We start from the raw sequence: 288,358 nt of genomic DNA, 5'->3' as shown, positions 1-288,358 counted from the left end.
GAAAGATGATATAACAATTGAAGAGGAAAATTTCAATAATGATATTCTACGTCAATATGAAGAAAGATATTTCACTTTTAATTGTGTAGAAGATTCATCTGTTCAAGGAGACTATTTTGAAAATCATCATTGTCATCTACATTGTGACTATTGTAAATCATTATCTGATAAGGCAGACTATTTTGCCAGAAATGGTTATTTCTTACATAAAAATCACTATCTGCAATGTATCTATTGCAAATACAGGGTGTTTCAGAAGTAGTGTCGAGAATTTTAGGGTATTGTACCTGGATGCTAGGAGACTACAAATGTCATATTTGAAGTGTCCAAAACTCAGCGGTTATCCTTATAGCTGCCATTTTGTTTTTTTCACTTAAAAATTTTTATCTCAAGAACGAAATGTTGTATTGATCTGAAATTTGGCATGAATATTTATGCTATAAAGACTCAACTATAAAAAATAAAAAAAAAATTTTTTCGTTGAAATTTTCCAAAATGGCGGCCATTTTAAATTTTTGATGGCGAATATCTCGAAAACCGTCCATTTTACAGAAAATTTACAAGAGACAAAAAAGTTAGCATATTTTTTTTACAATTCCAATGATACCTAATTTATTAAGATTGGTCGAAGAATAACAGAGAAATTAATTTTTTTCGTACTGCATGCATGACCACTTTTCACCATTTAAAGATCAATATTAATTTTTTTATAATTTCATGAAAACCGTTCTTATTACAGAAATATACAAGAATAACTTTCCTCCAAATTTTATTTTACATTGAAAAATATTAATTTCACTCAAATCGGTTCACTGATACTAATGCAGCAATTGCTCAAAATGCCGTCCTTCAACTTGATTACACAGTCTGCACCTTTCAATCATGGACCGTCGAACTGCTATAAAAGCATTTTCATCATCTTGAATGGCACCTGCTGCAGCAACCACTCTTGCCACAAGGTCTTCTTCGTTTTCTACTGGCGTGCTGTAAACAAGGTCTTTCATATGGCCCCAGAAAAAAAAATCTAAAGGGTTGAGGTCAGGTGAACGTGCGGGCCACGGTACTGGTCCACCCCGCCCAATCCACCGCTGACGATAGGTCATGTTCAGAAAGTCCGTAACAACATTTCCGAAATGAGCAGGGGCACCATCATGTTGAAACCAAATATTATATCTGTTTGCAAGAGGCACATCTTCCAAAAGTTCTGGTAGTATGTCTCTTAAAAAAGTAATGTACATGGGAGAATTCAGACGATTAGGAAGAATGTATGGTCCAATCACGCGATTACCTAAGATACCCGTCCAAACATTCAGCGAAAATCTATGCTGATAACCACGCACTTTGACCTCATGAGGATTGTCTAAGGCCCAGACGTGACTGTTGCGAGAGTTGAAGATTCCTTCTCTTGTAAAGCTGGACTCATCGGTAAATAACACATTTTCTAGAAAATTTGGTTGGATAATGTCTTGCTGAAGAAACCAACGGGCACAGTTTACTCTTGGCTCATAGTCGCGTTCAACCAATGAGTGAACTTTTTGAAAGCAGAAGGGGTGAAGTCTTTCCTTGTTTAGTACACGCCACACAGAAGAAGCACTTGAATTGATTTGCTTTGCAACTGCTCTCATACTCGTTCTAGGATTGAAATCGAATTTCTGCAATACTTCCTCTTCAAAAGCAACATTTCGAACTGCTCGAGGCCTACCAGCAATTACCCTGTTCTGTTCAAATGAACCAACTTCTCTCAGCCGATTGTGAGTTCTTGTGAACACCTTGTCGGAAGGGAGACGGCGGTTTGGAAATGCAGCTGCATACATTCTTCTTGCTTCGGTCGCATTGCCAAGAGCTGCTCCATACATGAAGTGAATATCGGTGTACTCCAGCGAACTAAATTCCATTAAAATAATTAAATATTTGTGTAGAAGCAACGTAAGAAAATATTGAAACTGGAAATTTAAGATAGAAATAAGACCTAGGAAACGTGAGACTAAGAAATAGGAAGCACTACATCTGGTTCTTTACTTTTAATGAAACAACAATACTTTTACAAGACAAACATTATCATCTGAAAACCATTGTAAAATCATCTGTTTGCCCATATGGAGCCATACCGAGTTTCAAAGCTTCATCTTAAATACATCTGGAATTAAAAAATTAATATTGATCTTTAAATGGTGAAAAGTGGTCATGCATGCAGTACGAAAAAAATTAATTTCTCTGTTATTCTTCGACCAATCTTAATAAATTAGGTATCATTGGAATCGTGAAAAAATTTGCTAACTTTTTTGTCTCTTGTAAATTTTCTGTAAAATGGACGGTTTTCGAGATATTCGCCACAAAAATTTAAAATGGCCGCCATTTTGAAAAATTTCAACGAAAAATTTTTTTTTTTATTTTTTATAGTTGAGTCTTTATAGCATAAATATTCATGCCAAATTTCAGATCAATACAACATTTCGTTCTTGAGATAAAAATTTTTAAGTGAAAAAAACAAAATGGCAGCTATAAGGATAACCGCTGAGTTTTGGACACTTCAAATATGACATTTGTAGTCTCCTAGCATCCAGGTACAATACCCTAAAATTCTCGACACTACTTCTGAAACACCCTGTATATTATCGAAAATCCATTTGAAAAAGTAATACATTTACCGTTTTGCAGTGTTATGGTTTTTCAAAATTCAAAAAATTAACTTGTCTCTTGATGGCAATTTCATTTAACGAATTTGATTCAATTGCGAAGAATATTAAATTTTCAACAGGATGTCAAGATGCTGTTAACAAAAACAGAAAATGTCCACTTTCCAATTTTATCTGAGATATTTGAATTACTCGATATACTAAACACAGGTCATCTACATTATGATTGTACAAATGATTCACCATTATCTGTTGTTACAAATTCCAATAAACTTTGGAAATGCTTGTACAATATTGCAGATAAAAAATGTAAAAGAACTTAGATTATTGACCTCTCTGTAGAGATATGGATTCACTTAAATCTGACAGTATAGCATTAGATGTAGAGAGAGAGAGAGAGAGAGAGAGAGAGAGAGAGAGAGAGAGAGAGAGAGAGAGAGAGAGAGAGAGAGAGAGAGAGAGAGAGAGTGAGAGATTGATTGATTGATTGATTGATTGATTGATTGATTGATTGAGTACTTTATTTATGTAGATTACAATATATACTGTCTTATACACTTATATACAATAGCTTACAATACAGCAAAATTATAGATGAATTTACATAATATAGACTAAGAAAATAATTATAGAACTGTATATGATATGAAAAAGCAGTTTGTAATATAATAACCATAGATAATAATCATATTGTTATGCATCTACATAAATTGGCAGAGCTTTGGACATATCAATGTCCATTCTTCGGAAAGAATATTAAAAATATCCTCCCCACTAACTCTCTACCAAAACGTTAATTTCGTTATTTAAACTGAGGATTTATTTATTAATGGAAATATTGTAAAAGTTTTAATCAATATGATTATTAAAGAGAAAAAAAAACAAAAATTGATAGAGTAAAATAATTATATAGGTAGATAAGATCAAATAATTGATTAATAAAATGAAGTAGGCTGAAAGTAGATCAGGGTTATCTACTTTCAGTAATATACAGCAGTATGCAGTGGATAATTGATATAACATGAGTTTATATAATATATATATATATATATATATATATATATATATATATATATATACAATTCGTTCTATAACATGGTTTAAAGGTTTGTATTTGTGGGATGGGTGGGGTATGGATGTCATGTGATCGTTCTAGGGCCAGACAGTTTCAGTCATTTGTTCGAAAAGATGTTTTTTTTAAAGTTAGGATGAAGCTCGCTCGGCTCTCAATGGACCTGATAGAAACAGGAAGTGCATTCCATGCACAACAGGCACTGACTAAGAAGGATTTTGTGAAAATAGTAGTTCGATGATTGGGTATCCTTAAAGTACTTTCTCCGGTTCTAGTATGTGAAGCATCTATCCTCCTACCTTCAGAGACAAATTTGAAATCATCTTTAAAATAGTTCGGATTACCATATTTCAAGATATCTCTAACAAGCTTGACTATTCGAAAAAACTTCTGATCGGGAAGCTTTAATGTTGAACTAGCAATGTGGGCTGGGGTGATATGATCATGGCATTGGAGAGAGTAGACGAAACGTAAACAATAATTTTGGCAACGCTGTAGTTTATCATTCAGAGTGACTTGCATATCGTTAAGAACAGAATTACAATACATTAAATGTGGGAAGATGAGAGATTGAACCAATAATAATTTAATGTTTCTAGGGAGGATATCGTGCATTTTCTTCAATGCATGCATGGCTGAGAATACCTTTTTACAAGTTTTGTTCACTTGTTCTGACCAGTCAAGAGTATTATTCATAATAATGCCTGAATTTTTAACTGAGCTACAGTAAGGAATGTCATTACCATCTACACTCATTTTGTGAATCGACTCAAGGTCAATATTGTTTATAAGATGAGAATATCCAATTATAATGGGTTGTGTTTTGATGGGATTAAGCTTAAGGCCATTTTTCTTTGTCCATTCCACTATCGAATTGATATCCTGATTCATTATTCCAACTGTTTCATTAATTTTTGTTATGGGACAGCTTAAATAGATTTGAAGGTTGTCTGCATAAGTATGGAAACTGGAGAATTTGATAATGGAAGAAAGGTCATTAGCATACAAAGTGAAGAGGAGAGGGCCTAAAATTGAACCTTGTGGTACTCCATGCATAACGTTTTTCCAAGTTGACTTTTTGTCACCGACAGATACACATTGTTTCCTACCTAATAGATAGGATTTAAACCAAACTAACGAGTTGTGACTGAAACCAAGAATAGCCAACTTATTCAGAAGGACTGTATGATCAACAGTATCGAATGCTTTAGAAAAATCAAATACCTTATATCATCAGTGAAATGAAGCAGAGCTGTCTCAGTTGAATGGAATTTTCTGAAGCCTGATCGAAAGTTATGAATCTTACTATTGTTGTCTAGAAATTTTACAACTTGAGCATGAATGAGTCTTTCTAGCACTTTGGACAATGCAGGTAAATACTGATTGGTTTAAAATCCTCAACTTTATTGGGTGATGGAACTTTATTTAGAGGGCGAACCAGAGCAAACTTCCAGTTTTCAGGGAAAATGCCTTCTTCAAGTGACTTGTTGAAAATGTATGTAATGGTTGGAAACAGCGAATAACATCTTCTTGATAAATTTAATAGGAATTTTGTCTACACCCGTAGCATTACTATGAATACATTGAATTGCTCTGAAAGTGTCTTCTTCTGAGATTGGATGGAAATGAAATTGATCAGTGATTGGTAAATCTAAGTTTGTAACCTGCTCTTCAAGATCATCGATATGATTAGCAATGACAACTTTGTCGCGTTGGTTAGAGTGTGAAACGAAATTGTCATTTATATTATTCAATGGTAAGTCAATTTGTGGATTCGATTTCTGTTCGCCAAGCCCGAATTCTTTTATTCCCTGCCAAAGTGATTTAGAGTCTTGTCTATTGTTTGTCATAAACGAATTCAAGTACCTAATCTTTGAGTTCTGTAATTCCTGTTTAACCCTATTTCTAAGGCTCCTATACTCTATCAAACTGTCCAAGTCAAATGTCTTTTTAAATTTTCTATGTGCTTTGTCTCTACGTCCCATCATCTTAAGTATGTCTTCAGTCATCCACGGTACTCGTCGTTTTCTATTAATCCTCCTTGTCACATAAGGTGCATGTTTGTCATACAAAGTCGAAGTCCAATTCTCGAAAGTCTTGACCATGTCATCAACTGAGGGTAATGCTTCAATTTGATGCCATGGAGTCTGAGCCACATCAGTCAGGAAGGCAGCTTCATCAAAGTTTTTGAAGTCTCTGTAAGTGATAATTTCCTGTTCTGGCTTGGGTATCTTATGGGAAAGTACACAGTAGATCAAATCATGTCTAGAAATAGCTGGAACTGAGATTTGGCCTGCTTGAACAACCTCATTGGGATCACTAACAATGAGAAGTTCAATGAGTGTGTCTGATTCGTTAGTATGATGAGTTGGATCGAGAGGTAAAATAGTCATGTTTAGGCATTGGAAAATTGTAGTCAGTTGAGAGAAGTCAAAGTTACGATTTGTCATGTTCAAGTTGGTGTTCATATCCCCCATAACTAGTATACGGTTATAACAAGGCATAAGAGAAAGCAAGGCATTTTCGAAATCTGTGAAATGACCTATTTTTGGTGGGTGATAACAGATACCAACGAGTTATTTATCAGAACTAGATAAGGATAATTCAAGTAGCATAAACTCTGGTCTGGAACAATACTCTTGTTTAGATGTGATTAAAACTTTTGTTTTGATACCATCTTTCACATAAATTGCTACACCCCCACAAGCTTTATTTAATCTATCATTCCGGAAAACATTATATCCAGGCAATGCAAGAAAATTTGATGAAATACTAGGCTTCAAAAATGATTCGGAAATTCCGATTATATTGAAGTCCTGAAAACGGAAGATTGCTCTGAGTTCATCAATGTGGCAACTGAGGGATTGTACGTTAAGGTGAGCAGCCTTGAAAAGTTTTTTGAAAGAGTGGAGCTTATTTGCTAGGAACATACCTGCGTCATTATTACTATTATTGAAATAATCATACCTACTTGAGGGCAAGCGAGCTGACGTGTCAGTGAGAGGCATCATGGAAGCAGCAGACCAATCGTGAACCGACCTCAGAATGACACATGACGGGGAAAATGGGGATGTAACTGATAAAACTTAACCTAAATGAAAAAGTCTCTTGATTCGAGTGCATTCAGCATGCCTTGACAGTTCGGCTCCCTTCACTATTTAAAGCACTAGTTCAAAAAAAAAAAAATAAAAAATCACTGAACACAATAAGATGTAGATGTCTGGAGTTCCGGTGATGAATAATCCTAATGGTGAATAAGATGAAGATTGAGGAAGAACTGGTAGTGGGAGATCTGGTCCAAGTGGAGATAGAGCGAGTAGGTATCCAGTAGTGGAAGAATCAGGTCCAAGTGGAGGTAAGCGAGAAGGAATCCAGTAGTGGAAGATCGAGTCCAAGTGGAGACAGAGAGAGATGGAATCCAGTGGTGGAAAATCGAGTCCAAGTGGAGATAGAGAGAGATGGAATCCAGTAGTGGAAGATCGTGTTCATGGTGGAGATAGAGCGAAATGGGATCCAGTAAAAACTGAAAAAGAGAAGAAAAAGCCAGCAGAAAAACGAAAAATCTTTGAAGAAAGTTATCAATAGAGAAAAGATACATAATACAACTGATAATGAATAATATTCACATGAAATTGAAGAGGAATAGTATGATTTAATGTGGGAAAGAATTGAATATTATATGGATAAATATATGGATATTATAATATAATAAATGGATATTAGTAGAAGGTAATGAGATAGAAAGAGAAAAGGTAGAAAGATAAATAGAAATAGAAAGAGAAATAAACATTTGAACATGCTGGATAGCTAGTGAAAAAATCACAGGGAAAATAATGATAATAATAGGGAAGAAAAGAAGAGAAAGAAGGAATGTGCACAAATTGAGAAGAACTTATGAAACTGAACTATAGAATAAGAAATAGAACATCGTATTGTGATCTTGAATTAATCAAGGAGAGAAGAAGAAGAAGAAAAGAAAAAGAAAGAGAAGAAGAAGAAGAAGAAGAAGAAGAAGAAGAAGAAGAAGAAGAAGAAGAGAAGAAGAAGAAGAAGAAGAAGAAGAAGAAGAAGAAGAAGAAGAAGAAGAAGAGAAGAAGAGAAGAAGAAGAAGAAGAAGAAGAGAAGAAGAAGAAGAAGAAGAAGAAGAAGAAGAAGAAGAAGAAGAAGAAGAAGAAGAAGAAGAAGAAGAAGAAGAAGAAGAAGAAGAAGAAGAAGAAGAAGAATAGAAAAGAATAATAATCATCATCACAAACAACAATATTCAAGTAATCATTATAAATATAAGATCAAGAAGAGAAATTAGAAAGAAAAATAGAAGTAGAGGAGATGATGGAGAAAGTGCTAGATTATTTTAGATGAGTTTTAAATAGGATTGAACGGTGGAGTGTGAAAAATATTATATAGTATTAGAAGTATAATTAACTATTGGGAGTTGCAATAACGATAAAAGTAGTGAATTGAGAACTGTAATATTTTAGTGATGAATGTCTAAGATAACGTTGAATGAAACACAGCCCCTATATAAGCATATGAACAGACTACCCACCCCTCCGTTCTATCAATAATTCTTCACACATTAGCTTCTATTGTTCGAGCTGTGGCAACACTAGGAGATATTATTATGTACACCTAATAATTATAGAAGAGATTACTATCTTTACCTATAGATTACATCCATATCTATAATGTATGTTAATCAGAGAGTATGTTAGAGAGAGAGAGAGAGAGAGAGAGAGAGAGAGAGAGAGAGAGAGAGAGAGAGAGAGAGAGAGAGAGAGAGAGAGAGAGAGAGAGAGAGAGAGAGAGAGAGAGAGAGAGAGAGAGAGATAGGGAATTTCTCAATTCACTTTAATCTGTCAGTATAGCATTAGATGTAGAGAGAGAGAGAAACTGGTTGATCTTGGGTCGGAGAAATGTCTCTATCATGTGATAATAGCGATTGGCATTGACCATTACTGTTTGTCCTTCTTCTTCAAAAAAGTACGGTCCCCACACACCAAATTCCGCAATGGCGCACCAAACTGTGACTTTTGGACTGAGTAGTGGTTGTTGGTGGAGTTCCATAGAATTTTCTGCAGCCCAGTAGCAGAAATTCTGTTTGTTAACAGTTCCACACAAGTGGAAGTGGGCTTCATCAGAAGAAATGAAGACAGCATCTGGGGGAATGTTCTGCAAAATGTCATCACATGAAGCCCTGCGAGTTTCATAATCTTCTTCAAAAAACTTTTGCACAACCATTATTTTTTAGGGATGCAGATGAAGTTCTTTATTCAGAATTCTCCTTATACTCCTTTCTGACAATCCCAGGGCAGCTGCATGTTTAACCGCTGAACACTTTGGAGACTGTTGGATGGATGTTCTCACTCACGCTACATTCTCTTGTGTTATTGCAGTACGAGGTCGGCCAGTTGGTTTTCTTTTTAGTGCTGACCCTGTTTGTCTAAAGTTTGACACCCACAGTCTAATTGTTTTCGCGTCAGGAACACTATCACGTCGGCCAAGTTCAAATCAAATCTGAAACGTTCGTTGAGTAGGAATCACAGAACTGCCATTTTTAATAAATTCCTCCACAACAAACGCCCGATGCTCACCAAACCAAGCCATGGCAAACACTGAAAATGGCACGTGCGCCACTACAGAACAATACCCCCTCCACATCTCTATCCCCACTACAACTCACGCGGTGGCTTGCTCAAACCGGGGAGGTTTTTTGTTGGACCTGGTATTTCATGAGTTTCTGTTTCAAATAGTTTAGATGCTTTTTCCATGTGACTTTATTATCTAGTACTAGCCCCAAGTATTTGATTTCATCGACTTGTTCAAGTTGGGGGCAATCACAGATAGTGGTTTCGGTACAAGATAGGCTATGATACCTCAATGGCGTTGGAAAACAGATATATCTTGAAATACTAAAGATCATGAATTTTGTTTTGGCACTCATTATCATAAAATTGCTTGTAAACCACCATCTCAGCCCTATTAAATTATGCTGCATGTCAATGTGTAATTTTTCTAATGTTTTGGTCCAATAGAAAAGAGTGGTGTCATCTGCAAAGGCAGTAAGTTCCCCCTTGAATGACCCATTGCATAGTTAATTTACATAGATGAGAAACAATGGCCCCAATAAGACGGATCCCTGAGGAATACCGAATTCGACTGTTCCTACATTACTGAGACTTTGATTGACTTTAGTCTGTTGTGTTCTTCCGGACAAGTATGAACGGAACCAGCTGAGTGCAACTCCCGCTTCCTCCATTCTTGATAAAAGAAGAGAATGATCGACAGTATCATACTCTTTCATAATGTCCATGAATATTCCAGCACACATGTCTTTATCATTGAGTGTCCCATATACTTTAGTCATGAAATCGAGCAAAGCTTTTTCAGTATTTAATCCCTCTCTGAACCATACTGGTCATTACTAAAAAAAATGTGTTTTGACAAAAAGTGAACCAAGCGGGCCTTAACAACCTTTTCTAGGATTTTTGAAAACAGAGACAAAAGGGCGATTGGGCGATAATTTTTGGGGTCATTCTTGTGAGACTTCTTGTACAAAGGTTTTATTATAGTTTTTTTTTCAATATCTCGGGAAACAAACCAGAACTGAGACTCAGGTTAAATAGGTATACTAAAATATCTTCAATATCAGGTAAAATATGTTTTAAAATAACAGGGGTACAATGGTTGAATCCAGGAGCTTTTCAATTGCTGAGTGAATTTACTATATTTCTAATCTCTTGGACTGATGTTGGGTGGAAAATTGTGTTATTATTTTGAGGTTGAGAAGGAATATCTAACATTAACTCATCTCTAAGACCTCCAGCTATTGTACAAAAAAAATTATTAAATATGTTAGAGGTTAATTGTGGATCGTCAACAATTGTTCCATTGTTGCCTTTCAATGAAATATTATTCTGGTTGTGATTTTTCTCATTTCCAATTGATTTATTGTCTGCCAATGTTTTTTTGCATTCATTTTATTGCTCTCAAACAATCTTCTGTAGTACAAGTTTCTTGTTTGTTCAATCTGAGATCATAAAACATTTTCAAAAACATTATATTCTAATTTAATCTCTAGATTTTCAGGATGCCTCAAAATTTTTTTATAAAGAGAGTTCTTTCTTTCGATTTGGTTTAAGAGAATGTCGTTCATCCAAGGCTTCAATTTCGTTTTGAATTTTGTTTTTGAAATAAACTGAGCTGATTCCATACATGAGAAAAGTATATTTAAGAAAATTTCAAACCCCATAGAAACGTCACCCCCAAAAACGTCATTCCAATTGGTGGTTTCTCGGAGTAGACGTGGAAGAAGAGTAAAGTTATATGATAGGTTTTCAGTTTTGTTTGTTTTCGGTTTCCCCAATTTGTAATCAAAACATGCAGAAATCATTCTATGATAGGTAATATTACTATCAATTATAAAGCAGTTTATTCCATAGGTGGAGCCTATTTTCTGTCTTGAGAAAATGTGATCAATACATGTATTGGAGTTGTTCAATGATCGAGTGGGAAAATTTATGTGTGATAAGAGCCCATGACTTGGCATAATAATTTTATAATCGTCTGAGATTGGCTTTAACAAATCTATATTAAGGTCGCCGGCTACGATAAGGTTTGCACTTTTAATCGTTTCAAGGAAAGGATTTAATTCTTCGTTGAACGAATTTATCGTGAACTCTTGCAGTCTATAGATAGCAACAATTTCTAGAGATACATTTTTTTCTATTCTGATTTGAACCCTAACAATATCGGCAGAAAGGAAGTTATCAACAGATATACTATCATTAGACAAAGATTCGGAACAGGGCTGCCCCGAGGTTAATAGGCGAGATTTTGATATGCGCCCCCACCCCCACAATATAACACGGTAAGGTACGGTAGTATAAGTAAAGCCACATTGCTCTTCCAGCAGGAAAACTTCCATTATGGGCTGTATCGTTTCCTTGATAATAATGCTATACAGTAGATTTTGTAAGCTGTGTTTAGCAAGCTGATTCCTCAATAGTTGTCACAGGAACTTCTTCCATTCAAAATAGACATAAAAAAGGGAATGTGCTTGCAATTTATATTGTAGTTCTGAATTTTTAATATGTTATTTGGATACATTAGAGAAGTCAAGAGCAAATTTCTTCATGAAAAATTTCCTTGTGCTAGGGCCCAATTTCCCTGGGCCCAAAAACCTCATATTTTCAGTTCATTTTCCAGTTTTCAGCTATTTCTACTAAATCCAGTATCCGGACAGAAAAATTTGCTCTCGCCTTTGTTCAAGATTATAAAATGAGATCATTCGGTACTCTCTATCTCCAATAATTACTGAGTTATAATTTTCCAAAAATGAGTAAAATTGAAAACAAAAATCAATTCTAATGGATTTTGGTTTTTGATCAACCAAATCTTTCGATTGTTACCATTCAGATGTATAATTCAGAGTCCTTCTGGGCGTATTTTTGTGCTCTACAATCTATAAGATCAGGTAGAACGCTTTATCTCGTAGATTTCCAGGTACACCTGACAACAATGCTACAATTGTGAACAACACCTAATTTTCAGCTTCAAAAATCATCACCAACTACATTGTCCTTACATTGATATTTCGCACAATGACATAAGTTCATGAGATTATGTTCTATGAGAATCACCCGTTAGTTGCATTTCATTTCAGTATTTCCTATAGTGAAGAGGCACGCATAAGGAAACCTCAAGGATCAAAATTTCAAAGACTTATCTCATCGTACTACACTTCTTTCTTCTCGGTTCGTCAAGGCGATCCAAAATCATGCATCATAAGTCAAATTCGGTCGAAAAGTGGAAAATTTACTTTTGAGTGTACTTGAGCCCATATTCCAAAACACAAAAATGGCCAATTTCTGGTAGTTGGTGATGAATGAAGCTGAAAATGAGGTGTTTTTCACAATACAAGGAGCATTGTTGTCAGGTGTACCTGAAAATCTATATGAGATCTCTTTACATGATCTTAGAAAGAAAAGCACAAAAATAAGCCTAGAGGGACTTTGAATTACCTATACATCTAACTAAATGGTAACTATCGGAAGATATTGTTGATCAAAGACTAAAACTCATCAGAATTGATTTATTTCTTTAAATTTTACTCATTTTTAAAAAAAATTATAACTCAGTACTTATTAAAGATAGAAGTTCCGAATGATCTCATTTTATTCAGAATTTTGTAATCTAAATCTAAAACAAAGGCGAGAGAAAATTTTACCATCCGATTACTGCTTTTGGCAGAAATAGCTGAAAACTGGAAAATGAACTGAAAATAATTAATTGAAACGAAGAAGATTTGGTTGCACAAAGATAAAAATCGAAAAATAACACCGGTTAAACTAATTGACGTAAAAGATTATTTAACAGGCCATTCACGGAGAATTAAAATCGCTAATTCTGGTTAGTTTTCAGTTTGTTTTCATTTCAATTTATAGATTATAGGAAATTACGAATAATTGAGCTGTGTTCTAACTAGTTTTCTATTACCTTTGAACGAAATAGATGATTTAAGCTGATAATATTAATAAAAAATAATGGTCAGTATTTAGAAAATATGAATCAAATGTTTATTTTATTTTTCAAAATATTGTAGGCGTTGAGTTACGGTACTATTATGTCATATTATCATAATAGATGGAAGGTTTTAGCCTAAGTAAATTGCTCTAGTTTTCACATTTTTATAAAAGTTATCTTAATTATTAGAACAGAGCAACATTTAAATTGTATTTTTGTTGAGGTTTTACTCAATTATAATTATTGGTGAAAATATTCCAATCAATTTCAGCTTATTATTATAACCTGAAATCTAACCAATCTCAGCAAATAATATACCGTAGCCTATATTGGTTGATTACAGCTTTACTATAACTACATTATTTATAGAACCAATTTATTTAAGTAAAATCTATCTTTTATACGTACAATGCGCACAATAATAGCCTACAATAGACTATACAATTTTCTTTATTGATATTTGACATCTTTGCTTCTTTGACCGAGCAGAGCTGGATTGATTGAATCACAGGTGGGTCTTGACGATGTCGCCCAAATTGTTTTTAAAATACTATAGCCATTATTAACCATTATTTAATACCAGACAATTTTAAAGTCTTTAGACTAATAAAGTAATAAGGTTTTTAGTACACATTACAAATTTCTTCGTCTTAAAAGTAGTAGTAGGCTACCGTACTGTAGGGTAAGCCTATACCCAAGTTTAGAAGCCTACACAAATTTTCATTTTATGTATGGGCTGTAATATTTAGGACACCGTAACGGTGTAAATGTAGGTCCAGTGCCGATATAGCTGTTATCAAATTTTTGGTTGAGATCGATTAAGTATGTTATTTGGATCACAGAAATTAAACGGTGGTCACTATTGTTTATTGTTTTTATGAACTAAACTAAGTTCAAAGTAGCACAATTTTGCATGCATTTAACCTATACCATGTCATCCATGTAGTTTTTAAAACTATTAAAATAATATTCTTATGGTTTTTATTGGTGGAGAGTCCCTGACGGACTTACGTCAGTCATACTTCAGCCGGGACCGACAATTTAACGTGTCCATCTATACGGACTATTGATAGGTCGGTACAGTACTTATAGATGTATTGATCTGATCCCTAATCCATTCCAGCATGTTATTGCCATTTGAAATCAAAAACCTAACCTACCCTTTACCTTTGAAACATTAATAAACATACCGTAACTCAACCTGATCCCTAACCGGCGTAATTCTAGGTCCAGAGGTGTGTGTGTGAAAATAGTCTTGAACAAAGTAAAGTTAGCAAAAAAAAATTTCTAATGTATGATGAGTGGCTGCCGTTTAATTTTTGTGACCAAATAACATACGGTACTTAATTGATTCCAATCACAACTTTCATGACAGATATAATGGCATTAAACATGGACTTTAGCCGAGCTTCTGTACCAAGTTTGAAAATTTTTTCTCGATTTATTCTTGAAAAATATGAGAAAACGCTAAGGAACGCAAGGTAAACGCAGTAAAAGTGCCCATCTTGGGCGTATCTTTGGCGAAATTCTGAAGTCTTCTCAAGAAGAAATTTCTAGACCCTTGTGCTGAATTTCTGTACCAAATCTGGACATGATCTGTCAAATAGTTCTTGATAAGAAATAGAAAACGCTCCAAAACCGCATAACTTAAGCAATATACAAACTCTAATATTTGAAATTATTAGAAATTAAAAAACAATATTGTATTTGCTTTTTGGGATGTATTTCATTGTATATTTATTTATTTTTTGAATAAAGAATTATATATATATATATATATATATATATATATATATATATATATATATATATATATATATGAGATAGTTATTCCAAGATCCTCCTCCCTGTGCAACATTTTTATACCTCAGCTGAGCCTGTGTACCAAATTTAAACATTTTCTCTCAATTTCTTGCAAAATATGAGAAAACGCAGATTTTGGACATATCTTTGTATTTTGTTTAAAATCTGTTCTTAGTGCTCCTATAGATGGCCAACTGAGCAAACCTACCAAATTTGAACGTATTTGGTCCAATAGATTTTTAGTTCTGTTGATTATGAGTGAGTGAATGATTGAATCAGTGTCATTTTGCTTTTATATAGGCTATAGATATATTTATAATAATACCATAGAATATGTAAAAAAAAATTTTGAAAATTTGAATACCCAAATTATTATCTACTTACTGCTCATTAGTGACGACCGTTCAGTTGTATTATGTGTCGTGTTGGCATTACACCATCATTCAATGGATGACACAACTAAACAGTGAGTTAACTATAATTTATTTATATTTTCAAGTTTTCAAGAATAGTTTTGTGTAATATGAAGTCTCATTTGTTTTGCTAGCAGGAAATGGATTCATCAGATGAAGAGATATTTGAAAATTATGAAGAGGGAGCATTGTTGAGTACAAGAATATTGAGAGAAAGGATTGAAATGCTATACTTCTATGATGATGAAGAATTTGTTAAGAGATTTCGACTTTCAAAAATGACATGTCTATTTTTAAGTAGTAAAATTGAAAAAGAAGTCAAATACAAATAGAAACCTCCCATTATCCCCAATAAATAAACTGTTAGTGACTGAGATTTTTTGCTACAGGTACGTTTCAAATGGTATCTGGAGACCTTGTGGGAGTCAACAAATCTACTATACATAGAATTGTGGCTCTAGTGACCGAAGTTCTTATCCCTCATTTAAAGGACCTCATCAAATTCCCCACTGACGATAATGAACTATTAAAAATAAAAAGTGAATTTGCAAAAATTAGGGGGTTTACTGGGGTGTTGGGGGCGATAGACTGCACCCACATCCCTATAAAATCACCAGGTTGGCCAAATGCTGAACTTTTCAGAAATAGGAAAGGATGGTTTTCCATCAATGTGCAGGCTGTATGTACTGCATCATTAAAATTTACAAATGTGGTGGCATGCTGGCATGGCTCCTACCATGATAGCACAATATTAACAAATAGTCGATTATGGGCTCAACTTCAAACTGGGGAGATCAAGGGAGGCTATTTGTTGGGAGAAGGAGGATATGCTTGCAGTCAACATCTCCTAACACCAGTGATTAACCCTAAAGACCCGGCAGAAGCCCTGCCGGGCTAATAATATGTGATAACAAATCACATATTCAAACAAGAAATTGTATCGAAAGAGCATTTGGCGTGGTGAAAAGAAAATTCCCATACCTATCGAGTGGGTTAAGGGTGAAATTGCCCACTGCATTGAGGTGCATAGTCATTTGCTTCTGCCTCCATAACCTTATTTTGGAAAGAAGAGAGGTTGATGCTCCAGATGATGCAGCTGTCATCCAATATCTAAGACATTTTCCGGAGGTCGATGCTGCACTCAATCAACAGGAAAATTCTGCACTGGTCACAAGAACCAGTATCATAGACACAGTTTTCTAGATTAACTTTCTCACCGCACACTAAGAAAGTTCACTTGTATAATTTTTTTCGTATTTTTTGGCAACATTTTACTACTTGAGTCAATTAACTGAAATCCTCGCCTTGGTTCTGAAGCTGTCTGGTTTTTCGATCAGCCCATTATTTACTTTCACTTCATTCTCTCGGATCGTTGTCGTCTTTCTGCATCAGTAATTACAGTCTCCCTGTGCATTTTTGGCAAATTGCGTTTTAAGTGAATGGTTTATTTCCCCTATATCAATGGCATCCTCAACTTCTAAGCCCATTTCTTGAAGATCCTATTATAGTTCATCAACATACTTGCCACATTTTCTCTTTTTCAAATTAAGCATTACAAGCTGATTCAGAACTCGATTCTCATACATTCCAAGAACATGGAAAAAATGAGAAATTCTTTGTTTTTTCATTATACTAAAGATGGGCTCTACTTTCTTATAGATTGTCTCAATGGTTGCAATTTGAGAATGAGTTTGGTGTCATGACAAACTTTTTTGTTCAGCTACGAAAAAAATTAGATCTATGCAGAAAAATTCCTATCTGGAGCACAGGGGGGTTAAGGAGAGGGCATTTTTGAAAATGCTGTTGTAAAATCACACTACAGCTCAAACTAATTGGCCTACAGACTTGATACTTTGCACAAATATTCTTCAAACATGCTAGACGCGCACTAAGAAGTGCAAGTATTTCTGCAAGTATTTGTATTATTGTATCAGCCCTTTTTTACATCTCCATCATCAGTAAAACTTTGTTCGTTTGTGAACTTTTCCAGCCTATGACAAAAAGGCAAAATAAAATCAGTCATTGTTTTTGTACAACTTTGTCTTTATTTAGAAAAATCATTACCACATGTTTCAATTTAGAATTATTACATTTTTTAGGTTTACAATTACAATTCTTTTCAAACATTCTAGCTTCCAGGATCAATTACGATTTGTATAACAGTCGTAATTTCAATTTGGCACTTTGTTGGGTCTGTGGTGCAAGAACTAGTCAAGTGTTAGTTCTTTTATCAAATTCTGTTTCTCACAACATACAGTCCACTCAAATTAAGTTGGATTTACAACCCAAACTGCCACGAGACTAATCAATGACAATTCATTCAACTAATTCTGTACTGTTGAAATTATAATAATTTTTTTATTGTTAATCAATTCCATGAACTAACCATGAATAGACTGAAATAAATACTTTAATTCTCATGTATTTAATTGATAGAATAGTATAAAAAATCTACAGTGTAGGTCATATCTAAATTCACAAAGAGTTCAATTGTTGTTGGCAAGAAACATGTTATTAACTCAAAAATCATTGTTATTTTACTAAATGATAGGATAAGTTGAATAGTTTTCCTTTTAGGGGGAGTTTTGACAACCCACAAAACTAATTTCCAATTTGAAGAAATATCGAAAAGGTGCATAGGACCTTATTTTTTTGTTTAGCTTGCCAAAATACTTATATTAAATTTTCGACTGACTGTACACTGAGTCAATCATTCTATCAGGGCTCGAATAATTTTGGAATTGTAATTAAATAAGAATGGAAGAGAATAATTTATTTTTATAGGTAAAAATATCAACACCATTATTCAAAGACATATCAACTGCATGCGTATCCATATTTCCGATACAGCATTGATAAAACTGTAGACGTTTATTTAGCAGTTTGTCTCAAAAAACTGTTCTAGCTGAAAAATTAATAATCCATGCCAAGTGTATGCCTATACATGTATGCCTATATATGCCATCAGAAAAACAAAGTTTCAAAACTATGTTTTTTCTAAAGGTGCATTTCCGCAGTCGTTGACATTGCAAGCATTGTTGACATTCATATTGTCCAAATTTCAAGTTTGCTAAAACAGCTGATCAAATAACTTTTCATTTTTTGTCTTTATTGTTGAAGAATCAAAATTTTCTAATAATATCAACATATTGTCATTTGAAAGTTTAAGCTCAACCTGCCCCATTAAAACATTGGCTAATTGAACATAATCTTTTAGGTTATGTAGACAAATTGAAATCTACCCAATCTGAGATTCTCTCCCTGTTGTGGTCTAGGACGGCATTTATGCACAAAGGAATACCCAGCTTAAACAGATGTTTTTGAGATAATTTCTTTGATGCAGCTCTTTCACATTCACCATATTATTATACAGAGTTTGTAAAATCAAAAATATTTATTAATTATCAAAACAATACAATTATTATGTCAATAATAATAATAATAATTATAATAATAATATTATTATTAAAAATATTTATCAATAGGTATTATCAAAACAATATTATTGAGGTTAAGTGGAATCAGGTAGAAAGCAATAATAGAACAGTTTCTTTTTTAATTGCTATCATATGATATGGTGAATTTGCTGTATGAAATTGTATGTCCCATAAATGAAATTTGAACATTAATTATGAAAAATCTAGAAGGAAATAATTATTTATTAATCCATTTTACAGACCTATGTTCTTGAAATTGTCGGCCGAGCGGCTTCAGAAGAACAGAAAGATGATCATGATTCAAGATCATATTTTGATAATATGATTTAACATCTAAAGATACCAGCTGTAATAAACACGTGACCCTGTGATAAATTGTGTACCGGTATAAAAACGGTAGTTTGGAGTTGAAGTGTAGTTGATTGGTACCAGCTGTAGATAATGGTTCCTTAGAAGACCTATACAAGTAATTATCACTCCCCTATCATTGAGAAACTGGAAAATGTTGAGAAAAAAATTATTCACCTGCAAAAGAGAGTAGTTCATAATCCACCTCATGAAAGAGAGTTGTTCATATTGCATTTATTAATTACTGAAGAATGACAGAATAATTTACATTTTCTTTAATTTAGCTTAGCTTATATTCATCCTAAAATGGAAGATGGAAAGAATATGGAATTCTGTGTGATTCATTGTACATTGCATGTTTCGTGGACCAATCAACAACTATGAAAACATTGAATTAATCATTGAAACACTGATTTAACCTATCTATTTTTTCAATTCAACACTTTACTAATAGATAGTATTACCAATTGATTGAGAAGAATATGTTTTTGGAATAATGAATGCTGCATGCCCCAACTACTACAATATGAATAACCATTTAGATCAAATATAAGAAATTACTCACATCTCTCATCAACTCGTACTTTTCATTCACAAAATATTAACAAAATATAAGTTATATTAAATGAATGAACTCACGGTTAGTAGACTACTCAAGTTTGTATTTTTCTGGTCGTGCTACAGATAAAGGTATATGTTTGGCATTTTGTTTTTGTAATTTTGTTAACTATTAATTAAGAAAGTTTCCAATGTGATTTTTTAAGGCAATAAAATTTAAATTGAAAAAAGAATTATCAACAAACTCCTAACCAAAGAAAATATCTGTGCTCTGTTCTAATTGGAATGTATGAGACTCCATAGTGACTCCATATACAGCTGATAGAAGGCACAAACATACAACAATGGAACAAACACATGGCAAGTTCGCGCTATCGATAAACACAAAATTAATTCGATCAGCTGATTGATAAGATTATTTTGAGCTTTCCAATGATTACAACATATGTTAGAATATCATGATTGTGTCAATTATTTCAGTTCCATATGGCGTTCACCTTACCATGTTCATAACCTTACTTAATAGGATCCTTTTTCATCCTTGAAACCCTTAGAGGCAAAATATCTCAAAATCCATTCTTAGTGCGCGTCTAGCATGTTTGAAGAATATTTGTGCAAAGTATCAAGTCTGTAGGCCAATTAGTTTGAGCTGTAGTGTGATTTTACAACAGCATTTTCAAAAATGCCCTCTCCTTAACCCCCCTGTGCTCCAGATAGGAATTTTTCTGCATAGATCTTTTTTTTTCGTATCTGAACAAAAAAGTTTGTCATGACTTTGCTGTGCAATGAGCGGTTGAAAAGTACAACTTTTTTGGGGGGCTCCAGCTCCCTCAGGGGGGCAAAATGCTGAAAATCCTTTCTTAGAGGATATTTTGAGGCTATCATGAACAATTGTGCATAATTTCAAGTTTTTAGGCTCAGTAGTTTGGGCTGTGGTGTGATTTCAGTCTGTCGGGGCTTAGCCTTTTATAGATATAGATTCATCATAAATCAGCTGACAAGTGATTACACAGATGTGTGGAGAAGCCAGTCTATTACCGTATTTGTATAAGGTCTATAGTTTCAATCAAATACATTGAAGAGGTATGCAATTATACCAGTTATTAACAAGATGGTTTTAACTTAATCCTTATAGATTCTATTAGATTGAACGGAAGTTGACAAACACATATGTTCATCATGTGTATGATAAGTTATGTTCAATCTAATATAATCTAGAAGGATTGAGTTATTAACATTTTTCTAAAATAAATTTGGTCTAATTGCAGCTTCAAGGTCTTTGCTTTCAATATTTTGTTTTGCAATCATATGGTATTATTATGCATGCCCATCAGTATGAATAATCAGTAGCAGCATAGAGATCCCAGTTTCAAACCCTCTCAATACCAAAAGTTTTTTAACCAGATCACTCCCGTGTTATCGGATGGGCACGTTAATTGTCGGTCCCGGCTGAAGTATGACAGTCGTAAGGCCCATTGACGGCTTAAATTATATATTCAGGTGGTGGGACCTTTCAGCAAGGGACTCCCCACCAACAAAAGCCATACGAATTTACTTTTTAGTATCAATAGTCTCACATTCGAAAAAACTAATTAAATAGGTGAATAAAAATAAACAAATGAACTAAATAGTGCTGGAGAAATTATAACATTTTTGATTGTAAAAAATAAATTTTCATCAGATAGAGTGATTATCACAGAACTGGATAAATTATTGACCAAACGAAGTGAGGTCTAAGATTCAAGTCGCCGATTTGGCATTTCTCTTAATGTTTAAATGTTTATATATTTATATGTTGTGCATTTACGGCGAAACGCGGTAATAGATTCTCATGAAATTTGACAGGTATGTTCCTTTTTAAATTGCGCGTCGACGTTTTTGGAGATTTTGCATTTCAAGGATAATATAAAAGGAAAAAGGAGCCTCCTTCATACGCCAATATTACAGTAAAAATCAGACTATAGAATAATTCATCATAAATCAGCTGACAAGTGATTACACAGATGTGGTGAGAAGCCAGTCTATTACTGTATTTGTATAAGGTCTATAGTTCAATCAAAGACATTAAAGAGGTATGCATATTTAAGCTGGGTTTACACCAAAGTTATTAACAAAATGGTTATAACTTAATCCTTATAGATTCTATTAGATTGAACAGAAGTTGACAAACACATATGTTCATCATGTGTATGATAAGTTATGTTCAATCTTATATAATCTAAAAGGATTGAGCTATTAACATTTTTTAAATAAATTTGGTCCAATCGCCGCTTTAAGGTCTTTGGTTTCAATATTTTGTTTTGCAGTCATGGTATTATTATGCGTGCCCATCAGTATCAATATTCTCACATCCGACAAAACTAATTTAATAGGTGAATAAAAATAAACAAATGAACTAAATAATTCTGGAGAAATTATAATATTTTTGATTCTAAAAAATTAATTTTAATCAGATAGAAAAATCATCACGGAACTGGATGAATTATATCATATTATGTAATACAAATTCAAACGTGAACTGAGTTTGTTAACATTTAAATCAGTTGGTTGATATCTGGTACTTGTGGATGAGAATACTGCGTGAGGTCTACTGTTCACAGAACTACTAGTATCATATGGAATACAAATTCAAACATGAACTGAGTTATTTAAAACAAATTACATCAGGTACTTGTGGATGAGAGTACTGCGTGAGGTCTACTTTTCGCAGAACTACTAGTTAGGAATAGATCAAAGTTTTTCCTTAAACTAAATATACATTTAATAAGAGTCTTGTTCATTTCGATCGTGAATTTGTTATCTGTATCAGCTGTTTCTGCTTGGAGGGCGATAACTGTTTACCTGTATTCTTTAGTTTTAGGGCGCTCACCTGATCGAGTGTTGTAACAGCGACAACTTTGGCTCCATCATGCGCTCGCATCAGCACCTTTCCGTTTCGCACCCACACGTATATAATATTATTTTATCAAGAAAATTGCAAGTTTTATTGAAAAAATGAATGGAACTAATATTCTAGTCCATAATGTGATGAATCGAATGACATATTATAATAGAACTTCCCCCGATCAATGGTTATTGAGATAATTGATTTCCCGTGATTACCTGCATTTTTCATGTTTTAGGGGGCTGGGGCGGAAAGCTCCAAGGGGATTTCTTGGGACTTTTGGGAGAATTACTCTCTAGGAGGGTTCTATCGATGGTGGGAAATTCAGCTTTTATTAAATTTTCGGATCGAAACTGCTTTTTTGGACCTTCATTGACTGGGCTGAATCATGTGTAACAACTAGATAAAGTTACAAAAAATTATGATTTCAAATTCATAAAACAAAATTTACTAAAATCCCTACTCTTGTAAAGTTTTTGTAAAAACAACGGTTTCTGAGTTATTAAAGAAACAACATTTTGAGTGGCCGCCATTTTGTTTTATGAACTTGAAAAATTATCATAATTTTTTTGAAGCTTTGTCTAGTTGTTACAAATGATTGTGCAAAGTTTTAATTTCGGGCTAACGTTACTAATTACGGCACATTTGTATCTTAGCTATTTTTGAAGATATCGACTCAATTTTTTTTAATGAAAGAGAAAGAAAAAAGGGGTCGCCAGCCTAAATTTCAACTCAAAAAAATTATTCTAAATAATATTAAAGGCATTTCGAAAATATCACATGAACTAACCTTATTATCAGTACTTAGTCAGTATTTTTACTCTTTATTTACTGTTGAAATACTTGTATTTTGTATTTTTTGCTCATTAAGCGATAGCATGTAGCCTAGTTCATTGGTGCAGGATGAATCGATGTTTTTCGATGGTGCATGGGATTATCGATTTATTGATATCGATAATTTTCCCTATGAAACGAAACTCCTGCATCAATTTCAGCTTTTGATATAAGTTTCCTATTGCTTTACAATTTTTTTTTTATAAAAACAATTTAAAATATGGAAAATTATTCTGAAACTTTTATTTGTAATTTTTATCTTTATTTATTCTATGAAAACAAATCAGTAATATACTTTTTTATTATTGAACATGATATTTTTTTGAAGATTTCATTTTTCTTTAATGAAAGAGGAAAAAAATAGGTGTCGGCGGCAGAATAACGATTATAATCAATGAAATTTAATATTGCTTTCCAAAAAAATTAAGGTACCCAAATTTCTATACATTTCAAGATCCCCTGAGTCCAAAAAAGTGGTTTTTTGGTATTGGCAGAGAAAACTTCTATAATGAGAATAACAACGTAGTGCATTTATAATATCATGCATAAGTTTAGTTCTGCATAGTCCCACCAGATCGCATAAGCATGTCAACAGTTGCTTGTAATGGCTTGTACGGTAATGAGTGGAAGGAGAAAAGTGGGCTGGCATGGGAGTATGGAAGGAGAGTGTCAGTCTTTAGAACCATTTTTTTATAGCTGCAACTGGCAGCCTGCCAGGCTTTCAACTCATTTCTGAGAAAGCCTCAACAATAATATTGCAAGCTCAATGGAAGGCCAATTAGTGGCAATTATTATAAAAGACAAACAATTTCATTCCTTTGTGACATGTAACCTTTCTGCTCTGACAACTCTAGAGCTGAATTATGAATAGATGTCATTTCTATTTTTCTATAATCTGTTGATATGAGAAGTTCTTTAATATGATAAGGAGAAGAAAAGGAGGATGATAAGAATAATGAGAAAAATAAGAAAAAAATACTATTTGATGATCATGAGTAGAAAAGAGTAGGAAGAGATGATGATAATAATTATAAGAGAAGGAGAAGTGATAATGGGATATGACAGATAAGGAGAAGAAAGAGAAGAAAAAGAAGAACTTCTGATCATTTTCTTTCCCTCTCATACTTATTTTCCTTCTTCTCACTTCTTCTTCCACTAGACCTATTATTCTTAGCTCTTCACCTTCTTCTCGTTCTCTTACTCTTCCTCCTCCATTCTCATCTTCATTTTCTTCTACTCCTTATTCTTCTTCTGCTATTTCTTTGTTTCTTCTTTTTCTCCTCCTCTTCTCCCTCCTCCTAGAAGAAAAAGAAAAATAAGAAGACACAAAGAAATAGCAAAAGAAGAATAAGATGGAGATGAGTAAAATGAAGATAAAAATGGAGGAGCAAGATCTGAAGGAAGAGGAGGAGAAGGAGCTGAAGGAAGAGGATGAGAAGGAGAAGAATAAGTAGTAGAAGAAGAAGAAAAGGAAGATGAAGAAGGGGAAGAAGAAGAATATATACTATACAATAGTGATAAAAAATAATAAATATTTAGAAGATGATGAAATGAAAACTTTATATTTTTTCTTCTTCTTCTTCTTTGTCTTCTTCTTCTTCTTCTTTTTTCTCTTCTAGGTTGAGGAAGAGAAAAAGAAGAAGAAGGAGTAGCATATGAGAGAAATAAGAATTAGTGTATCATGAAGGAGGAGAAGAGGATAAGAAAGATGAAGATATACTATACAATAGTGATAAAAAATAATAAATATTTAGAAAATGATGAACTGAAAACTTCATATTTTTTCTTCTTCTTCTAGGAGCAGGAAGAGAAAAGAAGAAGGATGAGTAGCATATGAGGGAAATAAGAATTAGTGGATCATGACGGAGGAGAAGAGGATAAGAAAGATGAAGATATACTATACAATAGTGCTAAAAAAAAAATATTTAGAAGATGATGAACTGAAAACTTTTATATTTTTTCTTCTTCTTTTTCTTCTTCTTTTTCTTCTTCTTCTTTTTCTTCTTCTTCTTCTTTGCCTCCTTCTTCTTCTTCTTCTAGGAGGAGGAAGAGAAAAAGAAGAAGAAGGAGTAGCATATGAGAGAAATAAGAATTAGTTGATCATGAAGGAGGAGGAGTGGGTAAGAAAGATGAAGATATACTATACAATAGTGATAAAAAATATTAAATATTTAGAAGATGATGAACTGAAAACTTTATATTTTTTCTTCTTCTTTGTCTCCTTCTTCTTTTTCTTCTTCTTTTTCTTTTTTTTCTTCTTCTTCTCCTTCTTTCTCTAGGACGAGGAAGAGAAAAAGAAGAAGAAGGAGTAGCATATGAGAGAAATAAGAATAATTAGTGGATCATGAAGGAGGAGAAGAGGATAAGAAAGATGAAGATATACTATACAATAGTGATGAAAAATAATAAATATTCAGAAGATGATGAACTGAAAACTTCATTTTTTCTTCTTCTTCTTCTTCTTCTTCTCTTTTTCTTATTCCTTTACTTCTTCTTTACATAGCACTCTCATTCTAACAGAACACAGAGTAATATAAATGATACAGTCATGATTCAGCAGTGAGTTTCCCAATCATCAGGAGAATGTTGGGATGAAATGCAAAGAAAACAGAAGGCGGTTGAATAATATTATTATCACAATAGTCCCATAATTGCATAAAAAAAGTTTAAATGTTCATTTCAATGAGAGGAGTGGAACTCTTTTTGGCCATCAAGTATTTTCTTAAAGTTTGGAGAGTATGTTGTAGCCGCCATTCTGATGCAGTTGTCCAAATGTTCATCAGTCAGTCTGTTCCTGTATTTGTTTTTAAGAAATTTCATACCTGAAAAAGTCGCTTCACACAAGTATGTAGAGCCGAACCTCAATGCAACTTGAATCACAATAGGATACTTTTCTTTGGGCACTATTGGCCAGATATTTTCGGTTGTAGAGAGGGATCTTAGAGACAGGTCATTTTGAAAATCAACAACTTCCATTTCAACTGCTGCCTGATCTCCACTAAAATGTTTTACAACACAAACTGCGAAATCTTCTGTTTCGATCTCTACAAAGGGAGCATTGATGAACTGTGCCACAATCTTTATGTTTTTGAAATCATGGAATCGTTCATCAAATTGTTTTCTCAAGTCTGAGAGAATTTCTACGTTGTTGTGGTTATTTCTGGGGTGTTGCAGAGGATTTTGTTCTTCAAAGGTCTGCTTCAGACTAGGAAAGTGCTTATATTCAAACTGGGTTAAATTATTTTCCCACAGCTCGAGCTTTTTTGAAAATGATGTTACATCTGAAATCATGCCACTGATGTTCTTATCTTTGCCTTAAAGCTGCAAGTTTTAACCATTCAACTTTCCAGTTAAATTGGTAAGAAAGGAAAAATCTTGTAGCCATGTGGGATCTTCCAGTTCAGTGAGATGCTCACCCCTTCCTTTGAAGAATTTCACCAGTGCAGGTAGCAACTCTTTGAAACGTTGCAAAACTCTGCCTTTACTAAGCCAACGAACCTCTGTATGAAGCAACAGATCACCATACTGGTATTCTAATTCTTCAGTTAGCTCTCTGAATAGATGTCTTTGAAGTGAATGTGCTCTTATTTTATTCACTATTTTGATGACTGTTTTCATGACATTGTTCATACTTAAGAACTTTCCACACAGTGACTGTTGGTGTATAATGCAATGATACAACAAAAATGTTGGTAAGTCTCTGTCCTTATGACACAAGGCGATAAATCCTTTCTCCATGCCTACCATTGCAGGAGCTCCATCCGTAGCTGAGGCCTCCAACTTATTTACAGGAATATTTTCAGATTCAATAAGCTTCTTAAATGCTAGAAATATATAATTTCCAGTAGTATGCCCAGTAAGCGGCACAACCTTTACCAATTCTTCTTTTGTTCCAAAATCTTCAAATACCATTCTTACAAAAATGGCCAACTGAGCTGTATCAACTATATCAGTTGATTCGTCAAGTTGTGAGGAAAAAAAACTACAACAATCAAAGTCAGTTTTAAGCTGTGAAATTACATCAGAGCTCATAGCTTCAACCCTTCACATCACTGTATTAGAAGAAAGCTGAACAGATTTAATAGCAGACATGATCTCAGCTTTGTTTTTGAAGTTATCAAATAATGTATCTGCAGCTTCTAAAAATGCAGTTTTAATAAACTCACCATCTTTGTAAGGTTTCCTATTTTGAGCGATGACCTTGGAAACCCGGAATGACGCCTCAGTAGCAGCCTTGTTTTTGTCCAGTATATTAAAAAATGTTGATAGTTGCGCATTTAGCTGAGATTTCAACTGCATCACCTTCTTTCTTCTCAGAGCTGAATTCAGTGGATATTCTTTTTCAATTCCACTGTGAACTGTCTTGAAATGACGCTCAACATTTCCTTTCTTACCGACTGAGACACTCACGTTACAAAGTAGACACACACATTTATCTTTCACTTGTGTAAAAAACAGCAACAACAGTCTGCATCGCGAAGCAAATCACAGTCTAGAAAACACTCAGTCATGACATAAGGATAGGACAGTGATATTCTGATAAGATCGGCAGTTTGGCGACCGCTGGTGTACACAATATCACATCTCCCAATTAACAGAATGACTTGAAATTCGGAACTTAAGGTCATTCCACTATAAGGATCCGACACAAACAATTTCGATCAAATGCAATTCAAGATGGCAGCTAAAATGGCGAAAATGTTGTTAAAAACAGGGTTTTTCGCGATTTTCTCGAGAACGGCTCCAACGATTTTGATCAAATTTATAACTAAAAAAGTCATTGATAAGCTCTATCAACTGTCACAAGTCTCATATCTGTAAAAATTCCAGGAGCTCCGCTCCACCTATGCAAAGTTTGATTATAGATTCCCAATTATCAGGCTTCAGATCCAATTTAAACAAAAAATTTCAAGTGGAAAAGATTGAGCATAAAAATCTCTACAATTAATGTTCAGTTACATTTTCACCTAAAATTGAAAATAAGCTTGAAGTTCGAGAAAATAAGATTATTAAATTTCAAACTGTTAGCAACTGATGATTCTATCAAATCATTCACTATGAAGAGATAGCAGACTTCGTATGTCTGCAGCGTTATTGTCCTGTCACCAGCTGGCTCAAGCTGCTGGTACACATATACGTGCTTCCAACCTGCACCAAGAATGCTCCGCCCTCATACCGCCCTCGTTCCTCCATCGTACTGCAGTAGCCCCGCCTCCACTCAGCAGTCGCACCCATCATGAACATTATGGAAGATGTTAGATCTTCTCGCGTTCCCTGGTCGAACCACTGTTGCTCCCCGGTCGATCATCAAACACTCTGCTGGAGTGACATTCAGTTGCGGAGCAGAGCAAAAGTCTGTATGCACCTTCAGATCTTTGAATAGTAGACTCGAGATGCGCGGGAACACTAGCATCAGGTGATCAATTCTCAAAACGGCAAGGAAAGTTGTGTGAGTGCACCACACCAGATTTTTCATATTGAATTTTGATTTAACCAATATTGAATTTCGCCTAACCTATAATGTTTTTACAGAGAACCAAAGAGTTGTAGAGTTATAGAGTTGTTGCTCTATCCAAATGATCACAAGTTTGAAGCATGCTTAACAGTGTCATCAGTTTTTGTAATTGCTTGATAAGAGAGATTTCGGTTATCACTTGTTCGATTACTGATTCAATAGTTCAATATTCATTTTAATGTTTTTTTATTATTTTTTCACAAACTTAAATTTGATATATTTGAATTCTGATTCAATCTACATTTTTTCCATAATTGGAAGTATTATTCTGAAAAGATTGGTAACTCCAGTGGATACTATAATTTTGAAGTCCATTTAGGTATTGATGATTGAAGTTGAAAAGAAATCTGAATAATACGAAAAAGTGCCAATTTTTGCTTGAAAAATGCTCAGAATATTTTTATATGGAGATAACCATTACTGCTGACCCCATTTCCTCCTGTATCTAATGCTATTGATGAAACCTTACTTACCAAAGTTCGATGTGACTACCAAACCTTACCTGATGAAGGAAGACTGAGCAAGCCTGAGGCTTGCTCAGTCTTTATCTGGTTAGGCTTTGTTAGATTAGGTTGGGCTATGCTAGCTTTGGGAAAAGTTAGGTTGGATTTCATTGGGTTGGACCACTACCTCCATAAACGAAGCTGTAGTGCATATGTGTGACATCAGCACAGGTAGGGCTCCTACACCAATAGAAACACTAGCTGATATAGATCAGCTGAGATCAACAAATTTTTGTTGCACTACAGCTTTGTTTATGGATGTAGTGGTTGGACTGGGCTGAATTTGTTAGTTTGAATTGGGCTTTGTTAGATTGGGGATAATAAAACTTAGGTTAGGAAATTGAGGGTAGGAAAGGTTCGATTGAAAAAAAAAGATACATTGGGAGAACTATAGTTAGATGAGATTAGGTTGGGAACTTTGAATTAGAAGAAGTATTGATTGGAAAAGTTCAGGTCAGGAAAGTTTATATAAGGAAAAACTAAGGTTAGGAGGAGCTTAGGTTAGAAAAAGCTTGGGTGAGGAGATGCTTAGGTTAGGAAAAGCTTAGATTGGGAAAAGTTCAGGTTTGGAGGAGGTAAGGTTGGGAAAAGCTTAGGTGAGGAAAAGTTTTGGTTGGGAGAGGCTTAGGTTGGGAGAAGCTAAGATAAGAAATAACTCAGGTTAGGAGAAGCTCTGGCTAGGAAGAGCTTAGGTTGGGAGAAGCTAAGGTTGGGAAAAGCTTGGGTGAAAAGAAGCTTAGGTTAGGAAAAAAGCTTAGGTTGAGAGAAGCTGAGGCTAGGGGAAGCTATAGTTGGGGAAAGCTTGGGTTGGGAAAAGCTTGGGTTGAGAATAGCTCAGGTTGGGAGAAGCTCAGGTTAGGATAAGGTTAGGAGAGGTTTAGGTTTAGAAAAGCTAAGATTAGGGAAAGCTTAGGTTAGGAGAAACTAAGGTTAGGAAAAAGCTCAGGTTAGGGAAAGCTTAGTTAAGGGACAGCTTAGGATGGGAAAATCTTAGGTTAGGAGAAGCTTAGGCTAGGAGAAGCTTAGGTTGGGAGAAGCTAAGATTAGAGAAAACTTAGGTTAGGAAAAGCTTAGGTTAGGGACAGCTTAGGATGGGAAAAGCTTAGGTTAGGAGATGTTTAGGTTAGGAGAAGCTAAGGTTAGGAGAAGCTAAGATTAGGAAAAACTTAGGTTAGGAGAAGCTTTGGTTAGGAAAAGTCAAGGTTAGGAAAAGCTTAGGTTAGGAAAGCTCAGGTTAGGAGAAGCTAAGGTGAGAAAGAGCTTGGGTTAGGGGAAGCTAAGATTGAGAAAAGCTCAGGTTAGGAAAATCTCAGATTAGAAAAAGCTTAGGTTAGAAAAAGCTCAGGTTAGGGAAGGCTTAGGTTAGGGAAAGCTTAGGTTAGAAGAGATTTGGTCTTGGCTCAGGCTCAGTAAACTTTGGTCAGACTTGGTAAGGTTAGCAATTATTTGACTTATTTCAAGAGTTCATTCAATTAAAATTTATTGCTGTTATAAGAAAATGTGCTCAAAAGTAAAGGTTTGTACCTTGTTCAACTCTTTCCAACTCCTAGTTCTGAACTTCAAAGTTCATTCTATTCTCCAAGACTTCTTACCTCTACCTTTTGAAAAATCTCTTTAATCTTTAACTCTACCTTTTGAAAAACCTCTTCAATCTTAACTCTTGAATCCTATCTGAATGTTCAATTGAATTTTCAATCACCTTCATTACTATAAATGTAAATGACTTGAGACTAGAATAATATCGACTTTACCTTATCATAGAGAAAAATCAAATAGACCATTGACTACCTCCAGTTTGACCAACCCAACGGCTTGAAAATAAATAAAATAGAATGAAAATAAATTAAATGAAGTGATGAAAATGAATTATTCGATTTCAATTCTATTATTCTTGATAGAATCTATTTAATAATATTTCTATAATATCTACAGTTGGAATGTCTAACTTTTACGAATTTTTATTGCAAACACATATCCTACACAATATCAAGTAAATGCAACGATGCTATCGTTTCATACTAAAACTAATAACAATAAAGCAATGATTTACTCACTTAAATAAATTAATTAACTCTTATTTCGTTATGATTTTTAAGAATTAACTCCAGACCTGGTGTTAAATACCTTAGCTATTTAGAAGGTTTCCAACCATGAAATGCACACGCTAACCGCCAATTATGAACTTTACTTTGGATAAGATTGTTTTAGTATTTTACATTAAAAATTATTTATGTATTTCACATGAAAATAATTCTTGAGTTTTGATTGTTGAGTACGCTCTATTCTTGTCTTATAGCAAATTTTTGATCAATCCTTAGTGAGGTGGGTACCTTAATATTCAAATAAAATACCATATCTATACTGTGTTGACATTTCTAAAAATATCTTTGAAAGCAAGAAAATGTAAGAACAATGACTTATTCTTTTCAATTTCTATGATAATTAACGTTCTTGAGGATATAGCTATCAGAATCATGTTTCTATATACAAAGCATCAGCATAATATTATAAATCCTACCTGAAGTGAACCAAACTAACATAACATGGATTTGGTGTTATTATACCTAGGCATACAGTATATAATATTATTGGCAATAATGGTCATTCACACGCCTTTTTTCAACACCATCAGAGATTTTTATAAAAATGTCTATCAAACTGCCTACTAGGTTCACAACGAAGTTTAAAACATTTTTCAAATAAAAGTTTAAAAGAAACAAAAATGCTTTAAATAGTGTTAGGTTTGCCGCATATTTTGTTACAGCTCGCAATAATATTATCTGTGTTTTTTTTGAAACACTTGATTAAATGGTTTGAAGAAAAAAATTAAACTTTTCTTTGAACGCGGCTTTTGATGGGATTGTTGAAATAGGTACCAATAATTTCATCAGATTTTCATTTGAATCCTTGTATGATTCAAATAATTCTTGATTACTGTATGTTTCATACAGTTTAAAATTTTATGCTTATTCATTTGTTTCTATTTCAATAAATTATTTTTGGTTTCCTTTATTGAATATCCATTATTTTTTTACTTGTTGAATATATCACAAATGTGAACTTTAAAGTATAAACAGGTACCGTATTTTTAAAACTCATTTATATGGCTGAGTTCAATTCCCCCACCACAATCCTCAAATTTTGAGAGTCTACTCTTTGAACAAAATTTAGTTTGATGATGCAGCACACAACGAAACGGTCGTCACTAACATGAGTTTTAAAAATATTTCTACGTTAAAGTTTAAATGTGTGATATATAATAATAAAATGTATTTAAATTGAAATGTTGATATATTATTGGATGAGGTTGCCCTTTGTATCTACTGTACATGGTAAGCCTTATCTACACCAAGTGCGCAATGCAAAATGTTACTGTGAAAACAACATTATAAACAATCAAGTACAGCAATAGGCTACCTACGAGGGCTACTGTAGTCAATATGCAAGGTTTATTGCGATAGACTCTTCATACCTTGGTCGATAAGAGTAATAGGATTTTTGAAACTCAATATTTATTCTGAGTTTCTATTGAAATCCTCAGTATGTAAGGCGGAGTGAGTGAGACAGGCATACCGTGTGGGATTCCCTTCTCTCTCGTACTCATACATTCAAGCAGGCTGTTGCAGCTCTTGAGTACGATTTTTCATTTTTAAAGTTTAAAAACGGATTTGAATGAGTATTAGGGCTATTAGTATTGGATCACAACCTTTTCTCTTAAATATTGTGATGTATTTGTCGTGAAATGCGTAGAATTGAATAAAAATACGACCGAAAAATGGTGATGTATTGTGTTGCATTGGGATGCAAGAATGAGCATGTTAAAGGAAATGAAATACCATTTCACAGGTAAGTCAAACATTTTTATTCTGTTAATTAATTTGAAGAAATCTTTTTGTTTTATATACATTTCCAATACTTCTTTCTATATTGATCAGTTTATTTGATCAAAAATAAAACAACAAATTTGGTTATATTCCTAGTAAGTTATACCGTACTGTGATAGTTTCTATGTTTATTGAAAATTTCGGCCTACTTTATAACATCTAAAATAAAAAACATAGTTGAAGAACAAATTAATCCTTATTCAAAAAAGAATAAATAATATCTGATGCAGAAATTGTGAATGTTTCCCTACAAAGACTATCATTCATTCTATCACACATTCTATGTATGATGTAACTTATGGATATAAATTTGGTGTTAAGCATCAGCATATAATAAATATAGTATATTTATCATAATTTGTATACAGTATATTATGTAGGTAGGCGTATCATACATTTTATGTATAATGTATAATATAAATTTTATGTAAGTAGCAGCATATAATACTAATAGAATCTATAAGTACGAAAAAATAAACATTTAATGAATTTTGTGTAAACACAGCTTTACAATAATGATTAATAATTCTGTGTTATCATCATGAGATGACATAATTTATTTTAGGTACCTACTTTTATTTTGAAAAATATGATATTGCTATCAGCTGAATTGTAATTAATTTTTGAAATCTTCCCATTTCAAATAAATTTAATAATCGTTCAATTTACAATTATAAAATAATTTTATGTGTATAATTATATGTGTATTATTGTTTATATAATTTATAATTATAAAATAATTATTATTTAGCATGTTTTACTGTTTGCTTATCATATGGTCATAATTATAATACAATAATTGATATAATGTTTCTTCAAAGATTTCTTTGCATCATTTCTGAAACTCCCACACTGATTTGAAATGTTATCAGAATACCTAGTATATTGCTATCATTACATAATTCAATAATCCTGTGTTATTGAATCATCATAATTTATTTTATTTACCTATTTTTATTGTGAAAAATATGAGATTGGACTATGAGCCTGTTTTTTCATTCCCAATCATTTCATGACAGTTTATATTTGTCCTTGTTAAATAAATAAATAGTACGCTTCTCTTGAATCTGGCCCAAAGTTATTCCCATGCTTGTGAAAAGTTGACAATACTAAAACTACTGCAGTCACAAATAAAAAAATTCTTTTCTTTATTAATATTCAACCTATTTCATTATTTTTGCTCTCAAAAAGTTAACAATGAACTGCTTAATAAAGGAAAAATAACGCTTCCGTGGAATAAGACATACAATATAGAAATAAAATAGAAATTGAAACTGTGCAATGCATTCTCCCATAAGAGCCAATGCGTAACAAAATGAACGAATCCCACAGCAATGCGGGTTGCCTATCTTTACCAGCTGCCTCACTTTTTTTGTGTTGCTAGTCCATTCCAGTTAGTTTAGAGTTCACTGGTATTATATCTATATATATTTGTAATACAATAGATCACAAAGGCATTGGTGGCATTGGCATGTAATAATCTTATGGGTTGCCCCCTCAATGGCGGATTTCAATTTCAAGTACGACACTAGCGCTGTATGTGAGTCTATGCATCTTTAAGGTCTTTGGTACAGCCCGTCAGGAATAGCATGAGCTCTAAGTTCAAGATGTGCCGTAGCCCGAGAGAGAATTTTAGTGGTGGGGGAAGCATTTGACTCAGTCTCAACTTGACCTCCGTACGGTGCACATCGCTCCGGTTTGCATAGGCCTAATAGCATATTAAGCAGTAGGAAAGGCGACAGTGAGCCTTTCCGTCTCAACAAGCTCCAGCCACCTCCCCTCTCTTAGTTTCGAGAGGCCTCCCCACTCTCACTCCATTATCTCTCCTCTCGCGCATCTCACAGCTCATGCTATTCCTGCCTACTAGTAGCTTAGCATTGGACAGCCCGTTCCAGTTAGTATAGAGTTCACTGCCACTGAACTACTCTATACTTAGTATAGAGTTCACTGACTGGAGCTACGGTTACCGTAGCTGTACCCACTAACTAGCTGTAGCTGTAGCTGTAGGTAACTGTAGCCACTGCGTTAATAATATTATTGACGATTGACTAAAAATATCGATACTTGATTGAAGTATTGAAACATGATAGTCGGCTGTCGTCATCAACGAGCTAAAAAAATATAGTAAACCATAGAGCGGTTGTTGGTGTGCTTTCAGCGCTCTCAATGTGTTACACGGCCAACTAAGGGCAGCCATGACAGAGAGAGGCAACAAGAGCCTCTATTCCTTTATTGCCAGTCTGCCACTGCAGGAATAGGTGTGTTTTTATGAGTTAAATTGATTTCTATGACTAAATATTATCATTATGATATTTATGATGATGATGGTATTGCAAACCTGACTGGAATGAACTATAGACATTAGCTTATATTATATGATCATGTTAGGCCGGTGTCGTATGCGGAGATCGCCCACTATGTACAGAACGCCCATGAATGACGTCACGCGTAAATGACGTCACACCTATCCTATCGAAACTATGACGTCATTGAGGGGTATTTCTCTCCCCACAACTCCGCTCCCCCCGCTTGCTCAATACCATTTTTCTCTCTCGACACCATGCTCAAACCTCACTCTCACTCATTCTCTCTCATAGAAGACTCTGCTCTGTCAAAGTTTCTTCCTCTCAATCATATACATTCCCTCTTTCTCACACACGTGCTCCCCTCCCACCGATCACTCAGTACAATCATTCTCTCTCGACATTCACTCTCACTCGCTCTCTCTCATAGCACACCATACACAATAGTAATATTATAAGGAAAAAATAATAATTCCGCGCGCGCGCGCGCGTGCGTACCTGATGCTCTGTCAATGTATCTTTCAATCAATCCTATAGCCTACATTCCTTCTTTCTCACACAAGCACACACGTCTATACAGTACTTCTCTCTCTCACTCTTGTTCACCTACTCTCCCTTACTATTCACTTGACATAAATAAATATTTTTTTTTATAGAACAACTTTCATTATAGAACAAGAGCTTATATTTATTATGTATTCCAACACTGGTGAACAGTGAGTAAATACCGATTATATAGATATAATCGATTATATCTGGCTAATTAGGAATGTTATTGAATAATGACTATCATGTCGTTATTACATCTATATTGATAAACTGTATTGGAAATTGGAATTTCAGTACCTACATAAATCAAATTCTTTTTATTCTTCTCTCTACAAATCTACGCTTTGCGATTCTTCTAGAATAATAATTAAACAATATTATTTTTTTATATTATTATACTATTTAATAATAATTAAACAATATTATAAGCTACAACATTTATTTTATTTACTCACTGTTCACCAGCGTTGGTATACATAATAAATATAATCCAAAATAATCTAAAATGATAGAATCTAAATTTTTGTCTTCGAATGGATTTCAGTTTTTTTGTGCCATATACAGAAGCCCAGTTTATTATCATCAATAAACCTTGAATAATTATGCTGCTTGAACTAGACTCATAGAATAATTATAATCATAAATATAAATAATACCAGCAGTTAAACCATACTCCGCAAGGGTATTTTTAAAGCACTGAATAGTGGTTTAGATTGAATTTAGGTTTTGATATTGAACATATTCAATTGTAAATATTGACAATCAATAATAAAACGATTCGATTGGCTCTTTCATCCCACATATACTTTGTATCACAGAATAAATAAATTTGTTTTTATTACTCATTAATTAACAAACATGATGTAGGTAGGCATAAAATATAATCTTCCTCAGTAAATCAAGAATCATCGTACAAAATTTCAAGTGAATCAGTTGAGTAGTTCTCACACGAATGCCTCATTCGCGAATTTCCCATCCCATATGTGTGTAAGCCAATTCTATACTTTATAATAGTATAGAATTACTATTACTATATCTTTCTTAATGAATTAATTTCTACTGGATGTTATGATATTTTTTAACTAGAAATAAATTTATTCATTTATTTATCGTCTATTTTCTGTTTATCATTGTTCTATATGCATTTTTAAACATCATTCTAGAATCATATTATCATGCTTTATATTGAATATATTGATGCTACAAAATAACACCAAAGGTACAGGCTTCCTAACGCTCTGTGAACTTTGCCGTGCTACCAATTTTTCCTTAAATCGGTTGGAATAGCATTTAACACCTATTAACCTAAGGATAGTTGTCGGCTCCAATGAAATAGATTCTTGATAAATTGTGAATGGATTTATCGCCTATGAATGAGAAATCCAGTTTTCAGAGCAAATGAACTTATAATCTTCAGATGAATTTATACAAATACACAAAGAACTATATCTTAAGCCTAATTATTTAGAGTTACTACAAACTAAAATACTTATCTAGTTTACAGTTGAAAAACAGTGGCTATTGGCTTGAAGACACAAATAGCTATATGTTAACAAAATAGAACACAATAAACTGTTTAAAACGCAATTTAAAACATTAATAAACGAAAATGATTCAGAGCAAAATTTTACAACAACACAAAGCCAGCCATTTTTCTAGAGAGGAAAGGAACAGGAAAAACCTAAGTTACAAATCACAGAGCCAACGCCTCCAACATTACAGACACGTCACCAAAAAATTATAACTTACAAGTTTAGAATTCACATTCTACATCTGTTCTCAATAAAACTTTATTTTGAAACTATTATTTTAAATTTTTATATATATCTCGATTTAAATAAACCATTTATCTAGTAATTTTGTTAACCCTGCCTCGGTGACACCATGGAACAATGCAACAAACATTTACGATAATAAATTCTCCGTCAAAAAGTTTGTCCGTCTATAGATAACTCTGATATTTACTATAAAGTTTCATAGATCTCAAATTGAAGATTCGATTCAAATGTGAGAAAAAATGTAATATTACAAATACCCCCCTCTTGACATAAAAAATTTTACTGTTTGAAAATTAAAAAAAAAAATTACATTGACCCTAATGAGAATTGTTGAAATTTAAATTTGAGAACAGTAACAATTTTTTCTAGAAAAACAATACATGTCATCCAATAATATTGAAAATTATTATAAAAATTCATCAATAGCGTTTGTTATATGTTTCCAAACAATATTTCAAAATATAGAATATCAATATTACTTTTGATTTAGTTTTATAATTTAAAGGAAAATATCTCAACAGAAAGTTTAATATGTAAAGAATAGTTTTTTTGAAATTGCACATAAATTTAATAGATAGAAAAATTTAATTTTTATTGCATAAAAAAAAATTTAGTATGTTGAATGAAAAATTTATTATTTTTATTATTATTTTTTTTTTTAAATGAATTGATGAATTGTTACATTTAATTTTCACATAAAATTTCAATAAATCAAAAAATGTTCATTTCTTTCACTATTGACGCGGTTGATTTTATTGATGCACATTTTGGAAAACAGTCCGTTAAGGCACTCAGTATGATTTTCAGTTAAGTGTGACTCCAATGTGATGACGTTAGTGTTGGGCTGATCTGGATGCACGTAGTGTTGGGCTGATACTTGTAGTCAACTGATGCATATCAAACTCGATACAGGTGACATCTCAGTTAGCATTGCCTCATGCTTGTAGTAGACGGCTGCATACCAAACTCGATACAGGTGACATCTCAGTTAGCATTGCTTCATGCTTGTAGTGGACGGCTGCATTCCAAATTCAATACAGAGTCACATAAATTTTGTATCATATAATTATACAATGTACATTTCAGGCTTGAAATGACAATGTAATTCGTTTTTTTTTTGGAAAATAGATAGACGCTGCATACAGGATTAATTTAGGTGAGGATTAATTTAGGTAAGGTTTGATTTTTTTGATATTTTCAGCTTTCAAGGTTTAGAGTTCTGCATACAGGAATAATTTAGGAGAGGATTTTTTGAATCAATTCTTTCATGATACTGTGACTGTTATTCTGAATTCAAAGTTGCGAATGTGAACATGGATGGCAATTACCTCCAGGTAATGTAGTAATGTTGAAGTTTGAGATACAAAGTCAGCAATAAGCGTTGGCATTGCTATTGGCGTATGCTTTGGTGTCGGCATTGGCATCAGCGTTGATATTGGCATTGGCATTGGCGCAGGCATCGGCGTAGATATTGGCGGTGGCATCAGCATTGGCGCAGGCATTGGCGTAGCTATTGGCATTGGCGCAGTCATCGGCGTTGACATTGGCATTGGCGCAGGCATTGGCGTAGCTATTGGCATTGGCGCAGGCATCGGCGTTGATTTTGGTGTTGGCATCAGCATTGGCGCAGGCATTGGCATAGCTATTGGCATTGGCATCAGCATTGGCACAGATTTTGGCATTGGCGCAGGCATTGGCGTAGCTATTGGCATTGGCGCAGGCATCGACGTTGATTTTGGTGTTGGCATCAGCATTGGTGCAGGCATTGGCGTAGCTATTGGCATTGGCGCAGGCATTGACATCAGCACAGGCATCGGCGTAGATTTTGGCATTTTGGCGTAGTTATTAGTGTTGATATTGGCGTAGTTATTAGTGTAGGCATCAGCATTGATTTTGGCGTAGTTATTGGTGTTGATATTGGTGTTGACATTGGCATAGTTCTTGGCATAGGCATCAGCATAGATTTTGGCGTAGTTATTGGTGTAGATATTGGCGTAGATATTGGTGTAGGCCGCAGCGTTGACATTGGCGTAGTTATTGGTGTAGGCCGCAGCGTAGATGAGTCACACTAGTTCGAAAATCACCCAAATGTTCTTAACACTCTTCATGGCGTTCACTTGTTGCTGATTTCGAGATTCACATGATAACTATTTCAATGTTAATGTCTGTGCTGTACCTGTTATCTTAAAATGCTTATAAACTAAAAAGAAAAACTTGATTAGGCTATCAATACAATCTAATACACATGAAAATTATTTTTAAATATATATGAAATTGAAATTTGTTAACATCCTATTATACAGTCAGCAATACATAAATTGTGAAATATGGACATATCAATGATAAATTTAAAAAAAAAATCATTTTCATCTATTCACTGTTCAAATATCAAAATTTAATCCATTCTTCAAAATAGAAATAGAATTTCATAACATCCTGTATCATTATCAAAATTGTAAAAAACATCAGATCATCACAACAAAAATTAATTTCAATATATATTTCAATAATTTCAGACAATTGATCTTCTATTCACAATCATTTCATAATATATCTGCATTTCATTATCATTTAGTATAACATTTCATTTATAGCATTTATAGCAAGTTCATTTCACATTTATGATTTATCATTCAGGGTTTCAAAATTATTTAGTTTTAATTTTGTTCAAAAATTGTATAAAAAGCAAATTATTTAATATTATTAATCATCGTTTGTCGGATACTATAGTTTATTTCGACTTTTCAATGTTCTGAACACAAGCTACATTTCATGACAAAACTTTACTATCAAACATTAAACAAGAAACCATTCAAAACATCAATAATATTTTGCTTCAAAGGCAAACAATATTCATAAGTAATCTGCATCTATGGCAATCAACATTATTAATCATTATTTTGCATCTATGGCAATCAACATAAGTAATCAACACAAAAAATATTATCTCATTACTGCCTCTCTAAGTCATAACCTCTGTTATTCCTTCTTTAGGCAATAATGGGTTTCCATCTCAAAAAACAATCACATACCAGCAAAATTCTAATCAACAAACCCCACTAAAAATTCTACATACACTCCAGCATCCATTTCAAACGATAATCAATCATATCAAAATTTATAGAACAAACAGTTTTAAAATTTGAAAAAAAATATCAATCACAAAAAACTTATTTCAATTAATAATATAACAAAACGTTTTAAATTGAACCATTTATTTTTTAAAATAATTTAAAATTTAAAGACTGTATAATAAGTACAAACATTTCAAGATTATAATACAAAGATGATCAAGATGAATAATGGGTAAATAAGTTCCCTAAAAAATACAAAAAAAGAGAAAAAGAAAACTGGGTAAATAAATTCCCTAAAACAATACAAAGAAGAGAAAGATTAATTAGAGCCTATCCTACATGTCAGTACTGAACTTTCATGAGGAAGTATATTTAATAAAATATACTACTATGGAATTTTGTAAATTCCAAGTATGACTTTAATTTGTTATAATTGTGAGCTATCACTCCCACAAAAACAACTGGTGAAGGAAAAAATATGTTGACTATTGTGACTGGGTGGAGAGTTCCTAGATGTCTGTAAGGCAATGTGATAGCAGACTCTAGTATCGGACCACAAAAACAAAAGTATGCAAAAGGTTTTACAAACATTTGATGTTGCAGTCTTAAGGTTTTTATATCGCAAACAGTCTCATACAGGAACCAGTATGAAGATACATTGAGTGGAAAAATTGAGGAAATAGAAGGATCTGGAGGTGACATGACAATAGAGGAACAATTGCGGAACGTGACAGAAGTTTTAACTGCATCAGCAGAAACAGTACTTGGACGGGTCAGGAGAGGAAGAAGAGAAGAATGGTTTGATGAAGGCTGTAGAAAAGCAATTGAAGTGAAAAATGAAAACAGGAGAAATTATATCCAAAGACCCACTAGAGCAAAGAAAGAATTGTATGAAATATCCAGAAAGGCATCGAATAAAATAATCAGAACAAAAAAGAGAGCGTATCATAATAGAATGGTGGAGAGAATTGAGAAGAACTTCCTGGAGAATGAGACACACCAAGTATACAAAGAGATCAACGTTTTTAAGAAGGGATATAAACCTCATACAGTGTTATGCAAAAACAAGGATGGAGAGGTGATTGATTGATTGATTGATTGATTGATTGATTGAGTACTTTATTTATGTAGATTACAATATATACTGGCTTATACACTTATATACAATAGCTTACAATACAGCAAAATTATAGATGAATTTACATAATATAGACTAGGAAAATAACTATAGAACTGTATATGATATGAAAAAGCAATTTGTAATATAATAACTATAGATAATAATCATATTGTTATGCATCTACATAAATTGGCGGAGCTTTGGACATATCAATGTCCATTCTTTGGGAAGAATAATAAAAATATCCTCCCCACTAACTCTCTACCAAAACGTTAATTTCGTTATTTAAACTAAGGATTATTTATTAATGGAAATATTGTAAAAGTTTTAATCAATATGAATATTGAAGAGAAAAAAAAACAGAAAATTGATAAAGTAAAATAATTATATAGGTAGATAAGATCAAATAATTGATTAATAAAATGAAGTAGGCTGAAAGTAGATCAGGGTTATCAAATTTCAGTAATATACAGCAGTATGCAGTGGATAATTGAAATAACATGAGTTTATATTATATATATATATATATATATATATATATATATATATATAATATATATATATATACAATTCGTTCTATAACATGGTTTAAAGGTTATATTGGTGGAATGGGTGAGGGATGGTTGTCATGTGATCGTTCTAGGGCCGGACAGTTTCAGTCATTTGCTCCAAAATATGTTTTTTTAAAGTCAGGTTGAAGCTCGCTCGGCTCTCGATAGACCTGATAGAAACAGGAAGTGTATTCCATGCACGACAGGCACTGACTAAGAAGGATTTTGTGAAAATAGTAGTTCGATGATTGGGTATCCTTAAAGTACTTTCTCCGGTTCTAGTATGTGAAGCATCTATCCTCCTACCTTCAGAGACAAATTTGAAATCATCTTTAAAATAGTTCGGATTACCGTATATCAAGATGTCTTTAACAAGCTTGACTATTCGAAAAAGCCTCTGATCGGGAAGCTTCAATGTTGAACTAGCAATGTGGGCTGGGGTGATATGATCATGGCGTTGGAGAGAGTAGACGAAACGTAGACAATAATTTTGGCAACGCTGTAGTTTATCATTCAGAGTGACTTGCATATCGTTAAGAACAGAATTACAATACATTAAATGTGGGAAGATGAGAGATTGAACCAATAATAATTTAATGTTTCTAGGGAGGATATCGTGCATTTTCTTCAATGCATGCATGGCTGAGAATACCTTTTTACAAGTTTTGTTCACTTGTTCTGACCAGTCAAGAGTATTATTCATAATAATGCCTAAATTTTTAACTGAGCTACAGTAAGGAATGTCATTACCGTCTACACTAATTTTGTGAATCGATTCAAGGTCAATATTGTTTATAAGACGAGAATATCCAATTATAATGGGTTGTGTTTTGATGGGATTAAGCTTAAGGCCATTTTTCTTTGTCCATTCCACTATCGAATTGATATCCTGATTCATTATTCCAACTGTTTCATTAATTTTTGTTATGGGACAGCTTAAATAGATTTGAAGGTCGTCTGCATAAGTATGGAAACTGGAGAATTTGATAATGGAAGAAAGGTCATTAGCATACAAAGTGAAGAGGAGAGGGCCTAAAATTGAACCTTGTGGTACTCCATGCATAACGTTTTTCCAAGTTGACTTTTTGTCACCGACAGATACACATTGTTTCCTACCTAATAGATAGGATTTAAACCAAACTAACAAGTTGCGACTGAAACCAAGAATAGCCAACTTATTCAGAAGGACTGTATGATCAACAGTATCGAATGCTTTAGAAAAATCAAATAGGGTGAGGATGGTGCATTTTCTTTGGTCCATAGCTAACCTTATATCATCAGTGACACGAAGCAGAGCTGTCTCAGTTGAATGGAATTTTCTAAAGCCTGATTGAAAGTTATGAAGCTTACTATTGTTGTCTAGAAATTTTACAACTTGAGCATGAATGAGTCTTTCTAGCACTTTGGACAATGCAGGTAAAATACTGATTGGTCTAAAATCCTCAACTTTATTGGGTGATGGAACTTTATTTAGAGGGCAAACCAGAGCAAACTTCCAGTTTTCAGGGAAAATGCCTTCTTCAAGTGACTTGTTGAAAATGTATGTAATGGTTGGTAAAACAGCAAATAACATATTCTTGATAAATTTAATAGGAATTTTGTCTACACCCGTAGCATTACTATGAATACGTTGAATTGCTCTGAAAGTGTCTTCTTCTGAGATTGGATGGAAATGAAATTGATCAGTGATTGGTAAATCTAAGTTTGTAACCTGCTCTTCAAGATCATCTATATGATTAGCAATGACAACTTCGTCGCGATGGTTAGAGTGTGAAACGAAATGGTCATTTATATTATTCAATAGTAAGTCAATTTGTGGATTCGATTTCTGTTTGCCAAGCCCGAATTCTTTTATTCCCTGCCAAAGTGATTTAGAGTCTTGTCTATTATCACGTACACCCTGAGTACCTTCAGAGGTAGGTGATTGATACCCAGGTGTTGCTCCTGGATGACTTCGCTCAGTCGTAATGTGGGCGGGGAAAGGAGGCAAGTCGAAGTTTCTCTTCCTTCTTCTTTGTTCCTCAGCTGGCGTGAACAGCACCTCCTGGTGCTTCTGACGGCGTGAAGGTCGCTCTCTTCTCTGATGACACCACTTTGATGTAATTTTGTATCGGCCTTACGGCCTCGGTTCCGCTCCAGTGGAGTAGGAAAAGGAAGGACAGAAAGGATAGGGACGGCAGACAACGGTCCGCTGTGCCCTGGGGAGAAGGAAGAATAGGACGGCAGACAACGGTCCGCTGTGCCTGGGGAGAAGGAAGAATAGGGACGGCAGACAACGGTCTGCTGTGCCCTGGGGAGAAGGAAGAATAGGGACGGCAGACAACGGTCCGCTGTGCCCTGGGGAGAAGGAAGAATAGAAACGGCAGACAACGGTCCGCTGTGCCCTGGGGAAATGGGAGGACAGGGACGGCAGACAACGGTCCGCTGTGCCCTAGGGAGATGGGAGGACAGGGACGGCAGACAACGGTCCGCTGTGCCCTGGGGGAATGGAAGGACAGAGACGGCAGACAACGGTCCGCTGTGCCCTGGGGGAATGGAAGGTCAGGGACGGCAGACAACGGTCCGCTGTGCCCTGGGGAAATGGGAGGACAGGGACGGCAGACAACGGTCCGCTGTGCCCTAAGGAGATGGGAGGACAGGGACGGCAGACAACGGTCCGCTGTGCCCTAAGGAGATGGGAGGACAGGGACGGCAGACAACGGTCCGCTGTGCCCTAGGGAGATGGGAGGTCAGGGACGGCAGACAACGGTCCGCTGTGCCCTGGGGAAATGGGAGGACAGGGACGGCAGACAACGGTCCGCTGTGCCCTAAGGAGATGGGAGGTCAGGACGGCAGACAACGGTCCGCTGTGCCCTGAAGAAATGGGAGGACAGGGACGGCAGACAACGTCCGCTGTGCCCTAGGGTGATGGGAGGTCAGGGACGGCAGACAACGGTCCGCTGTGCCCTGGGGAAATGGGAGGACAGGGACGGCAGACAACGGTCCGCTGTGCCCTAGGGTGATGGGAGGTCAGGGACGGCAGACAACGGTCCGCTGTGCCCTAGGGAGATGGAAGGTTAGGGACGTACGGCAGCCAACGGGCCGCTGTACCAGGGCAGGAGGTCGGGGACGTACGGCAGCCAACGGCCGCTGTACCAGGGCAGGAGGTCGGGGACGTACGGCAGCCAACGGGCCGCTGTACCAGGAGCAGGAAGGTTGTGAGCGGAATGCTGTGGACTGGGGCTCGTCCGGCGTTTAAATACTCCCCCAAAGTGGAGGGGATGGAGTTGAGCCGCCGCCAGAGGCGGTGGAAAACGTCTCGATGCGCGGAAGATGGTGCGCCATCGGTACCTTCCTTATCTCCGCGGTCGGCTAGCTTTGCTGATAGCCGAGCGTCTTCCAATAATATTATTAACTATTTACTCGTCACAATTTTACTTTGTGACACCCCACTCCTACTTGGGGGGGGGGGGGGGTGTTCGGAGCCCTCTATGGCACCACCTTAAAAGGTGTGAGCCATCTAGGCATCACCTTAAGAGGTGTATACCTCCCAGGCATCACCTTCAGAGGTGTATGCCACTCACTATGATCATCATCTACACCCGGTCCACCAGGTACATATTTACATCGTCCATTTGATAATCGGACTTTTATGCGTGGCTTGCCGGCCCGTTTGCGCTTGCCTGATGTTGTGTTGCGGTGGCACAGCACTGGATCCATGATTCGAGAGGGGCCTGGTCTGGGTTCCTGGGACGGTGGGACTACTTCATTGGTAGTTGAAGACTGCGTTTGCTCTTCCACATCCATTTCAGTTGAGGAGGGTATTGACTCTTCCACATCCATGACAGTAGGGGGTGGTATTGACTCTTCCACATCCCTCTCGGATTCACCACTTGTGTTGGTGGCTGGGGCATGAATCGTGGCCTGGCGTTCAGAGTCAGTCATCTCATTCCTGTGATCCATCACTATGTTGCCCCAGGATGCTTGCCTTGGAACATATGACAACTCCGCCCTGGCATCAATCAAAGCATTGAGTTCAACTCCATTCGAACCAACCTGCATGAATATCCTTTTGTCGCGATCCTTGTTGTCCTGAGATTCGGATTGTACAGCTGATATTGTTGGGACTGCTGTTGTCTTAGTCCCCAATAAGAGAGATTGCGACATTATTAGCGGACTTGTAGGATTCAGTTGGGGAGGATCCCACTCTACCTCTCTCGTGAATGTGTGAATATTCACCCTGTTTTCACGCATAAATTCCATGCCTAATAGCAACTCTTGTCCAAGTCCTTCCATTATAGACGCCACTAGTGGAACTGTGATTTGTCCTATAGTTACATTAGTTGTCAGCTTCCCATTTAATGGGGTAGATCGTCCATCAGCTAATATTGCGTGGTGATGAGTTGGTACCTTCCTTATCATCCCTATTTTTTGGAGAACTTCATAAACCTCATTACTCATATAATTAGCTTCAGCGCCACTATCTAGCAATGCCCGACACTTTTTACCACCGATTGTCACAGTAATGAATAGTCTGTTGTCCCTTGATGACTCTCCAATCACAGGAATCCTGTGTGCCGTTCGCATCACTGCTGTCTTGTTCGGAGTTTCATTCTCCTTCTGCACATCACAGACAAATTTCAGTGCTCTCTTTCCGCTCCTTTTACATGGTGGAATATCGGGACAGTGTGGTCTCCAGTGCCCCGGTCTCTTGTATTGCCCACACATGGGTTCAGACTCACTAAGAGATGGTCTGTTACTAGTAGGGGTTATAACTGTCTCAACCTTGAGCCTTGTAATCTTTTGTGTGTCCTCAATCATGTGAACTCTCGAATTCTGTCTATTCTGTTTCTCCTCTGCTTTTATTTGTTCATACTCCCTCGCGAATTTTTCCAATTCGTTGATACTATGAACATCTGATTGCCGAATATACAATTTGTATCGTGGGAGGAGATTCTTATACACTCTCTGTAATTTATTCTCGTCTGTAAAACCTCCTCGACGCCTCATGAGTGTCAGTACATCTTCGAGAAATTCGTCAAACGATTCACCTTCTTTTTGCTTCCTTGCCTGAATTAGATTCTCGAGGTCCTCCTCATAGGTAAGTGGGTAGTAGCGTGATCTGAAATCTGTCACGAAATTGTCCCATGATCTCCATTGGTCACGACGATTACGCATCCATAGGGTAGCTTTACCAACTAGTAATTCAGGAAGGGCAACTAGTAGTTGGTTGCCAGTGAGCCCATAGGCTTGTTGTAGCTCGTCTAGCCTTTCTAAGAAGCTGGGAGCATCTGATTGGCCGTCGAATGACAGTCTCCAGCTTCTTACTTTGTCACATACCGCCCCTGGGTCCATGAGGGGGTTTGTGTGAATGTTGGTTCCAACTTCAGCATGAGTACCTGTTGCTGAGTGTCCAGATTCCCCACTGCTTCTGCTCACTATTCCGGTCTTAGGCTGGGATAACGTACAGCCATCTTCTTATGTTGTTCTACTAACAACCTTCTCAACTCAGCAAGTGTTCCAGATGACACTATGCCCCAATCTTGTAGAAGATTGAACGCTTCTTCCTTTTTCAATTTATAGATCCAGGAAACTCTGGGGTCGGCTATCACCTCGGGGTTTACGTCCTCAACTGACTGATCCTCTGTCAGCTCCTGATGTCGAGCATCTGAATCAGACTCGCCCTGTTCACTCATGATGATTCTTACTTCGTTGCCTCGTGCCCCACGTTGGGCGCCAATCTATCACGTACACCCTGAGTACCTTCAGAGGTAGGTGATTGATACCCAGGTGTTGCTCCTGGATGACTTCGCTCAGTCGTAATGTGGGCGGGGAAAGGAGGCAAGTCGAAGTTTCTCTTCCTTCTTCTTTGTTCCTCAGCTGGCGTGAACAGCACCTCCTGGTGCTTCTGACGGCGTGAAGGTCGCTCTCTTCTCTGATGACACCACTTAGATGTAATTTTGTATCGGCCTTACGGCCTCGGTTCCGCTCCAGTGGAGTAGGAAAAGGAAGGACAGAAAGGATAGGGACGGCAGACAACGGTCCGCTGTGCCCTGGGGAGAAGGAAGAATAGGGACGGCAGACAACGGTCCGCTGTGCCCTGGGGAGAAGGAAGAATAGGGACGGCAGACAACGGTCCGCTGTGCCCTGGGGAGAAGGAAGAATAGGGACGGCAGACAACGGTCCGCTGTGCCCTGGGGAGAAGGAAGAATAGGGACGGCAGACAACGGTCCGCTGTGCCCTGGGGAAATGGGAGGACAGGGACGGCAGACAACGGTCCGCTGTGCCCTAGGGAGATGGAGGACAGGGACGGCAGACAACGGTCCGCTGTGCCCTGGGGGAATGGAAGGACAGAGACGGCAGACAACGGTCCGCTGTGCCCTGGGGGAATGGAAGGTCAGGGACGGCAGACAACGGTCCGCTGTGCCCTGGGGGAATGGGAGGACAGGGACGGCAGACAACGGTCCGCTGTGCCCTAAGGAGATGGGAGGACAGGGACGGCAGACAACGGTCCGCTGTGCCCTAAGGAGATGGGAGGACAGGGACGGCAGACAACGGTCCGCTGTGCCCTAGGGAGATGGGAGGTCAGGGACGGCAGACAACGGTCCGCTGTGCCCTGGGGAAATGGGAGGACAGGGACGGCAGACAACGGTCCGCTGTGCCCTAAGGAGATGGGAGGTCAGGGACGGCAGACAACGGTCCGCTGTGCCCTGGGGAAATGGGAGGACAGGGACGGCAGACAACGGTCCGCTGTGCCCTAGGGTGATGGGAGGTCAGGGACGGCAGACAACGGTCCGCTGTGCCCTGGGGAAATGGGAGGACAGGGACGGCAGACAACGGTCCGCTGTGCCCTAGGGTGATGGGAGGTCAGGGACGGCAGACAACGGTCCGCTGTGCCCTAGGGAGATGGAAGGTTAGGGACGTACGGCAGCCAACGGGCCGCTGTACCAGGGCAGGAGGTCGGGGACGTACGGCAGCCAACGGGCCGCTGTACCAGGAGCAGGAAGGTTGTGAGCGGAATGCTGTGGACTGGGGCTCGTCCGGCGTTTAAATACTCCCCCAAAGTGGAGGGGATGGAGTTGAGCCGCCGCCAGAGGCGGTGGAAAACGTCTCGATGCGCGGAAGATGGTGCGCCATCGGTACCTTCCTTATCTCCGCGGTCGGCTAGCTTTGCTGATAGCTGAGCGTCTTCCAATAATATTATTAACTATTTACTCGTCACAATTTTACTTTGTGACACTATTGTCTATTGTCTTGTCATAAACGAATTCAAGTACCTAATCTTTGAGTTCCGTAATTCCTGTTTAACCCTATTTCTAAGGCTCCTATACTCTATCAAACTGTCCAAGTCAAATGTCTTTTTAAATTTTCTATGTGCTTTGTCTCTACGTCCCATCATCTTAAGTATGTCTTCAGTCATCCACGGTAATCGTCGTTTTCTATTAATCCTCCTTGTCACATAAGGTGCATGTTTGTCATACAAAGTCAAAGTCCAATTCTCGAAAGTCTTGACCATGTCATCAACTGAGGGTAATGCTTCAATTTGATGCCATGGAGTCTGAGCCACATCAGTCAGGAAGGCAGCTTCATTAAAGTTTTTGAAGTCTCTATAAGTGATAATTTTTTGTTCTGGCTTGGGTATCTTATGGGAAAGTACACAGTAGATCAAATCATGTCTAGAAATAGCTGGGACTGAGATTTGGCCTGCTTGAACAACCTCATTGGGATCACTAACAATGAGAAGGTCAATGAGTGTGTCTGATTCATTAGTATGATGAGTTGGATCGAGGGGTAAAATAGTCATGTTTAAGCATTGGAAAATTGTAGTCAGTTGAAAGTAGTCAAAGTTACGATTCGTCATGTTCAAGTCGGTGTTCATATCCCCCATAACTAGTATACGGTTATAACAAGGCATAAGAGAAAGCAAGGCATTTTCGAAATCTGTGAATGACCTATTTTTGGTGGGCGATAACAGATACCAACGAGTAATTTATCATTACTAGATAAGGATAATTCAAGTAGCATAAACTCTGGTCTGGAACAATACTCTTGTTTAGATGTGATTAAAACTTTTGTTTTGATACCATCTTTCACATAAATTGCTACACCCCCACAAGCTTTATTTAATCTATCATTCCGGAAAAGATTATATCCAGGCAATGCAACAAAATTTGATGTAATACTAGGCTTCAAAATGATTCGGAAATTCCGATTATATTGAAGTCCTGAAAACGGAAGATTGCTCTGAGTTCATCAATGTGGCAACTGAGGGATTGTACGTTGAGGTGAGCAGCCTTGAAAAGTTTTTTGAAAGAGTGGAGCTTATTTGCTAGAAACGTACCTGCGTCATTATTACTATTATTGAAATAATCATACCTACTTGAGGGCGAGCGAGCTGACGTGTCAGTAAGAGGCATCATGGAAGCAGCAGACCAATCGTGAACCGACCTCAGAACGACACATGACGGGGGAAATGGGGATGAAACTGATAAAACTTAACCTAAATGAAAAAGTCTCTTGATTCGAGTGCATTCAGTATGCCTTGACAGTTCGGCTCCCTTCACTATTTAAGGCACTAGTTCAGAAATTCACTAAACACAATAAGATATAGATGTGTGGAGTTTCGGTGATGAATAATCCTAATGATGAATAAGATGAAGATTGAGGAAGAACTGGTAATGGGAGATCTGGTCCAAGTGGAGATAGAGCAAGTAGGTATCCAGTAGTGGAAGAATCGGGTCCAAGTGGAGGTAGAGCGAGAAGGAATCCAGTAGTGGAAGATCGAGTCCAAGTGGAGACAGAGAGAGATGGAATCCAGTGGTGGAAAATCGAGTCCAAGTGGAGATAGAGAGAGATGAAATCCAGTAGTGGAAGATCGTGTTCATGGTGGAGATAGAGCGAAATGGGATCCAGTAAAAACTGAAAAAGAGAAGAAGAAGCCAGCAGAAAAACGAAAAATCTTTGAAGAAGGTTATCAATAGAGGAAAGATACATTATATAACTGATAATGAATAATATTCGCATAAAATTGAAGAGGAATAGTATGATTTAATGTGGGAAAGAATCAAAATATTATATGGATAAATATATGGATATTATAATATATGGATATTAGTAGAAGGTAATCAGATAGAAAGAGAAAAGGTAGAAAGATAAATAAATATAGAAAGAAAAATAAACATTTGAACATGCTGGATAGCTAGTGGAAAAATCACAGGGAAAATAATGATAATAATAGGGAAGAAAAGAAGAGAAAGAAGGAATGTGCACAAATTGCGAAGAACTTATGAAACTGAACTATAGAATAAGAAATGGAACATCGCATTGTGATCTTGAATTAATCAAGGAGAGAAGAAAAGAAGAAAAGAAAAAGAAAGAGAAGAAGAAGAAGAAGAAGAAGAGAAGAAGAAGAAGAAGAAGAAGAAGAAGAAGAAGAAGAAGAAGAAGAAGAAGAAGAAGAGAAGAAAAGAAGAAGAAGAAGAAGAAGAAGAAGAAGAAGAAGAAGAAGAAGAAGAAGAAAAAGAAGAAGAAGAATAGAAAAGAATAATAATCATCATCGCAAACAACAATATTCAAGTAATCATTATAAATATAAGATCAAGAAGAGAAACGAGAAAGAAAAAATAAGGAGTAGAGGAGACGATGGAGAAAGTGCTAGATTATTTTAGATGAGTTTTAAATAGTATTGAACGGTGTAGTATGAAAAATATTATATAGTATTAGAAGTATAATTAACTATTGGGAGTTGCAATAACGATAAAAGTAGTAAATTGAGAACTGTAATAGTTTAGTGATGAATGTCTAAGATAACGTTAAATGAAACACAGCCCCTATATAAGCATATAAACAGACTATCCACCCCTCTGTTCTATCAATAATTCTTCACACATTAGCTTCTATTGTTCAAGCTGTGGCAAAAGTAGAAGATATCATTATATAGAAGAGATTACTATCTTTACCTATAGATTACATCCATATCTATAACGTATGTTAATCATCCAATTTATTTGAAATTCAGCATTTAGAAAATTATTAATTATGGAAATAATTTTAGTAAGAGATGTAATAATTATTAGTAAGAATAGAGATAATGATTCTCTAAGTACCCTCTGGAGTATAGTAGTTGATGCATTGAACGTAGTTTTGGGAATTAATATCAAGATAAATTATTAATCAGTATTAACAAATGTGGATCTCCTTAGTTTGAAATAATTGCCTCATGTATAATCATAAATAGCAGTGGAAAGATTCATTTATAGAACAGAAAGCCAGCTCATGAAAAATGCCAAGGTATATCTACTGTGAAATGTATTAATACGAATTTCCTATTATTGTAGTGAAGGGCACCTTAGTCATCGAATCCTGAAATGATTTAATTAACCTTTATTTTTTGAAGGTCGGTCATCCTCTCGACTGTGTGGACCCTCTTGGATCCTCCCTCGCCGATAGAGATCTTGATCCTCCCGTCCGATGACCAGACATTCCTATGCCCATGACGGTCGGCCGCAGCGTTGAGGATCTTGAGACGCTCCGCAGTCAGATCCTCGCGAATGGTGACGCCGGAACCCTTCAGCTTCCTCTTAGCGTCGAAGATCATCTTCCTGGTCCGGTAGCTGCAGAGTCGTACTATGATGGGTCGGTCCTTGGGTTTAGCTTGCCCTTGTTGAGGTGGTTGACGCCTTCCAACGCGATGCGAGCGGTTTACATCCGCCAGAGTCACGGGCACGTTCAGCTTCTTGTTGAAGACATCAAGCGCCAGCAGGTCCGTGTCTTCTATGTCGCTCTCCGGGATCCCAAAAATATGTATCGAATGTCGGCGCCCATATTGCTCGAGGTCGTCGACCTTCAGGTGACAAGACACCTCTAGCTCACGAATTCTATCGTGCAGCTGTTTGTTCTCCTCCTTCAATGCCTGAAGTTCCTCAAAGATAGACTTCACTGCCATTGATACAGCACAATGGACAGACTCTTCGATTTGCTGTCGAATAATTCGGAGGGTCTCTTCAGACAGTGATCCAGAAATAGCTGGCCCTGGCTTTGGAGCATTGACCTCATTCCTCGGTGTGCCTCTGTTCAGTCGAACCATCGTGTACCGTTAGGTGGATTTACACTTTTACAGGCGAGAAGGTAGACTGAAGAATTAGGAATGTTTTTTCAAGATAAATACAAAGAGTGTGAGTTAATCAAAAATATAATTTCACTATTGAATTAAGCTCGAGAAACTGAATAACTAGATGTAAAATTTGAAGTGAATTGAACTGTATAACCCTACGAAATATCTGTTAGAAGACGGAGCCGAACTGACACACGTTTACTCACTCAACATAACCAGTGAGATTGGAGATGAAGAGGGGATAAAGGAGATATGGAAGACACATTTCAGTGAACTGTTGAACCAGGCTGACCCACGAATGGTACAGAACGAAGATGCTAGACTGAATGAACGCCAGGAAAATACTGCTGGTACTGAAGCCCCAACCCTAGAAGAAATCTTGGAAGCCACTAAAATATTAAGAAATAATAAAGCGCCAGGAACTGATGGAATACCAGGTGAGCTTTGGAAATATGGAGGAATACAAATGGGGAGACGGCTGCACAGACTCATTGCGCAAATATGGTATGAAGAACAACTCCCAGAGGAGTGGAAAAAGAGCATAATATGTCCTATTCATAAAAAAGGAGACAAACTCAACTGCCAAAACTATAGAGGTATTTATCTCCTAAACACGCCATATAAAATATTCACCACAGTGCTGAAGATGAAGCTTGGAGTTCATGTGGAAAATATAATTGGAGAGTACCAGGCAGGATTCCGACCGGGCAGATCAACCACAGATCAGTTATTCACTCTCAGGCAGATAACGGAAAAATTCTGGGAAAACAACATAGATCTGTACGCAATGTTTGTTGATTTTAGACAGGCCTATGACAGCATTGTTAGAGAGAAGCTGTACTCAATTATGCTGGACTTCAATATACCATCAAAACTGGTGAGACTAGTCAGAGCCACTATGGAAAATACTGTATGTCAAGTTAGAGTGGCAGGAGAGCTCACAGACTGTTTCGGGGTGGCGCGTGGCTTGAAGCAGGGAGATGGATTGGCACCAATTCTCTTCAATTTGGCCCTAGAGCACGCTATTAGGAGGACTTCAGTGGATAGGAGTGGCACATTGATGATCAAGTCAACACAAATACTTGGATATGCTGATGATATAGGCATACTTGGAAGGTCTCTTGCAGCCGTGAAAAACGTAGCATTGGAGTTGGAGCAAAGTGCATCAGAAGTTGGTCTGGAGATCAATGTCAACAAAAGTAAAGTATTCAACCAATCAAGACATAACAGGAATCGGCTTGGGCCATTTCTGGAGTGTGGTGGGAAGAATTACCAAGTAGTTGACAATTTCACGTACTTAGGAAATTGTGTGACCAATTGTAATGAGGAGAAAAAAGAAATTCAAAAACGTATCCTTGCCGCAAATCGCACATTTTTCTCATTACTGAGCATACTCAAGAATAAAAATGTACACCGTATATGTAAAATAAAGCTCTATAAGAGTATAATAAGAACGGTGGTTTGCTACGGTAGTGAAGCTTGGACCATCACAGCCAGAACAGTGGGTATCTTGGATGTGTTTGAGAGAAAAATTCTGAGAAGAATCTAAGGACCAGTTTGCGAGGATGGACAATGGCGCATACGTACGAATGCTGAATTGAAAGAGCTTTATGCAGAGCCCCAATTATCGGCCCACATAAAATTGATGCGCCTCCAATGGGCAGGGCATGTGCAAAGAATGCCTGAGACACGAGTGCCAAGGAAAGTGTTAGTTGGTCAGCCTGGAGGAAGACGACCTGTAGGGAGACCAAGGGAGCGATGGGAGGATAGAGTGCAAAAGGATGCTAATGAAATGTTACAATTGAGGGGATGGAAGAGAGCGGCGTTAGATAGAGATGGATGGAGGCGTATTTTGGTTGAGGCCAGAGCCCGATTTGGGCTGTAGCGCCATTGGAGAGAGAGAGAGAGATATCGCAAACAAGTAGGTCAGATAATCGAGTCCAGCCGTATGTGGTTCACGCCCACACCTCTAAAAGAATCACACCTACTTGTCTACCAAAAATCCAAAGTATTGGACAGCAAAAAAAAATAAAATGCAAAATGGGTTAAAAGCCCAGAAGAAAACTATAACCTAATTACATATGGCTTATGGCACAATATGCAATGAAAGATGAGAACATGGGACATAATTGCTTTGAAAAACCTAATTACCTAATATAATACCTGAAAAAATAGACATGATTAAAATATGTAATACATGATGAAAAAATATACCGCAAGCAAACAATTATTTACACAACAATGGATAGATTTTAGAAAAGTTAAGTTTTATCAACAATTTAAAGATTAGGAAAATAAGCTACTATTTCAACTTCCAAAATTATTTCAGAAGAATACAAATTTAAATGACTATGGACAAGATTGGTTAAGATATGCATCATAGAAGAAATTTACTGAATATTACACAAAGACAGGAAAGAATCGAAATTTGAAAAGATTAAGGGCCAAGAAAAATAGGCTACAGGAAAGAAAAAAGATACAATTATGGACTCTTACCATACATAGTATTTACGGTCATTGCTATTCTGAATCCCGGCATGACACAGGATTCCTAATCATTGTGTGTTGGGGAATACCCTTTCATCATGTGATTCATTGTCATCATCTTGTAAGTAAGCAACTTGAAACAACCTTTGAATACTAACACATCAATGGAGACTTTGCGTTTTGTTTTCTTCAAGAACATGATTTTATTCATGGGTTCATTTGTTTCAACAAAGCCATTTTGCTTGCAAAAGTTGGTCATGTTCACTTGAGAATGCATAGCATACACCTTTTCAATTCTCAGTTGAAAGTTGAACTCATCAACTTGACTCAAAGCAACATTCATTTTGTTTACATTGTTCCTAACCTCCACAGAAACCTGTCTCATGTAATCATTCACTTTGTTCATAGTTTTCCTAACCTTCAATGTAGCAATATTACTTTCATGATAGTTGACTTTCAGTGAAGACAACTCCCTACCTACTTCTTTATTCAATTCTACTATCTCACTAGGGTTGACTTTTTCAACAACAGTAACTAGGCCTACATTGTCAGAAACTTGAATAAGTTGATCCTGTAACTTAACACTACTATTATCCTGCTTCAATTTGTTTTCATCTTCATGATTATCTTTCAATGTTTCATGTGCATTTTTCAATAGAAGGTTTATACTAGCCTGCTCTAGTCTGGCACAGACTATGAACACAATAAACTGTTTAAAACGCAATTTAAAACATTAATAAACGAAAATGATTCAGAGCAAAATTTTACAACAACACAAAGCCAGCCATTTTTCTAGAGAGGAAAGGAACAGGAAAAACCTAAGTTACAAATCACAGAGCCAACGCCTCCAACATTACAGACACGTCACCAAAAAATTATAACTTACAAGTTTAGAATTCACATTCTACATCTGTTCTCAATAAAACTTTATTTTGAAACTATTATTTTAAATTTTTATATATATCTCGATTTAAATAAACCATTTATCTAGTAATTTTGTTAACCCTGCCTCGGTGACACCATGGAACAATGCAACAAACATTTACGATAATAAATTCTCCGTCAAAAAGTTTGTCCGTCTATAGATAACTCTGATATTTACTATAAAGTTTCATAGATCTCGAATTGAAGATTCGATTCAAATGTGAGAAAAAATGTAATATTACAACTTGTAGTGCACAGGTGTCGAAATATTTTAGAAAAATTGAAAAGAAACTTCAATCTCCACGTTGTCAGAATATGTTGTGAAGCTTTAACTTTGTACAAGCATAGTTTTTTCAATAATCCACATTAAGCTCCTTTTTCAATGCACCAGCCATTTTAATTCGTACCCAAAACCACTAACCGTACACACTGGTTTATTATAACTGAATATCTATACTTGGCTGTGAATCAATAATATCAATTATAATATTTTAGTATGCAGTACAAATTATTCAGGGCTCAAATCGCCAGAAAAATCTGATATTAAAAAAAGTCTCCAGAACAGTCGTCCTGTACGATATTATCCACGCCTAAGCTTCTGAGCTTTCAGTCTTTGTAACATAAAAATAAAATTTTTTTTATTGTAAAAAATAAAACAATATAAATTCAAGTTTCTGTGAAATAATTGCAACAGTTGAAAACGATTCAATTCTATTTTTTCTTTATCTTTACTCTTATTGTCAGTTGAGGGTTGAAGACATAGCCAGGATTTATTTATTGCTGTGGGAGGGGCCAGAAGTGAAATATTAAATATTCAATAATTAGGCTAATGATTACCTACATAGGTTGGTATTCACCAAATACAATTTATATCAAAAACACAGTCACGTAAGAACAATATGGACCTTATTTGTGAATCAGATATTATAATTCATGGCTATATTATATTAAGGTGCGCTACATCATACAAATATCAGTTTATCTCAGGTATGCAGCATAAGTTATTCTTGACAGGGGAACATTCAAGAGTGAGAACTGTTGATTGTGAAGGTGCGTACAGGCTTATGCGCCACGAACATGCGTATTTCTCTTTTCATCAGCTAATATTATGCCTATTATATCTGTATTTTACTTTTTCTGTACATAAATGCAGAAGATATAGAGCTGATGAAAAGCGAAATACGCGTGATTGTGGCGCGTAAGTCTGTACGCACCTATAGAAAGAGAGGTTGTAGATTTCTGAAACCTGGTTAAAGTTACACTTATTAATTTGTGAACTTCATAAAAAACCAAGATTTGAAACCTAACTTCTAGGCTGGTCACATATTGCGACGACACGCGACACGTGACATGATGTAACCCCAGTCTGCTATATGAGTTAACATCATATTATAAAGTAATGTTCATTATTTTATAATAAAGCTTTGTCTCATATTTGATTTATAATGAACCTTTGTCTCATTGAGAAAATTACAATATTATGATCATAAAAATAATATTATCTCATCTAGCAGACTCGTGTCCCGCCGCGTCGCGTATCAATATGGGACTAGCCCTATTGGCAATTGCAATCAAATATGTTTGGAGAATCCATTAATTTTTCCACAAATACAATTTATTACACTATGCTCACATTATGGCATCATGATATATTTGGAAGTATTGGAAAAATAAGTATTGCTTGTTAAAGAAAGAGGTATGACACACAAAAAGAGTCGGCTCGCTTCACTCGCCTCCATTTACATTCCACATTCTGCCTTCAAATATTTAATAGATTATAGAGACTTTCAAGTTCGACGCAATTACTGCTTAATTAATTACATCCAAGTAGCTGAGAGTTGCAAATATCTTTGTCTATTCTAATTAAGATTATTAAAAATATTAATTCCCATGTAGAGACATAGTACGTTATACGAAAACGTATGTAACATATACATTATATGATACTTTAAAAGGATTTTTGTATTTCAGTCTAGTACTTTGAAATTTGACATAGAAATGATAAGTAGAGAAGTAGTTTCAAAACATTAATTCCATCCAACTTCTTTGAGTTCCAATGTACTTGAAAAATCTAGAAAAATGCAATGAAATACTAAGGAAAAAACCCTTCAATACAGCACTTAAGCTGAACCTGTGTATCGATTTTAAACTTTTTCAAGTTCAGTAGTTACTGAAAAACTAGGAAAAGCTCATTCCAAATGCATAATAGGCGTAATTAATAGGCAAATAGAAATAGGCGTATCATCAAGCAGCAGCTAAGAAAACACAGAAGAAGGCTGGAAAACCGCTGAAACCCTTATTTTCGGGCGTAGGCTTATCTCTAATGAATTTCGAATCCTTTCAAAGACAAAGTTGATCTGCCCTAACTGTACTTCTATATTAATTTTAAACATCTGTATCCTCGAAAACGCCGAAAAAACGCAAAATCTGCTCAACATTTTTGAAAGATTCAAAACATCTTTATTTTTTGAAATTTAATGAAAATATGAATTTTGGGAGGTGGGTCCAGACCAAGACCCCCTCGCAACGTCCTTGCGAAGGGGGAGAATGGAGTGTGACAAAGTTGTAGAAGAATTTGAGGATGCTTATCACATTTTAATGGCTATCTTTATTTTAACGATATTTATAATAAATTGATTACTTTCAACTCGGTTTTCATTATCTCGGATAAGGTTACGCAAAACATATATTCATTCAACTTTTTAAAGACTGTCGATTCTCTGATCACTTATTATTTTCTAGAGAATCCTAATGCAAAACAACAATAATTTGTTTCTGAATAATCAGACAATCGATATTGATCTCGGAAAACACCTGTTACTATATCGGCGTATCTTTGGCGAACAAAATTCTTCAACCTCAGCTAAACCTGTGTACTGAATTTTTTTTAATATATTTCCATCAATTATTGAAAAAAGTGAGGAAACGCAGAAAAGCTGAGAAAACTCTAATTTTAGGCGTATCTTTGGCGTTATTACTTAATGCCAACCTGACAAAATTTTTAATTTAGTTACCAGAACAACTGTGTTCGAAGAGATACTCTCTCTAGAATATAGTTCTATATTAACATATGGTATGGAAATTTCAATTATAATTTTAAGATATTGGAATAACAAGAATATACATGCTAAAAGACGAACTTTGAACCCTTAAAAACCACCCTTAGAGTTGAAATATCGCCAAAAGATTTCTTAGTGCGCCTCTAAAGGGCCAACTGAATTCATCTACGTCGCCACTCTAATTTTCAAGTTCACTGAACATGTTTCATTATGGCCTGATTGACGAGTTGAATTTTTATGATTATCAGAGTGCAGATCAATAGATGTTCAAAGCCAATATACAGAGTGTTTCCGAGCTTCCTACCAATATTCTAGGGAATTGTTCCTAGGTCCAAAACATATTTTTCTATTTAATTTTCAAACTGTCCGAAAGTCCTCAGTTACTCTAACACCTGCCATTTTGTTATTTTAACTTACAATTTGTTTTCTAATAGGAATAGGAACTTTGCACAATGATTTGTGACAAGATAGAGCTACAAAAGCACGAATTCATAAAACACAATGGCGGCCGTTTAAATTTTATTTATTCTGACCGACCTACAGCTGAATAACGTGTGCAGGAGGTTGATAGACTAGTTAGAGAATAAAAAAATTCCCAGATCTACAAGTTTATTGCAGCTAAGGTTTATTGCATTTCGACAACACAATCACAATATTGTTTGGAATAATTCATCTTTGCCAAACATCGCCTATTATTTTTTTTAAATACACCGCCTAATATTCAAATTTATTCCAAGTTTCAATCGATACCTATCGTACAGTATATGACAATGATAAATGATATGCACAAGAAAGTATACTGAACTTGAATTAAAACGTTGAATACTACAAACTGTTACTACATTCTATAATAAACAATCTCCAACAGCCTTATGACAGTTCCTCATATAATATTTTATTCTAATTCAAATTACTAGAATATTATTGAATTATACAGAATACGAATTGATTTGTACAAGAAGTATTCATCCAGTTAGGTGTATACTCAATGACAAAAATATACAAGAGTATACAGAATGAATGATAATTACTCAAGAACTGTATCATATAAGATTATATCATATAAGATATAATAATCTTTCATGTATCATATCAGATACCTGATTGTGTTAATAGGTATGAAGAAACTCGTCAAAAATATGAAATATGATCACAAGCTCAGAAAAGCTAAAATATAATTTAATAATCTTTTTTTTAACATAAATGAAATGAGAACTCAAAAATCAGTTAAATGTCCAGGTCGGAAAGTTGGTTATTATTCAATTTTGATTATAAACTAACAACAAATTGGAGAAGTTCTTATGACTTTGTTAGTTTTGAAAGATTGATTTTAAACTTCATGGGTGTGTTAATAGTATGAAGGGAATCGTTCATGATTTTTTGTAGAATTTTCCTACGTCCCATCCTCACTCCTAAACCGAAAATATATTATGGTAGTTCTGATGGTTTATGAGAAAGGATTCAAAAGTCGCGCTTCTGAGTAGACCAATAGTGTTGTTCCGCGGGCGATTTAATCCAATCCTGTTCCTTGCCGCGAAGCAAAGAGGAAGCTCAGAATAGCGCGACTTTTGAATTTTCTCGCATGTAGCATCAGAACTACCATGTTTTTTTGGTTTTGGACGGAGAAGGGGACGTAGGGAAATTCTACAAAAAATCATGAACGTTTCCCTTTATACAATATTAACACACCCATGGAGTTTCAAATCAATCTATTCAAAACTAACATAGTTATAAGAATTTCACCAATTTTATGTTAGATCATAATCAGAATTGAATAATATCCAACCTTCTGACCTGGACATTAAACTGATTTTCAAGTTTTCATTTTATTTTTCTTAAAAAATGATTATTCAATGATATTTTAGCTTTTCAGAACTTGGTACTGTATCATATTTTTGACGAGTTTCTTCATACCTTCATACCTAGTTTCACATTTTTTTGAAAAACACCTTCCCTGAAGGGGCGGCAAGTGACCTGGTTACCTACAACCCTTCCACCCCGCTGACGGCGTGATTATTGAGCCCAAAATATTGAAAGTGGTATCACATGATAGCTGAAGTTTTGTTCCATCGATTTCTATTAAATTTTTCTGGAATACCCTTTCCCTGGGGGCGGCAGACCTGGTTACCTACAACCCTTCCCCACCGATCTGGTGTTATGCGCAAAAAAGCTCTCAGTTTGGTCGTGCTAGTGGGGGTATGTTACTAGGTATTAATAAAGCCTCAGATTTCAGAGATAAGTTGAATTTTAAAAATATTGATAATATATGAAAGCAATTGTTATAAAATTAGATAATTCTGTTTTCCTAAATGTATTGCCTTATATCAACTGTAATAACTGGGAAAGAGATTTTCAAGAGATGAACAATGTATTGCTGCAAAACTCAGATGAGGGATTTCTAGTGATAGGAGATAAAAACGTTCGAATCGGTAAAGAACAGAAGAAGTCTAGTTATGTGGGTCGGACTGTATATAGTGGGTTAAGTAGTGGAAGGAATTCAAAAGATACTATAGTTAACAGTAGGGGGCGTAGATACTTAGATATGTGTACAGAATTGGGATTTATTATATTAAATGGAAGGATGGAGGGCGATCTAGAAGGAGAAATGACGTTTGTTGGAGCAATGGGCAATTCTGTAAATGATATTGCAGCTATTAATTCAGATTATTTAAATTATGTAGCTAATTTTAAAGTAGTTCCTCAGGCTTTTTCTGACCATTTGCCTATCGAAGTTGTATTGAATGTAGGTAAGAAAACAGTTGATAAGTATCAATGTTTACCGTTACTGCCGAAATTGGCTTGGAATAAAGTTATCGGAGAAAAATATAAAGATAAGATAGCTAGTAGAGTTAATAATGTAGTATTAAGTGATGATGTCGATCAGGCAAGCCAAACTCTCACAGAATGTATTCGAGAAGTGGGTCTTGCTCTAGGAAACGGTCAAAGTTCAATTAGTTTTGAACGAAAGCAAGCTTGGTTTGATAATGAGTTTTGGAAAGTCAGAAGCAAGGTTTTATCTCTTTTAAATTTGTATCACCGTATCAATAATGATTGCACTAGAAAATTGTACTTATATGAGAGAAATAAATTTAAAAAATATGTTACGAGAAACGTAAAAGCTATGAGAAGACTCTAATAAATTCAATTTCTGCCACACAAAACTCTAGGGACTTTTGGCAAGCTCTGAATAAATTTAAATTAAGGAATAATATTGTAAATAACGCCATAACTCCTCAAGACTGGGTAAACTATTTCCAACACCTCTTGAATCCCAAAATGTTAGCTTTACCTCATTTCTATGCTGAACCTTACATAGTTGACAACAGATTAGATAGAGATTTTAGTAGGGAAGAGCTGAGTAGAGTTTTAAAATTAGTAAAAAATAATAAAGCGCCTGGTGAAGATCAGATCCCATTCGAGTATTATAAAAATGCACCTGATAACTTTCTACGCAAATTGCTGAATGTCTACAATTCTATATTTACATCAGGTAGAGTCCCACATAGCTTTAAGTCGTCAATAATTTTTCCCCTTTTCAAGAAGGGTGAGTGCGATGTAGTAGCTAATTTCAGAGGCATTAGTTTTTTATCAACATTTTTCAAAATATTTGCAGTGTTAATTCTTAATAGACTCAACTGCTGGATGGAGGAAGATGAAATCTTGAACAAGTTTCAGGCTGGCTTTCGTAAGGGGTACTCGACCATTGATAATATATTCGCCCTAACATCCATCATTAGTCTGCGGCTGGCTGAAAAAAGGGGTAAACTATATTGCTTTTTTGTGGATTACTCTGCCGTGTTCGACTCAATTGATAGGAATGCACTATTTTATAAGCTTAGTCTCTTAGGTCTCTCAACAAGGACATTGAATATTTTGAAGGCATTGAATGAAGGCACAACTTCTAGTGTATGGTGTACTGCCAATGGGGGTCTCTCCCAACGTTTTGAAACGAAGTCAGGCTTGAGGCAAGGTTGTTTGTTGAGCCCGTTGCTTTTTTCCCTATTCATGAATGACTTACATGATGAATTAGGGGAAGGATTTATAATAGGTGGTAAGAGGATTAGGGTTTTATTGTATGCCGATGACATAGCTTTGATTTCGGACTCGCCAGTGGGACTCCAGTACATGATAAACAATTTAGAGCGTTACTGTGAAAGGTGGAATTTAAGAGTTAATTTAGATAAGTCAAAAGTAATGGTTTTTAGGAACGGGGGAAAAATGGCTAGGAGCGAGAAATGGACATATAAAAATGAGCAGATAGAGTGTGTCAACAGGTATAGATATCTGGGGGTAGTTCTAACTCCAACCTTGAATTTTGAAGCTCAAGTGAGTGATAAATTAGACAAGGCAAAATTAGCATTGAATGTGGCATGAAAAGGTATTTTAAATAGTAGTAGTGTAGATTTTTCAGCCAAATGTAAGTTGTTCAAAGCTTGTGCAAGGGCGATCTTGTGTTACGGAGCACAGGTGTGGGGTTTTAGACAATATGATAGTGTAGAAAAGCTGCAGCGCCTTTTCATCAAGAAGATTTTTGCACTTCCAATAAATACACCAAATTATATGTTGTTTATTGAAACTCAACTAACACCTCTATTCGAATATTGCCTTAGACTCCATTACAATTATATTCCAAGAGTTATGAAAATGAAAGATGAAAGGCTCCCTAAATTCCTGGCTCAACAAGTTATTCAAAAGAAGTGTTTCTGGTTCAAAGAGTGGAAGAAATTAAGTAATCAAATTGGTATAAATTATGAGTACGAAGTTAATTGGGATGACTCATTTAAAAAAATAATCACAGGTTTGAACAAGATGCATAGGGAAATTTTTTTGCCGGATGCTCAAGATGGGCGTTTCCACACATGGTACAAAACTCTCAATTTGGAACTGGGTGACAAAAATTATAATTATGAAATGTGGGTCATGAGGTGGATACTTAAAGCAAGGGGTGAACTGATCCATTTAAACTACAAGCCATGGGTTGCTGATGGGAATTATGTTTGCTCCATGTGTAATCTGAAAGAAATTGAGGATATTTATCATTTCATAGCTCGATGTCCTTGTTTAAGAGAAGATTGATTTGATTAAGATGATTTCGTTTCTTTTATGAATGGAAGAGATTGGGTAGGGTTGGCCTCCTACTGTGGAGATGCCTGGCGTTGTAGGCGATTACTTACACAGGAGTTTAACTGGTAACTTAGTATAATAAATTGAAACTTATTTATTGAATCTGAGTTGGGTAGAAGTATCGTGTTATAATATAATACAATATAGGTTATTCGAATATTCTCAGGAGGACATCATAGGAAGACGAAATGAAAGGGAATACTAATTCTATGTTATGATTTCCCAACTGCTGACAGTTATTATTATAATATAAAAAGTATAGCTTTCTTTTTATAAAATTAATGGATTTTGTTTAGAATGTAGGTTACTATTAAAACTAATTTATTTAAGGCATTGTTTGCTCAAGCTTCTTTCCACCCGATTACAATGTGTTCAGAGCTGATAGGCAATATGATGCTACAGGACAGACTAGAGGTGGAGGCTCACTGCTTGCTGTTAAAAGATCCCTACCTGCAACGAGGCGATTGGACCTTGAACTCTTACCTGAAGTCGTCTGGATTGAAATCAAACTTCCTGGGCATCATCTTCTGATTGCTTGTCACTATGTCTCTCCCACTTCTGATTTGTCATCCTTGAGCAGATATTTTGAAAAACTGAATGGAAAATTGGTTGGTGACTCACTGGACCTGATTATATTGGGTGACTTCAATGCTGATGCTGTTCATTGGATGGATTACTCTCTTGTTCCCAATGCTCATTACCAAGCACTACGAAGAGCCGAAGTAGTATTACAGTTTCTGGAAGAGAACTGCTTGGATCAATTCAATAGGGGCTCAAATGATGACCGTGTACTTGATTTGGTGGTCAGTAACCTGAAGAACATTGCTGTATCTCACTCAGTTTCACCATTTGTTACCCCGGATGTTTATCATCCACCTTTTGCTGTAAATGTTCAGAACATTGCTGCGAACACACCAACTACTCCAAAAGCAGTATACTGCTTCAGGGAAGGAGATTATTACAAACTGTATGAGGAGGTGAGAGATACTGATTGGCACAACATTTTGGACTATAATGATCCCAACGGAGCTGCAGCAACACTTACTGATGTCTTAAAGAAAGCCATGAATAACTGCATTCCAAAAAGGACACCTAAACGGTCAGCTTATCCCAGTTGGTTCTCAGGCAAGTTGATCAGGATGATAAAAGCCAAGAAAAAAGCACACAAGATATACAAAAAGAGTTTGCTTGACAGAGATTACTCAAAGTATTCTACTCTCCGCTCTCAGGTGAAAGGTCAATTACTTCAAGACAAATCTATTATGACTCAAAAGACAGAGACATATCTGCAAACCCAGCCGAAATGCTTTTGGAAATATGTAAGGGACAACAGGACAGAGGCTAATAATTGTCCATCCACTATATCAGTTGATGAGGTGAATGTGACTGAACCACACAAAATTTGTGAGCACTTTGGCAATTACTTTTCCTCCTTGAATCAGAAAAAGATCTCAACATCTGCTTATTGCACTCCAGTCAATGATAATCCCAGCTCATCATCTTTTGGATTACCTGATGTGAATGAGGAGGAAGTTCTTAAGGAAATTTATGCGCTAAAAAACTCTTCTCCAGGATCTGATGGAATTCCAATATTTATTATAAAAGGTTTGAGTTATCTAATCTCTCCAGTACTGACATCGATTGTCAAAAGCAGTTTCCTAATGGGAATATTTCCAAGTGTCTGGAAACACTCTGTTGTTGTACCTATCCCTAAAAAGACCAGATCCAACAGTATCGAAGATTTCAGACCAATCTCTATTCTGAACCCTTTTTCAAAAATAATTGAGAGAGTTGTCTACAGGCATATTTTCAGCAATGTAAAGACTACCATCACCGACTCTCAACATGGGTTCATGCCACAAAAATCTACCACCACTAATTTGGCAAATTTCTTATCATATGTTGGACCATATGTGGAGAATCAAGAGCAAGTAGATGTCGTATACTTGGATCTGGAGAAGGCCTTCGACAAGATGCCCCATTCTGTACTGATCAGAAAGCTTTATGATATCGGGTTCAATCAGGATCTTATTTGCTGGATCACGTCATATCTTGAATATAGAACATTTTGTGTACGATTCAGAGGAGCCACTTCCAGAAGCTTCACAACATCGTCTGGGGTTCCTCAGGGCTCCAATCTTGGTCCACTGCTCTTTAGTATTTTTATGAATGACATTGTAGGAGTTCTGGACTGTGAGGTTCTGATGTATGCTGATGACCTTAAAATCTTCAAGAAAATCAAGTCAAGAGAGGACTCCTTATCCTTGCAAGACAACATTGACCGGGCTTTGGATTGGTCTAGGAGGAATTTTATGCCTATCAATGTGGGAAAGACATTCATCATGACCTTCTCCAGGAAGACTAACACTCTTGGGTTTTGTTACAAAATTGCAAACACAAATATTCAGCGCGTCAAAAGTATAAAGGATCTTGGTGTTACCTTTGATAGTAAACTTCTATTCACTGTGCATGTTGATAATATTGTGGCAAGGGCAAGAAGACAACTTGGAGTTATGAGATGGATTGGAAGAGATTTCAGGGATCCTTGCACAATGAAGACCCTCTATTGTTCACTTGTCCGATGTCATCTGGAGTATGCTTCTATTATTTGGAACAGAGACAGACTATGTTCATCTAATAAAATTGAATCTGTTCAGAGAAGATTTGTGCATCTTGTATTAAAACGACTCATGCCAGATATGGAGGAACTCTCTTACAGACAATTCTGCGAGACCGTGAAATTTGAATCTCTGGAATGGAGAAGAACCAAATTTGATGCGATGTTCTTATATAAATGTGTTCATGGGCAAGTGAATATTGGTGATCGAGGAGTTGGAGTTGTTGTTCCTCCACGAAATTTGAGACACTATCATCAATTTCACGCTTTCCTAAGAAGCTGTACCTCCCCTCTGGAGAGATGTATTGAAGTTGGCAATAAATTGTCTTATCAAATTGACTTCTTTGAAGCACCCAACATTTTTAAGAGGAAAATCCGATCAATGTAAAACATACTCGAGTGATACAAGTTCTAAATGTTTTTTTTTTTTTTTTTTGACAGCTGCAATATACCAAGGCCATGTGCCGTTCTATTGCATGAAAATGCCTAAGCATACTTACTAGTCACTTGGCGCCATGTGGTGGAACGGGTTGGCTATAAGGGGTGATGTGGAGGCCAACTATTATTATTATTATTATTATTATTATTATATTATTATTATTATTCATGGAATATTCACTTTATTGAATTCAACATTACTGATTTATTTTGTTTCTAAGGTTGTTTTTTCTGTTTTTGTTTCACTATTTAAAAGAACATTCTGCATAGATTTGATTTATGTAATAATAGTAGTATTATTGGGTTTTACCGACTTTCCGGCTGACGATTGTTTAATCAAGCCGTATAAATGTGTGTTTTCTCATTCATTGTATGTTGCAAATTTGAAGATTAAAGCATTATTTCTATTCTATTCTATTCTAACTTGTGTGCTGAAAGAAAAAGAGCTGGGAGGAATGAGTGAGTGAGAACAATAATAATAAAAATTAGTTTTATGAAACAGTGGCTGTTGAGAGGGGAGGGTGCAGATACATCACAAGATGTTTGTACTCATTTCAACTGGTTTTATTTCAGTAAAAATCAGCTGGAAGTTTCAAGTGAGAATGCTATAGTGAGGTACACGTTATAATGGCAGTGTAGGAAGATAGGAGAAAAGGATGAGGGAGAAGGATGAGAAGGGAGTCGACTGTGTGTGTGACGTATGAAACTGTGATGTCAGTAATGTTCCATCTCTGCATAGGCTATCTCTTTCTTTACTTACTGCACTGTGCTATCTCATGCTTTCGCCTATGGTACATCTGTACATAGCGCAAACTGGTTTTCTTTCAGTAAAATTCAGCTGGAAGTTTCAAGTGGGAATGCGAGTGCGTGAATGCTGATTGCATTTGTGAGAATGCGCGCGCAACAGTCTAGAATAAGAGAGATTGATGAGAAGGGAGTCGACTGTGCGTGTGACGTATGACACTGTGACGTCAAGCGATGGTCCATCTCCGCATAGACTATCTCTCTCTTCACTAGCTGCACTGTGCTCTCTCATGCTTTCGCCTATGGTACATCTGTACATAGCGGGCGATCTGCGCATACTACAGTTACCGTATATATTATGTAGATAAGTATACCGTGAGCTGGTATCAAAGGAACGTCTTCATAAACTAGTTTTTCGAATTCCTTACTCGAAATAACATAAAAAATAGTCCAATCTCTAAAATCATAATTTTGCAGTTACGGTATGGCATTTCAACTTAGTAGAGCACTTGTACGGCTAAGCAGTATTAACACTGTAACTTGGGCTACATTTTATTTCACCAAGGCTTCAAGTAACTTAAAGCATTTCAAACAGTTAATTTTATGGATGCATAACAACTGCAATACAAATATTTAAAATTCTCAATAAAAATTCAATGTAGTATTTATTAAGTATAACTGATTTGCGCCTTTCCTTTTATGCAAGTTCCCATTATATCAATAGGGCCATTCAAATTTTCCGCCGCTTCTTGCCTCTCTCTGTCTTGGCTGCCCATGTTCAATTCGTAACAGGAATAGCGGCCACTCAGCCACTCTATAGTTTACTATATTCTAGCTCCTTGGTCGTCATCAAGTAGTGTGTCTATGGAAAAATGGCGTTACCCGTCCGGCCTTTTGAAACATCAAAATTTATGAAGAAAATAAATAAGAATGAATTTTCATTTGGTATGATCCTTTAATATTGCATAAAGCATAATCATAGTATATGCTATATTATTTGCGAGTGCATTAATTCAAGACTACAGGCATCGTCTACTGAAAATAAGATTAGTTCATCTGAGATTTTTGAAGTGGCATTAATATTATTTAGAATCGTTTTTTTGAGTTGAAATTAGGCTAGCAACGCCTACTTTTTCTTTCTCTTTCATTTTAAAAAAATTGAGTCGATATCTTCAAAAATAGCTGAGATACAATATTGCGCCGTAATTAATCACATATAGGCCTACCCAATGCCTTAGAGTATTGGTATTGAGTTGGTAAACACTCTGTATAATAGTTTAGTGGACTACTCTGAGTAGCAGCCATATCCTTTATAGTATTAGTAGGATCCCTAGGCTTATTGTAGTAATTACAATTAATTTTGGTTGCGTTTTCGTTGAAACAATAAATCAATAAAAAATGGAGATGTCAAAACTGAGAATGTCCAGATAAACTGAGAATCATTTCCTATATTTCTAGTTAGGAATACACTATATTAGCTTTTATTATAGTTATACTTACACATATTCGGCTAGGCTACTTCTAGTTATTATCTACAGTTTCCTTGATCGAATAATTTTTTTATAATATCAGCACACAATAATGTAGACTAAATTATTTAGTTCATCCTAAAACAATAATAAACGTACTGTACATCCATTCTGAATTAGATTCCTGCATTTTGACTCAATAAGGTTGAATTAATACTTTTATTAATTGTGAAGTATTAGACGAATAATTTTGATTGAAGGTTGAAAGAGCTGCAGCGCAAGGCTTCGAATGTCAATGCCATGCAGTGGTGACGTTGGACAATTATATAATCCGCTTCCATCGCATGGGCGCCTTCAGGGGTCCTCCGGTCCTATTGCTGCACGGATATCTGACCGCTTCTGAACAGTGGTTGGTCAGAAGCCGCTCTGAAGATTTACGTGAGTCAACCAAAATCAGCTGTATTCTGCCTTTGGAAGATACACAAGTTGAATACTATCTCCTAGTTTCAGAACATTATACAAGCAGAAATCGATATAGTACCGTAGTAGTCCAGCAGGCAATGAATACTCAAAAAAGGGTATAGGAGGAAATTTTTGGAAGACAATTTTCGACCCCGCAGTTCTGTTTAGGGTAGTAAGGAGATAAACATATAAGTCCCAACCCCTACACTCCCTGTGCTAAGGGGGGGGGTGGTTCAAAAGTACCAGTCTTTGGTGTCTCGCATATAACTCGAAAACTATGGATTTACGGACATTACTATTAAACACAAAATTGAAGCTTAGGCTACATAATTTCCGACAATAACCATCCCACAACTTTTCATGTATCTTCTACAGTTTTCCTGATATCCGCTATTGAAGGTGTGAAATTTTTGAAAAAAAAAACATGTCTACTCAAATGTTTTGCTATTTCGCTCTCATAACGATTTTAACATCGATGGAAAAAATTCATACTGATTATGAGCTTATAGAGCATTGAATTCTCTCCAATTTAATGTACGAATTTTGTTTAGATTAGTGATGTCCGTAAGATGCATAGTATCCGAGTTATAATTTATGCGAGAAACCAAAAACTGGGACCTTTGAACCACTTAGCATAGAGAGTAGGAGTGAGGACTATCGATATTGAGACGTTTTCTAACATGATTACTTTTATCAGTTGTTTTTCACTAACTATCTAGAAACTTGCAAAAGCTGGCTTGTTCAATTGATTCTGTGCTTTCTTTATCTTTGCTCTGTCCTTGTCAGTGCCACGGAGTCTTTCTATTCCTTTCTCTCTACTCTCCTTGTCTTTCAGATAATACCGTTTTGCTTACGTCATTTCTACATTTTGTTGAATCCTTTTTCGTTTGGTCTGAACACTTTTTGCTCGAGCATTTCTTGGAGAAGGATCGTTAAATTAATCCTTGTATTTTGTCCTTTTATTTAGCTTCTGCTAAAATTTGGTTCTGCTAAAGATGTAGTCGCTCAGAGCCAGGGGTGCCCAGCCCCCCCAAGGGCAATGGCGCAAGCCCCCCCCCCCCAATCCAAGTGTAATGCCCCCCCAAAGTATCCCAATTCCCAACCCTTTAGTTTTTTGCATTAGTCAGTGTATGACAATAAAATTCACATCTTACATTCTAATCTTCCAAAGGGCATTATCTACCTTTGTTCTAGTGAGGAATTCTTTCTGTTTTCATAATATTGTAAAAATATATACCATCGTTTCTTATCTCTTTTAAAATAGAAATAAAGTATCTTTTTTATATTATTTTTGAGACTAGCAGTGCACTCGTTCTTGTTCGGAAGGACTGGAAAGTACTACATTACATCAGGAATAACTACATTACAAATATTTTAATAGGATATTAAAATATAAGTAAGGGAGGCTTTGCTTTTTAAATGTAAAGGTTACTTATAAAAAGTTGAATAATAATATCATTGATATTCTTTTATAGCAATTTTGGTGAACATTCATACAAATTTGGAACGATTTTATTCATAACAATATATAATGTCGGCAAGTTTAGGTATTCTAAATTCTATACTATTAAACGAGAAATTTCTGTTTAGATGTTTTGATGTTTAGATGTTTATATGTTTGTATTTCACCGGATCTCGAAAACGGCTCTAACGATTCTCACGAAATTCAGAACATAGTATGTTTATAATATAAAAATTCGATTGCACTAGTTCTCATCCCTAGGGAAACTCGCTGAAGGACATTAAAAGAATTTATTCATCCTTGAAAAAACAGCTGATAATTTCGTCGTCTATTGATGGTGGAAGTGAGTGAGCGAGTGCATGTGTGTGGGACTCAGACAAAATTATGACTCAACTGTTGAACTTTTGTACCTAATTCAATCAGGTACCTAGTTGCAGTTGTACAAAAGCCGGTTAAATTCTAATCCTGATTAATTCCAGTAGAACCAATCAGATAAGCCATCTTTTTGAGATGGTCTTCTGTGATTTGGTTCTCGTGAAATTAATCAGGATTAAAATTTAAAATGCTTTTGTGAGAAAAATTTTTGCATTCCTCTGCGAATTAATCTCAATCCACTGTGATTAGATAGAACCTTTCTATATGAACTATGAATATTTATTATAATTTCTTCTTTCTTAATAATTTTTATATGCTTTTGTAGGTACCCCAGAGCGGAGCTCTGTGTCCCGATATTTATCATAAATTGGAACAGGTTGTCACTGATATTGTGTTGTTGGTAGTATTTACTTTTTAACATTACAGGAGTAAATAATAACACAAGTCGAACAAAATGTATCTTCAAATGGTTTGGTTTTTGGAATAAAGATATCATCTGAACAAGTACATTTTGTAAATTCTATCTATTAATACCAAATATCGGGGCACCAAGCTTTGCTCGTTATTTATTCATTGATAAACAGAACTCAATTCTTTGAAATGATTGGGGAAGGACTAACAGGCACAGCCCAAAACTGTTTCTTCCTCGAATTTTTTATTTATTCACTATAAAATTTATAGTTGGAATATTTAATCTTCCAAAAAGTAGGTTATGTTTCATAGACTTGAATTCAAGTGAAATTTTCAGTCCAAATATTTGAAAACATAAAAGTTCTAATTTAGATTGTTTACATACCAAATTGAATAACAAAATAACACTCATTAATCACTTAGAGCTGTAAAATAATGATTAACTTTGAATATTATGATATATACCATCTCATGTCAACAAATCAGATTACTGTATTTTGATCGAGTGAATTAAAATTTCTAGATTTCTCGCGAGATACGATGAGCTAATTGATTACACAGCTGATCTCCCACACAGGCACACGCATCTTCTGTTATCGTCAGACGACGAAATCATCATCTGTTTTTCCAAGGATGAATTATCCTTTTCATGTCCTTCAGGGAGTTTTCTCAGGGATGAGACCTAGTGCAATCGAATTTTGATATCATAAACATACTATATTCCGAATTTCGTGAAAATCGTTAGAGCCGTTTTTGAGATCCGTTGAACATAAATAACCATATAATCAGATAGCCAGATATCAGATATTAGAATAGAAAAATACAAACAGATATACAGAAATTGCTCGCTTAATATAATAGGGTAGGTAACAACTTATAGTCCAGTCAAATGGTCGTTTTTCAGGAAACAGCCCCGAAAGCATTTTTTTCGATCGTTCTATCTGTATTTTGGGGCGCTAAATTCTAATCTGAAATTTGCTCACACGCCATTTCCATTCAATCTCGAGAACCTTGAATTTATCGAGATAAAGCATTCTCTATATAATATTAAAGATAATAAGATTTTATTTCCAATGAATTGACTGGTCGCGCAGGACTACTTTTTTGATTTTTTATCTGAAGTGTTCCACAAGATATGCAACTTTGAATGTGCGAGAAATTTGTGATATTTCCCCCATTTTCACAGTCTCGCAACGTTGCGTATCTTGTGAAACACTTCAGATAAAAAATCCAGAAAGTAGTGGAGGTTGTGATGAATTTTCTCCTCTTTTCACTCCCATGAAATAGACTTCTGTTTTCAATGCCGTTAAAAAGTTACAGCCAATTGAATGATGATCTTTATTTTCTCATTTTTCTTGCGATTTTACTGTTATTAAAGAGTCTCTAAAATGAGTACAACACATGATAGAAGCTTGCGATTGGTCTTAAATGAGAGAAAATTTCATGCTCTATAAGCTGAGTTGCCATAAATTGATCTTGCATCACTGTTTATATCGAAAAACTGTCAAGACTGTAAAGATGAGAAAAATATCCAAAATTTCTTGATTTTTTGAATCAAACGTATCTTACTTCACGATTATATTTTTACAAAAATCATTCATCTCACATAAAAGAGGAGATTCTTTTAGTTTGCGATGTTGTTTATAATTGCATTCCCATTTCAGATACATTAATATCATCATAAAACGCCTTCGAAATTAAAATGATTATTAGATTAAAATGTACATTACATTTAACTTATCATTGTGCTTTTAAGAAAATTAAGTTGCAACAGCAAGGAAACTCAAACACAGGACCATTAAAAATTAAAATTAAACAAAGGAAATCAGAATAATAGTGGATGATGAAGTTATAATTTATTTTTTTCAAAGATTTACCTTCAAACTCATAGGCTTAAAATTACTAAAATTCCTGCATACAAGATATTATTATCAATTGTATTTTTTATGCTTTATATTGAGTTACACTTTGCAGAATATAACATTGTAAACATTGTATAACATTGTAAAGGTGGGAAGAAGTATTAAAATTAACTACATTAGGATATCTCTATTTAATACCTTGATTTCTTAGCCATGATTCAAAATGTTGACATAAAATATAAAAAAAATTATGCCCCCCCCAAAAATGTTGATGGCGCAAATTGCGCCATGCCCCCCCTTGTGGGCACCCCTGCTCAGAGCAAAGATTTTCTAACATCACAAGTTGTGATATTTAGTTTTATTTTTAGTTTTCCCATGTAGATGATTTTTTTGTAATTTGATTTAAAACAAAGTAATCATGGTGGAAAATTCAGTCACCATAATTTAATTTCAGTTGTTGAGTATATGAATTTCTTATTTAAGTTTCTTCTGGAAATGTCTAATTTATTACATCCGAAATCCGCTGTACAGCGGTCATTGCATCTCATTGAATCTCGTTGAATCTTATGATATCTAGTTGATTTTGGATTCACAATCTTTGATATGGCCATGAAAAATTGTCAACAAATCCGTTTGAAAATAACTACCTACTGAAAAAGGAACAAATTCATCACAAGTATAGAAAACTTCAAGAGCTTCATGTGTTTTGTGCAAGATAAGTGAATGACCGATATGAAAAAAAAGTGTAGGAGGCCTCCCACTTATAAAAAGGTATTTACTAATAGAATATACATCAACATCTTATCATCAGAATCCAGCATAGTAGTAATTGTAAAACCTAATTTTCTTGTATTTTGAATTATTCTTTTCTCTTACGTTTGTATATTAAATTTACATCATGATTACTAATTTTATAGTTAATTCTTGAGTATACCTAACCTATCCGACGGTGACAAATAGATAATTCAGAGAGATCAAATTAATGTTTAGTCATCATATCCTTCTATTATAAACGCTGCTGAATTGATGTGTTTGAGGATTAAGTTGACAGAGTATTGAAGTTGATTTTATTTTATTATTGGTGCTATTAATTTCGGTATTCTGTTGATTTTTCTTCTTACTCATCCATAATCACATCTTTTCTTTCGCTATTATATGCCCCCAAAGCGTTTCAATATATTTGCCTCCTTACTACCCTAAACAGACCTGGGGTTCACTTTTCTTTCTATAACCCTTCGTTGACTGTACTATAGGTAGTATAATCTTGTCGAACTTAGCCTTTATACTATAGCAAGCAGTATATGTTAGACGATGCAAGTTGAATTCCTTAAACATTCATTTTTTTAATACATAAATAGCAGTTGTACAATAAAATAAATTATAATGATTATTTGCGGCCAATTCGTTACAATGATTGAAAATTCATCAAAATAAATAAATAAATGGATAATTTCCTTTATTTATAGCACTTTGAAATATTACAAGAGTGTTAGGAGACTACAGAGAAGGAAAATAGAAGTTATAAGATCATAATTTTAGAAAAAATCCATTGCATTAATAATTTCATTACAGTATATACAAATTCAAATTGAGCTTTATTATTAACAACCTTCTCAATAATAAATTCTATGAATATATTTTGATCGACTCGCGCATTGAAGAGGAAACTGTTGATTTGTTTGAAGATAGCCAGTATTTTAGCTGACAAGGGTTTCGACGTGTGGATTGGGAATTTCAGAGGCAACACCTATGGCAGGAATCACACTTACCTGTCGCCCGATCAACAAGAAACATCTGCTCGATTCTGGAATTTCACGTAAGAAAACTCTCATCTATCTTCAATTTCCCAACAACCTCTACCTAGCTTGCACATTATTTGCCTTTTCTCTAAATATATTTCATTCATCCTGACGAATTGTGATGGCAAGTATTGTATTCCGATGATAACTGACAAATAAAAAAATCAGTCACGGTAACTGAAATCTACATTTTTCGATTATCATTACTAAACCTTTATAATAAATAAAGAATATAATGAAATATCTGATTTCACTACGTACGAGAATTGGTATATTATTATAATGTGCACATCACGAGAAAGTCCCTGGAAAGTCCCTTGAAGAGACTTCAACACTGTAGACTTATTCCTTCGTCTAGACCTTTGTTTAACATGCTCATCTAATTTAAATATTAATTGCCAATTGATACCGTAGCCCTCCTAGCTCCTAGCTCAGCACTTCTTTCAACACCTTCATTTCTAAAAAAATACTGAATAAGAAAATGCAAAAAGGTTTTTGTTCAATAGATTTTACTTCAGCTGATAAATGAATGAATGAATGTCATTTTCCTTTCATTTATATAAAGGTGTGGCAAAGAAACTTACTTTTTAAACGGCTTTTATAAACAAAATAACCCACTTCGAATATTGTTCCGATTCTTTTTTACTTGGGAATTCCTTATTCTAGATTCCAATTTTTACATGTAGTATTGAAAGTATGACTCTGATTGAATGGCGATCTCCAATGGACATTCACTGATTAAGTCGATTTTTGATGTTTTGCATTGTTTGCAGCAATCGAAATGTCAGCAACTGCGTCGCGTCGCTAATATTGTTTTTGTGTTGAGCTGTGGTCTGTGATCGATCAACAATATCACGGATTCAAATAACCCCTTTAGAAAAGTGAATGGAGATGCTCCCCAAACCATACCTCCCGCCTAACCCTCTATCCCTTTTCTTATTCATTATGTTTTAGTGTTTGCCCTAGGTCACATCAGATCTAATAGATAGATTCATATATCAAATATCTAACTAAACAACTGACCTTTTGTGAGGTTTTTTTAATAATTAAGTTTTCTAAATAGATTTGATCTATCCTGACGTATTGTAAAAAGTTCAGATTGATGACTGGAGAATAAAAGTTACAGTCACGATAACTGGAATCTATATTTCTCAAGTGACTTTAACATTAAATCTTGAACAATCCTTAAATACTAAAACCTTAACATCCTTAAAATTAGATTGAATTGAATTGATTGTAAAAAATGACTTGATGCAGCCTGCACGAATTGGGCTATTACGACGTGCCGTCGATGGTGGACTACATAAGGAAGGTGAGCGGCGGGGGCAGAGCGGTGTCGCTGGTGGGCTACTCGATCGGCGCCACAGTCGCACTCATCACGGCCAGCACGCGGCCCGACTACAACCACAAGATCAACCTCATCGTGCTGCTTGCGCCCTACGCCTTCACCTCCAAGGAGATCAATCTGCAGGCACTCTTCCAACACCTGCACATTGACGAAAGCATTGAGGTAGCCTAATTAACACATCTCTCAATTCATATTATCAAAATCATTCTATTAATTTATTATTGATTCAACTATAATGAGATTCACGTTATAAAATCAGCACCTATTGGTTTACAATCCTTGTTTCTCATTGGCCACAATATATTAATATCGATTTTGGTTTACTATTCTAGATTGTCATTGGACTCAGCAGATAGCTCTATACTTTTCCAAGTAAAAAGATTTTTGATATTCACATTAACAACGGTACTCACGGCTTTGATTATTGTCAACTACTTGTCTACATTACTTTACATCATTCCCGAACGTGTTACTACTGATAGTTGTACGAAATTATGCGTTGACCTAACGGCTGCCCTATATAATCTAGTTCATAAGTCCCCCCACACTCACAACTCAATCCCAGGCTCTGCCCCTGATGGCAGTGTAGCCGAAACATGTAATGTCCACGAAATACAGTATAAGTAAAGTGGTACTATAGTAAGATTTAGTTGAGTCTTTGAAAATGATAGGATGCCAATTTCATTTTACCATCAACTTCCATAGTAGGAAGCTGTAATTAAGTTATTCCAGTATAATTTTCCTTGAAGGATTGTTTTATATGAATAATTATGTTCAATTTACTTTTGTCGATGCAATCAATGTTTGTTTATGACAATAATAAAAATGTGATTTGATTTGGTTAGAATTTAAGACATATCCTACTCTTTGGAATTTGTAGGTATTTGACAAATTCATTAGGATTAAAATATGTTTGGAGGCACCTGTTCTCTCCTGATACAGTAATAACAAATAGTATAATCTGGGATTGTGCATATGAATACATTTTAATAAAATACTGTATTTTTATGTAATTGTGTGATGTGTTACTTTTACACAGTCGTTCATGCATGAAGAGGAACCAATGGAAATATTTTCAAGAAAAAGGTCAAGGATACGCTTTTTTAATAGGAATTGCGGCCCACGATCTCTAAGCCACTTCTCTTGCGTCAGCATCATTGTCATTTGCTTTGGAGTAGGTCAAGTGCATCATCATAATAAAGTAAGTTCAATTTCACGTTTTTCAAAATACACTTAATATTAAGTTAGAAAAATAATTACCTACTGTAATTATAGTTCTGTGAAATGTAAGATTTGATTCTTGTTTTTAATTATTTAGCACAAATTGCTTAATTATATTTTTAAGATATATCGGGTGTTAAAAAGAATGACCCAATTTAATAATTGATAATGGAACGCTTAGCTGATTCACTCCATTGTTATAAAGGAATACAAAAATATTAGTATCTCACTCGGTAAAATTGATGGACCTATCTGTAGAGATAGAAAGTGGAGAACCAAGAATTACAAGAGATCTGCAACTACCTACCTGAAAGACATTGAAACGAAGGTAAGGCGTATGAATTGATTAGGCTATGTGGAGCGGATGAATGACTCAAGACGCGCAAAGAAGGTGTACAGCACCAATCCAGGAAGTAGAAGATTGAGAGGAGGACCAAGAATGCTCTAGATCGACGAATTGAGGAGGCTTATATGGAGAGGCATACTGCGGGAGGCCAAGACTGTTAATAGTCAAGTCACTATATACATATTGGTGCTTGAAAAATATATTGTAAATCTGATATATATGTTGCTGGGCTAGATAAAAGGTAAAAGTCTGGAATCAATTTTCACTTGCGAAATTTCCTTTTGCATGCCCAGGAAAGGTTAAATTTTTCAGTTATCAGCAATATTTCCACCAAATTTTCGAAAATTATATATATATATATATATATATATATATATATATAGAAGCACATAAATCCTCTATCAACTACAGTAATATTGAATGATATGGTTTTGATGTGACGGAAAGAAACTGATTCTCTTCTTGATAAGATGATTGTTTCTAGGATGCTCTCCACAAAATGCTGATTTCCTATATGTCAGGCACCTCAAGCAAACTCGTAGAGCACATGTCACAGATGTTTCACGAAGGTACAGTAATGCAAATTTTTATTATCTACAATTTATTTTTACATTCTTTTGCATCATGAAATTCGATCCTTTCAAATATGTGTTACATAAATCATAGTAATGAAGTTGAATGAAGCATCGAAATCAATTATTGTATTCAACTGTAGCTGTAATAGACAGCTGTGATAATGAGATTTTTGTGAATAGCCACTGCATTAGAAAGAAAGCATTTTTTAGTAAAAAAATTATTAATTTAAATATGATCATTTTAAAAAATCATCACTTTTCAGTATAAAAAATGCTTCTAATTTATTTATGCCAATTAATAGAATGAAAATTTTCCATGAAAAAGCATGTTTAAAATAAGACGTATTATTTAATATTCAAGTATTATTGAGTATGACAGTAGTATTTCTAGCCTACATCCTTTGTAGTAGAAATTATAATTCTTTCTTGTACCCCTACAGCGTGGGGTCCCATCTGACCGAATCCCAAAAGGTCGAAAAGTACTTTTTATACTTTCCCATATGGTCGAATCCCATCTAGCCGATGATATTCAATCATTTGCGACAAACTACAGATCTTTTCTACCAAATAGGAATCGACCATTTGGGAATCGGTCAGTTGGGAAAATTAAATCTTCGACCTTTTGCGACAGTTGAGATTTTCGACCAGATGGGATTACTATTAAAACTTTTCGATCATTTGGGATTCGACCATTTGGGAAAGTACAAGTTTCAATAATTCTAACATTTGAGATTCTTCAATTTTTGATCTTTTGCGACAAAAAAGATGATTTTCCCAACTGACCGATTCCCAAATGGTCGATCCCTATTTGGTGGAAAAGTTTTGTAGCTTGTCGCAAATGATTGAATCGCATCAGATCGAAATCGGGATCAACCGATTGCGCTCACAATGTGTTGAACTGCGCCCAACTGAATGTACAAGTGACAACCAGAAATTTGGAAACAATGTATGAACAAGTGACCTTGAGTAGTTTTCGCTGGAGCGTCTGACTACTCATACCTTTCATTTGCAATTCTCTACAGGCTTCACAATACTTTACAGGCTTCCTCACTCACTCTTCCTGTCTCTCACTCTGTCTCTCTTTCTTTCTGTCTGCCTTGAGTTTGTGTTTATGTTTCATTTTGATGCAGTGAAGATGATCATATCATCAGTAAACAACATATTTAATTCCATGAACAGATATAACTCTATGGTGATCTATGTCTATAAAATCAACAGTATTTTCAACCATCACAACAATAATTCCAGTCAATATAACTTGATTTCTTATGGATGGAGTGAATAATTAATCTTACAAAGGAAATAAAAATGTAGATGAAAATTACACATATCTATATTTTACCCTCATTACTATCTCAATTGACATAAAAGTTTCACGGAAATGAAATGATACCATCTTAATGTTAATGATTTCATTATAATATCAGTCACAAAATATAATTGAAAGATAATTAGTCTGATCTTCAATTCTATTTTTCTCTTACTTTCCCCATGGTCTCTTTACCCTATACGGGTGTACAAACTCGGCAGTGCGGTCCCAAATTCCCAAATTTAGTATACAAATTCGGCAGTTTTAAGAAAAAGATCCCTCTTGAGTATTATATAAACTCGGCTATTTTTCTCAGGTATGAAAACTCGGCTATCCTTGTCAGGGCCCTACAAACTCGACAATCGTACTTTCGATTCAAGATGAATTCGACTCTCAATGGATCTAAATGTATAAAAAAGTACGCTATTTTTACTTTCCTTGCCCTATTACCATAGGTAAGGAAAGTATTGCTTTCCAAAAAAAATTAAGGTACCCCAATTTCTTAATTTCTATACGTTTCAAGGTCCCCTGAGTCCAAAAACATGATTTTTGGGTGTTGGTCTGTGTGTGTGTATGTGTGTGTGTGTGTGTATGTGTGTATGTCTGTGAACACGATAACTCCATTCCTAATTAACCGATTGACTTGAAATTTTAAACTTAAGGTCCTTATACCATAAGGATCCGACAATAAGAAATTCAATTAAATTCAATTCAAGATGGCGGAAAAAATGGCGGATAATTACTGAAAAACCATGTTTTTCACGTTTTTCTCGAAAACGGCTCTAACGATTTTCTTGAAACTTATACCATGGATAGCTATCTATAAGCCTTATCAACTGACATGAGTCTCATTTCTGGGAAAATTTCAGGAGCTCCGTAATATTCTTGAGAAAAATGGCGGATAATGACTAAAAAACCATGTTTTTCACGGTTTTCTCGAAAACGGCTTCAACGATTCTCTTCAAATTTATACCATAGATAGCTATTCATAAGCTCTATCAACTGACATGAATCTCATTTCTGGGAAAATTGCAGGAGCTCCTTAATATTCTTGAGAAAAATGGCAGATAATTACTAAAAAACCATGTTTTTCACGATTTTCTCAAATATAACTTGACCGATTTTTTTCAAATTCATACTCTGTAAAGCTATTTATCAGTTCTATCAACTGGCATGAGTCTCCTTTCTGAGAAACTAATGGGGGGTCCACCCCATCCTTGAGAAATGGAGTTGTAACCTCCTTCTCGTGCATGAGGTAGGTAGGTAGAGCAGTTCATAAAAAGAACACATAGTCAAGATATTTCATCTGTAGAACAGCTGTTTTTACGACTTTAAGAAAATGACGACTAAAAAAATCATCAAATTTCACAATTCACACAAAGAAAAAGTTCTCTTTCTCTAAAAACAATTATATATACACATAAATACAGAAGTCTGATCGTAGTTTCAAATATGAGCAAGGAAAGTTGTGTGAGTGTACCACACCAGATTTTTGTAATAGGACTTATTATTAGGCAGATTAAAACATTTATTTATCTCACAACATCTGATGACTACGGTGACCAGCCACGGTAATCAAACATAACCAAAAAATTCTGGTGTGACACACTCACACGACTTTCCTTGCCGTTATGAAAATTGATCACCTGACGCTACTGATCACGCGCATCTCAAGTCTCCTGAGTACTACTTATAAACAATGATCTGAGCCAGCTGGTGACAGGACTATAACGCTGGAGAATACGAGGTCTGCTATCTCTTCATGGTGAATCATGTAATAGAATCGACAGTTGCCAACAGTTTGCAATTGGATAATCACATTTTCTCGGATTTCGAGCTTATTTTCAATTTTAGGTGAAAATTTTACTGGACAAAAAGGACGTTTCAAGGTCCCCTGAGTCCAAAAAAGTTGTTTAGAAAAGTAGAAAGTAGAGAGGTAGTGGTCTACCTCCAATACTCTCTTGCTCTCTTGTACATGGTATCTGAATCTGAATCCCTATCGTTTGCTATCTTCTATAATTTCTTTATCTCTCTATCTTACTCTTACCCGCTCACAAACTCATAGGTTTGTCTGATGAAGAGAACCTGAATCTCACTCTCTCTTTCTCTTTATCTCCCTCACTCTTCAAATAAGTCCTTCTAGTATATGCTTTGGTCAATCAATCGAATACTGAATTAGTATCATTTTCAACTATCATAACCTAGAATTCAAGCGAATGTATTTTGTAATCTATATTAAATGAAAAGAAAATATATTGTCAAACCACAAATTCATTAAAAATCAAGTTACCGGTTTCGGTTGTTACACCATTATCAATCTCTGGTAAACTGGTAATCTAAAGTGAATGAGCTAATCGAATCAAATATTTTTTACTGCCATTAACAAATACATGTATCGACAACGTCAATGTAACATAGAGCAAAGCTAAAACATTACACATTAAAATTTGTGCACATGAAAATATAAAACAATTAATTAGAAAAGTAGTGTTCACAGACATACATACACACACACACACACACACACAACACACACACACACACAACACACACACACACATACAGACCAATACCCAAAAACCACTTTTTTGGACTCAGGGGACCTTGTAACGTATAGAAATTTAGAAATTGGGGTACATTTATTTGGGGTACATTAATTTATTTAGGAAAGCAATACTTTCCTTACCTATGGTAATAGGGCAAGGAAAGTAAAAATCTGGTGTGGCGCACTCACACAACTTTCCTTGCCGTTATGAAAATTGATCACCTGTCGCTAGTGTTCACGCGCATTTCAAGTCTCCTGAGTACTACTTATAAACAATGATCTGAGCCAGCTGGTGACAGGACAATAACGCTGGAGAATACGAGGTCTGCTATCTCTTCATGGTGAATCATGTAATAGAATCGACAGTTGCCAACAGTTTGCAATTGGATAATCACATTTTCTCGGATTTCGAGCTTATTTTCAATTTTAGGTGAAAATTTTACTGGACAAAAAGGACGTTTCAAGGTCCCCTGAGTCCAAAAAAGTTGTTTAGAAAAGTAGAAAGTAGAGAGGTAGTGGTCTACCTCCAATACTCTCTTGCTCTCTTGTACATGGTATCTGAATCTGAATCCCTATCGTTTGCTATCTTCTATAATTTCTTTATCTCTCTATCTTACTCTTACCCGCTCACAAACTCATAGGTTTGTCTGATGAAGAGAACCTGAATCTCACTCTCTCTTTCTCTTTATCTCCCTCACTCTTCAAATAAGTCCTTCTAGTATATGCTTTGGTCAATCAATCGAATACTGAATTAGTATCATTTTCAACTATCATAACCTAGAATTCAAGCGAATGTATTTTGTAATCTATATTAAATGAAAAGAAAATATATTGTCAAACCACAAATTCATTAAAAATCAAGTTACCGGTTTCGGTTGTTACACCATTATCAATCTCTGGTAAACTGGTAATCTAAAGTGAATGAGCTAATCGAATCAAATATTTTTTACTGCCATTAACAAATACATGTATCGACAACGTCAATGTAACATAGAGCAAAGCTAAAACATTACACATTAAAATTTGTGCACATGAAAATATAAAACAATTAATTAGAAAAGTAGTGTTCACAGACATACATACACACACACACACACACACACACACACACACACACACACACACACACACACACACACACACACACACACACACACACACACTCACTTTTACTCAAACCTGAAAGTTTACATCTGTATTTTCAAAAAACTCCTCAATACTATAGAAAGGATTTTCAACCAGCCAAACATCCAATTTTCTTAAAAATAATTTTTGATTGTAAGAGTATTTACAAATGCTGTCAAATAGCTTACTATAAACTTGCAAATTACTATGTGACTCTTGAGTGACTTTTCCAATCTACAGTACTAAAAACTCATTTTTGCTTTATTTCGTGCATTATGTGAGTGAATGTCTTCATTAAGAGTAATGTAAGGCACTTTTTTCAAAGAGTATACAGCTAATTCAAAAATGTACAGATTAATAATAGTTTTTATCTCCAGTTTAACGAATAAAGGCTAGCAATGATCCAAATACTTTTCATACTGCTCATAATCCTTACAACCTTTTTTGTAACTTGAGTATTTCGTCAACCCTATCAGAGTCACCCCATAAAAGTAAGCAATATTTGATAACCGACTGAAAAAAGGCTAAATAAGCCATTCTTAAACAGTTTGTTGTAACACAATTTTTCAGACGTCCCATAAGATACACCACTCTTGAATGCCTCGTTTTCAGATAATCAATATGTTTCCCCCATGTCAGCTGATGATCAACATCAACACCCAAGAACTTTACATTATTAACTACACCGGGTTCAATATCATAAGGTCTCAAACTAAAGATAACATTTTCAGTTTTCCTTTCATTTAAAAGATAACCATTAGCCCTGAACGGGTCGCCGTCTAGTTGTCATCCCGACTACTTGACACCTGGTCATTTTTACCATAGGCGACTACTTGTACCATACCTGAATTCATTCAATTTTTTCGATCAAAATCAGTCTGGCTCTCGCTCATCACATAGTACATCTACAGCTCTTTTGAAAATAACAGTGATGACATTCGTAATGCCATGGACAACCGTATGTTCTCTCTCCTTGTCACATTTGATTTCACTAAAGCTTTTGATAACGTTTGTCATTCAATTCTGCTACATAAACTTGCAAATCAATGTAATTTTTCTTCTTCATGTCTCTCCTGGTTTGAATCCTACCCAAGCAATAGATATCAACGTGTGAGAGGAGCTGATGGCAAAACTTCAGAGTGGTTACCTGTTGTAGCAGGCTTTCCTCAGGGAACAATACTTGGCCCCCTCCTCTTCTCTATTTATATGAATAATCTCCCTCAAATTTTTCATGACATATCATACCATATTTATGCTGATGACCTTGTGTGTTACAATCACTTTCCTTCCGACAGTGCTGCTATTGCCGCGATGAATGTTAAGATTCAGAATTAGATTGTTTGGGCTAATGCGCACTGCTTGAGACTCAATGCAAATAAATGCAAAAGCATCATTATCGCTTATGGTCGGTTGTATAACCAAATAGATCTTAATACACTTCCTCGAGTAATGCTGGCCAATCATGCTCTGTACTTTGAAAGTTGTGTGAAAGTCTTGGGCATACAGCTTGATAAAAACATGAATTGGTCGAATCAGATTGGTGAACTGACAAAGCGAGTGTTTGCCACTATGCACCAATTGAAACGGTTGAAAAATTTCCTTCCAACCCACCTTCGTGTTTCACTAGTACAGAGCTTGGTAATTCCCATAATTGATTACTGCAGCATCGTTTATAACGACATTACTGAGGAGCTGAATTTGAAATTACAACGATCGCTCAACTACGCAATTCGGTTTATTTTTGATGCGAGAAGAGATGACCACATCACTCAATATTACAGGAGGTTAAATTGGATGAAGTTGAAGGAGAGGAGACAATACTTCATGTTGAGTCTTGTTTATCAGCTGATTGTCAGGGGGAGAAGTCCTCGGTATTTGAAGGAAAGATTCGCACTCCTGGCTCATATTCACAGCAGGAACACGAGACAGCATGAATACTTCCTTCAAATACCTCGTCACCGCACAGTTATGTATAATAACTCATTTACGGTCACGGCCTCAAGACTTTAGAACGATCCAAATGATGTTATTTGGGTAACCTTGGGTACGTTCAGGTCCAGGTCAGTTTCGTACTAATCCCTAAAATTCACAATCTGTATCACAATCTCGTATGATTAATTTATACAAATGTAGACTCAAAAACCACGAAATAGTTCACAGTCCGTTTACAGTCAAGAAATAGATGTGTGATAGCACTTAGGGTGAATAAATAAATAATAGTCTCTACAACACCTATTACATCTAAACCCTGCTTGATGTTCTGGTAGGAGATTCCAGCTTTCCACCCACTTCAACTGCTGATGACCTATCGCCGAAGTAAAACTTTTCATTATAGTATTAATTAAAGCAATACATCTATAATGTTTAGGATCTTTTATATCTCCCTTTTTAAACAATTGGAATATCTTAGTTTAACCCACTCTACGGGAGTTTTCTCTTCTCTAATAATACAGCTGAAAAGCCTCTTCAAATGAGCTATTCATTTAGAATACCATCCTCGCCCGGTGCTTTATTACTTTTCTTGAATATTGCAATAATCTCTTCTCTAATGAAATCTACCTCCAGAAAATGGATGTATTGCGTCTAAAGAAATTGACTCCACAGATCCTCCCTCTAATTTATATTTCCCACGAAAATCGTTGGCCTATATCTCTGTCTACATTATTACACCTAATTTCTTATCTTGAAATATTTCACTGATAACCAAAATTCCTCACTCGACTCAACGTTAGATTACCTATCTCTTAATTCATTCTGATAAGCAACCCTCTTCTTTGTATCTTTACTTCCCTGCAATGATTCAATAATAGTTTCTTCTTTTCAGCTATCTATGTTTTCCTCAGTTTGTTTTTCTCGATTTGTTTTCCTCTTCAATCACAAATTATTCAGTTTTTTTTTGCTCACGTAGAATGTTATTGAGCTTTTCTATGTCAGCACTCATGCTTATGGGCACATTGTCATAAATCATTTCCCACAGGGCTAATACTTTAATTTAAGACTCAATTGGAGCATTTTGTTTTATATAAAACCTAGTCAATAAATTATAGTTTTTTTGCCAACAGGAAAATTGCTGAAGTATCAGTACAATGAAAATGACGAGATCGAGTTGTATCCACTGAAAAAAATCGCAGTTCCCGTGTCAGTGCATTCCAGTGTCGGTGATAACGTTGCTGACCCAGCTGTAAGTTATACTAAAACCCAAGAAATCAAGAAATGATTAGCATTCAATATTGAATCACAAAAATCTGGTGTGGCGCACTCACACAATTTTCCTTGCCATTATGAAAATTGATCACCTGACGCTAGTGTTCACGCGCATATCAAGTCTACTTATAAACAAAGATCTGAGCCAGCTGGTGACAGGACAATAACGCTGGAGACATACGAGGTCTGCTATATCTTCATAGTGAATCTATACTTATTGACCGAGCGAAGTGAGGTCTAAGATTCAAGTCGACAGTTTGGCATTTCTCTTAATGTTTAAATGTTTACATGTTTATATGTTGCGCATTTACGGCGAAACATGGTAATAGATTTTCATGAAATTTAACAGGTATGTTCCTTTTTCAATTGCGCGTCGACGTATATACAAGGTTTTTGGAAATTTTGCATCTCAAGGATAATATAAAAGGATAAAGGAGCCTCCTTCATACGCCAATATTAGAGTGAAAATCAGACTATAGAATTATTCATCATAAATCAGCTGACAAGTGATTACACAGATGTGTGGAGAAGCCAGTCTATTACTGTATTGTATAAGGTCTATAGTTTCAATCAAAGACCTTAAACAGGTAATATGCATCTTTTGCTTTAATAACCAAAGTTATTAACAAAAATGTTAATAACTTAATCCTTATATCTATTAGATTGAGTTATTAACATTTTGTTAATAACTTTGGTTTAATCGCAGCTTTAAGGTTTTTGTTTTCAATATTTTGTTTTGCAGTCAAGGTATTATGCGTGCCTATCAGTATCAATATTCTCACATTCGAAAAAACTAATTTAATAGGCGATTAAAAATAAACAAATGAACTAAATAATGCTGGAGAAATTATAATATTTTTGATTGTAAAAATTATTTTTCATCAGATAGAAAGATTATCACGGAACTGGATGAATTATATAATATGGAATACAAATGGATCAAACATTACAAAGAGCTTTGGTGTGAAGATGTAGAGCCAAATAGGGCTGAGATAATCTGTGAGAATTGCTGTGTTGATCCAATCACGTTAGAAGAGCTATCAGATGCCCTAAAAAGTATGAAAAATCGAAAGGCACCTGGTTTGAATGGGATAAATATGGAGCTGCTAAAGTATGGTGGAATACTTTTGCACCTTAGAATTCTACAGTTTTTCAATATGTGTTGGGAGAGACACCAAGTACCCAAAGAATGGTTGCAGTCTAAGGTTATATCCCTATTCAAAAAAGGAAATAGATCAGACCCTCAAAATTACAGAGGTATTAGTCTTTTGGATGCAACATACAAAGTATATGCAAAAATAATTAATAATAGACTGAAAATAATAACTGAAATATTACTTCTGGAAGAACAGATGGGCTTTCGAAAGGGTAGATCATGCTCTGATGCAGTTTTCTCCTTGAATCAAATAATTGCGAAAAGAAGGGAGTATAATCTTGAGACCCACATGGCTTTTATCGATTTTACAAAGGCTTTTGATTCAGTTAATCGCGGCATGTTATGGTCAATCGTTGAATCAAGAGGATATCCCAAACATAGATATCATTCAATCTCTACAGAGCCTCTACATGGATACTACAATTCGTCTGCAAGTGAAGGGGGGTTTGACTGATGCCATTGGCATAAACAAAGAGGTTAGCCAAGGTTGTTGTATATCGCCGACTTTATTTAATATTTATTTTGACGACATGTTACGCACATGGAAAACTTTAGTGGACTCAGGTTTACAGCTCTCAACCCATAGTTTTGTAAATTCAATTATGTATGCAGACGACTTAGTAATAATTCAGAGAAATGAAGATTCCTTACAAAAATCAGTTTTCATGTTGGACAGAGTTGCTGAGAATTACAATTTGAGAATATCAGTTATAAAAACCAAATCAATGGCATTCAAAGGAAAATATCCAATTAGAACCAAAATAGAATTGAACGGAAAATTAATAGAACAAGTGAAAAATTTCAACTATCTTGGTAATGATGTAACATATGATACAGATATTGATGTATACAATAAAATTTCAAAGTTTCAGAAAATATGTGGAACTATACATAGAAACCTCAAAAATAAATCAAGACAAGAAACCAGAATAAAGTTCTATAAGACCATTGCAGTTCCGACTCTCCTATATGGAAGTGAGAATTGGATTCACACACGTAGAATGAACAGTCGAATTCAAGCTGCAGAAATGAGGTTTCTAAGGAGTGTATTTGGCTGCACTAGAGTTGATAGAATAAGAAACACTGATATAAAACAGGGTTTATTGGTTGCTCCTCTACATGAAAGAATTATTCAAAATAGACGCAACTGGTGCAGTCATTTGGATAGAATGCCACCTGGAAGAATTCCCGTTGTAGTCCAAAACTATAGACCTACAGGAAAAAGAGATGTAGGGAGGCCAAGAAAGAGATGGGTACCGGAACAGGTTCATTAATAAACCTAATCCCTGAAGTGAAGATGATGATGATGATGAATACAAATTCAAACGTGAACTGTGTTTAACATTTAAAACAAGTGACATCAGGTACTTGTGGATGAGAATACTGCATGAAGTCTACTGTTCACAGAACTACTAGTAAAATCTGGTGTGGCGCATCACACAACTTTCCTTGCCGTTATGAAAATTAATAACCTAACGCTAGTGTACACGCGCATCTCAAGTCTACTATTCAAAGATTTGAGCCAGCTGGTGACAGGACAATAACTCTGGAGACACACGAGGTCTGCTATATCTTCATAGTGAACTAGATCAACAATACCATGAAGAATCTATCCTCTGAATCCCATGGATTTATCTCATACCGAATTTGAAATGTTCTGTCCCAAAGATTTTAACTTTAGGCGCTTATATCTCAAAAAGTAATGATCAGAAAAATATGTTTTCCCGAGAAAACTTTTTCATTTTGATAGCTTCATGATAATCAAATCAAAAAAATTTGAAAAATATCACGAGTAAGAAGTTTATTTTTAGCCTTTGCACAGCCTTAATAGGATCCTTTGAAACCCTTAGAGGCAAAATATCTCAAAATCCGTTCTTAGTGCGCGTCTCGCATGTTTGAAGAATATTTTTGCAAAGTTTCAAGTCTGTAGGCCAATTAGTTTGAGCTGTAATGTGATTTTACATGAAAATTTTCGAAAAATGCCCTCTCCTGAGCCCCCCTGTGCTTCTGATCGAAATTTTTCTGCATAGATCTAATTTTTTTTTCGTAGCTACACAAAAAAGTTCCTCTTGACTTTGCTGTGCAGTGAGCGGTTAAAAAGTACAATACTTTGTAGGAAAGCAATACTTTCCTTACCTATGGTGGGCAAGTTAAGTAAAAATTCTTATCTCACTGACTCACTCACTGATCACGTATTCTGTAAAACTACTGGATGGATTGCAACAAAACTTGGAATATAGATTCCTTATACGTCATAGGTGCCCACTAAGAAATCTTTTGGCGATATTTCAACTCTAAGGGTGGTTTTCAAGGGTTTAAAGTTCGTCTTTTAGCATGTTCTTCTTCTCCCAATCTCTTAATTGACCGAGCGAAGTGAGATCTAAGATTCAAGTCAACGGTTTCGCATTTCTCTTTGTTTAAATGTTTGAATGTTTATATGTTGCGCATTTACGGCGAAACATGGTAATAGATTTTCATGAAATTTGAAAGGTATGTTTCTTTTTTAATTGCACGTCGACGTATATACAAGGTTTTTGGAAATTTTGATTTCAAGGATAATATAAAAGGAAAAAGGAGCCTCCTTCATACGCCAATATTAGAATAAAAATCTGGTGTGGTGCACTCACACAACTTTCCTTGCCGTTATGAAAATTGATCACCTGACGTTAGTGTTCACGAGCATCTCAAGTCTACTTATAAACAAAGATCTGAGCCAGCTGGTGACAGGACAATAACGCTGGAGACATACGAGGTCTGCTATCTCTTCATAGTGAATCATTTAATAGAATCAACAGTTGCCAACAGTTTGCAATTTAGTCCAGGCGCTGGCTTACATTGAGCATACATGAGAGAGGCAGAGAATTTGACTTCGGATTATTGTTAGGGGGTCTTTAGTGTATATGAAACTCGATGTCGTCACGTCCCAGGGTGGTCGACAGATTGTGGGGGAGGGGGTTAAGTTGTAAAAAACGCGCGCTTATAAAATCGCCTGTCCTGCAGTTACTATTCATAGTAAAGCTTTGACTTTTTTCTCAATATTATGTACTTATAACTGGCTTTCAATGTGGTCCTCTACATTTTTGCGATAAACCGCATAGTTTTTCCGCAAAAAAATAAAATATCTCGAAAAATGTTTTTTATATTATGGACTTTTTGTTATTTCTTGAATATTTAAGTCGTTAGCTGACTTAGAGGAAAAGCTTCCCAATAAACGTTATAGGCCGTTTCTTCCTGAATTCAATGATATATATAGTTTGGGGGTTACGATCATATATGCGGCGGTGGGAGGGGGATAAGTAGCACTGTTACGCTGCGGCGCGGTCCTCCCCCATGATTAATGCGCGTAGTGGCCTGTCTATCGCATCGCTCCTACTATTCTATGCATTCAAATTATGTATTTCAGGAACGCTATCTTATGTATTTTCGGTCGCTGAACACGATTTTTCAACTCTCAAGCCTCAATAATTGATAATTCTCATCATAACATACAAATTATGGTCAAAATTACAAACTTCATCTCATTCTGCAAGGAAACTAAGAAATGACTGTTTGAAATAAACGAAACTTAGGTTTCAAGAAATATATTAAGATAGAAAATGATAATATTTATATGTGTTTATGTTTTATTGTTTTTATTTTAAATAAATGTATTGTGATGCGCTGCAGGCTACATTATTAATTACACACTGGCCACGCTTACTTGATATAGTGGTCAGTTAATTTCCAAGAAATGTATGTGGAATTTCTTAGTTCTTTATGGTGGAAATGGAATTCATCATCCATTCATTATCATAATAATTATGTTTAATATGAAAATGTTAAACTTCCGTTTGTCATGAACTTTTGAGAAAGTATATCCAATATAATAATAGATATGTGTCAAATCAAAATGAAATGAAAATTTAAATATTAATTCAAATTATTTCTAATTATAATGGTATTTCACTAACTTTTGATTGATTCATCCATTATGGTATTCCCGTTCAGACTGTTTTGAAATGGTAACAAGTTATTCAGTATCAAAATTTGGGAATAGAATAGTTTTGGGCCATGCCTGTTAATCTTTCCCAAACATATTTATATGATTTATAATTTAATCCACAAATGAATGAATGGATGTATACCTGCACGAAGCTAACGTATGGATTATTCCTTTATAGATTCTTGCATGTTACATTAATAAATCTCTGCCACTGATTTAAAAATCAAGTCTCGATGGTTTGGAGAGCATATTATTGGAGTGATTCTTTTACTCTGCTGCTTCTAGTATGTTCACTACCTTTGTTTGAATTTAGACTATAGACATGAAAAACTATGTCAACCTGTATCACTCCATCTTCATTGAGAATTTTCATAACTCTTCTCATCACAAAGTTTCCATAATCTTGGAGCGTATTGAAAGTTTTGAAAAGTGAAGTTTTGAAGTAGGAGTTGAACTCAGGAGAGCCATGTCATCATTATGTGAATTTGTCAACGATATTTAAGAATCTAGTCAAATCCACAACTAGTTTCACTAATTATTTCATGGGCCAAGTGAGATTAAGCGTTTTTTTTTTCAAATATCCATCAGATGTTGTCAGAGATTGCGGTTATTGTAGAAATGCATGCTGCACTAAAACTACAATGCTGAATTATCTTTAAACAGCTACCTAGTAAAAATACAGAGATCAGATCTTTTTGTTCTAGAATGAACTAAGACTAGGATTTTTTGTTTGATTGCATCGTGGAGAATGACAGAACTCTGTTTCTTTTTATTGGTGAGAATACACTTTTACAATTTGCCACAACTATGTTCATGTTCAGATAAAAATCGTTGAAAACCGAATAACTATTTCTTTATACATTCAAAAGAGACCATTGATAACATTATGCAGATTCTTTTGTCCATCAGAGTCTTGAAGAAAAATGTAATGTTCTCGTGAGAAGGTTATGCTCCTGGAAATCATTATCATCTCTCAATATTCTTGTTTTACTTCCTTTGATGTCTTTCTTCACAATCTCCAGTGATATCCATAATGATGTCAACATACTAAGATTTATTTATATAGTAGCAGTCATTTTAGGAAAGCCTTTGAAGAACTAGCTATTCCAATCACTCACCTATGAGTTTTAGATGATCGAATGAGGGTTGCTCCAAAGCATGATCGGTTGTCACATTATTAAATTTTCAAGATTTCCTTTTGACAGAGAGTCAATGTATTGACTGTCTAGAGTTAATGTTTCCTTATTGGAAATGATTTTCTACTTCTGTGGGTATTTTTTTTCTAGATTTAACACAGACTCCATGACATGGTTTGTGTGATTGAATGAAAAAAGTATGGGTCTTTTCTCGTACAGTTTCTATGTGCAATACCAGAGTACTTCCTTATGAGCACGAATACTATTCAAGATAATTTAAACTATGTTACAATAATCAGTCATAAATTTCAAGTATTCATTGATTTTGCATTGTGATTCTAAAAAACTCCACAAATAGCTCCTGACTTCTTTCAAATATACTTTGACAATCTCTCATATTTGAACAGTTCATGAGTCCTTCTTTGTAGTTGTTTCATTGAATTGATTGCTTGCTCTCACACCTTAATTAGACTGATCTCCCCTCAATAGATTTCCAACAATATTCTCTCCAAATATTTCAGATTCAACAAAGATAACTCCCATTCCACTTCCATTCAAGTACCACCCCAAGACAATCAGTCAAACTCAGCCGGATGAAACGTATGTATTCGTAGATATAAGTTACAGAAATCAGTTGACAAAGCTGCGTTCACACCAAAGTTATTAACATAATGTTGATAACTTAATCTTTATTAGATTGAACGGCACTTGACAAACATGTTATCATGTGTATGATAAATTATGTTCAATCAAATAGAATCTATAAAGATTGAGTTATTAACATCTCGTTAATAAATTTGGTGAAAACGAAGCTTTAGAGTTGTATTCACTCTGTATTCAAATATTTAGTCATATCACATGGGAGTAATTCACATTATATCTCTATTTAAAAAAGTACAATATATTTTGTCCAATAGCTTCTTCCACTGAAACCTTAAGGTCAACATTTAAAGTCCAAAAATTGAAAACCAGAAGATCCATTAGAGCATTAATGTTATTATATGAAATTCTAAATAATAATATATTCATGCCAGATTTAATCAATTTGTTAAATTTTCATGTTCCATGCAAAAGACCAAGACTTAATATGCTATTTCAAATACCGTTTGTCAGAACCGCTCACCATTTCAATTCCTACCTAAATAGAACAATGAGATTGTATAATAGACTAAACCCATTCCTTGATCCCTTCTATGACCGCTACAATACATTCAAGAGATCTTGTGAAAGATTATGCTGCTCAATTGATGAATAAATTATTATTTTTGAGCTCTACTAACTCTCTTTCTTCAAATGTTTCTTCTTTCTATATGTATCTTTCATCCTATACCCCTTTACTAACTTTCCGGAATCTAACCCAAAAATCGTTCTCTTCTAATCTTATTAGTTATATACTGAATCGTGATTTTATGAAGTGCGATATATTTTTTTTTTGTTTTTTTGCATGTTAATTGTAATGTTATACTATCATCTATATCATTAAGGCTCGTACTGGAGTTTGTCTGTGAGCCTTTCTATGTTTTCTTGGAATAAATAAATAAATAAGATATTCGTGCTTCAATTGTAAATTTATATTGAGAAAATATTTTACTCCTGTTACACGGTGCTCTATATGGAGTAGCCTATATTATTTGTTAAACTTACTCCATTACTTGACTTTCGCAATTCCAAAGTGATCATTGAACTTAATCGAATAATCATTCTCTCTTTATGAGATATTAGTTTTTATCGACTGAGAAACACAAATAGGATTCCTAACAAGAAACAAGATTATTTATCATTACAATGTAATCATAAATAATGATAATGAGATGAAGTTTGTAATTTGACCATAATTTGTATGTTATGATGAGAATTATCAATTATTGAGGCTTGAGAGTTGAAAAATCGTGTTCAGCGACCGAAAATACATAAGACAGCGTTCCTGAAATACATAATTTGAATGCATAGAATAGTAGGAGTGATGCGATAGACAGACCACTACGCGCATTAATCATGGGGAGGACCGCGTCGCAGCGTAACAGTGCTACTTATCCCCCTCCCACCGCCGCATATATGCGTAATAGGCGCAGTCAGGGGAGTGAATTTTAATACCCGTATGTGACCCTTCCCGGGGGGCTGATCTCACTGAGGGTGAGAAGGCCATGTAAACGCTTTTCTTTGCATTTAGAGTTAATGAATGTTGATCCAGCCATGACTTCACAATAGCCAGACCCGATTCTGTCAATCGCTCCACCTGCCTCCAATCTGGTCCGGTGAAAACCAAGGCAGTATCATCGGCAAAAGATATAGTAGTACAGTTATTAATATTTATTTTTAAGAGATCATTAATGTATATCAAAAATAATATCGGTGAGAGGACTGTACCCTGGGGAAGGCCAAACCCAGTCAATATCATGAAACTTGTTTTTTCATTTAGAGTGAGTACCTGAGATCTATTTTGCAAGTAGCTTTCAAATAATTTTAGAACTGTCCCTCTAAAACCTATACTTTCCAACTTATTCAGAAGGGACCTGTGAGGATGGTATCATAGGCTTTTGCTAAATCCAGGAATACTGCTAAAGTTTTTTTGTTGCTCTGAAAGTTATCTGTAATTATCCTAACTAAATTTGTCATAGCATCCTCAGTTGATTTGCCCTCTTGGAAACCGAATTGATTCTCAGCTAAAAATTTATATTTATTAAGGTATTCTAGCAATCGTCGTTTTATAAGTTTTTCAAATATTTTAGATAGATTGCTTATCAAACTGATTGGGCGATAGTTTTCGGGAGCCTTTCTGTCACCTGATTTGAATAGAGGAACTATTTTTGCTATCTTGAAATGAGAAGGAAAATGACCCAATTCAAAACATTTGTTGAATAACACTGACAATGGCTTCGCTATAATATCAGCAATATTCTTCAAACATACATTACCCAGTCCATCCACCCCCGGGTTCTCTTCTAATCTTATTAGTTATATACTGAATCGTGATTTTATGAAGTGCGATATATTTTTTTTTTTGTTTTTTTGCATGTTAATTGTAATGTTATACTATCATCTATATCATTAAGGCTCGTACTGGAGTTTGTCTGTGAGCCTTTCTATGTTTTCTTGGAATAAATAAATAAATAAGATATTCGTGCTTCAATTGTAAATTTATATTGAGAAAATATTTTACTCCTGTTACACGGTGCTCTATATGGAGTAGCCTATATTATTTGTTAAACTTACTCCATTACTTGACTTTCGCAATTCCAAAGTGATCATTGAACTTAATCGAATAATCATTCTCTCTTTATGAGATATTAGTTTTTTATCGACTGAGAAACACAAATAGGATTCCTAACAAGAAACAAGATTATTTATCATTACAATGTAATCATAAATAATGATAATGAGATGAAGTTTGTAATTTGACCATAATTTGTATGTTATGATGAGAATTATCAATTATTGAGGCTTGAGAGTTGAAAAATCGTGTTCAGCGACCGAAAATACATAAGACAGCGTTCCTGAAATACATAATTTGAATGCATAGAATAGTAGGAGTGATGCGATAGACAGACCACTACGCGCATTAATCATGGGGGAGGACCGCGTCGCAGCGTAACAGTGCTACTTATCCCCCTCCCACCGCCGCATATATGATCGTAACCCCCAAACTATATATATCATTGAATTCAGGAAGAAACGGCCTACAACGTTTATTGGGAAGCTTTTCCTCTAAGTCAGCTAACGACTTAAATATTCAAGAAATAACAAAAAAGTCCATAATATAAAAAAACATTTTTCGAGATATTTTATTTTTTTGCGGAAAAACTATGCGGTTTATCGCAAAAATGTAGAGGACCACATTGAAAGCCAGTTATAAGTACATAATATTGAGAAAAAAGTCAAAGCTGTACTATGAATAGTAACTGCAGGACAGGCGATTTTATAAGCGCGCGTTTTTTACAACCTACCCCCCTCCCACTAATCTGTCGACCACCCTGGGACGTGACGACATCGAGTTTCATATACACTAAAGACCCCCTAACAATAATCCGAAGTCAAATTCTCTGCCTCTGCATGGGGCGGTGCTCCTGAAATTTTTACAGATATGGGACTTGTGGCAAGTTGATAGAGCTTATCAATGACTATTACAGGTATGAATTTGAACAAAATCGTTGGAGCCGTTTTTGAGAAAATCGCAAAAAACCCTGTTTTTGACAACATTTTAGCCGCCGTCTTGAATTGCATTTGATCAAAATTGTTCGTGTCGGATCCTTATATTGTAAGGACCTTAAGTTCCAAATTTCAAGTCATTCCGTTGATTGGGGGATGAGATATTGTGTACACAGACGCACATACACTCATACACACACATACACAGACCAATACCCAAAAATCTGGTGTGGCGCACTCACACAACTTTCCTTGCCGTTATGAAAATTGATCACCTGTCGCTAGTGTTCCCTCGCATCTCAAGTAGTCTACTATTCAAAGATCCAAGCCAGCTGGTGACAGGACAATAAGGCTGGAGACACACGAAGTTTGCTATCTCTTCATAGTGAATGATTCAATAGAATCAACAGTTGCAAACAGTTTGTAATTGAATAATCACATTTTCTCGAATTTCGAGCCTATTTTCAATTTTAGGTTATAATGTTACTAACATTAATTCAAGAGATTTTCATGCTCAATCTTTTCCACTTGGAATTTTTTGTTTAAATTGTATCTAAAGCCTGATAATTAGGAATCTAAAACATTTTCACCATTTTATCCGCCATCTTGAATTGCATTAGATCGAAATTGTTTGTGTTGGATCCTTATATTGTAAGGACCTTAAGTTCCAAATTTCAAGTCATTCCGTTGATTGGGGGATGAGATATCGTGTGTGACGCACATACACTCATACACACAAACACACACACACATACCAATACCCAAAAACCACTTTTTTGGACTCAGGGGACCTTGAAACGTATAGAAATTTAGAAATTGGGGTACCTTAATTTTTTTTCGGAAAGCAATACCTACTTTCCTTACCTATGGTAATAGGGCAAGGAAAATAAAAACCACTTTTTTTAACTCAGGGGACCTTGAAACGTATAGAAATTTAGAAATTGGGGTACCTTAATTTTTTTCGGAAAGCAATACTTTTCTTACCTATGGTAATGGGGCAAGGAAAGTAAAAATCTGGTGTGGCGCACTCACACAACTTTCCTTGCCGTTATTAGAATTGATCACCTGACGCTAGTGTTCACGCGCATCACAAGTCTACTTATAAACAAAGATCCAAGCCAGCTGGTGACAGGACAATGACGCTGGAGACATACGAGGTCTGATATCTCTTCATAGTGAATGATTTAATAGAATCAACAGTTGCCAACAGTTTGCAATTGGATAATCACATTTTCTCGAATTTCGAGCTTAATTTCAATTTTAGGTGAAAATGTTAAATCATAAATGAATTATCATAAATCAGCTGACAAGTGATTACACAGATGTGTGGAGAAGCCAGTCTATTGCTGTATTTCCATAAGGTCTAAAGTTTCAATCAGGTACTTGTGGATGAGAATACTGCTTGAGGTCTACTGTTCACAGAACTATAGTTATAATTGAAATGTCCATATCATATGTTACTATAGAACTATAATCTAGAGAGAGTACCTCTTCGTAACAGTTATTAACTGGCAACTAAATTAATAATTTTGTCAGGTTGGCATTAAGTTGAGATGACTTTATTAGGTTGGCACCAAGTTGAAGAACTAATTAAAATGCATTTATCGAGAACAAATTGATTGGGCACTGCTGCTTCAATCAGAGCTATACCTTGGAGTATAGATAATTTTTATTTTTCATAAAACAAACTTTTATGACTGGACTTGCTTCTATCAATTGATTCTATTCTATCAAGACTAATTTTGTTTGTATATCCGACATATCGCGAAAAATTCTTAAACAATTTCGATCAAATTTTAATAATTCAGTATGATATATGAAGAATATTTTTAAAACTTTAGAAGTGTCCGTGGACACTGTTTGGACACAGATTGTGGAATATTTTTGCAAGGAATGAGGAAATTCGGCCAAAATTCAACTTGGGCGAAAAAGAAAAGGGGTTATTTATTAGAACAGCCAAATAGCTGTTGCTGCTTTTCCTAATGTAAATATACCTTCCATAAAAGTAAGGCGCTTTTCCCATGAATCAATAATTATTCCCAAACATCGATTGTTTTACCAAAGAAAATAGAAGGTAGCTTTCGATAAAAATATTGGAGAATATGTGATCTTTATAAAAAAGTTTTAATAACCTCATTTGGACTATTTTTATCAAAATTAGGAAGAGAAACAGTTTTGGGTTTATCCTGTTGATTTTCTTCCAATTTATTTAATTTGATATTGTGATTGTGGTATGTAATACCGTATGCATAACAGTTCGTTGACTGTCAGTATTCGTCATTAATAGCATCAATGCTCCCCATTCAAACAATGCTGACACATTGATGTGAATTTTACTATAATTTGGTTACTTTAGAGCAGATGAAGATAATAATGTTGATGATCGCTACTGTTTCAATTTAAATCATGTTTGACATTTTTGCTTTTGATGCCAGCTGTTATTATTAAGTGAAATAAGCTATCATTGAATGAAATAATCATAATCATTGAAGTCAATTATACTAAGAAAACAATTTCTGTTTGAATATGTGTGTTCTCGAACACGGATAATGTATCGGACGGATCTCGAAAACGGCTCCAACGATTTTGATTAAATCAGGTATATTGTGGGTTTGCGACAAGAAACATTATTTTGGAACAGGTCTCAACTCTGGGAAAATTCGCTGAAGTTATTTGAGAAAGGATTATTGGTCCCTCATGTAGCAGCTGATCAGAAAAAAGTTTTCCATAGTCTGTTGAAAACTTAAGAGAGTATGAGCAAATGAAAAATATTACAATAGCTGTAGTTGAGTTAACAAATTTGGCGACCTTGATTTAAAACATTGCAGTATTCATGGAACATCTGGAAGAATAGGTTCAAAGTGACCGGAAAAGAAATGTAAAATCGATCTCTCCAAACATAATGGTAGTTGAATGTAATGTTCATTGTGAGGTGATAGAAATGCGACTAATTTCTTCAGCTTCTGTTGTATTGGTTCCTCTGTTGCTTTATGTTTGTACGCAGCCATGGCCTTGAGAGAGCCAGTTGCACTGTCTGTTAATTCATAATCCGGACCAAATACCACGAGAACCAATGAGAGAAGCCTTCTATTAAAAAAAAACCCTGCTCCGATTAATTCTCATGAAATTTAATCCTGATTGAAATTGAACAGGCTTTTGTGCTACTGGGCCTGATATTTTCATGTTTCAATATCAGCTAAAAACTAAATCGAAAAAACATAATATTCCATCAGCTGCTCCTATTTTCTTTCATGATGTCATTACATGACACAAGACAAACCTATTGATATTGATAGATCACAAGTAAATACTAAAGCTGTCAATCCTATTATATTAAACGAGGAATTACTGTATATGGTTATGTATGTTCATAGGATCTCGAAAACGGCTCTAACGATTTTCACGAAATTGGAGCATAGTACGTTTATGATATAAAAATTCGATTGCACTAGGTCTTATTCCTGGGAAAACTCGCTGAAGGACATGAAAAGGATAATAATTATTCATCCTTGGAAAAACAGATAATAATTTCGTCAACACTGTCGATAACAGAAGATGCGATTGCCTGTGTGGGAGAGAGATAGAATTATGTCCAGCTGTTGAATCTAGAAATTTTAATCGACTTGATTAAAATAATCTGATTTGTTTACATGACATGGTATATCATTCTAAATTAGAGTTTATCATAATTTTTAAATTTTATCATTATTTTACAGTTTTAAGTGATTAGTGAGTGTTATTTTGTTATTCAATTTGTTCTGTATACAATCTAAATTAGAACTTTTCTGTTTTCAAATGTTTGGATTGAAAATTGGACCTGAATTCAAGTTTATATGACTACTATTATACAGAACAGTTCCAACACATCAATTAATTATTCGAATGATTTGAATCAATAATTTTCATGCCAAGTTGTGGCCTAATCTCAAAAACGATTATAAAAATTTTGGTAGAATTTAGAGTATAAATGTTTCACAAAAATAATCTTATCTTTTAATTCCCATAGCGAAGCACGGGTGCCCTGCTAGTATGTAATAAATCATCTGGCTGTAATCATGAGAAGTCAGCGCCTCTTAAAACTAATGCACACATGCTTGTAGAGCACAAACTAAATAAACTTCAGAAGCGCGCCTGGTGGCATGTAGAAGTACTATTTCTCCTCTACACGGCTGCGCAGTTTGAAGGCGTTGTGCTCATCCAGTTTGGTTTGGTTAGTGAAAGTATCGCGTCGTGTTTTGGTGTTATGTCAACGCGAATTAAACAATGCGCTGTTATCGAATTTTTAACTGCTGAGAAAGTGAATCCTAGTGAGATTCATCATCATTTAAAGGCTGTTTATTGTGACGATACTGTTGATAGGTCTACCGTGAATCGATGGGTTATAAAATTCCGAGATTGCCAACCTGGAAAAGCCTCAATTGTTGATGAAACACGCAGCGGACGTCCAAGCTCCTGCCACAGACGATAATCATCATAAACTCGTCGAAGACTCGATTCAAAATGACCGGCGAATCACTCAACAGCGTATCGCAAACCAAGTTGGAATATCCAAGTAACATGTCGGCCTCATTATTGAACAATTGGGATACCATAAAATCTGTGCACGATGGGTACCACGCCGTCTGACAAACGAGAATAAACAGCGTCGATTGGAATGCTGGGAACAATTTGAAGTGCTACCGTTAGGAAGGAGACGACTTCATAGATCATTATTGAGAAGAATCAAGAATTAAATAACCTTTAAACGACGATGAATCTCACCGGGATTCACTTTCTCAGCAGTCACAAATTCGATAACAGCGCGTTGTTTAATTCGCGTTTACATAACACCAGAACACGATGCCATTCTTTCACTAACCAAACCAAACTGGATGAACACAACACTTTCAAACTATGCAGCCGTGTAGAGGATAAATAGAACTTCCACATGCCACCAGGTTTGCTTCTGGGGGTTATTTGGTTTGTGCTCTACAAGCATGTGTGCATTACTTATCAGCCTACCCTCGTACATTCATGGCTGTCAGATCATACCGCTTAATCTCTGGAACTTAATTTTACAAATTGCTCTTGTACCTCGAAAAATACTTCCTTTGTTGCTTTTCGTGATTGTAGTGTTGATAATATGGCTGGTTTGGTGACTGCTTTATCAGTTGTAGATTGGAGTGCTGTTGCCTCTGAAAGAGTAACTAACTAAAACAAGCTTTCCTTCGTTCCTTCCCATCAAACTTTCCTTCACTATTATAACATTCATTGCCCTATTGTGTCCAAGCCCTTCACTATTATAACATTCAATGCCCTATTGTGTCCAAGCCCTTCACTATTATAACATTCATTGCCCTATTGAGTCCAAGCCCTTCACTATTATAACATTCATTGCCCTATTGTGTCCAAGCCCTCCACTATTATAACATTCATTTCCTTATTGTGTCCAAGCCCTCAACTGTGATTAAAAGGAGAAAACATATCGGTGGAAACTGGATGACTAAGGAGATTGAACAAATTAAACTCTAGACTTTGGGGTTCGTATGTTCGATGATAACAATCGAACGCTTTGGTCTATCATCTTAAAATTTGGAACGCATATCTTGAAACTGTGAATGTTTCAAGTCCTTCACATGTCTCATCATTTTCATGTATAATTTACAACTACATATGTATTTGTTTTTCGTTTCAGAGCATGGAGTTACTTATCCAACATCTTCCTGAAAAAAGCCTGATAGGAAGATACTTGATACCAGAGAGCTACACACATATTGATTACTTTTTATCTCGCAACGCAAGAAAAGACGTTTATCGTGACATTATTGACACCTTGAATAAAGTTAAAGATAATCATGCTGTCACCTCACCATACATCAAAATCAATGAAGATGGAGTTGAAGTTATGTCAGAATAATTCAACCCAAATGCGATTCAATGCAAACTCATAATAATTATGAGTTTCAAGAGAAAATATGTTCTATTGGTTTCATAAAGCCTGGAGGTGGCCTAGATCTTTTGATTCACTTGAATTATGTAATGTATGTAGGCATACTGTTATAGTCAAACCACGGTAGAAGTAGACAGTGTCATAAATGAGTGAGTGCTCCTAAATGACGCCACCTCCACCAACCGTTACAAAGTTGTCAAAGGTTTCGAGATATCAAACTCCTATTAGTAAGTACATTGGAATTGTACTATGAAACATAATTATTATAAGTTTATTAAAAGTGGAATAATGGAACAAAAACGCCTAACATTTATTCCGATCATGCGCGTCACCTCAAGTCTTCAATTATTGTGTCTCGGACTAAAAACATGCACTCTATGAAAATTGAACATTCTTTAATGTAATATTATTGAAAAATAACAGATCAGTCTACCTTTTTTGTAATTAATGAATCCTCCGACTATTCAGAAAATTATAATAGACTAAGAACTAAGATAAGTAACTAACAATTAGCATGTTCAATGCAATTTATTGGTTTTATTGATATTTTCATTGATCAAAAATGCATAATCACTTTAGTTTGACACGTATTTGAGACTGTAAACGAAATGTGTCAAACTGAGTGCTACCGCGACGATAAGTGTTTTTCTTCTAATACTACGTGAGACCAAATCATTTTGATAACAATAAATCAAGTGAAAACTGTAATAAGAATAAAAATTTCCATCTACTTGAAATGTTGTGTTAATCATGTGAAAAATATAAAAACGCAGTAAAGCTGGATTCGCAAACAACAGTGAAAATATAATTCCATAAGTTCTAATGGCATTCTCATACTCACTCGGCCGGGCTGAGTGAGAATAGTGCAATTAGAACAAGTGGGAATTATATTTTCAATGTTCACTGTCATATTTGTGTGCTAATCCAGCTCAAGATGTTAAGAAACCGATTGTAAAACATTGTTTATTTTTGTCTAAGATTCCAAATTTTCTTTTGTGCTAAACATAATTTATTATAAGGTTGATTTGGCATTATTGAACATTGTAACGAAGTATTGTTGAAAATGTATGGCAAACCTTATTACCTTAAGCCATCATTTGATATTCAGGAGTGAAATTTGATATCTTATACTGTTTATACTGTAGTAGCTATCTGACTCCGGTCATATCAAAGACAAATATCCAAATCAAAGAAATGTTTTACAAATAATGTATAACCTAATAAAACACGCAACAGTTATATAAAATCAATTTTTATTACTAACAATAGTAGCAGTATTATAAGATATTTTAATAAAAAGTTCCTATCAGACAATAATGAATGAATGTTTTGTTTTTCTATGGAATGTACATAACTAGCCTTTTCTCTATTCACTCCATGCACAATAATTGCAGATATAATAATATGAAATAGTTGATACTGATAAATTATGGTGATGAAAATAGAAAACTAATGAAGTGATGGATTATTGCGTATTATTCGAATGAGTTTCGCTTCTTTTGCAGAAGAATTTAGACTTTTTGAGAATGATAAAATCAAAGTGATTTTATGACTGTTGTTGAGAATTTCTAATTATTTAGATAATTTACTCATAATTCACTCAAGTTGAGTTGGTCTAATTTTAAAATCATAATTGAAGAAGTAAAAAGGCATCATTATTTACATAATGAAGTAGTACTTCAACTAAGAATAAACGGGCAAATAATGTTTAACAAGGAACTTGAATATGTTCAACAAGTAAAACAGTCCGTTTCTTGTAATCTCGAATTTAATTTTTCCTTGAATTCATTTAAATAAAATCTTATACCTACAGCAACTTCAGTCACACTCCATCTTGGTTGCGGTATGTTCAACTATCCATTCATGATTCTTGACTTTGTCCAATGGCAGACGAGCACTGGGTTCAGCCACAAGCAGCTGAAACAGTTCGATACTATCATTTTTAAAAATTCTAAATTTTCCGAAACCATATCAAGTATTTCTATGTTGCTATTTTATTCGTATTGCTTGAATGATTCCGAAAACTGGCAAGTAAATTGATAGAAGTAAAAAGATTGGAAAATTCAGGAAAATCGATACAAATACTTTTTTAACTTGGTCTCCGAAACCGTGGCAAACAATATGGAATATTAGGACATAACCGTGGCAAAAATATAAAATATTGGGGCATACAGAGGAAATTTAGAAAGGAAGATATATTGTTGCTCTTTTATTATTGGAGCTATTTACAAAAATAATAAATCCAATGCAAAACACCTCAACTGTTAACTACTGTATTGGTACTTATAATTGGTGAGAATTATGGAAACTGCTTAATATTTCTGTCACAAGGATAATTTGACAGTAGGTTTGATTAGGAATTTTATTCGCATCAAAAAACTTATTTTCTGTTACTTCGACAGAAGTTGGCCGGTTGGCAGTGACGATCTGCCGTGTCAAGTCGAGTTTTGTGCAGCTCCGTATAATTAATCCATTTTCATTGTAAAATTAATGTGTCGTGTGTTAGTGCATTGTGATCAGCTAAGTTCGGGGTTCAACTTCAACGTCTCAAATAATCTGAAGTGAAGTATTAATAGTTTTAATGTTTTTTTATTTAGTCGACAATTTGAAGAGTAGTTTGTTTGCAGGTTAGAAAATTTTTCTGTGCCGGTCAGTTTCAAAGCCTGTTGTTAGTGTTAGAGAGTTTATTACTTGTCAGCCTCTGATCTCAGATAAGCACTGCAATATTTTCACTCTTTTCTAGAACTGTTATGACCGATAAAATAAGAAAAATCATCTGAGCTGAGTCATATTATTGCTATCCTGATTGTCTTCACCTTTTACCCCTATAGTCCTTGATCCTTCATTTTCCAGGAGCTACCATAATATATTCCTGCCTTGATGGCTCTCTAGGCTTTAATCATCCTTTCTATATTCCCTACCCGCAATAATAGAATATGCTATTATTAAAGCTATTGAATTAGGCTACAGTTGTATTTTCCATTCAGCTGTTTGCATTTGGATGTAAATCACGATCAACGTTTTTAGGCTTTCGACATTTTCTATAAGTCCGGTTTTGCTCCACGCAATCATGCTTACACTTACTGGACGCTATAATCGTATAACAAACATTGAGCATGATCTTAATAATCTGAAAGAGAATGCTTTCGAAGCGGAGTGTTAGAGATCAATTTACACGGAATACTTGACATAGTATCGCATAAATTCTCAAAGGATGCGGTGATTGACATAATCCCCGAAATTACATCACTTTTAAATAAATATGATGCTTCGGTTAAAGTGAATGAGGACCTGAAAAGGATATTAACCGACGTGTCTTCAGAAAAACTTGCACTAGAGAAATTACTATTACAAGAGAAAAAGAACAGAAAAACCGATTTTGACGAGTCTATTACCAATGAGGAGAAAGCAGATTTTGAAATTAGTGAACTTAAATCAAAGCTTAGTTTCAATATGACATCTGTTGATGAATTAAAGACTGAAATTAGTTCCAAAGACGCGATAATCAATCTGTTGAGTAACGATGCGCAAAATGCTGCGGAAAAAAACTTGAAACTGAATTGAAATCTATGAGGAGGAATTCAATCGATTCATCAAATAATAATGATGATTTCATCACGCCGAGAACTACAGTTAGAGTTCGAAACAATGCAACTTGTGCTATTAAAGTCACTAACAGATTTACAGTACTCTCAGAAAATATATCAACATCAACTTGCTCAAAAAGGTCTACATCCGATAAACTACTGGTCAAGGCGCAAATACATAGATCCACTACACCTGAAAATAAATCTTTCTCAAAACGCAGAGTAGTCAACAAAAGCTCCAACGAAAAGAAAAGGAGAGTAACTATTATGGCAGATAGTCAAGGTAAACAATTGAGTGGATCTGCAGCATCTCGATGATGACTTCGACGTCTTCGTTTACATCTTATAAACATCTTCCTCCAAAGAACTCATTTCACGAGACACGGTCTACACTTCAATCGTCAAGGAAAAAGACTAATTCCAAAACAATATTAATAACATTTGTTAAGCAGAATTTTATTAATAATGTAAACATCGTGTCTATGTCTGTTGAAAATTAGGTTTCCACAAGGCAGCATACGATACAATCCCTCGAAATTCCTGAATCTCCCGACATTCAATACATTGGTTCCTTTCCTGTGACACCCACCCCACCAAGTTTACCTGCATCCTGTGACCCAACTCCTGAAAATACAATCGTTACAGAGATAGATTTTCCAGTTCAATCCTTACATCAGTCCATGAATGAAACCGATTTTTAGATAGTTCAGCAAGTCCTTTTCTCAACAAAACAATTCAAGTGTTCACAATTTAAGTAGAAATCTCAATGTCTTTTCAATATTTTATTGTAATGTACAGTCTCTGAACAACAAAGTCAGTGAGATTGAAATGATGAATGATGAGAAAAGTTTTGATGTACTCTGTCTCTCAGAACGCTGGTTGAGAAAAGAATTTTTGAATCTAGTGAGCTTAAAAGGTTTTTTGCTGGTATCTGCCTTCTGTAGAACAAAGTCTAAGAATGGTGGTGTCGCTATTTTTATTGCAAACAGACATGCTGATCAGATACATCCACTCGATCTATCTTCTCATTCTCGTAAAATTCACCATGAATTTGCAGGATTTATATTTAAAAAGTTGAAGCTTTTGATAATTGTGATTTACAGATCACCTAATGTCGATCTAGAAATTTTTCTTGAAGCGTTAGAAAGATTGATCTTATCTTTAAATAAATATAAGCATGACTATCATTTTTTAATAGGCGGAGATTTTAATATAAATATTTTAGGCAAGGACTACAGAAGCTTGTGTTTGATTAATGTTTTGAAATCGCTTAATCTATATCTTACTAATTTTGAGGCAACTAGGTTCAAGTCAGCACTGGATAACATTGCAACAGATCTGAATCCTGCACTCTTCTCTGTTGTAGTGGACCGGGTCGCATTGAGTGACCATGATGCTTTATGCTTCCATGTTAAATCAAATATTCTATTATGTAATAATCCTATGGAGAGGCTGAGTTCACAAGTCCAATATGTCAGGCCTATTACACCGAGGTCAATTGAATGGTTCTGTTATAGATTAAGTAAGGTCGATTGGACTGAAATCATTATCCATGATAGAGCTGAATGCAATTTCAATGCATTTTTTAATAGGTTTCATGAGTTATTCTTGGATTCTTTCCCAGTTGTTACACGTAGAATAGAACATGCCAATAGGAAAAAGACAAAATATCTACATTCACCAGCTCTGACTATCTTAAAGAATTATGTGCTTATTGCTTATGATAAATGGAAAAAACTCAGCCTTAAACTCAACTCTTAATAATATTAAGAAATTGTTCAGGTCTGAATTGAAATTTGCGCAACTGAACCATAATGTTGAGTCTATAGAATCAGCTGACAATAAATGTTCGGCTGCTTGGAAAATTATTCGCAAAAATTCCAAGCCAAAACAGTCCACTGTTACTTCTCTTACTGCAGAAGAATTCAATCAACACTTCATCCGTACTGTGGAGAGAATTAATGAAGAAATTGATGCATCCGAAAATCTCGCCGAGGAGCTTCTAGTCTCTACTCCTAATTCACAGGCGTTATTTGAATTGAAAGAGGTAACGTGTGATCAAATTTTTGATATAGTCTCCAAGATGAAAGCCTCCTCCAGTAAAGACATTTATTCTCATTCCAGCTCTTTGATCAAGCAAGTCATCAGATTCATATTATTGCCATCAACAACCTGTTTAAACGCCTGCATAAGAGAAGCCGTTTTCCCATCTCTGCTTAAACATTCCAAAACAGTGCCTATTCACAAGAAAGGAGACAAAAACTCACCGGAAAACTTTAGACCTATATCAACATCTGTTCCACCTACCTTCAGCAAGATTTTCGAGTATGTTATTACCATTCAACTATATGATTTCTTCGAGTCCAATGGTTTGCTTTCAAATTCTCATTAAGGCTTTAGAAAAGGGAGGTGTACTATAGATGCTGTTGGTTCTGTGGTGACCGATGCCGAGAATGGGTTCAATGATAGGAAATATGTGGGTCTGCTTCTACTGAATTTAAGTAGGGCTTTCGATGTAGTGGATCACGGCATTCTGTTGAGAAAGTTGGAATATCTTGGGGTTCGTAATAATTCTCTTCATATCTTGAAGTCATTTTTACAAGGTCGTAGTCAGACAGTTTGTGTCAATTCAAGTTTTTCAAAGCCTCTAACTGTACCACATGGAGTCCCTCAGGGTTCTATCCTTGGGCCACTGCTTTTCCTGGTGATGATGAACGATATCGAATCCAGTATTGCGTCAAGGGCTGTGTGCTATGCTGATGATACGTCCATAGTTGCTATTGATGGTGATCTCAGTGCTCTCAAGCAGAAAATGTCCAGACATCAGGATGAGGCAGCAGCTTGGTTCAGGACAAACCGCCTCTTTCTGAACACAATTAAGACCCAAATGTTGGTGCTCAGCTTGAGGCAGGTCAGTGATGGAGCAAAGAATGCAAAGCTTCTAGGTGTCACTCTAGATTAGAAACTTACTTGGATCCCTCATATTGAAAATGTTTGTTCCAATCTCAGCAGAGTGATTTACCTGCTTCGAAACTTGTGTTACTTTGCGAATGTGTTACTTTGCATTCTTTCAGAGTGTCTATAGTTATGGATTGGTCTTGTGGGGTTGTGCTCCAGAGGTTCAAATGGTGCTACTGTTGCAAAAGAAGGCATTGCGTATTATTACTGGTGCAGCTTATCTGGAGCACTGTAAGCCACTATACATAAGTGAAAATATTATGACTATTTATGGGATGGTGGCTTTCAAACCCTTAATGAATGTAAGGAAGAATATTGACAACCATCATTGTAGAGAGGACATTCACAGCTACAACACAAGAAATAGGATCAGAATAGACGTGCCCTATACAAGATTAAGTAAAATATTGACAAGTCCTGGACACTTATCGCTGAAACTTTTCAATATCCTCCCTATCACTGTTAGGGAACTACCACTTGCTTCATTCAAGAAAAGATTGGAGAATCTCCTTTTAAAGAATCCTATTTATTCCTTTTCTGAGTTCATTCATCTGCACGTGCTATATTATTTTTAGACTTAAGAATTGTTCTGTCATTTCTCTTGTATTGCTTTTATTGATTCTCATAGTGCTTTATATCCTCAAATTCATATTTCTATGATGATTATTATTTTTTTTATAGATTTTTTTCTTGTAATAGTTTTATTGATGTTTATTGACCTCTTGTTATATTTATTGATGTTTCCTATTGCATTGTATATTGCCTTAATGGAATAAAAGTATTCTTATTCTTATTCAAAATCTTTTATATCGGGGCACCGAGCTTCGCTCGTTATTTATTTATTGATAAACAGAGCACAATTCTTTAGAATGATTGGTGAAGGACACACAGCCCAAAACGGTTTCTTCCCCGAATTTTGATTTATACACTATAAATGGTCCAAAAAGTAGGTTATGTTTCATACACTTGAATTCAAGTCCAATTTTCAGTCAAAATATTTAAAAACAGAAAAGTTCTCATTTAAATTGTTTACAAACCAAATTGAATAACAAAATAACTCTCACTAATCACTTAAAACTGTAAAATAATGATTAACTTTGAATAATATGATATACTCTAATTTAGAGTGATTAACCATGTCATGTAAACAAATCAGATTATTTTGATAGAGTCTATTAAAATTTCTAGATAATATTTCTCGCAAGATACGGTAAGCTGTTTGAATGATTACACAGCTGATCTCCCACACAGGCACACGCATCTTCTGTTATCGACAGACGACGAAATCTGTTCTTCCAAGGATAAATTATCGTTTTATTGTCCTTCAGAGAGTTTTTCCAGGGATGAGACCTAAAGCAATCGAATCTTTATATTATAAACCTACTATGTTCTGAATTTCGTGAGAATCGTTGGAGCCGTTTTCGAGATCCGGTGAAATACAAACATATAAACATCTAAACATATAAACAGAAATTGCTCATTTAATAGTATAGGATTTGGTACACAATGCATACCATGCAGCCGCTCTCCGAACTTTAAAATTCCTTGGAGAGCAAAATACGATCTTCCGACTACTTTTGACAATTGAAAAAATAATTTCAATGATTTCTGAGAAACTTTCTCGCGTTCACCACCCACTTATCTTTTAAATCAAAAAAAGTTTCCAGCATGTCGAAAATTTCATGTTTTCTGCTTGAAATGTCTCGACATTGACGAACATAAACATCAATTAAAAAATAACTATAGGTCAGATAAAAATTATCCAGACACCAATAGAAAGGAGACATTTTCCCCGTTGACTTGATATAAATTAATGATGCCATTATTGACTTGATTCCTGATTTAGTCGGAGTCTTAAGTAAACTTGATAATTCCATATCAGTCAACAACGAATTGAGTAACAATTTCACGGATCTTTCGGAAGAAAATAAACAGTTGTCCAAACTATTGGAGGTTGAAAGGGATAGGAGGAAAGAATGTTTTGAAAATTCTCTGTTCAATAAAGAGAAGGCGGACGAGGAAGTGATTTTTTTGAAATCTCATATAGAATATCTTGAGGCCATCAAGTTTTATCAATGAGTTAAGAGATAAGAATGCGATAATAGAATTGATTCAAACAGAACAAATTAGCTCACGGGACAGAGAACAATATACTGCTGAGGATAACAGTTTTATCTCACCTAAGAACACAGTTAAGGCTAGGAACGGACAAAAAAATATTGATGCCATTAAGACTGATAACAGATTTTCTGTTCTATACTCAAATAGACCGTCCAATTCGATGCCTCATAGAATATATGTAGAGGCTCAGGTACACAGATCATTATCTCAGCAATCTCTATATCAAAATAATCGAAAGAGCATTTCTAAAAATAAAAAACTCATGCGTATTGACAGGGCTATGCCGGGAATAAACAAGAAAAATAAGATTATCTTATTAGCTGACAGTCAGGGTAGAAATCTCTCCAGAAATGTTCAAGGACTGAATGAAAAATTTGACTGCTTTGTCTACACGCAATCTAGCGCTAAACTGAAGCATGTAATTGAGAGTGGGAAGAGTTTGACTAAGGAAGACTATGTTGTTGTTCTGGCGGGAAGCAACGACATGCATATGCATGAACCCAATCAGCTGACTATACAGCAAGGATTCGATGCTCTATGCTCTATACCTAATCAGACAAATGTGATATTTGACACGATACCCTATCGTTTCGACAACACTGCCCTGAATAACGACATATATTTCGCTAACGCTCAAATAAGAAATATTGTGAAGAAATATAATGGAAAACTGAACTTTACCCTCAAAGATACAAGTCAGTACTTGAACCGTAGATGCTTCACTCGTCATGGCCTGCATTACAACAAAACGGGTAAACGAGTTATTTGCGAGGAAATATTCAGGTCTATAGCAAATTCGAGGAATGTGACACAGGCTGCTAATAGAATTTCATGGATTCTCACCCAGTCACGAGCTACAAGATTCATCAGTCACTCCAAGAGCATCAACTACTGACAACGATGAACATCCTTTTGCGATACAAAGTGAGGCAGGTGACGTGCCTTTCTGAAATCAATGACTGCTCAATCACCCAATTCTGATACTCAATCCAATAATGAAACTAGTTTTTAGGTATGCCTCATTAGTACCTAATCCTGAACAGATCCATCTAAATGTTGAGGACTCTCCTATTCTATCTATATTTTTCTGCAATGTTCAATGTCTAAATAATAAAATACAGGAACTTAATGTTATAAACAGTGGGAATAATTATGATATGCTTTGTTTAACAGAACATTGGTTGAAGGAAGATTATTTAAATCTGGTTAATATAGATGGTTTTGTATTGACCTCTGCCTTCTGTAGGGTTATGTCTAAGAATGGTGGTGTAGCGGTTTTTATTTCGGAAAAATGAGTTAATGACTCTAAAGTAATTGATGTCTCGGCCAATTCTAATGAAATTCACCATGAATTTATTGCTATTAGAAATAAGAAACTAAAGATTATTATTATAGCTCTTTATAGATCTTTATAGATTTAATTCTCTTTCTTAATGCCTTGGATAGACTTATTCTATCTTTATGCATACATGCATGATCACTATATTGTTATAGGAGGGGATTTCAATGTGAACATACTAGCTACAGACCCTAAAGTAACTGAGTTGGTGAATTTTCTCAAATCCCATAATTTATATCTTACTAATTTTGAACCAACAAGGATGGATTCCTGCATTGACAATGTTGCAACTGATCTTCATCCTGGTATGTTTGATGTGGCTGTTGAGCCAGTAGCCCTGGGAGACCACGATGCTGTATGCTTCAATGTAAATTCAAACTCAAATTTAGGCGGCAATCCTGTTTTAAATACCTCAAATGCTAATAGGCAGTACAGACCAATAACAGCTGCTGGAACCAATCAGTTATATTGTCAACTTTGTGTTATTGTTTGGCCCAGAGTATTTATCCATATTGGCTCTAAAAATAATTTTTAAGCATTTTTGACATATTTAATGATATATTTGAAAGCTTTTTCCCGCTGAAAACTAGGAAGGCTACCTTTGGCAAATCTACAAGATTTAATCAACTCTCACCTGCTTTGAATAATTTTAGGAATTTATTACTGATTGCATATGATAAATACAAGCAAAGTATACTTGAAAATGCAAGACTCACCTTCTATCTTAACTTAAGAAAATCATATAAATTACAATTGCGATTATTCAGGTTGAACTCGAATGCCAGATTTATCGAATTGGCGGCAAACAGCAAGTGTTCAGCAGCATGCAAAATCATTTGAAAATTTTCAAATCCACCTCAACATTGTGAAACATCCGTCTCTCCTGATGCTTTCAATCAATACTTTCTTGATGCAATATCGCAAATACACATGAATATTGACTCGCCTGGGGTTTCTGCATCAGACTTATTGGCTCTCTCTCTCCAGGAACTAATTTGAGATTTAAGATGAAGGAGGTTTTAATTGATCAAGTTCTTTCTATTGTTTCTAAAATGAAATCTTCATCTAGTAGAAATATATACGGTATGTCTAGTTCACTGATCAAGAATGTAATAAATTCTATTGTTGCTCCATGAACATATTGTTTTAATGCTTGTATAAAGGAATCAGTCTTTCCTAGAATACTCAAGCACTCTAGAACAGTGCCCATCCATAAGAAAGGCAGTAAAGATCTACCAGAGAATTTCAGATCAATATCAGTTCCTCCAATTTTCAGTAACATTTATGAATATATAATTGGTACTCAGCTTTATGAGTTTCATCCCCATTTCCCCCGTCATGTGTCGTTCTGAGGTCGGTTCACGATTGGTCTGCTGCTTCCATGATGCCTCTCACTGACACGTCAGCTCGCTCGCCCTCAAGTAGGTATGATTATTTCAATAATAGTAATAATGACGCAGGTATGTTTCTAGCAAATAAGCTCCACTCTTTCAAAAAACTTTTCAAGGCTGCTCACCTTAACGTACAATCCCTCAGTTGCCACATTGATGAACTCAGAGCAATCTTCCGTTTTCAGGACTTCAATATAATCGGAATTTCCGAATCATTTTTGAAGCCTAGTATTTCATCAAATTTTGTTGCATTGCCTGGATACAATCTTTTCCGGAATGATAGATTAAATAAAGCTTGTGGGGTGTAGCAATTTATGTGAAAGATGGTATCAAAACAAAAGTTTTAATCACATCTAAACAAGAGTATTGTTCCAGACCAGAGTTTATGCTACTTGAATTATCCTTATCTAGTAATGATAAATTACTCGTTGGTATCTGTTATCGCCCACCAAAAATAGGTCATTTCACAGATTTCGAAAGTGCCTTGCTTTCTCTTATGCCTTGTTATAACCGTATACTAGTTATGGGGGATATGAACACCGACTTGAACATGACGAATCGTAACTTTGACTACTTTCAACTGACTACAATTTTCCAATGCCTAAACATGACTATTTTACCCCTCGATCCAACTCATCATACTAATGAATCAGACACACTCATTGACCTTCTCATTGTTAGTGATCCCAATGAGGTTGTTCAAGCAGGCCAAATCTCAGTCCCAGCTATTTCTAGACATGATTTGATCTACTGTGTACTTTCCCATAAGATACCCAAGCCAGAACAGAAAATTATCACTTATAGAGACTTCAAAAACTTTGATGAAGCCGCCTTCCTGACTGATGTGGCTCAGACTCCATGGCATCAAATTGAAGCATTACCCTCAGTTGATGACATGGTCAAGACTTTCGAAAATTGGACTTTGACTTTGTATGACAAACATGCACCTTATGTGACAAGGAGGATTAATAGAAAACGACGAGTACCGTGGATGACTGAAGACATACTTAAGATGATGGGACGTAGAGACAAAGCACATAGAAAATTTAAAAAGACATTTGACTTGGACAGTTTGATAGAGTACAGGAGCCTTAGAAATAGGGTTAAACAGGAATTACGGAACTCAAGATTAGGTACTTGAATTCGTTTATGACAAACAATAGACAAGACTCTAAATCACTTTGGCAGGGAATAAAAGAATTCGGGCTTGGCAAACAGAAATCGAATCCACAAATTGACTTACCATTGAATAATATAAATGACCATTTCGTTTCACACTCTAACCAACGCGACGAAGTTGTCATTGCTAATCATATAGATGATCTTGAAGAGCAGGTTACAAACTTAGATTTACCAATCACTGATCAATTTCATTTCCATCCAATCTCAGAAGAAGACACTTTCAGAGCAATTCAACGTATTCATAGTAATGCTACGGGTGTAGACAAAATTCCTATTAAATTTATCAAGAAGATGTTATTTGCTGTTTTACCAACCATTACATACATTTTCAACAAGTCACTTGAAGAAGGCATTTTCCCTGAAAACTGGAAGTTTGCTCTGGTTCGCCCTCTAAATAAAGTTCCATCACCCAATAAAGTTGAGGATTTTAGACCAATCAGTATTTTACCTGCATTGTCCAAAGTGCTAGAAAGACTCATTCATGCTCAAGTTGTAAAATTTCTAGACAACAATAGTAAGCTTCATAACTTTCAATCAGGCTTTAGAAAATTCCATTCAACTGAGACAGCTCTGCTTCGTGTCACTGATGATATAAGGTTAGCTATGGACCAAAGAAAATGCACCATCCTCACCCTATTTGATTTTTCTAAAGCATTCGATACTGTTGATCATACAGTCCTTCTGAATAAGTTGGCTATTCTTGGTTTCAGTCACAACTCGTTAGTTTGGTTTAAATCCTATCTATTAGGTAGGAAACAATGTGTATCTGTCGGTGACAAAAAGTCAACTTGGAAAAACGTTATGCATGGAGTACCACAAGGTTCAATTTTAGGCCCTCTCCTCTTCACTTTGTATGCTAATGACCTTTCTTCCATTATCAAATTCTCCAGTTTCCATACTTATGCAGACGACCTTCAAATCTATTTAAGCTGTCCCATAACAAAAATTAATGAAACAGTTGGAATAATGAATCAGGATATCAATTCGATAGTGGAATGGACAAAGAAAAATGGCCTTAAGCTTAATCCCATCAAAACACAACCCATTATAATTGGATATTCTCGTCTTATAAACAATATTGACCTTGAATCGATTCACAAAATTAGTGTAGACGGTAATGACATTCCTTACTGTAGCTCAGTTAAAAATTTAGGCATTATTATGAATAATACTCTTGACTGGTCAGAACAAGTGAACAAAACTTGTAAAAAGGTATTCTCAGCCATGCATGCATTGAAGAAAATGCACGATATCCTCCCTAGAAACATTAAATTATTATTGGTTCAATCTCTCATCTTCCCACATTTAATGTATTGTAATTCTGTTCTTAACGATATGCAAGTCACTCTGAATGATAAACTACAGCGTTGCCAAAATTATTGTCTACGTTTCGTCTACTCTCTCCAACGCCATGATCATATCACCCCAGCCCACATTGCTAGTTCAACATTGAAGCTTCCCGATCAGAGGCTTTTTCGAATAGTCAAGCTTGTTAGAGATATCTTGAAATACGGTAATCCGAACTATTTTAAAGATGATTTCAAATTTGTCTCTGAAGGTAGGAGGATAGATGCTTCACATACTAGAACCGGAGAAAGTACTTTAAGGATACCCAATCATCGAACTACTATTTTCACAAAATCCTTCTTAGTCAGTGCCTGTCGTGCATGGAATGCACTTCCTGTTTCTATCAGGTCCATCGAGAGCCGAGCGAGCTTCATCCTGACTTTAAAAAAACATCTTTTGGAACAAATGACTGAAACTGTCCGGCCCTAGAACGATCACATGACAACCATCCCCCACCCATCCCACAAATACAAACCTTTAAACCTGTTATAGAACGAATTGTATATATATATATATATATATATATATATATATATATATATATATATATATTTTTCTGCAATGTTCAATGTCTAAATAATAAAATACAGGAACTTAATGTTATAAACAGTGGGAATAATTATGATATGCTTTGTTTAACAGAACATTGGTTGAAGGAAGATTATTTAAATCTGGTTAATATAGATGGTTTTGTATTGACCTCTGCCTTCTGTAGGGTTATGTCTAAGAATGGTGGTGTAGCGGTTTTTATTTCGGAAAAATGAGTTAATGACTCTAAAGTAATTGATGTCTCGGCCAATTCTAATGAAATTCACCATGAATTTATTGCTATTAGAAATAAGAAACTAAAGATTATTATTATAGCTCTTTATAGATTTAATTCTCTTTCTTAATGCCTTGGATAGACTTATTCTATCTTTATGCATACATGCATGATCACTATATTGTTATAGGAGGGGATTTCAATGTGAACATACTAGCTACAGACCCTAAAGTAACTGAGTTGGTGAATTTTCTCAAATCCCATAATTTATATCTTACTAATTTTGAACCAACAAGGATGGATTCCTGCATTGACAATGTTGCAACTGATCTTCATCCTGGTATGTTTGATGTGGCTGTTGAGCCAGTAGCCCTGGGAGACCACGATGCTGTATGCTTCAATGTAAATTCAAACTCAAATTTAGGCGGCAATCCTGTTTTAAATACCTCAAATGCTAATAGGCAGTACAGACCAATAACAGCTGCTGGAACCAATCAGTTATATTGTCAACTTTGTGTTATTGTTTGGCCCAGAGTATTTATCCATATTGGCTCTAAAAATAATTTTTAAGCATTTTTGACATATTTAATGATATATTTGAAAGCTTTTTCCCGCTGAAAACTAGGAAGGCTACCTTTGGCAAATCTACAAGATTTAATCAACTCTCACCTGCTTTGAATAATTTTAGGAATTTATTACTGATTGCATATGATAAATACAAGCAAAGTATACTTGAAAATGCAAGACTCACCTTCTATCTTAACTTAAGAAAATCATATAAATTACAATTGCGATTATTCAGGTTGAACTCGAATGCCAGATTTATCGAATTGGCGGCAAACAGCAAGTGTTCAGCAGCATGCAAAATCATTTGAAAATTTTCAAATCCACCTCAACATTGTGAAACATCCGTCTCTCCTGATGCTTTCAATCAATACTTTCTTGATGCAATATCGCAAATACACATGAATATTGACTCGCCTGGGGTTTCTGCATCAGACTTATTGGCTCTCTCTCTCCAGGAACTAATTTGAGATTTAAGATGAAGGAGGTTTTAATTGATCAAGTTCTTTCTATTGTTTCTAAAATGAAATCTTCATCTAGTAGAAATATATACGGTATGTCTAGTTCACTGATCAAGAATGTAATAAATTCTATTGTTGCTCCATGAACATATTGTTTTAATGCTTGTATAAAGGAATCAGTCTTTCCTAGAATACTCAAGCACTCTAGAACAGTGCCCATCCATAAGAAAGGCAGTAAAGATCTACCAGAGAATTTCAGATCAATATCAGTTCCTCCAATTTTCAGTAACATTTATGAATATATAATTGGTACTCAGCTTTATGAGTTTTTTGAGAGTAGCGGCCTACTTGCAGCTTCCCAGTTTGGTTTCAGGGCAGGCAGGTCTACCATTGATGCAGTTAGCTCAATTGTGGATGATATTCTGGACTGTTTCAATTCTAAAAGATATGCAGGTCTAGTGCTCTATGACCTGAGTAAAGCTTTTGATGTTGTTCACCATGAAATTCTATTGGAAAAATTGTACCATCTAGGTGTGCAGAAAACCTCTTAAACTTTTGCGGTCCTATTTGAGTGATCGTAGACAAACTGCTAATTTTTAATGCTAAATGCTAATTTTTCAAGGTCTTGCTCTGTTCCTCATGGAGTCTCTCAAGGATCAATCCTTGGGCCCTTTATGTTTTTGGTAATGATGAACGATATTGGTTATAGTAATGGTTCTAAAATAGTTTGCTATGCCGACGACACATCCATGCTCTCCACAGATTCTGAAATTACAGCTCTGAAAGAAAAGATGTCCAGTTGCCAGGATGAAGCGAGTTTGTGGTTAAAAGCAAATTATCTGCTTCTTAATAGTACTAAGACGCAAACAATGATTCTAGGATTGAGACAAGTAGATGAGGCAAGAGATATAAGAAGTGTTAAAATTCTTGGTATAAATCTGGATCAAAGACTAACCTGTAGCCCTCATATAGACTATGTCTGTTCTAGGTTGAGCCGGGTATTATTTGTGGATAACCTACTTTGCTTTTTTTCAAAGCACTTTTTTGTATGGCCTATCCTTATAGGGATGTGCTCCTGATACCCAAAAAATTCTGCTGATTTAGAAAAGGGCAGTTAGAATCATTTCTAATGCTAACTACCTGGACCACTGCAAACCGCTGTTCATTGACCAAGAAATAATGACTGTTTATAGCTTATTTGTCTTTTTGCTGTCACTGAATGTGAGAAAAATATTGAATCATTTCCAGGTAGGGAGGACTTTCATCAGTATGATACAAGAAATAGGCAGCAAATTGATGTTCCTTATACTAGGCTGAGGAGAGTGCAGATGAATTCGAAGCTAATTTCTTTGAGAATCTTCAATAAGTTTCCTGCTTCAGTGAGAACCATGTCTGCTCCTTTGTTTAAACGTAGATTGAAAACTCTCTTGACAGAAAATCCTCTACACTCACTATCGGAATTTTTTGATATGGATAGGGATATAATTAGTAATTATTTACTACTAATAGGTAGGCAATAATTTTAGTGTATGATAATATATTTGAATTATATATTATCATTACATACACTGAAATTATTGCCTATATAATTGCCTATATAATATTGCCTATATAATTATTGCCTATATATTATTGCCTAATATATATATATATATATATATAATATATATATATATATATATATATATATATATTTGTAACATTATTTATGTATGAGCTGAATCATATGTATGTTTATTATTGTATGTTTTGAACATTGTGGCGTTTCCGATTGTGTAATGTATATGCTTAAAGGAATAAAATCTATTCTATTCTATCACGCATTACGACGCCCCAACATTTGAAAAGTGATATTCAAAAGAAAAACAAATTTTCGTGATGTTTGCAATTTTATCATAAAAGTTAAATTTCATTTTAATCCTTCAAACCTGGATCTTTTTTAGCACTACTAGGATATCGGGGATGATATTCTACATCCAATTCTGACGTTGAATAGGAAATTTGAGAAAGGTGCAATTTTACACGAATTGGCAACCATGTAATTTCTTCTGATGGAGGGCCAAGTCTCAACTTATTTTACACAAACTATAGTCAGCTGAAGAATTCATTGCATGCAATTACTACAGTTTTTCCATTTATTCATTCATAACATCAGCTGAGGGTATTTGGGAGCTATCACACAGACAGTCCTTCATGCGCTGACACATGATTTCAGCTGGTTAATATACAACATAATTTTAAACTTTTACATCAACAAACTGATAGGGGTTGATATATCAATGTGTGGTTTTTGCCATTCATTTTCTCTTGAAAAACTGTATCGAAATAATGTATCACATGACCACCTTCTCATTTCAAAAAAATGAATTTGGATTCATATGAGGGTCAAAGATGTCGAAGCGACACAGTAATTTTTCATTTCAAATAGGATCCCAATGAAACCTACTGTCAAATAATTCTTGTTATAGAAATATTCAGCTGTTTCCATGATTTTCATCAACAATGTATAATTAAAAGTTGCTGGTTTCAAAGATTGCAATACAACAGTTCTTGAGCGAGTTCTCCAACCCAGGGGGTCACTAGTAATTGTACTAATCTTATTTTTCCTGTAGAGAATTGCCATTGACAGCTTATCTTGGACGGAAATTGATTTAATGAGTGATTTCATAATTTATAAGAGATTTAGTTTTTATCTCCCACAAGAGAGCATATACCGGGTGTTTCAAAAAGAATTACCCAATTTTAAACAGTAATATTTATTTTAAAAGATGGTGCACACAAACCAATTTTACATCAAATTACTCACAGAAGTATCGAGTTAATGATGATGTATTATAAGTGTTCTATGTTTCCTCCTTTTGAGGCTCGGACGACATCTTAGCCAAATTCATCCCAGACTGTTCGCAAGATGTCTTCTTGGACTGTAGCTACTGCATCAGTTATCCTGGTTTTTAGCTCCTCAAGTACTAAGGGAGGAACAACGTTAAATATCGTGTTAATGTTACTCCCTTAGCACTTGATATTGAGGAGCTAAAAACCAGGATAACTGATGCAGTAGCTACAGTCCGAGAAGACATCTTGCGAACAACAGTCTGGGATGAATTTGGCAACCGTCTAGATGTCATCCGCAAAAGGAGGGCACATAAAACACTTATAATATATCACCATAAACTCTATACTTCTGTGAGTAATTTGATGTAAAATTGGTTTATGTGCACCATTTTTTAAAATAAATATAACTGTTTAAAATTGGGTAATTCTTTTTGAAACACTCAGTATCAGAAATTGAAAGTGTGAAGTCACACAAAATAAAATCAACCATAAAAAGCTTTTATCTGATGACGAGCGTTAGTTATACCTTGAAGGTGGGTTTTCGTTTGTGAGTAAATGCCGTCGTCGACCACGACAGGGTGTGGATCTCAGATTGGGTAAATTTCAATTTGTCTAAATAACCTAAAATATTATGTTTCAATGGGGGAGGTTAATGTTATACTTTTAAAAGACAATAATTATGTTGATATTATTAGAAATATTTTGATTCTTAGATAATAAAAAAAACGAAAAATTATTGGATCAGCTGTTCTAGCACAGTTTAAATTTGGTCAATATGAATGTCTTCAGACAACAATGCCTGTCTTCGTGGACTGCGGAAGTTTACGCACCAACGAAAACCTTCATCTATCTACCTTGATGTAGAGCTGGCACGTACTACACAATGAGCTCAATAAGAACGGAAGGTAACAATGATTGAGACAGCTCTGTTTTATCTAGTTCTAATTGAAGCAAAAATGTCTGAATACAGCTTCACGTAAATTGAACATAAAGATATGAAAAGGAAACGCAATTTTTTCTACGAAAATGGATAATATGAAAACTCAATGTTTTTTTCGAAAATAAATCATAGACTGAAGTCTGCTCACTGAATCAGTGCGACCTCCAGTTGCTTATTTAGCTCATTGCTGTGTGGAAAGAGACCAATTTCCCCACTTTGGGTTCGACGCTCAGCTCAAAAAAACAAGCTGCAGGTAGCTCTCAAGTAGATCTAGTTTTAGGAATCAATTGTTAACAGTTGACTTTGCAATGGGGAGGCGGAAAAATGAATGTAATTTACCTTGGAGATGAGATCACGAGCCAAGCCTGACACATAGTCAGGGATTGTGTACTGCACAGCAAGTATTCTGCGATAGGTGCCCTCATAGGTGCTGGTCTCGAAGGGCGGCTTGCCGGTCAGCAGCTCGAAGCAGAGCACGCCCAGGCTCCAGATGTCCACCTCTTTGCCGTGCTTCTTGCCGGAGATCATTTCAGGCGGCAAGTAGTCCAGAGTGCCGCAAACTGTGTTTCTCCTGCACAACATAACCAACACAAGGCAACTAGTCAAAAACAAGGCAACTCTATACAGTGGCACCACGTTACTAGTAATTATAGTGGTTTCAATATTTCAAAAACTTCTCCATTTCATAAGCTTTCGAATGAGTAAATAAATTCGAAAAAGAAAGTTCCATGTTAGAGTGTTCAAAACTGCTAATATCTGAAAGAACACCTTCAAAATGAGGAATTTCACAAACAGCATGCATCAATTGATGATCCTAAGGGTGAAATCACCTGATTTCTCTCTGACAATATTCATAAGTTTTATCAACATTTTAACATTCTACAATGATATGACTTTTTCAATAATTTGCATTATTTTCTTTACCATAAATCCTGAACAAAATAACAAGAAGTACGTTTCAGCCTATTTTCAGTACCTATAGTTTTCAGTGTGCTTTCCAGTTAATTGGCATGATATGTAGCAACTTTGGCTAGTAGAAAAGTGTTCGCGTTCATTATCATGAAATTTACCTTGATTGAGTACTTGAACATGTTATTGGTGTATGGAGAGTGTGGATGCAATTCAAGAGAGGTAGAAAGAGTATACAGGAGACGTTTTCCTGACCGAAAACACTCATCTCATAACACGATTTTAAGATTGACAGATGTCAAAATGGTAAGGGTTTAGGATCAGTTTCAAGGTACGAGAGGCCCGTCTTAATTTCTGAAGATTTTGAGAATCTTATTCTAAAGTATTTCGAGCAGAATTCTCGATTCAGTACCCGGCGGGCAGCTGGGATCTTGGATGTTTAAAGAATGATAGTTCAAAGAATATTGAAGAAGAAGAACTTTCGATCATTTCATGTCCCCAGTTCAAGAGTTGAATGAACCTGATACTGTTTCAAGATGCAGTTAGGCTGAAACGTACTTCTTGTTATTTTATTCAGGATTTATGGTACAGAAATAATGCAAGTTAATGAAAAAGTCATATCATTGTAGAATGTTAAAATGTTGATAAAACTTATGAATATTGTCAGAGAGAAATCAGGTGATTTCACCCTTAGGATCATCACTTGATGCATGCTGTTTGTGAATTTCCTCATTTTGAAGGTGTTCTTCCAGATATTAGCAGTTTTGAACACTCTAACATGGAACTTTCTTTTTCGAATTTATACTCATTCGAAAGCTTATGAAATGGAGAAGTTTTTGAAATATTGTAACCACTATAAATACCCGGAGAAAAATCGAGAAAAAACGGTTTGAAACTTGACTTTGAAGAATAGCATTTTTTCAAGTTTAAGCCCTAATAAAAAACTGCAAAATATATTTCAACATATAAAATTACATTTTATTTGTTTATATTTTCTCTTTCCAACAATACCCTTGAAATTGAAATTCGAACAGTAAATTTCGAGTTATTGAGTTTTAATGACCGGAAGTAAGCATATTCTGAAAATATCGAAAAATCTTACATCTTAAAACTAAGGTCGATAGGAAAAAAATTACTGAACATTTTTTGTCAGAAATGTCGAGTAGAATCTATGGTCAACGGCTGTTACAACCTTGGTGGGACACCCTGTATATATTTTTCATCAGAGTACATTTTCCTTTGTGAAATTCGATGATTTTTTAAAAGTCGTCAAAACAGCTGTTCTACAGATGAAATATCTCGACTATGATGTGAATAAACTGCTCTACCTACCTACCTCATGCACGAGAGGAGGTTACAAAGTCCATTTCTCAAGAATGGGGTAGACCCCCTGTTAGTTTCCCAGGAAGGACACTCATGCCAGTTGATAGAGTTGATAAATAACTATGTAGAGTATGAATATTAAAAAAATCGGTCAAGTAATTTTTGAGAAAATCGTGATAATTTGACGAAATCAATTTTTTCTCAAGAATATTACGGAGCTCCTGCAATTTTCCCAGAAATGAGACTCATGTCAGTTGAGCTTATAAATAGCTATCCAGTGTATGAATTTGAAGAAAATCGTTAAAGCCGTTTTCGAGAAAACCGTGAAAAACATGGTTTTTTAGTTATTATCTGCCATTTTTTCCGCCATCTTGAATTGAATTTCTTATTTCGGATCATCATGGTATAAGGACCTCAAGTTTAAAATTTCAATCTGTTAATTAGGAATGACCTAACACACACACACACACACACACACACACTCACACATACAGACCAGCACCCAAAAATCATGTTTTTGGACTCAGGGGACCTTGAAACGTGTAGAAAACTTGAAATTAAGGTACCTTAATTTTTTTGGAAAGCAATACTTTCCTTACCTATGTAATATGACAAGGAAAGTGAAAAAAATGTTGTTGGACTCAGGGGACCTTGAAACGTATAGAAAACTTGAATTTGGGGTACCTTAATTTTTTTGGAAAGCAATACTTTCCTTACCTATGGTAATAGGGTAAGGAAAGTAAAAACGTGTGTTTCAACAAAGCAAACCAAAATTCAATGAGAAAAGTTATTGCACTACATATGGTTTTATGTATAAAATTTTCATGGCAGTAGTAGTTGATGACACCCCAGCTTGAGATGACAACCTTCTCAGCTAGTCTGAGAAAAATTATAAAGATAAATTCCGCGTTTTATTTTGATAGCAGCGAGTTACTTTCTTAAGTTCTGGCATAATACCAGTTGTGAGTAATTTATTGATCAACTGCATTATTGTCGACCTATTACGAACTGCAGTCTGGGGTAACTAGGCCTATTCGAAACTTATCTTACAGACATTTGTTAAGATTTACAAGCAATATAATTCTCTAAAATGAACACGCGTTCATATTGGAAAAATGATGTAACACAATGAAAAAAAACTACGACTAAAACAGCACTATTGAAAGACTACTTTCTTTTAACTAACTCAGCCAAAATAAGTGAAAAAGTAAAACATGGTATAACCACTTGAATTAAGAGCAATATTATTTTTATTATTTATGAGAAGCTATGACTAAGAGCACTCTTCTGATTTGTGTCCTTGCTTGCTAATAGTTCTGTATCCTGTTATGCTTAGATATCTATTTCAAATTATTTTCTACCAAATGGTTCTATTGTTTTTCCCATCCCATCATCAACTTCTTTCATCCCTTCTGTAATAGTGTGAATATTGAGAAGGTATTATTATAGTTTTTGTGTGTCTTGTATCTTCTTTTTCAGGTTATTGAACTGATTAGAGTTAAGAAATTCAACTGAAATGAACTTTGATTTTTACTGTGAATTGTTAGTGTGAGGGTTAACTATGTCTTATTGAATTAGCCAACTTGCTCCTCAGTTGTCAAAATTAAAGCATTTTTTGTACATTTTCAAAGTATCAGTTTCAATTTCATGTCGACAAAGCTACTATATTTGGGAATGTACGAACCTTTTTCAACATAATACATCATCACCAACATCATCAGATTCTTTACTCTGTTCTTAATGCACTGTTCCCTGGAATTATCACTCTCTTTCGTTCAAAATAGTCAAGTTATAATATTAATTACCTACACCTACCTCAGCTGAACTCAAGTTTACTGTTCAATTGAAGGTTTGGTGTGTTCAGGAGTTGAAGGGAAAGTATTTTTGGATAGTTGAGAAGTTGATATTGTGGTAATTATTCATATTGAATGAAAAAGACTAAGAAATTGTAAAAAACCACAGATTTATTGATACTTAGAAAGACCGGTTTTGGTTATTACACCATTGTCAATCTCTGACAATGACAAACGAGTTTAGTTTATCAGAGATTGACAATGGTATAATAACCGAAACCGGTCTTTCTAAGTATCAATAAATCTGTGGTTTTTGACAATTTCTTAGTCTTTTTCATTCAATATGAAGGGAAAGTATTGTGTATGATATAATTACTTTTCAAGCCCAGCCATTCACGTTGCGGTTCAGCCAGGTCCGGGAAACCAGAGCTTGTATGCCACTTACGCCTGACTTGAACTTTGTTTTCGCAGCCCAGCTGGCATCTTTAGTTGAACTTCTCTGGTGAACCGTTGAGTGAATGGCTAGCGATAGCAGTTTTCCCTAGCCTCAATTACAAACCAGTAGGTTCTGTCAAACACTGCATACACATTAAGATTTATTAATCAAATATTTATTTATTTATGAATTACCTCGATGAAGGCGCATGAACAGACCAGCCGAAGTCAGCAATTTTTAGTTCTCCTTTAGATCCAAGCAGCAGGTTTTCAGGCTTAATGTCTCTGTGTATCACATTTTTGCCATGACAGTAGTGCAGAGCGTCTGTCAATTGTAGAACAATGTTTGCTGCTCTGTAAAATAAGGCAATGACGTTTTTAGCTTTAAATAACAGAAATGTGTGTTGCTTATATGGCAGCCGACATTGATAAACAACAAATTAAAAAAAACAAGATCTCAACCAGCTACTATAGTTTATTGATTTCAAAAGAATCAGACTTAACAGCAAAATACCGAGCCACAAGTGCAGTTCAAAAGCCTATTCTCTACCTACAAAACTGTTTAGCATTTAGAAAGTTTTTTACTCTGCGTGCTGGTCCTTTTTTACGGTAATTTCGATAATACAAATAGGATGGAGTCAGTTTCTAATTAATCCGGATTCCGGTTTAATGACTTTCTACTGTACTAGTAGTTCTGTGAACAGTGGACCTCGCGCAGTAGGTCAGTAATAAACCACAGCCTCCTCTAATACTGTCCATCAGAGTAAATTCTGTCCTGTCGTATCGGCGAGATATCGGTGTGAAAACGGCTAAACGGCTAATTTGGCTGTTTGAGTTGGTGAATCGACAATGCTAATCATCTGTTGTAAACAACTACTATCATCAAAAGCTAATTTCCTGCAAGACATACTGGTAACTGTTCAGCCCAAGTTGAAACACTAACACCTAAATTTACAAATAAAATTTTTGTAAGCAAAAATCTAGGTGGTAGTAGTCGAAAGCAGAGAAAGGTGAAGAGAAAATGCTAAGCTACATATGCGTCATTACATGCAACTAATAATCCACTCAACAGCTGATTAATCATTAATAATTCTTTGATTCCTAAAATACAAAATTTCAAAAAACCTTATTTAAACTCGTATATAAGTTGACGCGCAATTCATAAAGGGACATATCTGTCAAATTTCATGAAAATCTATTTCCGCGAATAACTATATAAAGAGAAATGCGAAACCGTCGACTTCATTCTTAGATCTCACTTCGGTCGGTAAAAAAGAGAATTAGGATATATTTACAAAAATAATATACTAGTTTATTTTAAAGATACTTGTGGAGATACAAAGGAAAATTGTTTTTGCAACTGAAAGTGAAGTGTTCTCTGAAACATGATTACATAGGGAACTAGATCAATAGTTAGCGTCTCTTCACCATAAATAAATAAAAAACAATAAATCAAGTCTCAATACTCACTTTTCTTCAGGAAATCTATTATTTGGAGTTGCTTTCATGAGTTTGAATAGTTCACCTTTGGGAGCGTACTCCAAGATCAAATAGACTCGCGTATCATCGTGAAAGTAGCCATACATCTTCAATATATTGGGATGCCTGAGAAAAATAAGATAAACAATAAACAACTAAAAATCTGGTGTGGCGCACCCACACAACTTTCCGTTATGAAAATGCCGTTACGAAAATTTCGACAAAAAACGCCTCGTGTGTCTCCAGCGTAAGAGTCGAGTTTTCGGAAGTATAATTTAAAATTGATTAGCTGACGAGATCAATTCTGCTTTCTCTTCCAGTGAATGATTTAATAGAATCAACAGTTGTCTCTCTCATAAAGTTTGCATTTGAATAATGACATTTTCTCGAATTTCGAGCTTATTTTTAATTTTAGGTGAAAATGTTACTGAACATCAATTGTAGAGATTTTCATGCGCAATCTTTTCCATTTGAAGTTATTCGTTTAAATTGTTTCTGAAGCCTGATAATTGGAAATCTGAAATTAAATTTTAAATGGATGGGGCAGAGTCCTAAAATTTTTACAGATATGGGACCAGTGGCAGTTGATAGAGCTTATCAACGACTACATTAGGTATAAATTTGATCAATATTATTGGAACCGTTTTTGAGAAAATCACAAAAAAAAACTGTTTTTGACATCATTTTCGCCATTTTAGCCGCCATCTTGAATTGCATTCGATCGAAATTGTTCGTGTCGGATCCTTATAGTGTAAGGACATCAAGTTTCAAATTTCAAGTCATTCCGTTAAATGGAAGATGAGATATCGTGTACACATACATACACTCACACACACACACACACACACACACACACACACACACACACACACACACACACACACACACACACACATACAGACCTATACCCAAGAACCACTTTTTTGGACTCATGAAACATAAAGAAATTGGAGTACCTCAATTTTTTTTGGAAAGCAATACTTTCCTTACCTATGTAAGGATAATAGGGCAAGGAAAGTAAAAAACCAACATCCATTGCTTAATGCAGAATTAATTACACTATAATTATATTACATTATGAACAGAGGTTAGCGCTTCCATTATGCTTTCAAAAAAAATTATAGGGCTTCTTTTTTTGTTGAATGTCACCCACATGAGGGCCAAGCCACACGAGGCGTTTTTCAGTCGGCAGAAAGCTCTCCGATTGGCTTGGGGTATCGATTGAGCTTCCTGTCCAACCAATCAGTGAGCTTCCAGTCCTGTTGTGCCGACTGGAAAACGCCTTGTGTGACTTGGCCCTAAGTAATGAGATGAGACGATGGCATTATCTAAAATCAAAATAGTATAATATAGTATAGTATATATATATTTACTTTCTTTATCGTATAATATACAATGCAAAAATTTCAATATAAGAACGCATTTGTAGTATAACTTATAATATGAACTAAGTTGGATATAGCTAGTTTTCAGTATAATAAATATTTCAGAATCTCAAAACTATGACCATTTATAAAATTAATTTTTCTCCAAAATTCTTTTGATCATTTTTTAATCTTTTATTTGAAAATATTTTGATGCTAAATTAATTCAATAACAGTAGTTGAATTTCTTCTCACGTCCCTATCAGCACTCTTATGTTCTAACTATAGATATTTATTTTAATGTAATATTTATATAAATTTACCTTAGATGAGTCTGAATCTCAATCTCTCTTTTCAATTGATGCTCGACCCCAGCATTCTGAACCTGTTTTTTTATCAAGACTTTTAAAGCTACTACGAACAGAGAGTTTTTTTCGCGAGCGAGATAAACACAACCAAATTTTCCTTTTCCCAAGAAACGGCCAATGTCGAAGTTTTCAAGGTTCCATCTCCTCCTAAAACAATGTATGAAAACTATTACTACGTTAAGTAATAGAAGAAAAGCAATGATGTATAAAATTAATTGAATATCATAAACAGAAAGTGACATACATATTTTGCAAAACTTTCTAGCAGTCATGAATACCTGATCAATCTCTTAATTTGTTTGTAACAAAATAATAATAGGCCTAAGTTTTATTTCGACAAAAAAACAACCAAATTTACAGACTTCTATAACGGTATACAATACAACATAGCATCAATATTGCGCATACAGTACAAAGTGAAGATAAAATAGAATAAACAATACTAATGACAACTTTGTAAACAAATAAATACGAATAACAAACTTCTAACAATTGTAAGGCAATAATAAATATAATTTAGAATTGAATTTAGTTGCACTGTGTAGCAAAAGTAAAACATAATAATTAATATACAAAATAAAATACTGAATGCAAATGACCTTATTAACAAGGTCACGTCCGCATTACAGGAGCATCATTGAACAAAAATAAAGTTCTTCAAAGTAAGCATAAAAGTAATAAAACAAATAATAAAAAATGGAGGAAAACAAAGTTTTACAATCTAAAATTCGGTTTAGCACTAACAGAAAAACAAAAATCTATCCTCAATAACAAAAACTAAATCACTGATATAAGTGAGTTAGTCAGGTCAAAAATCCAATAGTTTTAGACTAATAATATGACATATATGTAAAATATAATTATGCATGCAAAATCTACATCCAAACAACATACACAGAATCCAGCATCTTTGCTGGACTCTGAATAATTCTGGATTTATCATTACGTTATTCAATGTGGAATATTTTGATAAATTATCAGCGTATATTTGATTTTAGATCATGGAACTTAGTTATTTCGGTGAAATGTATGAACTAATTATGAATATTATTTAAAATTTCAATTGTTATATTCTACTCTTCAAAATATTACTTCTATTGTTTCATCAAAAACACATTACATTTATGCTGGAAGTAAGTTAGGCTAATTGCTAATCTATATGGGGGTAAAAACGAGATCTGCTAAACATTAACATGGTAAAGAACTTACAATCTTTTAGGCTGATGGAAAGCATCCATTTTTCCATTTGCTGTATTTACGGTAATAGATTGAAGAATTTAGGTATCAACTGTCAGGTTTAAAAATGAACGTTTTTTTTAATAGAGTTCAGTTTGGCCTGATTCCCCGGATAAAACCCTCATCAACCTGCCTTGTACGATGAGGGTCTGTAATAGTATCACTATAATCTATTGACACGCCATCATTTCCACTTATTAAATAGAAAATAGAGAGCCCCCTAAATACATACAGATGTCTTACTGGGAAGATACCAAGTTTATAGAAAAGTGGGACGACTATGAATTTCATTATTTTTCCTAGTTACCTTGAAAAGTGGCCATTCCTGCACTGATTACAGAACGCAAAGAATCACTTTTCCGCTCTAGTGCGCAAAGTATTACTTTGCGTACTCCAGATTTGCAACATCGCAACACAAAATAGTTGGTAGGTTATATGGAGGATTAGTGCAAGAAAACAAAAATTAAGTTGGTAACAATGACTGTGGTTAGATCATTGATATAGAGAATAAGATTAAGAAGAGCGATATCCGCTATGATGCCACTGCGCTAGTGTAGCTACCAGAAATTTCGGGCAAGAAGTCGGGTATTTGTATTCACTGTGTAGAAAAAGAGCCTTTTTCAAATGATAATATTTTTTTATTGAAGCAATAAAAAATATTCAAAGTATGGTAGTTTCATGCAGTGCTTATGGATGTACGAATCTGCATGCACCAGATAAAAATATTTCTTTTCATACATAAGTATTTTTATATTTTCATCGGTCATGTTTCATGCAGGCTTAGGTTGATTCATTATCATTATTTGCCAAGTAATAAAATATAAGTTTCGGTAATATTATAATAAATATTTTATTTCCATAGATCCAATATAGGTATCCATATTCCATTCCATTAATTTGTCTTATATTGTAATATTTTGTGAACTATGAGAATATTGTATGCTAAATTTGTATTATAAAAAATATTATTTGCTAAAATTGTCTATAAATTCTTCATCTATGCTGCTGTTGTTTTATTTTTCCCGTTCTTATAATATGTAGTTATTTATTATCTTATATTAAATATAGGAGTATAGAGTATAGTTAGTACCTAAACCTATACTTAAGTTGCAAAACGAATGGATACAGTTTCACGAAATATTGTGATAACAGTTGATTTATTATTATTTGCCATCTAATAAAATATACGGTAATATTAGCGTTCTATAATAAATGTTTTATTTTGTTTGGTAATAGGAAAATATTGTAAAAATGAGATTCATTTGCTAATAGAATGGATCAAAATCTGTAGTGAGGTAGGTTCACTAAATTAGATGTTTGGTCGAGTTAAAAATAATGTTCAATGAACAAATCATTGTATCATATGGTAATGGAAATGACGAAAAGTTGAAAAAAATATATATTGAAATCCATCAAGTATGTCGAAAGATATAACGCAATGAAAGTCGATGTTTTCCCATATAAGTCTGTCTGGGCGCCTGACTTCTTGCCCGATATTCAATGGCGACGAGAAATGAAGGAGACATCATGCTTCCAAACGCTTGAAGGTATAGCTTAGTCATCTAACTATATATATCAATGGGTTAGATTTAGATAAGAATCATTTCAATGGCTACCCTACATTTATGATCAAATCTTAATCTAGAAATCCAAAACAAGAATAATGTTCATCTAAATCATAATTAAATAATCATCATTTACGAATTCTCATCATTTAATAATAGTTCTTTTCTATTGATAATTATTATTTCAACTGCAAGCAATGAGAAAAGTAGCAAATATACATTATAAAATTCGAATTTTGAGGTTAAATGATTACCGTTCGATATCCATATAAATAAGAATAATAAAAAAACATAAGAATACTACATTTACAATACATACACACAAAAATAATTGACCCCCTAAATAAAGATTAGAGTAGAATATTAATCCAAAAATTATAAATAATAAAATACAGCAAAATAGGCTAAACTAAAACAAGGAGCATACTCCAGTTTAGTTCAATATAAAAAAGAAAATAATTCCACAGCTCGCAACCTTTCAAGAGTCATTGAGGCTCACTTAACTTGTAATGAGATACTAGTCCAGGCAACGAATGCTAAAAAAGATATAGAGGGAAAAGTTTGGAACACAATTTTTGACCTCGCAGTCCTTTTAAGGATAGTGAGGGGGTAAGCATATAAAAATTCCTCACTCTTACCACACTCAACGCTAAAAATGATATAAAAATTGATGGAAAGCATAAAATGATGAAATAATACATTAAATTGAAGAGAATTGAATGCTCTACAACTCACTGTCTTTTAAATACTCATATAGTCCAGTCAATGAAAGATTATAGAGGGAAAATTTTGGAACATAATTTTTGACCCCGTAGCTCTTCTTTTAAGAATAGTAAGGAAGTACAGTAATCATATTAAAAGTCCTCACTCCTACCCCCTATGTAAAAAAAATACATTTTTTCGATCCATTCTTGTTGAGTAATGAGCCCTGAAAGTGCAAAAAATTGGAAGAATAACTGTCTTTTCAAAGATTTTACACTTTTAAAAGTGAATATCTCAAAAACTAAAGAAGATATCACAAAACTCTACTGTACAAAACTTGTAGGAAATGTATCTAGCTTCATTTGTACTCAGTTAGCCATGTCGTTGAAATGCATTGTTTCCCAGTTACATGCGTGTCAGCCAGAATTGAGAAAAATCAACTTTTAAACTACCCTCATCCCTCAAGGAGTAGGGATGAGGACTTCTAATAATTATGTTCACCTTCTAACTAGTTCAAACAAAGCTGCAACAAATATTGTGTTCCAAACTTTCCCTCCCAATTTCCCTGACAATTGATCTATTGTTGTTAAACTGAAGATTTCACACTCAACACCATAACGGCTGCAACAATCGTTGGGAGATGCGTAAAATAATGAGACCATAGATGAAATTAAAGAGAATATAATGAATGCTCTATGAGCCCATGATTAGCACGGAATTTTTCAATGAATCGTTAAAAAGGCCAAAAAGATGAAAAAATCGGAGCCGGAAGGGGTTTTCTTCAAAATGTGATACTTTAGAGATCTCGTAACTAGAATACTATGAGAGATATGGAAAAATGTTGGAAATGAAACTTGTAGGATAATTTTTGAGCTTTAATATTATGCTTGTGTTCGACAAAAATTTCCGAAAGGCGCATATTGTTCGAAATATATGCAAAAAACATAATATGACACTTTCAAACCACCCCCACCACCTTAGCACAGGGGGTAGGAGTGAGGACTTTTGATATGTTTACCCCCTTACTAACCTTAAAAGAGCTACGGGGTCAAAAATTGTGTTCCAAATTTTTCCCTCTATAATCTTTCTTTGACTGGGGACTGTACGAATATTTAAAAGACAGTAAGTGAGTGAGTGAGCAAAAAACAGGCTCAAAGAATGATGATTTATTGATTATATCAATGTAAAATGTGACTGAGCTTGATCAATATCAAATAGAATGATAATTTATTGATTATATTAATGTAAAATACGAGTGGAATTGATAAATTTCAATCATTTCCAGAACAATTTTATAAATTCCCTCAAGTTCTCATAAATTCCCAAAATTTCTTGGCCTCGGAAATATTCCTGGAAATATTGCCAAATCATAAGTTCCTTCCCACTGGGAATATTCCCGATCCACATCACTAATTTTGAATGCGAATTTTTTGTTCTATCTGTATTTTTTCTGATTCTTGAATGAATAAAAAAGAGAACTTTAGCTTAGAATTTTCAACTTTAATTGGATTATCAATTTTTAAATGAATTGAGGTTGTTATTAAACAACATCACACACACAAACATTTGATGGATTTCAGCCATCATTTTACCCATAATTACCCACTTTTCATATTCAATGGTAACTGTAGGAAAAATTTAATGTGAAATACGTGCGCAAAGTTCCTCTGCTGCACTCAAGAAGCCATTCCGCCCTCGCCTACGGCTCGGGCGTAAACGTTTCTTTCGGTGCAGCAAACTGTCACTTTGCGCACTAGTTGCACAAATAACTATTGAAATACTAATAGGTTTTGACCGATTTTAACAAATGCAAACTTAGTGAATGGATTTATCAATTAGGCTTAAATCATTTATTTAATTGTTTCAAACCCCAAGATTTTTTCTCAATGATTTAATTATCACAACATTGGACATCAGAGCTTTTTTTTGACATTATCAGGATGCGCCTTCAGAGATAACGGGGTCGTCAGGAATTCAGCATTATGCTACTACGGGCTATTTGTAAGGTTAAAGTAATTGAATTTGAGTTTTTTTTGGAATTGTGAACAGATACTTGATCTGTCAGATTCTTCTAGTTCAAGATTATTATTCATAGTTTATAATTTGACTAATACTTGAACACACTTTTCAAAGAGAATAATAACTTATTAAAGATAGACATAGTAGAAAGCGTTCCACACCTGAGGGATGAAAATAAACACTTACATGCCATCGTTATCTTGAGTTTTTTTCTTTGATTCAGTTTCTGGCTCATTTTGTTGAGACGTACTATTAGATGCTTTCAAATCACAATTCTCAGACTTTTTCGGTTCATTTTTTTTCCCCCTGTAAAAAAAAACAGTTACAATCCAATTCAATCTATTTCCACATGAAATTACAAGTTTGTACAATATAATTCAGTTACAATAAAATAATAAATATAAAAATAAATAACATTACTACTTGATAATGGCATCGTAGCCGACACATGTTGTGAGTGAACAATTTTAAAAAGGGTACTTAGATTTTTATTTCTATTACATTACTATTTTGTTTCAAAATTGTAAGAACATTGAAAAGTGGAATCCCACAAGAAGACTATACGTCTGTGAATGGGTGAGAGTGTTAATGATAAACACTTGAATCATCAATTAAACTTGTTGATGACAATCTTAACTTAGATTATGTAAGCAATATTATGGAACGGCGGGAGAAGCCTCCACCAAAATATGTAAGGACGATATGGAACGAATCCACCTCCACCAAATATGTAAGCAAGATATGCCTACACCCAATATGTAAGGGGAAAAGAACTATGAATACAAGAAATGAACAGAATAACTAGAACTTTAATGAGTCTTTAAACTATTTACATTTGAACAAAACAAGATTAATTTGATTTTAAAACAATATTTTATATGAATTAATGGGGAAACACTCGCTTGCTGCTAATGAGGATTCAATGTTTGTGGTTATGAAAAATTTAAGAACAATGATTCAGTAGTCACCTACCTTTTTGAAATAGCTTCCCACTTTGGCATTCACTGGTATTTCGCGGCGTTAATTATTAATTAAAAATCAAAATAACTGATCTAATGAAATGGGTTCAGATCCCGTCCTATTCAATAATACAATTCTCTTTAAACTGCCCGAACTACGACAGGAAAACTGTATTATAAAACAAGAGCAAAATCTAACCCCTTCACCAGAACAGCCGGACTTTACTCACAGTCCTAACGAACGAGCTCACACACACCAAAAGAAAAATTTTGGGTATTAAATATAACTCAGTCAATGCCAAACATGAAAGCCATCTCAAGTACATATTTTTATCTGTCGCACAAGCGGCACGTTTGTTATTAAAAACAAAAGAGAAGCTACGTTAATTTTGACAACAAATGAAATAAACAATCTTTCTGTCGATGACAAAAATTGTTCAAAGACAAAAACACTGTTCATTAAACTTTTACAATTTAAAACTCTAAAATCCTGATCAATATGAGATAAATATATGAATCATATATATGTCCCATATGACCAGGTGACACATCACCCATCCCGCTGAAAGACTCGTCCCTGAGTCTGTAGTCAAGAGGGGACCAAAAAAATAATAAATAATAATTGAACAAAATAATATACTCCGGAAACAAACGTGTGCCTGATTGACTTGATAATGCTACTATACATTGAAATCAAACATTTACATAGAAAGGTAGGTTACTCAAACTAAATTACAAACATTCAAATCAAATTCAAATTGAAACTATGCTGTACAAACAATAGTTCTCTAAATGAATAAATTTTCAACAAATTTTAGGGGTTCTGGAATGAAGATAGGCTAAAGTAGTTCTCAAAGATGTAGATGATATTTAGATGTCCTGAGCGATGAACTAGCAGTCGTCCTTGTATGTGAAGTCCTCCCGTATTTGTCTGATGTTAGATGTCCTCCTGTATTCGTCCGATTTTTGAATGTCCGCTGTTCGTCGATGATCATTATAGTTGCTTCAACTCCTTCAGACCTCCAGACACAGGTACAATATTGAACCAAGTACTAAAGATAAGATGACGATCGTAAGGCATCCATATTTCTGGTTGAAATCGAGCCGTCTCTCAACTGTCGAAGAAATCTCTCGCAGCTCAGCTCGCAAGTAGTAGCATGTGCGTGTCCAACCAGTAATAGGCTACGGTAGTTAAGTAATCACTGGATAGTAATTCATCCAACTGCCATCCAATCGAGCCGCCAAAATAATGAAATCTCCCAGCATCGAAATTCATCTGTTATGATTTCCACAGAAGATGAAATTTGTTCTTCGTTATACGGAAGCTCTGATTAGCGCCTGATGTCCTCTCCGTTGTTGAGTAGTGTACAGCATACTACGTGATGAAAATTCAGGCCCTGCTTGTGTTAACAGCCAAACGTCTCTGCTTGCATAATATCCTCCAGATCTTCAGGAAAATCGATCTCGTAGAGTGTAGTGACAATTCACAAGTCGCCTTGCGCTGAAGCTGAAGTCATCTTGAAGAAGCCCGTGAAGTCCGCGAAATCCCACGAAGTCCTTGAGTGCTTGAGTCATTGAGTCCATGAAATCCCGCGATGTCCCGAAGTCCTCGAGGTGAAGTTCACATACTCCCGCAAAGTCCGAAGTCGAGAAGATGTAATATGAGAACTACTACTTATAGGAATGAGTATAAGAAATTTCAAATCTAATTCAAGGAAATTTTTTAGGAAAGGATAACCCCTTTACAATTATAATAAATTCTACTGTATAAAAAAACAACTACTAAACTTTCCATTATGCAATCATAAAACTCTACAGCTAACTTTAAACAACAAATCTCAAATCCAAGAAAACTTCAAAGGTGAAAAATCAAATTCAATTTAAATAAGAATGTGAAAAAAAACACGACCACAGTATCATTAAACAAAAAAAAAATTATGAGAAATAAGTATTTCAGCTCAAAAATGATAAAATAAGCCAAGTAACGACCAACGATTCAACAAATTTCGAATTCGATAAAATGACTTGAAAAAAATCAATAAAAAATCAAGTTCAATAATACATGAATTAAGTAGAAAACTATTTGACAAGTTTCTGTACATACTATGAAATTCAACCATTATTAACATCAACAATAATATTCAAAACAATAATTGGATAAAAGGTAATCAATTTCTGATTGAAATCATAACAAAATAAATAATTGATTGACTGGACGTGATTAGTTTCATGTTATTTACTTTGAATAAAAGAAACCTTTAATAAAAGACCACATTAATTAATAAACAAAATTCATAAACTCTGGAGTCATGTCTGAAATCAAAACAAAACGTTAGTTAACAAGTCAAATTACAGTAGTAAACGTGACAAATAATCTAATTGCTGACATTGACCTCAACTCGCAATAATTCAACACGCCTGACCTTCAATAGGAACATGCATGATGTTAAAAAAAACTTTCAACTATTATATCAAAACTGGTTAACACCCTCTTAGGCTTCAAATTGCAATAACAAAATATCCTAAAACCAAACGTAGTAAAAATATAAAGATTTATATCATTAATTTTCCATCTCCAAAACCTAATCGCGGCCTTTTAAACCATAATATATTAATAAAAAATGTTGGAAAAGTAAACAATAAAACTCGTACTCCAAATCTCAAGTATGTACACTTAATAATTATTTATAGTCAAATTAAACTCAATAACGAAATATAATGTATCATACCCAAAAATCCTATATCAAAACTCAAATCCTAAATCCTAAAATTGAAAAGTTCATTATTAGTAAAAATATCAAGATTATATCCATTGCTCAAACGCATTCTCATATTAAAATTAATCAAGAACTAATATATGAAAATATTATCACTAGGACTATTACTAACAAATACCAAGAAAAGCCAAAATTTTCTTCCATTATTAGATATCGAATATTACACTGATCAGTGTTGATAATTGAATGACAATTATAAATTAGCTAAATGCCTCATTCTACGAGCAATACTGTCTCATGCAATACTATCGCTGAGTCTGCTTTTCTATTCTCGATTGATTTGTTTGCAGGCCTGATTTCTCATTATTATTGTTCAACTGAGACACGTCTTCTAAAACATTCTCACTACCCGATTGTAATAAGATATCCGAAATGTCATAATATTTTTCGACTGAGTTCTCATTAACAAATTCATCTGGTCTACTTTTTTTATTCTTCATATCATTAGGATAATTACAATAATTCAAATCTGACTCTGTATTTTCACCTTCACTATTCACACAAATCGCTGATTCACATTTTTTCTGTAATCGGTTCAATATACTATTTTCATGGCCTGGTTCTTGTTTATCGATAATTGATTCATACCTCCTGTTAACCAAATTTTTATTATCTACATCACTTTTGAACTCTGAACATGAGTCCGTAATCTTTCGTTTACCACCATTATTTGCTGATTCACATTTCTGGCTATAATTCATTTTAATATCTCCAAAATCAATCTCGTGTTTATGGAAGATTGAATACTTCTTATCATCCGTATTAGAATATTTTCTTCTAACATAATTATATTCCATTGTGCCTAACACCTTCCAAAGTAGAACCTGATTCAGTGACTATACAACAACTTCCTAATTCATTCCTTGACATATCATTATTTGATTGACCGCCGTCTAAAACATTTTCATCAATAAGCCTGGTACTAAATTCTTGTATCCTATCAGTAAAATATTCTTTCTTACGTCTAGCATTTTCCGAAAACTTTCTGCCATCAAAAGAACACACTCTAATAGCCTTCTTTTTCAGAAATTCTATGCATCCTGTTATAGACCCGATAAGCATAATTAATGTTGTAAAAACAATTCCGCATAGAATGATTATGTTCACCACAAAAATTACATTTCTTAAGTCTTCTTTTTCTATTAGTCCTAGTATTCACGAGACTAACATTCTGATGCATCTTGACTCCTCTAGATTCACAATCATTACGCATACCAGAGTTCACACAATTTTCAATCGGCTTGTTATCAACCGTAATAGAAAAATCCTAATCACTTTCCGATAAATCTGATAACTCTTCCTTAATCATTTCCATATCTTTATCCTCTTTGTAAATTATATCTTCCTCATTCAAATCACAATCATTACAAATAAGAACTTTATCCAACCCATTTTCAATCTTGAAGTTACTATATTTGAAGTTACAATCAAGTTACTAACATGGCTCTAACAATCTGTTTGATGTCATGCATGGAATGAATGTTCTTATTATTATTTGTTTTAAATATCTCATAATAGTATTTATCATGTTTCATTTTTATAGGCTCCCTTTTTTATATTATTTCTTTGCTTATGAGAGTTAATATTCTGCTGCTGGTAAATGGTTTAACAATCAGTTTGATTTCATGCATTAATGAATTATTTTGAATGAAAGTTCTCGTTATTTATTAGTTTTTATATATCTTATATAATTTAGCCTATTTTATGCACATATTTAGTGGGATCCCCTCATTAATTTTTTTCTATGCTTATAGGAGTGAACATGCAGTTGAAGTTGAATGGTTTAAACAATCGGTTTGATTTCGTGCATTGAGTGAATTATTTTGAATGATTATTCTTATTGTTCAGTAGTTTTTATATATCTCGTTATTCATATTATGTGCATATTTAGTGGATCTCTTCATTAATGTCCTTCCATGCTTATGAGAGTGAATATGCAGTTGCAGGTGAATGATTTTTATAAATTAGTTTGTTTCGTGCATTGAATGAATTAACACCACTATTATGCACTTGTTGAATAGCTGAACTCGTAATTGCGTACAATCACTATCTCTATCATTTCATTCAGTGTTATCTTGACTGGCTTGTTTTGACTCCTATAAGTTTTATCTCGTTTCTCGCTTTACAATTTTGTTTATAACTATTGCCTCTTCCTTCATCTTCTGCATTAACAATGAATAATTAAATACTGAAATTCTTGTCTTTTTTATTTTGTTGAATTCTGCATGATTTAAATATTTTTCTATTGAGCGCTGGCTATGTCTGGTTGTGAGTTTGTGTGTGTGTCTGTGTGTGTGTGTGTGTGTGTGTGTGTGTGTGTGTGTGTGTGTGTGTGTGAGTGAGCGAGGAAAGGAGAATGAGAGAGTGTACATGGTTTAGGGTACTTAGTTATCACAGAGTTTCTATCTATCAAGTTATTTAATTTTGGGTCAGCAAACCCTTGCTTTATTTTGTTTTTTTTCTCATCCATTCCTTCTATGTTTATCTTGGAATTCATTTTTGGTTGTTTTGTCTAGATTGAGTTTAGTTTTGTTTACTTAATTATCGGTGATGAGTGCGGAATGGGTTTATCCGTTCATCTTATTCCATATCTTAACTGTTTTTATTCTATTTTAATTTGTACTTTCAATTTTAATAGTACTATTATCATCCAATCATTCTATTTGTTTTTCTTCTATTTATTAAAAATTGTTACTGTCATGGAGAGAGTGAATGAGCAGCATAAATCAATATCAATATACTATCAAAATGTTAGAGGTTTGAGAACAAAGACACACTCATTTCTGACTTCACTCCTGGCTTCTGATTATGATGATATTGTTATCACTGAGACGTGGTTGTGTAATGGAATCATGGACAGTGAGTTGTTCACCGACTCCTATATTATTTATCGGAGAGATAGGCCTCAAGGTATGGGTGGTGGGGTCCTGATTGCTGTTAATCGTAGGGTTCGCTCTAATCTATGTCCCTGTTTAACTCTTGATCCGTACGAGAGTCTTGGTGTTAATATCAACTTTGAGGGTGTTAGCCATACAGTAATCGCTGTTTACATTCCTTGCTCTTCTAGCTTTCAGTACTTCGATACCTATTTGAGTCACCTGGAATCTTGTTATGCAGCTATTGGTGATAAGTTGATCTTTTTGGGGGATTTTAACTTACCTGAAATTACCAATGATAGGTATTGTTTGGAGCTGGGCTCTCCTTCTGCCAGAAGATTGGCCTCTTTTGATAACTTTTATGAGCTGGCTCTCTGTAATACAGTTCTTAATTGTAATAATCGTATCTTGGACTTGGTCTTTTCCAGCATTGACATTAATGTCAAGCGTTGTGATTATTTCCTGGTTCCAGAGGATGCTCACCATCCATCGCTTGTCATTACAGTTCAGGTGTTGTCCACATTTCCTAATTCCCGTTCGAATTGTATTGAACTGTATGACTTCAGGAGGGCGGACTATCTCATGCTTTATACTCAGTTGAGGGATTGTCATTGGGAACTTATTTATAATTCTTCTAGTGTGGATGAAGCTGTTGATATATTTTACAACTTCATCTATGAGTGCTTTGATAATTGTGTGCCAAAGAGGAGGGTCAGGCCCGGAGGCACTAAATATCCACCATGGTTTAATGCTGAAATAATTGGATTAATGAAAAGGAAGGATAGGTGTGCGAAAAAGAAGAGTTTCTCTTTATACCACTTGGAACAATTTAAAAGCTTGAGAACTCGGGTCAAGCAGTTGATTGCTCGGCAATATAGTAACTATATATCCAGGGTGGAGTCAGGTATCAAAAGTGATGTCAAGAGCTTTTGGGGTTTTGTCAACTCAAGGAGAGCTAATGGCTCTACTCATGAAGGTATGCATTTGGGTGACCAGGTTTTTGGTTTGCATGATTTGCCGGATGGCTTCGCTCAATATTTTTCTTCAGTTTTTTCTGATGACACACACTTGGCTGATGTCGACGATGGCAACATCAATCCTGGAATTAATATCCCTTCCCTTTCAATTGGTTCTATTGACCTGAGTACAATATTGGCAGCAATAGGTAATCTGAGACCTAGTTCTGGCTGTGGCCCTGACAATGTTCCTCCATTTATTGTAAAGGGTTGTGCTGAAATACTGGGTCCTCCCATGAAGTTCATCTTTGATCTGTCCTTGAGGTCTTCAGTGTTCCCCACCAGATGGAAAATTGGTAAGGTTATTCCCATATTTAAGTCTGGAAGAAGGAATGACATATCCAACTTCCGCCCAATAACTCAATTGTCATCTTTTGCTAAGGTATTTGAGAGAGTGCTTTATGATTGTGTGATTTGTCATATTAGTCCCTTTTTATCCAATAGTCAGCATGGTTTCCTGAGGGGTCGCTCAACCACAACTAACTTGCTTGAGTTCACGGCTGATGTTTCAGAGGCGCTTGATGTTGGGGGTAGAGTGGATGTAGTATACACTGACTTTTCCAAGGCTTTTGATAGAATCAGTCATAAGCGGCTTGTTTGTAAATTATCTAGTTTTGGTTTGGTGCCTCGGCTTGTTAGTTTCTTTTCTGACTACCTGAGTGATCGTCTTAATTATGTTTCTGTCTTGAATTTGAAATCTAGCACTTATGTCAGTTCCTCTGGTGTGCCTCAGGGTAGTAATTTGGGTCCTTTGTTGTTCTTAATGTTTATTAATGACCTACCTGGCTGCCTGTTGCAATCCAATTGTTTGATGTTTGCTGATGACTTGAAGATCTACAGGAGGATTGATTGCCATAATGATTCTGTTCTGCTGCAAAGTGACCTGGATTTTGTCTCGTGGTGGTGCACGGATAACGGCCTCGATCTCAATGTTGGCAAATGTAAATTTATGGTCTTCACTCGTAAGCTGAATTATCCTATTTTTAATTACAGAATTAACAGCTTTCAACTCTCTAGAGTCGATAGTTTCAAGGATCTGGGTGTATTGTTTGATTCTTCTCTGAGTTTTGCTCCCCATGTCCATTCTTTGGTTGGTAGGGCTAATAGGATGCTGGGTTTCATCATGAGATCTACGGCTGGGTTTAGAGATGTTGAAGGCTTGATGGCTCTCTTTCCTAGCCTTGTTCGGAGCTTGCTTGAATATTGCGCAGTGGTTTGGGATCCCCATCAGGTGGGTCTGATACATGAGATTGAAATTGTTCAGAATAAATTTTTGAGATTGTTATTTTGTAGAAAACTGAATCGTCCTTGTCCTTTGGGGTTTCCAACTGGTGTGTTGCGCAGCATGTTCGGCTTTGAGACTTTGGCATCCAGACGGAAGGTACTTTCTTGTTTATTCCTCTATGGTCTGGTGAACGGTTCCGTGAGCAGTCCTAATCTGTTGGCAAGGCTGAATTTTAAGGTTCCTGTCTTCAATAATCGTAATCGGCAAGAGTTCTCAATCTGTAGATGTAATACGGTTGGTCATTATTACTCACCAATGAATCGTATTCCTCGTACATTCCTCTGCTGTGATGGTCAGGTGGATCTCTTCTCCTTGTCTAAATGGAGCTTCAAGAGAAAAATGTCACCATTCTTCAATTGAAGAGTAATATAGACCTGTTGTTCTTAATTTACTCTGGTTCACAATGGCCTTTTCATTGTTCTCTCCATGGTCACCCTTTTTCCACTAACTGACTTTTCATATTTTTTCCACTTCCCTTTTGATCCCTTTTTCTCTAGTTCTTTTATCACTTCTCTTAGAACCATATGTAATACGTAGGTTATATGTTGTTATTTTATGTGGTTATGATTGATCTTATTGAATAATCAAAATTAGTTTTATCATTTACCTTTAACATTACTCTCTTCTTTCTCAAAGTAGCTTTTATACTATTTTTCTTGTCTGTTTTTCACATGTACCATTTTAAACATTCTCTTTTATTACTTTTCTAGTATTTATATATATATCTATTTTTTTGTAATAATTTTTAGTAATGTATTTCCTGTATTGATGAGTGCGTTTGGGCTGTTATGCCTGTTGCACTCCTAGATTTTTGTAAGAATAAATAAATAAATAAAATGATAATATACATCCACTTCATTTGAAACACAATAATTACAAGAATCAAAATCATCAGAGATAATAGCATTTTCTAAACAATTCTCAATTTCAAACTCATTTCCGATTTCCAATAGTTCTTCAAATTCTGGTTCCATACTATCATTAATTACTTGCACCTGTCCAAATTTCCGCTCATTCAAATACTGACATGATAATTCATATTTCTCAATATTTATAACAATTCTACAATTGTACTATTTGATAACATTATAATTCTTCCAAATATATTTGAAGACAAACCTCTTAAAATTATCCTGATAATCCGAGATTCATGCATATTCGAATCTACTTTTCTACATAGAGATAAGACTCGTGCTAAAAAATCTCTACATCTTCTTCAAATTCCATGCTACAAGTATCTAGTTCCTTTTCTAGTTTCCACAATTTGAGAGGAGATCGATAGAAATTAACCAATTTCTCTTTCACTGGCATATATTCAAATTTGTTCTTTTGAGTCAAATCGTTCTCAATAACATCAAAATATTTCTCAGCACTTCCTTTCAAACAAAACCGCAAGTATAATAAATTATACTTTTCATCCCAGCCGTTGGCCAAGGCAACCTTTTCAAAATAGTTGAAAAAATCATCAATGTCAAATTCTTCATCTTTTCCATCAAAAAATTTCGGTAATAGTAACGGTCTAAGTTTTTCCATTGTTAATCTGTTCCAATCAAATTCTATTCAATAACAAATTTCCAATTAATCTGGTTTCAATAATCATAAATTCTCCATATCTCAAATATCGAAATCTCTCCAATAATAATAAATTTCCTATTCAATAATTTCTTAATAATCAGCAATTTCTCATCTCATCATAAATATCTAATTCTTTCTAATTAGAATTGATAATAAATCTTGCAATCGTACAACATTTTCAATTGCCATAGCTTTTACAATTTAATATCTCACAATAAATAATCGTAAATTTTCCAATATCGTGAATCTCAAAATCTGTTCAATTACAATAATCATTCTCCATCCGTTAAAATCCGTTATTAGTAATCCATTATTGTTTCGCAATTGGATATATTCAAACTCATTAAATCCTCAAAATTCATCCTACAAGCTGTTTCTACAGCCCCGTTAGATTTAAAATCAACTATTTCACCCATAATTTCACTGAAAAAAAAACATATATTTAATAATACAAAATGCAACCACAAAAATTGAATCTTCAATGACGTAACCGGAAAAGTCCAAATTTTAAAAGCTGGAATAAAAACCCTTGAGCCTCCACCAAATATGTAAGCAATATTATGGAACGGCGGGAGAAGCCTCCACCAAAATATGTAAGGACGATATGGAACGAATCCACCTCCACCAAATATGTAAGCAAGATATGCCTACACCCAATATGTAAGGGGAAAAGAACTATGAATACAAGAAATGAACAGAATAACTAGAACTTTAATGAGTCTTTAAACTATTTACATTTGAACAAAACAAGATTAATTTGATTTTAAAACAATATTTTATATGAATTAATGGGGAAACACTCGCTTGCTGCTAATGAGGATTCAATGTTTGTGGTTATGACAAATTTAAGAACAATGATTCAGTAGTCACCTACCTTTTTGAAATAGCTTCCCACTTTGGCATTCACTGGTATTTCGCGGCGTTAATTATTAATTAAAAATCAAAATAACTGATCTAATGAAATGGGTTCAGATCCCGTCCTATTCAATAATACAATTCTCTTTAAACTGCCCGAACTACGACAGGAAAACTGTATTATAAAACAAGAGCAAAATCTATCTTAAATATAACTCAGTCAATGCCAAACATGAAAGCCATCTCAAGTACATATTTTTATCTGTCGCACAAGCGGTACGTTTGTTATTAAAAACAAAAGAGAAGCTACGTTAATTTTGACAACAAATGAAATAAACAATCTTTCTGTCGATGACAAAAATTGTTCAACGACAAAAACACTGTTCATTAAACTTTTACAATTTAAAACTCTAAAATCCTGATCAATATGAGATAAATATATGAATCATATATATGTCCCATATGACCAGGTGACAATTAGAATAAACAAACAAGAGATACAAATATAGATCATGGGACAGAGTCACAAAGTAAGTATTATGAGTATATTGTGTAAGCAGCTTATTTCTGTAACCTCATAAGTGTCTTGACTGTCTCAAGTTTAGGTGCAATAGGCTCCCCATACTAAACAAGACAGAATTTTTCGCTCGTTACAAAACACATGGCCTCTTCTGGAAAAACCACTACAAGCTGAATCTTGGCGAAAAAAATCCTGGCTCAAAAGCTGAGACGCTAGTCTACAAAGTTCATTCAGCCAGACCATTCTATTCGGCCAAAATGCGCAGAAAACTTCAGCCTGGCTTCAAGCGTCTATTTGGTTGACAATTTTGGTTTCCTTCTGTTTTTAGAATGCCATGCTCGCGTGATGTAAGTTTCAGGGATTTACGTATTGCGGGATACCATACAAAAAATGTCACTAAACTTTGAATTTTTAAAGACGTTTTATGTAGAGTATTAGAAATAGCATTATCGATTGTTGATTTGCCAACAACTTACAATTCCCGCTTTCAGCAATATTACTAAGGAGAATAGCCTATCAATCTCAACTTGAATAAAAAATTGAAATCGAACAAACAAATTAAAACAAATGTGTATACAAACTGCATTTTATCATGGAAGTAAAATTGATCAATAAATCTGTAGTTTTCAATTATGATTGTAAATAATTAAATAAATTAGAAACATAGAAACCTTTCAGAAGTAGTAACCGAGCCAATGGTAGCTGAGGTGAACGAGGGAGGGGGTGGGGGAGGCATCAAAGCCCTGTCTGACATAGTGGTCACTGGCTGTGATTGGCTGCTTGGTTTCGCTGCGGGCGGCGGTCGTGAGGCAGCAGACTGCTGATTCGACACTTCTGTTCGTTTCTCTGCAACCTTCTTATTTTGACTGCCGATTACAGAGCACGTAGGAGCAGGTTTTGAGCTACTCGAAAATTCCCCTGGAACTGGGAAAATATATTATTTATACAGTAGATTCTCGGTTATCCGACCCCCTCAGAGTACAGATGCAGATGTGTAAATAGATACAAATTAATGTAGAATATATTTCATCACTTTGCTAAGAGTTGTAACTAACGAATTGGTATGATAATAAGTTATTAAACTATTCAGATTTGTAAATTTTCGACGTTATTTGTATCACACTATGTTAGAGCAGCTTCAATCCCATCTCTCGTTCAACTGACATTTATTTTTAAATTGAACCAAATTTTTATAAACTGCATCAGTGCAGGTCTACATGGCCAGAAAAAGTCTTGTCCAAATATGAGAAATGGCCAGTATGGACACACTACAAGGACCAAGTTGAATACTGAACTCCCACAGCACAGGCTCAACAAATTTATGCAGGCACGTATTTCTTCAATATTCTATCAAATAACATTAAAGCTAAACAAATTCATGCTCAACATTTCACAAGGTACTAAAAATGTATATCACTGACTGATGTCCGGTTGCAGAGTCGTCACATAAATTTAAAATCAGGCATTTAACTTATTTATGAAGCCATAGCTCCACTTTTCGTTGCACCGATGTCAAAGTAAACTATAGCTCAATATAAAACTAAAATGCCCAATCAGACACATAATTTCGTTGCACAGTCGTCAAAAAGAGCTTATTTATGCCTCCAATAGCTAAAAACGGTCAGTTAAGTTATGGGCCCGAAGTCGTGCTGTTCTGGAGCACTGGATATCGAATCCAGTATTGGGTCAAGGGTTTTGTGCTATGCTGATGATTCGTCTATAGTTGCTGTTGATCTCAGTGCTCTCAAGCAGAAAATGTACAGACATCAGGATGAGGCAGCAGCTTGGTTCAGGACAAACCGCCTTTTCCTGAACACAAATAAAACTCAAATGTTGGTGCTAAGCCTGAGGCAGGTCATTGACAGAGCAAAGAATGCAAAGCTGCTAGGTATCACTCTTGATCAGAGACTTAGTGCAGGGACACACGATCCGGCGACATCGCCGTCCGGCGTTTTCGCCGGACGAAGCTTCGCCGTCCGGTTGCAAGAAGTACACAGGAAGGCATGGGGCAGAACACACGACTCCGGCGACGCCGGCGATGGCGAAAACGCCGGACCGGCGAGAAATTGATCCGGCGATATCGCCGGGTATTCTCTACTTCGCCGTCCGGTTTTGCCGCCGGAAAGCAGTAGCAGGGCATTGTACTATATGGAGATGAACACACGACACGGCGAAAACGCCGGACGGCGCTGTCCCCACCCATGCCACTTCTTTATTTATTAACATTTGTAACGTTACAAATGGGTAGGGTAGGGTTACAAGGGTAGGTTACAAGGGTAGGGTTGTAAGTAGGGATGGGTATCGATACATCGTTGTTCAGGTATAGCGATCTATCTCATATTCTAGGTACACCTGACAACAATTCTCCTTGTATTATGAAAAAGACCTAATTTTCAGCTTCAAGCATCATCACCAACTACATTGTCCTCACATTGATATTTTGCACAACGACATAAGTTCTTGAGATTATGTTCTATTAGAATTACCAGTAAGATACACTTCATTTCAGTATTTCCTAGTGGAGAGGCGCGCTTAAGGACACCTCAAGGATCAAAATTTCAAACACATAACTTTCGACACAATGCTCAGATTTCATCGTACTACACTTCATCCTTCTCGGTTCGTCACGACGGTTCAAAATCATGCCTAATAAGTCAAATTCGGTCGAAAAATGGAAAATTTATTGTTGAGTGTACGGTACTTAAGCCCATATTCCAATACACAGAAAATGACCAATTTCTATATTCAAAGTTGCATGTCTTGTGAAATACTTCTGATAAAATTTCAAAATCTAGTGAGAATGTGAAAATATATTGTCCCCCTCCAATAAATAATACTTCCGATTCCAAAACAATTTGGAAGTTAAGATTTTAAAAATGGTGATTTCCGGCAAAAACGCCGGACGGCAGCTGCGCCGTCTGTCGTGTGTTCTGAATGCTAATTGCCGCCGGGTCCGGCGAAAACGCCGGACGGCGATGTCGCCGGATCGTGTGTCCCTGCACTTACTTGGACCCCCCACATCGAAAATGTTTGTTCAAAGCTCAGCAGAGTGATTTTCTTGCTTCGGAATTTGAAATATTGTGTACCTAAGAACTATTTGCGAATGTGTTACTTTGCATTCTTTCAGAGCGTCTATACTTATGGATTGGTCTTGTGGGGTTGTGCTCCAGAAGTTCAAAGGGTGCTACTATTAAAAAAGAATTTTTGCATATGCATATGTGCTTTTTTGCATATATGCATATGAAATGGGCATTGCATATCATCTCTGGTGCAGCTTATCTGGAGCACTGTAAGCCACTATTCATAAATGAAAATATTATGACCATTCATGGGATGGTGGTTTTCAAACTCTTAATGAACGTGAGGGAGAACATTGACACTTATCATTGTAGAGAAGACATTCACAGCTACAATACAAGGAATAGAATCAGAATAGACGTGCCCTTTACAAGATTGAGCAAGATTTTGACTAGTCCTGGCCACTTATCTGTAACTTTTTTCAATATCTTCCCTATTACATTGTATATTGCCTTAATGGAATAAAAGTATTCTTATTCAAAATCTTTTTGGTTCGCCATTTTGAATCGGACTTTTCAATAGGGAAGTGGCGTAATAGCGTAGTTTAATTGACGCCCATCATGAAGATTCCAGTAAACCATCTTCTTATCTCATTTTCTGATGACTATTTGCAATATAAAAGTATTTTTATGAAACATTACATTATCAATTTAAAAGTTCTAGTTTATTATTTCAGGTCATATCGTGAGATTGATTATTAGGGAGCAAACTGAAAATAATTTGAATGATGATTGAGACCATGATTATGGATAAATAAAAATAATGATGAGCGGCAAAAATTCAAATCCAATATGCTATTATGGGGCATAAATTACATTTATGATTGATTATTGAACGAGTGTTAGCGAGTTCTCACTTTTGACTCACTGAAGGCCAAGTCGTTGTCCGTCTGTTTGTATGTTCTACAATAGCTTTAGAAAGAATTGATCAATCAGTTTCAAATTTTGAACATGTATTCTTCGAGCCTTTTTACAGGTCAAGTTCGTTGGACTACAAAATTGACTCACTCCTTCGTCCTTTTTTAAAATAAAAAAATAACATCGAAAGTGCATAAGAAAAAATTTGTGATTTATAGTTTGTGTAAAATAAGTTGAGACTTGGCCCGCCATCCCAAGAAATTACAGGGTTGCCAAATCGTGTAAAATTGCAACTTTCTCAAATTTCCAATTCAACGACAGAATTGGATGTACATGAAAATTTCGACATACTGGAAACTTTTTTGTTTCAAAAGATAAGTGGGTGGTGAAAGCAAGAAAGTGAGGTCTGCTTTTATTAATTCTATCAATTCCCATAGTGCCAATTTCATTTTTTGTAATGTTCTTTTTTTTGTTTTTTGTTTTAGTATTGATGACGTTTATCGACTTATATTTTTATTGACGTTTCCTACTGTTGCAAAAGAAGGCATTGCGTATTATTACTGGAGCAGCTTATCTGGAGCACTGTAAGCCACTATTCATAAGTGAAAATATTATGACTATTTATGGGATGGTGACTTTCAAACTCTTAATGAATGTAAGGAAGAATATTGACAACCATCATTGTAGAGAGGACATTCACAGCTACAACACAAGAAATAGGATCAGAATAGACGTGCCCTATACAAGATTAAGTAAAATATTGACAAGTCCTGGACACTTATCGCTGAAACTTTTCAATATCCTCCCTATCACTGTAAGGGAACTACCACTTGCTTCATTCAAGAAAAGATTAGAGAATCTCCTTTTAAAGAATCCCATTTATTCCTTTTCTGAGTTCATTCATCTGCCCGTGCTAGATTATTTTTAGACTTGAGAATTTTTTTTTAAACATTTTTATTGCCCATAAAAACAAAATACAAAATAAAAAAACTTACAAAAGAAATATTCTAGATTATAATATTATGCTATTTTACAAATAAATTAAAATTACATGGCACCACCCAGCAAGGGCAAAACCCTGACCGCTGAGTGAGAGTATCAGCTGTTTAGACAATATAAAAATTTATTTACTAATAATCAAAGCTACAAAAATCGAAGTTAACAATAAATTACTAGTAATTATAATATTTGACTGATGTCGAAGAAAAATTTTTGTATCACCCACTTATTTATCTGTTCCATCCTCTGTCTGCCCCTATTAGAAAGATATTCTGACAATGCATTTGGCATGATATTTATTATTTTTGAGCTAAGATACCCAATTGTCTTCGCACTATTGTCAAATCTGAATAGTTGATATTATAAATGTTATGAGATGTAACTCTCAGGTTATACATAGAAACGTTATTATTCACTGTAAATTCATCCTTCCTCATCCATGCATAATAGAGAAGTTTCTTTATATAAATTTGACGTACTGTCATCACTTTAAATTCGGCAAATGTTTCACTACTAGAAAAAGCCCTTGGCTTATTAAGAATTGCTTTTATTATCATTTTTTGAGATGTAAAAATTTTATTCATGAAAACATCATACGCTCCTCCCCATACCACTAACCCATATTGCAGCACCGATTGAACATAGGCAAAGTAAAGGACCCTAAGTAATTTAATGTCTAATATTTTACGGACTTTATAAAAGATAAAGGAAATAAATTTTAAGCGTTTACAGATATATTCTATATGAGGCTCCCACTTAAGGTTACAATCAACCATGATGCCCAGATACTTTATAGATTTTTCATTTTTTAGTTGAGGGCATGCACAATCCTTCCATTTCTCAAAATCACAATTTGTATGTATTTTTAAATTTATAGCATCATTTGGTTGACCAACTATTGTAGGAGAAAATGTAATATATTTAGTTTTTGATGTATTTATACTCAATTTATTAATATCAAGCCATTGTTTAACAATGGATATTACTCTTTCTGCTCTCGAGTACGTCTCTAACCATGAGCGGTCCTTAACTATTACATCCGTATCGTCAGCAAAGGAAAATTATTTTCGAACTATCAATATTTAGTTTAAAGATGTCGTTGATATAGAGTAAAAATAAAATCGGGGACAAGACGGTACCTTTGTTCTGTCATTTCTCTTGTATTGCTTTTATTGATTCTCATAGTGCTTTATATCCTCAAATTCATATTTCTATAATGATTATTCTTTTTTTTATAGATTTTTTTCTTGTAATAGTTTTATTAATGTTTATTGACCTCTTGTTATATTTATTGACGTTTCCTATTGCATTGTTATTGCTTTAATGGAATAAAAGTATTCTTATTCTATTTATAGGGTGGTAGGATCAAGACAACTCACCATGACACAATAATCGGGTGCATTGTATGCAACCCAAATCGTGGTTACATGGACATTGAACTCTTTTCAAACATTGCTTTGTCAGACTAAGTAAAAGTCATTTATAATATGATAAAGGAAAAAATTGGCTTATACTCGTACCTACGGGATAGGAAATTTACGAATGACGCATCATCACGTCTGAACTACTATACTGATTAAATTGAAAGGTTGCATATTGATTCTTAATTTATAGAGGATGATTATAGGTCTTTTTTAGATTCTTCAAGAATTCAGTAGGTCAAGTTTTTAATTAGACCCTTGCAGAGCACGGGTAACCTGCTATACCTCTACAATAAAAAAACTATCTACATAATATAATATGAACATACAGCGTAACATAATATACTTATAAAATATAAACGATCAATAAACGTAATAAAGTATATTGCATCATCTTGAAACTTTAGACCACCCGTTACTAGAAATGCATACACTTGAAAATTAGTTCAGGAATGTGAAACTACAGAAGTGGACTAATAAAATTAATTTATTTTTAGAAATGAAAAATTAACTTATGCTATCAATGAATACTCACCAACACTTCTTCTTTGGGTTGTTGCAACATTTTTTCTCTGGTGTGTTAGTTGACTGTCACTTGGCTTTACCGATGTTGTAGAAATACCAGCTCTCATATTTTGACGATATAGCGACGATAAAGTCGGTTTTACCAATGGTTTGCTAACATTGTTGGATTTATTTGAAAGTTGATCAACTTTTTCAGGTACTGTTGCAGATCGAGCCTGACTCAATTTACTCAATTCTACCGAACGTCTAATTTGGCTCTGAGCATTTGCTCCTACTTTGAAAGGTTCTAAATTTGAGTGTCTGACAACTTTATTCGTTACATTTGAATCCGATCCGGGTTTGTTAATGTTATGCGTTGCATTTGTTGCTGTTTTAGCATTACCTGTAAGCTGATTATTTTGCCCTACAAAGCGATTTTCCTTTCCAGTTCCTCGTAGCATGATACTGAAAAAAATAAAAAATTCAAATTCAAGTATACAGCCATTAGGCTAGAAATAATTTTAGTTACTGAATCAAAATCACGTACGGTTATAGCTATAGGCCTAGGATACTGGTAAAGTAATGCGACAACCTAAGTATAGGCTATGATAATAAGTTTTATTAGACTCAAGTAGTTTTAATCCAGAGAACTTTTTTTAAAAAACGTTTTTAATATTCAAATATTATTTATAATAGTACAATATCATAACAATAACTGTTTAAAAATTTTACTTGAATGTTTGCGACTGAGGTCTGAAGCCTCGTTTACACGGAAACTATTAACAAAATGTTAACTAATCCTTATAGATTCCATTAGATTGAGCGCAACTTGACAAACACATGATCATCATGTGTATGATAAGTTAAATATGTTCATTCTAATAAAATCTATATGGTTTAAGTTATTAACATTTTGTTAATAGCTTTGGTGTAAACGCAGCTCAAGGCTCTAGGCCTAAGCCTTAAGAATAGAGTTGCAAACCCACATAATATTAATCTATTTACATAATCATTTAATAAGATCAAATTTCCTAAGCATAATTAGAATAACTTATATAATAATTAGTAACGAGTGTTCTATAGCCACATGTATTGAATTTGAGTATTGAATTTTTCGTTATCGGAAATTGTCAGGCTATAAACAAAACCAAACAATGTTATAATAATTGTTTTTGTTTCCGCCAACCTGTTGTTATTTGATAATTAAATTTGTATATTAAGAAGCAATCAAAAAATTAAACTACTAAGTCAACTAGAAAAAATCATCTATTCGAATCAAGTATGATTTATTCCTACCTTGTACAATCTAGCAAAAATTCAACACAAATAAACACTGACGTGCTAGGAAGATCGGCCCATAGATAGCAAGCGGTAATAACACACGTAAAACATTAAAAATAAATCTCAATCAAGTTAACTACAAGATAACATCCCTAGCTAATTGAATATAATATAAAAGTAAAATAAAACTAAATCTGAATACTAAGCAATAACAATTTTGTAACGGTCGTTTTCTATCTACCTATGAGAATGGTGAATGGATGGCTGATTGGCTGATTTTGGCAGACTCAAGTTTCAACTTTCAAGAGAGTTACTGGAATTCAGAGCGACAACTTAACCTTCCAAAATATCCACTGCAATGTGATCAAAAATCATGAAGCACTTAAATTGGGTATATAAAATAGTTTTCATCCGAATAAAAAACACCTTTGGATAGATTCAAATATTAGATTCAAAGCAGGGTTTAAAAATAATATAACAATATGTGTCCTACAACACACCATAGCCATTGAATACCTGTAACCAAAGACCTTAAAGAGATATAGACCCACAATGCCTATGCCTTCCCAATGAAGCAGCTTCTCTTTGTCTCAGTTACAGAGTAACGGCCAGCAACGGTCACAGTTATCACGAAGTTATTCAAAAGTATTCTTTGAGTATCTATAGTGAGGTCCACGTTATAATGGCAGTGTGCAATGGTGTTGCTATCCTCATGTATCATTCAACAAAGCAGATGGCGCCATCTCTTTCACACATTGCAAGGTTGCCACATCGTTTATCAACAATGTAGAAATTCAACTAATTGACAAAATAGGGTTAAGGGTTGGGTTTTATTTAGATTATATTTAATAATGTTTCATAAGGATAGGTTAGGTTTTTGCTTTGAAATTGCAATATGCTAGAAGAGGCTAAGGTCCAGGTGGAGTTATGTTTCTTGTTGTTTCAAAGGTGAAAGAATAGGTTAGTGGTTTAGGATTTTGCTTTGAAATCCAAAGTATTGAATGTGAAAGGGTTAGGGGTTAGGTTATTTCAAGTTATATTTAAAATTGTTTCATAAGGTTAGGTTAGGTTTTTGCTTTAAAATTGCAATATGCTAGAAAGGGCTAGGGTACAGGTAGAATTATGGTTTTCGATATTTCAAAGGTGAAAAGATAGGTTAGGGGGTTAGGATTTTGCTTTGAAATTGCAATATGCTGGAAGGGATTACGGGTTTTTACGAAGATTGATGTTTATTAATGTCTTAAATATAAAAGGGGAGGTTAGGGGGTTAGTTTTTTGCTTTGAAATGACAATATGCTAACTTAGCTATAGTGTTTTTCAACATTAGTAAAATAACAACCATTATATTTTATTAATTATATTATTGAAAGGTACTCTTACTTTTATTGAATGAAATGATGATAATATATTGATTATTATATCAAATTTAATGATAAATCATCATTGGATAATAATATCATCATCAAAATGGAATGACGGCTCCAGTTACGGTGCTCGGTAACCATCATCACAAAGAACGTTACATTCAAAGATCTGACTGAATGGAACGGGAAAAAATCGTTACTAACGCATGCGCGATACGGTGCTGTCTGAGACAGAGAGTGGTTTGTTCCCAATGATAGCTCTTACTTGAAATTGAAGGCCGCCATTGGGGTATTTTAGCACGAGATATTATATCTATATATATTTGTAATACAATAGATCATAAAGGCATTGGTGGCATTGGTATGTAATAATCTTATGGGTTGCCCCCTCAATGGCGGATTTCAATTCCAAGTACGACACTAGCGCTGTATGTGAGGGCTATGTTACCTACCATAGCATCGACTAACCACCAGTGAACTCTAAAACTAACTGGAATGGACTAGCAATACAAAAAAAGTGAGGCAGCTGGTAAAGATAGGCAACCCGCATTGCTGTGGGATTCGTTCATTTTGTTACGCATTGGCTCTTATGGGAGAATGCATTGGACAGTCTCAATTTCTATTTTATTTCTATATTGAATGTCTTATTCCACGGAAGCATTATTTTTCCTTTATTAAGCAGTTCATTGTTAACCTTTTGAGAGCAAAAATAATGAAATAAGTTGAATATTAATAAAGAAAAGAATTTTTTTATTTGTGACTGCAGTAGTTTTAGTATTGTCAACTTTTCACAAGCATGGGAATAACTTTGGGCCAGATTTAAGAGAAGCGTATTATTTATTTATTTTTATTTATTTAACAAGGACAAATATAAACTGTCATGAAATGATTGGGAATGAAAAAACAGGCTCATATTCCAATCTCATATTTTTCACAATAAAAGTAGGTAAATAAAATAAATTATGATGATTCAATAACACAGGATTATTAAATTATGTAATGATAGCAATATACTAGGTATGCTGATAACATTTCAAATCAGTGTGGGAGTTTCAGAAATGATGCAAAGAAATCTATAAAGAAACATTATATCAATTGTATTATAATTATGACCATATGATAAGCAAACAGTAAAATATGCTAAATAATAATTATTTTATAATTATAAATTATATAAACAATAATACACATATAATTATACACATAAAATTATTTTATAATTGTAAATTGAACGATTATTAAATTTATTTGAAATGGGAAGATTTCAAAAATTAATTACAATTCAGCTGATAGCAATATAATATTTTTCAAAATAAAAGTAGGTACCTAAAATAAATTATGTCATCTCATGATGATAACACAGAATAATTAATCATTATTATAAAACTGTGTTTACACAAAATTCATTAAATGTTTATTTTTTCATACTTATAGATTCTATTAGATTATAGTATTATACTATTAGATTCTATTAGTATTATATGCTGCTACTTACACTAAATTTATATTATACATTATACATAAAATGTATGAAACGCCTACCTACATAATATACTGTATACAAATTATGATAAATATACTATATTTATTATATGCTGATGCTTAACACCAAATTTATATCCATAAATTACATCATACATAGAATGTGTGATAGAATGAATGATAGTCTTTGTGAGGAAACATTCACAATTTCTGCATCAGATATTATTTATTCTTTTTTGAATAAGGATTAATTTGTTCTTCAACTATGTTTTTTATTTTAGATGCTATAAAGTAGGCCGAAATTTTCAATAAACATGGGAACTATCACAGTACGATATAACTTACAAGGAATATAACCAAATTTGTTGTTTTATTTTTGGTCAAATAAACTGATCAATATAGAAAGAAGTATTGGAAATGTATGTAAAACAAAAAGATTTCTTCAAATTAGACTAATTAACAGAATAAAAATGTTCGACTTAAATGTGAAATGGTATTTCATTTCCTTTAACATGCCCATTCTTGCATCCAAATGCAACACAATACATCACCATTTTTCGGTCGTATTTTTATTCAATTCTACGCATTTCACGACAAATACATCACAATATTTAAGAGAAAAGGTTGTGATCTAATACTAATAGCCCTAATACTCATTCAAATCCGTTTTTAAACTTTAAAAATGAAAAATCGTACTCAAGAGCTGCAACAGCCCAACGTTAGTAGACAGAAGGTTGATCACTCACAGGTGAAAGATTCGAGGTGGTGGGGTTTTTGCTTTTATATGGCAAAATACTTGTATTATTCAAATGTTTTGATAATTATTGTAAAGCAGAAACAGAAATCTTGCATGTCAGAAAATGTTTGTGTTATATAATTTGACTATACGTCACCGTATAATTTTCAAGAATGCGATATTCTGCCTACTCTGTACTACAGCCTACGTCACGACTGCAGTTTCCCCACTCCAATTGCATTTCAACTAAAATACTATAGATGAGTGACCAACCTTCTGTCTTCTAACTTTGGCAACAGCCTGCTTGAATGTATGAGTACAAGAGAGAAGGGAATCCCACACGGTATGCCTGTCTCACTCACTCCGCCCTACACACTTTTGGTTGTAGCTAAGCATTGGACAGCCCGTTCCAGTTAGTTTAGAGTTCACTGCTAACCACAGCATCGACACCAACGAGCTTAAACCATAGAGTGACTGTTCGTGTGCTTACAGCGCTCTCAATGTGTTACACGGCCAACTAAGGGCAGCCATGACAGAGAGAGGCAAGATTTCAAGAAGAGCCAGTCTGCCACTGCAGGAGTAGGTGTGTTTTTCTATTCAAATTGATTTCTATCGATATAAAATTATCATTACAATTGGTACTTTTACGAAAATTGAATGAGGTATGTGTGAGAATACTTATCTCATTGAAAAACCTCTAGAATGTTCAGAATCGACTGAGGATACAAAATATAAATGTAGGTCTATAGGAGTAGGCTAGACTAGATCATGTCGACTATTTCATAATTTTGTTTGTGATATTACTTACAAATTGAATTGCATATGAAACTACAGTCGAGTTGGATAGATTTAGACTTATTAAACATTTCAACTGTACACTGTTAATATATTATTTATTTGTATTGTGTAGAGAATGTCAATGAAGTCATTCATCATACAAAAAGTTCCCACAGTCACAATTTTTTTGGTATGTGGTTGTATATATTGCTATCATTTTATTGACTGCACTATCCCCAACGCAAGGTAACAAGAGGTGTTTTTATGTTGAGAAGATAAAAGGAAATAGTGTGTCGAAATTTTTTAGTAAATGTCTACTATAGTTACATTCATTCACATCTTTTGTATGGAGCAATATTATGGGCCAATTGTAGTGATTTCCATTCACGTTTTGTGTTAAAAAAAGAGCATTAAGAACCATGTATATGGTAATGTTCCTCCCCTTGAGCACTGCAAACCGCTATTTGTTAGATTGAGAATTATTTGTTTGCCGTGTATTTTTATTTTTCAATATTTATTATTTATAAAGATCAATTTGCTCTCATTGTCTAGTCATTTTGATGTTTATTCGCACAACACAAGAAATAGGTTGAACCTAGAAACGAATATTTTCGGTATAAATCTAGTCATATCAGTTTTAGGGCTTGTGCAATTAGGTTTTATAATCAGTTACCGTTACATAATTATAAAGAGGCTTACTAGTGAGTGAATATAAACTTAACATTAAGGATTTTCTAATGAGAAACTTGTTTTTATACTGATGATGAATATTTTGCCTTCAATATGGAGAATTTGTAAGACATTAATGTGATGATTTCTTGTTTTTATATGGTATGATTATATGTTTTTTATGTAATAATTTATGTAATTTTCTCATGAAGTTGCCTATACAAATTGTAATTTGTCTTTGAAAATAGATTGATTTTGATTTGATTTATAGCCCTAAGCTGGGTTTACACCAAAGCTATTAACAAAATGTTAATAGCTTAATCCTTATAGATACTATTACATTGAACGGAACTTGACAAACACATATTATGTTCATCAAGTGCATGATAAGTTATGTTCAATCTAATAGAATATATATATATAGGGATTAAGTTATTAACATTTTGTTAATAACTTCGGTTTAAACCCAGTTTAATAGATTATAAACATGTTTTGTTGAACTGAGTAGCCTTCTATTCAACTAAAACTTTTAAAAATGAATAATTTTTAAAGAGTAGCCTACTATTATAGCCTTTTACTAGCTACTAAATTCATGTACTTACTAATCACTATGGAATTCGATTGTGCAAAATTTATATTGTTTGGTGCTAAAGGATGTTACTTGATTCAATTAACTATAAATATAACAAATCATTATTAGATTGTTCGTCTTTCGTTGGTTCTTTTATACCCATTTGTAATCCAACTAGATATATATAAAATGTGTACATTGAATTTCACAAAGTAAACAACTATATCAAATAATAGAGAATATATACTTTTGAATCTATATATATAAAAATGTTATGTTGGTTTGTGTGTAATGCAAAAACTCCAAAAGTACTGGACCGATTGAGTTGAAATTTTAACATGATATAAAATCCGCATCAAGGATGGTTTTTATCTACTTTTTACAATTTTCAGGGGCGCTACGCTCGCCCGAAAATTTTTAACTTTTTTGTTTATGGATTTTTCCGATTTTTGACTTCACATTCGGGGTCAGCTCGCGAAAATAAGTCGATAAAAAAAAAAAATTGACCGGGCTCGCAGGGTGGCCCGGGGGGAGGGGGTGAAACTTTGGCCATTTTTGGCCAGATTTGAGCTGAGCGCTGCTGCAATCAAAGTGCAAAATCTGACCGCTAGATAGCGCGCATGTTTCAAAACGCAGCTTCAACAGGTTCGTGAGATATAGAGTACCGGTAAACTACACTCTTGATTACCGTATGTTTTCCGGTACAATTATTGGATTTCAATTACTTTCGCAATTCAGAACAAAGAAAGCATACCGATGCTTTTTTTTCGATAATAAATTCGTGTTTCAGTGCAAATAATCGTGTTACTTGTGTTAATATTGTAGTAATTTCAATCAGTGAATGGATCGATACCGGTACCGTGCTACAATCAATTGGCGATTCAGTCGATAGTGTGAGTATAATCTTATCGATGTAAATCAATCTTGTAATGAATAATAATTATTGAGGCTTTTATTCTTGCATTTGTGTATTCATAATTTCTCAATTGTCAATGTTTCATAATCCTCCAAACCTTAGTTCATAAGCTGATCGGCTTATCTTATAGTTTCAATATCTTATTTCTATTTCATATTCATGCTATGTTTCCTTCTATCATAAAACAACGAGAAATAAAAAAAATTCTTATCTCTTTTCTACTAACATACCGGCATTTGACAACGGTGTTGTTGATAATACGATCTGGGCTGTGTTGCATGCTAAAATACAAAGTAGGCTAATATTTTAGTAGTCAGCTGGTTATTTGATCATATAAACAAAATGAAGGGATAGATTATAATAATATATTAGTCTATTAAATAATTGATATAAGTTGATTGTTGAAAAGGATTTATGTACAGTAGTTTCAATACGCAATGCGAGATGATCACTCAACGTGACCAGCGTTTAATGCTCAGCCGGTCAGTTTCATTCCCGTTGCATCAGAGGCTCAGCATCAAAGATCCTCGCGTCGGTACCACTTGGAAAGTTACCGAGTGAGAGCGCTTATCAAAAACTGTTTTTGTCTTTAAAACGCTCTATCTCCGGAACCACTGGTCGGAAAATTTTCGTTGACCACCCGTTTTGTAGGGAATTTAATTGTCTTTATTTCTGATATAGTGAGATTTTTCATTAAATTGAGTATAAATATATAAAATTTATTTTATTCGATAAAAAATATAATATATTTTTTGGTGGTATTAATTTTTTGGTAGGCCTATAAATCTCAAAAAGGTTATTCAATATTGAGAATATATCGATTGTTTCCCTCATAACTATGCAATTATTTCTAAATATCTATTATAAGTTATATTTGAATAACTGAATCGCTGACACCCACGATTTATTTTTTTGTAATTATTATTTATTTAATATTAAATACGTAATATATATACGAAATAAATACATGAAATATTAGTTTACTAATTAAACAATAACAAAACTTCTTACGTGTGTAAAGTAATACACACACATATTTTCCTTTCTTCTCTTTCAGTAAAAACCAAAATAATGCCTCGCAGAAAGTCAAATTTGGGCCGTCGCACTCACAATGCAGAAGGATTAAGGAGATGGCGTTCGAATATCACTGAGGAAGAGCAAACATCTTTACGAGAGAGGAACAGGCTAAACACCATCCAGACACGTAACATGGACCCAGCAGAAAGACGAGCAGCCAGGCTTGAGGATGCACGATTGCGAGCACGTCAGTCGCGTTCTGCAGCAACAGATTTGGTTCGTTTTGAACGCAATGAACGCGAAAGGGTGAGGATAGCTGAAACACGAACAGAAAGAACAGCTGATCTGCATCTGGAATACAATCGTCTTGCGTTCCGGTACAATCCAGCTATTGATTATAGTTCAAGTCAGCATGTTGTCATTGGTCAGATGAGTCATGTATGTAGCTACTGCCAGGCTCTAAAGTTTAATAATGAAACGAAAGGGATGTGTTGTGCTGGCGGAAAAATCAAATTGCCTCAACTTGATGCACCACCAGAGCCATTGAAAACTTTACTTACTGGATCTACCGCTGAATCAAAGCATTTCTTATCGAACATCAGGAAATATAACTCTTGCTTCCAAATGACATCATTTGGTGCGGAAATCGTGACTGCTCAATTCATGCCAACTTTTAAAATCAAAGGGCAAATATATCACAAAGCTGGCTCCCTGCTCCCATTCTCAGATAGTGACCATAAATTTCTACAAATGTACTTCATTGGTGATGATAGACATGAAGTAGATGCACGTTGTGGAATACATAACTCGCTAAGAAGATCCATTATTTTGCAGCTGCAGGAGCTTCTTCACGAAAGGAACAGTTTGGTGCGTTTGTTCAAAACAGCAATTGATATGATGCCATCAGATACCCACAAAATTGTTATTCACACAGACAAAACTCCTGCTGGAGAACATGTCCGGAGATATAATGCTCCAACTATAGACGAAGTAGCAATTGTCATAGTTGGTGATCAGTTCCAACCTAGAGATATTGTTCTCCATCGAAGAAATAATCAATTAATAAATGTAGCAGAAACTCACCGTTGTTACGATGCTTTACAATATCCATTGATCTTTTGGGATGGTGCTGATGGATATCATTTCAATGTGAAAATGATAAATCCAGTAAATGGTGCAGAAATCAATAAAAAGTGCAGCTCAATGAACTTTTACGCATACCGCTTAATGATTCGGATGAACGAGGACAATCATATTCTAAAATTCCGTCAGTTATTTCACCAGTACCTTGTGGATATGTATGCAAAAATTGAAACGGAACGTTTGCTATTTCTTCGTTTGAATCAGACTAAACTACGCTCTGAAGAATATATTCATTTGCGAGATGCAGTTGTGAATGATGGTAATACAACCAACGTTGGAAAGCTAACTATTTTGCCATCTTCATTCATTGGCAGTCCACGTCACATGCAAGAATATGCTCAAGATGCAATGTCATATGTTCGTCATTATGGGCGTCCAGATTTATTTATCACTTTCACTTGCAATCCAGTTTGGGACGAGATACAGCAGCTGTTATTTCCTGGGCAATCACACGTGGATAGGCATGACATTATAGCACGTGTTTTCTGGCAAAAGCTTAAATCGCTGATGGATTTCATTGTGAAACTTGAAGTATTTGGATCTGTGCGCTGCTGGATGTATTCAGTGGAATGGCAGAAGAGAGGATTACCACATGCGCATATACTAATCTGGCTCTACAATAAAATAACTTCAGACGAAATTGATGACGTGATATGCGCTGAGATTCCACGGGCTGACAGCGATAAGGATTTGCATGCAGTGATCATCAAAAACATGATACATGGACCATGTGGTACACTAAATCCAAATTCACCATGCATGGTAGATGGGAAATGCTCTAAGCAATATCCTCGAGCATTTACAGCAAACACAGTAACAGGCGACGATGGATATCCTCGGTATAGAAGACGATCAACTGAAGATGGTGGAAATTCGGCAACTATACACATGCGAAATGGTGATATTGATGTAGACAACCGTTGGGTGGTTCCATATTCTCCTTTACTGTCAAAAACATACCAAGCCCACATAAACGTAGAATATTGCAATTCTGTGAAATCGATTAAATATATCTGTAAATATGTAAATAAAGGCAGCGATATGGCAGTTTTTAGTGTGCAATCTGATAATTGTGACAATAATGCAGTACGAGATATTGATGAAATTGCTCAATACCAGGCTGGAAGATACATAAGCAGCAATGAGGCTGCATGGCGAATTTTTTCATTTCCCATGCATGAACGCAATCCAGCTGTGGTTCACTTGGCAGTACATTTAGAAAATGGACAGCGTGTTTATTTCACAGATGCAAATGTGCAAGAAAGAGCCCTTAATCCACCTGGTACAACTCTGACTGCTTTTTTCACCTTATGCCAGGAAGACGCTTTTGCCAGAACACTAATGTATTCAGAAGTTCCCTCTTACTACACGTGGAATGTAACTAGAAAAGTATTTGTACGGCGCAAACGAGGGGAGCCAGTCAACGGTCACCCTGGCATTTTCAAAGAAAATACAATTGGTAGACTTTATACAGTGCATCCCAATCAAGATGAATGTTTTTACCTTCGCATGCTATTGGTAAATGTGCCTGGTCCTACATCTTTCCAGCAATTAAAAATAGTTGACGGCGTCACACATGCCACTTTTCGCGCTACGTGTCAAGCTCTGAATTTATTAGAAAATGACCAACAGTGGAACATATGCATCAATGACGCGTGCAACACTGCACATCCAAACCAAATTCGCGCATTATTTGCGATTATATTGACCGCTTGCTTCCCTTCATCTCCCACAGAGTTATGGGAAAGATATCGTTCGCATATGGCTGAAGATATTTTGCATAGAGTACGCCTTGAAAATGCCAATATGACCTTAGAATTTACAGAAGCCATTTACAACGAAGCATTGATAAATATTGAGGACAAGTGCTTAGCTATTGCAAATAAAGTTCTTAGTCAATTAGGAATGCCAGCACCAACCCGAACTGCGACTGCTGCATTTGATGTAGATTTACGCCGTGAACAGAGTTACAACATTAATGATCTTCAGGCATATGTCCAATCGAACATTCCCAAATTAACGTGGGAACAGAAAGGCATTTATGATCGCATAATGCAAATGATAAATGACGGAGTTGGGGGGACCTTCTTCTTGGATGCACCAGGAGGAACTGGGAAAACATTCCTCATTAGATTGATTCTAGCAACGGTTCGATCAAAATGTGATATAGCCTTAGCTCTTGCTTCGTCTGGAATAGCTGCAACATTGTTACCAGGTGGAAGAACTGCGCATTCAGCTCTAAAGTTGCCATTAAACATGCAAATCATTGAGACTCCTACGTGCAATATTTCTAAAGCATCCGGTATGGGAAAAGTATTACAAAAATGTAAACTAATTGTTTGGGATGAATGCACAATGGCACATAAAAAATCGCTCGAAGCTCTTGATCGATCATTACGAGACTTGCGTGGAAACGTTCAACCATTCGGGAATGCATTGATATTGCTCGCAGGAGATTTTAGGCAAACATTGCCTGTAATTTCTCGATCGACACCAGCAGACGAAATTAATGCTTGCCTGAAATATTCAACACTATGGCGGCACGTACATACATTGGAGTTGACTACGAATATGCGTGTCCAGTTGCAGAATGATCCATCAGCTGAGGTATTCTCACGACAGTTACTGGAAATTGGAAACGGTCAGCTGCCAGTCGATGAGACGTCTAGACAAATATCACTTCCCGATAATTTTTGTAATTTAGTTACATCAAAAGAAGAACTGATCGAAAAAGTATTTCCTGACATTCAGATAAATCATAGAAATCATGATTGGCTCAGTGAACGAGCTATCCTTGCCGCAAAGAATAAAGATGTCTATCAACTTAATAATGTTATACAATCCAGTATTCAAAGTGATGAAACTACATATAAGTCGATAGACACTGTTGTGGAAGCTGATGAAGTAGTTAATTATCCAACAGAATTTCTAAACTCACTTGATCTGCCAGGGATACCACCACACATATTGAAATTGAAAGTAGGTGTGCCAATTATCCTCTTGCGGAATATTAATCAGCCAAAACTCTGCAACGGCACGCGACTTGCAGTTAAGAGATTAATGAATAATGTAGTGGAAGCAACGATTTTAACAGGGCCTTTCAAAGGTGAAGATGTCCTCATTCCTCGAATACCCACGATCCCGACCGATACACCATTTCAATTTAAAAGATTGCAATTCCCAATTCGATTGGCATTTGCAATCACAATCAACAAAGCTCAAGGTCAATCTTTAGAATTGTGTGGTCTAGATTTAGATGTGGATTGCTTTTCACATGGACAACTGTATGTTGCGTGTTCCCGAGTCGGCAAACCAGATAGTCTTTATATTTACGCAGACAGTGGAAAAACAAAAAATATTGTATATAAACAAGTATTGCAAAATTAAACTTATATGAAATGTATTCTTTGTTTTTTCTCATTTCTCAACCATTCGCAAACAGAGAGTGAGAATAGGGAAAAATCTGAGTGCAGAAGAAGGCCTTCCTGTAAAATTCGGCGTGCCACAAGGAACAGTTCTTGGTCCGATACTGTACCTCATATGATCTGAATATGACAGAAATATTACCATCCAATAGCGTCCTCAAGTTAGTTTGTTATTTTTTTGACTACTTTACCTATCATACTTTGCCTTCTTGTTTTGAACTTGGAGATATTGTAGATACTAAGTAAATAAGTACCGTAAGCTGTTATCAAAGAAACGTCAACATAAACTGGTTTTTCGAATTATTTGTTCAAAATAACATAAAAATCCAATCTCTAAAATCATAATTTTGCAGTTACGGTATGGCTTTTTAACTTGTAGAGCACTTGTACAGCTAAGCAGTATCAACAATGTAACTAAGGCTTCAAGTAAAGCAATTCAAACAGTTAATTTTATGGATGTATAACAACTGTAATACATACATTTAAAATGCTCAATAAAAATTCAATGTAGTTATTATTAAATATAACTGGTTTGCGCCTTGTATTTTATGCAAGTTCCCATTATAACAATAGGGCCATTCAAATTTCCCGCCGCTTCGTGCCTCTCTCTGTCATGGCTGCGAATTGAACATTGCACATTTGCGTATTGCTTTTGCACTCACTCACTCACTCTCCCATCATTCGTTTCGTTCTTGTTTTTTCTTCTTCCCCTCCCTCCCACTCTCTCTCAGGCATAATATGCCTTTATTAGGGCATATTGAAGAAAAAAAAAATCAATCAATCTCATTCTCTCTCTCTCTTTCCCCCACTTACTCCCATTCTCTCTCTATTTCAGTCTTGATCCTCTCTTGACCGTCGTTATAATGATTATCTGTGATTAGATAATCTTCTTAACTCTTTCGAATGTTGTTACAGTGAACACATGAACAACTAACTCCTCACCTTTTTGGTGTTCATTTGGAATTCATTTTCATTTATTTCCAAAATGTATTTTTTTCTAGCGTATTGTCCAGCTAGGAATTTAATGTAATATTTTTCAATTATTAAACAAATAATAGCTATTGCCGCAACACTATGTATAATGCGACATGATGCTGCAGTACTCACATAAATCACCAGTCTCTATGTGGACTACCATCAGCAAAAAATCTGAGAGCAATCAGCACTTCTCTTCAGTTTTAAATTCTGATACCGTACTCGCTGACTTGAGGTATTGGTTCGTAATAATCCAAATATTCAAGGTAATCCATTATTCACTTCATCCACTCACAAAATCAATTCCACAGAAAGGATCATGCAAACGAAGGGTCGCTCATCACCATCTGGACTCAACTTAATAGTTCAATTATGCAATGCAGACTATTTCTGCATCCCGTGATGATGCAAGCAAACGCAGCTGCCTCCAATTAGCAACAATCAACCCCACATAGATATCATCTCACACTTTCTTACAATTACAACGTATTTAATACAGTTCTCCTTCATTACTGATATAGTTGCAGTTCCATATTATGTTCAAGCCAATTATAGATAGCATCGATACTAACGTGTAGCCTAGATTCGTAGAAGGTAATCGACCACTGATAGAAATTGAGTCAAAAGAATTGGCTTCCAATTTAATATATTTTCAGACATTGTTTAAACCAAAAAATATAATATAATATGAGTGTTGAGAGAATATCAGAATGATAATAGAATTATGGGCTACTCAGTGAATGGGCTAGTACTGCCAGAGACAAATAAATAGGTATCTTTCAAACAGTATCTTTACTCTATGGAACTGCATATAGCGAATACTTCAGAAAAATCTTTTTGAAGTAAGTCAGTTTTGTTTTTACCATCTTTAGCAATTGAAAGTTCAATTTAACATGTATTGATAATTGTTCATTCAATTTCATGCATGAATATGAAAAGATCATGTATTTAAACCAGTTCATGTGATTGAAACATAGTTCCCTTGAACAATGCTCCAGCACCTTTTTTTAGTATGGTACCCACAAAATGTCCTTGTTATGTTATGATTAAAGAGTAGTTTCCACCGGGGACAGGAGGATATACAAATCTCCAGTAATATCTGGGAACATGGATATATCCCCCCACAGTAATTTTTTTTTCTCTCTAGTAAAAATCATGAAAATCATAGGTTTGTAGACTATGGCTTTGAAACTATTTTTTGAAACAATTGAATGACTAATGAAATTATATTTCCATTCTATTTGTTATATGAACTGAAATAACATGGGCCTATAATATTTTCTATAAAAATTAAATAATGATCAGCCCACTAAACATAAAGAATCTTCATTATTAGGATGTAGTTTTTCAAGTGGAAATTGCTTGAAATCACACCAAATTGAGGGTATTTTCCTCAAATTTTCTCCTTTTTGTGAGAGGTAAAGAATTTCCTTGTTGTTTGAAGGTGTTTTCATTTTCACTTTCTTATGTTATAATATTTTAAACATTAATGGAAAAACATTTTAAATATGACTTTATGGGTAATGAAATTATTCAGAATTCAAAGGTGAACCCCAATTTGACATTTGTTTTCAATAAAACCAAAAGAATAGCGAGTTAATAGCTTAATCCCGAACTTAAACCTGCCTCCTAGCAGCAAGTTGGAGTCTGAAATCATCATTTTTGCTCCTGAGATTATCTCATTTTAGCCTGATCCCGATCTCAGCAATCCACCGAGATTATCTTTTAAACTCGAGTTGATCTACGCTTGAACTCAGCAATCCACCGAGATTAATTTTTAGCCTAGACTGGATCTCAGCAATCCGATTTTTAGACCGCCGGTTTTTCCCTGCGATAATTGCCGGTCGGCTAACTTTTGCGCTCGAGCGTGGTTAATCCCGATCTCAGCAAACCGATTTTTGATCTGCGGCGCAAAAACCGGTTTTTAGCCGAGCGTAAGAGATAATCCCGATTTCAGCAATCGCCCCTAAATGTATCCTGATGAGTAGAGGGACTCCAGACAATAGATCCATACTCTAGGTTATATTGACGTCACAACCAAGCTAACAACAATGCATAGGGAACTATAAATACCAGGTATGTGCAGTCGCCATTTTGAGTCACAGGAGAAGGAGCCAAATTTGAATTATATCCGTATATGCTATGTTGTATGGTTTTGGACAGAGTTTACATTGACATCACTGAAGAACTGGAGTGGCTCATAAATTGATGAGAATATTTTTCCAACAAGGATACATTCAAAAAATGAACGTATTGTTCAGAACAAACAACACGGTACCCAGTCTTTATGTTATGTATCTCATATTTATATTTGTCTTGTTATTTTTGTTTATCTTGTTACTATTGTATTATTTTGAAATCGTTGTATACCGTTGGAAATGTAATAAATAAATAAACAAAATGAAATGATTTGTATTTAATTAAACAAATCTCAGTACCGTACAAAACTAGTCCAGCTGTAGTCCTTCAACCCTGTGCCTCAAAATTATTAGTTTTCGAATGGCGCAGTCTTCAGGGAAAAGTTTCTATCAATCATAATTAATAATCTACTCACTACTGCATGGATTATCATTAGATGTAAAAATCACCAATACCACAGTAGGCCAGTAAATATTATTCATATCAGTCCGATTTTGGATGAGAAAAAGATATAGGCCTAGGTTATAACACTACTGTAGCTTGCACAAGCTTGAAAGACTCGCCGTTACAAGTGTATTGTTATAGTGAGTCTTCTTAGCCACTAGGATTGGTATTTTTTGAAGACAATATTAATATTCATTATAGAGTTCATGATATCAAGGAGAATTTGTAAGCCTATAAACTACTGATAATATTGTAAACCAAGCTACTGCTCAGCTTCAACACTTACCTATATTAGGTACCTTATAATAGGTATGGTAGCCTACAGTTTGTAAGTTCACATTATGATAAATTGTCAATTAATTATGTAATATTGTTTTTAGATAATCAATTAGTAAAATAGAAAATGCTTTCAATGTAGAGTAATAAATCTGAAGCCAAATTGCCTTGCTAAACAAGCGAAACCCTTATTAAATCTGTTTTATTGGCACAATTTATTGCCGAGCACCCTACCATCATGAATTAGAATTATTAAAAATATCAAAATATAATCACCACTGTCAAAGCAAAGCAATACAAGCCGTTGAAACGAATGCTATGCTATGACTCAAAATGGCCACTGCGTTTACCCAGTCTTTATAGTTCCTTAACAATGCATTGTTCAACAACAATGTAAGTTAAACACCACAAACACTACACAACAAGCTGTTGTGACGTCAACGTGGGCGAATTTGCCAGTAGAGATGTTGGCTTCAACGACTTCTAGTATGAATATACAATTGGCCGTGTCTACTCTATATTTCACGTGTCTACTCTCTTTCACAGAGAAATAAATAATAGAGTGCTGAAACGTCATAATATGCCTTTTCATAACATTTAAAAATAGTTTATAATTGAAGACTTCTGATTCCAAAAGTCGAAAATTAAAAAAAAATATTGTTCCTTCTCCAATCTTGTTATGATTCTATCTCATATTTTTATTGAAAATGTTTTAATTCATTTGGTTCTTCTTTCAATGCATATAAAGCTCGATAATGCTTTTTATATTACTATTCCACTCCTATTAAGATCATAGAGTGAATTACTACGTTTTAGGGTATTTTTAAAATTTATTACTGGAATAGAGGAAGTAGACTATTTCTTTCATAATTATATAGGTCTACTGTTGACATTCAATATGGCGGCATGTCGTCAGTGCTATGCTGTGTTCTGGTAAGATTACCAATTTTAAATAATATAAAAGAGACTATTTATTTATTTATCATTTTTACAATTGTTTTTCTATATTTATTCAAATCTAAAGTTCATTTAATGGCTGAGATTATTGTTGATTTATTGTGAATTAGGGGTATTGTAGTGTGATGTCTTCAACCGCATTAGACTTGTTTCATAAATTATATCTAAATTTATTCTTATTATGCATTATTAGAGTAAGATAGCAATGTAATGCTTTTTAAATTGTTTTCATTGGTTTATAATTGATTTGGATTTATCTTCAAGCTGAAATGGAACCGTTTATGGACTAGCAACATTTTTTACCGTGACTCCCATTTTTACTTGTATCTTTGGGAAAAAGATAGAATTAATGATGCTCTTGTATTAATAATCTTCTAATTATAATTATTTTGCATTATATATAAGTGAAATAAGCATTTGTAATTATCTTGAAATTGTGGTTTGGATCATTAGAATCTTACCTGAATAAATTTAAATAAGTAAAATTGGCCATGGTCGGCCTAACTTTGTTACCTATTTGCTATAGAGATTTAATTTTAATAAAAAAGTTGATTGCTCAAAGTATCAACATTAAAGTTTATTTATAGGTATTTAATCTTATGGTAATGTAGCATTGAGCTTATAAATACAGTATGTTGATCCAATTAACAATTTTTGACAATAAATTTTAGTAGGGATGAAGTTTGCTTGTACATTTGAATTGTTAAAATGCTATGCTTATTCCAATTATTGAATGTGTGTTTTTTTTGTTCAAGAACTTGATAAGTTATAAAAAAAGAATAAGTACGGTAGGTCAAAATTTTTTTTAAATAAGAAATTGTTGATTAGGTAGCCATAACATATTTTTTTAATGAAATTATATTTTTACAAATATGTTGAATACGGTATTGTACTTTGTGAATCACTTGTTGAAAGCATAGCAAGATATAAAATGTAGTTTGTAGAATAATCGTAAGTTAATTGATTTTTTAATAATAGTGTTTCTTTTTTCAGCTTGTGTAACTGAATACCGTACCAACCAACTAAAGTAACAATCGAAAGGAAATCAACAGAAAAGAAGAATTGACAACCAGACACAATCCAAACACTGCTAGCATTGAAGACATCTGAGGATTTTGCTTATTTTTCTAATTAATCTTATTTACTACGTAGATATTATCGTCGATGATATTTTTGTGAACTGTGCAAACGCGTTATTGTTTACTATAACAAATAATAATTATTAAATATATACGAATAGTTATGTCGGCTTAAAAAGTAAAAAAAAATCTCTGTACAACAAGTGAGTTACGTAAAAACATTTGTAATAAACGTTAATTCTAGACTCTAGGACGAGACTTGTGGAAAAAACGGAATTGGGTTTTATAAGTGATTCTATCCTATAAATAATTAGTATTTGGTAGTCAACGTCCGTTGTTCCTTTTTGTTGTGTATTTGATCGTGGAGAAACGTAGCTTTCAAGGAGAAATAAAACATTACTCGTAGTTATCAGCGAAGTATAACTTCTCTACCACATTCTGTGATCTGTGGTGGATTGCTTATACTTCGCTGGCAGTGTGTACAAAAGCGTCGTTCTAAGATAGAAGTTTTCTGTGATAAATTATTATTAATAACATATTTATATATGTATATATATAATACATGTAAAAAGAATACGAACTGAAAGTTTAGACTTGTTACAACTACGTAGCTGTGTAATAATATTGTAATAATTTATAATACTTTTGTCGTGTGTATCGATATCGATTATTATAATTTGTTGTTACCGACGATAAATTTTATTATACTAACAAGCAAGCAAATTTCAAAGTAAACATGTCAAATAATCCTCAGTGGAAGAAGTTCCAGCCGCCATCAGACATGAACACTGATACGTCTTCTATAATTGATTACAAATCAATGACACTGCAACAGAACAACAGTCCCTCTTCCAACAACTATCACCACCACCACCAGCAGCAACAACATATGCAGCAGCAGCAGCATCATCACAGGAACAGCAGCGGCTACCAGTCGTCGAAAGACATGAACAACATGTATTCGTCGTCGTCGTCGACCAATTACAACATGTACTCGCCGTCGCCATCACCCGCCAACAACTCGCACTTTCCGCCAATCACCACCTTCAACCCGGACGTCAACGACATCTTCAACGGCCACGACAACGACTCATCCTCTACCAACAACGCCAACGCCAACGCATCCTACAACTCCGACTCTAGTCTCGGCAACCAGGGCACCAGAGAGACTGGCATCATTGAAAAATTACTGGTCAGTTTCATTACTTGTTATCTTTCATTTTTATTTCAATATTAACTATTTATCTACTTTAATTTGATCTATTTACAATTTTCTCTACTAAACTTTGTGCTCTCATTGAATGGAAATAATCATTGACAAATAGACTTTTCTTATAAACAAATATCAATATTTCCGGTAGCAGTAGCGGCTCATACGGGAAAGATATGGCTTGGCTTCACCAAGCCAACATATTCAATTGAATAATTTTCATTTTAAGGGGATATAGTCCAGTCAAATGGTCGTTTTTCAGGAAACAGCCCCGAAAGAATTTTTCTCGACGGTTCTATACTATGTATTTTGGGGCGCTGAATTTGAATCTGAAATTTGCTGACACGCCAGAGGGCGGTTTCACCCTTAAAACCCCCAAAATTTCGGACTTTTCAATTTTTCCATTTTATCTTGTGAACCTTGAGTTTCTCAAGAATAATCATTCTCGACAAAATTAAGGAAAATAAAATGTCCAATAAATTGAGTCGTTGCGCAGGATTCTGCCATTTTTTGTTCCGGAGCTACGAATTTTCAAATAAAATGTATTTTTTAAGTGGTTTTCAAAATTATGCAAACCTACCACTTCTACCCTATACAACATGGATATTTTTCTAGTATAGATAAAAAAACCAAACATCACGTGAAAGAGCAATTCATTATGAACAGGAATCCTTAGGAATTTTCGAGTTTAGTAGTGGTGGGAGGGGGAATATACCCAAAAATAGAAAATCATGTCCTACAGCCAAAATACAATTTTTTCGTTATAATACCTTTTCAAGCCCTTCCTAACAAAAAAATACATATTTCGGCTGAAATCATCTCACGCGGGCTATTTTCTATGAGAATCATCCGTTAGAAACATTTAATTTCAGTATTTCCTAGTGGGGGGTACGTCATAAGGATACGTCAAGGATCAAAACTTTAAACACTTATAACTTTTGACAGAATGATCAGATCTCCTCGTACTACAGCTCATTCTTCTCAGCTCGTCAAGGCGGTTCAAAATCATGTATCATAATTGAAATTTGATGAAATTTGAGTCCCTATTTAAATACACAGAAAAATGGCCAATTTCTATATTCAAAACTGTATATCTCGGTAACCCGAAATGATAAAAAATGGTACTTGGTCTTGATTTGGAGAAAAGAATCTCCTCTTCCATGTGAGGTGAATGAATTTTGTAAAAATATAATCGTGAGTTAAGTTTGATTCAAAATATCAAGAAATTTGCGATATTTTCCTCATTTTCACAGTCTAGACAGTTTTTCGATAATAAACAGTCATGCAAGATGGGTTTAAGGCAATGTAGCTTATAGACCATGTAATTCTCTTTCATTTGAAACCAATCGCAAGTTTCTATCATGTATCTTACTCGTTTTAGAGACTCTTGAATAACGGTAAAATTGTAGAAAAAAATAAAAAATGAAAATTATCACTTTTTCAATTAGCTGTAACTTTTGAACGGTATTGAAATCAGGAAAACGATTCATGGGAGCGGAAAGAGAAGAAAATTTTCTACAACATTGACTACTTTTTCGATTTTTTATCTTAAGTGTTTCACAAGATACGACACTTTGAATATGCGAAAAATTGTTGATACTCCAATCATTTCCACAGTCTCGTATATTCAAAGTTGCGTATCTTGTGAAACACTTAAGATAAAAAATCAAAAATTTAGTCAATGTTGTAGAGAATTTTCTCTTCTTTCCGCTCCCATGAATCGTTTTCCTGATTTCAATACCGTTTAAAAGTTACAGCTAATTGAAAAAGTGATAATTTTCATTTTTTCATTTTTTATGCAATTTTACCGTTATGCAAGAGTCTCTAAAACGAGTAAGATACATGATAGAAACTTGCGATTTGTTTCAAATGAAAGAGAATTACATGGTCTATAAGCTACGTTGCCTTAAACCCATCTTAAATTAATCTGATCAGAAAATAGGAATATCAATCTATCGATAAAATAGTCCAATATTTAATAATAACTATTATTATTATCACTGTTCTAGTTTTATTGATAACACGATACATCTGACGAACAATTTTCATCATTATAACCGATAGGTAGAACTAAAAACTTGCCTAATAAAACATACTTTATCAAACACGATTATCAATAATCGCAAGAGACAACCTACTTTTGGTTGATGTATCGATGAAATTGTTCAACATCCCGTTAAAGGAGAATACACAGTTTTTGCTAATGAAATTAAAGAAATTATACAAATTAAAGCCAGGCAGAATGGAAGTGGTACCTACTTGATGAACGATAGCAGACTCGAGTTGTGACGCTTTGACCACTTGGCTACGCCTGCTCCTGTTTCTGTTATAAAAAAATGTACAATAACTAACATATTTTCTTCAATATCCAGAAAATATAGCCAATATTCAATACTGTTGAATAATAATTGAATAAAGAGACTTTCTAATAACGTTAAACTTTGTTGTTATTCTCTTCATGCTATTATCAATTCGTTGTAAATATTGATTCATAATGGCAGAATCTATGCTATTGTGATAGTCTAGTCCCTTTATTTCATCATTGACAATCCCATCTAAACTCTAGCAATTGATCTCTAATAAATTGAATCAATTGATCTTCGTGTATCAACCAAATGTGTTGGCTTTTACGATTATGATACCTACTATAGAAGGTAACATTTGATGCGAAAATTATTATTGACTGTGAAAATTATTATGTCTATCGAAAACTATTCGATTCAATGTCAGATTGATTTTTACAGATTATTTCGATCAGGCCTTATTATAAAATAATTTTAGAAATGGCTATAAACGTTATTACTCGTTTTTATGTTAAAGTGTACTATTCATTAAATAATGAAAATTATTCAACTTCCTGAAACCCTAGCAATTCGTGGAATTCAAATGTTGATATTTGAAACGAACCAAAAGATGTTAGACCTCTATGTTATAAATTCATTGTTATGAGATCAACAAAATTAATTATCTGATGACGTTATAGTTTGTTTCAAAACGTCTATTGTATTCGATAGCTGTTGGAGAGTGAGGATTTAATCAACACTGTTATTATAATGAACTTATGGGGAAATGAGTAGGAGTTTGATAAAATATTCACTTGTTTAGCTATTACTTATCTTATTAGGATAAACAATCGGTGATGCAGCAAACATATTCTCACTGCACCAGTTATTTCTTGTTTTCGAGTAGTCAAACTATTTTTTTAGTTCTTATTATCTGTCATGTGCATAATTATATTCAAAATTTAATATGTTATTCAACTTGTATGAGCTGATTATATAGCAGAGTTAACATCAAATTATTGAAAGTAAGTGGGGATTTTAAAGGCAAAAGACAGTTTTTTATTATTAGGTTTAAAATAATACCAATAATTACATTGAGAGATTTAAGGATGGGAAAAAGCTATTCAAGCTGTTCACTTAATTTATTACAGATATATAGTCAATTATATATTTATAGTCAGCTTTAATTACAAGTTTCATTTGTATCTAGATGTAAATTTACAACATCCTTTTACAATATGTATTTTTGCATAAAAAATATCGAGGCTTGAACACTTGATCCATTAATTTACTCAATAGCTAAAATTCAATATTTTCAATTTCATCACTTCCTGCTCATCAAGGATTCTTTTCTCATGAAAGTAGTTACAAAATTATTTATTAGAGAACCTGATGAAATTTTTCATTATGAAATTCCCTGTTACCTAATAAAGATTAATCCAATTAATTTAGCCTCTCATGATTCAGGCTATTCTAAGTGCTTTGACTAATTTTGTCCTAATTATATTTATTCATTATAATGGTTTATAAAATCGTTGAAAATTTTTTGTGAGTCTGATTAATTTATCATCCTTCAGATGTCCTTGAGAGTGTTGCCAAAAATGGTAGTTTGACGTATTAAAAAATGTTTACCGGCAAATTAATTAAGACTGTGCATCTCATTAATTTTCAAATCATAATAGAAGAATAAGCTGCTTGAATAATTTAGAGTATCTATTCTAGTCTTCCACACTTCTCTTTAATTTGTCTTTCAAATAAATATTGTTTTTCGCAGTGACTTGTTATACTGTATATAGATTTACTTGGGAACATTTTCTGTAGGCTATTATATAATAATATTAAATGTATTCGTTATATCGCTCTTTTTTAGCATTCATACGGATTTATTCAGTGCTGCGACCGACAAGCTCGCCTGTTCTTCCACTTCAGCCAGTTCAGTGGTAAAATTGATCATTTAAAAATTGGTGATCCGGTAGAATTTGAGATGACTTACGACCGCCGAACCGGCAAACCAATTGCAAGCACCGTCACCAAAATAGCACCTGATGTTGTAAGTGTTATTTCATGTCTTTCATTTATTATTTCGTAAATTATAGGCTTAATTTACCTACAATGGTGGTTAAGTGGAAGAGTGTATATTACTGTGCAAACTTTGCCAACTGTCATTCTTCACTTTACTAATCAGCTTCATATTCTGGATTGACAGAAGCCTTTTTTTGAAGAGCAATGTGAATATCTGTTCAAAATCATTAAAATATAGCCTATACCTTTATATCAAATGATTATTTTGCATCCAATTTTAGCGTAATTACAATCGATTTTAATTGAAAAATAATAGTACTACTGAATTGAGTGATGTGGTGAAATGTTGTGAAGGTTTTGAGTGAGGAACGAGTGACTGGGACAGTGACGACGGAGCTACGCAGTGAGGGCTCGGGAGGCGATACCCAGGGCAGGATCAGCTACGAGAATCGCGGAGAGTGCTTCTTCCTGCCCTACAACAAGGACGACGTCGAGGGCAATGTGACGTTGCGTTCTGGTGACAAAGTCAGCTTCCAGATCGCCACCAATCACAGGTCAATTTTGTTCTTTCATTCTCAAGAAAATTAGTGTAGAGTTATTCACTCAGTAGCACTTTCTCCAAATATCACATAATATATTCAAATTTAATTATCTATCTACAAATAAAATCAAGGGATCTCCCATCTTATAGGAAATTAAACAATTCATCAAAATTATTAATCAGTAGACTACAGTAGATGATCTGAAAGTTGAATTTATGAATTCCTATTAGTATAATTATTGATTAATTAAGAAATTAATATAAACAACCGACTTGATAAAAGAGTTGAAGCAACAATGATATTATAATAAGTCTGGCTATTGAAGAACTATGGAGTTGACCCTGAAACTCTTGTCGGTTCAACTTATCAGGATCTATTGCCTCGTTTTATCGATTATACACACATTGCATTTTACTGCAATATTACTATCATTATTCATGTTGGGTTGATCCAAGCGGGTTTAATTGCAGAGTTATTCTCGGGTGATGTGATGATCTATTCAAAATGAATACCTATTTGGTGCAGTCAGTGAAGTGGGTACCCCTTGGAATGCCGACCGCTTATTGCCCAACACCGATATCATACCGTTGTGTGCTATCAAAATATTTTCCAAGTACGCGATTCAATGTCTCAATTTATATTCTGACAAAGCTGCTTGCGTAGCAGCCTAGAGATCCCCGGTTCAAACCCGCTCATCATCAAACGTTTTTGAACAGGCCATTCCCGTGTTATCGGATGGGCACGTTAAATTGTCGGTCCCGGCTGAAGTATGACAGTCGTAAGGCCCATTGACTGCTTAAATTCTTAAATGAATGGGTCGGGATGAAATAGTCCCAAGCAACATTTTCTGGAAAAATGAACTGCGGCTACCATCTGTTAGCCAATATACTAAACTATAAGCTCATAATGCTGTAATATGACTACAGAGTGCTCTGTTGATAAATTATGTTATTGTCCATAACAATTTCAAGTGGAGATTATGGTCAAGACAGTGTCAACCAACAGAGTCACTCACTAAGCAAAATGGCATGCGAAGGAAATCTTGTATTTGGGAGTGATACCGGTGATTCATATGAATTTATACACAATTCTGAAGAAGATTCTGGCTACATCCAACCAGAAAACAATAAAATACCTTATAAAATAGAATTTAAAGTGAGTGATGCTCAGCACTATAACCAAAATAATAATCGTTCAGTGTACAGTTAGGCTATATGTCATGTGTTGTAAACCAAGTTATCATGATATTTCATTGGTTCTATTTCAAGATTTCCTTTTTCTCACTTCAATAAAATAGAATAAGTAGGCTTCATATCATTTCAGTGCAGCTATAAAACAAAAATTGATTTGTGGCTTGGCACTTTACTCTTCCTATAGATTCAAAATTGTTGCTTGTCACTATCTTGACCCGATCTTTTCATTCCTTATAGAGTGAAACCAATAGTCCATGGTATAAGTTTAGAATAACTGTAATTTATTTCACTTGAGTAGAGAAAAATTAGGTAAAGATTTGTTAACAATATGCTTTTTATTTAAATTAATACAGAAACTTCTGAATACAACAGAATGAATTCAAAACAGAATATATTCTGAATGAGTTGGTGGGGAAAATCAAGAGGAAAATCCGAACATTTTCCAGTCAGTGGAAAACGTTTCACGGCATGTGTATCTGAGCATGTGGACGGCATTTTCAGCCAATTATTTGAAGTTGGGCTATGTTTTCCAACCTCTGGTTATTGTATTCTTTTTTCTATGTATTTTTATTTTATTTTCCACACAAACAAAACAGAGATTTTAAAAATAATTAATACCCCAAAAAATATGAATAGTGTTGGTTACGATAACATTCCCATCAACGTTTTAAAGACATGCGATGATGAAATTGCTGAGCCTCTTGCTTTCATTTTGAATAGAGTCTTTCATAGTTGTTTGTTTCCTGCTGCATTGAAAATTGCAAAAGTGATTCCTTTATCCAAGAAGGGTAACAGAACAGACAAAATAATTATAAGCCCATTTCTGTTCTGCCAGTCTTATCCAAGATCTTTGAAAGGAGGATTTATGACAGAATGATTGATTACTAACAAAAATTGATTTTATTGAGTGATTTTCAGAATGGATTTGTTGAAGGTAAATCAACTGTTACAGCAGCAACTAGGTTGATTGAACAAAACTGTTTGTTTTATACATTAATGATTTACTGTCGTCTGTTTCAAATAATTGTGATATTACATTGTATGATGACGACACAACTCGATTACTTCATGGCAATAGTATAGACCAGCTGGAACTGAAAGCTAATTTGTCTTTAAATGAGTTAGTGCAGTTTTATAACTAGTAGTTCTGTGAACAGTAGACCTCACGCAGTATTATCATCCACAAGTACCTGGTTGAAACTACAGTAACTATTCCCAATATGGGTAATATAGTTACTGTAGTTGTAACTATAGACCTTATGGAAATACAGCAATAGACTGGCTTTTCCACACATCTGTGTAATCACTTGTCAGCTGATTTATGATGAATAATTCTAGTCTGATTTTTACTCTAATATTGGCGTATGAAGGAGGCTCCTTTTTCCTTTTATATTATCCTTGAAATGCAAAATTTCCAAAAACCTTGTAAATACGTCGACGCGCAATTAAAAAAGGAACATACCTGTCAAATTTCATGAAAATCTATTACCGCGTTTCGCCGTGAATGCGTAACCTATAAACATTTAAACATTAAGAGAAATGCCAAACCGTCGACTTGAATCTTAGATCTCACTTCGCTCGGTCAATGAATGTGCTCTCTCCGTTAATCCCTAATCCTTGCAGTGCAATTTTATTTAAGAAAAATTTTCCCTGTTGAGCCTTTAGTTATGATAGGGGATAATTTTATTGAAAATAATAATGCTGTGAATTTATTTGGTTTAACTGTAGACGGAAGATTGTCATGGAATGAACATGGTGATGAAGTAGCTGGTAAGATTAGCAAGGGTCTCTTTGTATTAGGTACTTGGCAAACCTGGATTACAATCAATCATGCAAAAATACTTAGAAAGAACTGAAATCGCTCACCTTTCCGTGTATTTATATTTACAGAGTAGTTTTATCTATTGTCAATAAGATTAACTCATTAAAAAATGATTGTAATGTGCATGGGTGGCTCGTTGGAGTAAGTCGTAACGCGCCGTTCTAATAATCAAGAGAACCCGAATTCGAATCTCGACCGGGGCAAACGTTTTTTGACTACAGCACAATCACATAGATACGGCCGTCCCCGTCTTTCGGAGGAGACGATTAGCCGTCGCTCCCGACCACCTGAAAAGTAGTAGTCATCTCTCATTATCATATCTCACTAATTAGGTACGCACAAACCTAAGAGCTATGTGGCATCATCCTCAGTATTATTATTATTATATTCTACTAGTGTCAATGGAGACTCATTTATTGATCACCACAGATTAAGATTATGTGATGAAAGTCCTAGTGTATTTGGTTTAAGACTGTTTGAAAAGTTGCCAAAATGTTTACGTACCTCATCAATAAATTTGCTCAACTTTTAAATTATTATAGTACACTAGCAAGAACCCGTGCTTCGCAAGGATCTACTTCAAAACTTGACAAAATGAAAACTTGACGTAATGAAATTTTGAAGAATTGAGAATAGGCCTATAACCATCCTTGGTTAATTAAGAATCTATAAGCAAAATTTCAAGTTAATTAGTCCAGTAGTTCAGACGTGATGATGCGTCAAACATAATTTTCCTATCCCGTACGTGCATAAGCCAGCTCTTTACTTTATATAATTATTATAGATATAGTTAACGACTGCAAGAGATAGGACTGTGGAACAGAATAGTGGTGAAACTATGATAGCGCCAGAAGTGTCTCAAACACAATAGTAGGTACTACATGAGCTTTTTGAAAGTGATTTGAAAAAATGTTAAAACATTAGAACTGAATCCTTATCATTCTACCTTCATTTAGAGAGGCTTTTGTTTGAGCCGAATGGGAATCTATTTATAAAAAATGAATGTCTGTTTGTGTGTTTGTTTGTTTGTATGTTTGTTTGTTCCCTGTAGACTTGAAAACTACTTGACATAACGGCATGAAACTTTGAGAATATGTTGTGTGAATATTGGGGATGGTTTCTGAACAGAAATTTTAATAGGGGGGCTAATAATAATTATTTATTAATCCATTTTACAGACATATGTTTTCGAAATTTTCGGCCGAGCGGCTACTGAAGAACGAAAAGATGATCATGATTCAAGATCATATTGTGATAATATGATTTAGCATCTAAAGTTACCAGCTGTAATAAACATATCACCCTGTGATAAATTATTATTGTGTACTGGTATTAAAACGGTAGTTTGGAGTTGAAGTGTAGTTGATTGGTACCAGCTGTTGATAATGGTTCCTTAGAAGACCTATACAAATAATTATCACTCCCTTATCATTGAGAAACTGGAAAATGGCTGTGGCGTGATTTCAGTTTGCCGGGGCTTAGCCTTTTAGATATAGGTAGAAGAAGAAGAAGAAAGAAGAAGAAGAATAAGAAGAAGAAGATGAAGAAGAAGAAGAAGAGAAAGAAGGAGTAAGAAGAAGAAAAGAAGAAGAAGAAGAAGATAGATTATTATGTTGCTTTGGCCTGTGATCTGTATAAATGTCCTGTAACAACTAAAGGTGCGTCCACACATGCCGAACCGAACCTCGAACCGCGCAGCAAACCGTGCATTCCTCCGAACATCTTGCCTTTCAACGAACATCAGCATATGTTTCATAATGTTAAAAATCAGCTGTTAATCATTCGCCGTACCGCACTCGGAACCATTCGCCGTGCCGCTTGCCTCTGTTCTAACTGCTTGCCTCACCTCACTCCGAACGCTGAACTTTTCAGCCAATCAGAGCCCTCGATTACAATTCGCCGTGCAGCTCGCTCCACAATATTTTGGCTATCCATCACAAGTGGAAAACATGCGAACATGAATACAGAAGTATGGCAATTTTTTATTTGATTAAATTCATGTTTTGAAGAATTCATTGTTACGAATGATAAATTGATAGGAGCTTATAAATATTTTCTAATTCAAATGAAATAACTTCTGAAAAAAATAATGATTTGATAAATACCAATATTGAATTATTGTTGACCAAGAACTCAGTACATCGACAATTCATTCAACTAATTCTGTATTGATAAAATTATAATCGTTCTCTCTATTGATAATCAATTTCATCAACTAACTGAAAAAAGTACTTCAATTTCCATGAATTTATTAATAGAATTATATAAATCTAAAGTGTAGGTCATATCTAAATTCACAAAGAGTTCGATTCTTGTTAGCAAGATATTCAATGCAGAAATCATTGTTATTTTACTAAAAGATAGGATAAAATGAATAGTTCTCTTTCAGGGGGAGTTTTGACAACCCACAAAACTCATTTTTCATTTGAAGAAATAATATCAAAAAGGTGCATAGGACCTTACTTTTTTGTTCAGCTTGCCAAAATACCCCTCATTTCAATATTAAAATTTTCGACTGACTGTACAGTGTGTCAATCATTCCATCAAGGCGTGAATAATTTTGAAATTTTAATTAAATAAAAATGGTAGAGAATAATTATCATGTAGATATCAACACCTTTATTTAAAGACATATTAACTGCATGCGTTTCCATATTGCCGATACAGCATTGATAAAACTGTAGACGTTTATTTAGCAGTCTCAAAAAACTGTTCTAGCTGAAAAATTAATCATACATGCCACATGTAGGCTTATACATTGCATCAGGAAAACGAAGTTCAAAACTATGGTTTTCCTAAACATATGTTTTTGAGATAATTTCTTTGATGCAGCTGTTTCACATTCACCATTATAAATTATACAGAGTTTGTGAAAATAAGAATATTTATTGATTATCAAAACAATACTATCATTATAATAATGATAATAAATAATTATTAAAACAATACTTCTATTATATCAATAATAATATTATTATTAAACATATTATTCTTATACAGGACAATATTATTGAGGTTGAGTGGAATCAGGTAGAAAGCAATAATAGAACAGATGTTCTTTTTTGAATTTCTATCATATTATTTTATTATTTCCAATGATTAAAACATAATATGTTAGAATATCACATGTCAATAAATAAATATTATCTCATTTCCATATGGCACTCACCTTACCATGTTCATAGCCTTACTTAATAGAATCCTTTTTCATCCTTTGAAACCCTTAGAGGCAAAATATCTCAAAATTCGTTCTTAGTGCGCGTCTAGCATGTTTGAAGAATATTTGTGCAAAGTTTCAAGTCTGTAGGACAATTAGTTTGAGCTGTAGTATGATTTTACATCAAAATTTTCGAAAAATGCCCTCTCCTGGACCCCCCTGTGCTCCTGATCGAAATTTTTCTGCATATATCTAATTTTTTTTGGTAGCTGAACAAAAAAGTTCCTCATGACTTTGCTGTGCAATGAGCGGTTAAAAAGTACAAAATTTTGGGGGGTCGCCAGCTCCCTCAGGGGGGCAAATTTCTGAAAATCCTTCCTTAGTGGATGTTTTCAGGCTACCATAAACAATCGTGCAAAATTTCAAGTTTTTAGGTTCAGTAGTTTGGGCTGTGGTGTGATTTCAGTCTTTCGGGGCTTAGCCTTTTATAAGTATAGCGATGCCTGTATGTGTAGGCTATTGTTTTTGGCTCAATAAAATGAATTTGAAATTTTGAATACAATATCTATGAAAGTTGGTGATTTGTAGAGGTAACCTGGGAGCCAGTCACGTGAGATTGGAGAATCCAGCTCATCCAGTGAAGTACCAGGGCGTGGTGTGCTCAATGAAGGAGTCCTTCGGATTCATTGAGAGAGCCGATGTTGTCAAAGAGATATTCTTTCACTTTTCTGAAACTAGCACCAAGGAAGAACTGCAACTTGGAGACGATGTCGAGTTTATTATTCAAACTAGAAACGTAAGTTATCAAATTTCTTGATAGGATGAATAAATTTATTCGAAGAAATTTTTCCACTGTACTATTTTTTAAATAATTACAAATTCAAATATGAGTTACAATAAAAGGTTCAATTTCATTTGTCAATATCATGAATAAATTTATATGAACAATGAAACATCATTCCACTGTATTGCTTTTAGGCTGTTGAATTCAATTTATTGATTGAATCCAATAAGATATACACTCAAATCATATAAATGCTATATATGATTTATATATAGCTATACAAACATAAATGCTTATGCTAATGCTTAACATAAATGCTATATATATTATTTGTAGCACTTAACAGAAAACACTTTAAAGTTTTATAATATAAATATAAACAGGATACACACGACACGGATAGATTAAAAACACTCAAAAACTTACATTTAAACGAGAATTTTCGGGGAGCTGGGCCCCCTTTGTCAATCAACCAGGAAGTGAAGTGGTGGGATTTGAACATTCTAACGGTCGTGACCACAGAGACGCGATAGAGACGTTGTGCAGACCATAGAGCACAGACGAACGGAGGCGCACTGATTGAAGGAGCACTATGGGATCAGTTGGTGGTCCATGATGGGTTATTTCAAACGGGAGATTTCAAATTTGAGTAGGCTATGGATAGGAAAGGTGTAGATTATGAATTGATAGAAAAGAGGAGATTTAAAATTAGAAATCCGAAATGAAGTAGAATAAAATTAGAAAATGGAATTATAGAATTGAATTGGAATTAAATCTATTTTTATTTCTATTTTAATTTTTATTTTTATTGAAAATTTGTTATATATTTGATAGCTGTGAAAGTTCTTATATATTATGAAATTTATTTCAATTTGATTGGACAGTTGGTGTAGAGTTGATAGTTATGGTACTATAGCTGTCTGTTAAGACCAGGACTGGAAGCAGCTCCGAGCACCCAAATAGAAGCCAATTCTCTCGTCTTGACATCTATGGAGGGAGCTGTGGGAGGGAGAGTGGCAAGGACTTTGATTTTGAAGCATTGGTCAAAGTTCTTGTTGTGCTCAGAGCCATGGGTGGGGATGGGTAGGGAAGTATTATTTTTAAAGGAAGCCCTGTGATTGTTGATCCGGAGGTTTAGGGCAGTGGTGGTTTCACCTATGTAGAAGGCAGGACATAAGTTGCAGGAAAGGAGGTAGATGCAATTTTTGGAGATGCAATTACTGGATTGATGGATTTGATGGGTGTAGTTGGTGATAGGACTGGTAAAGGAAATGGAAGGATCAGTGATAGGGCAGGTTTTACAGCGGGGGCGTTTGCAGGGTAGGGTACCAGGTGGAGTTGGGATTTCATCAGAGGTGAGTGATTGGTTTTTATTAAAAATTCTTTTGAGGTTGGGAGGCTGCTTGTAAATGAGGGTGGGTGGTTGCTGGAAAAGGTGTTTGGTAGAGGGATTGGAGGAGACGACATGGAACAGATCTTTAAGGACAGGCTTGAGGTTTTCGATTCCAGGGAAGTAGGTAGTGCAGAGCTTTGGAGTTTGTGGGATTTGGGAATTTTTGTGGTTGGATTATTGTTTTGGAGGAGATTTGTTTCTGTAACAACCTTTCAGGATAGTTACATTTCAGGAGGGATTGGTGGAGTTTCTTGAGGTACTGGTCAAGGTGGTGGGGATCACTGCAAATTTTTTGGCCACGGATTGAGAGGGAACGTGGGAGGGATCTTTTGATGTGGTAGGGATGGCAACTCTCAAAGTGTAGGAACTGTTGAGTGTGGGTGGATTTGGTAAAAGTATTGGTGGATAAGGCATTGGAGTTGGAAAGGATTACGTTGACATCTAGGAAGTTGATGGAGGATTCAGAGATATTCCAGGTGAAGGAGACAGAGTAGTTGGAGTTGAGTTGATTGAGGAAGTGGGAGAGGGTATCATGTCCATGAGGCCATATGAGGAATATGTCGTCAATGAAACGGAGCCATATCAGGAAGGATAGGGTCTGTTTAGAAAGGAAATCCTGTTCAAGGAGGCCCATGAACAGGTTTGCATAGGATGGTGCCATCATGGTGCCCATGGCTGTACCCTGAGTCTGAAGATAATATTTATCTTCAAACCTGAAGGCATTGCTTGTGAGCACCAGTTTTGCATGGTTTACTAGGAAGGTGGTTGAAGGGGTGGAGGGTGTGGGACGCGAGGAGAGGAAATGCTCAAGGGAGTTTAAGCCTTCAGAATGGGGGATGGATGTGTAGAGGGAGGCCACATCAATGGTAACAAGGAGGAGTTGTTGATCAGTTGGAAGGCCCAGCTCCCCGAAAATTCTCGTTTAAATGTAAGTTTTTAAGTGTTTTTAATCTATCCGTGTCGTGTGTATCCTGTTATAATATATATATATATATATATATATATATATATATATATATATATATATATATATCCGTGTATCAATAAATAAATAAACATACAGTAGGCCACTACATCAATCATATATAATAAAAAGTGTAATTAGTAATTTTTCTTATATTATTTTAAGGTTCCATTATCGGAAAACTCAACACTATAAAATGCCCTTTTCACAAAAAAAAGAAAAGACATCCCGTTTAAAATATCTGCGATTTCTACCCTTGATTACAGATGACAGGTGATGAAAGAGCTTGACTCCCATACAACTCAGCTTCCTCTCAAAAAGCCTTATCCTATGTGAGACAGCAAACAAATTACCCTTGCCTGAAGTATTGTATTAATGAACATGTGAGTTTGTTGAAAACTTTTCTTTATTATCTTTTCTTAGATAATTACTCTTTTATCAAGAGTAGTTGATAAATATAGATGCAAGGCAGTCAAAATACCCTACCCTGAGTCATGAAAGCTCCACTAGATTGGCCAGATTCAAGTCCAGCAAAGCATCTAAAAAGCTTTTTTCTGTATGATGATTTTTTTTTCTAATTTTTTTACTGGCGCTATCTCAGAGTCCAATCAATACCTAAACAAAATATATTAGGGAGTTGATAGTAAAAAGTTTTTCCAGTACCAGGTGGAGGAATTTTGATTATAGTGCGCAATAAGAATATACTTTTTCATATTTTCTATATGTGGCACGAAAGTGAGTCTGCTGTCAAGAAGAAGAATTGCTTTTCAGTTCTTATTCTGTAAGAATCGAATTGCAATAAAGACATATCTCCTGAGTATTATTAAAAACATAGTTTTTCTATTTTGCGTTCAAGTGAAATAATAAAATATTCTATTTCCATAAGGTTTTATGACGTAATTGTCTCACCCTCAACTACTGTAATAGCACTGGAGAGTAGAGTAGAGAAATCGTCAAGCTCTTTCATTAACTAACAAAACTTATCACATTTATTCCAACACAGCATAATTTAAAATGGTTCAAATTAGATATTTATATTCTATTATGCTATTTTATTCTACTATCATCACTCCAGTGTAAAGCAAACTCATGTGGTATTATGCAAACTCTTGATATGGATTCTTATCACTATAATATGGTAAACTGTTTGGCTCTTGGAGTGTGTATTCATCTTATCCTGTTCCGAAGGACTTTTAAAATATCTTGCCGATATCGGATTGGAATTTCGCAGTTAATGATTCAACCGTAGATTATTTTATTATGTAGACACTTTTTCAAGTTATACAATTCTCTTATCCATAATCTCTTCCAATCTTCCATCAATTCATCCAATCTTTATGTAAAATAGTAAGTTGATAAGTTTTTCATGTATTTCAGACGTGATGATGCATCATTTGTGAATTCCCTATCTCGTACATGTGCAAGACAATTTTTTTTCTTTATTATACTATTTATTCATTCATTTATTGTACCAAACACTATGATCATGATATAATTATGACATTGGAGGAAAAACTAGGCTGAGACTGTACTATTTCTCTCCAAAAAATTATGATAAAATGTCAATGTTGCCCAAAGGTTAAGTTATGAAATCGCACTCTGCTTCGTCACTTGATTTTCGGTCCAGGAATAATGATTTGAAAATTTTGATGGTTGACACGTTGATGAATCATAGAATGTATCACAAATTAAATATTGCACTTATTTGAAAAATTTGAATGCAAAATTGCAAACCCACCAACTATTAAGCTGTGTTTTCGGGCAGAAGCAGAATCGATTGCAGCGCACCCAAGCGGGCAGAAACAGTAACACTCAAAGAACTAGTTCTTTGACATGAATTTTGCTTTATGTGTTATGGGTAATGAACTTTTTGGGTTGTCCAAAAGGTAATTCTAGAACGATTATTGGATATTTAATTCAATAAAGTGAATTAATTGCATTTTATAACTCAGATAACTTTTCCACAATTATTAGTTAGGCTACTTCAATATTATGCTAAATTTTATGCTTTATAGGCATGTCAATCATAGAGTTAACTTTTCATTTCCTATGCTTGAAATTCGTAAGGGTAAATTATTTGAAGTAACTAATTGTATTTCATTATTAATAAGATATTATTTTATTAACTAGAAGCATTCCATTATCAATAATATATTATTATAATTATTTTATTAACTAGAATCAATTGCCTTCAGAGTCAATGCATGTTCTTTGAATCACATTGTGTATGCCTACCTACTATGAGTAACGTATTCAACTTCAAAGGCCTATTGAAGCTCTATCGAAAAAAATTAAAATTAAAAAAAGTGCTTTACTTTTGGCATTTTTGGAATCTACGGGTTATATTACACCAAGAGAAATAAATATAGTAAACGTTTTTTAGGCATTTTTTTACTTTCCTTGCCCTATTACCATAGGTAAGGAAAGTATTGCTTTCCGAAAAAAATTAAGGTACCCCAATTTCTAAATTTCTATACGTTTCAAGGTCCCCTGAGTCCAAAAAAATGGGTTTTGGGTATTGGTCTGTATGTGTGTGTGTGTGTGTGTGTGTGTATGAGTGTATGTGCGTCTGTGTACACGATATCTCATCTCCCAATTAACGGAATGACTTGAAATGTGGAACTTAAGGTCCTTACACTATAAGGATCCGACACGAACAATTTCGATCAAATGCAATTCAAGATGGCGGCTAATATGGCGAAAATGTTGTCAAAAACAGGGTTTTTCGCGATTTTCTCGAAAACGGCTCCAACGATTTTGATAAAATTCATACCTAGAAAAGTCATTGATAAGTTCTATCGACTGCCACAAGTCACATATCTGTAAAAATTCCAGGAGCACCGCCCCATCTATGCAAAGTTTGATTTTAGATTCCCAATTATCAGGCTTCAGATACAATTTAAACAAATAAATTTAAGTGGAAAAGATTCAGCATATAAATCTCTACAATTAATGTTCAGTAACATTTTCACCTAAAATTGGAAATAAGCTCGAAATGCGAGAGAATAAGATTATTTAATTGCAAACTGTTGGCAACTGTTGATTCTATTAAATCATTCACTATGAACAGAAAGCTGACTCCGTGTGTCTGGAGCGCTATTGTCCTGTCACCAGCTGTCTCAGATCTTAGAATAGTAGATTTGATATGCGCGGGAACACTAGCGTCAGTTGATCAATTTTCATAACGGCAAGGAAAGTTGTGTGAGTGCGCCACACCAGATTTTTATTTTAGCAGTCCCCTTTTTGATCATTGGATAGGTACGGTCCCGGCTGATATACTTAAATAAGAATCGTGAGGCCCATTGACAGCCTTCAATTCAATATGCCTTCTCAGGCAAGGTTCAATTAGGGACTCCTCACCAGTAAAAGCTATACGAATATTAAAAATTATTATTATAGATTACTGTAACACATATGACATGTACAAAGTGTATTCAAACAGGCGAACTAATTCTAATAATTATTGTTGAGATAACTATATCTTGCTAGAATAAACAGGTTCTGTTATGGTACTTTAAATAACACATAGCCTATTTTAAAATGGATAAATATCTATTAATTATAGAAGGTAACTAGTACCCTTGTGATATTCCAAAATGAAACATGATTAGTTTCGACATTTTCAATAAGGACTCTCTTGACAATGACATAATTAGAAACTGGTCATGCTTATTTTGAATATATTAGGGTAGGCCTACTAGTTATTTTTCATAATTAAACATTAAAGTTGCCCTATTAAAATGAATACTCTATTAGATATTCATTAGAATTAGAGTAGCCATTCAAACTCCTTATTTACTATAATGTTCTAAAAGCTTATCAATTTTAACCTTGGAAATATAGCCTAGAAGGTAGAATTAAAAGTAATTATATTATTTGATGTGGCTTGGAACATAATATTTTCAACTTTTGCTTGAGTTATTTTTCATATTCAAAGAATTATTACCCCTTCAATGCAGTACATAAGTACTATTACTTAATTCTTAATGCAATACATAATTGTGATAGCCTACCCTATTTCATATCCTATTCAAGTCTATTATTTAACTACATGAGTTACCTATAGCATTTGCCAGTCAGCAATGTTGAATAATTTTATTATTTCCCAAAAAACAGAAGCCATACAGAACCAATAAAGTTGTTTATAGGAGTTCGATGCTGTTGGGTTGAATATAGTTTTAAAAGTATAAACCATCAAAACTAATTTTATTAGCTTCATGTCACTTGCTGTTTTCTTCAAAACTACCTGAATTGAAGCAGTTAGCAGGAGCGATCAGAAAAAGAAGATATTATTATGAATAACATGAAATAAGCACATCAAAATTTACTGAAAAAATTAATATATTTCTTAGATTAGTCCATCTCTTTCTTCTGTAGTCTACTACATCATACATGAATCATATCCATGGAATATTATTCATAGTTGATTTTATTTGTCATCCTCTACTTCTGGCTGGTACACCACTAGGCCTGAAATCAAAAAGTTATTGATAATTATTTATTGTTCATTATAAAAAAAACGTTGCAAAGTTAATTCTGTTTGTAATCTGTATAAGTTTTTAATTATATTTCTTGGCAAGGAAAACCCCCCCAATAATGAAAAAGTAATATTTTATGAGAAATTCCAATAAATTCCAACAATCAGTTGAATTATTATTTGCATCAATCTCCATACACGAAATTTGGGATTAATCAGTGTGCCCCAAGGTCAAAAAAACTTGTTGGTGAACAACATATTCTTGGATACCATGAACAATTCATTCATTTCTGTGGTCAGTAGGCCTACTTCTCGACCGTTTGGTTTACTAAACTCTTCCAAAATGTACTGCATAAAGTAATTATTGGCTCTATATTCAGAGAAACAAGTTTAATTAAACAAATGGAAATATAATCAATTAATTGCTTAATCTGAAATGATAATTATCTACAACATTATAAGTAGAACTAAGTGATTTGAAAATAAATACCAAACTGTAAATACATAGATATCAAAATAATGCAGGTATTTCATCCATGAATTCAATCAAAAATTCAAAAATGTGGAATCACTGTCATTAAAGCTATTATTCAGTGTTTTCTACCAGCACTTGCTGAGTGAATTTTTGAAGTCATCTATTCATAGTTCTAATGTATGGTCATTCATAAAGTTCAACATTCACTCAAGATCAAGATGGACAGTTCAGAAGATTGTTTTAAAAACAATGTATTCACTTATCATTCAGGGAATAGAGCTGTTCATAATATTTGGGATTCCTTCCATAAAGAAATAATTTATGTAACAAAATCTAATAATGTGATAACATCAAATTATTTATTTAATGTTATCACATTATTAGATTCTGTTACATAAATTATTTCTTTATGGAAGGAATCCCAAATATTATGAACAGCTCTATTCCCTGAATGATAAGTGAATACATTGTTTTTTAAACACTCTTCTCAACTGTCCATCTTGATCTCATGTGGTTTCACGTTGTTCCGAAATATTGTATACTGTAAGCTATTAATGATTTCAAAATTCAGTCAGTTTTTCAATTATTTTAGTCACATACCATAGTTATGTCTTACTATTTGAATATCTAACATCAAATCGATAATAAAACATCGAAGTGGATAAACTTTTTGAAAAAATGGAAAACTGTATAAAATGACATCGCCTATATAAAGTTTAAAAAATGAGTGGAATTTTATCTCACCTAACTTACTTATTCTAACTATGGGTTCCAAAGAATTTTTCCATCCTGGTTAACAAAAAAGAATTCATATGCATTTCCTTTTGAGCACATTCTCTTCAATATTTTGTTTGTAAATGGTACCTGAAAAAAGAAACATATTTAATCTTTCAACATATATCCATTTTGGAGATAAAGTGAAGTTAATCATCAATGATAATACATAGTTTGGACTTTGAATAAATTAGAAGTGAACTGGGCCTCAATAAACTATTTACATTAGATGAACTATACATACTATAAGTATATTAGCCTACTTACATTCCTAGCACATAACAGAAAACACTTTAAAGTTTTATAATATAAATTAAAACAGGAGACACACGACATAGCTCAAAAACACTGAAAAACTTACATTACACTCTCTGCTCGGTCGAGAAAAAGGACACAGTTCCTCGAAAATTTCCGATTATAATGTAAGTTTTTCAGTGTTTTTAATCCGTCTATGTTGTGTGTCTCCTGTTTTGATTTATACTATTTACATTGATATACCTGGCATCACGCAATATAACGATCAATAGAGCATGAACAAGTTTTTCAAATACATTACTATTTTAGTTTTAAATGAGTTTGGTAGCAATGGTCAACCAGAAAAATAGTACCTATTTTATCTTTTTGCAATGGCAGTCTTTCAATATTCAATTACACTGACCCTGATAAAGTTATTACTATAACAATCTATGTAATTTTGTTTCCAAGTGAATTTAAATCAATTAAAAGAAGATTAATTCATAGATAGGTACCAGAGACAAAGTAAATGTTCTAATAGTCAGGTTAGTTTTGTTATTGTATTGATAAACTATGGGTTTACAATATTTTGAGGTGCAACAAGGATAATGGAAGTTTAGGACTTAGAATGTAATGAAATACTTCAAAGTCAAATGATGATGTTATTTTCAATAAATCTGTTTGTGAAAACTACTAGCTGCATTATAAAAAATATATTTTGTGATTAAGCCAACTCAATAAAAGTGTAAAAGATTGTTAGCATGAAATGCTATCTTATCTTATCATGAAATGCAAAATGTTATCTTGGTTGAATAATGTTTTGAATCTGATCATTTAATTTAAATCTAATCAATCAAGCTTGAATGAGTTTAAATCTAAATAGTTGATAAGATTTCTCTCTTCCTTGTGATAATTCTCTACCATACACAAACTGGCTAGTCTAAGCTTTACATTATTATTAAATACTAGAAATTATACTTTAAATAAATAAACTTTCGTCAACTTCTAACTTCTTGAAAAATAAAAAAGATAGCAATTTAGACCTAAAGACTAGGTTATTAAAGGCCTACTACAGTAGGCTACCTGAATAAAAATCTGGTGTGGCACACTCACACAACTTTCCTTGCCGTTATGAAAATTGATCAACTGACGCTAGTGTTCCCGCGCATATCAAATGTACTATTTCAAGATCTGAGACCGCTGGTGACAGGACAATAGCGCTGCAGACACACGAAGTCTGCTATCTCTTCATAGTGAATATAATAGAATCAACAGTAGCCAACAGTTTGCAATTGAATAATCTTTCTCTCGCATTTCGAGCTTATTTTCAATTTCAGGTGAAAATGTTACTGAACATTAATTGTAGAGATTTATATGCTGAATCTTTTCCACTTAAATTTATTTTTTTAAATTGTATCTGAAGCCTGATAATTGGGAATCTAAAATCAAACTTTGCATAGATGGGGCGGTGCTCCTGGATTTTTTACAGATATGTGACTTGTGGCAGTCGATAGAACTTATCAATGACTTTTCTAGGTATGAATTCCATCAAAATCGTTGGATCCGTTCTCGAGAAAATCGCGAAAAACCCTGTTTTTGACAACATTTTCGCCATTTTAGCCGCCATCTTGAATTGCATTTCATCGAAATTGTTCGTGTCGGATCCTTACAGTGTAAGGACCTTAAGTTCCAAATTTCAAGTCATTCCGTTAATTGGGAGATGAGATATCGTGTACACAGACGCACATACACACACACACACACACACACACACACACACACACACACACACACACACTCACACACACCAATACCCAAAAACCACTTTTTTGGACTCAGGGGACCTTGAAACGTATAGAAATTTAGAAATAGGGGTACATTAATTTTTTTCGGAAAGCAATAGCCTACTTTCCTCACCTATGGTAATAGGGCAAGGAAAGTAAAAACTGTAAACATGCTGGTAGGCTACTTATAAAAATTATATCAAATTGTGTACGGTAGATCTAGCCTACTCTATTATGACAAATTTAAGTCTACTTGAATCCTCTATCTCATCAGCAATTTTTAACCATATACTATTTTTCAAATAGGTAATTCGTTGTGCAGGTCTGGAAAGTACAAAACTTTGAACTGTCGCATTTATAATGAATTTCACGCCTTTCTGTTGTAAATCCATTTTCAATTTCTCTTGTAAAAATTAAAAGAATAAAGAAACCAATGGAACTATTTTATACCTCAATTTTCTACTGCAAATTAATTTCACAGTATAATAGTAGCAATCCGAAATCTGACAACCAACAGCAAAATAATATCAATACAAACCATCCAACAATCAAAGATTGAGGTTAAAAAGAACATGGCGTCTGATCCAGAGAAAGATTATTCTGCCGGTGTCACGTGATCAGAGCAGAAAAATAATTCGAAGCTGTCTGTTTCCGTCGACAGAATCCCGAAATTAGTTCTTTTTCTACAAAACGTTTCAGGAGCAGTGATCGGTCGAAGCAAAATAGCATTGTGTTGATAAGAACGGCAGAATGAACGACAGTTCGTCTCTGATTTGAACAGTTCTTTTTTTTCTGCTCAACTTTCTGCCGATGGGTGAACACTCCCATAAGAACCAATGTTAATTTAAAGTGAATTCTGTCGTCTGCCCGTTACGAAAACACGGCTTTAGTAAGCTACAGCTGATGAAATGTTGATTATAGATAATTTTGTTCCAAAAAAGAAACTATTGATTTTGATTTGACTTTGTTTCAGGGAAAAGAAGTGGCTTGCAATATTATCAAGCTTCCACAAGGATCAGTGGTGTTTGAGGACGTGGCCAACGATATAGTGAAAGGCCAGGTGCTGAAACCGCTGGAGAGGGGCAATCAGGCCAGACACCAGAACGATCCTCTGCCGGGAAAAATACGCTACCGAGCGCCCGATCACTCCGAAAAGGAAATATCGTTTGGAGACAAGGACCAAAGGGGAGATTTCACATTGAAGTGAGTGTTTTTTACCATATCGACTGTTCATTTCATTTTCCTCCCATGGACATAACCAGGGATATTATGAAGTGAATATATAACATTCGAGTCGATCGAGAAAACCTCGATTGATCATCACAATAGAATTCATTCACTGAAATGAAAAATAAAAGAATGCGTTAATAATCAAGATGTGAGTTCAAGTGTTTATGAAGTGAACATTAAACTTTCAGATAATGTTTTGATGTTCATCAGCCGACTCCATCTACACCTTTTCCAACTGTATTTGAGAAAGTATCAATTGTAATTGAGAATAGTCATTTGTATTTGAGAAGTCATCACTTGTAATAATTGAGAATAGTGAATTTTATTTGAGAAAGTATAGTACATAGAAAAATAATTCTCATTAATCATTCGTAAACAGTACAGGGAAAATACTTTCACCATTGAAAATATCAATTTTTCCCCATGCAAAGCCTATAATAGTAATTGGAATACTGTGTACATAGTACAGTATCCTTTCCTGCTCAAATCAAACCAGCACTGTAGGCTACAGAAGAGTCACGACATGTCAATTGGAAAATTTTCTCATTTTCAATTGCTATCTTCTCATTTACATTTGACGATTTCTCAAATACAATTCACTATTCTCAATTACATGTGATGACTTCCAAAATACAATTGACTATTCTCATCTACATTTGACATTATCTCAATTACAAGTGACTATTCTCAAATACAATTGATACTTTCTCGAATTAACTTGATACTTTCTCAAATAAAATTGGAAAAGGTGTAGTACAAGAAACAATCTATCAACAAGAACTATAAAAAATATTTGAAGAAATTAACGACAAAAGTAAGAATGTGAAGAAACTATAAAAAATATTTGAAGAAATGAATGACGAAAGTAAGAAAGTGTGGTTAACTGTCTTCCCAAAGTTAACCACGTTCACTATAATCTTAATTTGAACTTGAACGTTTTATTTATCATTAGGTCAGAATAATAATCCAGTTTACTACTCATAATTGGTCACAAACACAAACTATTATAATATATTACGATAATAAACATACATTATTCACAATTAACACAAACTAAACAATAATAATAGACTTCTCATCTGTCTAACATTTCGCCCATGTGAGCGGCTATTTTGTTTGAATGTTATGGTCTGTATGTCTTGTAGGTCTTGAGTACATCATTATACAACAGCATAAATACAATATACATGGTCTTTCTAAATGATGGACCCATTTTCAAAAATTGGTATTTATTAAAGTAAAAATGCAAAAAGGACAATCTTTATACCAATGGAAAGAGAAATTTTTAAAGTTTTTTCAATACTTTACAAATGTTCAATATGGTCTCCGGCTGCTGCACGATCTGCTGCGTAACCGTATCACTGCTGCTGAGCACTCAATAATACGCTTTCTCGCGTGTAGGACGAGTTTGGCTACAGCGTGGATGTTTGCTGTGCAACAGCCGGAGGCCACATTGAACACTTGTAAGGTATTAAAAAAAAACTTTGAAATTTTCTCTTTCCATTGGTATTAAGTTTGTCCATTCTGCATTCTTACTTTAATAAATACCACTTTTTGAAAATGGGTCCATCATTTAGAAAGATCCTGTATATTTGAAGCTAATTTAGTGTAAGTATGAGCAACTCGAACTATTGGCTTCAAATAATTCAACACAAAGCAATATTCAGTTGGTGCAAGCATAAGTACAATAATTAGCTTTAAGTTTGATAAATTACATAACAAGTTACTTTCTATTCTCAAAGAAAAAAACCATAATGATATTACATTAGAATAAGACATTCATAGGAGGATCCTCTTATAGGCAATTTCTGGAAGTTATATTTGGGTAAAACCTATCTGAATGGCGGCATGCAACAGTCAAGGGAGAACAATGCTAAGCTGCGAGACCCTTTGGCTGGTAGATTGAGCATATTTCTGATCCTTGTGCAATGAAGCGTTTGCTCCCATCCGGTTATATTTAGTGACTATTCCACACTTGGAATTTTACTCGGGGATTTCCATTTTTGTGGTCTGTAGAGGTCCATCGAAGTTAATGTCCAACTATTAGACGGTCTATAGCCTCTAAACTCTGTAGTTCTTGGTGCAACATAGAGTTCCTGAAAAGCTTATCAAGATGCGACAAATATCTAAACCCTGAAGGCATATACAGTTATTATTTATGTTTTTTTCCAATTGCGAAGCAAAGGATATGCCCGCCTTGTGATAAAAATCTAACTCTGCAAGCAATTGGTGAGTTACAGGCAATAAAATAATGATAGTATTTAAGGAATTTACAACTCGTATTAGATTATCCAGAGATATGCAAATTGTTCCAAAATTTTCAATTCACACAAAACACAAATGAGCACATCACACAAAAAATAAATAATTGAGCTCATTTCAAATTCAAATTCAAATTTATTCCACAAAAACGTACACAATACAAAATCAAAATACAAGTTCTCAAAAGCAAAATAACATAGTTATTAATAAACATATTACACTGTATTATTTATTTTACATAGTGGATTTCCACTGGGAAAAGTATAACTTGTCCGCCAGTAGGAGTAGCAATAATTACATTATAACTAATGTAAAAGAAAAGGCATTACAGAACTCAAGAATTTAGATCATAATTCCAAAAATAAGATGTCTAACTATTAGGGGAAAATATCTAGCCTATTATTACGTTGATATTAAACTAATAAGATTGAATTATCCAGTTTTTAACGGTTGGTGGGATATATTTAATCACTTTTTGATTGGTGAGATCATTTGGGATATTATTTATAATTTTTGGAGCAATATAAATGAGCTGTTTTCGAATTAGTGTGAAGTCTGAAACGTAACATTCAAATTTATTTTCATTGTATCTGGTTCTATGTGCTTCATTATTTATTTTTGGAAAGTTATTTCTATATCTATTGAAGTATTTAAAGATGCTAAGTACTTATAGCTGGCGGATGGTCATGACTTTCAGATCATTAAAAGCATTTATCGAGGCGTATAGTAAGGGTCGATTTAAAATAGTCTTTATTATCATTTTTTGAACGGTGAATAGAGATGAAAGGTGAGAATTGAAAGTACCTCCCCAAATTACTAATCCGTATTGCAGTAGTGATTGAACTATTGCGAAGTAAATCATTCTCATTTTAGATACATTCAGTACAGACCTCAATTTATATAATTTGTAAGTTATAAATTTCAATCTATTGCAGATGTAATCAATATGCCTCTTCCACTTGAAGCCCTCCTCGATTATAACACCTAAATATTTCAAGTGGCTGGTTTTCTCAATCTCGGGACAATTACATTCGTCGTGATCATCACTTACATTACAATTTAAATGCAATTTAAGTTGGCAGTGAGTTACCTCATGACCTGTAATACTCCTAGAAAATGCAATGTATTTAGTTTTAATATTTAGGCTAAGGGAGTTTACGTCTAGCCATCTCTTAAGTGTGGAGATGCCTCTAGAGGCATTTCTATAAACGTCTCGCCAAGTTCCATCCCCAAACAACAGTACCGTGTCATCCGCAAAAGAATAAACTTCACCACCATTGAGGTCTAACTTTAGTATATCATTTACATATACCAAGAACAAAATTGGGGAGAGTACTGTCCCTTGGGGTAGGCCGTAACCAGTAAGTGGAATCTCACTAACACTGCTATTAAGTGATAAAACTTGTTTTCTATGTGAGAGGTAGCTTTCGAATAGTTTCAATGGGATTCCTCTAATACCTACCCTATCTAGCTTGATAACTATGACTAAGAATTTAGTAACTTGATTCTTGATTAGTTTTTCCATTCTTTTGGACAGGGAGCTCAGTAAACTGATTGGTCAATAATTTTCTGCCTGACTTCTATCGCTTGATTTAAATAAAGGTTTTATCTTAGCTACTTTGAACAAATATGGAAAAATCCCTTTCTCGAAACATTTATTTATAATAAAAGTGAGTGGGAAAGCAATGTGATAAGCAATTTTCTTTAAAGTTGAACTATTAATACCGTCAATACCTGGACTCGTATTATTTTTTAGGTTTGATATAGCATTTATCACGTCTATCTGATTAACTGGGTTTAAGAAGAACGAATTCGGTAGCCTGGAGTTGTCTTTCTTATAATTAAATTGGAATGCGGCTTGATTGTTATATTTTGGTATTTTATTTGCATATTTTTCACCAACACTACTGAAATAAGAATTTAATTCATGAGCACTCAATTTTATGTCATCTCTTTCATCCCTACCCTTATCAATAAGTTCGTTAATGTATGACCATAGTTTTTTGACGTTACTCCCACATTGACCTATTTTATGTCTATAGTAATCATCTTTAGTTCGACTGATCAAAGTACTCAGTAGGTTCCCTAAAGGCTTTAAATTCATTCTTCAAGCCAATGTTTGAAGGTTCTTTTTTTAATTGTTTAGCCATCCTGTCTCTTCTATTGATAGATTCAATCAACCCTTGTGTAATCCATGGCTTTAATTGTCTTTTTTATGTTTTAATTTTATTTCCATTGAAGATAGGTGTATATAGGCTAATATGTCAACTTATTTATAAATGTTGCAACCATTAGGTTCAGTGTATTATTATCATGAACATGAGTGTTAAGGAATTCCCATTTTTCATTCTGTAAATATGATATAAGTTTTTCAAAATTTGTTTTAAAGATTTTATTAATTTGCAGGGTTGACGGTCGAGATACAGTACCAATTAATTATATTCGTGTGTAACGTGGTTACATAATGATCGGTTATATTCATTTTAAAAATATTAGCTATTTTTGGTTGTATGGAATTATGTGTGTCTTTATAGAAAATATGATCTATGCAAGATTGTTTATTATCTATTACTCTAGTTGGTTTGTTTATCAATATTCAGATACTGCAGAGAATAACGATCAGTGTTCAAGAGATCGATATTTATGTCACCCACAAAAACAATGTTACGATTAGATGGCAAAGAATTCGGATAATCATTCAAGTTAGAGATAAAGTTATCGGTATTGCTATTCGGAGACCTGTATACTGCAATCACCTGTAAGCTTAGATCTTTTCCTAACTCGATTAATACACTTGCAGCATTAGCATCTATCAATTCACAGTCAATTACAGTAAAACTATAATTTTTGCTAATGTACATGCACAAGCTATCACACTTGTTTAATTTGTTAGGAATATTTAACAGATTATAACCGTCAATATAAAAATCAATAGGTTTATCTCCAGAGTACCAAGTTTCTGTTAGAATTATTATTTCAAAAGATAATTTAAAATTATTAATACACACCAGTAATTCATTAAAGTTCTTAAAAACACTACGAATATTCATATGAAAAAGATTTAATTAATTATCGGAATTATTTATGCTCATAGATTTCAAATTATAATTTAAATAATCCTCAACCTCATCTGTCGCGAATACATCACTTCTCAAAACATCACATAGTTCATTAAAATTACTCATTGAACATTAAAAACTGAACTATAAACAGACTCGACTATTAATTTATTTGTTTTAGAATTTTTCAAACCAGACTGAACATAACAATGAATTATATTATTTTTTATTGTTGATAATCTCAAGATCCACTCACCCGTGCTATGAAAATGTAAAATTTTCCCACTATTAAAATCCATTCTATTGTTTATAAAAAGCGTTTTAATTTGATTCATTCTGCACTTTATCACCACCCCTATCCTTATGAATTTGCGAGTTCTGAGCGAGAAAAAGTTTCAATTGATCAGCCGATTTCAGTTCAATAACAGGTTTTCGTTCACCACGTCTCATTAGAATTTTGCCGTCCTTTACCCAGATAAATTTTAAATGATTGTTCTTGTGTGCCTCCCTAGCCAACGCAAATAGCTTTCTCCTAGCCGGCGACAGACTCTCGTTTATGTAGATGGGTTTGTCGGTGTTGGCGCCCATGTGTCTCGTTGAGAAGTCTCGCTTCACGCGCCTCTCCTGTATTATTGCGCTCTTGTGGCCTCTCCTCACGAATTTAAAAAAGTAGTTAGTTTTATCATTATGGAACACAATTATTTTGAATGAGCCAGCTCTAATATCAAAGGACAATAATAGAGTAACTATACTAGACTTCTGTGTGTGATGTATAAGTCAGGCGAGCTGCCGGTAGTTTTAACTTTTATATATATATATATATATATATATATATATATATATATATATATATATCACTTAAAAGTTTTGTAATAAAAATATAAACAGGATACACAGGACACGGATAGATTAAAAACACTTAAAAACTTACATTTAAACGAGAATTTTCGGGGGCTGGGCCCCCTTTGTCAATCAACCCAAGGAAGGGGGCCCAGCCCCCGAAAATTCTCGTTTAAATGTAATTTTTTAAGTGTTTTTAATCTATCCGTGTCGTGTGTATCCTGTTTATATTTTTATTATATATATCTGATTTTTCTAGTGCTACATGATGTTTTTAAACGATTCATATATGTCTTAATTAAATGTCTTCATTAATTGTAATAATTAATTCGAGATCAGTTTCATTTTACGGACCAAAGTGTTGGATTCTGGAGTAGGTATTGAAAATATTTCTTATTTTACTAAAACTATTTTTAAATGGGGGTAAGAACAGACCTATTGTTGACTATTGAGATTGGTTGACATTTATTATTTTCCATTCCAACGGCGTTGAAGCTCGTTGAAGTATTTTTCTCGCTTTACCGTCCCATGCCCCATTGAGATAGGTTTCACCCTTCGAAAGATATTTCACCCTTCTCCAAGATGAACTAGAATGCGTGGAAGTGTTTCATTCGGCTTCAATAAGGTCAACTGCAATCATGGTAATCCTTATTAATGAATTAGCCAGTATTGATTGTAGAGTATTTGGTTGGTTAGGCACGGCGACTGGGTGCAGTTCGTAATAGCCACCGATCGACGCGATCAGCTGCAGCGGGCTTCATCGATCGCACTGCTGCCCGAGTCATTCGTGGTGTCCGGCGAACGACGAGAGCAGGGCATCATCGCCTCCAAGAAGGACGGCTACGGCTTTCTCAAGTCTGTCGAACGAGAACCGAAAATATTTTTTCGTTACTGCGAAGTTCTCGATGTTGATCGAGAAATAAACGTCAATGATGAAGTGGAATTCACTGTGGTTCAGGTTTGTCCACTTTTCTATTTGCTACATGATGCTCTTACTTTAAAAAATGATTGCCATCTTAATATTTTTTCTGGTACCAAATCGTAAAAATTAATGCGCATTTGTACTAGGCCTACTTGTTCCATTTACTTGAGAAAGCACAGAAATTGCACATTTTTAGGTGAAGAGCAATTCTTAATGATTAAAATGTGTCTCAGGCTGTAATTTTGGAATTTTTATCAGTTACATCGATACTTTCCAACACGCTTTTAAGCGCTTTTTTAATTATACTGAATGTCTATTTTGAATATTTTGGAGAAAAAACTTGAAAAATGCTGAATTGATGTGTGCAGCATTTACTGAATTTTATTTGAAATTATTTTACTTCACATAGAAAATGTGACTGTAATCCTCTTGAAATGACATAAACATTGAAAATTATTGCCATTATTTGAAAATCATATTTAAAAAATTACCAAAGAAAATAGTTTAAAACAAGCAATTTATGTTTAACAATTTTTGTAAAATTCTAATATAAATTTCTAATTTTTTTATTGAAGAAAACACAAATAATTAGCTATCATTATTTAATGAAATTTGTATTGATATGATGTAATTATGTTCGATTTTAAAATTCTGAATACAATAATATTTCTTTGTTAACTGGACCAGATACCTCATAATTACCAATGTGTGCTAAATATATGAATGTATTGATGTTTCAGGATTCGACTTTAGCATTCAACGCGTACAGTAGACAGAGTGCGATTAGAATAGTGCACCTGACGCCAGGAACAGTGCAGTTCGAGATCGTGCAAGAGAGGAACGTGGCCGGTGTAGTCACCAAGGAGGCGCCCAGCAGTTGGCTGCCCAAGAGTCCAACCAAGATAATAAGCAATAATCAGGTATTTGCTGCTATCTACTGTACGCGTCCCGTAGCTTTGCCACCGTGACTTTGAAATGGCATTTAGGCAAGGTATGGTTCGCGGGGTGATACTCCAACTTTTTCAAAAACATAACGCTTCAGACTGCCTAGATGGAGGAAGCTTCCTAGACACAGAGCTCCTTCATGTTGAAAACTGATACGCTTGCTGTGCAGATGCAACAGACAACACATCAGTTGGCATTCTATTGTTGGCTAGCAAGCCCTCGTGTATCTTTTCGGATGCAACACGTTGCTTCTGAGGAGATACAAAAGAGAGCATTGTTATTGCTTATGAAAAGATTTATTTTCAAAAATGTTCGATGTTTTTAAACGGGTAGTATTGTCTAGTGGCCCTCCGCCGATAGGAAAAGCTACAGGACCCTGACTATACAAATGGATTATTGCTGCAAAACATTTTGTTTGAATTTATACATTTTAATTTGTTAATATCATATTCAGGATAAATTTCCTCTATCCCTTTGTGGATCAAAGTGAAGAACAAAGATTAGGTACACTCCTTGAAATGACATTTAGGGTTTTTCGAAATTCAATTTAAACGTGGACTATGACTACGCCCCGTTTCGGAAAGCCAATTTTCTGACTCCAGCTGTTTGAAGTTCAGAACTTAGCTAAATCCCGAGCTCGGAAATGGCCCTTAGAGGCCACGAGCTGACTTATTTGTATACTGACATGGAATACGTCTCATTCGAAAGGTGAGGCTTTTCAAATGTTGGTTGCTCTCATTTTAATTCTTCTGTGAGCATCAGTTCGGTTATTTTTTTCAACTGCATTGTATTCTGGCATCTCCACTCATTCTCTTAGATCATATCATTGAGAACACAAAATCTATTATAAGATTGAAAGAAGGTTAATATTGCAAGGGCATAACTGTTTTAATGTTTGTGGCAGAACTTCAAACCCTTAAAAACTTCCCTTCAAGTTATAATATTGATGTAGGCAAGGCCTGCATCGACACTAATCATGTGGACCCGGTTGCCAGGGTGATTGTTGACAGGGTAACGAACTGTTTATGAGAGAATAACTAGTTGGGTTTTAAGTTGGATTTTGATGAGAAATGTTCAAATATGTTATATTTTATTTTGATCTTGCTTAATATGTAAACTTTTAATAAATAAAGGGTGTAAGTGCACGTCCAGTGCCAACATACCTATTATCAAATTTTTGGTTGGGAACGATTTAGTATGTTATTTTGAGCACAAAATCACAAAAATTAAACGGCGCTCACTATTGTTTTTTAAATAAACTAAGTTCAAAGTAGCACAATTTTACATGCATTTAACCTATGAGTAGCAGCCATCTTGATTATTTAAATCATCAAATTATGATATTTCTAATCTGAGTTTTCCTAACCCAAAGCTTTTCCTAACATAAAGCTTTTCCTAACCTAAAGCTTTTCCTAACCTACAGCTTTTTCTAACTTTAGCTACTAATGGTTGCTACTTATAGGTTAAATGCATGTAAAGTTCTGCTACTTTGAACTTAGTTTATTTTAAAAACAATAGTGAGCGCCGTTTAATTTTTGTGATTTTGTGCTCAAAATAACATACTAAATCGATCCCAACCAAAAATTTGATGACAGGTATGTTTGCACTGGACGTGCACTTTAGCCATAAATAAAGTGACAATTAAAAAGCACATCTACAACATTGGTGTCGAAAGTGAGATTGAATCCTTAAAAAAAAAGAATATTGTGCTAAAAATTTGTTACCAAAAAAAAGTTTTGCATGAAGTTTTGGAAGATTGAAAATGGAGATAGAAGCATTCAACGAGATGGTAAATTCACTTAAGGAAGGTATGCTAGAATCTATATCTGATATGGGACAAAACTTAAAACAGGGATTTGAAAAAGACATAGATTTAGTAAGGAAAGGTATGAATGCTGTAAACAATAAAATAGAAGACTTGAGTAATAATTCAATTCAACAAAGACAGCAAATTGAAAATGATTTAGAAGTTGTAAGGGGAGATATGAATCTTTTAAATAATACAATTGAGGTCTTGTCTAATAATACAAATTAATGAACAAATTGCTAAAATGAACAATACAGTCGAGGTCTTGTCTAATAAGACAAATGAAAAAATTTTAACAATCAATGCAAAATTAGGTAGGTTGGTGAATGAGATTAATGTTGATGGACATATATTCAATGATGGCATCAACAATGAGGAAACTTACATTATAAATGATGAGAGTAACCTTCCAACATTAGCTGCTAACAATACAATAGAGAAAAATAATGAAAAAAAGTAAAACCACCAAATTACGATTGTCATTCTTTTTGGAACATTTTCAAAATACAATTCGAAGCAGCGGCTACATTTAATAATTGGACCAATAAAGAAAAAACTGTACATTTGACGTTAGCCTTGACAGGGAAGGTGCTAACCTGTTGAAAACTTAATCAAGTGAAAAATTATATTTTGATAAATTAATGTTAGCACTAGAACAACGCTATGGGGATGGCCACTCACAGAACGTATACAGGTGTCAACTGAAAAGTCATTCTCAAAGAAATGGTGAGAGTTTGCAAGAATTTGGAGCTGATGTAGAGCAGTTGGCTCAAATCGCTTATATCTGTGCACCAGTCGATATTCAACAACATTTAGCCACGCAAACATTCATGGATGGGATTCGTGATAACGAAATAAAGAGGTTATTGTTGATTGGGAACCATCTTAATATGCGGTCTGCACTCACCCAAGCTCTGACATTGGATGCTGATAAGAGAGCAGTCTATGCTGTACTACCAACTCGCCAGAGTAGAGTACTAAATACGGATGAGGTGACACAAACTAACAAAAATTTAGAGTGTTGGCTGTGTGGAGAGAGTGGACATATACAAATATGGTGTCCGCAACAACGTGAAAATCGATGTTGGAACTGTGGAAAAGTAGGACATTCGAAGAGATACTGTAAATTTGTACCTACAAAAAATAAGTCAGTAGTAAAACTAAATTCAGCTGACATTGGGAGGCGAATGTCAGCTGCTACCAATGAGACCTCAGAAGCAATTGGTAATGTTACTATGATTAAAAGCAATAGGAACAGCTTACACACGAATAGGACAATTAAAGGAAAAGAGTGTTTGGTAACAATTGACACAGGAGCAACATCATCAATCATACGTCCAGATTTAATTGATTGTTCAAAAGTTAAATAGATAGAAAGAAAATCTGTTCTTCAAACTGCTTCTGGAGAAAACGTTGTCTTATATCTTGGTCGAAAGAGAATAAGAGCTACGGTTTTCGTTGCATCAATAATGGATGATTTCATTTTAGGCCTAGATCTTATGAGAGAGTATAAATTTGTAATTGATATCTCCAGGAATGTTATTAAATTTGATAATAAATATTTGCATTTAAATCATCACCAGGAAAACAAAACAATAGAACAGAAAGTTTGTAACAAAATAAGACTGTTTACAATAGAAGAGGAACTTATACCACCTTTTTCAGAAGTACTGGTCATGACAAAACCTGAAAGAATGTTGGAAAATGAGACAAACCTAATTGAGCCTAATCAGAGCATGTATAATAGAGGGTTGTTGTCTGGACACTCAATTATTGGAAAAACTGAAACAATTCCCGTTCTTATTGCAAATGTTACTGAAGAAACGAAAGTGATAGAGAAAGGTAAGGCAGTGGCAAATTGTAATTATGTTGAAGGACTTGGAGAAAACAATAATAACAAACGATTTAAGAAAAGTTTCAATGAAGTTGAAAGGTGTATTAATCAATTACTGACTGATGGAGAACAATATATGACAGATGAAAATCGACAGTCAGCTCAACAAATGTTAAGAAAGAATATAGACATTTTTGCTTTTGAAGATGAAGATATGGGTTATACCAACCTCACATATCACAGAATTGATACTGGAGATGTTCATCCAATAAAACAACGACCTAGAGGAGTACCATTCGCAAAAAGACAAGAAGTAGGTGATATGTTGCAAAAGATGAAGGAACAGAATGTTATTGAAGAATCATACAATCCTTGGTCATCACCAGTAGTTTTGGTTGAGAAAAAGATGGCAGTATGAGATTCTGTGTGGACTACAGAAAATTGAATGAAGTTACAAAGAAAGATAGTTACCCACTCCCTCGAATTAATGACAGTTTAGATACACTTTCCGGTTCCAAGTGGTTTTCTACACTTGATCTGAAAAGCGGGTATTGGCAGGTGGCATTACATCCTGATGATAAAGAGAAGAAAGCATTTTCAACAGGGGAAGGTTTATGGCAGTTCAATGTCATGCCATTTGGTCTTACTAATGCACCACCAACATTTGAGAGATTAATGGATATGGTGCTTCGTGGTATGTCTTGGGAAGTATGCTTAGTCTATCTTGATGATATTATTGTAATGGGAAAGACATTTGAAGAACATCTGGATAACTTGGAAAAGGTATTTTTTAGACTAAAAACAGCTAACCTGAAACTATCTCCAAAGAAGTGTAACCTGTTTAGAACTGAAGTAAAATATCTAGGTCATATAGTCTCAAGAGAAGGCTTAGCTACTGACCCAGAAAAATTGAGTGCTGTTCAAAATTGGCCAATTCCAACAAATAAGTCTGAACTGGGAAGTTTTCTAGGATTGTGTACATATTACAGACGTTTTGTTCCCAACTATCATGATTTATCAAAACCTCTTACAGAATTGACTGAAGAAAAAAGACAGTTTAATTGGACGGATAGAGTTTCAGAGTCTTTCAATAAATTGAAGAGTAATTTATGCTCAGCTCCAATTTTATCATATCCCATACCTGGAGGTTCATTTGTAGTGGACACAGATGCTAGTAACAACGGTATTGGTGGAGTTTTATCACAAATTCAAAACAAGGAGGAGAAAGTGATTGCTTACTTTTATTAGAATACCCTATTCTAGGTTTCCTAATAATTGCGAAGTATTGCTACAACGCGGACTAGCTACAGTCGGATATGGGTCGGGGTCAGTAGCCGTACTGACAGGTGGAGTTACCGGACCTACACTTCTCCCTCTATCCTGATTCTTTACCCTCTGCTTCTTTCGCGAGGTTTTTAATTTCAGGGGAAGAGTGTTTGCCCGTGCCGTTGCTGGCCGATTCGGCCCTCGGCCTTTGGAATACAGGGTGGGTGTTAAGGGAGATTAAGATAACCCTATACAAGGAGACGGATCTGACTATCAGATCCCTACCAATAATTCTATTAATAAAGGTAGTACGCAATCTGAACCAACTGCGAATTGACGGCGAGCAAGCTGTACCTGCAAGCCCGGGATGTGGTTTTTCTATGGGGTTTAAGGTGAGAGCTATGGGGTAAAGGTATGACGGAACTATGGAGTTATTAGTAGTATTTAAGATGTTAAATAGGGCACGGTATAGGGTGTAAGCTATAGAGAATAGGGTGCAGGGTATGAGGTATAGGGTCTAGGGAACAGAGAATCAATAATAAGATTATTATTCTCTACAGCAAATAAATATCTGCTCAATAATCCGCAATCTGAGAATTGCGCTCTAGCTCTCAGCAGGCTGGACCTGCTAGCTAAACATAGTATATCTATTTCAATTTTATGATAATTGAAGTTTGGAGGATGAGGTTGCGGGTGGATTTCTGAATCGCGAGCCTGCAGCTGCGAAAGGATTTTCAGCAATTCTGAAACTGCTAAACAGGATTTCCGCGCTAATCTGGTGACTGCGCGCCGGTTATTAAGGGCCAATCTGTGACTGCCCTTAAGGGTATGGGAATCACTCTCAATCGTCCGAAACGCTTTTATATTAATAGTCAGTATGTCGACTATTATGAGAGGATAGGGAAGGGTTTACAAGGATTCTCCTAAGCTTCTCGCTGGTCTGAGAACCGCGACTGGGTCGATCTCTAATCTGTGACTGAGATCCTGCTCTACATAAGGTTTCCTACACCTCTCGCTGGTCTGAGGACCGCGACGGGGACGATCTCTAGTCTGGAACTGAGATCTCGTGCTAAACAGGGAAGGAAAAATTAAGAGAAAGAAAGAGAGAGGATGCCGCAGTCTAGGAACTTCGGCAAGGGAGTCCTCAAGCTGTACCTGAGAGCTAGAAGGATTTTAGAATAGGGAAAGTGAAGAGAAAGGATGTCGCAGTCTACCAACTTCGACAAGGACGAACTCAAGCTGCACCTGAGTTCTCTAGGAAAAGGATTGGGCTTTTCCTACTTGGAATTACAGCAAGTCAGAAACTGCTAAGCGAATTTAAAATACAGGGCCACTCTATAGTATGAAAACTAAGCAAGGAAAATTTACCATAAATGATAATAATCTCTCTACAAGGATAAAAATTAATCGAGAAAACTTTTCTCAAAAAGAACAGGGATTTTCCCACAAGAATAAAAATTAATTGAGAAAAACTATTCTTAAAATGACAGGGATTTCCCTACAAGAATAAAAATTCAATGTAGAAAAATTACTCTTTAAACTGAAGGCCACCTTACTACAGAGAAGGAAAAATATACGGACTACCAGTCCTGACATACAATTACCTGAATCGACGTGGATACTGATACGGAGAATAGCGAACCGATTCCCACTTCCCGTATTAAACTTGAACGTCGTGAAGCGACAGTCGAGACTTATAAATTAAGTACTCAAAAATAACCCGCTACAAGAGCCTAGTTAAATTTCCCACTTAACTGTTTGTAGTACAAACTTAAGATCCCTTACAGGTTTCAAAACCAAGGATAACTCGTTCACCCCCAGTGATACGAATTTAGGAAAAATAACTGACAAGAGAGAATCCCCCAGGAAGTTCTAACTTCGAGTTGTCCGGAACTCGTCCTACAATATTCTATATTAACACAAAATAGAATAATTCCCCTAGAAATAACTAGTACCGGGAACGTCGTAAGGAGAGGATTCGCGACCCGATCTCACGCTCACCACCGAACAACTGACCTCTCCCGGGTCTCCTTGAAGCAGTACGGGGTCGCTGAAAATTAGGAGGCCGGGGGAAAAGAGATTGCCGACCAATGGGAGTCTGAAAAGACGATCACGCCACTGGTCATGTGACAGGGTTTGACTCAGCTGCTCCTGATGACAATGATACTAATTACTACACTAAATCAGGCGGTAAACAATATTTCTCACCAGAAATTACAAGAAGAACGATACCGACTCAACTCGGTAGTTGCCTATAGCTTTGATGATACGGCTGCTGCTGCAATACTAAATACGAGAACGCTCAGAGTGGTAAACAAGATCTGGAAATTTCTGGTTATGATGAATCTGTTGCTGATGATTTATAGGGGTTGACAGCGATGGTGATGATGTACATACACAACTACAAGTCCAACAAAATATATCTGGCAGTCGACCCTATTCTTATTCTAAAATAGAATACATTTGCTAAATTATACATTAGACGACGGCTCTACGTCCGTCACAAAAATTCACTTTGTGACATTATATTATATAGAAATATATTAAGATGAAATTGAATATTATAACTATCTTGACAATGTCTCATGCAATCATGTAATTGTTCTTGGACAAATAGAAAAAAATCTATTCTTGATTTCCACATATCAATCAGTGAAGAGTCCATGTCTTCAGCACGAGAGCGATTTAGTGGAAATATTCCACTCATTATTTCTAATTTAGCTATTGTCACTAAGCCAATCGAGGTATTATGAATGGATCGGACGCCTACTCTGATACAGACATGTTGGAATACAATTTTACTTGGTAGATTAAGTTTGATAAATTATTTATAAATTCTTTGATGTTTATTTATTTTAATTTCATTATTTATTTTTACAGGTTTACTGTTCGAAAAAAGCGAGATTGAAGCATTCAAGGATTGAAAATTGAAATGTACTTATATTACACAGTTGTGTTAATATTAATAATATAGTTCGGCAATAAAACTTCCAATTTAAAGAGGTACATACAGAAAAAATGAAAGAATGATACAGAAAAGATAATTCACAAATCTGTAAGGATTCAAGAAGACCATCACAATTAATGGTCATCAAGGCCGAAATTGCATAATACTACTATTTTATTACTTTCAACTAAGTATCGAGAATTTTACGTTGTATCAGGAAAAAACGATTTTTGAATCATTTGAAGTTACATCTGTGGAACAATAAATTTGATGTAATGTTTCGAATTTTGAATTTCTATCAATTTGATCCAAACGATAGTTCTCAAACGCTCTAGCTATCGTTTTACTCACTCATTCTTAAACTATCTACATGGAATTGATAGTTCGATTTCGTCGGCTTCATATTTAGAGTACAGAAGTTCTCAAACTTTTGTGGAATAATCTAGAAATTATAGCTCGATGGTACTTCATTATTATTTACTAACCTCATTGATATCTAATGTATAGTCATTGAAAATTCCAAGATCATAAAATAAACGGTGTCCAAAAGGGATACTGTAGTCGTAGTCGGTTTTTGAATGAATGATTTTCAACATAATTTCTTAGTTTGTTAATTAACCAAATTCGTATGTGCCTTATACGTATTTAAATCTGCTTTATGTATCCTAAATATGTACGTTGTTTGCACTAGATAGATTATTTACAGAAAGTAAAATTCTCACGGCCCTCAGCTGAAACTGACCACTAGATAATAATAATAATATATTGTAACCTGGCTGGCTAGTCTGTTGCCAGTTTTCAGGTCGCACAACAAAATTAGAAAGCCAAAAAATAATTATCCTTTGGACACTGTATAATCTTCCATCTTAATGTATCATAATGTTCGAAGATTTTATACTTGTAAAATGATTGAACTCTGTGATCACACTGTTTCAATTACTGTATTTTATAAAATAAACGTATTCTTTTCTCTAATGTTTTATTCATTATTATATTCCAACTTAAAGATCCACCTGTCGGACCTAGTCCTTTGAGGAACTTTAATTTGAAAGGTTTCCCGGATTGGTTATTTATTTTTTCAATAATTAAAAACTTAGGTTTGACATCTGGCCCCTGTTTCATAAAAACTTGAAAAGTCCTGTAATACAGGAACAGCTGATTTTAACGGCTATATTGAACATGTAATTGGAATGGTGATTCTCCTGTATTATGTGACTTAAGTTATAAGTTTTATGAAACAGGCCCCTGAAAGGTTACTTTTGGCTGTGGAAAATGGTACCTAGTAGTTACTTTATAAGCCACTGCTGTTGTAAGCCTACTGTCATACCATTGAAAATCAAGTGACGAAGCAGTGTGTGAATTCATAACCTTTGGACTACATAAACATTTTATCAAAATTTTTGGAGAGAAATAGTACAAGCTCAGCCTAGTTTTTCCTCCATAGTCATGATTATAGTGTTTTATACAATAAATGAATAAATACCACAGAGTAAGCATACAGGAGATCCTTTCTCTATGATACTATTTTCTAGACATGTTGCAACTCGTTGCTACGTCGCTGAGAGACTCTCTCGTCTCTCAGCGACGTAGCATGTCTTTTCAACTTTACTCGATACTCGAGTCGCTTTTTTGAATTAGCCAATCATTCAGGAATAAACTAAAAATACCGTACCGAACAATATATTACTGTCAATAAACTAGAAAATTATACCAACAATCAACTTCATTTCAAAATTGGAGTTGAAATCATTTAAAAATAAAGTTTATCTTGAATACTCAAGGTGTTTATTCTGAGTCATACAACTCTGCATTACATACAGTATGCATTTAGTAACCAATTCCTGAGTTAATCTGAGATTGGATAACTCCATGAGTTATCATTTCTCATAACTCATTTCCATGAGTTGGCTTTATGCTTTGGAAGAAAAGTGAAACCATCAGGAACAGGTCCCAGCAGCATTTCACTGAAAACAGAAAAAAATCCAAATTTTATTTAAAAAACAAGAAACTCTTATTACACTCTTGAAAATAAGTCCAAAGAAATCAGAAGCAATCTCGTAGTAAAAGACTTCCACTAACAATGATTATATTGAATGACAAACAGTGAAAAGAAGAAAAACTATTGTAAAAATATAAGTATCACCAAAATTATTTGGTCTATAAATCATGTTTGAACTAACATGGAATCAAAGTCGAAAATCCATCGTTTGAATCCATGTTAATGAAATACCTTGACATGATTATTTGTTTGGATCTTAATTTAATTTATGTTTGACGTTTCCAATTGTATATTGTGTACTAGTAGGTAACCCGTGCTTCGCAAGGGTCTATTTTAAAACTGCAAAATGAAAACTTGACGTAATAAAAAATTTGAAATTTGAAAATAGGCCTATAACCATCCTCGGTTAATGAAGAATCTTTATGCAAAATTTCAAATCAATCAGTCCAGTAGTTCAGACGTGATGATGTGTCAAACATAATTTTCCTACATCACGAATGCTACAAACGAAAACCAATGATAGGCCTACAGCATGAAGACTATGTCCATTTCATTTGTACTGGTGGTAAAATTTTACATAATATAAAATAATTACAAAATAATTATTTGATAAAATCCAAGTTCAAATTGTAATGAAAACAAATTCCTTCAAAAAAATAATTGATAATAATACGTTTCGAGGGAAAAATTAAGAACAAAAAATTTGGGAAGCATCGTGATTCGAACCCAGGAACCATCGCTCCGTAAGCTAGCATTATACCGTTGCGCTACACTGCTGTTCGAAAATGTTTGTCTTGTAACAGCATTATAACCTCCTCATAAAAAAACACACTTTGGGTTATGGAACTTCATGTGTGGTAGCATAGATGAATTTGAACATTAATTCTGAAAAATTGAAATTTAATTCTGAAGGAAAATTGAAATTTGGGCTTCCAGGTGCACGACATTGATATTTTTAGGATCTATGTTGAAAATTTGGAGATCTAAATCATTCCCGTTTTTCCGGTATGCAATCCACAAGTTGACATGTTTTGATGCGAACAAACACAACCCTACTCTCTTTTATTATATAGCTACTTGAAGGAATAAACTTTATTCTATTCTATTGTACATGAGCTCTATTTAATTGGATAAATTGTATGCATTATCAGAATCCGTTCAATTGGAAAATCAGTTCTGTATGGTATTATTAAAATCGGAAAAAACTTTGAAGTTGATGTACCATTAGCATTTCTGTTTGAATTTCGAACATCTTTATCGTTTGAGAAGCTACCCAACTATTGTTGTGAATTTTAAAGCTCTTAGTCGCCATCTCTTCTCCACTACAAACTGCAATTGGAATTGACAGTGTTCAAATCCATGGTTTGAACTGAACCATGTTTGAACTAACATGGAATCAAAGTCGAAAATGTTTTTGAAACTTCACATTTTTCAACAAAGTCCATCAAAAAGAAAATCAAAGATTATAACTCAAAACTGGCAACGCATTCGATTTAGGACGTTTCCTATGCAAGTAGAATAGGGATATAACTCAATAAAAAAAACATCGGCTTCAGGAGGACGAGTAGTGTTCAATTTGAAGGTTTTGCTGTAATTGCCATCCATGTTTTTTCAAATACTAGTTTTTCTAATTGAAACCAAGGTTTCCATTCAAATCGTTACAATCAGAGTACATAGTGATGGGTTATCCAAGGTCAGAATCATTTTAGTTTTCATTGTTCAAATGGACCAGCCGCAGACTTAGGCCTTAATGTTTCAAAATCAAATTTATTCCCATCTTTTCAACACAACATTACAAAGTTTCTTGGAAAACTTATCTAGCTCAATGTCCAAATTATTTAAGTGAAGAAACATACCTAATTTTGACCCAGTCATCAGAATTTGGACTTGCCATGAGAGTTTCCAAGTCATCCCTCCCCCTGTAGAATGGAGGTCGCTGGTTCACTTTTTGAGGCGGACGTTCCAGTAAACCAACAGGAATATAACGGTACAGAAATGATAACCACTCCAATAAGAATCTACGAGTATTTTCCACACCCTGCAAATATAAACAAACAATTCAATCATTTTCCGTAATTAATATTTTGCTAAGTATTTTATACGAGGATAGGATGGAATTATATTGGAATCTAAAGGTGCGGTGCGTACGCGCATGTCGCTTTTCATCAGCTGATGCTATGCTTTTTTGAACGAACGTTAGCGAGTTCTAACTTTTGACTTACTGAATGTCAAACTGATAGGTATCAACAAGTTGAGATATCAATGTGCGGCTTTCGCCATTTACTTTCTCTTGGAATTCTGTATCAAAATTATATATCACATGACCACCTTCTCATTTCAAAAAATGAATTTGGATTCATATGAGGGTCAAAGATATTGAAGCGACAGAGTAATTTTAATTTCAAATAGGATCCCCAATGAAACCTTCTGTCAAATTATTCTTGAAAAAGAAATCAAATCAAATAGCTTTTTATCTACAAAAACATTATACAAATTTATAAAATTCATTTACACTTTTAAAAGTGAATACTCTCCACAAAGACGTTAGTGGAGAGTGAGCTCTTTCGAGTTGATTGAGATTATGTTCTCATGTTTTGTATATATTTTAATCAAAACTATTGTAATTGAATCTACTAACATTCTTCAGCAAATCAAGAATATAAATTGCACACAATGAAATTCCATACTGGTTATTAGTATATACAGACAAATATATAAATAGTAGCTTAAAGGCTATACTACTCATTATAAATGGTAAATTCACTTTGAGTTCAAGTTCTGAATGTATAGGCGGATTGAATCAGTTATCAGAAAATATTTGGTTGTTTCCATAATTTTGACCAACTCTGTGCAAAAGGTTTTGGTTTCAAAGATTACAATACAACAGTTCTTGAGCGAGTTCTCCAACCCAGGGGGTCACTAGTGTATCTGTTTCTTACTGTTCAAGTACAAATACAGATTAAATAGGTTGATGAAATGCGAAATAAACATGATCGCGGCGCATAAGGCTGGCCACTAACGGTGGGACGTGCATGATACACTTTTCGTCTTTCATTGTTCATCATCACAGCGAAAGACTTCAAGAAAAAATTGAGGTTAGGTTTATTTATCTCTGAGGTTAGCTTTTTGGTTGATTATTTTTTTCTTCGCTTCTCTATTTGAGGTTAAATTATTTTTCTCTCATTATAGTTTGTAATTTACTAGTGATTTATTTATTGTTATTGGTTGTTTGCATGATGAACATGTGTGTGTGTGTGTGTGTGTGTGTGTGTGTGTGTGTGTGTGTGTGTGTGGTGTGTGTGTGTGTGTGTGTGTGTGCATGTTTTACCGTTAGTGGCCACTTCAAGTCTAAACGCACCTTAATAGAACACATATTTGTGTAAGATATGAAAATGTGAACGAAGTTGCGATTATTCCTACCTTTGTGTCACTGCCCCAATGATGTAGACCATAGTTGACATACTTTCTCATAATATCAAAACGTTCTGAGCTTGATATGTCCCAGATTCTCTGCTCTTTTATCTCTGTGAAAATCCATGGCTTAATCAGAGCACCACGGCCAATCATGACTCCAGAGATAGAAGGACAATTTTCCTGTAGAACAAACAGTACAGATAATTTAATTGATGATTTGCGTATTATAAAACTAATAAATCTTAGCAGGCTTACTCGGTTCAAACGGAGAAATGTCAGCTGTTCGTTTAAACCCCGTATGAAGGACATTATTATAAATGCAGTCTACAAGTAAACATGGTTTAGCGTTAAAAGTAGTGTAAGCATATGACCCTTAAAAATCAAATCAAAATTTTTTATTCACAATTCAAACAATTGAAGGCCCTGACAAAACCTGTCAATAGAAAAAGCTAGAGCCTATTCAATCAATCAACATCTTTGCATTAATAAAGAATAATTCTTGAAAAGGCGGTTTTAATCAGGCACTGAGTGTCATTCGGTACGGACCGTTAACGTGCGGCAGTTTGAACGCCTTGAAAGTGCCAAGTAACTGGTATAAAGTATTAAAGCTAAGGACGTATGGTAAGGAATGCGGACTCTGTCACATTATTGTTTGAACACCTTGGATGTGACCGCTTGTCTTTAAGAACAATATACGTCGATACGAGAAGTATATACTATGAAGTTGTATATATGTATGTTGTTGAATACACTTATAGATAGCGTTGACTGTGGACAAGCGTTCTAGTAGTGAGCAGGCTGCTTGCATGGATTGGCACGAGTTTTACAAGCAGTTATAATAAAGCTTTTTAACGGTACTCAAAAATAACGTGGTTAATGACGTTTAAACTGCCTTGGTATACGGCAGTTTTAACGTCATTGACTGTGTCATGACCTGTATTTATAGACCTTGATCTTGCATAAGGTCTATAAATACAGGTCATGACACAATCCCGTCATGCATTGCAAAATCGCCATTTTATGGGGTTCTAGTTCACCAATTTTCAAATTTATCAGCTGTTATCATTATAGATTGTTACCTATTATTCATGGAATATTGCTTGGCTTTGAATTGTAAAATAAATTCTTCCGACAAAATAATAATATTTAGATTCCAACTAGGAACTGAATTGTTGATTTTTAGATTTAATTGATTGGGAACTTAAAACTGTTTTCGAGGTTAGCCTTTTGACCAATTCCTTATGAATCATAACAAGTTACAAGAATAAGAACAATTTTTAATAATAAAAAAATGAATCATTGAACCATTTATTATTGAAATTTCATTATTAAAAAATCGAAACCTGAATTTACATATCATCTAAACCAGAATATTGTTTGTAAAAAGCATAATGCATGATTTTGTTATGAGCAGATTGGAATTTCAAATGTACCGCCATAAAGACACCACAGACTTATAGTGAGTAGGTTTGTGATTTTGTATTCCAATTTTTCAAATAAGTGTAATATTTCTAAAGATTTTTATTAATTGTGATACATTCTGTGATTTATTTAAAGTATTATGTAACCTTCAAAATTCAAAATCTTCATATCATTATTCCTGGATCAAAAATCAAGTGACGGAGCAGTGTATAATATCATAACCTCAAACTTTGGACAACATTAACTTCTTATCAAAATTTTTGGAGAGAAATAGTACAGGCTCAGCCTATTTTTTCCTTCAATGTCATAATTATATTATGATTGTAGTATTCTGTACAATGAATAAATAAATAAATAAATAAACATAATGGCCACACTATAAGAAACACGAGTGTCATGACCTATATTTGTATAGACCTTGCCGTACGGTATACAATCGCAGATTAGCTATGAAATGCAGAACCAGATCAAATTGAATACTCACTCGCGCTTCAACATAATCCTGGTAAGAGAGTATATCTCCGTTGCCAAAAAGTGGTGTTTGTCCAGCTAGCGCAGCACATGTTTCAATATAGTTCCAATCAGCAGAGCGCGTGTAGCGTTGCTCTCTCGAGCGTCCGTGAACCTGAAATGTACAACATTTCAATAACTATAAAATCGAATAAAATAGTTTGTTTGCCATAATATACCATTAACCTACAATATTTGACAAAATGCAAAGAATTTGAAAAAATACCAGGATATACATAGACAGATTGAGCACGATCATTGAACTAAATTGCATTTAAAGGTGCGTACAAACTTGTGCGCCACGAACGCGCGTATTTAGCTTATCATCACCTGATGTTTAACTTATTATACTGTAATGGTACTGAAACAGTAAGATAAAGATAAAATAATAAGCATAGGGTCAGCTGATGAAAAGCAAAATGCGCGTGTTCGTGGAGCGTAGGTCTGTACGCTGCTTGAAGATGAATCAAACTACTGCATAGGATTTAGCAGCAATTAAAAGTTTCTATTGAAAAAGAAATAAGAGAAATTCAATTCATCATCAATGAGAATACAAACGACTTGAATTTAATTTCTGATACAACAAACCGACTTAGTGTGCCAATTTCTTGTAAAAACTTACAGTTATTAGAGATACTCCACGATCACAAAGACCGCTTATGAGCTTATGCGCAGTATTCTTATCGCTATACACTCCCGTTCGCATCTTTATAGTCAAAGGTATATCCAGCACATCATTCATGCACTCCACAACTGAATAGAGAACCTTTTCTCTCCTCATAAGGCCACATCCACCTCCCTTGAAAAAAGTGAAATCTGTTATTAAAATTTCTACTCACAATATGCAGTGTCAAAAAACATTGATTTGAAGTTTTTTATTGCCTCTGGTATAGTATTTTTCATCAATTTCAATAATTTTGTTGATTTTCTTGTGTATTCCATAAAGGCAATAGTAATGCCTGTAGTACAGTTCTATGTTATTTCTTGTATTGTACAACTATATAGGTCCACGTTATAATGGCGGTATTTGATAAACATTCGTGTTGCTATCTATCCTAATTTATCATTCGACAAAGATAGGGCTGTCCTTTTCTAGCTCCGCTAAGTTGCCAAATCCGTTTTTAACAATGTGGAAATGTAATTAAACAATTGGCAACCCTGTTCTTATATCTTTCTCCACTGCCATTACAACGTGGACATCACTGTAATTGATCATCTTGTATATATTGCATTTTTATATAGCCCTATACTTTTTACTATTCTCGGATAATTTTATAATTATTTCGTGCTAATCGTAAAATCAATTCCAATTTAAAAAATATATATTTGAAATTAGATCAATGGATGAGAATATTATATAATTGATAATAATTACCTTTTAGATGACAAATTATTATATTAATTAAACATACGTATAATTCACTAACGTTGATGATAGCAATGTTACTCATCACAGAATGTGAATTCAATTTTCACTTGTTAAACACAATGCCCAAAAACGTTTGAGAGAATAGATCAAAATAATGCACTGTATTATTAATAATATAGGATAAAAAAAATATTGCTCAATAAAGTAAATGGGACCGTTTAATACCTGTTGATAGACTAGATCAATCGGACAGCCCATGTTGATATCAACAAAGTCAATGTTGGCCTGCTCTTGAAGAACCTGAGCACATCTAGTCAGAACATACGGATTGTTACCGCAAACCTGAAATAAATTTCATACAATATCAGTATAATATATATATATATATATATATATATATATATATATATATATATATATATATATATATATATATATAATGTGTATGGTATTTCTGCAATGATGACTAAAAACCAAATAAATATGGAATAGAAAATATTTTTAATATCATTATGGGCCGGTTTCCGAGCTCAGGATTTAGCTACGTTCTAGACCTTAAACAGCTGAAGTCAGAAAATTGGCTTTACAAAACAGGGCGTAGACGCATTTTTTATGACAGATGTTCAAATATGTTTTATTTTATTTTGATCTTGATAATAAGTAAACTTTTAATAAATTAAGTGACAATTAAAAAGTACATCTTCAACAATATTATCAAAAAATCTTAGCACCTAGGACCATTAAAGAATGTCAACTTACTATACTCCAAGTATCGTTGCAATCCATGCTGTAATTTTTCATAAATTATTGTAATCAATTCGTGGGTGAGTAGTGGCATCACCATTTTGTAAGGATAAATTGTTGTTCCATTTTTCATTCTATTCCATAAAATACTTTGATATAATTACATAAAATTAAGAGATTTATCATTAGTCTACCATTGTTCTAATTTAATTTTAATTGTTTGAAATTTTCAGTCACCTGGAAACGGAGAGAAGAATCACGAATTCGGTACAATCTCATACCAAATGAATGGAATTAAGAAGACTATTAACTATTATGCAAAAGACTGTGATCCTAAATGTACTCCACATGTAGGAGATAAAGTAAGTGTACAATATTAATTCACTTAAATTTCTATTAGTACTACCGAAAGTATTCCTGCCAATGTAAAATATCAGTGTTTTTCAAAATCATCATTTTCTTATTTTCTAGAGCCCTATTTCATGTGTAAGACACTATAACAAGCTCAGATTTATTAAAGTTAGTGTAAAATTTAACATTCATTAGTGTATTTTCTGTCTGTATTCTTATTCTTTTACAAAATTTTTTGCACTGATGTCAATTCATCTACTGTGTATTATATTTATATCGAGAAATGTACTTTCAAATGTATAAACTTGAAATACTATTTTATAAAATGTGGTTTATATCCACATTGATTTTTTAAAAATATCAAGAAAGCATCACAACTTGTAGTTTCTATTTCGTGAATTTTGAATTTGTTTTTAAAACTTCGTTACGTTCTAAGCTTTATTTGTTGTAATTAATCCACAATATTCATTTTACAGGTCGAATTCAGCATATGCCAAGTTAAAAAGAACAAAGAAATCATAGCACTCGATATTATTATAAAATCACATAATTCAACAAAGAATGGAATCAATAATCAACCAGTATGTCAAGGCTTTATTGCAGCTTTAAAAGATGGATTTGGTTTCATCGAAGCGATGTCTCACAATCGAGAAGTATTTTTTCGTTTTTGGTTAGTACCGTCATATTATACTTTTTTATTATTGTTCAACTTCGAAAGTTTAATATTAAATATTTAAGTCATCTAAGGCTATATTGCTGGAAAAATCATGACACTTCTTAAAAATCTTGAACACTGTTTGAGAATTGTTACAGGAGTCCCTCAATACTGCAAGATTTAATTTGTGTGTATGGACATAACCTAAAGGTTCTGTTCAATTAGGTTTTGAAGGTAAAAGGAAAGGTTAGGTTTTGGCTTTTAAACGGTAATATGTTAATATTATTTGAAATGTGTTGATAATTATATACAGCCTAATAAACTCAATTTAACGAAAAGTTGAGATACTAGCACTATTGAGATATCGCATTTACGAATGTCACCATTATTGTTGCTCTTATAAGATTGTATTATTTGTTAACTTGAATAGAACAATTTAACTTCGAAAGCTTGATAATAAGTCATTTGAAGCTGCATTTGATTGTTGGAAAAAATGGCACTGGTTGAAAAGCGTGAGTACTTAGTAGTTGAGGTATTGTATTTGTATTGAATTGCAGTAACTACGAAGGGGACAGTGAACAACTGGAGCTGGGCATGGAGGTGGAGTACGTGGTGGGGGGGAAGGCTGCGTCGTCGGGCAGCTGCATTTCGGCGGAAAGTGTGCGAACCCTGGAGGCAGGGAGCATCGACCTGGGCGTCAGTGTGGGCGACGACATCCTCGAAGGCAAGGTCATTCGGCCCTTACGCTCCGTCAACCCCGACCAGACCGAGTACGCCGGGCTCATCAAGACCAATGCCGGTCAGTCAACACAGTCACATTCATACAATTATTATAAGCTTATGTCCATTACGATTACCCAATCTACCTAGAATACAAGGTAGTGTTCACGCGTGCGCATATCGATCCATTTGATGATAGGAGCCATCTGATGGGTGTGACGTTGGTGCTCTAGAATTCTATTCTTCATATATTTTCATTGTTAAATTGAGCAACTTCGTAATTATTTTTCTCAAAAAGTCCCATCGACATATCAAACGATTCATATATTATTTATCTTTATTCTTCTACGGTTTCAACACTTTAAGAGGGCTGGATCTTTCAGAATGCTCGATTTTGTAAGGGCATGCAAATCGAATACCTGTTGCTCTCGTATTGAAAAACCAACACGTTTTTCTTGGCTCTTCTGTTATTCAATTTTTCAAGTTATACTTTTTTTTAAATTGATCATTGATTAATATTCGAAAACGTTATACATTCATTATACTATAAAATTTTCTTAAATTATTGATTACTTACTTACTTTAGTTGGCTCTACAGTCCTGGGTGGACCTTGGCCTCCTCAACACATTGCCTCCAATCGTCTCTTCTCTGGGATCTTTGCCGCCAGTTGTTGGATACGCCCAGCACACGCAGATCACCTATCACATCATTTATCCATCTCGTTCTCGGTCTTCCTCTCTTTCTCATCCCCATCATTCGTCCATCCAGCAGTCTAAGTTGGGTCCTTTCCATATTCATTCTCACCACATGTCCAAGCCATTCCATCCTTCTTGCCTTAATAAATCTTACAATATTTCCTTCCCCTATAGCCTCATCGATTTAGCTGTTATGTCTGGTTCTCCAAACCCCTCCATCACATAGTGGTCCCCAGATCCTTCGATACATCTTTCTCTCGAATGACTTCAGTGCTCTTTCATCCCTGCTCAGCAATGTCCATGTCTCTGCTCCATATGTCACAACCGGTCGGACTAACGTCTTGTACATTTTCACTTTAGTTGCTCTTAAATTATTGATTCTCGTATGTATGTAGAATCTATAGTACATCTCGTCGGTCGTCTAATGCTTCAGGAGGGACGATGACAAAGTGGGCTATCGACAAAGTTGCACGCCGTCAAACTGGGCTGCATTCCTTAGAGTGCCAGTTTGGCGGTGCATGCAACGACAAACTAGTACTCCTGAGATTTTGTCACTGAACGAAAAAGTTGCACGCCGTCAAACTGGGCTGCATTCCTTAGAGTGCCAGTTTGGCGGTGCATGCAACGACAAACTGGCACTCCCGAGATTTTGTCACCAAACGACAAAGTTGCACGCCGCCAAACTGGGCTACTTTTAAGTCCTGATGTGATTAGTTTATACATAGGTGTTTTACAAACAGATACATGCTGGGATTATGAAGACAAAGTACTCTTCATATTTGCAGAAGACATAGGTACATTACACATGATAAATTATAAATAATTATTAATAATTATAACAAGGATGGGCCCCCCTAGTTTGAGAATTTTAAACAACCATCTTTTCACATCGCGTGATAACTGATTCTTCTTAGGCCTCCAAGGCAGTTCAAAAGTAATATGTATAAAAAATATTGAGGACGAAGACTTTGCAAAAGTTTCTGGGTTATCTTCAAATTAATGTAGTTGATAAGATTTTTATCACAATTTATATGCCTACTCCAACAGAATAATATGATGATGTTTTGCTTACATGATCTGAAATGTGTCATAGGATGCTAAACTCGAATTTTCAACTCCAAAAGCTTCTAAAATTGATTCCAAATAGCAAACAAAAATATTCTCATACAATATTCTGAACAATCTTCATTTCTGATGAATTTCCATTCATTATTGAATGAACTAGGCAAATGTGACTTTCTGGTGCTGAGAATATAATGTGGAAATATCTCTCCAAACACCAATTTCGAAACAATCAATTATTGACAATATTGCATCTAAAGGTCGTACAGATTTACGCGCCGCGAACATGATCAATTCACTTTCAATCAGCTGATACCAAGCTGTTTATATCTATATCTTACCGTTTCTGTAAAAATACAGATATAGTCAGCTGATTAGAAGTGAGTTGCTCATGTTCGCGGCGCATATATCTGTACGCACCTTAATAGCCAACACGCTCTCACACTGGAATGTGTTTCGAACTTACAATATTGAAGCACAATATGGTAGAACAATAGAAGAATTTACAATATGGTATATTTATTCCGTGCTCATACTCAGTACTTATCGATCAATCTCCATTTGTCATCTGTAAATTCTGCCTCTTTCTCACCCAATTACAAATGCAGTGATAGCACCCCACCCAATGACCGCAGGGTATACTCAACCTGCTGGCTTCATATTTTGTGCAAAACAAACAGACACTTTGCCCATTACCAACAGTTAATTCCTATTGCTCGTTCAAATCTGCCAGCAGGTGAGTAACTTGCTGATCGACAAACTCTGCGGTACACATCTCGAAAGGTGTGTTTGGGTTGAACGATTTCACCACAAACCTGTACTTCTTCAATGATTCATCAACCAACTCATTCTGATTTTCAAGTTGGTTTGTTTCTGTTTCTTCAGTCGTTTCTTCATGAAGAATTCCTACTGTCCTATTACAAAACATTGTGATCAGACTTTAAATAAAAAAGAAGAGAGGTAATTATGAATCTATGAATGAAATGAGAGCATGAATGCACCAAACCCTACCAAGCTGGTGACCTTATGCTAATGTATAATTTATTAATGATGACAGAAGCCTCGATTTAAACAAATATATATATATATATATATATATAATTGCCTTTATTAGGGCGGAGTTAGGACTCATGTTCCTCTCTGTCACTCAACCCTAAAGCCCGTTTAGTGCGTAAAGTGTGTGCCTAAGCATTGGTGTATTAATTTGTGTGTGTGAGAGAGAGAAAGAATGAGAGAGAGGGAGTGAGGGAGAGGGTGTGAATGAGAAAGAGAGAGAGCGAGTGTGTGAGAGAATGAGTGAAAGAGTGAAGAGTAAAAGAGCGCTAAAGAATAAATCAGTCAACGTCCTAAATAACAATACGAAAATTACATTGACCCATGTCAGATGGACTACACATCTATAGAACTAATCACTCGCCGGAAGCCGTTGACTAATTCCGTTTTGTAGTTTCTGCAACCCCTCCCTGTTTGGAACAATATTCACAATTCAGGTAGCTTATAGCTTATATGGTCGCCCTTTTTTCTGTATCTTTGAAGCTCATTTATGAAGTCTACCAGATCTACTCTGTTGAGTCCAGTCACTATATACATTGGTGCATGCAATTTATATTGTAGTTCTGATTTTTAATATATTATTTGGGTACATAAGAGAAGTCCAGAACCAATTTCTTCATGCAAAATTTCCTTGTGCTAGATACAGAGTGTCCCAAAAACCTCATATTTTCGGCTCATTTTCCAGTTTTCAGCTATTTCTGCCAAATCTCGTGATCGGACATAAAAATTTGCTCTCGCCTTTGTTTTAGATTATGAAATTCTGTATAAAATGAGATCATTCGGAACTCTTTATCTCCAATGAGTACTGAGTTTTGATTTTTCAAAAATGAGTGAAATTTGAAGAAAAAAATCAATTTTGATGAATTTTAGTTTTTGATCAACAATATCTTAGGCCGGTTACAGAGCTCGACCGGCCGTCAGTGCGTACATCAGTCGCGCTTGTCTTTTCCATAAATATTCCATGTATCCGTACAGAGCAGGACTGACGGCACGCATGCGCACGGTCAAGACCATGCGTTTTATACAGCGTACAAAGACCATCGGTCGAGCTCGTGCGCATCCGTTCCATCGGTCGACTGACGCGCTATTGAAACAAATAGAAGCTTTCAGAGCTGTACTGATCAGTAGCCCGATCGCAACATAACCAATGTGCTGACACCTCCGCCCGACAATCAGCTGATATTGAATTGAATAGCGTAATGAGTGAATTCAATTAAAAGTGTCATATTTGAATTCAGAGTTTTTCTATGCATTTCTTCAATCATTTCTAAATTTTTTATTGAAAAAATCATACATTATTAATATTATCTACATTTATTTGATCTGTAGCTTAAAGTGACTGCAAGTATTCCCAATGGTGATACAAGCTCGAAATAGCTCATCAAAATTTCTGATGGACATTCTGAGGTAGTTGAAAAATGTATCTTCACCCCAAGCAATGATGTATATTATAATGGTACTAAATTCTCTTTGGAATGCTCTTTGGGCGACCATCTTGATATCTACGTCTTTTAATCTTTCGTTTACGAAGATAATAAGCTGCAATAACAATCTGTAATGGCGTCCATTTTGTGAGTCAGAAAAACTGATGTATGGTCAGGATGGTGCATACGCACAGACGGTCGGTCGAGCTCTGAATGTGTAAAACTGATTCATCGATGCGTACGGTCAGGATGGTACATACGCACTGACGGTCGGTCGAGCTCTGTAACCGGCCTTACGATTGTGACCATTTAGATGTAAAATTCAAAATTCCTTTGGGCGTATTTCTGTGCTCTACAATCTGATATCAGGTAGAGCGCTCTATCTCATATATATTTCCAGGTACACCTGACAACAATGCTCCTTGTATTGTGAAAAACACCTAATTTTCAGCTTCAACCATCATCACCAACTACATTGTCCTCACATTAATATTTCGCAAAATGACGTTCATGATTATTATGATCTATGTGAATCACCCGTTAGATGCACTTCATTTCAGTATTTCCTAGTGGAGAGGCGCGCTTAAGGACACCTTAAGGATCAAAATTTCAATCACTTTTAACTTTTGACACAATGCTCAGATTTCATCGTACTACACTTCATTCTCGGCTTGTCAAGGCGGTCTAAAATCATGCATCATAAGTCAAATTCGGTCAAAAAATGGAAAATTTATTGTTGAGTGTACTTAAGCCCATATTCCAATATACAAAAAATGGCCAATTTATATCTCAAACGTCAGAAAAAAATCATAAACTCAAGTCTTCTAATTCCATTTTCTTCTGAGCCCAACTCGCCGGATGGGGCCAGTGAGCCCGATCCGCGAGCCGGACTCGTCCTTAAAACACAGAGGGTGTTGAAGATCTGTTATAATTACGATTTCATAAAAATGAATGTTGAAAATAACGAAATTCGAGTTCGAGCAACAGTTTACCTAGCTATTATTAATATCAGGATATATTTCACCCACCTCAACTGGTCTCAGATTTGAGCTGCCTTTAGTCTGAATTTTTACTGGTGCAGAAAGTATAATATTAAACAATAAACTATTGTAATGATTTGAATTACAATAAGAATAAGAGTTTAAAAATAATTTGACTAATGAGAAATTTTAAAATTTGAATAATATGTTAGTGCTACTTGGACTTTTATCTTGCATTTTTTTTTGATAATCTGTAATCTGTTATCAAGGCATGAAGCGCCAACCACCATTTAAATGGAGGTTTAATATTGTTAAATTATTAATAGGTTAGAGTTATCAATAAAAATAATACACAAAAAATTATGTCAATACAATATAATATAAAACATATATTAATAATTGGATAGTGCTTGATTTTATGAATGTGTATCCGAATTTATCAAGGTATCTCTCTCTGAAAAACCTAGGCATCTTTATGGATAAAAACCTCGACTGGTCAGAACAAGTCAGTAAAACCTGTTGAAAGGTTTTCTCAGCAATGCATTCACTTAAAAAATTGCAAGATGTCCTTCCTAGAAGTATACGATTATTACTGGTCCAATCTTTGATTTTTCCACATTTCACCTACTGCAACTCTGTCCTCAATGACATGCAAGTTACACCCAATGAAAAAATGCAGCGCTGCCAAAATTACGTCTACGTTTTGTTTACTCTCTTGAACGCCATGAACATATCACCCCAGCACACATTGCTAGTTCTATCCTGAAGCTCCCCGATCAGAGACGTTTCAGAATAATCAAACTTGTTAGAGATAATTTAAAATATAGTTCTGGCGCAAATGTCATGAATAAGGCACTCCGTGGTCATTTTTGAGTAACAGCCGTGGAAGATGTCTCAATTTCTTCATTAGGTCTAGCATAATAAGGATCGTGATGATGATAGGTCCAAATCACAGGCAAACACCTCGGAAACAAGATGGCCGCCAAAATTTTCAGGGTTTTACTATATCGCTTGTACTTCAATAACCGTTCAGATATACAACCGTTTTTTCTAGACGAAAATATTTTTAAAATCTTCCTCTACAGATTTCGATTCTATAAAATTTTCCTCTAAAACGCATATTTTTTTTTAGTTATAACCTTCAAAAGCCCAAAAAACGTTTTTTTCTAAATTTGTTCAAATTTCATTCCATTATAACTTTTTTTTTGTGCAAGAGATACAAAGAAATTTTCAATCTTTGAAATTTAGAGCGTTTTTTCAACTTTGGAACGATATATCTTCGTGCGCTGTACGTCGAAAAATGAGTTCTGCGCCCTCCAAAGAAAATCCTGCATGATTTCTTGTGCGTTTTTCCATAATATGCATGAGGTAACAAGCTAGAACTATAAAATCGATTTTTTCATGACTACCTATTCAAAGATAGAGACTTGCAAATGGTCTCAATCTCCTCGTTACAACAAGACGAATAAGAATATTGATGATGGTAACAACGAAAATATTCGACATCATTGAAAAATACAAGATGGCGGTCATTATTGACAGAAATTTTTACATCTTCTGTTATTCAGTTATTGTAAGAGATATCGGATTGGTTTTACCACCAAAGTGTTTAGAATTAACCAAACAATGATGTTCGGAAGAATCATCTCATTTCAAGCACTCTTTCAATTATTTATTCAACTTCAAAAACTTTAAACATACATTTTTCGGAGACAATATTTCACTTCAACTCTGTATATGTATTCGCAGTATACAAACACTAGTATTATTGGCACATTGTTGTAGAATATTTTCAATGCTTCAAAATGACATCTGGTTGGAGGCTGTGAGTCCATATTTTACGGCTGGAGCGTCATCGGAAAAAGAGTACAAAGTACAATTTGCAGCGGAAAACACGCTTTTTCCACCAAATGCCAATCTCAACAATTAGAAAACCGTGTAACTCATGACTCTTTGAAGGTACATACTTGGGAATGGTATCAATCTCTATATAATGATGTGTAGAAATAGATTATCCATGATGGCAATCTTAAAAATGTTTGTCATCATGAAAAAAACATGATGGCGGCAAAAATATGTCGACTTTCAAGAAATCATCTTTAATTCTCATCATCATCAATTAAGTCATCTGGAAGCTTCAATTCAATCATACTACAATATCCAAAAGATTTATCCAATTCCACCAACTTTTACTATGGTGAATTTAACTACAAACTCTTGAAATCAGATTTTTGGCTGCCATCTTGGATTTTTCTAAGATGACAAACATTTTTGAGATTGCCATCATGGATAATCTATTCCCATACATCTTTACGAAGAGATTGGTACCATTTTCAGGTCTGTACCTTCAAGGGGTCATGAGTTACAAGGTTTTCTAATTGTTGGGATTGGCATTTGGTGGAAAAAGCGTGTTTTCCACTGCAAAAAGTAATTTTTACTATTTTTCCGATGACGCTCCAGCCGTAAAATATGGACTTACAGCCTCCAACCAGATGTCATTTTTGGAAATATTCTACAACAATGTGCCAATAATACTAGTGTTTGTCCACTGCGAATACATATACAGGGTGGAAAGTTTCTGTTTTCAACATTTTATGTTCTTCAGTATTGTATATAGTCATTATTACTTAATTAATTTCTAAAATCATAATTAAATCCCACCCTTCAACGTTTGTTGCATTTATCTATTTTGAGTCATTGAAGCAATATTGTATTCACTATTACTCATTCTAATATCATCCACCTTATTCATTAATCCCATAATTCTAGATTCAAATCATAATATGATATTATATATATTATATTACCATATTATAATACTGCCAACAGCTCTATTCCATCACAACCCGGTCGTGTATTTATGGGAAGGATATTATTTTATTTCCTTCTTAGAGAATCGACAATTATTTGTTGAAACACCGCCGATTTATGAAGTTACATTACAATTTTATGTTATTGTTATTCTAATTGCATTTAATATTTATTTTTATTGATCTTTTTTTATACTTTGTCAAATTCGTTGAATAATTAGCATTACCGTCATTTAATGTAAATTAGTGTATAAGCCAGTAATTATTGTAACATACATAAATAAAGAAATCTAATCTGATAATAGATAGACAGAAACTAGAGTTTGGAGAGTGGTATCTCTCTATCTAGTAGACACAAACTGGAGTTTGGAGAATAGTATCTCTCTGATCGATAGTAGACACAAAAACTTGAGAGTGTCAGTTTGGCTGTGCATGCAACGCCAAACTGGCACTCCTGAGATTTTGTCACTAAACGACAAAGTTGCACGCCGTCAAACTGGGCTGCATTCCTTAGAGTGCCAGTTTGGCGGTGCATGCAACGACAAACAGGCACTCCTAAGATTTTGTCACCAGACGACAAAGTTGCACGCCGTCAAACTGGGCTGCATTCCTTAGAGTGCCAGTTTGGCAGTGCATGCAACGCGCCCAGTTTGTCGTCAGCCCAGTTTGTCGCCAGCCCAGTTTGACGCGGTCCCCTTCAGGACACTCCCATTAGGCCAACAATCTAACCTACCAACAGTTGAGAATGAATCTCACTAATTGCATTTGATCCGAATTTGTGAAACTTATGTAAAACTATCCATCCACCATCCATTGATCTCTAACATATTCCCATTACCAATGAAGGCACATGCCTCTTGTCATCTTCACAAAAAGTGTGTTTGTTCCATTTCCAATCATTGAAATGTTGAAGAAAATCAAGTACTGTATTTGAATTAAATTTGAGATTACATAAACTTATGTTTTATCATCTAAGTACAGTAGTTTCAATTGCAATAATTGTTTTTGTACAGAAGACGAGAATGGCGCCGAGTACGAGTTTGGAATTACCAGTTTGGCCAATAAGAGAGAATTGCTGCAGTTGAAAGATGCGGTCCAGTTTCAGGTGGACTCGAATGGCAGGGCAGCCAATGTGGTCGCCATCAGAAAGAAGAGGAAAGCCACTGTCGATGCTATCAAAGGTAAACCATTATCTACCTGATGTTATTAGGCCAATCAACAAACAGGGAAAAGTTTGGAAGACAATTTTTGACCGTCCCCAATTTAGTAAGAAGTCCCCAACACTTCCCCCTGTGCTGAGGGGGTGGTGCAAAGGTACCATTTATGGTTTCATGACATGACTAATCATACAAAATGAAGCTTGATTGATAGCCTACAAGATTTGTTCAATAGAGGTTTGTGATATTCCCAACACTTTACGAGATACTCGCTCTTGAAAGTGTAAAATATTTGAAATAACAGATTTTCATCCAATTTTTCCTTCTTCGAGCCCTTTGTCGAGCATTCATTGCCTGGATGTCTAAAAAAGGTGGGTCCATTTAAAGAAACAGTAACTATTATTTGAATGATTCTCAACATAACTCATTTTCCAAATGTCTGAGTTTGTTACATTGCTCAGTTTGAGGAAACGCGTGGTAATTAACAGAAGTTGTATTGTGAAGAGCTGTTACCCAAGAATGAATCACGCCCCTTTATAGAACTGGATTGACCGCGGTTGGTCACTGTATTTAGGGCTACAGAGCCAGTGAGAAATAATAAATTTTTGATGCTTCAAAGTCCTAGACATTAGGAGACGTGATTCAGCATTAGGCCAATAGCCTCAGCTCTTCACAGTAATGCTTAGTTATTTTGGCGTTCTCTCAAATTGGGCAATGTAACAAATGCAGACAGAATCTTAAAAAAATCGTTTTGTAGAAAATCACTGAAGTTATAATAAATTGAAAAACCGACTATTCTTTCCTGTTCACTCTATATACAGAGTGGGTGAAAAGTCCGAGAACGGCTTAATATCTCATACACAAAGGTAATTTGACGGTGGGTGTGATTGAGAATAAAGTTGCATTCAATATGGCGAACCAGATTTTTAAAGTCATAGTAAAGTAGTATTTTCAACTTAAGTAGGATCCCCAATCACACCCACCGTCAAATTACCTTTGGGTATGAGATATTAATCCATTCTCGGACTTTTCACCTACCCTGTATATAGAGTGAACAGGAAAGAATTGTCGGTTTTTCAATTTATTATAACTTCAGTGATTTTCTACAAACTGATTTTTTTAAGATTCTGTCTGCATTTGTTACATTGCCCAATTTGAAATCACTTAATAACTTACATTAGAAATGGAAATATTCGGGAACTGAGTTCCCTTTCTCAACCGAGCAGAGAGTGGCAGTTTGAAATCCGACGGTTAGGACCACAGAGTACGTATGGAGAGTCAATTGTAGCAGTAGAAACCACAGATTACACGGTGCAGACGGATGGAGAGAAAAAGGGTACAGATTCAGGGGACATTATGGGGGTATTTATGGGGCTGTAACAAACTGGATATTTAAGATTTGAGTGGGTTATGAATAAGGGAAGGTGTAGCTTATGAATTGATAAAAACGAGATTTAAAATTAGAAATCAAAAAAGAATTAGACTGAAATTGGAAAAAGGAATTGTAGAATTGAACTTGAATGAAATTTATTTTTCATTTTTATTGAACATTTAATATACAGGGTGTTTCAGAAGTAGTGTCGAGAATTTTAGGGTATTGTACCTGGATGCTAGGAGACTACAAATGTCATATTTGAAGTGTCCAAAACTCAGCGGTTATCCTTATAGCTGCCATTTTGTTTTTTTCACTTAAAAATTTTTATCTCAAGAACGAAATGTTGTATTGATCTGAAATTTGGCATGAATATTTATGCTATAAAGACTAAACTATAAAAAATAATAAAAAATTTTTTGTTGAAATTTTTCAAAATGGCGGCCATTTTAAATTTTTGATGGCGAATATCTCGAAAACCGTCCATTTTACAGAAAATTTACAAGAGACAAAAAAGTTAGCAAATTTTTTCACGATTCCAATGATACCTAATTTATTAAGATTGGTCGAAGAATAACAGATAAATTAATTTTTTTCGTACTGCATGCATGACCACTTTTCACCATTTAAAGATCAATATTAATTTTTTAATTCCAGATGTATTTAAGATGAAGCTTTGAAACTCGGTATGGCTGCATATGGGCAAACAGATGATTTTACAATGGTTTTCAGATGATAATGTTTGTCTTGTAAAAGTATTGTTGTTTCATTAAAAGTAAAGAACCAGATGTAGTGCTTCCTATTTCTTAGTCTCACGTTTCCTAGGTCTTATTTCTATCTTAAATTTCCAGTTTCAATATTTTCTTACGTTGCTTCTACACAAATATTTAATTATTGTAATGGAATTTAGTTCGCTGGAGTACACCGATATTCACTTCATGTATGGAGCAGCTCTTGGCAATGCGACCGAAGCAAGAAGAATGTATGCAGCTGCATTTCCAAACCGCCGTCTCCCTTCCGACAAGGTGTTCACAAGAACTCACAATCGGCTGAGAGAAGTTGGTTCATTTGAACGGAACAGGGTAATTGCTGGTAGGCCTCGAGCAGTTCGAAATGTTGCTTTTGAAGAGGAAGTATTGCAGAAATTCGATTTCAATCCTAGAACGAGTACGAGAGCAGTTGCAAAGCAAATCAATTCAAGTGCTTCTTCTGTGTGGCGTGTACTAAACAAGGAAAGACTTCACCCCTTCCGCTTTCAAAAAGTTCACTCATTGGTTGAACGCGACTATGAGCCAAGAGTAAACTGTGCCCGTTGGTTTCTTCAGCAAGACATTATCCAACCAAATTTTCTAGAAAATGTGTTATTTACCGATGAGTCCAGCTTTACAAGAGAAGGAATTTTCAACTCTCGCAACAGTCACGTCTGGGCCTTAGACAATCCTCATGAGGTCAAAGTGCGTGGTTATCAGCATAGATTTTCGCTGAATGTTTGGACGGGTATCTTAGGTAATCGCGTGATTGGACCATACATTCTTCCTAATCGTCTGAATTCTCCCACGTACATTACTTTTTAAGAGACATACTACCAGAACTTTTGGAAGATGTGCCTCTTGCAAACAGATATAATATTTGGTTTCAACATGATGGTGCCCCTGCTCATTTCGGAAATGTTGTTACGGACTTTCTGAACATGACCTATCGTCAGCGGTGGATTGGGCGGGGTGGACCAGTACCGTGGCCCGCACGTTCACCTGACCTCAACCCTTTAGATTTTTTTTCTGGGGCCATATGAAAGACCTTGTTTACAGCACGCCAGTAGAAAACGAAGAAGACCTTGTGGCAAGAGTGGTTGCTGCAGCAGGTGCCATTCAAGATGATGAAAATGCTTTTATAGCAGTTCGACGGTCCATGATTGAAAGGTGCAGACTGTGTAATCAAGTTGAAGGACGGCATTTTGAGCAATTGCTGCATTAGTATCAGTGAACCGATTTGAGTGAAATTAATATTTTTCAATGTAAAATAAAATTTGGAGGAAAGTTATTCTTGTATATTTCTGTAATAAGAACGGTTTTCATGAAATTATAAAAAAAATTAATATTGATCTTTAAATGGTGAAAAGTGGTCATGCATGCAGTACGAAAAAAATTAATTTATCTGTTATTCTTCGACCAATCTTAATAAATTAGGTATCATTGGAATCGTGAAAAAATTTGCTAACTTTTTTGTCTCCTGTAAATTTTCTGTAAAATGGACGGTTTTCGAGATATTCGCCATCAAAAATTTAAAATGGCCGCCATTTTGAAAAATTTCAACGAAAAAATTTTTTTTTATTTTTTATAGTTGAGTCTTTATAGCATAAATATTCATGCCAAATTTCAGATCAATACAACATTTCGTTCTTGAGATAAAAATTTTTAAGTGAAAAAAACAAAATGGCAGCTATAAGGATAACCGCTGAGTTCTGGACACTTCAAATATGACATTTGTAGTCTCCTAGCATCCAGGTACAATACCCTAAAATTCTCGACACTACTTCTGAAACACCCTGTATATTTTTGATAGTTGTGAAATTTATTATGATATGATGAAATTTATTTCAATTTAATTAAACAGTTGGTAGCTATGGTACTATTGCTGTCTGTTGAGACCAGGACTGGAAGCAGCTCCAAGCACCCAAATAAAAGCCAATTCTTTCGTCTTGACATCTATGGAGGGGGCTGTGGGAGGGAGAGTGGCAAGGACATTGACTTTGAAGCATTGGTCAAAGTTCTTGTTGTGCTCAGAGCCATGGGTGGGGATGGGTAGGGACGTATTATTTTAAAAGGAAGCCCTGTGATTGTTGATTCGGAGGTTTAGGGCAGTGGTGGTTTCACCTATGTAGAAGGCAGGATAGAAGTTGCAGGAAAGGAGGTAGATGCAATTTTTACTTTCCTTGTCCTATTACCATAGGTAAGGAAAGTATTGCTTTCCGAAAAAAAATTAAGGTATCCCAATTTCTATATTTCTATACGTTTCAAGGTCCCCTGAGTCCGAAAAGTGGTATTTGGGTATTGGTCTGTATATATATATATATATATATATATATATATATATATATATATATTACTGCTAGAATAGATGAACATAAATTAAGCATAAAAAATCAACAATCAACCTCAGCCCTATATAACCATGTGAAAAATACTGGTCATACAATAAATTTCGTGAATTCCAAACAAATAGCCAGCATTCGAGATTTTCAAGTCAGGATTGTGAGAGAGGCGTTGGAAATCGAAAAGCAAGGCTCTCTAAATAAAAGAGACGACAGCCTCAACGTGTCTCCCTTATGGAAGTTAATTTTGAATACCAAACGCCCAGTACCTGGTACAATGAAACCCGCTACAGCACCATTGTCACCAAAACAAGACAACTTTCCTGGAATTTCACTCACCCAACAGCGCCAGCACAAGCAAGTGGAGGGAGGGGGTAGGAGATATGCTCTTCGACCCAGAAAGAATACCTAGGACTCAGTGTGGATCTCGACGCCACTCTCAGAAGATGTCGTCTGCGATGGCGACGAAACGTCAGACTCAAGTAAGTCAAAACAAACGGATGTACCCGGTTAACTCTTTTACATATAATATATATATATATATATATATATATGTGTGTGTGTGTGTGTGTGTGTGTGTGTATGAGTGTATGTGCGTCTGTGTACACGATATCTCATCTCCCAATTAACGGAATGACTTGAAATTTGGAACTTAAGGTCCTTACAATATAAGGATCCGACACGAACAATTTCGATCAAATACAATTCAAGATGGCGGCTAAAATGGCGAAAATGTGATTATCCAATTGCAAACTGTTGGCAACTGTTGATTCTATTAAATCATTCACTATGAAGACCTATTATGCTATCAGACCTCGTATGCCTCCAGCGTTATTGTCCTGTCACCAGCTGGCTTAGATCTTTGCTTATAAGTAGACTTGTGATGCGCGTGGACACTAGCGTCAGGTGATCAATTCTAATAACGGCAAGGAAAGTTGTGTGAGTGCGCCACACCAGATTTTTGGAGATGCAATTACTGGATTGGTGGATTTGGTGGGTGTAGTTGGCGATAGGACTGGTAAAGGAGATGGAAGAATCAGTGATAGCGGGTTTCACAGCGGGTGTTTCTTAGGATATCTATGAAGTGGAAGGAGTCTTTGAGATGAGAGGGTAGGGAGGCAACAATGGGTTGGAGGTGGAAATCAACAAGGGCAGAGATTCGTTCTGTTGGGCTATTTATGCTTGAAACAATGGGACGACCAGGATTGCCTTATTTATGGATTTTTGGAAGAAGATAGAAGTGTGGTTTGTTGGGAGTGTCTGGCGAAAGGATGTTGATGTCTGAGTCCGAGAGGCCTTCAGATGGACCGTATTGCATCAGAAATTTGAGAACTTTCTTTTGGATTCGTGGAGTAGGGTTAGAAGGCAGGAGTTGATACTGTTCAGGATTGGTGAGTTGCCGGTTGGCTTCTTTGGTGTAATCAGTGGTGTTCCAGTAAGACTATGGTTGAGCTTTTGTCAGCTTTGGTGATAAAAATACTGAACACACTTACTGAACAAATGTAAATGTAATGCTCTCGACTAGAGTGGAGTCTCTTCTCGACCTGAGTCGCATAAGTGTGAGTTGAGCCTTTGATTTTTCATTGGAGGAAGTTGAGCCAATCGAAAAACTATCGCCTCTTATGTGTTTTTTGCTCGGCACACATGAGTCCCACATCTATAAATAACATTTCCATTCTCTCCACGATTGATATGCATGGTAGCATCACACTTCACGCAGGGTACAGGCTGTTTCAATAGTTGATGTTCTATTAAAAAACGTTTCATACCAGTCTTTGATATGTGTTCTCTACTCCATATAGGACGGATAAACTGTAAGACACTGATCGATACAGTAGTTACAAGATCTATCAACTTTCTCGGACGAGCTGCAAACTGCAAGTGATTCTTACTGAAATGTACTGGAATGACATCCCCGGAGAAGGGGGAAGTTGAGGGTGAGAAAGTTGATTGGGAAAATCCATCGTCAAGAAATGTATTTTTGGACATCCAGTCCAATATCAAACTTCTAGGGCAACATAGATCATGAATAGTTCTTAGTTGATTGTATGGATAGCGGAAGTAAAGAACAAAAGAGTGTAGTATAGGTTGATAGGAGGAACCTTATAATAACGAAATATAATTCACAGTTTTTGTTTATTGAATTAATATTCTTATTTGTAATGCGTTATTATATTCATCAAGCTGTGTACAACTTACGTGCCACGAACACACGCCGTACGTTTTTGTAACTCAAGTTAGTCTGTATACAGCTTGTGAGCAAGTTGAGTTTCATCAAATGAACCATTGAGAATAATTCAATAACAAGTACTTGATCACTGATCTAGATTTAATAATAAGTTGTAGAGAATACAAGTAACAGATGTAAGGTGCAAAGTAATAGATGAGTCCCTCTCCCTACCAGCTAAAACTCCCTTCAAGAAAGCAGACGGTGCACTAACTCCGGCCACTGAAGGTGTGTTTTCGTAACTGGCAGACGACAGAATTCACTTTAAATTAACATTGGTTCTTATGAGAGTATTAACCCATCGGCAGAAAGTTGAGCAGAAAAAAGAAATGTTCAAATCAGAGACGAACTGTCGTTCATTTTGCCGTTCTTTATAAGGCCTATCAACACAATGCTATTTTGCTTCGACCGATCACTGCTCGTGAACCGTTTTGTAGAAAAAGAACTAATTTCGGAATTCTGTCGACGAGAACAGACAGCTTCGAATTACTTTTCTGCTCTGATCAAGTGACACCGGCAGAATAATCTTTCTCTGGATCAGACGCCATGTTCTTTTTAACCTCAATCTTTAATTGTTGGATGGTTTGTTTTGATATTATTTTGCTGTTGGTTGTCAGATTTCGGATTGCTACTATTATACTGTGAAATTAATTTGCAGTGGAAAATTGAGGTATAAAATATTTCTATTGGTTTCTTTATTCTTATAATTTTTACAAGAGAAATTGAAAATTGATTTACAACTGAAAGGCGTGAAATTTTCAAAGTTCAAAGTTTTGTACTTTCCAGACCTGCACAACGAATTACCTATTTGAAAAATAGAATATGGTTAAAAATTGCTGATGTAATAGATGATTCAAGTAAGTACACTTAAATTTCTCATAATAAAGTAGGCTAGATCTACCGTACACAATTGATATAAATTTTATAAGTAGCCTACTAGCATGTTTACAATTTTTATTTAGGTAGCCTACTGTAGTAGGCCTTTAATAACCTAGTCTCTAGGTCTAAATTGTTATCTTTTTCATTTTTCAAGAAGTTAGAAGTTGACAAAAGTTTATTTATTTATTTATTTAGAGTTTAATTTCTAGTATTTAATAATAAAGTAAATCCTAGACTAGCTAGTTTGTGTATGGTAGAGAATTACCACAAGAAAGAGAGAAATCTAATCAACTTATTAGATTTAAACTCATTCAAGATTGATTGATTAGATTAACATTAAATGATCAGATTCCAAACATTATTCAACCAAGATAACATTTAGCATTTCATGATAAGATAGCATTTCATGCGAACAATTTTTTACACTTTCATTGAGTTTGCTTAATCTTTGTATTTTGTATACATTTTTTATAATGCAGCTAGTAGTTTTCACAAACAGATTTATTGAAAATAACATCATAATTTGACTTAGAATTATTTCATTACATTCTAAGTCCTAAACTTTCATTATCCTTGTTGCATCTCAAAATATTGTAAACCCATAGTTTATCAATATAATAACAAAACTAACCTGACTATTAGAACATTTACTTTGTCTTTGGTACCTATCTATGAATTAATCTTCTTTTAATTTAAAATTTAAAATCACTTGGAAACAATATTAAATAGATTGTTATAGTAATAACTTGATCAGAGTCAGTGTAATTGAATATTGAAAGACTGCCATTGAAAAAATTTAAAATAGGTAGGCTACTATTTTTCTGGTTGACCATTGCTACCAAACTCATTTAAAACTACAATAGTATTGTATTTGGAAAACTTATTCATGCTCTATTGATCGATATATTGCGTGATGCCAGGTATATCAATGTGAATAGTAAATTAAAACAGGAGACACACAACATAGATAGATTAAAAACACTGAAAAACTTACATTATAATCGGAAATTTTCGAGGAACTGTGTCCCCTTTCTCAACCGAGCAGTGAGTGTAATGTAAGTTTTTCAGTGTTTTTAAACTATCTATGTCGTGTGTCTCCTGTTTTAATTTATATTATAAAACTTAAAAGTGTTTTCTGTTATGTGCTACGAATGTAAGTATATACGTATATAGTATGTATATCTAATGTAAATAGTTTATTGAGGCCCACTTCACTTCTTTGATTACAAACAAAATATTGAAGAGAATGTGCTCAAAGGAAATGCATATGAATTCTTTTTTGTTGACCAGGATGGAACAATTCTTTGGAACCATAGTTAGAATAAGTTAGTTAGGTAAGATAAAATTCCACTCATTTTTTAAACTTTATATAGGCGATGTCATTTTATACAGTTTCCCTTTTTTTAAGTTTATCCACTTCAATGTTTTATTATCGATTTGATGGTAGATATTCAAATAGTAAGACTTAACTATGGAATGTGACTAAAATAATAGAAAAACTGACTGAATTTAGAAATCATTAATAGCTTACAGGAAATCTTAATATTTCGAAACTACGTGAAACCACATGAGATCAAGATGAACAGTTGAGAAGAGTGCTTAAAAAACAATGTATTCACTTATCATTCAGGGAATAGAGTTATTCATAATATTTGGGATTCCTTCCATAAAGAAATAATTTATATAACATTATCTAATAATGTGATAACATTACATCAATAATTTGATGTTAAAATTGTTTTAAGAACACTCTTCTCAACTTTCCATCTTGATCTTGAGTGGATGTTGACTTTATAAATGACCATACATTAGAACTATGAATAGATGACTTCAAAAATTCACCCAGCAAGTGCTGGTAGAAAACACTGAATAATAGCTTTTAATGACAGTGATTCCACCTTTTAAAATTTATGATTAAATTCATGGATGAAATACCTGCATTGTTTTGAGATAGATTTATGTATTTACAGTTTGGTATTCATTTTCAAATCACTTAGTTCTACTTATAATTTTGTAGATAATCATCATTTCAGATTAAGCAATTAATTTATTGATTATTTCCATTTGTTTCTCTAAATGTAGAACTAAAAATTACTTTATGCAGTACATTTTGGAAGAGTCAAGTAAACCAAACGGTCGAGAAGTAGGCCTACTGACCACAGAAATAAATGAATTGTTCATGGTATCCAAAAATATGTTGTTCACCAACAAGTTCTTTTGACCTTGGGGTACACTGATTAATCCCAATTCCTGCATGGAGATTTATTTATTCAATCAATCATTCAGAATTACACAACTTACAGATTGATGCTAATAATAATTCAACTGATTGTTGGTCTATTGGAATTTCTCATATAATATTACTTTGTCATTATAGGGGGGTTCCTTCCCAAGAAATATAATTAAAATACCTTCTAGGCTATATTTCCAAGGTTTTGATTAAAATTGATAAGCTTTTAGAACATTATAGTAAATAAGGAGTTTGAAAGGCTACTTTAATTCTAATTAATACCCTAATGAAGTATTAATTTTAATAGGGCAACTTTAATGTTTAATTATAGAAAATAACTAGTAGTCCTACCCTAAGATATTCAAAATAAGCATGACCAGTTTCTAATTATGTCATTGTCAAGAGAGTCCTTATTGAACATGTTGAAACTAATCATGTTTCATCTTGGAATATCACAAGGCTACTAGTTACCTTCTATAATTAATAAATATTTATCCATTTTAAAATAGGCTCTGTGTTATTTAAAGCACTGTAACAGAACCTGTTTATTCTAGCAAGATATACAGGTATCTCAACAATAATTATTAGGATTAGTTCGCCTGTTTGAATACACTTTGTACAACATGTCAGTCATATGTGTGAATCTATAATAATAATTTTTATTATTCGTATAGCTTTTACTGGTGAGGAGTCCCTAATTGAACCTTGCCTGAGAAGGCATATTGATTTAGGCAGTCAATGGGCCTCACGATTCTTATATTTTATGTATATCAGCCGGGACCATACCTATCCAATGATCAAAAAGGGGACTGCTAAAATAAAATGCCTAAAAACCGTTTACAATATTGATTTCCCTTGGTGTAATATAACCCGTAGATTCCAAAAATGCTAGAAGTAAAGCACTTATCTATTAACTCTCCTAGTACCACGTTGGGTCGTATCCGACCCCAGGCGCCATTGCTTATTGGTTTGTTGGCATGTTGATGGGGGAAACGCCACCCTCATCCATGTAACCTTTCCTTCAGTATTTCTCCAGACACAGACCAGAGCTTTCGTTCGTGATACGTAAACTTTTTTTATTATCGCCAATTTTAATGTTGGGTGTCAAGAACAGGGTCGCATCCGACCCCACATGGCCTTTCTTGTTCAACTTATTTTGATGCTTATTGTTTGAATCACACTATTCAATTTGCGTTCTTGTTAAGTGGAATAGTTATCACACACTTAGCTTGTATATACTTGATCGTGGGTAATGATAGAAATGAAATTTCAACTTACAGATAGAAATGAAATCTGTATAGATATACATAGAAACACCTTATGAAGTTCCCAGAGAGAATAGAACTAGTTTATGAATTATAACGGATTATTTCTATACTACCTAGGTATGTCATTATGTATTTCTATGCCTTTTTTATGCAGATTTAGTTTTTAAGTTGTAAATACCAGCAAGCTTGTTCGTGGTATAACCACACTCTGATGTAGATTTAGAACCACTGGAAAGCTGGAATTTTTACTCATATTATAAAAAGTTTTTAATCATTCAAGTGTTTTTTCCTTTTAAATATATGAATGTTCAAATAAATAATATTTTCATTCGAATTTAAATGAGATTTTGTAAGGGAAAAATCATAATTGGAGACTGGGTCGGAAACGACCCCACCTGGTCTTCTATGTCTCATGCAACCACGTGGTACTAGGAGGGTTAATTTGAATTTTTTTCGATAGAGCTTCAATGGGCCTTTGAAGTTGAATACGGTACTCATACAAGAAAGTATACACGAAGGCCTATACACGATGTGATTCAAAGAACAAGCATTGACTCTTTGAAGGCAATTGATTCTAGTTAATAAAATAATTATATTAATATCTTATTAATAATGTAATGCTTCTAGTTAATAAAATGATAAATATCTTATTAATAATGAAATACAATCAGTTACTTCAAATTTACCCTTAGCATAAGAAATGAAAAGTTAACTCTTTGATTGACATGCCTATTAATAAAGCATATAATGAAGAATAATAATTGAAGTAACTAATTTATTGTGGAGAAGTTATCTGAGTTTTAAAAAGCAATTAATTCACTTTATTGAATTAAATAACCAATAATAATTTTAGAATTACCTCTTGGACAACCCAAAAAGTTCATTACCCATAACACATAAAGCAAAATTCATATCAAAGAATTAGTTCTTTGAGTGTTACTGTTTCTGCCCGCTTGGGTGCGCTGCAATCGATTCTGCTTCTGCCCGTTACGAAAACACAGCTTAATGAGGGTAATGGAGCGGATTAAGAGGACAATAGAGAGTGATAGTCGAGAGTAGGAGGATGTACCATTTTGGAACAATAGCCCAGTGTACAGGTAGCGCGGTCCAGTCTCATTTCTTTAACCCTTGAAATATTCTGCTAATGAGATTCATGTTATTTATTTTATTAATAATTACAGGTGCGTTTGGTTTCCTGGCGTATGAAGTTGATGATGGAAAGAAGTTATTCTATCATACGTCAGAGGTACAGGACGGAGTTCAGCTTCAGCAAGGAGATACGGTAGAGTTTGTTCTGATCTATAATCACAGAACTGGCAAATCGTCAGCATGCAATGTTACTAAAGTCAGGTAGGTTTCAAATTCCACAACTCTCCTATTTTAATTAAGTTTTTTATATAAAGCTGTACGATTCATTAACATCATTGTAAAGAGTGATTTGAAATCGCCACCACCACTTTTTTATTCAAATAACGCAAAACTAGTCTTGATTGTTACATCATTATCTATATCTATTAAACTTTTCCACATTTCCTGAATTTTTACACATAATGTCTTCTCAATACTTGAGAAAATGCCAAGGTAACTTGAATAAATTTTTTTTAGCAAGATGAAGGTTTGTATTCCCAGATTCCTATCATTCCTGCTCCTCCACTACTTGAACAGAAAATTATTTACACAAACATTTTGGCACGTCATGAATAAGATGAAGGAATCATTAACTACAGTCAAAATTATTCTTTCAATTGACTTATTGAAACAAGATACTGTACCGGTATATGAAAATTAGTATGCAATAGTTGGATCAATAAGTAAATAAATCACCCTTCTATTACATTTATTTAGATACTCACATTTTTGTGAAACATTAAATACAAGTTTTATAAATTACTAGCAGGTAACCCGTGCTTCGCAAGGGTTAATTTTAAAACTTTGCAAACTGAAAACTTGAAATAATAAAAAATTCAAAATTTGAAAATAGGCCTATAACCATCCTCGGTTAATAAAGAATCTTGATGCAAAATTTCAAATTAATCAGTTCAGACGTGATGATGCGTCAAACATAATTTTCCTACATAATTTCCCGTATGTGTATGAGCCAGCTCTTTCCATTATTATGGTTAGGATGGATAGATGGATGATTTATCAGTATCTTTGAATGAGAATAACTTTTGAACGGTTTGAGAAATCGGTGCGGTTTTCACTATTCATTTTCTCTTGAAATTCTGTATCATATGACCAACGTTAGTTTTCTGTCTTCTAACTTTGTCATATGACTACCTTCCAATTTAAAACTAGTAGTTCTGTGAACAGTAGACCTCGCGCAGTTATAACGACGTCCCAAACCATAAGCATATCCACACTGATACACTAACTATTTATTTGTTCAGATCATGCTTACACAAGATTTAATTATCATATAACGCTTTCCGGAATTTAGCGCGAGAAAACCAGAAGACATCTAGGCGCCCAGACGAGCTGTTACAAGTTCTTTGCATCCTATTTAATAGTGCATAAAAATTGCATTCAATGAGGCATGCAATTTATAGTCTACACAGCTGCTATTTTTTTACCAAGTTACATTGAGATATTGAATTGCATGCGTCATGGCATGCAATTTATAGTCAACTCGACAGCTGACTTATGATGAATAATTCTATAGTCTGATTTTCACTCTAATATTGACGTATGAAGGAGGCTCCTTTTTCCTTTTATATTATCCTTGAAATGCAAAATTTCCAAAAACCTTGTATATACGTCGACGCGCAATTTAAAAAGGAACATACCTGTCAAATTTCATGAAAATCTATTACCGCGTTTCGCCGTAAATGCGCAACATATAAAAATTAAGAGAAATGCCAAACCGTCGACTTGAATCTTAAGCTGCGTACACATATTCGCGCTTCCAACCCGCACCGAGCACGCTCCTCCCTCGTACCGCCCTCGTACCACCATCGAACCACAGTCGCTCCTCCCACGCACCCATCATGAACGTTACGGAAGATGTTAGATCTTCTCGCGTTCCCCGGTCGAACCACTGTTGCTCGCCGGTCGATCATCAATCGCTCTGCTGGAGTGACGTTCGGTTGCGGAGCAGAGCGACAGTCTGTACGCACCTTGAGACCTCACTTCGCTCGGTCAAAAATGAAGTTGAATTCAAAATGGCGGAACAAAATTTTGATGCGATAGAAAATCAGTTATTTTTATTCGAATAGGATCCCTATCATACCTATCATCTAATGTCCCTTTTAAAAGAAATGTTCAGCTGCTTCTATACAACAACTGGAAGCATGACAAATTGAAAACTTGACGTAATGAAATCTTGAAGAACTGAAAATTGGCATATAACAATCCTCGGTTAATTAAGAATCTATATGCAAAATTTCAAATTAATCAGTTGAGTAGTTCAGACGTGATGATGCGTCAAACATAATTCCCTATTCCTTACGTGTATAAGCCAGTTCTTTCCTTTATTATAGTATAGATTAATGAAGAAGACATAATACTTGAAAACCTCACAGAATCATATTGATTTTTTTCAATACATCAATAAATTTCAGTATCGATTCGATCCTCCTCAATTTGAATCAGGCATTTGTTTTCCCAATTCCAAACAAAATACCTAAAATATTCGTTCCACTGCGAATTTGTATCCGATAGTACATTATAACTGAATAATATAATTTATTACTTATTTTATTGTGATCTATTCATGTTTTTCTTATGAAATTCAATGATTCAGCATGAAGACTATGTCCATTTTATTTGTAGCCTACTGGTGGCAAAATTTTACATTAAAAATAATTATTTGATAAAATCCAAGTTCAATTGTAATAAAAACAAATTCCTTCAAAAAATAATTGATAATACGTTTTGAGGGAAAAAATTAAGAACAAAAAATTTGGGAAGATTCGGGATTCGAACCGAGAAACCATCGCTCCGAAAGCGAGTGAGTGTTTTACCGTTACACTACACGGCTCCGTTCGAAAATGATTGTCTTGTAGAAGCATTATAACCTCATCATAAAAAACACACTTCTGGGCTACAACAATGTAGCCTAAGACATATGGAACTTCATGTACGGTAGCATGAATGAAATTTAAACATTAATTCTGAAAAATCTAGAAGGAAAATTGAAATTTGGGCTTCCAGGTGCACGAGATTGATATTTTTAGAAGTTTTAAAATTTTCCTTTTATTGTCACTGCCGCCTGCCTCAACGATAAAAATGTACTATTATTTGTGTAAAACAATTTTTCCCTTTTCCTTATTATTTCATTCATTTCTAATAAATTTTCATGTTTCCCTTTTTTTATTAATTCTGTATCAAAATCTGATGTATATTTCTTATTTTATTTTTGCATTTTGTATTAGTTTGCTTTCATTTTTTACTTAAAATCTTTGAAGTGTAATATTTATTTTGTCTAAGTTTTTTATCTTTTGTAACTCATTTTTTCCTGTAACTAGGCACCCGCCGAAAAACCTTTGGGTTTGGCAGGACCCTCAACTGTTTGTATTGTGAATAAAAAAATTTGATTTGATTTGATTGTATGTGCAAAATTTGGAAATCTAAATCATTCCTGTTTTTCCGGTATGCAATCCACAAGTTGACATGTTTTGATTTGAACAAACGAACACACGAACAAACACAACCCCACTCTCTCCTATTATATAGATATACATAACTATGCTCTGTACGGTATGCAATAATCAGCTTCTGCTGGGGTTTATTTGACTAGGATAAAATTGAATTCGTTTCTCCTTTTTTCCTTTCGAGTAGGTTTTTTAATCATTGTAGAGCCATACTTCCTTGAAAACATTCTTCAATCGCTCCCACTCCTTCAGTTATCTTGCAACACGTTGCTCCGCCGCACACTCTTCTGAATTCTTGGTTCCATTTATATGGAGGCCGTCTTCTGCTTTTTCTGAAAGTGAGTGTTACCAGTCCAAGATCATCTTTGCCCATCTTCCATCAGTTGTCCTTACAATTTGCCAGCCCAATTCCATGTTCGCTCTATTATTATATTTGCCACATCTTCCATTCTTGTTTGACCTCTTATCCATGATTTTTTTTTCTGCCTGTACGCTTCACTCCTTTCATAACTCTCATTGGGAGTCCACGTTTCGTAACCAAACAGCATTGCTGGTAGAATGTTGGTTTGTATCAACCTCTACCTTTGAACACTATTGAACACCATAACCTTTGATTTATCAAAATTAACTTTCATGACAACCTTCCTCGTTTCTTAAATAATTTTTTCAGCAAATTTCAAAGTGCTCAGTTTTTTTATTGAGGCCCCTGTCTTGTCATTGTAACTGTACAAATGATTTTTCCAATACTGCATTGAATATATTCGCTGATAGTATGTACCACTACCTCTGTAAACAAAGCCATAGTGTATTCTGATGACGTCTGCACAGGTAGGGTTACTACACCAATAAAAACACTAGCTGATACAGATCAGCTGAAATCAACGAATTTGTATTGGTGTAGGAGCACTAATGTGCTGACGTCACACGAATACGTTTATTTTCATCCGTTTTCAATTCTAGTAGTTCTGCGAACAGTAGACCTCGCTCATGAATACAACTTTCAATCTAATGAGAAGGGCCAGTACAATAAGTACAGAATATTGTGAAGATTTAGCAATGTCATTTATTATTTTCTCCATTGAAAGTGCTAGAGACACCGTTTGAAGGGACACAGGACTTATCAAGGAGGTACCTTCATATCAAATACATACAAATTTTACTTTTTAAATGAAAAAGACTAAAAAATTAGCAAAAAAACACAGATTCATTGATACTTAGAAAGACCGGTTTCGGTCTTTATCAGAGATTGACAATGGTGTAATCACCGATACCGGTCTTTCTAAGTATCAATAATTATGTGGTTTTTTGACAATTTCTTAGTCTTTTTCATTCAATATGAATGATTACCACAATATCAACTTCTCAACTACACAAAAAGAAAAACAAAATTAACCTTTATACCTTAACATACAAATTTTTTTCTACGGTTTCTTTTAATTACAAAAAACCAGAGGTCTTATCAAAAATCGTTACACATACGTTTCTGCGCCTTGTATCAAAGAACTTGCATACCGAATTTCATCCAAATCGCACAATAACTGCGACTGTAACTGCGGTACAAACAAACAAACAGACAAAAGCCGATCGAGTCGAAACAAAGACCTCAGCTTCGCTTCGGTCAATTAATTACAACATGTTGTAAAGAATTTCTGCATTGTCAGCATATACATTTCAACATACAGGGTGTTTCAGAAATAGTGTCGAACATTTCAGTGTATTGTTCCTGGATGATAGGAAACGACAAATGTATTTGAAGTGTCCAAAACTCAGCGGTTATCCTTATAGCTGCCATTTTGTTTTTTTACTTGAAAATTCTTATCTCAAGAAAAAAATGTTGTATTGATCTGAAATTGGACATGAATATTTATTCTATAGAGACTCAACTTTAAAAAATGAAATAGAAAATTTTCGATGTTAATTTTCAAAATGGCGGGAATTTTAGATTTTTGTTGGCACATTTCACGAAAACCATTCACTTTACAGAAACTTTTCAAAAGACAAAAAGTTAGCAAATTTCATCAAGATTACAAGGATACCTTATTTATTTTGATTGGTCAAAGAATAACAGAGAAATGAATTCTTTTCGTACTGCATGCATGACTACTTTTCACAAGATCATCTGAAAAACATTGTAAAATCAACTGTATGGCCATATGGAGCCATACCGAGTTTCAAAGCTTCATCTTAAATACAATTTTCTGGAATAGAAAGTTTAATATTGATGTTTAAATGGTGAAAGTGGTCATGCATGCAATACGAAAATAATTAATTAATCTGTTATTCTTTGACCAATCTGAATAAATAAGGTATTCTTGAAATATTGGTAAAATTTTCTAACTTTTTTGTCTCTTGTAAATTTTCAGCAAAGTGAAGGGTTTTCGTGAAATTTGCCAACAAAAATTTTAAATGGCCGCCATTTTGAAAATTCACATAGAAATTTTTATTTTATATTTTAAAAGTTGAGTCTTTATAACATAAATATTCATGCCCAATTTCAGATCAATACAACATTTCGTTTTTGAGATAAAAATTCCTAAGTGAAAAAACAAAATGGTAGCTGTAAGGATTATATTCGCTGAGGTTTGGACACTTTGAAATACGACATTTTTGTAGTCTTCTATCATCCAGGAACAATACCCTAAAATGTTCGACACTACTTCTGAAACACTCTGTATATTCAATTATATAAATAACAAATTCATAAAATACATAATAAGACACTGAATAAGTTTAGTAACTATTATAAGGCTACAAGTTTTTGAATCCAATCAATTTGGATCTAACTTAGTACCTAGTGTCTAGATAGGTTGGATCCGAGGGAGGAAAGCGGTCAAAAATATATAATAATCAAAAATCATTCATCTAAAAACTCGCGAACCGAATAATATGATTTATTTGTCAAATACTTTGAGATATTCTTCTTGAATTGAAATTTGGAATTTAAAATTAGTTTCGTTTGGAAGTTTGTTGAAGAATTTAACTGCTCTATATAGTGCTCCTTTTTCAAATTTAGTTGTCCTATGCATTGGGTAATATAAGTTCTTATGTGCTCTTGTTTCTCTTGCTGTTTCATTCCTTTTATTCAGTATATTGAGGTTTCTGAATGCTAAAGTTAGTATTGAGTAAATGTAAATTGAGGGAACGGTGCGAATTCTGTTATTCTGGAAGATGTCTCTACATGGGTGCCTCCTTCTCAAATTAAAAATTCGCCAAATTATATTTTTTTGGCTTTAAATATTTTATCTAATTGAAACGATGCACCCCAAAATACAATCACGTATTTTACTAAACTTTCAAAGTAGCCTCTGTAGACGTCCAGTAAGGGACCCAGATTCCATATATCTTTTTGGACATTTATTGCATACGATTCAAAACTGAGCTTTTTTCAAAAGTTGCTCGGCTTGTGTGTTCCATGTTAAGGATTCGTCTATGATAACATCAAGGAATCTTGTATCCGAGTTGAATGAGATATTGGAATTCGTGGCATTCAGTTGAGTTGAGTATCTCTCAATGGTCTCATATTCCGTGAGGATAGTAGAAAATTCCCAGCGGTTGTTTTTCTCAGTATTTAGTAATAGGCCATTTGCTTTGCACCAGGAGTTAGAATTTTCCAATTCCTGATGCAAATTTGAGATGAGGGAGTCTTGATTAATGCCATTCACCAGCAATGAAACTTCGTCAGCGTACATACATTACTTAGCTTGGTCATTCTCACTTTTCAGGTCAGATTAAGGTGTATTGTGTCCGTTTCATGAGGTTTGCGCCAAAACAAATGTTAGCCTTCCTACGTGTGCAGGTTTATAATAAATTAATTGTGCTATCTCGTGGCTTTTTGACAGAAGTCTGTGCGTGAAAGACCTGAATTTATTCCGTATTGAATCATTTTTATCTCAATTGGGGCGAGAAACAAGAGCAATGACTGAGCTAACGATAGCATTGGTTTGCAGTGCGGAGAAGGAGCAGAGACCGGAACGGCTGGTGAGTCGGCTGCGCACTATATCTCTGGAGGACGGTGGGCCAAAGCTGACAGTGACGAGGCAGCCGCGTGGCCCGGATGGCACCAAGGGCTTTGCCGCCGACGTCAGGATGCCTCGCATCGCAGGGCTACTCCTCGAATGATTCCTATTCTAAGCCGACTGAAATGGGCCAGAAGATTATTACAAGTACCTCCTCATCACATCATCAGTATCCTATCCTGCTTGTAAACTTAACCAAACCACTCTAGCTTCATCTTGATACAATCTCTTTTTCTCCAAAATTTTTCCCTCTTTTTCATCAGTCTTTCTTTCTCAAAAAACTCCAATTGGGATTGGTAATAAGTCAAAGTAAACTTGGTCCTCAAGGTTTTTATTTTCATTTTTCTGCTTGTAGAAAATGCCTAATATGTCAATCATTGAACAAAGTTGAAAATAATTATCTTAACTCCTAACTTTCATTCGATAGACTTGGGACTGTCTATCCAATGTATACTTTAAATATCATCTCATTATTATTCGCCATTAGCCGAAGAATTTCTCAAATTTGATATATCTCAAATGACCTATTCCCTTCAATAAAATTCACGTATATTTCTTTCTATAGAAACCTCTCAGCTATTGAGCTGCTGAAATAATTTGTACTAGCCTAATCATCTTCTAGCCTATTTTAAGTATTCAAATGGTTCATGATAATATGATTTCTGCAAAAGGTTAAGCAAGTAATACTCTTATAACTGTAATACTATGAATGGATTCCTATAACTTGGCATTATGTTGGTTTGAATTGAACAAAAACATTAAAGTAGTATTAAAATATCTGCTCTAGTCAACAGGAATGATCATGCATAGTGAAATATGCCTTGACTACAAAGATTGTTGAATTTTTAACAGTATTCCTTACTATTTTATCATTTAATAGTAATTATTTTAAGAAATCACATTGTAACACCTCATTTGAAAGGCAACATATTTTTATCTAAAATTTATTTTCTTCCCATTGTTTTGTAGGTAACTATTTTTATTGTATATGTAAGTTATGCTACAAAGTTGCTATTGGATAGTTTTAATCATATGATATTTTTCAATAATTCTTGTACAAAATATCGCATTCGATAGAAAAAAAATTCAAATTACATTCCTTGTGAACCGCTTGATTTTTGAAAACTCGATCAATGTTGTACGTACACCATTTCAGTTGATTCATTATTGGTTTCTCCCCATTACTTTCTTAGCAGCTTTATTGCATTAAACAATACTTCGTCTATTGATTTTGTTGCATCCAAATTTATGTTTCAATTTTCACCTGAATAGTTTTTAGATGTAATCAATAGAATAACACATTTACTGTATCTTCCAACGATTCAATTTATTTTTGGTAATAGTGTATGTTTAAATAGTAGTTTAGGGTAGATTATGTTTTCTTCTTTTAGTTTACAGTCCATGACTGAATTCAGAATTTCAATAACTACGACTAGTCTTAAAGTGATTAATTACTTATTCAACCCTTAATTAACAATTGAACATAATTCCTTCTAGTTTTTACTGAGATTTGATCTTTCCAATTTAAATATTTTGAAATTATGAAATGCCGAATAGTATCTAAATTTCTCGACGTCATTCATTTTTTACTTGATGCTAGTTGTGATCATAGAAATACTCATTAGATATTGTAATGTCATTGGATAAAACTGTTCAATTTCAAACTTATCTCTTTTAAATAGTTGACTAATGTTTAAGCGATTCCCTCATTTCTTATTCTTAATGAATATCAAACGGCATTACTGTATAAGTGTAGAAGTTATTTTATATATTGATATTATTTTGTGAACAGGAATAATTTTTAATGAATGAGGATAATAGATCTATAATTCTTTTTTCAACATTTTTAATATAATAGTAATCCCCGTTGTTATTGTGTAACTTGAAAGCAATTTGTTCTAAATATTGAAAAATGACATATTTTTTGTGATTACTCGAAAAGTAAGAGTGTTTAGATTCTTATTGTGATTGATGAATTGTGAGACTTATTAAATACTCTATCATAGGAAATTATTCAGAAACGTTTTATTTCCGAAAGCCTGGAACATAGATGATTCATCATTAATCTTGTAATCAATTGTATTCAACTTGAATATTATATTTTAAATTATTATAACACCAATATTATGTTATAAGTATATTATAATTCAATTTTTAAAAAGCTAGTCCTGATTAAATTGTAATTATAGTTGAACTTATAATAAAGTGACGCAATGCTTCAAAAAAGTGTTGTAGTTTTGTAAACTGCTTCTTGACAAGCTTACTTGATCTAGTCAAATTACTGAGTGGATCTTGGACGCAACTATTTGAAATGCAATTACAATAACAATGTTGTAATTAAAATTACAATTAAACTCTTGTAATGATATCGAAATCATCGTAACTTAGGAATTGGAATTGATCCATCTAAGATTCAAACTATTAATAATTATTGCCTTGCAACTGTATGGTTAGTCTAAGTCCGAAGCTGTTAATTTCTCTAAGCACATGAAATATATTAATCTTATTTATTGTTGAAATAATATACAGTAGTAGCAGCTCCAAATTTACAATATAGCTTCTAATATAATTATTATAATAGGGCGGATATAAGAGCGGCAAATGGTTTTTGTAACATTATTTGTTGAGTCGAGTCATGATGGATTGATAAACTTTCCAACTCACTAGTCGTATCGACTATTTAATATTGTAACACAATTATTTTCATGATGATTAAATTAATTTCAATTGTAAAGCTCAATATTTTACAATATATTGACGCGAATAAAAGTGATTACAATCGAAGCAAATTATTAATTCATAATCATATTCTACATCATTAAATAAAACTATCATTAGTTCTACTTGCCAATCGATATTTTATTTGACTCGTATCAAGCTGAAATCAAGAGCTTTTTTCATGAGAAATTTATTATAGTTGTATCAATCTTGACCCTGAATCATAACTATGCTCCATTACATAGTAATATTTATAGATATAAGTTCTTTCATAGTTATCAATTATTTAATTGCATTAAAAGGGCTCTAATAGGGAATCAAATCATTCATTAAATTTGGTCGAATGAATATGTTACTATACGATTGATTATATGCGTAATGACTGTGTAATGGAAATGATCTTGATTGGTGGAACTCAGCATTAATTTTAGTTCATTACGTTTGAAGAATGATATTAGTGCATAATGGTAGACTGTAGTATTTGTATTCGCCAGTGCCTACAATATAAATCACATCCAGTTTGTATTAAAAAAATATATACCCATAATGCACCATGAATAATAAATTGTGTAACTAATTTCTATGTTAGTGTAAATAGATACTATTTTAGCGAGACGGCGAAAAGGAATATATATATATGTATATTATTTATCACAGTTTATTTTAATTTTGTTTCTCAAAGTTTTATTTTTTAATAGTTTTTATTTTTCTTGAATAAAGCTCTGCAAATACGGTTTGCATTTTAATTGCGTATTAAAAAGTAGACAGTAGACAAGTGTAATTTATTTGAATGTCAGTTGCCGGGTCAACCATCCGTCGGAGAAAATAATAAGCTAAGCTCACAAGAAGCATTTTCACTTGAAAATCCCGTTCTAAATACTTTTATTAAACATATCAAATAACTCTTCAGAATAATTATACGTTTCAAATTATTTTTTTCACTATTGTTAAAATAATCATTGTTCAGTTATGCTAATTTCTCACAATGAAAATTGAAGAGAAGCAGTTTGATAATATTACTCAGTTTACTGTATTTCAAACTAAAATTATAATTCTACCCTTTGTTATTTGAGACAGTACTCGCTACTTGGGTATTATCAATAATAAGTTATTATTATCATGATAATAATTTGTAAATAACTATAATATTATCAATCCAATCATAAATATTCACATAACTAGTATTGGTGTCCTTGCTATGATTTATTCAATTTCATTATTTTATGACTATCTTTTCATCCACTTAACAATGCATGTAAATACTCTACTTCTGGAGGAATGCAAACACTTGTATGAGTTGCAACACTGGTAATGAAAACAATAGCAATTTTTTGATACAACGAAAATACCTAGGTTGTTGAATAGTAGTGTTTGTGTACAAAAAGATGGTTGATATCAATGTGTGTGTGATCTTTCTTGCTATAAACATGAACTTACTTTATGTTTTCTGCTGTATGAAAGTGCTGTTATGATACTACTTACTGAAAAACTATACTGCCTTGTGATTGATTACATTTATGCCTTCTTAGATTTAATGTCATCATTGGTTTTAAGTATGTAATGCTAATTCTATATTATAAATAATGGCTGATTCTTATATATATATATATTATATATATATATATATTATATATATATATAACATGAGGATTTTCAATTCAAAATATTATGTCATTACTGTTTTTCATTCATTTCTCATCTGTATCATTTACCAAACAGTATAAGAGGTGGATAATATTTTTTGTTTATACCACCAGTCACTTGAGTTTTTTGTAGTTGATGGTCCACATCCTTCCAATACAAGCGATGAAGATATGATTGTTAAAATAAAGCGTGCATTACTCAAAATAACCATCGTTAACCCTGTCAATGAACAATTATCAACTTAAAAATTAAAACTGCTAGAACGGGGAAAAATTTAAACCCCTATTAAATACAGCAAACAACAGTAACACATTTTGATGACATTCTGCAGATTTTAATAACTAATAATTGTTTGAAGCTAGAAACTTGAGATATTTTGTCCTAATTCTATTAGATTGAGCAAAAAAAAGTTGGTGTTAGACTGTAATTAGGTGAGCATAATGATGCTCCGGTCAGTCTATCTGTTGTTGCTCATAGAACAGCCAACTGAATGTTATGTTTTTTCAAAGCTGAATGTTGTGTCAGAATCATTCGTTAATTCTGTTCTTGAAAAGAACTATTGAGTAAAAGATTTACGATTTACAAATTTTAGCTATAATATTGGAGCGTTTATAAAACCGCTAATGTTTATTGGGTGTTAGTTTAGAAATTCGATTAAAAAGTTCTAATTCAATTCAATCTTGCTAAAAATATAATATTGTTCTTCCTCTTTTTCCGAGTTTTTTAAATGTTGGAATTTTATGGGACCAATAGCATTACACAAGCAATAAAATAACTTTAAGTTTTGCCTAAATCCTTCAAAATGTTTTTCAAAAGATAAACATTTTATTTGAGGGCCGTCGTTTTTAATAATTTTTAATAGATTCGAATTAAATGAAACTTTCTTTATTATCCGCCTTATTACTGTGATATAATATTTATTGAAATGTTATCTGTGTACTTTGTATTGGAAATAATCAATATTTTGTGGCCTTTCATAAATGTTGAATGGTAGCATATAAGTTTCTGTGTCTCAAGTAATGAATTTCCAACTTACAATCATTTGTAGAATGTTCAAAATTATACATTTTTGGAAATGTTTCATGTGTCCGACAGTCGTCGTAATAGTTGAGTGAGTTTTTGATGACTTTGTAGTTGTTTGATATGATTTTGTGTTTGCTCTTCGGTCGTCCTGTTGTGTGTTTATAATATTAGTAGAGTATTTAGACATTGTGAAGAAGGGCCAGCTATGTTTTTTAGTAATGGAAAGCAACAAAAATAATTGTGTAATAAGAATGTTATAAATATGGGCATTTCTGCTTATCAACAAAATTCTCTTATCTAATAGAGGAATTCGTCTGCATCAAATCCTCACTTATTTGCAAAGGCTATTTACTAATGTAATATCACTATTGAGAATAGCTGACCAGTGATTTCCTGTAAAAGGTTGTATTCATTAGTGATAGTTAGAATGAATTTCTGAGTTCTTGTACAAATTAACTTCGGTTGTTTTCTTTCCATGACCACTCTGAAAATAACAAAATACAAATATTTGCATGCTTGCGAGTGTTGTGGAACATAATTTACTGTAATGTATTACTATTACAATCATTTATCAATAAAACTTCTATAGATTGTTTGAATACAATATCTATGTGACTTATAATTTATCTAACTATCTATTACCAGGAATACTGTGCTTCTAGTAGTCTTTATTAAGCTGTGATTTTCTAAATACTCACTCCATTGATTATCTCCTACTATGTCAAATAAAATACAGTTTAACATAACTAGCAATAATTGTTTTTGGGATCACAGTTTTATTAGTTAGTATTAGTGCTTCATAGAAGATTTCCTTATATTTCATTTTCTGTTTAGTGGTACAATAAAATTGATTCTAAGTAGATAATACTGTAATAATATCTAGTGTATAATGACTGAAACGAGACCCAATGGAATTGTGACTAATTATGCTAGTGATTGAATGATATCATTGAATTCTTTTTTATGTTCTATGTATTGTAACTGGTGAAAAAGTATATTGTAGGCACTGTTCAATGAAGTTGGTTATTGAAACTGAAAATAAATTCTATCCTTGTAGTGTCATTATTGAAACTTCAAGCATACTCTTATAATTTGAAAGTTCTATATACTGTAATGAACGATAATATATTATACACTATGTACTGTTGAAATTTTTTGTGTTCCATTGTAAGTCAAGCAACACAATCTAATTATATTTTGTTCTCAATATAACTACATAAACCACAAGACTATAATATTGCATTCAATAAAACAATTATGGAAAGACTTGATATTTGTGACTTATTTATCCTTTCTCAAATTTGCATTATATAGGCCTAGATTAGAAACGAAAATGACTGCTTGTAAAGAGAGAAGGGTATAAAGAAACCAACGACATCCTTCTCTACTGTTTCAATATCAAAAGATTGAGTTTTGATAGGAGGAAGGGGGCTAAATAAGAGATATCATAAAGCTCATGGATAGAAAAATTGTATTTTATATGATATTGTAATGGCAAGCAAAAAATAATGTAATTGCCTCACATAATGATAGAAAGAAGTTCTAAAGGGCCCTACACACCTACGGATTTGGCTCGGCTCGGGAGAAATCCGTGAGTATGTAGGCGATTTAATTGCGAGCCGATCTAGGCCGAGCCGGGCGTGTGTAGTTACCAAAATCGGAATCGCCTAAAAATCGAGATAGCAAAATTTTGATTTCAGATTCGGATTCAGCGCCCTCGAATTAGTAAAATGGTTCGCGGGAGTCTAAAATAGTCGAAAATGAAAACTGTGAGCACTTCTTATTAATGAAGAATTTAGTTGTTGAACTTATAGCAAGAAAGTACTAGTACTGTAAAATAATATAATACCAGTGTTTTCCAAAAAAAATTATTAGCTGTAGAATAAACATATTTCAATTTTTTTTTCAATAAAATGAAATTTTTTTCATATTATTTTTGTCTACTTGTGGGAAATTTTATTGAGAAAGCTGAAATTGAATCACAATTTTTTTGTCTCTATTTTTAACAGGTTAATATTGAGTATGACAACCTTTTTCGATCAATGAATTGTCATAGTATTTTAAATACTATCTTACATAAGATGTAAAGAGTTCTATACCGTACTTAGCCTATTGGGAGCTGGTTGAGGCTTTACAATATTTCAAGTATAGAGGGTTCAATTCTCTATCTACTACCACGCTGAGTGAATTAAGAGTTGGTGTGTGGCTGTATGAGAGAGAGAGATTGATTGATTTTATTGATGGTGTGCTAGGTCTCGACAGACCCATTGCACAAAAACATCATTACAAAATATACATCCAGATAATTGAACAAAATAAACGATAGTAACATGAACAAAATGGTATTAATGCAATTAAGAAAAAGAGAAATTAGTAGATAATTGGAAAATGACAGATTAATTGTTATAATTAAAAGATAGCAGAAAGCTCTATCCAGGAGGAAGAGAGAATAGAGAAAATAAGGGGGCAGAGAGAAGAGATGAAGAATAAAAGTAAAACATATATAAAAAGAAACTACAAATGAAGCACAATTACTTTTAAGTGGCGTTGAAAGATCTGTTAATGAAACTGCACTTCAGCGGACCTCAAAAAGCTTAATGAATTCACATCCGTCAGAGAGAGAGAGAGAGATTGATTGATTGAGTACTTTATGTAGATTACAATATATACTGGCTTATACACTTATATACAATAGCACAATACAGCAAAATTATAGATGAATTTACATAATATAGACTAAGAAAATAATTATTGAAATCTATATGATATGAAAAAGCAATTTGTAATATAATAACTATAGATAATAATTATATTGTTATGCATCTACATAAATTGGCGGAGCTTTGGACATATCAATGTCCATTCTTCGTAAAGAATATTAAAAAAATCCTAGAGAGAGAGAGTGTGTGTGTAGAGAGACAGATAAGATAACAATAAGGAGGAAATGGAAGTGAAAATGGTCAGAGTTGAATCCATATTCATAGTTGATTTTTGATTTTCTGATTTCATATTTGGATTCATCTTTTCAAAGTTTAAAATTGTAAAAAAGTTTTTAAAATGTTCATGTTTAGACCTAAACTTTTAAGTGTTCAAACACTTCTAAAAACCTTTCCCTTTGTGAGCAAAAAATTATCTTATTAACCTAGTACGTTTTTACTATGATAATAGAAAGTTATATTAAAAACAGCCATAACTCCCTTGTTTTCGGGTATTTTCGAAAATGGGACTTACGTCTTAAAGAATTTGGGGTAGCTGAATTCAAATCTGAAATCAAAATTCCTCTATCTCCATTATTGGACGATTTAGATTTTGGTGGAGAGGATAGCCTTGAAAAGTACGGCAGGCCGGGCTCGCGTTGCTTACTACACAGTACACACTACTTTTAGTGTGTAGCGAGCCAAATCCGCGAGCCAAATCTGTAGGTGTGTTGGGCCCTTAAGATGAGAACACCAACGTTTATTCATTTGAGAAGACAAGCAAATGCAATATTTGGGAAAGATAACTGGGTTATCGCCCCAAAATCATACATTCATGAATATTTGGACAGCCAGGCCTATGCACAAAATCGAGCCAAGCAACAATATTGGCAAAATTGAGTTAGTTCTGCCATCTTGTAGACTGTAGAGGATAAAATAATATTTCTAACCAAAACATTTTTTGGTCGCCATGGTTAAATGACTAAAAATCATCAAAAAATTCACATATTTCTATCTAGGATAAGTGTATTTTGCATTATGATTATGAAACCAAAAGCCAAACTTCCATAATGCATTACAGAATCCAATATTTATGACTGTAAAGAATCAAACGACAAAGTACATAGTTGCATTATAGTAGGCCTATCTCAATAGTTCTCCAGCTGTTTCGAATAACAGAATCAAGTATAAGCTCATCTGAAGGATTCTTCATGTGTTTTATAGTTTCCTTCCCCTTTTACCATTATAGGTAAGGAAAGTATTGCTTTCCGAAAAATTAAATTACCCCAATTTCTAAATTTCTTATACGTTTTAAGGTCCCCTGAGTCCAAAAAAGGGGTTTTTGGGTATTAGTCTGTATGTGTGTGTGTGTATATGAGTGTTTGTATGATATACGATATCTCATCTCCCAATTAACGGGATGACTTGAAATTTGGAACTTCAAGTCCTTACACTATAAGGATCCGACACGAACAATTTCGATCAAATGCAATTTAAAATGGTGAAAATGATGTCAAAAACTGGGGTTTTTGCGATTTTCTTAAAAACGGCTTTAACTAATTTGATCAAACTTATAACTAAAATGGTCATTGATAAGCTCTATCAACTGCCACAAGTCCCATACAGAGGAATATTGCAGACCCAGCAAGAACCCGCTGCCGAATATCGTGAGAACTGACGTGGAGAGGGGGAAGTTTTCCGGACGGAAAACCTCCAGTCTTTAAACAACCGACTTACCGAGCGGATCAAAACTCATATTGCAAAAAGTTGAGTTAGTTAGTTTTCCAGCATCATGAGAGACGTGAGTGTCCAGTGTTTTGGAATTACGGTGGAAGTGATAGCAGTGGGGTGAGTGCCTTTTATATTTTACTTCACCCCTTTAATTTGCGTGGTGAATTATTGTGGCCAATATTGACGAATAAAATTCTTGTGATTATCAGACAGAGTGCAGATCTATAGATGCTCATAGCATAATTAATTGCTCATAGCCAATAATGCAATTTTTTATGTTAGGTAGCATTGACTATTAAGCATTAAGGAATCATGCACCATTTTTGATGCTTATATTGCTTATAATCATATGCTTATTAGCATTGAGGCTCAACTCACACGCGACTCAGGTCGAGAAGAGACTCGACTCTAGTCGAGAGCATGTGTTTCCAAACTGTGACACTCAGACCAGTTGATTCTAGTCTCCGCAACTGTCACCATTTGAAAACAAATTGTCTAATTGTTGATGAACAGCGATCTCATATTTTTAATTGAATTTGAAATATTAAGATTGACAGTTGAGGCAACTGAAACAATTATTTCCAATAATAAAAGATTGTTAGTGTTTTTTCATCATGAAAATTATGAATGAGAGGCACCACTACGATATAAAGATTAAATTTTGTGAATCCACTTCCTGAACTAAATAAGCACAATAGAATTAATTAGAACTGAAAATGAATGAATTAGATTGGCCTCTAGAATTGTCATACATCTTCTATCTACAACACAATAATGTTTTATAGTCTAGTCACCAGGTACTTTTCTCCTGATTTTTTTTCTGCTAACCCTCTAATTTTTTGTGGAAATGGAATAATTCGGAGCTCTCTATCTTCATTGCGTACTGATTTACAATTTTTCAAAAACAAGTCAAATTTTCGGAAAAATCGAAAAGGAAATTCCGTTTTTATCAACTACTAGCAGGGCACCCGTGCTTCGCTACGGGAATTAAATCGATACGATTATTTTTCGAAATATTTATAATACAAATTCAATCAAAATCGTTATAATCGTTTTTGAGATCCATAACTCAAAAAAATTGCTTGCTGAATATAACTGGAATAATAAATAAATATAGTCTCGTCACTGTCATAGAATTTTGTATCAGGACATGTGCTCTCCCTTGATGAGAAATAGTAATCAGTAAGTGAATGAGTCAGATAAGAATTTCATAAGTAAAGATATCTTCCGATTTTCACAATTTAAATGTATGAATCAAAATCCCTCTTGGGCGTGATTATGTGCTCTACAACCTGTGACCAGGTAACCGTTCTATCTCAGATATAGGTTTCCAGTTACACCTGATAACAATGTTCTTTGTATTTTGAAACCACCTGATTTTTAGCTTTAACCACCAGCATTAATGTCATTCTTCTCAAATTAAGATTTTGCACAATATGTTTATGAGATCATTTCTATCAGACTCACCCGTCGTTAGATCAAATTATTTTCAGTATTTCTAATGGAAAAGCACGCATAAGGACACCTCAAGGAATAACATTTTGAACACTGATAACTTTTGACTCAATGATCGGACCTTCTCGTACTACAGCTCATTCTTGTCGGCACCTCCAGGCGATTCAAAATCACGTATCATGAGTGAAATTCGTTCAAAAAATTAGAAATTTATCCTCCATTGTACTTGAACCTATATTTTCATACACAAAAAATGTCTAATTTATATATTCAAAGTTGCTTATTTTGGAAACCCATCATGATAAAAATTGTATTTGGTTTAAAATATTGTAGAACAGAATCTTTTTTATTTTATTTGATGTGAATAATTTACAACAAAATATATTTGGAAAGATCGATTCGTTCGTTTCAAAAAATCAAGAAAATAAAGATATTATTCTCATCTTCACGTTTTCGGCAGTTTTTCGATGAAGAAAAATAGTTCAAGATGGATTCGAGTCAACTGAGCATGTAGTTGTAGAGCATGTCTACAATCGACCAATAGCAAGTTGCCAATCCCATATTCAAAGAATCCTCATTGGCAATAATTCCCTTATATTAGCCCAGTAGTGGGTTATTACAGGAGCAGCCTAACCAAACAGGGGCGTGGCCTTGCCCCCAGGACCAGCGCCAAGGCCAAATCCCCCCCTCACCAGGGGTGGAGGACCTGCAGGGGTCATTGACCTGTTATCTCTGCCCACTTTAAGTCATCAACCTTCTATCTCCACCCATTTTCATCAGTTCGATCCCCCCCCTCCACTTCCAAATCTACCATTTTTGCTCAAAACCAGCCTTTTATTCTAGTCAGATGGGTTTTTTTTTATATAACCATCATATCAGTGTCTTAATCAATGTTCTTCTGGCATTAAAAAATCATCCTTATTGAATTGGATCTCTGGTTTAGACATTCTAATTCTTTGAAAAAAAACCTCCACACTATCTTCTAATGTGAAACCGCAACCTTCAAGCTCTGCCCAGTCAAATGTTCTTGAAGCCATTACACATTCTCCTATCAGATAATATGTGTATTGGTACATTGCATCATGAATATATTGCTTGAATTCAGCATTATTGTATACATAATCTATCATACTCTCTTCTAATAGCCTAATTCCAGTCTTAAGATTATCATAACTAACAAATCCAACCTTTTCTTTTTTGTACTAATCTTAAGTTAATAGATTATTAATACTAGTCTTTGCTTCTTCAGTAATTATCTTCAAACTTGATTTTAGAAGATCAGATGACACTAGTTCAGCCTTCTCCTTATTAAAATCTGATATTGTTATAACTGTTTTTTTAAGTTCTTCCAATTGTTTCTTCAAACTATCTTTGGATGTAATCAAATCTGCCTTTTCCTTATCAAAGTCAGATCTAGTTAGAACTGTTTTCTTATGCTCACTTAACTGATTTTCTAAATATTCCTTAGCATCTATCTCATTACTTTTACCATGTGAAAAACATCAAAACCTGTCCACAGACATGTTGTAACTAAAAGAGTGAATAAGACACTAACTTCAACCTTTCCTAATACATTTCCGCTCAGCCAGATCAAAAATAGCCTCCCACAATTGATTACTATCTGTGATTGTTGTTATATGATGATTATTGCTACATCCATAGTGGAAATGGCCACGTTCCTCAATTACAATATCTAAGAGTTCATACACTTCAGATAAGATTGAATACTTTGAGCTTGAATTTGACCATTTACTATCATCAGACAATTCTTTATCATCATTATCCTTAACTCTACTATCATTCTCAACACAATATTGTGAGAATCTAATGCTATTAGCCAATTCTGTGAACTCAAAGTTATTCCCATTAATAACCTGGACTACTTTTTGAATTGAGGATAACTAAAACAATGAGACATATTTGAGGTTATGTTCTATTAAACAAGAAGTACTTATGTACAACTGAACTGCAGCTCTAACAAGCTTATACTAAATCAAATCTTATACTTACCTACTATTATATATGCTTCGCTTTCCAACTGACAGGAGGATGTAGGTATATAAACTTGAAAGTTGCATCAACTTTCAACTTCATATACCCCCATCTTTGTGCTGTACAAATCGCAGGTGTTAGCTTAAAACGCTTCCCCATTTCAAAACTGAAACATTAATATCAATTCCATACTAAACCACTATGAAAAACTCATAATAGTTTAATATAGAGAATTGATTTGTATACAGCTAAGAAATAGGCCTATTCCATTTTATTCCTTACTCATCTAATTTGCTACATCATCCAGAAGTACCAATGATGGTTTATCCTCCTGGTGAGTACATCTCATAACATACTTCCCATTATTAAAACTTTCCAAAGTTTGTCCATTTAGGTCTGATAAAAACCTTTCTGGCAAAAATATGTCAAAAAACACACATTGTTCTCACTTATTTTTCTCATATAATTGAAACACACTTCTCAATCCGAATGGTGTATAAACTATTCTTGCCTTATATACTGGATAGCTGGAGTCAGACTTCAAGTCACGTATCTGCACAATGGGAATACTCTCCCTTGATGTCTCATTGAATTTAGTCAAATTGAACTGCTGCTGCTGCTGCTGCATCATGTAGGAGTAGAATAGCATGTCTCTGCACTCAACTGTTCTTAAACTGGGAATGAAAGCACTTCACTATTGTATGTGGTATCACACTGTTTTCCCCCCTCCACTCATCAAGGTTTTCATGTCTAAACCGGTTTGCAGTTCACCATCACTGTTACCATTCTTCTTTGTTCCATCCCAAGGTCAGACATGATTGAACATGTTTGCAAATGTCAATAACCCTAAGGATCCTCTTTGTTAAATGAACTTATATTGCACAACACTTCATCCTCAATTTGGATTAGTTTTTGAACATTCAATTTTATAGGTCTGTAATAACATAGATAATCATTTATATCACAAACATTCACTGTGTTTAGAAAAATTAATTTTAATTGTTCAGCAATCATAATATCACAATTTTCATAACAGCATACTGGAATGGATTCTGTTTGTAGCAGAGCTTTTATATGAGTGGTACAAGAACTGAAAAATCTACTGGATTAGCAACATCACTTGTAAGATTGCATATTCTCACCTTGTGCATTTATAATTGATAACCACACCATACACAAATTACCTCTTGCCCATTGTAGTAAAATCCTTGTCTTGCATATTTGTATTTGTTTTCCTTAGTATAAAATGGACACATCTTCATACTTTTCATTTGCTCTACTTCATATAAGTAATCCACTTTTCGACCAAATACTTTCTCTGCCTTGGACAACATCAATGACAAATAATGTTTAGCAATGAATAAAGCACATCTACCATCAACAATACTATTATGAATTTTGCAAACATCATAAGTCCAGCAATCAGAGAACTTTCTATAATTAGGCCTTTCAAAATTATCAGGTATTGTTTCAACATTATTGTGAAATTTCTTTAGGAATTCCGCTTTTTCTCCACCCTTTGTATATACTCTATCATAGTTTTTGAGACAAGCTTTTATTAGATCATCAGAATAATCTATTTCACCCAATTCCCATTTTATCTTGTGATGATAAAACTCCAACCAACATACATCTCGATAGGTTCTCCATGGTAGCTGTGATTTTGGAAATGGTGGTTTGAAATGTAATATAACATATAATAAGTATCTTTAGGATCAATCATTGCAAATTCCTTGATTATTCTAATCTTTGAATCCATGAAACTCAACAACAGCAAATGTGTCATCAATTCTAACCTGTTTGAATATGCTGCAATCCCCATCATCTCCTCCCTCAGCATCCCCTCCCTCCTCCATCAACTGCTCTTCCTCCTCCTCCTTGTCCAAGTCATACTGCACACCGACATCTGCATATTCCACTTTCCTTGATGGTTTTGAATTACAATTTCCTCCCATCTTCAACCCCAATGATAAGTCACCAGTATAGTGAGTAAGGATGATGAAAGAGAGTCACACGATGATGATGTTGAAGTTCCACTTGATAGCATGGTTCTTCACCTACTAAAGCTTTTTCAATCAGTCTTAGGTTATATACAACCTGCTCTCACCACGTGCTCTACTGGTAAAACTACTGCACCTCTCGAACCATTGATGTTAGTGGGGTATATTCTATAATATTATCACTTACTAAAATGCAATAAGCACTTGTTGAAGTGGGCACATCACTCTCAAATTAAAATTCGAGTTGCACATCTATTGATCTTTTCAATGTACTTGGCTGGTGCGAACAATCAATTACCAAAATTGGTGTATCTTTTGTAAATGTGGTATAATCAATTTCATTACCATGTTCAGAATTCACTGGTGAATTTGAATAACTACCTGCAGAGTCTAAAAAAAATTTATACATTAACTGTTTATCACCTAATAGATTGTCATAAGGGTAATAAATACTATTCAAATATAATTTCACATTATACAGCTTGCACAAGTCAAAATTTGCCATTGTAGTCTTCAAGAGCAATTTTCCATCTGTTTGAAAAGCTAAAATTACATATTTTGGTGCATCTGTATGTGCTGCAGTTTTAATTGTCCAACTATGTACCTTTGTTGTGGGTAATATGGGACATTCATGTATTTCCCATTTGCGGAATGCTAATTTTAGTGGACAATCACTATCTAGTATACATAAAAACTTGAGTAGTACATGATCCTCAAGTTGTAAATATGGTACTTTCCACTGTAATTTTGTAATGTTGATTGATACACTTCGACCATCTGTTGTAGTTATACTATTTATATCTGTTGATGATTGTAATAATACAAGTTCTTGTTTCAAGTTCAATATTATTTGTTGAAAATCTTCAAAAAAGGCTAGAAGCAACCTTAATGGAATACAAAAAGTGAACTTGTTATTGTCCAAAGTATATCCTTCCTGATCAAAACCTGCTAGATGATATGTATTTTTATCAAATACATTTTTCAAGAGTAAGCCTTTAATTGTACTTGTGATTTGTACAAGACACGACTTTGCAATTGGATGACCAGCCAACTCATATCTTATTTCATCAAACATAAATCCTATTGCATTACTTACTAGTTTATATGTTGCATTTTGAATACTAGTTTCTCCCTTGTCATCTTTCACACTCTTCTTGCATCTTATACCCTGTATAAACCTGTTTGAACGATTTACATGGAAGGCTATAATTATCTTGTGAATTTATTGGAATTCTAATTTCATCAGATTTTGTTAAGCGTTGATTTGCATAAGGAGTGTGGGTGTGATATTGCAGACTCTTTATTTCATTGAAAAAATGTATTTGCCTCTCAACATCCAAGATCTCACTTATTGCGGCCATTGAAGATGACATTATCCCAATTTACTCGAAATCCTAATTTTTCCAATATCCTTGCGTTTTTAGATGTTATCACGTTGGAATGTGAAACTCTACTAAACATCTTATTACAACTCTTATTTACCTCCCTCTTTTTCCTCATCTTCAACCTCTCAAAAGTTTCATCTCCTCTGCATGTATTATGATTTGAGGTATGCAATTTAAATACAATGAATCCCATCTCACTTCTTCTCTTGTATTATGTAGTTTAACTGTTAATCTATCTCCTCTGAAATCGACTAAAGATCTGTTCTGGTCAGTCACTTTGACATTAATGCACTGAAACTTGTGTGTATTGAAACCCACATATACAATCGGATTTGGTGTCTCATTAATTAAATATCCTGGAGGAACCTTTGGAAGAAACTTGTAAATAATATGTTTTCCCTCACCATCGCTATAACTCCCACAAGCCAAATTACATGAAACTTCTAAACATGTGATGTTTGATATTGAAACAGGTTTATTGGAATAATGCCTAATATTTGGACTTAGCACCTTATGTTCAAAACCCAGTATTGTGCCGATTGAATCATTATGAGTTAAATCAATAGGTCTATCAGAATAGATTTCATTTTTCATTGTATTATCATTCTCACATATAACTAGACTTTTACTAGTTATATTCAATTTTTCTGTTATTGCTTTTATGATATTATCAATTTCATAAGAACCTGTTTCAAGCATTATAAATTGATCACCATATTTGAAACTGGAGTTCTTTCCTTTAATAACATTTGGAATAGAATTAAGAGTCCACAGGTTCACTAATCCAATCTCATATTCCATATTATTATCTAAATCCAAAACTTGTGGTAGATTTTCATATAAATCACTACTCTTTCCAGAAAGCGTTATCACAACCATAGTAATCGCGGTAGTAGTACTTACCTCCACCTAAAAATAGTTACAACTGACCAGACAAGAATAATAAACATAGGTGACCACAAATATTTGTATTAGGTTTTTGTATCTCATCAGCATTATAAAATACATTCACAACTTCCTGCTTCTTCCAGTACTTTACCAATTGTAATGGTGGTTGTAGATTGCCTATGAGATCAAAATAGTATACATTATCACCTTGTTTGTCATAGGCCACCCAATGTGTACCTGGTCTGGTATGAGAATCCAGGTTAACAATAGACATCTCATCATGATGGATTTTGTTGGGCAGCATATCAAGCATATACACACCACACAGCAGAATTTTCAACAATCCCACCCATTGTTATAGATCATGACCAGACATAGCTTTACTGAGTTTGGCAATCATTTTTTACTACCTTTCCTTGATCTTCCTCTTGCTCTATGTTTTGATCACTTAGATGTCCTTCTCCTCTTACTTTCCCTCATCAATAGACCACGTGCATTATGAGGTGGTGCTGATCCAGATGGAGAATTCAATACTCTTCCACTGCCACTACCACCACCAAAGTAGTCGGGGTATGTTCTGAGATAATAACCTTTTCCTTCAACATGATTCATCAAACGTTTAATCGCCTCCCTCCGTATATATTCACTATTCCTTTTTGTTACACCTTCACTTCTCCCTTTCCTGCTGGACTTCTTTTGTGCTAACCTTTTTCTATGAATATGTGGTAATTTCATTCCAGATCCAATTGCTGACTTTGTCTTCATTGCTAATGTGACTAAATATGCTAATACCTTCCGACTATAGTCTGTTTTGGGATCCTTGAATATTGCCCAAGCTAGAATCTGCTTGAATCTATCTGCTAGAATTTTATCTGCTCTTGAACGTGATAAGATTCAAGATTCAAGATTTCTTTATTGCGAAAAACATTTATATACAAATGCATAGCATCGTCATAATAAATTAAACATGGTAAATAAAAAGTATTTACATTCATAGAAATAAAAATTCAAACACAAGCATACAAACAGCAAACAAAAATACCCTCAAATTAAAAACTCCTCTTTTCTATATGGGCATTTTTCTATTAAAATATTTTTCATTGTTGTCTTAAATTCACCCACTACTAGCTCCTTTAAATGTGCAGGAAGCTTATTATAAGCTCTTATACCAAACTCCTTAAAGCAGTTCAATGTATTTGCATAATTGCACTGGCTCACTCTAAGAGATTCAGAATTTCTTGTGTAATGGTTGTGAACGTTTCTATTTACAGATATTCTTGCTAAATTAATTTTTACATACATAAGACATTCAAGAATGTAAACAGCTGGTACTGTCAAAATGTTGAATTTTCTAAATAAATCCACACAATGAAAATGACTATTCACATTAGCAATGACCCTTACTGCTCGTTTCTGTAACACAAATAGTTTCTTTACATTTGTATCATTACCCCAGGCTACAACACCATAATACAAATGAGAATGAAGATAAGCAGAATACACTGAAATTAAAACACTCTTATCAACAATGAACTTCAATCTATTCAATATAAAAATTCCCTTCGACAGTTTGCCACATAATATTTTGATGTGTAAGTCCCATTTTAAATTGCTTTGAACCGTTATACCAAGAAACTTTGCATTGTCAGGTTGTGATCTAAATCCAAATTCCAAAAGTTGAGTTTTGTCATTATAAAGACACAATGAATTAGAAGCTGTCCAATCTTCAATTATCTCATTAACCATATGCAAGCTACCAGAAAGACTATTATTTTTTATTTGAACAGCCAAATCATCAGCAAACATGAAAGGTTTTACATTTTTATAACTGATTGCTGCAGGAAGATCATTAACGTATATAATGAAGAGGATAGGGCCAAGTGTGGAACCCTGTGGAACACCTGATGATACTTTTAAATAATTAGAAAAACAGCCATCGTAAAAACAGTTTGATATCTATCACTCAAGTAAGAGGCAATTAAATTGGTTGACATATCATCGAAACCATAAAATTTGAGCTTTTGTAATAGGATTGGATGAGATATTGTATCAAAAGCTCGGCTCATGTCATAAAAGCTGCCTGGTAGATTACACCTTTCATCAATGGAATAGATACAGTTTTCCATGAATTCAGATATAGCTGTATTTGTGCTTCTATTAGGTCTGAACCCAAATTGACTATCAGAGAACAGTGAGTTATTTTCAAAGAACTCAACAATCTGACAATACAAAATTACCTCAAAGATTTTAGAAATAACTGGAATGATAGAAATTGGTCTAAAATTATTATACTCACTTGCAGAACCTTTCGTGAAAAGAGGAATTACTTTGACAAATTTTAAGCTATTAGGAAAAATGCCATCAAGAATACAATCATTAAACAGAGAGCACAGTACCTCACAAATATGAGGAGAAGCCAGTTTCAACAAATGAGAATTCAAGCAATACACATCAAGGCAAGCACTGTTCTTTAAGGAAAGTATTACACTATGAACCTGCTCAACACTCATAAGATGGAAAGAGAAAGAGGGTTTTGAACTTGAAGAGTTTGGCAATGAATTTTTGTAACTGTCAAGATAATGAAAAACGTCATGGACAGGATCTGCTATTGAACGCAATTTTTGATCTACACTGTCAATAAAAAAATCATTGAATCCATCTGATGTATGACTAGATATTTTATCACCTTTAGCAACTTCATTCCTATTTGAATTTTCTCTGACTATTGGCCACAATTCTCTTGGTTTATTTTTGGCACACAAAATACTATTGTTATTGTAATCAAGTTTAGACTTTTTTACCATCTTTTTAAAAGATCTTTTCAACTGATTATACATGCTTTTATGAGTGGCAGAACCAGAAATCTTATAGAGGTCGTACATAAGTAAGCATTGTTCCTTTATATTTTCAATCTCTTCAGTGTACCACAATAGTTTTACTGGATGACATCTGTCACTTTATACACATCTGATGGGAAGAGCTGCATCAGCAATAAAAAAGAAATTTATTTAAAAAATGGGCAAATTTATCCTCAATACCATTGATTGCATAAACATCTAACCAATTGGTCCTTGCAATTATTGATTCAAATCTAACAATATCTTTTGGACTTATTATTACCTCTTAAAGATCCTGAAGCTGTATGATCAGTCACATCAAGTTGGCAGCTAATCACTAAAGCAAAATGATCCAAGACAATCATCGGCTCAATCTCTGCTGAGATAATCCTTCCAAAATGAATTGATGTAGCAATATTGTCAATACACGTCCCCTCACAATGAGTAGATTCACCTGGTCTAGTAACTTCATTGATTGTTAAATTGAGATTGAAACTTGACAGCAAATTTTTAAAGACCTTACTGTTGTTAGAATCCATCATCAAATTTACATTAAAATCCCCACAGAGGATAATGCTAGCATTGGAACTATTATTGCTATTTAAAACATCAAGCATGCCGAAAAGCATCTCTGTGAAAGCCTCAAAATTACTCGCCAAAGGTACATGATATATTTCAATGCAAATAACATTATATTGCTCAATCAAAACAGCCGAAATCTCACAAACCCTATTGATGGATAATTCAACCAAAAATGGAACTTAAACTGCAATTAAGGATGACTTTACACAGATCAGAGATCCACATCTTTGCCCTGTAGGCCTGCAATATGCGCTGATGCATGTATAGCCACTAATTTCAATATAAGCCAGCTCATTTGAATCCAACTAATGCTCAGAGACACATAATATGTCCTCGTAAAATTTGCAGTTGAAACTTGTGAGTTCATCCAATTTATTTATCAAGCCTTGAACGTTCCAATGAGCAACTACTAAATTAGATGACTGATCAATTATACATAAACTATTACAATTATCATCTGTTGTTTTACATCTGTTAGTTTTTGTGCTAGTAGGATATCTGTTACTATCTGAATTTATACAATCACTATCAAGTCTACTCAATCTAAATTCATCAGATTTTGTCCTAAAAAACAGTGGGTATCATTGTTCTTCAAGGGGATAGGGTCATGTATCAGCTCCTTATTGCTGTCTAGCTTATGCACAAATTCCAGAATTCTATCACATACAAACCTTTTTACCTAAAGAGTTCAAGTGAAGTCCATTTGATGTATGGAATCTTCCACCTATATTGTTAATATTAACAAATGATACATTATTAATTTTTTACAAATAATGGAGTTCTCGTTGTTTGCTCTTTGGTTTCCTAATTGATTGCCAACCAGCTTGGAAGGTCATGCCTGTGAGGTACCGAGAACACCAGCACATTCCCCGATCGACGGCTCTGCAGATCACATAGTTTGCTTCTAAGAGCAGAATGTAACTCCTTCCTTTCATTGCAAGCCAGATCGTTTGTACCGGCTAAAAAACACTTATATCATTGGCATTCACTTGACTGCTCTCCTTCACCACCTCCCTGAATCGTGCTCCAGGTTTAATCATACTTGTGAATGTATGAGTATCATCTTTGAAGTATTTGTAAAAATCCCTCCCTTGGCTATCAGCATGAAACTGAATATTGAAGGCCCCAGTCCTAGTAGTCCTTCTTTGCTGTGTTGGAGAAGCAGCTGAGGAAGAGCCACGTGTGTGTGTGTGTCTGCGTTCTATTTGGAATAACTCTGCTGGCAGGTGACATGAAATGTGAATCATCTTCATCTAATATTGCAAATCTATTTGCAGTTTGAACTGATGGATTCAAAGTACAACTTTCAGATTTTGGCAGTTTGCTTAGGTGTAATAAAATCATCTGTCACGAATGCTGGTTAAGATAAGAGATGAAGATTTTCACAGTCCGATCTTACAAGACTAATTATCTCATTCTTTGAAGCCAACTCCTGTCAGTGTAAGCTGACTTGTTTTCAACGTCTTTATTTCTGACTAGCCATCAGGCTCGCTTCGCTCGCCATATCCGTCTAGCCAGGGGGCTCCGCCCCCTGGACCCCCGACTGGATCGTCCTAGAATGAGATCAGCAGGCTCGCTTCGCTCGCCTGCATTTTTCATTTGAGCATTTTTATCATATGTTAGAGCAATCCAGTCGGGGGTTCAGACTAAACGTCTGGCTTAACGGATATGGCGAGCGAAGCGAGCCTGACAGCTAGTAATATAATATTCCCAGGAGTGCCCAATCAATTTTTCCGCGATAAATGCATTTAGATCTTCAACTTGGTGCCAACCTAATATAGTCAACTCAACTTAATGCCAACCTGACAAAATTATTAATTTAGTTGCCAGTTAACAACTGTTTCGAAGAGGTACTCTATCTAGATTATAGTTCCATAGTAACATATGATATGGAAATTTCAATTATAATTAAGAGATTGGGAGAAGAAGAATATACATGCTAAAAGACGAACTTTAAACCCTTAAAAACAACCCTTAGAGTTAAAATATTGCCAAAAGATTTTTTAGTGCGCCTCTAAAGGGCCAACTGAACATACCTACCAAATTTGAACGTTTTTGGTCTGGTAGATTTTTAGTTATGCGAGTGAGTGAGTGAGTGAGTGAGTGAGTGAGTGAGTGCCATTTCGCTTTTATATATATAGATTTAAGGGATTTTATTTCTTCATCAGCTAATTCTTCGCATTGGAGAGACTCTTCAAAATGTTGCTTTCTTTTGTTTTTCTCTAGTTCCAAGGACTTCACCAGCAACTGATTTTCCTCAGCCATATCCTTAAGATAATTTTGTAAGTCAATATTCACCTTCACCGCCGCATTGTATTTGTTGAAAATTGATGTAATTTCAGGCACTAAGTCAATTATTGCTTAGCTAGAGTATTTATCACATATCATAGATAAAGTCCCATGAACAGCTACTGCCAATTCCACTACTTCTTGGTTTACAAGGTCATCCTTCATATTATTTGAATTTTGATGTATGTTATAACTCGCCTTGTCACATTCATTCAGGATTCTAGTCATTCTACCTTAAGCCGCGTTTACACCGGAGTTGGCAATAAAAAATTGCCAATTTCGATTGCAGACGCTAGTTGCCGATGGAAGTCTGCAACTTGTACTTGCAACCTGGACACATAGTTTGTTTTTAGGTCTGCAACCTGCAACTTGCAACTAAACTTTACAGTATGTAGAAAATCAGACAGTATGTAGAATGTCGAGTGCTGAAGAGGTTGTACTTGCTGCGGCAGCGTGTGTTATTTTATCAAAATGTAGAAAACCGAGAAGATACTGGGTTCGACCACAGAGGAAAGAAACTTTATGCTTATTCCGTGGTTCGACCTTCATTGCAGGCAAGAGCAAAGTATAGCGGCAGCGATCTTTTAAATCGAGATGATACAGATCCTTTGACGGGAGAATTGAGATGTGATGGCAGTGTAAAAAACTTTTTAAGAATGTCAAGTGACGATTTTGAAAGTTTAATTGTTGGTATTGGACACATAATTAGTAAACAGGATACTAACTACAGGAAAGCAATTCCAGTGCGAGAAAGATTGGCTATTACATTGCGCTTTTTGGCGAGTGGCAACTCTTATACTAGTATCAGTTATTTGTTTAAAGTTTCCAAAAGTGCGATATCTATTTTAGTGCCAGAGATTTGTGAGGCTGTTATAGGTTTCCTGGAGGATAACATACAGATGAGCAAAGAAAGAAAATTACTAAATATTGTTATTTTTAGATTCCTTTTATTTGTTTATGTTGTGCACTGAATTGAATAAATCTAGACAAAAGTTAATTGTTAATAAATCTAGACAAAAAAAGTTGCAACCTGGTAGTGACTTGTTAATAAAATATGAACACAAAGTTAAGTTAATGTTCCAAAGTAACACAATTCATAAAATTAGAAATAAATGTATACATCAAAAAAACTCAAAATCAAACAAAGAAACTCTATAGCTTAAGAAATATATAGCTTAGCTTGAGTAATGTATAGCTTAGCTTACATTATAGCTTACATTGCACTAGCACAAACAACAACCAAACAACAAAACACAACAAGTCACGACGACTGGCCTGCTTGAACTGAGGAACTGACGCAGCGCGACCACGTGGAGCCAACAGGCGGGAGGGGTAGCGGGGTAGTTGCAGACTCAAGTTGCAACTCAAGTTAGCGCTGCAACTCGCATTGCCAACCGGGGTTGGCAACCGCCTTTGATCTTTACCGACTCCGGTCGGAAAACCAAATTTCAATTGCCAACTCGCAAAATCAGTCTCCAACTACGGTTGGCAATGCGAGTTGCAGTTGTTTTAATGCGTGCAACTCAAAATTGCCGATAAATGTCGGCAATCATGGGTTGCCAACTCCGGTGTAAACGCGGCTTAATAGTGTGAATCCCAATCTCAAATAATGGAAGAGGAAGGATAAATAGGAAATGAGGGAGGCGCCAAGAGAGTAGGGATGGGTATCGATACATCGATGTTTAAAAACATCAATGTTTCAACATCAAACATCGATGTTTTCAACATCGATGTTCACTGTTCGATGTTTTTCACTTATCGATGGTTTTACCTAGACATCGGTTATCCGATGTTTTTCCCAACTAAAAAGTAAAAACAATAATTCTAATATATTATTTGAATTTGATACAAGTTTTTTTTTTTTTTTGTTTGAAGAGGATTATCTTGAGAGCAATAAGCAATAGTAACAGAATTATAATCATTATCTTTATCATATTTAGTGTAGTATTCTGTTTAGTGTTTTTCGTGAATATGGATCACTCTTGTGAAAGATCTCGCATTTGATTTGATTTCCTGCATATTGCTATTTTTATTTTTCAATCAGGCTCTCTGTATTTTGATGTGAGACTGTTGGATACTCTTGAAGATTTACATTACTTCTGTGGTCCGTGTCAAGGTTAGATAGTTAGTTATTTAGAATTGAATAAGAGGCCGGATTCTTCGTTTCTTAGGAAGAAAGAGTTTTTTCTTAGTACAATTATTCCCTCAACATGTGTTTAACACTAATTAATCTAGCTCTGAAAAAGAGGTCCTTGTATTGTAAGGAGTGCAGATATCCATATAAAAAACTTAATCCATTTTCATTTCCTAAAAAATCTATCAGGTGTACGATAGATGATTCCTAAAAAATCTATTGAATGAATACGATATGAGTATCAATGATCACTGAAATTAGCTTAGGGTGAAATTTCAAGACCGAATCCTCGAGGATGTCCCGAGAGGTTTCAGACTAGACCATGAAGATGACAAATCTTGTGAACTAGAGTTGATGTATCTTTCTAGTCATAACCTGACTTCAATTATTTGAAAGACTGTTACTTGAATACCACAGGTCCAAATGGCTCTGATTCCAGTTAGTAACTGTTAAAATACTGGAACAATAGATCCAGATAAAATTGTAGTCACTTTAGAAGCTCTTTTTGTGCTCTACAATCTGAGATCAGGTAGAGTGCTCTATCTCATATTGCAGGTACACCTGACAACAATGCTCCTTGTATTGTGAAAAACACCTAATTTTCAGCTTCAAGCATCATCACCAACTACATTGTCCTCACATTGATATTTCGCACAACGACATAAGTTCTTGAGATTATGTTCTATGAGAATCACCCGTAAGATACACTTCATTTCAGTATTTCCTAGTGGAGAGGCGCGCTTAAGGACACCTCAAGGATCAAAATTTCAAACACATAACTTTTGACACAATGCTCAGATTTCATCGTACTACACTTCATCCATCTCGGCTCGTCACGGCGGTTCAAAATCATGCATAATAAGTCAAATTCGGTCGAAAAATGGAAAATTTATTGTTGAGTATACTTAAGCCCATATTCCAATACACAAAAAATGACCAATTTCTATATTCAAAGTTGCATGTCTTGTGAAATACTTCTGATAAAATTTCCATCTAGTGAGAATGTGGAAATTGTCCCCCTCTACCCACTTCAATAAATAATACTTTCGATTCCAAAACAATTTGGAAGTTAAGATTTTAAAAATGGTGATTCAGTTTTTACATTTTTTTCGTAATTTTACTGTTGATCAAGAGTTTCTAAAACGAGTCTGATACATCATAGAAACTTAAAATTGATTACAAATTGTAGATAAATTCATCCTCTAGAGCTCAGTTGCCTAAAATCCATCTTGAATCACTTTTCGCTATCATAGAACTGCCAAAACCGTTAATATGAGAAAAATATCTACAATTTCCGGATTTTTTTCAACAATCAAATCTCACTTTACGAACATATTTTTTCATGCATTGTTTACAGCAGATGAAATAGAAAATTCTATTGTACATTTCAAGATCATGTAATAATTTTTATAATAAGGGGTTACCGAGATACATAGCTTTGAATATAGAAATTGGTCATTTTTTATGTATTGAATATGGGCTTAAGTACCTACACTCAACAATAAATTTTCTATTTTTTGACCGAATTTGACTGTAGATGCATGATTTTGAACCGCCTTGGCGAGCCGAGAAGAATGAAGTGTAGTACGATGAAATCTGAGCATTGTGTCAAAAGTAAATTATAAGTGTTTGAAATTTTGATCCTTGCTGAGGTGTCCTTAAGCAAGCCTCTACTAGGAAATACTAAAATAAAGTGCATCTAACGGGTGATTCTCACCCATGAACTTATTTCATTGTGTGAGATATCAATGTGAGGACAAAGTAGATGGTGATGATGGTTGAAGCTGAAAATTAGGTGTTTTCCACAATACAAGGCACATTGTTGTCAGGTGTACCTGGAAATCTATATGACATAGAGCGCTCTACCTGATCTCAGAATGTATAGCACAAAAATATGCCTAGAGGGATTTTGAAATATACATCTAAATTGTAAAAATCGGAAGATATTGTTGATCAAAAACTAAAATTCATCAAAATTGATTTTTTCTTCAAATTTCACACATTTTTGAAAAATAATAACTAAGTACTCATTGGTGATAGAGAGTTCTGAGTGATCTCATTTTTTTCAGAATTTTATAATCTGGGAGAGATTTGACAGAGATTGCTGAAAACTGAAAAATGAGCCGAAAATACGAGGTTTTTGGGCTATCCTGTATCTAGCACAAGGAGATCTTGCATGAAGAAATTGGTTCTGGACTTCTCTTATGTACCCAAATAATATATTAAAAATCAGTAAATATATTTAAATATATTTAAAATATATTAAAATTGCAATTTATAATATAAATTGCAAGCACACCCATTTTTTTATGTCTATATTGACTGGACTAATAGTATCATCCATAAAAAAGTAGGGCGATAGACAATGTTTAAAAACATCGATGTTTACTGTTCGATGTTTTTCACTTATCGATGTTAGGAGAAAAAAACATCGATGTTTTGTCTTTCGATACCCATCCCTACAAGAGAGCTTTCAAAGCCTTGGTTCAGATGAGGTAGCTCCTGAGATCAAAGGAATTAAAAAGAGGTTGAATGAAAATGAGAGGAAATAATATGGTGATTCTTTGAGCTAACTGCTTTTGGCTTGTACAGAGATAATGATTATATTTATATCTATTGGTAGGGCTATTCAATGAATTACTATAAGTAGTAGGCCCACTGTCAAACTTGTTGCATCTATCCCACTTGTTGCATCTATAAGAAACCTTGTTATCATTTGTCAGTAGAGATAACACTGATTTCAACTAGAGTGAATTTCGATACAGTGAGAGAGAAATTCCAAGGGAAATCCCTTCAAAATCGGTAATTTCTTTTATATTAAAGTAGGTTGCATTCTTGGCTTATCTCTCTAGTTGGACAGGAATTGTAGACTCAGTTCATTGAACAAAACTCATAATTGAAGCACATAAATAGGTCTATCTCATACAATCAAACATATACTCACTACTTTTCAAGGTTGAATCATTAACCAGTACTTAGTTGGGGAACACTGTCACAAAAAATGTATCAAAACTTATCAAAAACTCATGTTGATTGATTAAATAAGACAGAGCACATATGCAAAACACTACACTGTAGGAACCAGGCCTAGCAATCTGAGTAAGTTATCTGAAGATTGTGAATAACTTATATCATGAATTAAGCTTTATCCAAGGAATTTATTCCCTGATCACCTCGCTTAAGCCATTTGTCTAGCTTTGTGCCAAGACCGCAGTATTGGTAGCCCCTGAAAGGTGTAGCTCAATCGGTAGGAAGTCTATTGTCCTATTCAGAATGCCTGAAGTAATGCTACCCGCTTTATTCACAATACCTTTAGCAATATTACCCAATATGGATAATAAACCACTACCTACCCCTTTCTGTCTGTGTGTGTTAGTCTTCTCTTTACTGGAATGACAGCGCAACTTTACCATCTTCCCATCTAGACTATCTCTAGAATACTAACAATTACTTAATTGCGCTACCCACCCTCCTATCAATATATTATATGCAATTCTCTAAGTTCTTCTAAAATTGAATTTATTTCGATTGAATGAGAATTGTTACCAGCTTTATGTGATTTTAATAGCATTTGCAAACGTGTAACCAACTCATTTGGATCATCATAGTAAACATATGATCTATTATTTGTTATATTCTTCAAGAAATTCAAACCTTTCCTCATTGTTGAGCATGTAGTTCTACATGCTTTTGATGGGAATAGTTTCTGAACTAACAGCGATTTAATCCCATTATTCCTCTTTACATAACCCAGTCTGTTCAAATGTGCACCTGTTGCAATAAGAATCTTTTTATAATTGCGAAAATCATTCATGCTACAATAATCCTTATTTGGTCGCCCCTTGAATAATAATTCCCCTTGTTATTTTGAATTTACCTTTTCCAACAAAAATATGTTTATCTGAAAATGTGATCATGACTTTTTTTCCCATGAAGTATGAACTTGTTTTAGAATCATACTGTATACCTAATGTAATAGACTTCTTTTTTAACAAATGAGAATTATTCAAATAACTGTCAAGTATATCCTGTAACATGGTTTTCCTAATTAGAAAAGATTTGCTTAAAGGAGGCGGATCTAGCCCTCTGTCAGTCTTCCCTTCTTCATCACTGAAATATTCAGATTCATCTTCATCATCATTATCTACAGAATCTTCATCATCAGTTGGGTCTTCCTCTTTCTTAATATTGAATTTACATTCAGAATCATTTATTTCATTTTTGATTTGTTTCTCAATTTTCATTGATGATTCTTCTAATTCTTGAAGAGGATTTATAATTGGTGCTAATCTTCTCTTCAAATTCAACTCTGATTCAGATTGCATACCTCGTAAAATATTATATTTTTCAACAATTGATTTTCTCAAATCATGAATTTTATTCGTTAACACATCTCTACCATCTCTCACATCTGTAATCTTTCCTATTCCTCTCTTCTTCACCTCCACCACACTTTCATATTTACAGCAAACACTCAATAAGAGTACTGTTTGACAACTAACTCAATATTATAATTTATTCTGCTAAACTAACTCTCCATGTTTATCACTGAACTTTGTTAGATCTAAGAATGTGTCCAAATTCAATCTATACCTACCATCATGCAACTTATAATCAGTACAAATGGTGATGAAATTATGACCATTACCCTTCATCCAAACATCTGAACACATATTTTTGAAAGTGTTAAAGTTCATATCAGACTCTGAAAAATCTCTATGGACTAGCTTCAAAGAAAGTAAGTCTATTTGAAAAACCAAAATCAGATTCGTATTTTCTCTGATTATATGCTTAGGTATAGTTGCATAGGACTGGTTTAGATATATCACATCAATATTCATATGTCTTCCCATGCTAAAATAATCTCAAATATGTGCAACTTTCTGCAATTGCAAGTCATCAAAAATCACCAAACTATCCTTTTCTAAATCATTTGGATTTGGTATGCTTGAAATATCATTTGACATACAAAACTTTATGAATTTTAGTGTGGAGAAGACTTTTCCAAAAATACATACTTGGGCTGATATAAGGATTTACTAAACAAATATAAGCTTTGAAAATGTAATGTTTTTCTATGGAAAATAAGGTTTAGGAGAATGTTTGTCTTGCCAGAAGAAGAACCACCAACAATTATTGATCGGATATGATTTGGAAAAAGCATGCCATGCTTACTTTTGTTCATGTCAGCCATTCTTGTAGTGACAATTAGTTCATCAAAATTCAAAATAGGCATTTCAACTTCATCACCATGTACATTTTCATCTTTCTTCAGATTCTGCTTATCATTCATGTCTTATGTGTTCATGAACATACTTCACCTATGACTAACAGTTCAAACACAGGTTTTCACAAATAATACAAAATCAAGATGAAATGCTATTGAATTTACCTCTCAAAAAATAACATACACTACATTCAGAAAACAACATAATATTCCAGAATATACACTCATCTTCTACTGGAAGAAAGTATTTTACAAAACATGCTATCCTTGCTAATGATACAATTTTCTATGTTCATGTTTAAAACATATTGATAACTGTTACAAGCAAACGAATTAACTACATATATTCAATTTATAATTACTATTTTTTTTCAATTTATAATGTACTAACAGTTGATTTTAGAAAAAGCTTTTTCATTTTGTCTTAAAATTAATGTAAGCTAGATTTGCACATTTAATCATTGTTTCCATAGAAAGTTTATCTGTATCCATATCTGGTTTTGCTCTTTCTTTGATGAATTCCCTAATTCATAAACAGAATATGATAATGAATTACAAAAACATCGTTCAGGAAGCTCATATGCAGATTTCCTGCATATCCTTTCACTTAGTAATTTGCTACCAGAATAACATACACTCAAATGTAGCTGTCTTTCTAAATCACTTTTTCCTGGTCTCACAAACCATAGAAAATCATCAAGGTCTACATAGTTTTTTCTGTAATTCGCTATTAAATCAACAAAACTCATGAGAATGTCACACATACAACATTGATTATGTGGAATTATGCTAGCTATGATATCCATGTCTCTGAAAGTAAATATAATAACAATATTAGTATAATCGCTACAGACAATTACTTTTTTTTTCAATCCTGCTTCTAGTCCACACTGTTCTAATAAATCTTAAGAAAAATCGTCACCAGCTGATTTTAAAGTTTCATTTTCATTAATATGCTTTTGTATGATAGATACTTTCATAGCTAGAAAAGAACAGGGACATGTATCTGTTACATCAGGACAGCATTTCCCTTCATGTTTTAACTTATCAAAATCTATTTTTGACATATAACAGAATCTTAAATGTCCAAACTTTCTTTTAGCCCTTCCATCTAAAAACAAAAGATAGTCCTTTAATGTAAGACCTGAATTTGCATAATCCTTCAAGCTATCAATAAGATTGTCCAATAACACTGTTAGACTACAATGGTGAGCTTCCAATTTGAAATTTGCAGTAGATGTCATAATCTGAAATAATATATTTACATTTCACCTTCAAATTTCATCTTTTCATATCATCTTAAAACTAGTCTTCAACATAAAATAATCCAACATCTATACCACAAACTTTAATAAGTTTTCTTGCAAATTCTTTTCCCATATGATGATCTTCAAACATATAATCACTCAGATATTCTATTAACTTTTGCATTGCCAAAGATACAATGTGAGCATTCACATTGATTTCTCTTGCAATAACCCCAATGATCAAATTTCCTATTTACATCATTCAAATTCCACATAAGCTCATTGAGAAGGAAATCATGTCCAACATATTTTTTCATCTCAGTTATAATATTACTAAGAAGCTCTAATAGAATACCCTCTTTGAACATTGTTGCAGGAATGTGTGACTCCATATCTGAAAAATACATATCTATTATTATTAATTCAAAATAAGATCTTTTTTATTGATCCAACTTGGTTCTA

The 288,358-nt window shown here is 34.4% G+C and overlaps 5 protein-coding genes across 9 annotated transcripts; 3 read left to right on the top strand and 2 right to left on the bottom strand.

The window, feature by feature from the left end:
• Positions 1 to 78,235: 78,235 nt before the first annotated feature.
• LOC111044133 (aurora kinase B) lies at positions 78,236 to 158,363 on the bottom strand. Of its 4 annotated transcripts, none has more exons than XM_039430588.1 (9): positions 158,054 to 158,343; positions 156,563 to 156,996; positions 150,344 to 150,596; positions 137,996 to 138,115; positions 132,243 to 132,434; positions 130,547 to 130,681; positions 129,272 to 129,430; positions 124,956 to 125,187; positions 78,236 to 78,595 (listed from the first exon to the last, which is right to left on the bottom strand). In XM_039430588.1, the coding sequence occupies exons 2-9, from the start codon at positions 156,990 to 156,992 to the stop codon at positions 78,302 to 78,304; spliced, it is 1,815 nt and encodes a 604-aa protein (XP_039286522.1). In that variant the 5' UTR covers positions 156,993 to 156,996; positions 158,054 to 158,343; the 3' UTR covers positions 78,236 to 78,301. The 4 variants fall into 4 exon arrangements, with proteins under 4 accessions (XP_039286522.1, XP_039286521.1, XP_039286524.1 ...); XM_039430587.1 differs by having other exon boundaries at positions 157,828 to 158,290; XM_039430590.1 differs by lacking the exon at positions 78,236 to 78,595 and adding an exon at positions 106,367 to 107,048 and having other exon boundaries at positions 158,054 to 158,363.
• Positions 107,770 to 109,327, top strand: LOC120351871. The gene is given in 4 exon segments (XM_039430591.1): positions 107,770 to 108,277; positions 108,280 to 108,672; positions 108,675 to 109,017; positions 109,019 to 109,327. Coding segments are annotated over 4 exon segments (861 nt in total). The 5' UTR covers positions 107,770 to 108,201; the 3' UTR covers positions 109,068 to 109,327.
• A 10,292-nt stretch (positions 158,364 to 168,655) lies between the features above and the next one.
• On the top strand, positions 168,656 to 169,890 carry LOC120351870 (ATP-dependent DNA helicase PIF1-like). The gene has a single exon (XM_039430586.1). It carries the CDS (start codon positions 168,744 to 168,746, stop codon positions 169,872 to 169,874), a length of 1,131 nt encoding a protein of 376 aa, XP_039286520.1. The 5' UTR covers positions 168,656 to 168,743; the 3' UTR covers positions 169,875 to 169,890.
• Positions 169,891 to 174,527: 4,637 nt separating this feature from the next.
• LOC111058369 (cold shock domain-containing protein E1) lies at positions 174,528 to 259,372 on the top strand. 2 transcript variants are annotated; one of them, XM_039430582.1, is made up of 14 exons: positions 174,528 to 174,679; positions 175,697 to 176,974; positions 181,145 to 181,324; positions 181,651 to 181,850; positions 188,599 to 188,806; positions 199,869 to 200,098; positions 206,983 to 207,244; positions 207,949 to 208,128; positions 225,699 to 225,827; positions 226,293 to 226,486; positions 227,029 to 227,270; positions 236,230 to 236,397; positions 248,622 to 248,790; positions 255,980 to 259,372. In XM_039430582.1, the coding sequence occupies exons 2-14, from the start codon at positions 176,519 to 176,521 to the stop codon at positions 256,149 to 256,151; spliced, it is 2,790 nt and encodes a 929-aa protein (XP_039286516.1). In that variant the 5' UTR covers positions 174,528 to 174,679; positions 175,697 to 176,518; the 3' UTR covers positions 256,152 to 259,372. The 2 variants fall into 2 exon arrangements, with proteins under 2 accessions (XP_039286516.1, XP_039286517.1); XM_039430583.1 differs by lacking the exons at positions 174,528 to 174,679; positions 175,697 to 176,974 and adding an exon at positions 180,155 to 180,299.
• LOC111056913 (tRNA-dihydrouridine(47) synthase [NAD(P)(+)]-like) lies at positions 217,770 to 225,088 on the bottom strand. The gene is made up of 6 exons (XM_039430585.1): positions 224,947 to 225,088; positions 223,975 to 224,151; positions 223,327 to 223,467; positions 221,427 to 221,600; positions 219,863 to 220,044; positions 217,770 to 217,971 (listed from the first exon to the last, which is right to left on the bottom strand). Exons 1-6 carry the CDS (start codon positions 224,977 to 224,979, stop codon positions 217,899 to 217,901), a joined length of 780 nt encoding a protein of 259 aa, XP_039286519.1. The 5' UTR covers positions 224,980 to 225,088; the 3' UTR covers positions 217,770 to 217,898.
• Positions 259,373 to 288,358: the final 28,986 nt, after the last annotated feature.

This window comes from Nilaparvata lugens, chromosome 6, assembly GCF_014356525.2.
Source record: "Nilaparvata lugens isolate BPH chromosome 6, ASM1435652v1, whole genome shotgun sequence".
Classification (NCBI taxonomy): domain Eukaryota; kingdom Metazoa; phylum Arthropoda; class Insecta; order Hemiptera; family Delphacidae; genus Nilaparvata; species Nilaparvata lugens.
The sequence above is the reverse complement of the archived record's forward strand: the minus strand, read 5'-3'. Positions and strand labels throughout refer to the sequence as shown.

Excerpts from the sequence above, each read along its gene's own strand:
- LOC111044133 (XM_039430588.1), bottom strand. The coding sequence starts at position 156,992 with ATGCTACGAGGAACTGGAAAGGAAAATCGCTTTGTAGGGCAAAATAAT. Across the intron at positions 132,435-137,995 it reads ACTCAAGATAACGATGGCAT|GAGGAGATGGAACCTTGAAA; the intron begins GTAAGTGTTTAT and ends ACATTGTTTTAG. Across the intron at positions 125,188-129,271 it reads GTTCATGCGCCTTCATCGAG|GAGAAACACAGTTTGCGGCA; the intron begins GTAATTCATAAA and ends TATGTTGTGCAG.
- LOC111056913 (XM_039430585.1), bottom strand. The coding sequence starts at position 224,979 with ATGGGCTGTCCGATTGATCTAGTCTATCAACAG. Across the intron at positions 223,468-223,974 it reads GTGGAGTATCTCTAATAACT|GTTCACGGACGCTCGAGAGA; the intron begins GTAAGTTTTTAC and ends TGTACATTTCAG. Across the intron at positions 220,045-221,426 it reads ATTGGGGCAGTGACACAAAG|GGTGTGGAAAATACTCGTAG; the intron begins GTAGGAATAATC and ends TTATATTTGCAG.
- LOC111058369 (XM_039430582.1), top strand. The coding sequence starts at position 176,519 with ATGTCAAATAATCCTCAGTGGAAGAAGTTCCAGCCGCCATCAGACATG. Across the intron at positions 200,099-206,982 it reads AGGGGAGATTTCACATTGAA|GCACGGCGACTGGGTGCAGT; the intron begins GTGAGTGTTTTT and ends TTGGTTGGTTAG. Across the intron at positions 227,271-236,229 it reads GCTCATCAAGACCAATGCCG|AAGACGAGAATGGCGCCGAG; the intron begins GTCAGTCAACAC and ends GTTTTTGTACAG.
- LOC120351870 (XM_039430586.1), top strand. The coding sequence starts at position 168,744 with ATGCAAATCATTGAGACTCCTACGTGCAATATTTCTAAAGCATCCGGT.